This window comes from Columba livia, chromosome 11 (genome assembly GCF_036013475.1).
Source record: "Columba livia isolate bColLiv1 breed racing homer chromosome 11, bColLiv1.pat.W.v2, whole genome shotgun sequence".
Taxonomy (NCBI): domain Eukaryota; kingdom Metazoa; phylum Chordata; class Aves; order Columbiformes; family Columbidae; genus Columba; species Columba livia.
Window position 1 is genome coordinate 12,766,032 of NC_088612.1, and position 202,166 is coordinate 12,968,197.

Consider the following 202,166-nt stretch of genomic DNA (forward strand, 5'->3'; position numbering starts at 1 on the left):
CTCCCCAGTACTGCCACTGCCTCCATTTCCATGGCAACTTCCACTCACATCACTGCTCACTATTGTTCTTCTCCATTGAACAGCAGATCCCTGCTGCTCCTTTCAGCAGTTCATTATGGTGTGCACTCCAGCAGACCTTCCCTCCACCAGCATCACCTCGTACAAAACAGAATCCACGTAGGAAGTGTCTGTGTTTTGGTACAGAAGGGCAGATGGATGAGGGTGGGACATAACCCAACTGGGTTCTCATACAGGTACCTCCCTCAGGAGGCACCCACCAGGAATCTGAGCCAGCCGAGTCCACTCCCATCTCCACAGGTGAGCGGCTGCTCTGGCAGGTGCACCCCGAGCAGCAGCACATGGGGCTCCTCACCTTCTGCAGGACCCCCAGCACTCAGCAGCCCTTTGGCACAGTCCTCAGATCCCCAGGTACTGTGCTTTCCTGCAAGAAAATCTGTGATTAAAACCTGGTACATTGCCTAGAAATGGCAGCTAATTAGACCACAGCCAAGTCATGTGATGCTTTTAATAGCCATGACCAAAAACCTCAGTTATCACCCCCAGACTGGCCCCAAATAGCACTGCTCTCCTGGCAAACAGCAGGCAGAGAACCCAGAGATGGAGTTCAGTGCTTTGCTGTCGGCAGATGAACCCGCTCACAGGGAAACTCTGGCTCCTGCCCCACAGGCTCAGAGCTGCGGTAAAAAAACCTGGGCCATGCATGGCAGAGCCGACGTGCTGAGTCCAGTCTGGCTGACGTCCCTTCCTCCTGGCTCTGGGAATTGGCTTCCAAGGGATGAAGCGTGTAAGCACAGAGTCTACAAACAGAACAAGTTACTGCTCAGATTTACCTAAATGAGCTGGTACAGAAGAGTTTCTCAACAGGCCTGAGGGCAGGAGGAGACAAAACAGGAACAGGAGAGGGCTCCCAGACAGACTTTACCCCAGAGGGCTGGAAGAACGAGTTGGTAACTTCGATGCCCGAGCACAGACCAGCTGCCCTGGGACACCCACAGGGAGGGCAGGAAAAGAAACGAGGGCTGGACAGGACAGACTCACACAACAGCCTCAGTCTGTGCAGCTCAGAGCTCATTCCATTTGTGACCCTCCCAGGAAAAGGGCATAAGCTCACAGGGAACTCACAACACGAAGAAGAGAAACTTTACTTGCCTGATACCAACAGGTCAAAGCTGAGTACAACACAAATCTGCCCATGAAAATAAGAAACAGAAGGCACAGTGCGGTGTCAGAGCCTCTTTCCTGCCAGAGCTACTGCACATCTTTGACAGCCATTTCTCCACCACCCATTTCAGCATTTGCCAGAGCTGCTCTTGTACTGAGGTAAGAGTCAGGAGCATGAGGATATAACAGCTTCCAGGAAACCATTAAAACCAGCAGCCTGAGTGGTACAATTACCAGTGCACCTCACCTGCCCTCCAGTTCACCATTTACAATGCTGCTATACATATAAAAAAGAATTAAAACAGGAAAGCAATTGACAGAAGCCAGGCCAATGTGCTCAGAGTTCAGGCTTTTAAGAATAAGCTTTTCAGTAGAGATAATGTTGCAGAATTCTTAAAGACTATATGATGATCCCAGAGAAAAGGCATCTGCTTCCTCCACTGGAACTCTGTGCATGGGCTTTAACTAACGGTCCTCAGAATTAGAAACCCAGCATCTCCCAAGTTAATATTGCAGAACTTTATACTACACTTAGTTCTCTTAGCACTTGACAGGACACAGTCATAGGGTAGCGACTGATGCAAATACAAATACAAGAAAACATTTCAAATTAAAAAAGTTTATTTGAAGATTTGTAAAACAGCTGTGTGAAAAACCAACAATTCCAAGACACTATGATATGATAATGCATTTTTCTATTGTTAGAATATAAAAGTCACAGTCCTTCAACTACCTAAATAAAAGCATACATTTATGAACTGAACGTTTTACTTCCAACACCAAGAAGGTAAATGGGTTTGAAAGTCAGACTAATCAATAGCACCAACACTAGGTGATCACAACCCCACAGGTCTAAACCTGCATTTGTCATTACTACACAATAAAGCAGATTAGTGAAGCAAATCTTAACGACAAAACAGACCCACAAGCACTGAAGAGTTCATACAATGAAATACCATAATGCATTCTCTGTACATTCCATTGATGCAAACAACAGTAGCAAGCCAGAAACCCCAGAGTTCCCATTCAACTCCAAGCTTCCATCGCAGGACAAGAAAATCTTCAGAACTTACAAATGCCAGTTCTGTTTTAAACACACAACTTTATTCACATCATGTTTACATAATTTGTGCAATAGAGACATGTGCAATAGAAAGGTGAAGAACAAGACGCAGAAGAGGACAGTGTTACAGGGATGCAGTCACCACCCGGCAGCACAGCGTTATACTGCTTTCCGGTGATACTCAGGAGGGGCTACTTCATAGTCACTGGCACTGAACAATGCAGAGGAATTCTTTGCTAAATACCTATCAAAAATAATAAAAAGATGAAATTACTTTTTTTGCCTAAGCTCTCCACTGTTTAGCATCACATGAGTGAATCGTTAGGTGCTTGCTGAGACCATAAAACATTACTTTTAGAGTAGAAAACAAACACGTATCTATACTAAAAAGTCAGCTGTGTAAGGCAATTAAAGATTTGATAGCTTGTGCCAAAAAAGAAAAAAAAAAACAATTCCAAACAAGTCATGAAGCAACTCCAGCTCCAAGGACATGTGAGGTTCAGTCAGCTGCTGGGCCAAGAAGTGATTTACCACTGATTGTACTCAAAAGGGTAGAGGCAAGGAGAAGGACACCATGAGGTTCTGTCTGTGCAAAGAGAGAACTGAAGTGGCCAAAGGGACAATGGTGACAGCAAACTAAGCAGTGGCCGCCTCAGTGCCCTGGCAGAGAAGCGTTATTTGCCATTCCTCAGATTTCTGGTCAGTGCACAGGCTTCCCATTGCCACCCGTACAGCCCAGAGCTCCTCAGCACCTGAGTGTCCTTCACACTTACCCAAAAGACCCTGATCTACTCTAGGACCAGTCCAAGGCAAGCGTGCCTGGAAATCAGGCTGCTCCACTCAAGTTCTACTGCAGAGCTGTCCTGGATTATCTGAGGGTTTTCTTTCAGCTTCTCACAGCGTATGCAAACACACAGAGAGAAAAACTGTATTTACTGGCAAAACAGCTTATTGCTTTGATACTGATTATTTACAAATCTCTATTTCCAAACACTATCCATAGACCACTAAAGCCTTGTATGAAAACATACAGAACACTCCTCTTTCTTCTGTAATTATGTTATGGAGAAATAAGTTTACAGCTTTAGTGAATTTGTCCAAGAAAATCTGCCAGTGCAGCAACAGCAGGAAGCTGCAGGACACTGGGAGCTGGCGCACAGCTCAGTTCCAAGACACACTCCTGGCCCTACACACACGTGTATGTAATACAAAGCTCCTCCAGTGTGGCACAGATGCATGGGAGCTGCTAAAGTCATGCTCGCACATTTATATGGGGAACACAGGTACAATTCCTCAGACACTAAACTGAAGTTTAGTTCTATTGCAGAATCTCACATTCAGGAAACATTTACAGGTGAACCAAGCAAGTGCCTCCATAGTTCTTTACAGATGTGGGTCACCTGTCTGAAATCAAATGTCTGATTTTTTTCTTTTCCAAGAGACATCTTGCATTGAAGTCTTGTATTATTTAGGGTGGAGTTTTCATCCTGAACATAACATGTCCACACCACCACAGGTACTGCAGTGCACTAAAGCTACAATGACAGTTTCTCCCAGAAATACATTGGTAAAGTTCAGCTTTCAACATCTGCTCAAATGTTGTTGAGTAACTATTGCATAATTTAATAGTTTGCTGTAACTGTCATCTGCTTTTTATAGCAACTACAAATAAATGCTTCAACATTTATTTTGAAACAAGTAGCAGACTTGGGACAGTTTAAAAGTGCGGACTAATAGTTACGTAAACATGTTGAACTAGGAATAACCTCAGCATAACTGGAGAGAAGTTAAAACCAGTCTTACTCATGTTCCTGACAGAAGAGTTTGAGAAAACTTTGCAATCTTCAGCAAAGATGCTGCACACAGGCCCAAGATAATAGATATGGTTTATAACAATTGTTCACTGAAAACAGGCCATGTTACAACAGCCTGTACTTGCTGAACTTTTTCTTTCTTGCTGAAAGACTTAAATACTTACTTTAAGAAGTCATGCAAATAGTTCAAGAGCAAAGCCAGACTCTTCTCATCCAGGGGAGTGTAAGCTAGCATGGCTCCAATCCGCACTGTTTCACAAGAAATAGAGCTTGTTAGTTATAAACAACTTTAACAAGTATTTCAGTACAGTCTAAAACCTTATAGTAGCATACAAAAGCAGGCCAGGAATCTATTCCTTATGTACAAGCTCACAAAAAATGACCAGACTGTCAAAAATCCATTGCCATTCCAAATCTCTGAACAGCTCTGAACGTTTTAGGTACATGGAGTAAAGAAAGAATGAGACATGTTTCATAGCTGCTTGTCTGGTTTCTGCAGTTCACACCCACCAAGACTCAGCACAGGAAGAGGAAGAATTTGAATGCTTTAACCACCCTCCTTCCATCTCTTACTCACCAAATAACCTCAGCAGGTGTGGGGCACCATAGACTTGAGACATGGGAGCATCTGGGTGATCTGCTAGAATTTCAGCATATTGGGGCCTCTCAAACTTGTACAGCAGTTGAGTTCCCAGCATGACATTGAAGTATTCTTTAATGCCAGCCACAACTTCATTGACTGCATACTCTCTGGAAAACAGAGACAACACTGCAAGTCTTGTTCTAGAGACTGGATAGACACGAGATAATTTTCTTAGTGAGTCCATCAAAATCAAAGATCTTTTACAAGCCTTCAGATTTTAAAGGAAATTTGCCTGGAGACCTTGAAATATGCAGCTGCAGGGAGTAAAGCATTTCAAGATCTCCTTTGAAATGTCCTGTCCTAGACTCACTAAGAATTTAGGCAAACCAAGAAGTGTCTTGCATTTAGTCATCTGTTCACTTTAATTACCTCTTGGAGCAGTCCTTTCAAAGTGACAGTAACTGAGGGCACTTACCAGGTCTGGTGTTTTCAACCTAAATTAATCCCAGCTGCACATCAGCTTCAGAGTACAATAGTACTTTAAGTAATCAGACTGAACTCCTGCTTAACAGAAAGGGACATGCACCAAATATTTTAGGGCACTGCCCCTTTCTACCAGGGTTCTCCAGACCACACTCCCACAGGCCTCCAACGTCCCGACTAATTGAATAACTGTACAGGAATCAACAGTGGCACTGCATATCTGAGAAGTACAACCCTCCCTCCACCCTGCAAACAAATTCAGAACAGAGAATTACATAAAAGAATGTTAAAACACCCTGACAAGTCAATGATATGCTTTCTCTTGAAGGGAAGAAAATAACTTCACATTTCTAGTTTATCTCCCTTTAAAGCAGGAAAGCTTCATTCAGGAATAAACACACCTTGTTTGTTGTCAGGGCTGAACTGCTGAGGTAACTACAAATAAGAATCTTAGCTCTGCCCATCTCGTTCTTTCACACATCATTGTCTGTCCCCATCCCCAAGCCCTCTCCCTTCACCAGGGTCCCCCCAAACAGGAACACTTTGCTCATCTGCTACGCAGCTTTTTGGATCATTTGTTGAGCTCATACAGAGCAAGTGCCAATGACTTTACTTCACCCAACACAGGAAGCTGAGCTAGAGTGAAGGGGTGGAGAACTCTTCACTCGGCTTGTATTGGCTTCTTTTAGGAAAAGGCTTAGGGAAGGTGCGGTAAGCAGAAATAATATCCAGAAAGCAGAACTGCATTCTTGAATTACCTTGTCAAAGATTTCTCAACTCCTCAATCATCCTTTGTCTTGGAACATAAAGCTGGACATAGGGCTGGGACATTTTTAACAACCTTGTAACATTTTCCATGAAATACAAGTCCAACAACAACAGCTAAAAAAGTATTTAAGCTTTGAAATGACACTACTTACTTGTTATCAGTATTTCCCCGTGATTTTTTGTAGTTTGCATAATCCTCTAAAATGGAGTCAACGTTCTTCTTGGCAGGAAGATAGAAGAGCTACACAAGAAGAAAAACCGAACAAATACAAGTTGTCCAATTTATGCAGACATTTCTATCTGCATGCTAAATTTACGCCAACGCACATAAGGACACTTCTAGAATAAGATTAACAGGTTAAGAGGTTAAGTGTTAAAGGAACACCCGACTGTTTTAGTTATGCGTACCAAAAAAACCCCAGAAGAGTGACTCCATCCATATTTCCATGACACATTTGTGCTGCTCAATAACAACCTGACAAACTGCTGAAGTGACCCCAAGAAGCAAAGGCACGCGGCAAAGCACGTGCCCCTGCAGACCTGCCCCAGCAGCTACAACAGCAGCCTTGACCAATCCACCCACTCTGTGTGCAGCTCCACTTGCAGCCCCAGTTCACAGCTGGCACCCATGGGGAGGTGTCGCTGCCTGCGCAGTGGAGTCCCAGCTACATCAGAGCTCACAGAACTGAAGACAAATGTTCCCTGAGGATTAACTTCCAGCTTTAACACCATGCACATATCTGTACCCACAGGCACTAGTTCAGCTGTGTGCAGCAAGGCTCAGTAGCACAGCAAATTCACATACACAGGGTTGTTTTTTTGAGGCATGCAGTCCAGTTCTAGAGCACTGCAGTCTGAAGACATCCAAGGGAGAAAAATTAAAAATAATTCTCCAGAATTGGAGTCAGTGTAACACAGCAGTGCTCAATGACCTTTGCTGCTGATGCAAGTTGAAGATTTGTATTCACCAAGAAAAATCAGTCTTATCCACACAGGACTTGAACAAGATTTTCCCGTGTCTGGGATTGCAAGAACAGAAAGAGTACCTGGGAGCAGCAGTAAGAGCATGCAATTGCAGCCTGTCTAACAATATCTAACAGTTTAACAGTATTGTCTTCTACACTTCTTGCTAATTTCATACAAGAAACAAGCCATTCATGCTTTAAGATCATGAAAGTGTTTTATACTCTTAAAATGGAAAGCAAAGTTTAATTTACTGTATTAGGAAGCTTTATATGGATCCAGCCTGGCAGAAGTTATTAATAAGAATTGCAATCCCAAGCAGCAGCTTTTGTCAGAGTTGCAGAACAACTCCAGATACCTGCAGAACTTGGCAGTGAGTGACACATAAACAAGGCAGGAAGGACCTCAGGTAAAAATGCATCACGTGGTGTTCCTACAGACCAGTTCTCTACCAACTAAGTCAGCTGTTCAAAACATGTCAGCAGGCCAAGCATGCAGAAAGTGAACACCATGCTTAAAGCTTAAGTTTTTAAAATTATTTGCCTGTCTAGCTTATGCTTGATTAGACTAAGTCTATGCTACAAACCTACACGCAGCTCTGCTGAGCCACAGTCCTACTCACAGGTGACCTGTGGTTAAAATCCAACTAACAACAACTGCCAAGGAAGCCATCAGGCTGCTGCCAGGCTCTACAGGAGATTGCACTGCTCTGCACTTGAACGGGATAGGAAATTCCAGTTTTAGTGTCCTCGCTTATATATGGCCAGATGGTTCTGTTGCCAAATTACCTGCTTTTGCCTGGTGATCAGGTCCCAGTCATCTACCAGCCATGGTTTCAGCTCTTCTGGGATTTTCACCTTGACTTCAACTCTGTTCATAAATGTTTCTTCCTGAAAAAAGTGCAGCCAGACCAATTGCTTTCATATAACTGTCCAAGCAAAGAGTCACCCATATTCCTTGTTTTTACAACTGAAATACAGCACTGGACTGAGGAATTACTACAGTAACTCCTGCAGGCTCTGCAGGGAACAAGGAAATAGTTCAGATTGGGAGCCTTAGCTTTGCAAGCTGTAACATGTCACACCGCAGGACAGAGTATCCCTGTCTATTTCTGAGCAAAGCAAGAAGTTTTCTATCAAAAATTCTGTGAGAGAACCAGAAATACATACACTTTCCACTGTTGGATCTACTCGAGCCCTCTTCTTCCTTGGAGGCTGAGGAGTCTCACTGGTACTGCTCCCTTCTCCAATTCCTGGAGCTGCACAGAAAAAAGACACTATGCTGCTTATGAAATCTGGTAAATCAGTAAGAAATACCACTAAAAAGGGTATAGAAGAAGGACTTAAAAGCAAGACTCAGATTTCTCTCAGGTCACTTTTTTGTTTGTTGTAAATATTACTTGTATTCTGGAAATTCTACATATTTATGACAGTTTAAGCTGCCATATTTACATTTATCTGAAGATGAAGGTTTCTGCACCAAAAAACCTCAACAGGTCAGTATCTGTAATGTTCTTCAGAAGTAGTTTTGGAACTAGCAACTCAGCTTTGCAGTTATGTCACATCTCCATCTCAACAAGAAAACATAAACTTGGCTTATGAAATTATTTCAACAGATCCACAGAGATATCGCTTCGCTTTTAATTTGCGAGAGGTCAAACTCACAACAGACCCAAACAAGTAGTTTGTTTAAGGCAGAAAAGTACACACTCCTGACCATGAGGAAGGGACATCAAAGTGCAAGAGGAACAACACAAGGTGATAGTAAGTCATCGTGGTTTAGACAGATTTAAGGTCTTATTCCAGCTAAGACTCCTTCACTAAGGATATCCATCTATAAACAAAATAAAGACATACTTACTTTTCTGTTTGTTCTTTTTTGTTTTCCTGCAAGAAGAACACGAATTATTGCAAATATAAAGACAGTGGTACTTAAAGAATCAAAAGTGGAAAGCTGGAAAAACTGTCCACTAAGTTCAGAACAAGTAAATACTCAGTGGTCTTACCAAATATTTAGATAAAAGCACACGAAAGCAATGTCAGATATGGTTTAGCATCACAGTTATGATACTACAAGAGCTTACATGTAACTGGTTACAAGTCACCGTTTTTGAGGGGAATCATAAAATTTAAACCTACAAAACCCCAGAAGGCATGCCAAGAACACAAGTGTTTAAAACCGGTACTAACACTGACGCAAGTAATATCTACAGATGTTTTGCACTTTCCAAGTGCTCTTGCAAAGCTACACTAGATTTGTAGGTGTTTTATTTCCGTATTTCAGGGATCACTTGGAGACGGAATATGGGACAAGGAAATTGCAATTTATCTGATAATTCCCAGCATTTCTATCAACTGAATTAACTTCCAGTTAAGTATTGAAAACACACAGTTTCACCAGCACAGCAGTGGAGGGAAGCTGAAATAGCACTAGCAGAGTTCTATGCATGAAACTGCGTGGACTGCCTACAATTGCATCATGGTTTTTAGGACGATCATAATTACACTGCCCACTTATTAGAAACATTTGGACCAGTACTAAATGACCTTGACCCTAGTATTTATCTACTTCCAACTGCTCCTCTCAACAATTACTGTTGCTAACATATTTCATGCTTCTCTAAAGTCTCTAACCTTAGCCCTTATTTTTATTCCAAATGAAGAGCTGTACTTCCAAAAACTGTGATGGCACTGGAAATACAATGCACACAACATGTAAATATTCTGATAGCTCAAGAGCATAAATGACAAAATTAAACTGTCCTAACAGGTGTTTGTTACTATCTGGACTTTGTATATTTACTAACCATTTTCAGAAAATGTTAATTGAGAGTACTACTAGTCATGTTTCAATTTGCTCACTATTCACAGGAGTCCAGTGAAACCTCTCAAAAAAAATTGCAGATTGTGTGGATAAAACTCTTTACCAGTACGAGATTATTTCCCTGGAAACTGACCACTATTTCAAGTGACTGTGCATTCAGGATTTGAACTGCATTTATCTGGGTCAGGAACTAGGCAGAGTTTCTAGGAAGGTCTGAAGATAGGAAGATTAAAGCTCTTTTCAAGCTTCAAGTCATGAAGAAGCATTAGGCCTGAATAAAGCAGAATAAAGATCATCTCTTTCCAAGAAGGAACAATTGCCAAGTTAAGTCACTGATAATGGACTTGCGCATTGAAGAGAAAGTCTTCCAAACCCAGAGTAAACAAGGAGGAACACTGTGTTCTTTCTAGAATTCAAAAATCACAAGATAAAAATAATGTTAAGCATTAGTTTAGAAGCAGAGTCTTAAACTGGAACAGACAGGCAGTATGAAGTACTTAAAGAACTACTGCAATGAAGACAGTAAACCACATCTCTGTCACTGGAGCACAGAGTCTGGCACAAACCACTCCAGGCAGCTGCTTGTGCTCTCCCACCTCATTCCTCAGATTTCCTTATATTTCAAGTCCTGTGTTTCTGCATGTACTCAGATGCTACCTCCTCAAAGCAGCCGGGGCAGCCAGCAGGTCTGCTGAGGGGCGAACCCAGTCTCACTGCAGGGGTTGATTAGAGCAACACTCAGCTATAACAAGAATATTCAAGTGTCAGGGATCAAAGTGTGAGACTGAATTAGAAAGCCAAAAATAAATGAACTACTGACATAACCATCTGAAATTGTGTAGAAACAAGATAATCTGTAGAAAACAAACTATTACAGGTCACAGAACAATACTATATGTCAAAGCTGACAGACACTGAAGGAAAATAAGCAGCCCATGCCACAAGAGCATAATGGTGAGCTTCCAGCCTCAGTTTCCAACTCAGGACCATGTTCATGATCAAAATGTGAGACTAAGGAGGATGCCACAGAAGACAGACAAAGACTGCACTTCACCTTCCTACAGACATCCCAGCAGAAAGACAATCAAGTTTCTGTTATAGAACCTTGGTCAGCCAGCAATCTGTGCACAAGAGTTGGTGCCAATGCCTAGAGGTCTAAACTGGAATGTCTAAGACATGGCGATAGGACTCTCAGTAGAAAAAAAAGCTTAAAAAATGGAATTCAACACAGACAAATGACATCAGGAAAAACCAACACTTCAGAAGGTTCACTTACTCAACAACAGTTAGGAGCCCATGGCCAGGTAGATAAAAATGCTGTGGACAACAACAAGTATTTTACTCTCCCCAAATCCATGTGCCTTCTAACATGACTTAGAGGTCTGTTCGAACCTCCCTACAACAGCTGGTTAAGACAAAGGTAGCAGCAGAGGCGACTGCCACTGGGCTCAGGCATTTGAGTTCAATACAGGTATAAATGCCAGAAAAAGGAGATTAGGTGCCCGTTTACTGATAAAACAGCTGTAACTGAGCTATATGAAGTCATAAGGTCTTTCCTAATACCAGGTGACTAGCAGTAAAAAAAAGACTGAAATGTGAAAAATAATTATGTTGGAAAAAAGTCTGAAATCAGACACTATTGCTCAAGCAGCTCGGTCACTAACTCAGCTGTGAGAAGGAAGATCCCTACCCAGATCAATTAAACCTTGAACATTATTAGCGAAAGGATCAAAGTCTGGGTTATATACATGTATGGCTCCCGTGCCTCATCAGGCAACCCGACCTTAGAAGGCACGCAATAAAACCAAACGGGCAAAAAGAATAAAGAACAGCTGGCAGTTACAACAGCTTCTACACCAGGAGTAAGCAGGCAGCCCAAGGCTTGCTCAGGTTGAGAGCTGGACAGGGAGACAAGGGAAATGTGGCAGAGTTATCACTAGTGATAAAAGGTGAAGTTCTTTGATTAATCAATCTTTCCTCAAGACACATTAAAACAAGCAGCAGACATTAAAACTACAGGAGTAATTCTTTCCTCCCCTCTCCAAAACAGCACTGAATTAAAAATTAAAACATGGTGCCACAAGGTGCCGAAAGTCCAAATGGTTCAGAAGTCAGTACATAAGACAGTCCTACACAGGGTTATCAAACCCATCACACAGATACAGCCTACAGCTCTGAAGTCTCTTAATTACAGACTGCTGGAAGCAAAAAGGGTATTTTGGGGAGAGCATCAGTCTAGTGTAGACTTAACTTGATCCTCTGTAAACAGACGGTACCAGTGACCGTCAGACGGCAGGACAGGGCTGGAGCGGCTGGCACAGCCTGGCATGCAGATCTTCAGATGTCACTGGACACTTAGAGGACCTTGAAGCAGCTCGTGAGAGCTACGGGCTGTGCCAGGGACAGCAGGAGCTCAGGCTTTTGAGCAACATGTTCAGATTAAGAACAAGACTTCTAAAAACAAGACTTCTACTAGAAGAAAAATAATTAACCCCAAGTTGAGATACTGTTTTGAGAGCGGCTCCCTTGAGACTGTTTGCATATATAGAATTTCAAAACAGATACTATTCTCAAATTTGCTAGTCAGTAACACAGCTTCCCTCCAGAACACACTCAGTTGCCTTTCTTATTTTCCAAGAACCTGTTAACTCCAGTAGTTTACTGTTTTTTTGCAAGTTAATCATATTAGGCCCACAATATGTAGCATCAAGCTGGAATTCAGCAGAGCTACATATAAAACAGCCTAGAGAAGTCAGTATCTCTAATGATGTGTTTCATTTTTGGCAGCCTGCTATAACCATACAAAGTTTTTTTTTCTATGATAATTTCTAATTATAAGATGAACAGTTACTTTAAAAAACAAATGTACCCAACCTGCATTTCATGCATATTTCTATTTGATCAAACATTGCTTACAAATACTCTCACAAGCTTTTTGAATCAGTTGCTGCAGTTTACAGGCACAGTTATTCAGAACAGAGTCAAGCCAACAATAAACATATAGCACATTAAGGAGCAAGTTCAAAGCAGGCATTTCAGGCACCATCTGTGGCAGCAGCCTTGTGACCCACATGCAGAAGATGGTGCAATTTGTTACCGACTTCCATGGAAGTGGAACTCCAGCTCCAGTGAGCATGCAGAGCAGCTGGAACCTTCTAGAACCAGCCAGTTCCAGACACCTAAAACCAGCTTCCCCCCACTTGTTAACCAGTGGCCACACCAAATGCATGTGGCTGCTCACATCGCACCCTAGCCCAGCTGAAAAGGGATACGCTTCAGAGAAACTAGAAACTGGTGGTCCATACTGGCTTTAAAAAAAACAAAACACAAAGCTATATAGTGCAGTACATCTAATTGTTAACTGAACTACTACTGAAGCTTACATTATGACAACTGAGGACTTTAAGAGTCTAAAAGAAATGTATGAAAGCAAGATCTGGATCTCAGGATGAAAATCCTGGTTTGACAATCCATCCTTAACTCACCGCGTCGATATTGTAGGCGTCTCCAAACAGCAAACTGTATGCGCTCCATCTCGTCTGAAAAATCTAGGCACAATGGGGGTTGAGTTAAGGAAAGAATGTCAGACCTAGTGTTTAGCCTTAAAGAGAATCTATTTAAGATTCAAAAATTTACCTTTTTTAGCAGCATATTATAGTCTTACTGAACATTCCTGGAGGGTAAGTTGTGCTTACATTGTTATTTCCTTCCCATTATTGTTTGACTATCTGAAGAATAAGTTTCAAACTAAAAGTTACCTTTCCCTTTGATAGATCCTCCAAGAATGCTACAAAAGGTAAATTTTGAGGCTCAAATAGGTTGACAATGTTACCCTTTAGAATAGTTTCATGATCACTTTCTCCCCCTCCCCACCATCAGTACTTTATGTATCTGCAATGACCTTAGATTTACAACATGAGAACAATCCAGAAGTTTCATTTCAGAACTGTATTTTGAGACTTTTCAGAAGCCATCTTGCCTTTAGCTGTAAGCAGGATGCGAGCAGCAGTAGTTTGGTCAATAATACATCGGCATCACAACCCTGCGTTGCTGCTGGGGTCAGTCAAAGTATTTCCTCTCCCTCAGTCTCCAAATAGGGAAGAAAAATAATGGGACTGTTGAAAGCAGCAGCACAGGTCTAATTTAGAAAGACGCATTGGATGCTGGTGATGGCTAGAGACAAGGAGCAAGATCAGTGCAATGAGCATACAGGACCCTGTCACAAATAACTTCCACAATGCAAGACTGCTGTTCCAGTGACAATAGTTTTCTTTCTTCCCCTTTACAACTCTGAAAATCCACCATCAAGCAATTCATTTTTGTAATCAACATGAAATAGAAGTTTCAGGGAATTAGCTTACTGTCTGTTTCGCTGTGCTGGAAACAGCCACCCAGGCTCATGACAGTAAAAAGCAAAGCTGCTCCCTTTCCCTACCTGGTTTAAACCAGAGAGTAAAGACAGTCCCAGTAACATGCCTTCAAGCTTTAGAGTTACACAGAGGCTTAAGATGAAGTAATTTTTGCTGTGTGGGTCTCCCTTGAACACAACAGTATTAGGTGTGGTTGAGAGCATTAAAGCAACTTCAATTTCAAACACAGGTTGACATTTCGTAGTTACTCAGAGAACAACTCATTCCCCTGCAATCAGTCTGAACTACCCAGTGACTAAAGCTGTGAGCACAGGGAACCGCGTCCTGATGGTACTGCTGGGATATTCTCTGCAGGGCAAATTGCAGCCATTTATAATTGAGTCATCAATACCTCTGTCAAAGTTACACATGAAATTAATTCTACTCTCACTGATTAAAGTGCAAGAAGACTCAGGTACAACAACCCCTGAAGCAGACAAATTAGTAATGGTCATAATTTAGATCTGGTTTGGATAGATTTTAATGACATTCATTAGGAGCTGTCTAAACAGATATTTGGGTTGGGTTATTTTTCCCACTTCCAAATGAAGATAACCAGGTGAGTAGGTCCCTCCAGAGGCCCGTCCCAAGCTGACAGGGCACAAACCAGTGGCAGTAAAGCCCCTCAGAATCTCCAGCAACAGCCCACAGGTGAGCGTGCCAGCCCACAGGACTCCCCTTCCAGAGACCAAGGGCCAGCATACAGCCTTGGCCAGGCCCCGACTAACCACAAAGGGAAATCTGCCTTCAGATCTAGAATAACAAACTGTACCCACTGCTGCTGCACTTCTCAAATCACTGATACATATTTTGTAGCATAAAGTTGCCCCTAAATGAGACATGAAATCTTAGGCTGCTCCCAAAAGCACTTCTTAGGAACTGATGTCATTTCAGCAGCTTCCTCAAAGACCAGAATCATAAATGAAGGCAGGAGTTCAAAACATCTCATTAGTCGTGACCATCTCCATGATGAAGTTAAGCACTGCCCCAAACAGAAGTTCCATGGCACACAAGCAGATCTGCACTGACTGCATGAGAATCTACACACCACACAAGCCTCTTCCAAAAGCCAAAAAGGGTGGAATGAAAGAAGTCTGACAGTTACATCCTGACATTATTTTTTCTAATAAACGTCTGAGCTTGCTTCTGGTCTCTTAAGATACAAAACCATTCTGAATAACATATGGGTTCAGTTTTGTCAAAAAAAAAATCAAAACAAGACTCCTGAAATGCAGTTTTAACACCTGTATGGTAAGAGGTCAAGGCATTTTGAGGATTTTATTCAAAAGTGCTTGCACAGCTTGGAAGAATTGAAAAATTCTATATATAAACCAATTCCACTGAGATACACAAGTCTTAAGAGGACTCACCATTTTTTGAGTGTCAGTTCACTGATTTCAGAGGAACAGAGTGCAAAATTAAGTACAGAAGTAGTGTCTACTCAGCAGCCTGATGCAGTATTAAACACTGCACAGTCTAAGAAGGCAGTTTTAATAAAATACTTGAACAAAGGCCTTTTTGATATCACAAAAGTGAAACTCAGCTTTTGTACTGGTTGCCTCAGAAGTAATGTAGTTTAGCCTGCAGGACCATTCTAAGAAATACACTATTTAAAGATCAATTGTAAAACTGACAAGCAAAAATCTGGGAGGTTTTTTGGGTGGGGTTTTGTTTGTTTTTAAATTAAAAAGAACCCAAAACCAACAAAACTTCTTACACTTCAACATTTTTCTGCTGCAGACCAGAAGTCTTCTTGCCCGGAGCAGCACCTCTCATCTTCCCCTCTGCATACTGTTCCCTTAAAAAAAAAAACCAAAACCAAACAAAAAAACAAAACAAAAACAAAACAAAAAAAACAACACACAAACTTGTAAGACTTTAATGGAAAAAAAAGCTCATTTTCCCTCAAAGGGTAGCAGGTTATGCAAAACATTTAGAGAATGTCTAATAAATGGCTTTGCAAATCAGTATGTGCTATGAGCACGAACAAATTAAACTCTATCAAGAAAATTTAAGTTTCTGCATACAAAACTTGGCAGTATAAAACCCCATTTCCTCGCCCTCCCACCACCCTTGTTATTCTGAATCACATGGAAGCAAGACACTGCTGCTGAAAAATAGAACAACTTCTCAGTAAAAACATTTCCATTAAAGAAATAAAAGATGAGAATTCATGAAAATCAAGCTATTAGTAGACATCCTGGAGCTGTCTGAGATCTTTACCACTGCACAATAGATTTTAAGGATACTACATAAGGGTCATTTTTAGGCAGGTAATTTCCACATTACAGGACGTATAAGGTGTCAGGCTGCCCCTCTGTTTCAGCAACCCACTCTTCCTTAAACATCAAGTCACCACTTTAAAACCAAGTAGCAGCTTGTTCTTTCTAAGCTGCTAGAGGACAAAGATCAGAACACTTCTGTAAGCCAAAGCATCTCAAGAATAAATTAACATATGAATATCAACATTTCTTGAAAGCTTTTTTGTTTGCCCCAAACTCACTAACTTCTTTTGATATATGATTGTTGGACTGAAGCTCTATTAAAAAAATACTGACAAGGACTTCTAACAAAATACTCACTGATTGGCCTTTTGAAGTTCTTTTTGTTTCTGCAAATTGGTATCCACGTATTTGAGCACTCTGCTTTCTGGAACCCATTCATCCCAGCTGAAACAAGAAAAATCAAACCATCATTCAAAAACATTACATAATTGTATTCTACATGCAATAGTCAATTAAAAGCTTCACAGAATCTGAGACTGAACTCTGCTCTGCGTCAAGTCACGGACTGGCACAACCGAAGGTGTGAATCACCAAATACATTCCCCATTGACTGAAGCTGCAATGATTTTTCTAGGGAAGTGCAACCCTCAGTCTTTTCCAAAGAGTTTTCCAAACTAGAAGGATGGGCAATTTAGGAGGGAGGGGACTGTCTTTAATTTAAAAAAGCATCTCAATTAAAAAACACATATTCTACACTTATTAAATTATGGGACACCTGTAGCCATAACAATATTATAAAACAAGCTTCCTTTATCTATTCCAACATTTCACAGGTTAACAAATTCAGCAATAAGATCTTACTGTAAGAAGAAGAGCTCTGATTTCTGTCTGTGAAGGAAACCAAGATGGCATGAATATTTGAAGAATCTGAAGTGAACGATTTAAGAGAACAGGTGTTGGGGAAATCACCATTATGAGCAAGAATTCCACTTTGACAAAGAGTGGCTTATCTGAACAATCTGAATTTATTTCAAAGAAAACACATTAAAAGTGGCCAAGTTATTCAAAAGTACCCAAGTTAAAGCTCTCCTTATAGAGTTCTGTGTCATTTTCATTTCATGGCAACAGCTGCCAGTCTTGGGCCATCAAGCTGGCAAACCCACACTAGTACAGGCCTTCAGGAGCATTAAGGCAAGTTTAGCATCCCAGCACTCCAGAGAAACACCTGTCCAGCTGCACACCTGCTAACACTATGTTTTTACGATAGTGCTTCAGTCAGATGTTTAAGCCACTTATCTCACTCCTCCTCATACAGTTGTAAGAGACCTTCAAAAGAAGTGCTATATAACCATGCAGCACATTACACTGTATGATGAAGAAACTTTTTTGGTATCCTAACTGTTGATGTTTGCAAAAAAAAAAAGTTAAGAAGCCGAGCAATTAACAAGTAACAAAGGACCATAATTATAGTAACCAAAATTAGGGAGTCATATTGCCCCAGCTGTCTAGATCTTGCAGCAATGCCACTTTTAATGTCATTAATTGGAAGCTTGAAGGCAAAAAAACTCAAACAGCACAAGCAAGAAAAGCAGGAGTCATAACATCATTTATGGCACCTTTCAGAGATAAACAAGAAGAGGAAGTATCTCATTTATGCTGCGTTGTTAACAAACAGCAGCCACCACAGCAATCAATTACCCTCCCTGGAACTGTTGGTGTTTACAATAAAACATTTCCCTGTCCATTTGGCAGGGAGGGTGTGCAGATGCATTGTAAAAATGTGCATATTAAAACATGAAGCTCCACTTTTAGCCATGCCAGTAACCTGAAGGTACTAGTGACTAAGAGTCTTCACTCTAGAGTCTGCAGCATTGAAAGGAAAGAAAAATCAAACAAAACAAGAAAAAGTGCTCTCTGGAAGGCTCCTGGACTCTGAAGACCTGAAGCCTTTAATTGCTAAGAAAAAAATCCCCACTTTTCCCAAATTCAAAACCTAGTGACAGAATTCAAAAAGACAAGTACATAAATGCTATAATCTCAGGAAAGTATTCACCTTTAACAGGCTGAACTTTTGTTTCATGGAGACGTCTTTATTCTTCAGAAATCCCTCACCTAAAACTCTACCATTCTTGCAGAACGGACAAGTATCTCTAACTCTACCTTAGCATGAGAGGGAAGAACTGAAACATAGGCTAAATCCGCTTCTGTGAAGGACTCAGACAGCCCTTCCCATTTTGAGCACAGTCTCACTAAGGCAGGCTGTTCCAAATCTTTGCTACCAAACCTTGCTGCCAAAAGTGCTATGAAAGTAAAGAACACTGTGTATTTGAGCAGAGAGCGTTCCTCCACCTCAAAAGGGGTTGCCTATCCTACCAACACATAACAAGGAAGTTTTTGTACTAGGTGTTTCTGCCATGGAAGAATTACAGTGACTATGTTCAAACTCAACAAACAATGCTACAAAACATTCCCATTACCCTACTAACACCCTAAGCTAGTCTGTCCATACACCCAAAGCTCTGAAGGAAGGGATCAGTTATGCAATATTTTCTTTGTGTTACTATAAATAATTGGTTTATGTATGCAAATCATTTGGGTCCACTTCAGAAGCAATCTCCTCACAGGGACACAGTACTTCTAGTCCATCAAGCTTGCATTCAAACTGACAAAGCTTGCATTTTCCCACCAAGAAAAATGAAATACTGCTTTCATTTTATGCAATACTTACTTTTTATTCCAACCACTGTAATGGATAAAGTATTTCACTTGCTTGTCCTTTATGGCAACCTTTACACACTGGAACAGAGAAGAAAGCTTGGTCAGTGCCAATGAGAACAAGATCCAAGTGAGTTTTGCTCTTTTGAGTTCATGCATGCAGAGATTTCCATGCAAGAGATCAACATCCCCACAGCCGTTTCACAGCAGAGATCAGTTCCCTGACACCAGTGACTGCCTATTGACAGATTCACAAGGGCTAGACTAACAAGTAATGCTGCTCAGCCATGCAAAGGGCCACCTTCGTTCAGGAGAAGGATCAGAGCCCTGAGGATGACCAGAAGAGTCAAGGAGCAGCCAGCTCACTGGCCCGGGGCAGCCAGAGCCATTCCTAGAGCTGGGTCACACGCAGCCCCCACCTCACACACAGGTGAGCTGGTTGAGCAGGCATCTTCCAGAGTCAAATAAATCATATGGATCTCTACAGCCACAGAGGGAGCATTATATTCAGTAGAAAGAGTTGCAGTAAGGTCTTTTTCTAGGTTAAGAATGTAAACATGAGGTAAATAGAAACAGTTATTTCCATCAAACCACTGGCCTATGAATACAGTGACTTTCTCGGCTACTGCTATTAAGGTGAGACCATTACAAGGGGGAGCACATACATAAAGAGGTGGCTCTAACTACTCCACAACACCACTCAGATGCAGAAGTATCCCTCACAAAATCTCCCTACAGTCTGGCATACAGTTGTAAAGGTCTGCAGCAGAAACAGTAAGGATACTCCTCCAAGTCACAAATTTGTAGTGCATGGTTTCCACAGGTAGAAAGACAGAACTGAGAATGGCACTGAGAATGCCTTTAACCCGGCATCACCTTCTGCAGGGCTGTCCCGTTTGAAGGCCACTGGCAGTACTCAGCACTTACACTTTGAGGAATCCCAGACTGCATCAGCACCATGTCCTCTGGGCACAAACACTTCCCAGTGTTCTGGGAACACAGGGGTATCCGATGTTCAACACACAAGACCTCCCCAACCTTTAGCAGTTCACCAGAATAGCTGCATGGGGGTTTTGTGAAATTCTTCTGTAATATAGAGCTCCAGGATTTAAAACTATTTCATACATTTTCAGGTTTATGTTCATTTTAGTTTCAGTCCTTAATCCCACCTAGTGAGGCACAGCAGGTAAACTGACAATTCCTTATTTTCTTGGGGAACAGTCAGAACCACCTGCAGCAATAAGCAGCCACACATACCTTTGCTTCATAAAGGAGAGGTCCATGAAAACAAAGCACTCGTTCACCTGAAAGAAAGTTGCAGATAAATGTCTTAGAACACCACCAATGTGCCACTTCTGTAAAATAAAAGTCATCAAGTACAACACTGAATTTCTTTCCAGGTTGGCACTGGATTAATTCTAAGGCAGTTACTGATTTGAGAAGCAGGCTGGTATTTGAGAAGCAAATTCACCCTCATACAAAAGAGGATCCAAGAACCTCCCTGCAGAGCACTCACGCAAGCAGAGCTGTGTGCAAACTGTGTCCAAGCCTGCCCAGAGTTCTGCAGAACGGCTGGTGACTTCAGCAAACAACTGGTACCAAAACTTACGTTCCTGCCCACACATTCAGCCACTGCCACCCCAACTTACAGACACCCCTGCATCCTGCTGCAAGGCAGGCACAGAAAACACTTTCAGAGCCTTGAATGTCAATGCAGACACCCAAACACTGTTTCAGCCTCAGCACTCAAGCAGCAAGCAGGTAAAACCATCTTGCTGTATGGGATTCATTAGTCTCCATGACATTGCATTTTGATTCAGAGAAGGAAACCAGCGCTCGCAAGAGGTGTCACCTCTGCAGCTTAAGCTTCTGACACAAAGGGAAGCAAGTGTTCCCGGTGCTCCTTTTCCTGCAGTCACCACCTGCTATTGCCCGTTCAATGAAGTCAGGAAGAGCAAGACCACAATGTTGTTTCCCCACCCGACTTGTGGGACAGGAGAATGCCAGGTTTGTGCAACAGCAAGAAAAATTGTTCACTTTGTGGTTTTTAAGTAGGAAGAGACTGTTCTTCAGTCTGTTTTTTTTTCCTCCTCAATAGCAAGGTCTTATTGTGTGGTGACATTGTGGGAATTTGAATGTACTTAACACAGGATATCTGAGTACAGATGTTTCCTTCTCAAAAGCTGCAGTACCTTGCATTTTCAGAGAGACAAACGGTGTGTAACACTCCAGGGTGTAGCACACAGCCAGTTCTCGGCACCCTTTGCACAACACCAGGACAGCAGGGAGCTGCCACAGTCACTACGTGCGGGCTGGGACTGACCCAATCCCAAAGCAGGCAAGGATTGCAGGAACGCGCTGTCTCACCAGTAACAACCTTCTTCCTCATGAGCAGCTCAGGAATGACCAGTTCAGGGGCTGTAGGCTGAAAAGTACCTTCCACTTTAAATCTTACTTTGCTCTTCAAAACCAGAATCCAACTGCCCACTCCTCCCAGTGTTTTACACACAAAGTATTTAAAGAAACAAGAGGTTCTCAATTTGTGGATCGAGGATACACCTACCAGGGAAGCCTTGCCAGGTATGTGGGAGCTGCAGGCTAACCAGCACCTTCTGAGCAGACAACACAGATGAAAAATCTGCCTTAAGGAGCCCAAAAATTGAACTTGACATCTGAGACTCTTCACACATATTGCACTCACTTTAAAGAGATACCAGCATCAAGATGCCAACACCTGAAGTACCTACAACTTCGTTCATCCCCAATGCTGATCTTGTTTCTCATGCCGACACAAAAACATCGGTCCCTTCGCTTCAAGGAGTATACTCGTACTTCTAGCTTGACATTTAGGTTTTTCTAGCTCTTACGCATTTCCATAATAAATTCAGTCTCCTCCTCACCCTTTGCTTTGTGAAGAACACTGTATGGATAACTTCTAAGTCTACCTACTGCTCTTCAACGTACATGTGGCTTGAAAATCTACAATCAAATTTATTTTCATTTGTTATGCCATGAAGGGCCACAAGAAAGCATTAAGTTTTAGGTTTGCATGAAGCCTTATTCACAAAACTCTTCTCCCTTTCATTGTTACAGCTGAGACCACAAACACATTTGCATCTGTGGAAAAAAGCCTAAAATTTTTAACTTCTGTACTAAATTTCGGTTGCTCATATTCCTCCAGCTGTGAACATAATTTTAGCCCAGAATTCTACTTCAGTGTCTCCAATTCACTTGATTTCACATTAATTATTATAATATGAATCGTATATTAAAATCTTGATTATTTCTGCAGGTTAATAATACCATCGTTGCTAACGCACAGCACAGAACACTGCTGCACGATTGAACACATTCCGCCACAAGCAGCCATGGAGCACACACAACTGCAGGGTTGTATAGGCGACCGAGGATGGCCTGTTTCCAGCCATTCTTCTGCAAAATGCACATTTAAAGATAAATCACAATTGTGTGGAAAGTCCTGATTAGAAGCCAAAGTGGTAGAAAGGGTGAAACAGGCTTTCATTTACCATTGTCTTGCATTTTAATTTACTTATGTTAGTATCGACCACAACCATCACCTAAAAAATCAAAATGTATGCAAAATAAGTCTCAGAAGAAGCATAATCCTCATCGACTAAAAAAAAAAAAAATATCTGGTGCTTTATCGTAAATATGGATTGCACAACTGCCAGCTGTAGCCCAAATACTGCCCATGGCTCCTGCACAAGGATCCTGAACTGAGCGCCCTGTTGAGGAACAGTAAATAAAAACCACGGTTCAAACTGAAGACAATAAAAAACCTGACAGATGCAGGAGATTTGAACAGTTTTAATATCAATAAACGTTCACGCCTGCAAGAAAACGAAGCACATTTCAAATGGCTGGCGATAGGATATGAAGGCCCCACGTCTCACTGGTAGGAAAGGTGAGGAGCAGGAAGAGACATAAAGACTACGGGAATTCATTATTTCCTCGTTTCTAGGGCTGAGCACTGAAAGCTAAAAAACAAATCACCCTCTGCGCTGAGGGACCATAACCAGCGGCCTCACAGCCGGGGCAGCCGCCCCGCGGGCAGAGCCCGAGGCCGGGACGCGGGGCCGGCTGTTGACCGCCCGGGCCCGTTGGTGCCGCAGCGTCCCCGCCGCAGCCACATCCCCTCGGGCTGCGCCTCCTCACAAACAGCTGCAGGATTTTGGTTTTTTTTCGGCCCCATTTAAAGTGTTTCCTTTGTTTCTTTTTGTCGCACCCACCACCACAAAATCAGCGACACAGACGGCAGCAGCGAGGTCAACGCCGGGCTCTGCAGCGAGCGCTGGGCGATGCAGCCCCGGCCCCCCCAACCCCACCCCAGCCCGCTGCCCCCCAGGCCTCGCCTCCCTGCCGCAGCTCCCTCCCTAGGCCCCCCCCTTCCCGTCGCTCCCAGCCCCCCCACCCGCACTCACCCTCCTGGAATTTGGGCTTGGGGTCCTGCTTGGGCGCCATTTATAAGTGACTCTCCCTCCTCCCGCCCCCTCCCCGTGGGGGCCTCACCACCTCCGCCGCATTCTGCGCGGTCGGCCCCGGCCCCTACCCGCACCGCGCAGGCGCATTGCACCCTGCCGCGGGCCCCGCCGCATGCTGGGATTGTAGTCTGCGGGGAAGCACCACCCTTCCAGGCGCTGTCGTCTGGGAGGATAAAGTATCACCCTGGTTGTCAATCGTTGGCTGCAAGGGCCGTGAGGAGGGCGAGCGGAAAGAAAAAATACGATTGATTAAAAAAAAAACAAAACAAAAAACAAACCAACATGAAAAGCGAAAAATAGCACACGCCCAACGTGGGGCTCGAACCCACGACCCTGGGATTAAGAGTCCCATGCTCTACCGACTGAGCTAGCCGGGCGCTGTGCACAAGGGGGTCTCCGCTCTGCTCTCCACCCGTGCCCTGCCCGCTCTCTGGCGCTGCCACCAGGGGTCGCCTCCGTGGGCAGGAGCAGGCGCTACCCCAGTCACTTGCCAATCTAATAGCATCACTTAAATAATCAAGTATCTCCCCCAGAGACGGCAGAAGTGGAGCCGCAGCAGATGGGGTTGTCAGTGTCAATGTTGTCTGGACCGCAAGCCCACCGTGCTGCGTGCAGGGAGGAGAAAATACATGTATTCTGCTTTTCTACGTTTACTTTGCTTCCTCTGTCCAGGCTGGGACACGGGGGCTCGGGGAGCATCCGGAGTGTGTCACCTGGTGCCCTCCTGGGTAGGGACTCCCCTCGTTTCCTCCTGCTTCACTTTCATCCTATACAAAATGTCTTTTATGGTGTGTTTGGGCTGAATTGTGCTCAGAAATGTGGATTTCTGAGCGTGACCTGATTTTCAGGAAATGTCAGAGCTCCAGGTAAGCTGGGCTGGATCCCACAGCCTGGCTCTGTTAGTCCTTGCTCACCAGTCATCCTTCAGAATGGGATTATCAGAAACTAAACACTTGATTTTGCTATTTTTTAGATATTTTTCCTCTGACTTTCGCAGATGAAGTTGGGGGGGGTGGAAATGTTGCAGGGGCTGGGCTCTTTTTCCCGGGTGGGAAGTACCTATTTCAGCATAGAATCGCTGGATTATTGAGTACTTTGGGTGTGAGGAGACCTTCCCAGCTCCCCCAGTGCCACACCTGCCATGAGCAGGGACATCTTCACCAGCTCAGGTTGCTCAGAGCCCCGTCCAGCCTGGCCTGGGATGTCTCCGGGGATGGGGCATCCACCACCTCTCTGGGCAACCTGGGCCAGGCTCTCACCACCCTCAGGGGCAACAATATCTTCCTCATGTCCAGCCTGAATCTCCTTCCTTTGGTTTAAAACCATTACCTCTGGTCCTATCAGAACAGGCCCTGCTCAAAAGTCTGTCCCCATCTTTCATATCCACCCCTCCTAAGTCTGCAAAGGCCGCGATAAGGTCTCCCTGGAGCTTCTCTTCTCCGGCTGAACACGCCAGCTGTCTCAGCCTGTTCTCCCAGCAGAGCTGTTCCAGCCTCGGATCGTTTCTGTGGCTCCTCTGGACCATCAGGAAAAAGGAGAATTAAAAAGGTGAACAGGAGAAAGCCTCGGGCTCGGTGCTGTGCCGGGACCGGCAGCCTCAGGAACCAGCACGTCCCACTGCCCGCTTCCCACCGAAGCCCGAGCAGCGAGCACTGGCTTCCCGCGGCCGCGTGGGGGCGCGCTCGCGCCGCAGCGGGGGGCGGGAGGGGCGCGCGCTGCCCGGCCCTGCCCGCGCCCTCCGCACGCGCGGAGCCCCGCCCGCCACTGCCGGCACGAGCCGCTGCCGTTGGCCGCGCGGAGCCGCTGCCCGCACCCATGGCGGGACCGGCCGGGCTGCTGCAGCTCGCCGCCGCGCTCGCGCTGGCCGCGGGCGCGCGGACGGGCGGAGCGGCGGCGCGGACAGGTCCGCGGAGGGGCGCGGGGAGCGGGGGTGTCCGCGGGGCTGCGCGGGGGTGTCCGCGGGGCTGCCGGCGGGGCGTTCCGCGAGGATGTCCACGGGGTGCGGAGGTGCCGGCGGGGCCGGAGCCGGGCAGCCCGGTGCCCCCGCCGCTGCAGCCCCCGGCCGGGCTCGCCCCGCCGCTGCTCCCCGCTCCCGCCGGCTCTCCTGGGATGCAGCTGGGGAAGCTCCGGGGCGCTCACTGCCCGGGGTACTTTGTCCCCAGAAACGGCTTCCAAACACTGTTTGAAAACTGGAATTTGTTTGGGGGGAGGGGGGTGCTGTGTTTTGGTGTGTTGTCGGGTTTTTTTGTGGGGATTTCTTTTTTGTGTTTTTTTGTTTGGTTTGGTTATTTTTTGTTTTTTGTTTTGTTTTTTTCCCCTGCAGCTGTAGTTAAACAGCGGGAACGTGTGCGTGGAAGCCGGGACCGGCTCCAGGCAGCGCGCACCCCCGAGCTGCACGGCCCCCCCTAACCAGCTCCATCTTCCCCCCACCCCTGACCTTAACCCTCCCGGGGAGAATCCCAGCCCCTGCCCCAGGGTAAGGGCGGCAGCGTGGGGCACCCCCTGGCCATGGGGTCCCTGCCCTTCCCTGCTCCCCACCGTGCCTTTGGCACTGGACACCAGTTACCAGATCCAGCTGCTGCTGGGGTACCTGACCCTGCTGGGCTGCCTTGGGAGTTCAGCATCCAGGGCTGCAAGAGGAAAGGTGATGAACCCCACAGCTAACCCTAAACCCTTTTCTTCCCAGAGCCTGCTCCACCCTACTCCAGCAGCGACATTGTTCATCCCATCAAGGTTGACGAGAGTGGATTGTTCCTGTCCTACGATCTCTCCCACCGAGCACTTCACCGAAGGTCTCCTTCCTCCAGGAGCAAGTTTCTCGCCTTCTATGAACTCCATTACAAAGGACAACCCCTGAAATTCAACCTGAGCCTCAACAACAACCTCCTGGCACCCGGGTTTGTCAGCGAGAGGCGATATGGGGGCATTGCCAGCGCCAAGATCCAGCCTCGCACCTCCCACTCCTGCCATATGATCGGGGAGGTTCGGAGCCGGGCGCTGCCAGGGGGTCTGGCCGCGCTCAGTACGTGCGATGGTCTGGTAAGTGCAAAATCTTTAATCGATAAGGAAATAGCTTTGTGAAAACCTTTATTCTGCTGAAAGAGATGGCAGAACTCCTCCCGGCAGCAGCAGAGTTGGGATCTCATCGCGTAGGTTTGATGTGGCTGTGGATGAGCTGACTCTGAATTTCCCATGGATTCCAGTGGGTTGGGAAGTTTCCGGGACTGTGTTTACTTGTTTGTATCCAAATTCCCAAAGAGACCGTTTCTCCTATCACCTCTGCCTTCTAGTACATAAATGTAGGATTACGAGAAACACAAAACAAGGTGTTTGAAGCCTGGAAGTATTTCTGATAACGCAGCTCATGTAGAGTTAAACTGCTTAGTTTTGTGAACACCTCCACGACCTCATTCCACTGCAAATATTTTTGAAGGTGATAGTGACCTGTGAAAGTGTAAATTTTGCTGAAAACCAAAGTTACTTTCACAAATAAGACTCTTGTTGGTACTCATTAAGCCAAATTTATGACTTCAGCGTTAAGTGTCCGTATCTGCCTGAGCTAGTGTCCAGCTGCCACAGGTACCAGGTCTCCACAGGGTTTAAAACCTCCTGGGGGTTACAGAAGCATCACCGTGTGACTTGGTGGCTCCCACGATGCGCAGGTGCTCATTCCCGTGCAGGGGCTGTGGGGTGACAGAGGCACTGGGGTTCCCTGGAGGTGGGGTCTGCTTGGAGGCAGGGGAGGGATCCCCAGCTGTGCTCACGTCTGGTATCTCTGGGTTTGGGGGGATGATAATTCCATTGGGTCATTGCTGCTGCAGGTGCCTTCGTTCAGCTGGGGGCTCTGTTTGCATTTTAAGCTTCCTGTGTTTAAATGAAGGCAAGCAGGTGTCTGTAATGCTGAGTTAGCCCCGTAGAGCAGGGTAGCTTTTAGACGGAAGGTCTACAGAGGCCACCCAAGTCCCTGTGTGCTGTTTGGGGGTGCAGGGCTGTGCTACTGAGTTCGGGGAGAGCAGAGTGTCTTGCACAGGTGTGCGGAGGGAAGCATCGCTGCCGCCTGCCTGGCACTTGGACCTGCGAGAACAGGGCTCGGACCCTCCCTGCCATGTCTGGTGGCAGGGCAGGAGCTGGACACATCCTGGAAGGTGTTTGTTGCTCTTTTCCTACCAAATTTAACAGCATTCCTGTAAAGGAGAGATGCCAATAATGTCCTCCAGTTGTCATGTGGAAGGGCCATGCTCCTTGTCAGGGTCTGACTCTCTGTGGTACGTTCCTGCTGCCATCAAGTGCTGCTGCAGGTTCTTGTTCCTCTTCACCAGGGGTTTTGTGGTCTCTGGCCATGGGCAGTCTGTTCCCGCTGGTTCCCAGCGGTGCTGCTCAGGCAGTGCAAGGTCAGGAGTGACTGCCTGCATGTGTGGAGGGGGTCCTGGGGAAAACACCATTAGCACAGCGCCTCCTCCAGACACCAGTGCTGTGCTCTGGTCCTTTGGGGAGCATTCCTCCTTGGGAGCATCTCCAGGGAGCTCAGAGCAGTGGTGTGGGCACAGGAGGGAGTGCAGTCCATGTGCCCATTCTTGGTGTGTCTGTGTCTCCGGAGAACATCACTTTGTCTCGGCATCCCTCCTGTCCCCGAGCTCCTCAGCGTCACACACCTGTTGGCTTCACCACCCATCTACTTTGTGACAGGGTCTCTTTAGCTTTTTAGTTTCTTATGGTCAATCCACACTGACTTGTTCTCTTTTGTCTGGGAGTTTAGAGCTCAAAATATCCATAGAAACAGTTTCTTTAGAGAACACTTATTTTTTCCTGGAAAATTTTGCAAACTTCTCCCATTCCCAGGTTCTTCAGTGTGAGTCTGTGTAGGTGCTGATGGCTCCATGGTGACAACTTTGTCTCTCCCTGCCAGAAAGGTGTGTTTCGGCTCATGAATGAGGACTACTTCATCGAACCGGTGTCCACCAGCTCTCGGGAGGATGGAGCAGCACAGCCCCACAGGATCTACAAGCGCCAAGTGCCTGAGCGCGGGGCAGAGCAGGGCAGGAGGCCACTGGCTCCATGGGAAACCTGTGGTGTGCGAGGTAATGTCCCCTTCCTCTGCCTGTGCTGCAACAAGCTAGGAGCTGCTGGGTCCCGGGGTTTGTATAAAGCACATTGTAGGAAGGTAACGGGAGCAGGTCCAGGGCTCAGCCACCTGCGTTACCTCTGCGGACTCGTGTGTTAAGCTCCCAGCATCCATCAGTGACACCGATTGCTCTCAGTTTGAGTTTCACAAGTTGGGCAGGACATCCCTCTTGCCACATTGGCTGGCAAGAAAGAAAACCCTCACGCCAAAAGCCAGCAGTGAGGGGCTGTGCGGTGTCCGGCTGTGGGTGGATTTGGCATGGGGGGTGTGCAGGGGGACATGCTCATACACTGTGCCCACCGGCAGGGAAGGCTCCTGCTAACTGCTGCTCGGGAGAACTCATTTGCTGAGTACACGCTGGTGTGTTTGTGGCATTAACGACTGGAGCCCACAAATCATGGGAATCAGTGCAGAGCACAGGGCTGGGTTTTTTCCTCTGCCAGTTTTTCTGTATTTGCTTGTGTTGCTCACATACATGACTGTGTGTGCCGAACATCAGGCCTCTTGCTCTCATCTCTTCCTCCCAGCCCTGCTACAAGCATCCTGGGATGTGGAGACTGAGTATTTGTTTTTATTTCCTCGCAAACATCAGTTTCTGACCTGCCGGGTCGTTGACCTTTCAGAGTGAAACCAGTCGCTGCCCCAGGAGTCTGTGAGGCAGAGAGAACGTACCAGTACTGGTCCCTTCTCTGTCTGGAGCAGACGGGCTGGAAAAGCTTCCAAAGCCAAGATTTCAAGTAATGAGGAATTCAGCCCAACCCCAGCAGCTCACGGACACTTTACTCCTCATCTGCATCAGTGAAGCTGCATCTTCCAGGCATTTCATCTTGTTCTGCATATTTCCTAGAGCTCTCTGATTTTGGAAACTTAGGGTCATTTTTTTTTTTCTACAATCAGATTATCTTTAGGCTTTCTTCCATTAATCTAAATCAATTGTTTAATTTAGAGTAAAAATCATAATGGCTCTTCCTAGACTTTGAAGTCTGTTCATTGTAAATGGATTTCACTGGGCATGATACGCCCATGCACAGTGTATGTGCATCCCTCCTGCAGTCTGGCAAAGTGGATGTGATTTGTGTGCCCTGGAAAGGAAACCAAAAGTCTGCAGGATTTTAATTACTGCAAGCCTTTCATTTTGTACTGATGTATTGCCGGTTTTCTTTGCAAAACACCACAGGGCCAGATGGTGTTAAGCTGTTGGGTGCTATTGAGTGTCTGTCAGTGTGCAGGGCAGGCTGTGTGCACAGCTGGGCCAGTGGGTCGGGGAGGGTCTCCAAGGGAAAATGCCGTGTGAGCCCCCCGGGATCCCAGGATCCCTGCACCTTCATGTCCCACCTGAGAGCTCAGCGGCACAGGGCACAATGGAAACAAGCTCCAAGGAAGCTGCTGTGATTAAACTGTCATGGTGGTATTAGCAATTCATCAAATTATCCAGATACTTGGGATTTTTCAGGCTGGGGGATAAAACACTCTTTCACAGCTATAGTACAGTGTAGTCCATAAAATGTAAAAGTCCATTGTTAACAAAGTAATGCTGAGCCCTTAGAAACTGGTCATAAAAGCGATTCCCACTGTGTGGGATGGGGTTTGTAAAGCCTTTACCCAGCTTGGGGCTGACCCTGACCTTGACCTTGGAGCAGCGTCTCAGGAAAAGTCTCCACATGAGAATTCCCAGTGGCTGGTGTGCGTGAGCAGCGTCCCCGCTCTCCTCCGTCCCCGTTCAGCCCAAGGAATGTGCCTGTTGTTTCTCCCTGGGAAGGAGCAGATTTCAGTCTCCATGTGGCCGAGGAAATCTCTGTGCAGTCCTGCAACGTCTCAGTCTTGCCCAGGACACTGATGATCTTTAGGAACTGACTCAAGGCATCAGTCCAGCTTTGGGGGCGCAGAGTTTATGATGTTGGGGAACTGTCTCTCTCTGCAAAATGCAAATTTGTGATGGTAATCACAAGTGTCAAGCCACCAATATTTCTTAGTGATACATGCCCAAGCGTCTCTCTTGGAATATTACAAACCCTGTCCCAGCCAAAGAAGTTATTTCAAATGCTTTATTTATTGTTTTGTTTTGGTTTTTTTCTGTCATGCTAATGCTGCTGTGAAACAGACTGAGGTCAGAGTCTTCACCCCCCCAGGGTGGAACATACAGCACAGCAAAATATATGTAAGTTATGTGTCTAAGTGTGGAGCCTTCTTCTCAACACCAAAAAGTCTTTTTTCCCCCTTTAATCCCTCAGAATCTCAAGAAAGCCTGGAGAGGTCTGAGGAGCGGAGGGAGAGATGGGAACAGAAACAGCACAGGAGGAGAAGAATAAGGCAGCGCTCCATCAGCAAGGAGAAGTGGGTGGAAACACTGGTGGTGGCTGACACCAAGATGATTGAATACCATGGCAGCGAGAACATAGAGAAGTATGTGCTGACCGTGATGAACATGGTGAGTCCTGGTCCTCAACAGCAGAGCCGCCAGGCCCCTGGGGACACACTGGGAGACAGGCAGGCCACTGGTCTTGCCAGGACTCATCCTGGTGGGACCTCAGCAAACCTCTGGCCAGCCCAGCCATTCCCACCGCGTGGTGGCTTTTCTGTGTTGCTTAGTGCTGAGAGCAGCTCAGTTCCCGGTGGTTTCACCTGCTGTCAAGGGGACAGAGTTTTGCCCGTCTTCTCTTATGCTATTTAAAATATATTGGGATGTCTTTGAAGTTTTCTGGGATTAATCTCTGTAAGGTTGATGAGTAATTTCCAGCCTTTCTTGATAGTCTGTGTCTAAGATTTAGGGAAAAATGGATGTGATGGCTTGCTTGAACATATATTGGAATGAAGCTTTTTTTCACTTGGCTTTTGTTTGTAAGACTTTTAGTGTAAAAAAGTGTATTCATCTCTTGAGACTCATCTGATGACCTGAGAGCTACATCTAATGACGATGGGGCATGGCTTTCAGACACAAGGTTAGCGATGGGTGTCAGTGCATGGTTTTAAATGAGTATGCAACCCATATGAGATAGCTCTGCTCAGAAAGGAATGACATCTTTTCAAATAATATTTTTGGTATTGGAGTAGTTGACATCCCGCTTTATCCTTGGGAGAAGGACATCCCTTGTAATTATGGGCTGGAAAAAGGCTGCACCACCACATCCATCTATGATGGAGTTATATAAGGAGTTGGACTCGATGATCCTTGTGGGCCCCTTGCAACTCAGGACATCCCATGGTTCTGTGATGCCCACCGTGGGATGAGGTGGTCGAGTCTGTTCGCTGTGCAGCTGCTGTGGCAGCACCTATTTGCGTTTCAGAAGGTGGCTTTGGTTGATGGCCAGGAAGGAGGGTGGGACTGGGCAGAGGACCTAGAGGTACCATCCCCAGGTTGCTGGGGGTGGTGAAAGCACCCAGTGAGCACCGGCATCCTTTGAGATGTTAAACATGTCTATTACGAGTGAGCCTTGAGCATTTCTGATTGCTCTTCAATGTGCTACACAGATTATCTCCATTTCAAATGGATGTCATCCAACTCCAAACACTTAACTCCAGGTCTGCGTCTGGTCTTGCCTTTCATTTTGGGGAATTCCCTGAGATGTTGTCAACAATCTCTTGTAGCTTCCCCTTGAGCTCACATTCCCCTGCAGATGTACTTACAGGGCAAGGTCTCTTTTGGGCTTTATTTCTGTGGCTGTTGTGTGTTACAGGTGGCGGGTCTGTTCCACCATGCCAGCATTGGGAACCCCATCAACATTGCCATAGTACGACTCATCTTGCTGGAGGATGAAGAGGTAAAAAGAAAATACTGTGCTGGCAGCCAGGCAGGGACACATGGGGAGTCTTGAAAGCCGTAAGATCTCTCTTGACCTGTTTTCATGGCCTGGGTGAATTTGCACAGGATAAATGCAGATGCCGCTGCCTTGCATCCTTGCATGGTCACAGAGGCTGTAGAGTCTGATTCATATAATGAATGGTAACTCGTCACCGCTGCCATAGTGGGGGCTGGTGGCTGGTGGTGCCCCCGCTGCCGCGGTGGCTCTCAGGAGCCTGATGCTGCTCAGATGGGCTCCACGGCCCTGTCCTTCAACCCCAGCCAGGATGGGATATTTTCCCGCGGTGTTTCTTAACCCTGGTATTGGATGATTTAGTGTTTCGATTGAGTCACAGATAAAAAAGAAAGCAGAAAAGCACTGTGTCCCCACTCAGCCCACAACCTATAAATATGGAACAATTCCATCTGGAATTCACTATTCCGTCCAGATTTCACTCTGATGTGTCTGAGATCAGACTCTTCCCCATTGCATCCTAAAAACCAAACAAACCCAGCAGCAATATGACAGCAGACTTTTAATTATGTTGGCAGGAGGATCTGAAAATCTCCCACCATGCAGACAACACCTTGAAAAGCTTTTGCAAATGGCAGAAGAGCATCAACATTAAAGGAGATTCCCATCCCCTGCATCACGACGTCGCAGTCCTGCTCACAAGGTATCATGCCCATGAGCTGATTTTATGATGTATGTTCTACACTGGCAGCCAGAAACTCCTCTGGCAGCTGCAAACAGGGGACAGACAGACAGACAGAGGAATATCTCAGTGGGAGCGGTTGAAATCCTGCTCGCCCTGCCTGGACACCTGCACATTAGATACATAACATGAAACCTGAAGATAACCTGATCCTAGTGGCTGGAACTGGCCTCAAACCTCAGGTTTAAACCTAGAGACAGCTCCCAGTTACTGAGCAGCAGAGGTTTCCAAACCAGGATTTCACCGTAGCCCTATTGCCAAGCCCCAGAATGGCTGGATCCTCCCAGGAGATGCACACAGGGATTAACTCTCCATTTTCCCTCGGAGGCCAATGCTGGGCTTGGCAGAGGAGCCTCTCCAGAGGCCCCTGACCTCCCATGGAGCTCAGAGGAATTCCCACCCCTGGCCAAGTTTATGTACCTTGCAGTAAAAACGCAGTTTGATGGTTTCAGGCTGCAGTGACTTGGCTTTTGGCAGTGTTGTGGTTGTTTGTGTGATGATTCACAACCCACAACGGTTTTATCCTCTGTAGGAAGTTTGCTTTGTAGCAGAAATGAGGCACTTCAATGGAGTTGTTCTTCCTGGGTGGCTGGAGCTCCTCTGCCCTGGACCACAGCACCGCTGCAATGTGCTTCCCCCATAATGGAGTAATTGCTTAATTATTCCCAGCATCAGCTTTATTTATGCAATGGAATAAATGTAGCCAGGCTGGCTAGCTGTTCCCATTAATCAGACTTAATAATAAGCCGGGGATAGTGGGAGAGTGGAGGGGAAAGGAGAGGTCGTAAATCTTCATGTTGCAGAAAGCCGTTGGATGTCTCCATCCTGGCTTCTGTTTGGCCAGGGGCTGCGTGTGTCCCTGTGGGCTGGGACACGTCCCATGGCGGATCCTGCCGCTGTCACAGTCTCTCTCTGCTCTGTGTCTGTGCGTCCGTCCTCTCCCCGGCCCCAGGAAGGACATTTGCGCGGCAATGAACCGGCCCTGCGAGACACTGGGTCTGTCCCACGTGGCAGGGATGTGCCAGCCCCACCGGAGCTGCAACATCAACGAGGACACAGGGCTGCCCTTGGCCTTCACTGTGGCCCACGAGCTCGGACACAGGTACCACCGGCATCCTCCTCTGCCCCCTGCGCTGCTCAGTCAGGGCTCCAGAGGGCAGGGAGGGAATTGGGAGAAAGTTATCAAGCAGTTCTTCCCCAGTGTAAACCCTCCTCTGCACCTGCCAGAACTTACCTTGGGAGTTGCATCTCAGAGTTAAGGCTTTGGTTGCCCCAGGTTTAATGCAAATCATATAAATCCAAGGCAACCTGGACAAATTACATTTGTGTATTATCCTGTGTAGCTGATGCTGAAGGTTTTGGAGAATAGGGTTGCCCATTGATAAGTTTTAAAATAGAATCAGCAACAGAATTTTGCTTGCCTTAATTTCAATTAAATTTTGACAAGATCGCTTGAACATCATAGTTCATAGTAGATATCTCCATATAGTAAAAATATATACCTAGTAAGTTTTATTGACTTGATCTTGCTCAATATTCTCATTACTTGGCTGAGCTTTCAGTAAGAAAACTGAAATAAAAGCGTGGGACAAAGTTTGGGGCAGTGTCCCTGGTGTCACTAAAGTGTCCCCCCTAGCCAGATCCTCCCAGTTAACGAGCAAGTCCCCGTGGCGCTGGGCTGGGTTGCGGTGTCTGGCGCGACATTGTGCTGGGAAGCAGCGAGGCTGCGCGGTTGTGGCGGCGAGCGGCTCACCTCTCCTTTGTGGGGCTGTGCTCTTACACAGTTTTGGGATTCAGCATGATGGAAGCAGCAATGACTGTGAGCCAGTTGGGAAAAGACCTTTCATCATGTCTCCACAGCTCCTGTATGACACATCCCCACTCACCTGGTCCCGCTGCAGCCGCGAGTACATCACACGGTTCCTCGAGTAAGTGCTCCCCTACTCTTCCTCCCATTCCTCACTCCCAGGTGCTGGGGGTGGCTCAGGCTGGGGGCAGCAGCTGGGGACTGATACAGCTGCACATGGGGATGTGTTTATCAATAATAATAATGAATAATAATAATATAATATTAATTATATGTGTCTCATCTGCCTGGGTCCTTGCTGCACGGCTGGGAGTTTGCACGCAAAAGCAGCCTGAGTGTTTGGGTGATGACACAGGGCTGTGGCTGGAACAAATAAAGCCAGAGTGGTTTTCTTCGCTGCTCTGTGCAGTTTTGTGCAGCCCTCTGCACGGGGCAGATGGTGTTTGCCTGCAGGCGGGAGACACCACGTGAGCAAACGAGACCGAGCCAAATTCTTCCGTGCATTTGTTTATTTTTAGCACCCCAGGGCTGATTTTCCAGCCTGTTGTTATTAAGTTCCTAGGAACGCAGCCCAGAGATTTACGTTTGTCAGCCAGTGCCTTGTGCTGGAGAAACGTTTTCCTTCGCTGCTACAGGAAGGTTAGAAAACATTGAAAGCATCGGCAAGAAGGGGTGATGGGGAGAGCTGGGCGCGGAGCCGGGAGCTGTGTCTTGGGGAGACAGCCTGGGGCTGGGCTCCCATTGCTAAATCCCAGCCTGGAACACTGGGCTTGGGCCCCACACAGGCAGAATTATTATTGATTTATGGCTTTCGGAAGAATGGCACTTTCTCGTATCCGCAGCGTTCTTGGCCCTCTGCTTTTAACCTTCACTTTTGGATTAAGAATTTCCTGCTTGCAATGACCTTGGGCTGCTACAAGCTGCGATGGGGAAGAAATGGAGCAGCTGGATGCTGCTCTGGTTGGGGTTTGGTGTGTGTGCTCCCCCTTGAAGGAGCAGCTCTTCCTCATGGTGGAGCTGAGCCTGACAGGTGTCAGTCACCAGCTGTGACATCCCCTGGCAAGGGAGCAACTGGTTGCCAGCACAGGCAGGAGTGCGTTATAACACGGTGTTGGCAGGAGAAGGGGAAGGAGTGAGCCAGCAAATGAGACCGCGCTGACCTGGGATTGCTGGATGTGCTTGAAACAGACCTCACATTTAAAGAAAAAAAAAATAGGCAAGCATTCTCAGATGATTATTTTACAAAAGATTATTATTTTAGAAATGCTGCTGAACTTTTAAGCATCTGAAAGTGATTCACGGTTTCGGCAGTGGCACAGCTCCGGTTCTGCAGGTCAGGCCCTGGGCACAGCCAGGGCTGGGGGACCCTCCTGCAGACACTGCAGGCCGGGGTCCGCTCAGACACCCGGGGGCGATGGAAGTTGTCACCTCCCTGCTGTGGCAGTGGTGTCCCCAAGGGAATGAGCACCCTCGTTCAGGCTAATGAGGGAGGTGGGCACAGGGCTTCAGACCTGGATGTGCCCTTCTTGGCATTCTGTGGCAACTAGGCATTCGCTCTGTGCCAGCTCTGCCTGACCCCCTGTTTGTGCAGCTGATCCTTCCCAAGCTCCCATCTTTGCTTTCTTTTTTATTGAACTCAGTCCTGGCTTCTTGGACCCTTCCTCCAGTTCTCTGAGAGCTTTTGGAATTTTAATCCTGTTCTCAAATATATCTGCAGATCCACCCAGCCTGCTCACATATGGATATTTAATCATCATACCATCTAGTCCATCATCCAGCTCATTGATGAATGGACCCAAACAGGCAGGCGCAGCACAGACCCCGGTGTGTTTTTCCTGCAGACTGTGGCTTATTGCAGATCCCTGCAAAGTCAGAGGGAAACTCGTGCCAGTTTTTACTGGCTCAGTGATATATTTTGGACAATTCAAGTGACCACTAGGATGATTGTAAAATATTTAATGAAGTAGATTTTGAACATAGCACTGGGAAGCCAACAGCAAATCCAGATCACACCCCATACCGGGACAGAGACCTCTCCCGCAAGGTGGGGCAACACAAAGTGCCTCGAGCACTTTGAGGGGGTGAGGAGGGTTGGGGACAGTTTTGGGGTGATGTACAGGGCCCCGGCTGCTGGTACTTGACCAGCAGCTGGTTAACCCATCCAGAGGAGCACCAGTGTTGTGCATGTAGCTTGTGCACAAGCCCAGTGCTTAAACTTGGGCTTTCCTCAAGAAAGATACCATTCTTTCAGTTCTGAAATAAAACCCTCTTAAAGTGTTTTCTACCAGCAGGTAAAGCCAGTACCTCTAGAGGTGCAAGGCAGTGACTTCACCGTGTGCCTGAAATAGGCTGCACCATGATACTGCGTCCAGCTGCCTAATCCACGCTTAACTCATGCCAGCTCGGCCACACCTTGGGCACAGGGTCTGTCCTCCCGCTGGGCTGGGAGAGACGGGATGCTCCTGCTGCTGTGGATGCAGGAACAGAGATGTTCGAGCCCCTGGGCTGCTGACAGCAACCTGTTTACTCATTTTTCCAATAGGGAAACTACTCATAAGAAATATAGATATCCATGGTATTTTAAGGGGCTGTCTCCAGCCAAGCAAGCAGGTGTCCAGCATGGGGATCACTGGCATGGGGAAGGAGGTTTGGGTGCTGGTTCTGCCAGGCATCGCCCCATGGGATGGCCGGCACCCCAAAGTTGGAGCTGTCCTGTGCTGCTGGCCCTTGTTTCTGTGTTACTGCTTTGGGTTAAAAAGGAATCTTGTTTCCAGTTAATTTAGACCTGTTCCCAATCACAACAAGCTGAAGTAATCTCATCTGCTGAGAAAGCCTCGCCGGAGCCTTTGCCTTGCTGGAAACAAGTTTGTTTAAATCAACACTGGAAGCTCAACTAGTGACGATTTTGTGTGTGTTTGTGAAGTATCATAGCAAAAGCGCTTGGAGCAGAGCGAGGAACATCCCTCGCCGTGCCCTGGCTGCCTGCCACAGCCAGCCTGGATGGCTCGGTTCTAATAACTCTTTTCTAAGGACGTCCAGTCCCGCATGGTTTGAGCGCTGTTTGTAGCAGCAAATATGAGGGCGAGTGTGTTTTGCTGCTGACAATCTACTTTATTTCTATTAGCAGGGCATTGACACATGGATTGTGGCGTCTGCAGGGATGTTTCTGGGGTCAGTGTGATGTATGAATGCGGGGACAACATCTATGTCTTGGCAAGGAAATGTTTATTTGCTGAAACCCTTCACCGTGAATGGCGAAAGCAGCTCCCAGCTGAGGCCTGTGCCGGTGACCTGGTCGCAAAGGAAAAATACAGGGGGTTATTGCCAGTGAAAATGACATTTCTGGGTTTCTGTCAGGGGCATCCTGGAGGAAGGGGGAAGCATACAAGGCATTGGCATTGGCCTGGTAGCCATACGGAGAAGCCGCTCCTGCCTTTGCCCCTTTGCCTTCCACAGAACCCGCCGTCCCCAGGGCTGTGGGGTGATTGTGCTGGGAGCAGCACCCACCCCAAAAAGCCAGTACCCACACATGCCCATCGTGTGCTGGAACAGCTCCAGGGGTGATGGGAGAGCTGAGGTCACATCAGCTAGAAATGCTAATTGCTTCTCATTGTGGTTGGATGTTAATGAGATGTTGGATTCCTCTGTTAGCAGCCACCAGGACATTGTACAGGTGTGCTGGGCCGGGATGATGCCGCTCTGCCCTTTCTCTTTTAGCCGGGGCTGGGGGCTGTGCCTGGATGACCCCCCAGCCCGCGAGGTGCTGGACTATCCCTTGGTGCCACCAGGCGTCCTCTACGATGTGGGCCACCAGTGCCGGCTGCAGTACGGCGCCTACTCCACCTTCTGTGAAGACATGGATGTAAGCCAGGCTTCCCCCATGTGCACAGGCTTGAGGGGCTCACTGGGGATGGGGGGCTTTGTGTGGGGCAATCCTCTCCCTCCAGGTTAAATTTGTGCCTGTGGGTTGGCTGGGGCAGTAACTGTGTCTCCTGTTTTCCACAGAGCGTCTGTCACACGCTGTGGTGCACGGTGGGGAACACGTGCCACTCCAAGCTGGACGCGGCTGTGGATGGCACGGCATGTGGGGACAGCAAGGTGAGGGGGAGCAGCCCCCCCACGGCTGCAGAGACACCTTGTCCTGCACACAGGGCTGTTCTGTTGCTTCTGGCACACAGGGACGGGCTCAGCTTGCTGCCCGGGGAGCACAGCCTTCAGGGAAGCTGAAAATGCCTTAGGGAGGTGAAACCTGCAGTTATTTCCCATGGCAGGAAAGCATGAGGCTTGTTCTGCTCTCCAGCTGCTGCAGGGGTGGATGCTCGTCTCCAGGACGCTTGGGGACACGTGGGTCCAGCAGCCGACGTGGCAGCTCAGCAGGAGCTGCACTGGCCAAGGGGTGTGGAGGGGACCAGCTCTCTGCACCTCTGGTCACCCTTGCCTGGGTGACATACCAGAACAGGGTTTTCCTGCTCAAGGTAGCATCACTATAGAGTCATAAAGATATCTGCATACATCTCTCCTCACTATGTTTAGTGTCCTCTCCCAAAACCATGGCCCCAGAGCACCAGGAATGACCCAGGGCTGAGCTGCTGCTCCCTGCAGAACCTCCTGCTGTGCCTTTGTCCATGGCTGTGCCCACTGGCTCTTCCTTCTGGGCTGAGATTGGGCTACAAATCCCCTCGCTGAGGGATCTCAGTGGAGGTTTGGGTCTGTTGCACCAAACAGCGCAATGTTTTTTACACTGGGGGTGGTGAGAGCCTGGCCCAGATTGCCCAGAGAGGTGGTGGATGCCCCATCCCTGGAGACATCCCAGACCAGGCTGGATGGGGCTCTGAGCAAGCTGAGCTGGTGAAGATGTCCCTGCTCATGGCAGGAGTGGCACTGGGGGAGCTGGGAAGGTCCCTCCAACCCAAACCCTTCTGTGATTCTATCTCTGAATTTCATGTTGCTCAGAAGTGCCCTGGGCACTGGCAGAGCCCAGCTTGACCCCCAGGCACCTCTGTGCCAGCAAAGCACAGATTTTCACTGGACTATATGGGTGCTGGGCTTCAGTGCTCCCCGCAGGCTCTCTGGCTCAACATCAGTTACTACATCCTGAAACCTCCTTTTCTCTTCCCCTGTCCCTCTGCAGTGGTGCTTCAACGGCGAGTGTGTGCCTGTGGGTTACCGTCCCGAGGCCATCGATGGTGGCTGGGGCTCCTGGAGCTCGTGGGCCGCCTGCTCGCGCAGCTGCGGCGCGGGCGTGCAGAGCGCCGAGCGGCACTGCAGCAACCCCACGTAAGGCAGCGTCCGGGACCCCATTTTGGGAGGAACCAAATGCTCCCTTATCACCCTGTAAAGCCAGGAAGCATGATCTGGCCACTGTGCTCCTACCTCTCTCTGTGTCGCACAGCAAATCTGTGCCGTTTGCAGTTATCAGTCTGAACAATGTGCTTTTGAGACGCTCGGAGGATTAATTTCATGCAGTTATTCAGGTGGGGGGCAGCGACAGCCTCTGCAGGGGCAGGGTTTGCTCTGTCTCCTTCCACAAATAAGTTGCTTCTGCTCTGTACAGCAGAGAGCGGTTCTAATATGACTCAAACAAAGAGCAAACACTCCATGCTTGCAGATGTAAAATGTATCAAGTGTCCTTTGCTGACAGAAAAGAAAAATAGGCATTCTTTGAGCCTGATTCAGAGTAGTTTTGAAAACTCCCACTGCTGTTTGCACCCCCATTGCGTTCTGTCAGTGATTTCTTCTCCATGCCTGGGCAGAAGCTGCTGCTCCCCAGCTTGGCTCTCACCTGGGAGGATCTGGGCGCTGATGGGTGAGCAGCTTTGTCCATCCCGTGAGGTCCAGGCTGACCCACCTGCTCCCCAGATGTCCCCTTAGTCACCAAACCAGTGTTGTATTGGATTCAGCCAGCGCCCTCAGCTTGTCCAGTGTCGGAATGCCCTGGAACGTGGGCAGAAAGGGCTTTGTGAGCAATATTTGATGGCAATCTCTCATCAGTGGCTTGAGGAGCTCTGGAAGCCATGGGATGAGGTTTGCTAGCAAGCCCAGATGTGCTTTCTGCCCAGCTCCTGCCTTGTTTTTAGTGCAGGCTGTTGAAGAAGTGCTGTATAATCTCGATCCCAGGTCAAGAGCTGGGTTTGTGTTTGACATGAGTTTTGTGGCAGAAGTGCAATTGTAGTTTATGGAGTGTTTTAAACACAGCTGCGGGCGGGCAGGAGAGCAAGCACTGGAAAAGCAGGAGAGTTTCCCCAGGCAGTTGTTTGCTTTGGCCACCGTAGGTAAATCTTGAGTTTTGCCTTCTGGATGGAGTGAACAAATGTGTGCACTGGGCAATCCTCCTCCCACAGGCATTTCCTCAGGGCAGGATATGTAAACACAATCCTAAAATAATAATTTACTATATTCTCTTCAGCAAAGTGTGCCCAGACCTAACTGATCAGGGAAAAAGTAATTTTCATGAGGTCATGGGGGCATGAGCCATGGAGTGTGCTTTGAGCAAAGGAAAATGCAAGTGTCTGGAGACAGTCACAGGATTTTGAGAGTCTGGTGGCATCTGAGGAAAGCCTGTTGTTGTATTTGAAATCCCTCTTGCTTTAAAAAGTCCAGTGGCATCTTTGCTGTTCCCTTGGGCAGTAGAGGAGCGTTGTTGGCAGCACATCCCAGTGGGATGGAGATCAGCTGCAGGACGGGCACCTGCTCGAGGGAGCGCTGGCCTCTCCTCAGCCATGGTCTCCAGAGTGGCAATGTAGACACGTCACCCCATGGAAGGTGCCCGGCTGCAGCTGTGGGACCTGGAGGGGCTTCCAACATGAACGCTGCCAGTGACCCACAACCTCAATAACTGCTTTTATAGCACCAGACACCAGGCCTATAAACCTGACTGTATTTGAGACGTTAAGGAGAGATTGCTGAGAAGGACAAGACCCAAGATGTGGCTCATCTGGCTTGAGAGCCATCACCCAGCCAAAGCTGCCCATGGTCCCGCAGGTGGCCCAGAGTAGGGAGCAGGTCCAGAAGGGACCTGGAGAAGAAGGAGCTGGGCCATGGTGTCCCCGCATTTCAGAAGGTTGTTCTGAGGAGTGAGGATGCTGCTGGGGTGGCCGTTGGGTTCTGTGAACACTGCAGCAGAGTGATGTGGGGTGTGACGGGGGGAGCTCCTGCTGGCTTCAGGGAGACCAAACCCCAGCAGCAGCTACAAACCCACTTTAGCTGGGAATAAAAAGGGAGTTTCCCCTCATGCGGTAGGTCTTTATTTGATAGAACAGAAGATAACCGTTTAAACTGAAGGAGGGGAGATTTAGATTAGATATAAGGATTAAGTTTTTTACTGTGAGGGTGGTGAGGCCCTGGCACAGGCTGCCCAGAGCAGCTGTGGATGCCCCATTCCTGAGAGTGTTCTAAGCTGGGCTAGTGGAAGGTGTCCCTGGCGGAGGCTTGGACTATTAAAAAACATAAAATGAGAAAAGCGCATTAAAATTATGTATAACATAACCACATTTATTTAAGGATACATTCCAATATCAAACAGTAAATTTCAACAATGTAAAGACCGCAATTACTTTTGCACTAGCCTAACAGATGGTCTGTACGATCCTGTCCTGCCCAGACCCCTCTGTGATTCTCTGATTTTCCCCGCGGACAGGCCAAAGTACGGGGGCCGGTACTGCCTGGGGGAGCGGAAGCGGTTCCGGATCTGCAACGTCAGGCCATGTCCCCGTGACAAGCCCTCCTTCCGCCAGGTCCAGTGCAGCCACTTCAACCCCATGCTCTACAAAGGGAAACTCTACAGGTGGACGCCAGTGCCCAACAACAGTGAGTTGAGGGCAGAGCCTGCTGCCAGGTTTCTGCCAGCAGCCCCCATGAAAACCCTGAAACAGTCTTGCTGATGGCTTGATTTTGCTGTTTGTGTCTGTAAGATTTGCCTTGGAACAAGTTTATTCTGTGTTTTAAATTATGGCTGGGTTTTCAGGATTAATTGGTGTTTTGGGAGATGGCTACTTGATCCTCCAACTCCTTGGGTTGAGTTTTTTCTTGTTGGGCTCCCCAGTTAATCCTTGTGAGCTGCACTGCCGGCCCGAGGATGAATACTTTGCGGAAAAGCTGCGGGATGCCGTCATTGACGGGACACCATGCTACGAGATGAATGCCAGCCGCGACATGTGCATCAACGGCATCTGCAAGGTGTGTCCCGGTGGGGAGGGAGCCCAGGGACCCCCTGTGCTCGGGGAAATGCAGGTGTGTGCGTGACCCATCCCTTGGGTGAGCCTTATCCCCACTCTCACATGCACTGATGGGCTGAGCTTACTTGTTTCGTCATTCCCACTCAGGAAGCTTTCCTTATTTCCATGAGGCAGGTGATACGGACATATTTCAGCCTCTGTGCTGGCCTCAATGAAATAAAGCACAAACCCAAGGAAATGAAGAAGGAAAAGTTTCACTTGAAAATAAGGTTGGGGATATGAAAGGGTGCCTAGAGAGGATGTCCAGCCCAGCACCCTTACCACAGCCATGGGTCTGACCTGCAGTGATGGAGGTGCCTCCTCCGGCTTGGCAGCCTCTCCCAGCACTGGGATTTGTCCTTCCTTCTCAATTGTCATTTTTCTTTCTTGGAATCTCCCTGCAAACATGCCACGATGTGCAGAGGCATTGCTCTGGCTGCCAGCCGGGAAGGGTGTCCTCCTGTGTGGGAGGCACAGGAACTGGTGGAGATGGCATGACCAGTGCCGAGAATCAACCGGGAGATGCTGCTGTGGGGGGAAGGATTTGCCAAGCTGTGTCCTGGCTCCTCCAGCTGCCTTTGGTGGCATCAAGATGGTCCCTTCACTCACACCTTCCCCATTCTTCCATCCATGTTCCTTGTTTTTCCCCATTTAGGACCATTGCACCTCTCCCTTGTTCCTCCCGTTTCAGCTGCGAGTGCCAGGGTGTGGGCAGGGGTGTGGGCAGGGATGGGGGTGCAGGCGGGTGACAGGGCTGCCTTGCAGAACGTGGGCTGTGACTACGAGATCGACTCCAACGCAGTGGAGGATCGGTGCGGTGTCTGCCATGGGGACGGCTCCACCTGCCACACTGTCAAGAAGACCTTCGAGGACAGCGAGGGGCTGGGTAAGGGCACTCAGCTCTGCCCCCAAAACACCACGTGGTTGTTCCCTGCAGCGCCAGGCTCGCTGTGTGGTTTTTCATCACAGCTTATCGAGTTTGGTCGGATAAGACCCAAGTGGCAGCATGGGGAGATGTGGTGCTGCCATTCCACTTCTTGCTCCTCGGAAGAAAAGTATTCTCTTATGCTTTTTGTGTCTAAAGGCCTGAAAACAATTCTGTGCGTGCTGGAGTGGTTTGGAGAGGTTTAAGGGGATTTTTTGGGTTGACAAAGATGTGTTAGAAGTGTGGTAAACATTTTGCCAGCACCTGTGTGGGAAATGTCCTGCTCTGCAATGGATAACACAGGGAGGGCAGCTGGGCTCAGGGCAAGGAGGGGATTGTGCTGGCTGGCGCCCTACAGAGGTGTGAGGATTGGCATGATGCTGGCACCCCAGGGACACCAGCATCCACCCCAGGACACAGATCATCTCTGCCCCATCTTTGACTCCCCCAAGACCAATGCTCTGTTTCATTCCCAGGTTACGTCGATATCGGGATTATCCCTGTGGGAGCACGGGAGATCCGGATTGAAGAAGTTGCAGAAGCTGGGAATTTTCTGGCACTGCGGAGCGAGGACCCAGAGAAGTATTTCCTGAATGGTGGCTGGACCATCCAGTGGAATGGGGACTACAGGGTAGCAGGGACCACCTTCACCTACAAGAGGACGGGGAACTGGGAGAACCTCACCTCCCCGGGGCCCACCGTGGAGCCCGTGTGGATCCAGGTAAAGGCTGGGCTCTGCTGGTGCTCAGGGTGTGTGGTGCAGAGGATGGTGGGGACAGAACTGATGGATCTTCTGCCTTCCTGTGGTCCATCACAGAACTTTACTGCCTTCTGGTGAAGGGGCTGGAGCACAAGTGTGATGGAAATGGCTGAGGGACCTTGGGGGTTCAGCCTGGGGAACAGGAGCTGAGGGGAGACCTTCTGATCTCTGAACTGCCTGAAAGGAAGCTGGAGCCAGGGGGAGTCGGGCTCCGCTCCCCAGGAACAAGCACCAGGATGAGAGGAAACGGCCTCAAGTTGCGCCAGGGGAGGCTGAGGTTGGATCTTGGGAACAATTTCTTCCCCAAAGGGCTGTTGGGCATTGGAACAGGCTGCCCAGGGCAGTGGCTTTGTACTTCAGTGACCTTTGTGCAGCTTTGCAGTGTTATAACTGGGTGGGGAGAGTGGTGGGATGGCAGCACAGTGGGGGGCTGCGAGGCAGGCCCCTCAGGAGCTGCTGCCGCTGTGCCCATCTCTGCAATTCCTTCCCCCGGGAATGGCCACCAGGATGGCCAGGACAGCAGGATCTGCCAGTTAATGCAGAGCTCTTGAGAGCAAACATCCTTGTGCCCATAAGGCACTTTCTCCCAGAGAAGCTGGTGGGAACCATCCCACAGGTGGTGGCACAACCGGCACCGGGCTGAAATTCCTTGTGGTGCAGAGGCAGTGATGTCCCACGGACACCAGGTATGTCCCACGGGCCCCCGGGACCCCCAGCCCCAGCAGTCGCAGCTCAGACTGATGCAGCCATCGTGAACATCACCCGACAGCCCGGCCATGCCGATCAACCCTAGTCTTTGCCTTTTGCGTTTCTTTCAGCAGAGGCTTGGGATGAAATGTGAGCAGGACCCCGGGCTCATCTGCCACCAAGTGCTGCTATTAGTGGGAATGCTGGCGTGCTCAGAACCCACAAGTCATTTTCTGGGATTTGTAACCTAATTAAAACCTTTTGACAAAAATATTTCAATATTCATGAAGAGGTTTTGGAAAGATGCCCTCACTCCAACCAAAGCTCCAAGAACAACAAAGCTTTGGCAATAATGGGAGCACTTAGGCTAAGAAAAACAAGGTTAAACTCCCAGCCTTTGCCCAGCACTGGTGCAGGAGGTGCTTTGGGCAGGACTTGTGTCAACCACCTGACACGCTTCATGCATGTTGAGAGCAGCAGGAGCCACCTTTCAGGTGGGGAGAAATTAATTAATGTAGGCATGTGTTGCCATCAGCCATTTCTGGTGTTTGCTGCTGGCAGCTCCCTCCTGTTCACACACAGTGCCAGTGCGGGGGTGCAGCCCCTGGTGCCAGCTGGGGCACATTGGTGACAGCTTGTATGTGTGAATGGGGACTGAAACAGGTAGGTGGCATTTAGAGCCAAGCTGTGCTGCTTCCCCAGGACAGTGCTGGAGCTGCTGCAGCTCTCTGGGATGTCCTAAGACAAGGGGATTTGGTTCATCCTTGCTGCTATCCCCTTCCCTTCCTCCTGCTGCCATCCCAAAGGACAGGTCACTGTGACTGATGTGTGTCTGTCTGTCCGGGCCAGCCACCACCAGCCCAGGAGATGGGCTGGGACCTGTCAGAGCCTCCCTCTGGCTGAATCATTCGTTGTGGGGGATTTGGGAAGGCGATGGAGGAGGCACTGTGACTTGGTGTGCTTCTGGCCCACAGCAGGTCTGTTCTCCTGGAGATGGTTGTTTCTGCCTCACAAGCTGCAGATCCTGGTGGTGGCACATACAAAACCCCCTCGCCAGCTCCTGCTGTGGGGAAAGGGACATCTGGCCACCCTGGGCCCTTCATCGTGCTGAACCTCAAGAAGGTCCTTGGATGGGGCTGTATTTGACAGCGGGACTGGACTCCCCAAATTAACAGGGAATCCTTCCAGGCTCTTCATCAGGGGAGACATAAAACCAAAGTCCTGATGGTTCTCAATGCTCTCACTTATTTTTTATTATTACCTGACATTTCCACAAGCCTGACGCAGCTCCTCTGCTCCTGCACTGCTCCAGCCATTTGCTAACCCCATTTCCAAAACAGTCGTGTGCTGCTGCTGGGGCACAGCAGCTGGAACTGTGGCAGTCTCCACCAACAGGCAGGGAAGGGGGACAAATGCATCCTTGATGAGGAGCTGGACATGGAATGATGTCTTTATGGCCATGCTAGGCAGGTGGTCATCTATCTCCTGGAAAGCCCCTGGGGTGCAATGGCCAACCCCAATTGCTCTGCACTAACCATGGAATTGTAGAATCACAGGATGATTTGGGTTGGAGGGACCTTCCCAGCTCCCCCAGTGCCATCCCTGACATGAGCAGGGACATCTTCACCAGCTCAGGTTGCTCAGAGCCCCGTCCAGCCCGGCCTGGGATGTCACCAGGGATGGGGCATCCACCACCTCTCTGACCGCCCGTTCTCTCCCCACAGCTGCTGTTTCAGGAGACCAACCCAGGAGTGCGGTACCAATACACCATCCAGCGCCCGGCCGACAGTGAGAATGAGATCGAGCAGGCAGAGTTCCTCTGGCGCTTCGGCTCCTGGACCACCTGCACGGCCACGTGCGGCACCGGTGAGTCCAGCTCCTGTGGGACTCCAAGGCTCGGCCGCCTGCAGAGGGGGAGCAGAGCAGGCAGAGCATCCCTGTACCATAGGGATGCCTTAGAAATTCCTGGGTCTTTGGTTTCAGAAGGTCTCAGGGGGAGGGAGGTGGAAAAAAAAGCGCCATCTGCTGAGGTTACCGCTCTACGGTGCCCCTGCCGCGCTCGCCCATGGACCCTGCGCTTTATCAGCACTTTGCTTCTCAGTGTCCTGTTACCATGCCGGGCATTCCTCGGCGTCAGGGTGATGGAGACAAAGAAGCTTTAGAGAAATCCAAGGAGTGTCAAAGGGCCAGTCTCCCACCTGGCTAGGCTGCTCCAGCGAAGGAACATTTCTAGGATTTTATGAAGAACACATGGGAGGGTGCTCAACACAGGCAGAACACAGCTCCGCAGCTGTAGCAGTGTCATATCAATCTCAGCTGATGGCAGCAGTTCATAATTACAGCTTTCCTAAGTCACGGGTCAAGTAGGTGTTGCAAAAAGGAGGACAAAAGCAGGCAGCATGGTGAGGGGGAGGTCATCCTGAAAACTGTCACCATGTGAGTGCTGCAGAGTGGGGCAGGAGTGATTTATCCCTGAGCTGTGGCTGGGGCAGAAGGCTGCCAAAAGGAGCTGTGCTGCTGCCATTGGCTCCCCATGGGACACAGCTTCCCTAGGCCTGGCTGTGTCTGTGTATCCCTGCACATCTGAGCTCCTGGCCCTGGATGCGGCTCTGGACAGTGGTGCCAGGATCATGCTGTCTCGCGATTTGCAGCATCTGCCCCACACGTGCCCCAAATCCACACGGCTTTGGCTGCCCCAAACACATGGTGCATCCTGCACTGCAGTGGCTTTTTGTGAGGGGAGAGGTGGGAAAAGCCTTTTCTCCTGTGCAAGAGAAGCTCCCTCCAGAAGCAGGATGTTTTCTGCGGAGCATACACCAGCTGCATTGCTATTAAATCCCACTAGGCATCTTGGAACATTTTTCTGTACCTTTTTAATCTTGCTACTGCCCATAAAGGCTGTAGGATGTTAAAGGTTTTACTCTGGAGTGCTCCTGGGTACGCTGGGAGCGTTGGTGCCATTGGGCTCCACGAGAGCATCAGTAGAAGCTGACTTTTGACTTCCAGTTTCAATTTCAGCAGCGATTTAATTTTCTTTCCCCTGTTGTTGGTGGCTCAGGCCTCCTCTTGCCAGCCGGCAGAGGATGCTCGGTGGTTCGGTTGGATCTTCACCTCCAGCCGAGCCCTCGCCTGTGTCTGCAGGGGTGCAGCGGCAAATCGTGCACTGCGTGGAGAAGCTGACCGGCATCGTGGAGGAGCGGTACTGCGACGCGCTCACTCGCCCCGATGATCAGCAGAGGACGTGCAACGAGGAGCCCTGCCCGGCCAGGTCCCTGCGTGTCCCCTCTCAGCAAAGCTTCAGTGTCCAAACTGCTCCAACAGTGTCACCGGGGCGGGGGCACCTCAGTCACTGCAATGCCCAGGTTGCTCCAGGACATGTGCAGCTACCTTCACCCCTGGGTTTGCGCCTCTCCACTCCCTTGTCCTTGAGAAGGCATCCCAGACCCTGCATTGGTCCCTGGGAGCGAATCCCTGTGGTTGCCCAACTGCTGCAGCATGTTGCTTGTGGGCAGAGTACGAGGTGCACGGGCAGGCCAGGAGCCCTGCTCTGCCTCTGTGCAAATCTCAGATGGTTTGGGTTGAAGGGACCTTCCCAGCTCCCCCAGTGCCACCCCTGCCATGAGCAAGGACAACTTCACCAGCTCAGGTTGCTCAGAGCCTCGTCCAGCCTGGCCTGGGATGTCTCCAGGGATGGGGCATCCAACACCTCTCTGGGTGACCTGGGACAGGCTTTCACCACCCTCAGTGGAAAAAATTATTTTGTCATGGCCAGCCTAAATTTCCACTCCTTTAGTTTAAAAGCATTGCAGCCGAGACATTTTCCCTTCCCTGTTTTGCAGGTGGTGGGTTGGCGAGTGGCAGAAATGCTCGGTGAGCTGTGGCCCGGCGGGGCTGATGAAGAGGACAGTGCTCTGCATCCAGAGCGTGGGGCTGGACGAGCAGAGGGCCCTGCAGCAAGCGGACTGCGAGCACCTCGCCAAGCCAGCCGCTACCGCGCCCTGTCACCAGGAGATCCCCTGTCCCTCCCAGTGGGCTGTGGGGAACTGGTCCGAGGTGAGAATGAGCATCTGGGAGGTCCCAGTGTCTTGCAGAGCTGGTGGGAGCTGGGGACAAAGTGTCCCCAGACACCCTCAGCCTGCCTGGAGGTGATGGACGTGCTGTTCCTTGCAGAGAAAATGCACAGATGTGTTTCTGTGGGCTCGCATTGTCACACCAGCTCACACGGGTGGGAATTCCATGGCATGGGGGGGTACCAGGGTGGGGAAGGAGCCCCAAGCTTTTTGGCTCTGCCCATCCTCTCTGCACCTTTCTGGATCAGGGTGATGGCCATGCTCCATGCATGATGCAAGGAGGGCAGAAACAAGAGGCTTTCCACCCTTTGGTGTATTTTCCGGCACCACAAGCCTTCCCCGTTGGCTAAGCCTTAAAGATATGTGTTGCCTGTGGGGGCACGGTGTGAGGTTTCAGCCAGGGTCTGGGTGCACCAGTGGGAGCATCTGCTCCCCACAGATGGGGCGAAGCCGCCTCATCCCTGCTGCAGGGGTGGACAGTGACGGGGACCCCTCATGATGCCCCCAGGGAAAGGCGGAGCATCTCAAATTTTTCAACGATTTTTAAAAAACAGAGGGAGAGACCAAAAAGAATCCCCCATATATAAAATGCCACAGTCAGTGGACGCCCCGTGTAGACTGTATTTATTTTTGTATTTCTGTGGGTCAGCTTAACCACAGGCTGAGGGTTTAAACCAGAAGATTATAACTCCTCATTTAAGCCGTGGTTTCGAAAAGTGTTCAGCATGAAGGCAAGTATCAGGAGAGAAATGAGAGAGCCTGGGAACTGAGCTTGTTGCTAAGAAACAAATGGAATAAAAATGCGAACAGAAAATTTGAAGGCTAAATGAGAGCTATTTAGAAATATTTTTCTAGGGGCCCACAAAAGCCACAATTGCAGGGCTGAGAAAGGAGGCTGCAGCAGTTTGAAGGAAAAATCCCACATTGCCTGCAGGTCCGTGCTGTGCCTGGAGCCAGCACAAGCCGGCACAGTTGTCCTCTGTGGTGTTGACATCAGCAGATCTGTGAGCCCAGGAAAAATGTGCTTGAGATTTTGAGTTGTCTGCAATTTTTCTGTCCTTCTTTCACTTAAATCAAGAGTGCTCCCTGCTTAAATCAAGCAGGGCAATCTGAGGGACTTGGAGAAACAAGTTCCTTCTGTGCAGTGACAATAATGGGGCTGTTGGTTTTTCTGCACTCGCAGCCCCTCGGGCAGGGGGAGCCAAAGGGGTTCTTTGCAGTTCGGGCAGCCCAACAAAGTGTTTAAACGCTTAGTGCCTCCAGAAGAACCCTGAAGCAATATAATTCCAGCTTTATGGACCTTCCAAAGCAGTTATCAGTGCACGCAGAAGCATTATTTTTTGCCTATTATTTTTTTGTTGTTGCTGCTGGAGCACGTCCCACTGCGCAGCTGCTGCCAAACCCTCCTGTGCTCATTGCTGAACCGTCCAGCAAGCTCTGGGTGTTCCTCCCTTGGGCTCTTAACAGCCCTCGCTTCTTATCTGTGCACCGGAGCCTTTCCTGATAACCGAGACCTCTCCTTCCCCCTGCAAGAGCTGCGATACTTGGAATTTATCTCCCGGATGGAGCTGGAGGGGTTTGCTGGGAAATTCTAGCTCACGCTGGGGGAGTTGAGCTCTGTTTTCCCCAGTTTGGCTATGCCGGTAGGGAGAAGCATCCTGCTTGCAGCCCTCCTGCAGATGTTAACATGGGGTACTGTTTTATTTCAACACTACAGTGCAGCGGGTGGAAATGCCTCAGACAGCCCTGCCTGGGAGTGGACGTCCCGCAGGGTGGGCACCCACCTGAGAGCCCCCAGGAGCGGTGTGGGGAGCGGGGCAGGTCCTGACCAGGCAAGGGCTGAGCAAAACCAAGAAAAGTTCAAAATCCAGGATTATATGTTGCATGGGGAGCACATCCCCTGGCCAGCCCAGCCCAGCAGCTCTGCCCGTCCGCCTTCGCCTCTGTCTTTCCCCGTGCTGGTGGGTGTGCAGCAACCCCCTGCCTCAGCCCATCCCTTTTCATCCAAATAGCAGGGATTTCAGCAGAAATCCCCTCCATTGGGTTTGTTTGCCTTGCTGACTGTTTGTTCTTGTTGGCTGGGCTGTATGAGGCGCTTTGATGTACATGACTAACGCTCTGTGCATCTGTCACCACAAACTGCAGCGGCCTGTGGCTTGTGCAGCCCACATGTGATGATAGTAGCACTAGGATTTACTTTTCCAGCAGAAAAATCAGCCATCCTTCTTTCCAGCTTGTGGGTTTCTTTTATAGTGAAGAAACTCAGAGACTGCTATGGTGGAGGAGGGGGGGGATGTTCTCAACAAAGCTGCTTATTGACCCTGGCTCTTTCTCTACTAGGACAACACCCATGTTATTATCCGCTGCTTCAAAAAATTCTTTTCTAGAAGAAGAGATGCAATTCATGGTGATAGGTCATAGAAAAGACCTATTAGATCATCTTACCCAATGCCCTTCACAATATCCCTCTCCTGGGAAAAGTGTTTCTGGCTGGAGTGCAGGTCAGGGATCACCCTGAGCAAAGTGCCTGCAATACCAGCCCTGCGCGGGGATGGTCTCACATGGGGAGACAGTCTGGAGGGAGATTTGGGCAGTAATACCACCGCTTGCCAGTGGAACTAGTATGGGCCAGTAATAGCACTGCTCACCAGTGGGACCAGTAGCCCTTGCTCCTGGTACCAGGGACCCCATGCCACAGGTGGGACTGGCACAGGAGACACCTCGGGATGCAGGTGGGTGGTGGGAGCATGGCAGAGTGACATGGAGCCCCTTCGCCCTGTGCCCAAAGCACCCAGCACATGGGACAGTCAAGCATTCTCTTTGTTATCTTGGAGGGGAGCAATGGTGAGTGGCACCACTGCCCCTAGCATCGCTTGCGCTGCAGTTCCTGATGTTTCTCTTCCTTTTCCAGTGCTCTGCAACGTGTGGCAATGGGACACAGAGACGCCCTGTTTACTGCAGCAACAGCACCGGGGCCGCCTGTGACCCTGCAGAAAGACCCAGCGCAGAGACAACGTGCTCCTTGCCGCAGTGCCAGAAGAACCTGGACGATGCCAATGTGGACTGGTCTGGCAGCGGGTCCTCCAGCAGAGAGATATTTAATGAAATCCATTACATCCCCAGCAACCACATTGCTAAATTTAACCCCTTAATTCCAAGTATTCCAGAGTCCAATGATGTCAATATCATCACCGATGAGGACTTCTCAGCCAAAAAGGGAAATGTCTTTGTTGATGATTTTTACTATGATTACAATTTTATCAACTTCCATGAGGATCTGTCTTACTATCCCTTCACGGAGAAGGAGACCAAAGGCGAGGAGCCCAAGCCAGAGCTGAGCACAAATGACGTGGAGGGGTCCCCTGAGATGCCCACTGCTGTCCTGCACCCCACTGAGCTGGAAGAAGCAGCAAGCAAGGATCATTCAGTGACCAATGAAGCCAATGCTTCTGCTCCTGTGCATGGCAAAGGAGAGCTGGAACCTGGGGGCTTAGCCATGAGTGACATTCTGAGCATGGTCCCCGAAGATGCGGGGACAGCTGCTCCCAAACCTGCCATCCCTTACCTCGTGGGTGAGGAGGAGGATGCAACAGTTGTGCCCCTCTCTGAGGACCACCTGCCCACCCAGAGCACCACAAATCATAACTCTGCAAACATCTACGACCACCCACCCGTGGATGAGCCCCATGGGGTCGTGACGATGAGCCCTGGGCAGGGTGCTCCAGCCCACAGCCCCACTCCCTGGGCTCCTCACCTGGCCGGTCGCCCCCCGCCACTGCCCACAGGCAGGGCCAGTGCTGTCACAGACATGGCTGAGGGCCTGGGAGAGCCGGGGAGTAGCGGCGAGGAGCGGGCGAGCAGAGAGGCTGAGGAGTGGAGCTCTGCGGGGAGAGGCCATGAAGACTCCAGGGAAACAGTTCTTGTCATCACCAGTGATGCCAATGGTGCTGCCTCCCAGTCTGAGGAGCAGGAAGGGTGGGCAGGAATGCCGGAGGGGACAGCGGGCACGCAGGCAGTGCCGGTAGCCGAAGAGCGAGCCCGTGGGACAGAGAGGGCAGGACTTTCCCTCCCCACCCTGCAGGGACCGGGCTGGGCGGTGGGAAGGAGTGCTGACAGCATACACCCTGCTGTGGGTCCCTATGCCACAGGTGCTGATGGGCCCCACCCGGGGCAGGCAGGGTACCAGCCAGAGCTCCACACTCCCGTGTCCCCAGCCTCAGCCTTCTCAGTGGCCACCACAGCCTTGCCAGCAGCAGTGTCCCTGTCCCCCGCCATGCCCAGGCCAGCCACCCAGCTCACCTCCAGCAGCCTCTCCCAGCAGGATGCCCTGGCACCAGCCCTACCTGCGACTCCTGCTCACAGCCCTCCTGTGCACCCGGCAGGAGCATCGCCCTCCGAATCCCCCCCGCTGTGGTGGACCGTGGGGGTGTCGCCCCTCTTGGCGACAGCATCGCCCCGTGCACAGCCGGCTGCCTACGGGGCCCTGCTCAGCAGCACCGTGCCAGGGGAGCACTTGCCGTCAGCAACCCCAGAGACATTTGCTTTCAGTGATGGAGAGCACAAGTTATCCCAGGCCACCCCTGTCCCCCCACCACTTTGGGAAAAGGAAGAGATGGAGAAGGTGTTGCTTCTGCCATCAACCACCACGGCAGCCACCGCCATCCCCAGCTGGGAGGTCGGGAACTGGAGCGAGGTACGTGTTGAGTCCCATTGAGAGCGTGACATGGCTGGTACAGAGGTGAGGGACCTGTCCCTCTCCTGGCTGCTCTCTGGGACATGGGTCTTTGCATGCAAATAAATGTGCATGGTTCAAAAATGCTCCAACTGCTGCTTTAGTCCCATCCCACTGCCCTGGACACTGGCTACGGCAGCGGCTCCTTGTGCTCTGCAGCGCCCAGTATTGTAAAACATGCCCTGAAATGACAGAAGTACAAATTTTAAGTGCAAGGTGCATCAAGGCTGCAATTAACCCTTTGGTCATTTGCAGCTTTGACACACCTTGCACTTGAAGGGGCTGTGCAGAATGCAGCAAGTGGGGGATTGTCAGCAATTACCATCTCTCATTTATTGCCTGGTTGTGCTGGGCTGTGCTCTGCAGAGCGTTTGCACTGACAGACAAGTGGCTGCTGCCATCTGCGGTAATGGGCTTTTATCAGAAAGCACAAAAATAACAAGCCTTCAGTGTTCTGGGGCACTAGAGACTGAGCACTAGGGGAGCCTTTTCATAAGGCAGTGCAAAGGACCCGGTGACAGTCAGGACAATACTTAATATCAGCAAAATGCAGTTGTGCATGTGGGCTTTGTGAAGGGACATGAAACATGGCTGGAGCCCTGCCCGTGGAGCCGGGGCACTGGAGGGGGCTCTGCCGCAGGGATGTCTGTGACACACAGGCACACAGGTGTGTTTGGAAAGCCCTGCAAAGGTTTTTAATATGGAAAGGCTGCTGCAAAATAAGTCAGACCAGTCTGGACAGTGAGGGGTGGATCCAACACTGCCTTTCAAGTGGAGAGAAATCTTTACTGGAGCTTTTAACACTGAAAGAGCAGAGGAGAGGCAGTGCTTCTGACAGAAGGGTGTGAACAGAACTTTAGGAGACAGCAGGCAAATGGTTGGGGCTGTTAGTGCAAATTAATAGAGATCTAGCAACAAATGAAGCTAAAGGCAGCCCCAGCTGCCAGGATCCCCATTGCTGCCTCATTCCCTGTTCAGCTGGGGACGGTGGTGGCTGGGACGGTGTCCCAGGGTGATACCATCGCTGCTGGGGTGCGGGGTCATGGTGTGAGGATCCTCCTGGGAGCCAAACACTGACCAGGGAGAGCAGGGACAGCCCCAGCCAGAGCAGAAACAACTGAAGTGGGTCATGGAGGAGAGGTTTCCTCCTTCTTCCCCAAAAGTAAGGACTACCGGGTGTGGGATCAGTTAGAGAGGAGCCTCTTGCTGTGTGGAGTTCGCCACAGGGCCAGGTCCCTGGGACAGCACTTCTGTCTGCATCATCCCCCAGCCCTGATCCACACCCCTGCCGATGCCCACAGAGGGGACCATGAGCTGTGTCCCCAGGGATCTTTCTGCTGGGCCCCATCCTTGGCCAGAGCCAGCCCCACAGCATCTGTGGCACTGGGGACATTGGGGGCATCATGGCACAGCCCCGCTGGGCCAGCTGGGAGCAGAGCAGCAGAGCAGGCGGCCACTGGTGTCTTGCAGTGCTCGGTGACCTGTGGCGTGGGTGCAATCTGGAGGACCGTGCGCTGCAGCACCGGCAGCGATGACGGCTGCGTTGTGGCCAACAAACCCGTCCCTGCTCGGAGATGTTCCCTGAGACCATGTTCGTCGTGGCGCGTGGGGAACTGGAGTAAGGTAAACAGGCGTGCAGCCTGGGGATGGGGGGTCCTCAAAAATCCAGAGGCAAATGAAGGCAGATGGTGCCTGCCCCATGGCCAGAGCATCGCCTTTGCTCAGGACATGCTCTTGTCCCAGGGCTCACAAAGGCAGAGGGTAAAATCTACTCTTTCCACAGAGTTACAGAGTTTAAACTACTTAAAAATCCCAGAATTTGAAAAAGCTAGATAAAGAGAGGTTTGAAAGTTTCTGGAATACATTCTGGCCAGTCTACACTGCTGCAGGTGTTTGCAGGTGGGTTGGGTGAATCCAGTGAGTTCCGTGATGGGGACCAACCCACCTTGCTCTGGGTGGCCATTCTGGGCTCTGCAGGTGGGAGACCAGCAGTTGGAAGGACAGATTCTGTTGCTGTTAAAACTGGAAGCCAAGTGCTTTCAGGGGGAAGTTAGTAGCAGATTCAGAGCTGCATGGATTTTTCTCTCGCTTGAACTAAAGAAAGAGGTGAAAAGAAGTTGAGTGTCAACCCAGCCCAAAGCAAAGCATGTCTCTGAGGTCACGTCCCTTTGCCCATGGGGTCCCCCTGCCCCGTGTGATGCTGGTGCCGTTTCCCAGTGCTCCCGGAGCTGTGGCGGGGGGACGAAGGTTCGAGATGTGCAGTGCGTCGACACCAGGGACCAGCGGCTCCTGCGGCCCTTCCACTGCCAGGCTGTGCTCTACAAACCGCCAGCACAGCTGCCCTGCCAGAGTGCACCGTGCCTGGACTGGTACACGTCCTCCTGGAGAGAGGTAGGGCTGCCGGGGCTCTGGGGGCAGCGCTCAGCCCCAGGGCATGGCAGCTGGGGTCTCACATCTGCAGTTATCTTGCTTCTGTCTCCCTGGAACCGTGTTGAACCAGCACTTGGTGTTTGCTGGCCCAGAGTAAATGCTCAGTAGCGGGTGGCTGCGGAGTTGAGCTGTCTGCAGCCCTGCAGACACGTTGCTGGGACCCCCCAGTCACTGCAGGGAGGCAGTGGGCTCAGGCTGCACCTTGAATCTGGGGGTCAGTTTTGGGCCCTTCACACCAAGAAAGCCTTTGAGGTGCTGGAGCGAGTTGAGAGAAGGGAACAAAGCTGGGGAAGGGGCTGGAGCACAAGTGTGATGGGAGCGGCTGAAGGACCTGGGGGGTTCAGCTGGAGAACAGGAGCTGAGGGGAGACCTTCTGATCTCTGAACTGCCTGAAAGCAGCTTGGAGCCAGGGTGGGTCGGGCTCTGCTCCCCAGGAACAAGTGCCAGGACAAGAGGAAACAGCCTCAAGTTGCAACAGGGGAGGTTGAGGTTGGTTCTGGGGAACAATTTCTTCCCCAAAGGGCTGTCGGGCATGGGAACAGGCTGCCCAGGGCAGTGGTGGAGTCACCATCCCTGGAGGAGTTGAACAGACAGAGATGAGGTTCTCAGGGACATGGATCAGTGCCAGCAGTGGGGTAATGGTTGGACTCGATGATCTTGAGTGGCTTTTCCAACCCAAATGTTTATGATTCACACACCTGCATAATTCAAGCAGATGCCTACAGCGGGTCTGCTGGATCCTCTGGGAACCTCCTGGCCAGTTCTGATCCCCAGGAAGGAAATCACCCACTGGGAGCAGAGGTAGCTGCAAAGCAGAGACTTCCCCTGGGGGGCAGGTTTTGCAGGTTCTTTTGTATTTGTAGGGTGGGTTTGCAGCATGTTTTTTTAAGACAGCAATGCATGGAGTGCGTGCCTGTCTCCTGCCCCCTCTGGCTTCCCCTTTTGACAGCTCATGTCTCGGCAGTGCTCGGAGTCGTGCGGCGGTGGGGAGCAGGAACGGCTGGTGACGTGCCCGGAGTTGGGTCGCTGTGAGGAGACGCTTCGGCCCAATGCCACCCGGCCTTGCAACACACACCCCTGCACCACCTGGATGGTGGGCTCCTGGGGAGAGGTGAGCAAGGGGTGGGGGGAAACCAGCCCTTGGAACCAGACTGCGCACTACTGCAGTGAAAACGTCCTGGGGTCTGGTGCTGCTGGCATGGCGTGGTGCTGGGACGGCTCTGTGGTGCTGGGGACAGCTCTGCAGTGGTGGCTCTGCAGGACACAGGGATGGGTGCCCCCCAGGCTGACAGGTCTTTCCTGCTCCCACAGTGCACAGCTCCCTGTGGCGGGGGCATCCAGCGGCGCCAGGTCAAGTGCATCAACACCAGGACGGGGCTGGCCGAGGAGGACAGCAGCCTCTGCGACCATGAGCCCTGGCCCGAGAGCACGCAGAAGTGCAACCCCCAGGACTGCGAGAGCTCTGAAGCAGGTAAGTGACCGTCCTGCCCATCCTGAAAGCTGAATGTTTTCTGTTCCATGTGGTTACGCTTCCCCATAGCCTGTGTGTGCCATTTGGGATAAATGCTGTGTTTTGAGGACATGGTGGTAATTGTGGAGATTGCTGCGAAAACCACCCAAGTTCTCAGTTCAGGAATATTAGCTGGAGAGTTAGCAGCTCCTCCATCATCAGTTTTATTGAGGAGCTCTGCCTCGTCCTCCTTTACCATCCTCTGCTGGGGCTGGAGACACTTTGCCCCCACGCAGCACTGGTCAGGGCTGAGGCAGCGACACCCCATTAGAAACTCGGGTGTGCACAGGTTTTATGCTCATTGTGGGTCACACAGCAAGGTGACGAGGCACAGCACGGTGTCACCCAGCATGCTGTGTGCTCGGGAGGTCCAGTGGCACCATGTTGGTGGGTGCTGTGTGGGGGTGCTGTGCCGTCTCCTCGAAGCCATGCCATGAAACAAGTAAAGGATGTGCAAGAACAGAACCCATTTCTGGGCCTGGGAGCTGTAGAAGTGGTTTTTAGCCAAGTTTAGACTCATTCTTTATTTTTCTTCTCCAAACCTTTTACTTGTGGGTCTGCCTAGGTATCCTGGAAGAGGGTGCCTGGAATAACTGGCTGTGCTGATAGACAACCTACACTCCATTAATTTTTCCAGGGCAGGTTGTGCCCCATGCTCTCCCAACTGGCTGGCAGCACGACACTGTCCTGCCCTGGGAAGGGGACCCCAGGAAGGGACCCCGGAAAGGGCCGTGCAGCCAGCACAGCAGCACCCAGCCTGGGATGGGCTGGGTGCTGGGGGAGGGCGATGGGGACAGGGTGCTTGTGGTGCTGCCGAACTGGGAGCTGGAGTCAACTGCAGCAAGGGGGGTGATGGGGGAGGGAGGAAAACCAGTCAACTAAGCAGCAATGTGTCTGTGGGAAGAGGGAGGGGGTGTTTTAGACATGAGTTGTGTAAGGCTAGCTTGGCTAATCGATAATTAAGTGGGAATGTTATAACCATCTAGAAATGTCCAGAGCATTCCGTTCTCAAGGGACCAAGCATGTTTTTTATTACTGGCACAAATATGAACTGGGATGTGCTTGTCAGAGGCAGCAGCATCACCAGCAAAGGGACCACGCCAGGGGTGGCACGGGGTGATGACACCTGGTGCAGGAACCACGTGTAATTCAGAAAAAAGAAGCCAGAAGGAAATATCAAGAGACTAAGCTCTCTGAGCACCAGAAAGCTGTTTAGTGACAAACTCCCAACACAAAAAAATTTTGAAACAAGCCTTGGCTCACCACTAGAAGTTCAGATAAAAGCCCTGTTCTCCAGCATTGGTGGGTATGTCCCAGCAGATGCTCCAGCTGTCAGTCCTGTGTTCCCCTGCACCGTGCACTGTCCCAGCGTCACTGACCTGCTCTGGCTGCAGCTGCGGTGCTTGGCCATGCCACAGGCTCTCACTTGGCTTCTCCTCGCACCTTCACTCATAGGAAAAAATCTCATGGCACCAGGCAGTTCCCTAAGAGCCATAAACCTTGGGGCTGCAAGGGTTAACAGCACGTAAAAGGAAAAGCAATATAATGAGGAGATTAGATGTCATTGATATTAGCATGTTAATCATTAATCCAGCTTATCTTTTAAATGTGTCTGGACAAAAAAAAAAAAAAAAGGCTTTCTGTCTGGCCAGAAGGAAACGTTAGACCCTCGGGAGGTTTATTGGACAAAGAGAGGGCTGAGAGCCGGAGCAGGGCCGGGATGGCTGTGCCTGGGTGCTGGGCAGAGACCCCTCTGCAGCCAGGGACACCCGTTCGCATCCGCCAGCTCTTTATATTTTCCTGTATTCAGCCGTGTTCCTCCTAAAACTGGTTCTGGAGACGGCGGGAGCACTGGTTTTGGTTAATCAGGACTTAGAGACGGTGCCCACTGGCTGTTGGGATGGTTTTAGCCATCAGACCGCTCCTTTTTGGTGGCTGCATGACCCTCCTGCATTTGCAAGTCCGTTGGGCAGTTCAACATTTGGGAAATAACTAGTCAGGCTTGTTCAAGAAATGATGTGCGGTTGCAGCTATTTTTGTCACGGGAATATTTCCGTGCCGGGCTTGGTGATGAGAGCCGTGGAGCCGTGCAGCATGGCCAAGGCTCTACCCGAGTAACCGCTTAGAAGTGTAGGAAGCACACAAATAAATGTTAAAATCCTGGATTAAAAATGACATAAATGCTCTGGCTGTAACCCAGGGCAGGAAACGCCTCTTGGAAATACAAACATTTCCTGCCAAACCATGAAGAGGAACGAAACTTTCACATGGCAGGAAATCACAGATGTGTAAATCAACAGGCAGAGGCTCCCAGAAAAGGCAGGAACGTAAACTCCAGCCCTTTCCTGTGTTTTAAAGGGTCTTTGCTGCACAAGATTAATGCAGGCTGGAGTGATTCATGTGTTTATGTTAGAAGCACAAGGAACCTCTATCTCCTGTAACATGAAGTGCACCAATACCAGCAAAATCATGTATTTGTCTTTGTGAGCAGTCGTGTTCTTACTGGACACAAAAATGTGAATAACCCCAGTAGGGTTTAAATGTTAGAGCCATTATCAGATGAATTTTTAACAGAGGTGGAACAGATTAAACATAAACAAACATCTCTACCGACGATCAGCTCTCATGAATTAAAGGAGGTCGGGATTAATTAGAACCAGAATCCTGTCTGTCGCCAGGTTGTAAATGAATTGGTGATTACAGTGAGGTTATTTTAAAACGTGCCTGTGGTGTTACAGCTGCATCCAGCTGTGAGTGGAGCAGATAAGGGTGGCCGTGTCCTTAGGTGGCTCCTGGCCAGCATCGGGGCCCATCGGGCACCAGACACCTCCATGTGATGGCCCAGCCAGGCTGGGAACATTGATCGTGCTCCGTGCTGAGACGAGGAACTTGAATAAATGTGACTGCAGTGCAGGAAAATCCACCTGGGGCTGAGCACCGTGGCTCTGGCCCTTGCTAGTGACTCCTTGCTGGTGTCAGGGGCGGGGGACGTGGAGGGCGACACGGAGGGGGATATCGCTCTCCTCTTGACAGCACGGCTGGGGACAGGAGTGGGGACAGCTTGGCTAGAGCTGGGGCAGGGCTGGGGCGGTCAGAGCAGCCCCCAGCCCAGGAAAACCTGTTCCCTCTGATTCCCCAACACCGAGCAGGGCTCTCACACCCACACCGGCCACTCCTCTCACCCGGTCATTTCTTGTAACTCAGAAAGCTGGAAAAAACCTCTCACAGCATGTTTGTTTCTGTGTTTGAGTCTTACACTTTGTTTTACGGCCCTCTTGGAAAGGAGCTGAGCAGCAGGTCCCATGTGAGAGCTTGGAGAAACCAGCACTACTTCATCCAGCAGGTCAAGCAGTCTCAAAACACAAAAGCAGTGATTGCTTTTTGTCGGAGGAGGATGCTGGGGGGTGATCCGAGCCGTGGTGGCTTTTGGCCAGACCCCGTTGGTGATGGGTGAACAGCCCTGACCAGGACTGAATGTGTGCAGCCCACAGGGCATTTGTTGTGGCAAATGTCATAAAATTAATAATTTCCCTCATGCTTGTTTCCTGGATCTGAGAGTGAGTGGGTCTGTGAGTTCCCCAAATTCACACTAAGCAGATGAGGGGTCGGTGCTTTGCTCCAGCAAAAATGACTGTTCCCCACAAGTGTCTCAGGCTCTAAATACCGAAGGAACTCAGGTGAAGCGCTCAGCTGGGCTGAGAACAAATCCAGTAGGTCTGAGCTGGCCGTGGGTGCAGGTTCTCTGGGAGCAGTGCAGGGGTTTCCATTGGGATGGAGCAATTGGCGTGGGGACCGTGTTTGGTGGGGTTGTGGCTCGGGGGGTCTAAGAGGCGCAGCCCCCTGCCCCAGGGACATGCTGGGGTGAGTCCCAGACACCGGCCCCTCCTCAGCCCAGCGGTGCCTCGGGCTCTTTATCCAGCGTCTGGTTGCGTTTCTTGTTGCCTCAGGATTAATTGGCAATTAGATGTTTTATTCCTCCTTGCTTTGAGTAGGGAAATGAAATTATTCATGGTGCTGCATGTAGCTGAATTTGTCCCCAAGGGATACATACTAGAAATAATTGCAGCAAATTCCAATTTTCTCTGTTATTTGAGCATGTAAGCCTGTATCCAAGTGGCAAGACAGGGAGGTGCTGCTGAGCGAGTCATTAAGTGCCCTTTATTTACTGCTAATTAACAACAGCTGTCAATGGAAAAATGGGAGCTTGGGAAAGGATTCCCTGTTTTTATTAAATGTGGGAGAAGTGAGTGTTACACGTTGTAGCCTAATGGAGAAACAGGCTGCAGTGACAAAGGCTGGCAGAGGCTGCTCAGGTGTCCTGTCCCATCCTGCCAAGGGGCTGATGCAGATCAGATGCCCGATGTGAGCGGTGACGGTGCTGTGCAGGTCCCAGAATGCACCCAGATGCCAGCACACCCCGGCCTCACGCTGTGTCCACACAGATCCCCTGAAAACCTGGGCAGCAGGAGAAAAAACACCATAACCAGCAGCAGGTGGAGCAGGAAAGACCCATTTCATCCCCACAATGAGAACAGTTGGGTTTCCTTATTGCAGTATCACATGCTTTTTGATTTGAGCAGAGATGGTGGGAGATACTTCTCCTCCAGTGTTGGGAGATGTTTCTCCTCCATCCTCTTTGACAACCACCAAGTTTCGGAAAGTGTAAATCTCAATGGATCTCAGTGTCCAGGCCAAGCAATTAGGAGGGTATATGGACCTGCTCCTAGCCTGCCCTGGGCACGGGACACCCTGTGCAGGTACCCAGTGACCCAAAAGACCAACCTGGCAGGGAGCAGGCAAAGCCTGATATCAGCAACAAGAGATTAGCTCTTATTTAACTTTTCTGAAAACTCCCCAAAATACATCAAAGGCGTATTTTTCCATGCAGAAGACAGACAGTCCTTCAGCAGGGAGGATATTTGCCTCAGCTTTGAAGTGCTAAAAATAGGGAAAGCAAGGACACAAATGAAGCAGTGGAGCTTTGCGGGTGGCTGGAGGAGCAGCCGTGCTCGGCTGTGGCAATGCTGGCAGCGCCGGGTCCTGCTGGGTCAGGTTCTCTCGGGCTGGAACCAGATGGGGCTCAGCGCTGCTGCTGAGCGCTTTCCCCTGCCCGAGCCTTGTGTGACAAAAAGCCAGAAGCAGGAAAGGTTCCGTAGCGTGATATGGCTGTCGCTCCAGCTTGATTGTGGGGTTGGCTGTGGGAAGCTCTGGATTTGGAGTGTTTAAAGCGGTTTGGGGGTTCAGAGAGAAAGGCAGGGTGTGTTCAGCACCTCATTTCAGCAGAATTGGCTTCTTCTCCCCTCCCTGTGCTCATGAGAAGGACGGGGGAGACAATGCAGAGTGAAGTCCTGGCTCTGCCACGGCTTTTTGGAAACGCGAATTTCTGTCTGTGTGATCCAGAGACTCTGAAAAATGGCTAATCCCTCTGAACCTCAGCAAGGACGTGTGTTTTACTCCCTCTGGTCTGTAATCCCCTGGCTGGGTGTTCAGGGGGTGTCGATGGGAACTCCGTGATGGTGCTGGGGCTGAGACCTGAACACGGGTGGGTTTTTGTGCTTTTCTCCCCGTTTCCCAAGCTGTGGCCGTGCCGCCGCCTGCCTGTGCAGGCAAACCTGGCAGCTGAGCACACATCAGATCTGTGCTGCCGGCGATGGACGTGCTGCCTGCGTCCCTGCCGGGTCCCGGGGGGGCACCGCAGCCCCGGAGCAGGACCTGCGATAATCCTTGTTAAATTTGGCACTGGCTCTGAGAGCATCCCCAAGGCCAAAGGTCAGCAGCTTAAGCTCTGGTTTTGCTAGCTCAGCTCTAAGCTCACCCTTTCCTTGTTTTTACAAAACCTGTTCCAGGAAGTTTATTTTTTCCCTGAGCATAAAAGTAAATGCTTAGGTCTGTACGGCAGAAGCTTAAATGAAATTTAAAGCGACTTCCACGCCAACTTAAAAAAACAACTAAAAAAAGTGGGGGTTTTCAGTTTCTAATGTGCTGACTTAGCCTGGATTTTAAAAACCCTGCTTTAAGCTATTTCTTTAGACTAAAATTTGGCACAGGCTTGAATACTGGAGCATATGTTCAAATGAAGTGTTAGGATTATATTAAAAAAAATGTTAATAGAAAAAAATAACAGTATAAGGATTAAATGAAAATTAAGCCAATTCTGTAGGGACTCTCTCTGAAGAGCTGACAAATGAAGTGCTTATTACAGCTTCCCTTACCCAAGACCAAATTCCAGGGAGGAATCACGATCTCCGCCAAGACTTTCAGACCTGAACTTGACCCCGCACACATCCACACTGGGACGCTGTGTCAGACTGGAGCACGGCTCGAGCTGCAGGAACGCTGAGCACTCCACAAGTCCCATTGGCTTCGCTTTATTGAGACGCTTTGGAAGCCCCGAGTCCTGCGGCGGGTCCCATGGAGGGTCTGTTCCAGCGATGGCCCCGTCCAGGCTCCAGCAGCATTTGCAGCTCGTGCAGGGGAAGGCAGGAGGCAGCTTGGTTGTGGTCCATAAATAGCTTTCTAGAAAGCTCGTTATGATAAGCAGAAGGCTCATGGACAGAAAGGAGCCCAGCGAGGCACCACAGCTAAAAATACCAAGGTGCTTGAGAGGGTTTGCCTCAGCATAGCATCCCCCCAGGAGCATCACCCTGGGACTGACCCCCCGAAACACTGCTGACATTCCTGGCCATCCCTGCAGTGTTTGTAACTGGATTCTTCTAAACGCTGTGGAGTTTTTTCTGCTGTTACACTTGCTCCGTGCAATGCAGTGAATAACGCCCCCCAAACAAGCCAGCCCCTGTCCTGCCTGCTGGGAGCTGTTGCTGTGTCCCCGTCTCCCCTACTCTATGTCGCTTCCAAAACCAGGGACCCAAAACACCACAAGTTTATAAATCCTTCAGGGCATGCAGGTCAGGCAGGGGGTTACCCAGCGGTCGTGCCCCAGTGAAGAGTAAATGATTAATGAATCCTGCATGAGTGAGGAGACGGTTGAGATCAGTGTGCTAAGCCAGAGCTGGGCACCAGGGCCTTGTAAGGTGCAGCTTAGGTGGAGGCTGGTGCGCCCCGCTATTGCCATCGCCAGCTACTGGGGACATGAGGGGCTTCTCCAGGCTGAAATGCCACTTTTCAGCTTTTCTCATCAGGGACCTTAGAGGCATTTTAGAATCCCTGTGTGAGACATTGCTGTCCTGCAGCCCATGCAGGTGGGACTGAAGACACGTGTCCGTGTGTGTGTGTCTGTCCTGATGCCAAAGGGCTTTGGGGGTTTGGGGGATGCTCTGGGGAGACCATCCCTGAGAACCCCATGCAGCATTGCACCAGCAAACTGTTCTGTTACCCGACCGGCTCTGGTGCTGTCACACAGCATGGCTGCTCTCATGGCAGGTCTGGGGACACAGAATCACAGAAGGGTTTGGGTTGAAGGGATCTTCACAGCTCATGCAGTCCCACCCCTGCCATGAGCAGGGACATCTTTACCCAGCTCAGGCTGCTCAGAGCCTCATCTTGGCCTGCCCCTCTCTGGGCTTTGCAGCAATTCCTCATCCATTTTGCTCAACCAGCAGGAAAATTCCACATTGTCCCCCAGCACCCAGGGGCTGGACCAAACCCCAGCCCAGGAGGGCGATGCCGGGATCTGGCACTCGGTCCTGGCCCGTCTGCAGCTGCCGGAGCCGGCAGCGCTGGCAGCAGCTGCTGTGTCAGATGCTTTCTTCAGGGCACAGAGACACTATTGCCGGGCAGAAATAGCTGTTGCTCAAGAGGAAGAGAGGAAATACCTCTACTGAAATAGAAAATTAATTTTAGACCAATAGGGTGACCTCCTTGCTGATGGAGTGAGGGCTGTGATTGAAATCCCAGATGGGGAAAGGTCTCTGTGCTGCATCTGCTGTGTCCTTTGCATTAACTGCTGCTGGCTAGCTCATCCCCGTGGGAACAGGGGCAACAGCCTTTCCCCGAGCAAAGCCTGGGAGAGATGGTGAGGGGCAATGGGCAGCGAGAGCTCTCCCAGCTTGGTCCCACTGTTTTCCCAGCAGAAAAGTGTCCTGAGAAAGAGAAAAGCTCATTTTCATGCCTTGTTTCTGCATCTCCTCAGTGTTATCCTAGGCAGAGGGTGCCCAGAGAGAGGCAGTGTGAGGAGACCAGGGGTGCCAGTCCCTCATGTCCACTCCAGGGAGCATCGACTGCCCTTTTTCAGAGAAGAGCTGTCATTTATTTTAATCGCTTGTGCCAGAGATATAATTAGACAGATCTGATTAATTTAAATGAGTCTTAAGAACTGTGTGAGATACTGGAGGCTGCACATGTTTTGGTATAAAGTAGAGAAGGAAGAAATTAAAAATGAAAGCAAACCAACTATATCTGCTTATAAACAAGGTGATGGGTCTCTGCCACTGTAACTAAGCCGAGCTGCAGCCTGTTTGATCTGGGTCAGGCTGACGTTGGAGCTGCTGGGGCTGATTTCTGGAGCTGCTGCTGATGGTGCAGGGAGGGCTGTCCCCTCCTGATCATGTCCCATGCCATCCCACAGGATGCACCACACCAGGATTCACATGCAGTGGCAGATGTGAGAGTGTTTGGCAGTGGTGCGACGTTCTGCCCTATCGCACCCCAAGGACAAGGTGTCTCTGGGGCAACACTCGTGTCTCTCCCTCTGTGAACCCCAGTGCTGGACCAAACGCCCCGACGTGTCGCCCTCGGCCCCGGGAGGGATTTGTGATTCCCAGACTGTTTGCAGACAGGAAACTGTTTCTGCAAACAGTTTGCTCAGCCTGAGTGTGACTCAGCCTGGGGGTGGCCGGACTGCGACCCACAGCCAGTGCTGCTGCAGCTGGTCCGGGTGCTGCCCCCGCAGCGGCGCCGGGTGCTGGCACTGGAGCAGCAGTTCTCAAAACAAAGCCCATCCTCAAAAGAGCACTGATGTTGTTTGGAGGTTTGCAAGACACCTGCAGGAAGACCGGATGATGCTGCTTCTCCAAATAATCTAACCACAATGCAAAGATGAATGGATTCTTGCCTTTCTACCACCTTCTGCCAGCATTGCAGGAAGGGGCTGGGGACTGGAAAGAGGTGTCCGTTCAGGGAGGTTTTTCACCTCTCCCAGGCTGCAGCACAGGGCTCAGCCCTGCTCCCCATGTGGTGCCACGACCCTGGGAAGATGCCACGGAACTGCAGACAGCAGCAGAGGTGTTATTTCTGCTGGCAATTAGAAATAACGAGGGTGCTTGGTACCCAGATGAAGATGGGTTCTGCATTGTCTGTCCTTGTCTCTGCCAACCATGTGCCAATTTTTGCATCAAACGCCTGATAACCGCACTGATGACACCAGCAATAACGTTGTCCTTGTCCTCTCACCTCCCCTCCAGGATTCGTCTGCGAGCGCGACCGCTTGACGTTCGGCTTCTGCCAGACCCTGCGGATCCTGGGAAGGTGCCACCTCCCCACGGTCCGTCTCCAGTGCTGCCGGAGCTGCCACCAGCACGGGCACCACGCGGCGCCCGACCGGGACCGCGGGGACGAGCGGGCGTCCAGGAGGTGACAGGGCTGTCCCTGAGGGCAAGAAGTGCCCGGCCCCGCGAGGGCTCCCGGAGCAGCACGGCGCAGGGAACTGGGTCACAGCCAGGACTTGCGGCTCTGCCTCGTCCCGGCAAGCTGTGCGGTGCTCTTTCAGAATATGGGAAAGTCTTGATTTCTTTAATTTGTGCTACACTATAATGGTGCTCAAACTATCAGTCTGAAAAACCAGGTCTGATGTGGGCTGGGGGTGCAGGTCCCGCAGGGTCACGCTGCCACCGGGGAACCAGCGGGGAAACACTTAGGGGAAGGGAAACCAAAAGCAGCAATAGTTTGGGGGTGACCTCTCAAAAATGATTGTGGTGCTATCATTTGACATTTTCAGCCTCCTAATGGTGTTGGCAGGCCAACACAAAACTCTCGACTTTTATTATTATTTTTGTATGTATGAAGTGAGCATCTAGCATTCCACCAGTACAGACCACACTTTGAATTAGTTTTTTTTTTTTCTTAAGGGACTTGAAGCTGGCAACCCATTCCTGTAATTTGCATTAGAATGTTTACACGCTGAAGTTAAACAGCTGTAATTTAAGAAATTGAGACAGGGCAGAGGAATGAAGTATCAGCTTCAGTTACCCGCCGAGCTGCGGTCTCGCGGTGTGTGCGGCAGCTCCGCACCCTTGCCCTCTCTGCTGTCTGTCTGTGCCAAAGCCACTGCCCATGTCATTCCAGGGACGGTCAGGGACACCAAAGCATGAGTGAAATGACATGTCGGTTTGGAGCCCAATGGTGCATTCCCATGCGGGTGTTTGTGAAGGATCCCGGTGGTGGGCAGCGCATCCCCCACCACATCCTTCCAGCAAAGCAAAGTGCTCACACACCGGGATTTCCGTATGCGATTACGGCATAGCAGTTTAATAGTTGGTTAAGGTGTTTTTCTATGTTCTTACAAGCTGAAGACCTTTTTCCTGCTTATATAGATTCACCTCTGTTAAGATTAGTTGATTCTTTTAACTAGAATATTTGATACTGTACGAGGAGCGGCACTCAGCCAGCACAGCCTGGTCCAGGGGTGTCGTATGTTAATCTCTCCCTGTCTTAGGGAGAATTTGCTGTTAAGTTGGTCCTCAGAGGAGAGTCAGGAGCATTTAGGTAGGAATTCCTTTCTGTATGACTCTCTGGACTATAGAGGATGCCCAAAAACTGGGAGAACCCAAAGGCAGCCCTGTGTGTAGCCAGGGCACGGGGAAGGGCCGAGCCCAGGGCGTGTTTCTGTGTCACCTGTGCTGTCGGGAACGACGTTCCATCCCAGAATGGAGGAAATGTTGTATGTAAAACACAAGCCATGGCTTTACCGTTTGTGGTTTATTCCTTTCCAATGTGGTGTAAATTTTTTATGTTTCGAATGGCTGTGTTCAGTCCTGTTTTCCTTCTCACCAGCACCATCCGTCCCGAGCTTTCATCCCGCTCCCAGGTTTTGCCAAGGGATGGCCTCGAAATGTGTTGGGCTTTAATGACTATAGCTCTCGAGTGTGTTAAATTAAACAGTTACTGAAGGAAATGGAAGGGTTTCATATTTTCTCTTCCCCTTGGGGTATTTCAAGGGATTTTTCACTGAAAATGCAATTAAGTAGAGACAGTTTAGGCACTGGCAGCAGCAGGGGTGTGATTACCCTCTGCTGCGGCAGAAAGCAGCAAACACTTTACATCTGAAGATCATTCCAGGCTGTTTGCAGCTGGGATTTGTGTGACCGAGACATGAGCTGGTCGATGGGTAAGTGCTGGTGACTCGCAGGTCTGAAGGTTTCAGCCCCTGCATTGAGGTGACACATGCTCCAGTTTTGCACATCAGGTCATCTTGGTGGTCATGCCGAGAACACACTTGTTCAACCGGAGCCCCCAGCAGAGCGTTTCCCCCCATCCAAGAGAGCCCTGGCTGAGACCAGCGCAGACAGAAGAAAAGCCCCGTATCACGCTTTTCAGCGCAGATCCAGGATGCGCAGGGTCCGGGATGCATTCGCTTTGTCATTCTAAGAGACTTTTGGTTCATTACTTCCGAAAGAGCCCATTGAGGAGCAGCGCTGCAGAGCGCGTACGCTTCATTTGGCACAGAGCAAAGGGGGTTCCCCTCATTGTGAGCTGGGGCCACGGGGGGGTCAGAATCTCCCTGACCTTTGGCCGCTCGGGTTTACTTGACCCATTTGAAAAACATTTGGTTTCTCTGTCAGAGGCGACAGGGAATGTTGTTCCTGCAGCCTGCTTGCCTCCCAGCACCGGCTGGACATCTGCACTGGTTAACTGGAGCCAAGGGCTGGTTTTTAAGGCAGGAATGTACATTTCTACAAATCTAGGCAAGCTCACTTAAAACAGCAGCCATCCCAGAGCTATGACTCCTCTTTCAAATGAGTTGTTCTTAAAATGTTATATCATTCACACTTTTTTGGGGTGCGTGGCATAGACTGTACTTTCCTCGCAGGCAGCTGAGGCTGACAGACCTGCTGGCCCCTGGCTCTGCATATACGTGGAGAATAGATAAATACAGATATTTACACACATATGGGTTTATACTCAGCAAGAGCCCTCGCTGTCACCCCTGCTAGGACAGGGAATTGCGAAAGCAGATGTGTGATGTTCCACAAGGTGAGCTCATGGCTTTAACAACCAAAACCCAGAGCTTTCAGCAGCTCGTAAGGGAAGGAAGAGCTGAGGGGAGGGGGAAGACAACATTCTGAGTGATGGAAAAAGTCTAAAAAGATAAAACCCAACACAACCCAAATATAGAAAGTTACAAACAGCAATTGAGGCAAATAAAGCTTCACAAGGACTAGAAACTGCCTTTCCAATGATTTTCTGGGAGGTCGCATTCAGCTCTGGATTGTAGCATTATCCGCTCCAGCTGTTCCCAGAGCAATCCAGTGCCCAAGCTGCCCTGGAAGTCGGGCTGAGTTGCCTTAGGAAATAAAAAGTGATGGGTCTGAACCTCCTTCTCCAGCTCCCTGCCCTGTGCCTCCAGCCCCCAAACACCCAGCACTGAGCCCTGACAGACACTCCTAAGGAGTTTTTTCCTATGTTTTCTACAGAGGAAACAATAAACAATATGTATTTAAAAGAGGATTTCAGTTAAATTTCCTGAAACCTATTATAATCTCCAGCTGGTAATTAGCGAGCAGGGAAAGAATTGCTCACAGGTTTCACATGTCAGCTTTCGGACTGACAGATGATGAATACACAGAAGGCAGATTTGGCACGAGGGAAAACCTTTCATTCTTGAGAAACTGTTGATGAAGTTAATTTAAATAATAATTTGAATCTGTAGCAAATCAACCCTAAAGGGCAAGTTTAAAATGCTGTGTGGTTTGGTAGCTGGAGGGTGTTTGAGCAGCTCGAGGTGCACAGGGGCTGCACGGGCAGGTTGGACAAAAGCAGAGACAGTTCAAGTTTGTCTTTGGTGCAAACACAGGGTGAACTAATCCCCTTAGCCAGGCCGCTTGCTCCTTCGGTGTAGTACTTAAACCTGGTCAGTTGAGGACTTTCATTACAGGAATATTGGCTCAAACGAAAGACCTTTCCTCCCAGATTTTGCAGTTTTCCAGCCTGCAGCTGTGGCTCCCATTCAAACCATCCTGACATGCGTGAAACTGAACTTCCAAAGGACTTTTTTTCAAGACCAATTGTAAGTATAAAACCTCCATGAAATAGTTGCTGTTTCTCTGTAGGCTTTCAGTTTGTGCTTTTGTTTTACAAACATCTGATTTTGGAACAGGTCAGCCGTGCAAACCATTGACATCGAGGTGCCATCGGGGCTGGCCGTGCTCAGCCCCGGGAAGGCACCAGAGTCCCCAACTCTTCTCCCACCTCCACCTGGATCTTTTTGATAGCCCCTTCTCCTTCCCCCTTGTCGGAGGTAGGATGAAATTGACTGTGTCCCCACCGCATCCCTCAGCAGAGCTGGATCCAGCCCAGCTTTCTGGAGACAGATGGCAGGTGTGATTTCAGAAAAAAAATTGCAAGATGTGAGAGCTTCCTTTGAGTGGGCAATGAAAAATGTGGGAAAGAACTGGGCTAGTATCCAGCGGGAAAGTGGTGAAGAAGGCTTGTGACCATGAAAGGAGCCCGAGGCCAGTGGTGTTAAACCAGGGGAAGACTTTGAGACTCCTCCTGCTTGCAGCATCGCAGGAAAACCTGCATGAGGAAGGTGTTGGGACAGTAACCTGTAGCTCGTGTTGTGCTGTTGCTTCTATTTATTCACCGGGATCTCCTGAAAGCCTCTTTGAGAGGAGCCAGAGGCTTTTGGCTCCTGATTAGAAAAGAGACCTTGTGCCTCCCCTGTCACCTCCAGACGTTTCCAGAGCTGGAGACAGGAAGGAACTGAGAGCTCGTTAATTGGGAAGCAGCAGCATTTTATGGAGGAGGTTGTTTGTGTCTCTTATTAACAATAAGCCTTAAAACACTTCCGCAGCTTGAGAAGCAGCCGGGTTGCCCCGTCAGAGCACCTGCGTTCTGCAGTCTCTCAGATCTTACCCAAGTGCTCCACTGCTGACCAGATGATCTCAGCTGGAACATTTTAATCCCCACGGAGCCAGAGGTGTCACCAGCTCCTCATCAGCTGCGGTGACTGGTGAGGGATGTGATCCCGCCATGATCTGAGTACACAAGGAGGCAGCAAAGTCCAGACAGACCGGGAACAGTTCACACCACCCATCTGTGCCTCTTCAGCCAAGAATAAGGGAGTTTTAAATTTTTCTCTTGTTCTTGGAACCTCTAGCCCTTGTGCTACACAGAAAAGTTTCACAAAAAATATCTAGATGCTAATAATAGCTCTGCCTGTCTATGCAACATCCCTGTTGCCATCTGTAGTGACTAATAGTTACACCCCCGTGTAAAGTTTTGCAAACGAGCCCCATGGGCCATTGGCACAGCCCTGCTGCCATCGGGCAGGACGAGCCCTCGCGGTGTGAGCGGCAGGAAAGGAAGCAAACCGTCCCATTACCTCCCAACTGACACTGTCCCCTCACCCCCCAGCTGACACCATCCCCTCACCCCCAGCTGACACCTCGCTCGCAAGGGCTGGCAGCCCACTGAGCTGGGACTGGAGACGTGATGGCAAATGTTGTGTCCTGGCTGGACAAACAGAAGCTGCTGTAAATCCCTTTGCATGGCACAGGAGCAATGAGCATGAGCAGGGAGAGCCAAAAACCTGCAGAAACTGTCACGGCTCAGACCAGACGCTGTCACCATCAGCTCCTCCAGCGCCCTGAGATGCCAGCCCGGTGCCAAGGCTGCCTGGGGAATGTGTGGACCAAGATCCCTGGGCAGGGATGCTCCTCACCCCGCAGACAGCGATTCCCAGTGGGAACGGCGCTGTGTGGCTGCTTGCTGCCCTCTGCAGTTGTTTCTCCTTATTGTAAATGCAAAATATTAATAATAGGAAGGGGCAACTTTAGTACTTGATAGCAAGCGAGGACAGGTGACACGTGCCTGTCTGCTTGGGTTTGGAGAAACATCGTATGGTCCTCAGGCACCTCAAATCATGCCCAGTGTGCCCCTCCTTGACCCATTCCTCCACTTGCAGGCTGACAGCACGACCTGCTCGCTGGCTGTTTCTCTGCCACCACGATACGGCTTCACTGCTGCAGGGCTTGGGAAATGTAAGTAAAATTTAACTGAAGCTGAGTATTGGAATGTAAGAAAGTAAATTTCCATACATGCAGGAACTGACAGCTCTGCAGATGTGCAGTAACCTGTGGAAAAGGGGGATTGTCCTCTTGCCTGTCCTCCCGTTTTGTTTTTTGTTTGTTTGTTTTTTCTTTTTTTTTTTAAGGTAACTTTGGCACTAAAAGTAGGAGATGAGCTCTTGTTGGCACAGCTGTGACACGTGTGCTATACTGTTTAACAACTGTCTTACAAGGAGAAACATTTCCCCCCACTCTTTATAATTTGCAGCCCAGCTGAAGCCAAATCAATAATTTCATGCCTTCAGGAAAGCTTGATTATTAAGATGGCTCCAAATCTCTGAAATCTCAACAGCTGTTTGCACTGAACCCCAAGGATTTCTCACCATTTAACCAACTACAAGCCCACCAGAGTCATCGCTGTTCCACGGAGGAGCAGGTCTTAAATCTCATGAAAAGCACAAAGCCACAAGGTTCTCAGGGATGTGGGGTAGTGCCAGGATGGGTTAAGGGTTGGACTCCATGATCTTGAGAGTCTCTTCCAACCAAAATGATTCTGTGATTCTAAATATCTGCCTGATTCTTCAGGGAAAGGTAAATCTGTGGTCAGCTCCACATCTGCAGCAGAAACTGTGTCCAGGGAACCTCTCCAGTGAGAAAACACACGACAGCTGATGGCAGATTAACGAGGGAGCAGTGAAGAGAACCAGGACAGGGGAACCAAGAGGAACGGAGGCTGTGGGATCCTCTCACCTTCCACATCGCAGGTGAGTCATAAGAAAAAAGGATCAAACTGACAAGATCTTGTCCACAGGAAAGTTTTACCCTCAGGGTGACTACAATGAAAGCCTGCAGAATCAGAAACATGTGCTTAACAGGGAAACAATTGCAAATATTTACCAGGAATAGTGTCCCAGTAAAAATCCACCTTGTTCTAGTCCAGTCCCTTGGTTCCCAACTCTTTTTCTGAATTAGTTTCAGCTTTAATGTATTTATCAAAGATGAGAAAGTTGAATGAAATGTTTCCTTCTCTTAACAAAATCTAAATCTAAGCTTAAAGAGAAAAAAAAGGGCAATTTCTGAACTCAGAAAGCAGTGTTTCAGTACAAGAATTGGTTTTATTTTTACAGTGCAGTGATTGAAACAATGTAGAAATTTAACTTGCAAAACTGAATTTATATCACAATGTCCATCAGAAGGCAATACAGATGTGCTGTTTTGTTTTTAATCATAAAATATTTCTCTGGACACCAGAAATTACAAACTCTTAACACTATACACTTCACTTTATTTTAGAGAGTAATTAATCATAATTTAAATCTATCTTATAAACAATTTCTTTTAAAAACCACGTGGAAGATAAAAAGAACTCAAGTATTCAACTCAAGGCCTTGATTATTTTTTTTTTAAACAAAGATATTTTTAGAAATGTATCAAAATGACAACTCTGTGGCGATTACAGCTCCTAGTCGGGCTCCATGACACACTGCTCCACAATTTCGCGCAGGTTGGGATTCTCCATCGCAGCTGCTACTCTCTCTTTGTCATTGATTTGCTTGTTGACTGCAAAACATCACATGAAAAGTTGAGTCAGAAGCAGTTTGCAGTGTAACTTACACACGGGACAAACGCAAGAGGGATTTTCCAAAGCCAGTGAATATCCAGCTCAGAGACTGAGAAAACGTGCAACAACAGCACATTGTGTCAACTTTTCTATTTTCTCTAGGTGGAAGATATTATTCGTGTAATATCAAAAACTGAAACTAGTACAATAGCTCATCAAGCACTGGACAGACAGACATTTAAGTTGCGTGTCTGTGTGCCAGGCACAACAGAAGGACGACAAGCCCAGGAGAACATGAGGGTGTTCGGGAGTCAGTGCTCACAGGACAGAGAATTAACAGGGAAATGAAAGGTCAGTCACAAAAAACAACCATCAGAAACCAAGATCTGTGTTACTTTTCTGGTTTAGGAAAAGAATGTAAGATGCATTAATGACGTGTCTTAAAATCAAGTCTGACGTTTGTGACAAATTAGCACTCTGAGTTCTCCAGGTTCAATTTCTTACAATTTTAATCCAAAGAACTTGTTTTCCCCATACAAAGATATCTAATGCTTAAGAACCCGAAAGCCTGGGACGTTTCTTGGACGAAGGTGTTCAGAGCTGGTTACAGCAGGGATTGGCTACAGCTTGGAAAGAATTTCGGTGTCCTCTACATTTTATATGTTTCTCAGTCAATGTTTAAAATATTTTTGTTATGATGGTGGTGTTAAGATAGTAAGGTCAACCAGTCAGAAAGTTCTTAATATTAATTATTCAGCAGCACAGTAGCAACTTCTTTTGTTATAAAGACAACACCTTCAAGAACTGTGAGGTTTTTAGTTTTAAAAAACAAACCAACAAGAAGCAAATGTTCACAGCCTCATCTACAGTTTTCATTTTAAAGCTTTAACAGGGTATTGGGAAGGGAAGGGAAGGGAAGGGAAGGGAAGGGAAGGGAAGGGAAGGGAAGGGAAGGGAAGGGAAGGGAAGGGAAGGGAAGGGAAGGGAAGGGAAGGGAAGGGAAGGGAAGGGAAGGGAAGGGAAGGGAAGGGAAGGGAAGGGAAGGGAAGAAGGGAAGGGAAGGGCTTTTCAAGGAGCACAGAGCCAAAGGCTAAAGCTGCACTCACTCCTAAGCTCTACTTACTGTCTTCCTCTGTGGAATGTGTACCCTCAGAGATGTAAATTTCCAGCTAGAGGAGAGATTGTTCATGTTAGATGCATACATTAACAATTAAATCTACACATTACAAGAAGAAAAAAAATTGTACAATACCCATACAGTGCATGTAATTCATACTTTTAAAAACGTTCACAGAGGGATGAATGACAAGAGCTGATCTTGGAATTCCCTGCATCACAATCATAAGACAATCTCCTCCCAATCTTCTGAACTCTTCTAATAAACCTGTTCTGGAGATTGTCCTGGCTGGGCGATGCCCACACAAGGCAGTGGAGCTGCCCTGGGCTGGTTTCTGACAGCGCAGTTCTGCAGCAGGGCTCGCTCGCAAGGGTTGGGCCGCTGGGACAACTCAGATACTCCAAAAGGTACAGTGGAGTCCGTAACTATTAATATTTTATATTTATGATGCTTAGATATATTGAAACATTGCAGAAGGCCAAATTCATTTTCCCCAAGGCAAGAGGATGACTTTGACTCTTTGCAACCCTGGGTTTGAACACAGCGTCTCTTCTTTGAGGAGAGCCCTGGCAGCACAGGGAAGCTCAGAACTGCAGCGACAACTGGGCTTTTGTAAAGGAAAGGAAGAAGCGCAGCTATTCACAGCTCCCTCCAGGTGCTACACTGGCACATGACAAGCTTTAAAAACAGCCCGTCCTCAACCCCAGCTTGGGAGTTACCCCATCCTGCAGTAAACACCCCGAGAGAACCTGGCAAGGATTCACAGAGGTTAAAGCAATTCCAGAACAGACACTTTACCTTATGTCGAAAAGGCAAACATCTCTGCAGTTTTATTCTTAAACAAAGGCCTGTTTAGACAAAACAGATGCAAGATTTTCTTGTAAAATTCAAGGTTTGAGGTGCATTTTGAAAGAATCCATATTTAAGAATAAAAAACCACCAGTATAATTTACTATCTTCTCCTTTTGTATTCTGAGCAGCACAAACTACAGAGACTAAATAATCTGTGGTTTGACCCTTTGGGTGTAGCTGGTCAGTTAAGCTCATACCTGCCTTACAAGTTTAGGAGGTCTCTGAACACCTAGAAACGCTAAACACAGACAAATCCTCCATTTCCAGCTTTCTTCCACATCTCTGACAGAGTGTCCTGGCTGCCACTGTGGCCTCATCTGTATTGAGAACAACACTTTGTTCAGTTTCTAACATTTGTTAAAAGCCAAATCCAACATAAATCACTTGAAGAACACAAGCCTGCAGTGACGTGGGGGCTATCCAAGCTCAGAACTTCACTGTTTAGTGTCTAACATCCAGACGGAGCAGAACAGGTTGTGGTTCATCTCTGGGAGTGAGATCCCAGTTTAAGATTTGACGCGTACATCATTGATCCTCAACCCACTGATGTTCCAACAGGGTCAAACCAGGAATAAATTGTTATTGTTTGGCAGGCTGATGCTTTCCTAGCTATACTTTACGTTCTACCTAAAGCTACAAAGGCTGATTTGGGCATAAATACATTTACTTCTTCATTAAATTAAAGACTTCTTTTCCCTTAAATCTTTATAATAGACTGAGAAATTTTAGTATTGATATCTAATGGTAAGAGTTTCTAACCTTGGTACACTTAAACAAATAATTCCAAAGATCTCAGACATGATTTTTCAGATGTGATCTCCCCATAAATAATAAGGAAGAAGCAAAACAAGTCAGTGTAGATTCTCATTCAACTTAATTGCTTTCAAACCCCTAACACTCTGCAATTTTTTTTGTATTCTTGGATTGCATGTGAGGTTATTTGTACGTGTGTGGAGAATAGTCCACAAGATAAGAGAAAGACAAGGGAAACAATCATGAAGTTTTAACTTAAAGAGCTTAAAAAATTTCAATTTAGCACTACTAAAATAAGTTGGAGAATATCAAGAAGGAATTCTGTACCAGATTTGAGAGCTTCTCTTCAAAGAGTTTCCCTAACTCAATAAAAACAGAAGGATGTCCCCACATTTCTTCTGTTTTGTTTGTCTGCATTACGAGTAGGGTTCTCAAGATGAAACTCCCAGTCAAACTGCTAGCAAAGCAATTCTGAATTTTAGCTCAGTCCGATGTTATTCAGACAACCTAAATTTAACTTTATGCTCATTGTTACAGATTTAATGAAACAGAAATCTTACCGATGAGAGTAGCCAAAGAGCAATGAGGTACTGTTGGTGTAAACCTGATGATAACCAGATATTCATCTTCACCGATCTCTTGCACTTCAACACAGCTTTCCGTCACCACTTCCAGTTCTTCTAGAGTATTCGGTTTCTCCGGGTCCCGGATAGTACGGATTATATCTAAAGCAGAAGACAAGCGACCAACAATCAAGTAGCTATCCTGAAGTTAACAAAAAGTACTTTTATTAGAAACCACCTTCCCAGCATTGTTTCTTTTGCTCCTCTTCAGAAAAGGCAGAGCTGGAAATGTCAGTGACACACTAGAAATCGAACCACGCCTGCTAAAGGTATGACCTTCGGAACTAAAGGTCACATAATATCAGCCTATCCAAAAGACACCCACTGATGCTGTATTTCAGACAGGTTTGCTTGCTTTTCAGTTTTTTCCAAATCCACCTTACTACCAAGACAAGCCAGGTTTAATCTCAGCTGCTTCTCTCCACTTTCCAGCCCGTGCCGCACAGGTAAGATTTTGAAGGCATCTTAAGGAAAGCCAATACAAAATAATGCACTAACACATAATTATCTGTATCAGTGGGCACTTCCTTAGCTTGTAAAATGGGGGGATCAACTGGTTTTAACACACCTGCACAGAAAATTATAAGCAGCATTGCCTTTTCTAGAAGCAATCTCTTCTGGATTAGCTTGAGATTTCACCATGAAGTGAAACACAATTACATCTAATGTTGCTTTTCCATAGAGCGAAAGGTTTTAGAGTGATATTCGAAAGCAACAATATTTGACTATAGTACGATGCACAAGAGAGTGTATGAATTCACTAAGTTTCCCAAGGGCCTGAAAACACAAGTCTCTGCATTTCAAGGTGTTTGCCGAGTGATGTCGCAGAGAAGGAACCGTGATGGGGTCTCCAGCCTGTTCACATCTGTCAGACATAACTTGGAGAGACACGTGTTTCGACAGCAAAAGCCAAACCGAGGAAGTTCCCAGCTGGCACCTTTCACTCACTTCTGCCTGGTATGGGGTTGTTGCCCCCTAGAAACACAAGTACAAGCATTTCTGCTGTAAATCAGGTAATTAAAGGGATACAGGTTTACATCAGTTAAAACAACAACAAAAAGTTTTTAAAAAATAATGGGGAGGTATTTTTAGCTAGGTGTAGTGATTTTATTTTTAGTGTAGCCCTCCCAATAACTCTACTACCACAGCCAACTATTGCAAAAGCAAATGTGACCCCAGCCTTCACCACCAGCAATGACTTCAGTCATTGTCTGTCCAGGTATGGACAGACCCTCTCAGATCCTCACTCCAGAGCTGCCTGGCTGCTCTTGGTGTGTTCCTGCCATGGCCAGGGACCACGGGCCCAGCACACAGGGCTCTGGTGTCACTCTGGTCCTCCCAGGCAGGCAGAAAAGCCGCCAGCAGCAGGAGCAGCAGTTCGGGTCTGTGTGGACTCTGTCTGCACAGACACACCCCGAAGTCCCTGGCCCTTGAGCAAGGAGACTCATGCTTGTGCAGCTGTGCAAGCTCTGGCTGCTGGCACTCACCTCCTCAGAGCTCTCACCCTCCTGCCAGTGCCGCTCTAATCACTCTCAGGATGCTCAAACCATAGAGCAAAACTTGGGAAGAATGAGAGAACGGAGTCCCATCCCCTTATTTCCAGGGAAGGAGACAATTCTGAAGCCCCATCTCCTGTTTCTGTGTCTACACTATGATGCTGCTGAGTTACAAACCCCGAAAACACAGTTTGTTCTGTCTTCCCAAAGAACTGGTAATTGCCCCTCAGTTGCACTGGGGATCATGAAGGTAACAAGCAAGCAAACTGCCCAGCTTTATTAGAATATTTACCAGCAAACAGATTAGTAGCCTCATTTGTCAGACCACTAAAATGTATTTTCACCTTTTTTCTGTTGTTCTCTCTCTAATATCACTTTTTGCTTCCAGTGTTAGCAAACTGCTGAAGCCTAAGCCAAACAAACCTCAATGAAAACAGAACAACTACTTAAAGAAAACATTTTTGATCCTGTGACATCAAACCCCACTTGATTTTAAGCAGAGGAATTCTCACTGAAATTACTTTTGATGTTTTATTCATAAGATTAGAATAGTTCCATTGGAATAAACCTATGATGACCTTCTCGTTCAACTGAAATGACTTTACATGTGCATACAAGAGAAGTATCTTCACATACACATTTCCTTGTAATTTCTGATACAGTTCTTCCTCTATTTTTAACATTTGTACTCCTTCCATGTGAAAAGGCCCAGTTAAACAAGAAATCAACTACTTCAAGCAGTGAGAGCAATACTAAAGTTGATTTATTTCAGCAGTATTTCATGGATGTCTCTGGCCTTTTCAATATAAATTTTACACAGGCACATGCTTTAGTTCTGTAAAGATCATGCACAAGCTTAACCCTTTGGATGAACTGAAATCAACGGACTACTTATATGCTGAAGGTTCATAACCCAAATTATTACTTAGAACCACTGATGTTTTAAAGTATCCATAATTCAACATTGCTCGTTTCAAAACTGACTGTTTCCTCTTTTGTTCTTTTTAGATAAAGTGTCTCTTCTGTGCACAGTGTTGCATAAAATCCTCACTCTACTTCTAATTGCCTACAAAATAGCAGAACTTTGAAGCCTGGCACTGGTTTTGGGATCCTCCAAGATCCTCCATGCAGCATTTCCACAGGTGAAATCCTCCCCGTTTTACAACAAGCTCGGTTGTTCCGTAACAGAAACCTCCACGTTGCTGGGCTGTCCGGCTGCCCTGTCCGGAATTACTCGCCTTCCCAGGTGTGTCCGGCTCCTCTCGTGCCTCAGGTGATGAAACACCAGGGCAAGTGCCCTCGCGAGGGGCAGCGAGCCCGGCAGCCGGGAGCAGTGGCATCGGCCACGGCTGGAGCGGGACATGGCGACAGTTCCCCAGGGATCCCAGCGGTGGCCATGGGACACGCTGCATCCCAAGGTCACAGCATCCCCGTCGGCAGCCCTGGCCGGGGGCTGGGAGGGCCGGTCAGCACCCAGGGCTTGGCCCTTCCCCTTCCCTGAGCGCTCCTGGGCTCCCCAGCACCCCAAGGGTGACCGCACACACCTGGCAGTGACTCCAGTTCCCACATAACCCCGACATCCGTCCTGACCCGCACCCGGGGCAGCCGGCCCCTCGGGAGCCCCCGCTCACCTCAGCACACAGTTCCCCGCCCAGGGCCGGGCTCCCCCCTCACACCCGGGGGCACAGAACCCGCCGAGGCCCCGCACAAACCGCGCCCCACAGCCCCTCGCAGGCCCCTCACGACCCTTCATTCCACGACCCCTCAGCCAAGGCACGACCCTTGAACCCCCGACAGCCCGCGACAGTCACCGTAAACCTCGAGCGCCTTGTCCTGCTCCATGGCCTGGCTCCGGGGGGCATGGCAGCCCCTACGCAGCCCGGAGTACCGCAGCACCCTGCTCAGCGTGTGCGACAGCAGCCCCAGCACCAGCGACATCCTCCCGCTCCGCCATGGGAGAGCGCGAACTGGGCCCTCACGGCCACCGTCCGCCGCCACCGCCAGCGGGAAGTTCCTGGTGGGGCGGGGTCAGGCTGCTCATGGCCTATGGGCGGGGTTGTACTGTGGATGCTCCGCCCGGCGCGGGAGGGGGGGGAGTGGGCGTGTTTATTCCTCAGTGTTGCCGGGTGGCTTTTCCCGGGGGTCTCTGTGCGCTGCCCGGGAATGCTGAGCAGGTAGTCCGCGGGGGCTCAGCAAGCCCGGGCAGCGCTGTCGGCTCTGGGCAGAACCGCGACCCCAGGTACTGTGATGAGCATAAAGGCCCCGGCGGCAGTCGCGTACCTTGAGCTCACGGAGACTACAACTCCCACCTCGCATTGCTCCACTGCCCGCCGGCCCTGGGCTGCGGTGCCTGCTGGGAGTTGTAGTCGCGCCACGGCATTGGCCAGCGCTGTCAGCTGATCCGAAGGAAGGGTTCCCCGTCCAAGATGGCGGCGAGCTGCTGCGGGGCTGGGGGCGGCGGCTCTGCCTGAGGAGAATGGCGGGAGCGAAGCGGGAGCTGCGCGTCCTCCTGGCCGCCCTCTCGGGGGAAGCGCGGGGCTCCTTGCGGGACGCGGCCCTGGTCCGGCTGAGCAGGGGCCAGGACGCTCTGGGCAGCCTCCTGGTCCCTGGTGGGATCTACCTGGAGCCGCTGGTGCCGAGCGGAGGCGGCAGGGCCCGGGGCAGCGTCCTTCCGGGAGACTGGGCTGAGTAAGTGGCGAGGGGCGGGCAGGGGAGCCCGGGGAGGGGTCCCCGGTGTCGTCCTACTGCGGTGAGATCGGCGGGGGCTGGGGACCTTCAAACTCTGCCTTGCAATGGGGCACCCTCCGCTTAAATCACGTTGCTGGAGGAGACGTTGATTTATATCTACTTACTTGTTTAGTTGTGGGTGTAATCATCGCTGTAGATCAAAGAAAAAGAAGAAAATTCGTCTGGTGTTGTCAGGTTGCTGGCTTAAAACTTCATAGTCCCCTGACTCCTTGACTTCCTTGTCTGCTGCTCAGGGGGAAGCTCTGGTGTGTGACATTCAGTGGTCACATGAGATGTTTTTATTTTGCTTTAGTAGCTTTAAGTGCTGAGTCAAACCACAGTCACGTTGCATTTCTAAACGCCTGCAGTGTCAAGCAACACCAACACTGTTCCACTGCTGTGGTCTCATGTTTCACTGTGAGCCGTGTCCTCTGCCAGCTCCCCTCTCGCCGGGAGAGCGGCTGTGCAGAAACACCTAAAGACTTTCTCAGCCTGAGCAATGGGGAGGCCAAACACGTTGAGATGGACAATATGCTTTGCTTCTCCCCAGCCCACAGTGCTGCTGTTTCTCCTCTTAAAAGAAGTCCTGGAGCAGAGCATCACTCATGTGGCACGTGCCGTGGATGACTAAAGGAAACAAACACACAAGGATAGAAAACCTGTGCTCTTGAGAGGAAGAGGAGGGGGAATTCCTCAAGCACTGCCTTGCGTTGCAATCTCTGCTAGGGATGAAATGTGTTCTGGTATTGGAAGGGGATGGCAGCAGAATCTTTACTGCAAACAATTCAAATTGTATTGTCCATCATTAGCATGCTTCCAGAACTGTTCAGATTATGAAATGTGGAAAAAGAATGATGTCAATAAACATACTGAATGTTGTGTCTTTAGCTTCATGTGGGAGAAATCTGAAGATGATCTGCAAGCAGCCAAGACAAAAATACTGGCTCTTAATAAAAGCCATGAACTGTTTGTCTATGAAATCACTGTAGAAGATGGAAAATACAACCCGATTTCCCTGCACAGTTGTAAGGAAGACACACTTAAAAAGCTCCTTGAACTTAAAAACATTAGTGAGTAAATTTCCATGTGTTCCATATCTGAAATTATTACAAGTGTAATTCTGCTTCAGCTGGTGAAACAAAGTGAGGCCATAGGACTTAACACCAGGGAGGTGTCACATACTGTCACACTGATTGAAAGCGATCAGTAGCAGTAATAATGAACTTGAAAAACAATAGAGATATTTCTGTATTCAAAGGTGATGTTGTCAGGGAGAATTAAAACTGTTGCAGGGTAAGGTGTTTGGATGATACAAAGTTAAAAATAAACTCTAATAAAACATGATAATGCAACCCTGCTACCTCAAACTTTGCATTTTATATTGGAACTGATGGGAAGAAAGGGTAGAGTGAGGGCTTTTCACTGACCCTGTCAAGACTGCTCAAGTGTTGAACCTTGTGCAGCCGCAGTGTGCAGTTAGAGTGCACGGTCTTTCCAGGACCTAGGCTCCTGATGTTTTACATATTCGCAAGCAGTCTTTGTTGCTAAGAGATTTCCGAAGATTGTAGTCTCTATTTTCAGTTCAGTCTGAAATATTATTTTGTGATGATTTTTTGTGTCCTTCATAGCATTGTCCACTTTAAAAGCCTGCACTGTTTTAGGAAATTGTTCTTAAATTAATGCTCCTGATGTAGAAAGTGAGATTTAAAACACATGCCACTCCCATCCTCAATTCCAGCTTGCATTAGATGGTAGCAGTGGCAAGGAATTTGAGCTGTAGTTTTCTTGAGATATCTTTACAAATCAAAAGTACCATACTTCAGTAATCCTAAAATATCTTTAAATTTACAGGTCTGTCTTCCGTTTTCTCTTTGAGGATACTGTCTTTTCGAAACAACAAATGCAGACTTCTGCTCAATAAGTTCGTTGTTGTGCATCTCACCTTTCCTGGACAGGACTCGCCCTTAGAGACGTGCGACTGCTTCACCCTCGATTTGCGACCACGAGTTTTGGACAGAATAACAGATACACACTTCTGCAGGGGGATCCTGTTTCTCTTAGATAGCTCTGGCTGGATTTGTATCCTTTGCAGCAGAGATTAACTCCCAGTGTAAATGACCTGAAAGAACAAAGTAGTTTTTCTTTTCTGTCAAGGTTAAGCAGAAGTTTATTGAAATAAATTCAGGCATCTGTTTTGAAGATGCTTTCAGTGAAGAGATTGTGTGGCAAAGTGGTTGTTAGTGTAGTAAAAAAATGCCACAGTCGTATTAAATGTAGTTTTTCAACCTGACGCTGGAAATCTGTTTCACAACAGAGTAAAGGTTTTCAGTGGTTTTGATCTGCAGATCTGTGCATAACAGACTCACGCCCACTGTCACTAGTCTTGCTTTTCTTAATGAGATCCTTTAGAAATAACAAATACGCAGGGAATCCCAGCTGGGAAACCAGGTACCTGTCTCTGTGTTCCAAAGAACCGAAGGTCAGACCTGGCAGACTGTTTCACAAGGTGCTCAGCTTTAACCTGCCCTTTGTCAAAGCTTTCTGACACATATCTAGAAAAATGCAATAAAGACAGTTACTTTTTCCTCCTAATTTTATAACTGTCAATATATATCTGTCCCATTTCACTTCTAAGTAGAAATTAGCTCTTTTGAGATGGCGCAGGCTGTGAGTTTGTACAGCACCTTGCACAATTCACTTCTGATCCTACCTGGACTTAGAACGCTCTTGTAAAACAAAAAATTCTGAATGTTTGGTTGTGCAGAGATTGGCTTGGACCACAGAGTTAACAGAAGCTGACCATCTTCCTGTCGCAGGGGAGTGATTTTAGGGTTCTGCTTGCTGCAGAACAATGCTTAGATTTTTTTAAAGAGAAGCGTGACCTTAAAGAGTTCAGTGGTGGGTTTGCTCTATTATTCACTACATGGGGGAGATATACCAAACCAAACATCACTTACCTTCTTTCCAGGCATGTGTATTCGTTCACAAAGCGAATCTCCAGGCGTCTTCTCTCCCTGAGGACTGTTTGCTCCAGGGGCTGTGTTTTGAAGCTCCGGAGGCAAACTCTCAGGCGATGCGTATATCCATCACAATGCAAACATTCAGGGTTCTTCTTCCCCTGATAACTGTTCGCTCCAGAGACTGCACTTAGAGCTCTGAAGGCAAACTTTCAGGGGGGACCCATAACCGCATGCAAAGTAGACTTCCAGGAAACAAAATTTTCAGGAAAAATATTTAATAGAGTAAAATAGCAAGATGGCTGGCTCAAGCTGGGTGCCTGCACAGAGGTCCACCCAAGCATAGAAAACTACAAACTTTTATATCTTTACAGACCATTCACACCTAGATTCAATCCAATAGCAAAATTTCACCACCAGGTCCCTTGCTGCCCATTGGACCCCTTTTCCCTGACTCCACATGGGCCTTTGTTTTCTTCAGCTGTAGACATTGGTTTTGGTCCATATTTTTGAAGGTGTTGTGTTGTCTGGACAAATCCTTTCTTCTCAGCGAAGGGCAAAAATAGGGCCCACTCTCCAGATGTCTGTGATGTCTCCGCGTTAGCCTTGGATTGTTGATTTCCCAGTCAGTCCCATTTTTCCCTGCAAAATGCAAGTTAGACTTTATCTTGCAAGTGTTTAGTGTAGTCTACAGTTACTTTTGGTAAATACAAGCAGGAGCTTACAGCTTAAAATTTTAGCAAGTCTAGTCTACCAAGTAACACAAATCAAAGAGTACACTAAAAATCATACGACCTTGTATCTCTAAATAATCCATTACACTCAGTATGCGTCTACTTAAGCCAAATGACTAATATTGAACTTAAATTGGCCTCATCCACTGACCTCTGAGTAGTAAAACCGTTGCCATACAGCTCCCTTATTTAGCAGGGATTGCTCAAAGTAGGCCCATCCAGGCTGTTGTATCTATAGAAAGAAGTGGTTGACTCGTAGTCAAATTGCATACAGTAGGAAAAGTCTGCACGAGACTCGCTGCGCACAGAAGCCACCGGCGTTCAGTGCACTGTTCTGCTTCCCTATGGGTCTCCTGAAAGGGGTTTTTGGTCTTTACGCCCTCTGGAGCCTGGGCCAAACTGCTGCTGGTGGGTTGAGTGTATCTGCTACACTTTCCCCTCTCTAACTTCTTTTTTTTGGACGATCTGGGGCCTGATGTTTTCTTTGACACTGTTTAAAGACGTATTTGACTCTTTTGATGGTGCAAATCTGGCAAACATCAACGTAGTGCTCTGGCAGGCTGGGGACAGGAGCCCGGCTGTCACATCGCCACTCGCTGCCGTGACAGTGTCGCAAGATCTCGGTGTTGCTGTGGTCACCAGCTCTTCCAGCTGCGCCATCGCGGTGGATCTAAACATGTACTTCAGGTGTGTTTGCAGCAGAATTCTGAAAGGAACATTTTGAGTACAACTGACATTAAAAAGTGCCTAATCTGTGTCCTGTAATAGTTGAGATGCGGTCAGCTGGTTTTTCTAGTTCTGGCTCTGCAGTAGAGCAGAAATTTTATATTTGTTTAAAGATTGCATATTATTATTATCTGCTCCAATTTATGCTCTGTAGTTTAACAAATAGAAAAGCTTTATATTGGACTTCCTATTTTTTCCTAGGAAGATTGGGGTACATGCTGTCAGTTAGTGCCAGTGCTGGCTGGTAGCACCTTTGAGAAACACTGTAGGGTATGGGATTATTAAACTGTTCTGATACAGCTTTACTGATTTTGCTTGGTAAATTAGGACTAGGTTGTAATTTAGAGGTGTTGTCCACCTCAAAGGAAATAACATGGGGTTTTGATGGCTTACCTGGATACATTTTTATGAATTCTATTAATCTGAGAGAAAACACCTTCACTGGTAGCTCCTGGAGGAGTTGAACATGAAGGAAAAAAATTCTTAAGTCATCTGAGGGAGGTGAAGTTTAATATTGATTTCTTTACAGACAGTTCCCCGGGCATTTGCTCTGTAAGAAAGATCCTGAAAATCTGGCGGTGAAGCCTCCGGAGGGACTGGACGAGGATGACCTGGCCAGTTCTGAGCGGAGCATGGAGCTGTTGGCACGGCCTTTCCGCACAGACAGGTACAAAACCAAAATACTTTTGCAAACAGGCTGGGGTTTGCCTCCTTTACATCGTTGATCAATAAACTACTGGTTATTTTTTTTAGTTGTAGTTGTGGTGAATAAAATCAGCTCATTCTAAATATTTTGGATGTTAGAATGATGTTAGGAAATGGGCCAAGACAACTCTAAATATGCCTTCAGACACCTTCCAAGTAGTAATTCCTGTTTAGGGTGTTACCTTTAGTTTGAACCAGTATTGACAGATTTTTGTATTCCAAATACTTTACGGTTTATTGTGTGTTTAGCACAGGTAAGTGCACGTGGACTTCAAAGTATTTTGTGTTCATATAAAACATTTTAACTGTGTTGTGGCCCTTAATATTAGAGGCATTAATAATTATTGTTATTATAACTTGATGTGAATATAATAAATACTCAATTCTAGAATTAATTTCATTCTACTTTTTTTTAATTGACAAGGGCATTTTCTGTAAGGAAAATAAAATTTTCTATTAAAAATGCTCAGCTTCATGGACGTTATCAGCTAATGCAGCTGCAATCATTCAACTTGGCTGCAAACTGTATTTAACTGGAAATGAGTAGGAGATGTTAAGGTTAAAATGCAAGAATGGATGGAATCTATAAGGTTAAAATGCATATTACTTACCTGAGGAAACTTTAAAAATTGTTTTAGCTGCATTGCCGGTATTGCAGGTAACTTCTTTCCCCCCAGGTCCTGGAAGGCACATTTGTCCTCGCTGCGTGACACAGTAAGGAGAAGAAAACCAGGTTCTCCAGGCTTGACAGATGACTTGAATTTACCTTGGTATCAGTTTTTTACCCATCTTGAAGTTCATGACCCTGAATTCTATGAAAATTCAGAGAAGTTGGTGGCTTTTGTTCCACGTGTTGTTACATGGGCCCCTTCCAAACGAGGACAAAGCTATGGTACAAACCTCAGCGATGCAGGACGGCAATGGAAACAAATCCCCGTGGCAGCACCACAAGAAGTGGTGAAACTGGAGTGTAAACTGGTAACCAGCGTTACCGCCCTGTTTGTCATGTTAACCAATGACCAGGGACTGACTCTTGCTCTCTGGGATTTGGAGTCGCAAGATGTGACGCATTACCACTTTGGTAAACATAGCGTTTACGTGGATTGCAGTGAAGAGGTGCCGTTGTGTCTAATTCTGACAGGTGAGGTGTTTTTTGATATTATATAATTGTTCTGATGTAGGCTTCTGCTAAAAGCTTTTCTTGTTTGTGGTGCTCTTCTTTCCTGACCACCTGGCTTTAATTATGGTTTGATTCTTTTATTCAGAGCGTGGTCTCTCCTTGGTTCTCTTTGGCTTAACTCAAGAAGAGTTTTTGAATAGATTGATGATCTATGGCAGCGCTGGCGTTGTAGACTCTGTTTGTCGTCTCAATGGATGGGAACAGTGTTCAATTCCAGTACATGCGCTAGAGGTAAAAAAAATGGTTTTGTATCCTACAGGTAAAAAGATACTTCTTTAAATTAATGAGTGCACTTTAGCATTGCTAATGGTGATTTTAGAAACAATTAAGAGCATGACTCAGTAACCTGGGGCAAAAAGTAGTTGTTTAGTTATTAAATAAACAATAAAAACCCCAGGTAACCCAGATGAGTAACCCAAAAGAAGAAATACAGCAACAAAGTAAATGCACATTTAAAAAAAGAAAAGTTTTAAGCTAACCAGTGCTCAAAACTCCTTCTGTCCACCCCATTCAATCTGTCTGCAGGTGTGATCATGGGGAGGGAGCTCAGCTGCAGGTGTTTGGTAGAGCTCTTCTGGTTCTATTTAAAGAGTGTGATGGAGAGGGAGTTGGTGGGGGGAGTGGTGCAGCAATTTTCAGTTGCTGTAAGCATATTCAAAGTCCTGATTCTCATAGTGTTTATTTTTATTTAAAATCAAATTCTTAATTAATGGTTAGATTAGCATTTTGTCTCTGAAGATATGGGGCAGGGTTTCTGCAAAGCAGAAGGAGCATGGCGGGCACTGAACAGGTCACCTTGGTACTTCAGGCTACAGGTGTTTCACATTTAGTTTAAATTTCTTCTCTTTTTCTGTTTGTATACTTTGTTACCGAGTATGAAGGAAAAATGCTAGCAGTAAGTGTACAAAATACATTTAACGCATAATTGTTCTACTGCATGTTTCTCTAGGCAGGTTTGGAAAATCGTCAACTCGACACAGTAGACTTGTTTTTAAAAAGCAAAGAAAGTCTCTTTGATCTGGCTGCCCCCTGCCCTGGAGTGGAGCAGTCTGCTGGTGGTGTGTCCCAGTCTTACCTCAAAAGTAAGTCAAATACTTTCAGCTATGTGGAGCTTTCCATTTTATTGCCTTTCTGTTAGTGGCTATGTGTAAAAGCAGATTGAGTTGCGTGTGCTCTTGTGTGTTTGGATGTTGCTATACTGCAACTTCTCTGCTTCTGGAAAATAAGAGAAAGATGGTGCATATGTGAGGTTTTTTGTTGTGTTCTGGTATTGGCATTTGTGTTATAAGCTTTGTTATAAGCATGTTACATATATAATTTGACACATTTTAGAAGATTTTTATAGCATACCTTTATGACTTTTAACTTAAATTTTAAATGTATGTGATCAGTTATATGGTAGAATGCAGATGTTTTAACTTTTTTCTCTAAATATTGCAGATTTGGAAGAGCTGAGACCAGCTTTAAACTTACTTTGCTCAGCAATCAGAGAAAATGATATGGACCCTCACTTTTCTGAGCAGCTGCTAAACCTCACATTGACATTCCTTACCAAGCAACTTGAAGAAATTTTTGTGTACACAGAAGGTAAGATTACTCGTTTGGAATTGTATGTAGTAATGTAATTTGTCATTGTTTAGGTGAGTAAGAACAAGTAATCTTTTAAATTAAAAGCCTAAATTTGCCTAGAATTGAAACAAAAAAAAAAGCACTAGAGTTAAGCGAATGAAAGATGTTATTTAAGGGGAAACACAAGAAATTAATCTGAATCCAGTGTCTGTGTTAAGCCAGACAATTCTGACCAGGCTCTCAGCTCAGGGCGCTGTGACTGGGATCATTTTGGGATGCACAGGACTGGCAGAACGGGGCTGTCAGGCCGTTGCTGGATACTCGATGGTCGTGCAGTTAAATGGCATGAGCTTATCCCTCAGCTGCTCCTTCTTTTCTCAGTGCCACCACTTGATATATTCTGGCACAAATATTTAGTGGCTGTGGAATGGAATAGACGAGTTTAAGAAACTGATACAGCTGAAAAAATAGCCTGCCAGGTAATTTTTTTTTATCTGGAGCACTTCCCAGTCTGATTTACTGTGTGGTGACATGGTGACATGTCCCAGCATAACCCAAGGGGTGGCACGGGAGCAAGGAGCAGTGGCTGGAGGTGGCAGCGCATGGTGGGTTATGCTGGCACTGCTGCCGAGATGCTGCTCATTCAACTACAGCCTAGAAGGATACAAGAAGAGAGTCACAGCTGTGGAGTATTGAAATGCCAGAATTGCAGAGGACAGCTTTGTTCTGCAGACAGCGCTGTGGGGAGCTGGCTGACATGGCCCAACATACACTTGCTGTCCTGCTGCTTGGGTCTGAATTGGGTCTCAGAGCTGCTTCTTAGTCCGAGGACTAACACGTTGTATGTGTTAAGCTGAACTGATTTCTTCCAGTAGTAAAGGTGCAGGCTGTTAACTTATTCCTAATAGTTTTTTTCCTACGTGGTCTTTATAGCCTTTGTTTCTTACTAAATGAACGTTACATTTAGATGTCCCTGCATTTTAAATGGGATTTATCTGACTAATAGTCAGTTGGATTAATTAAAAAAAAAACCAAACAACAGTTCTTGTAAACTTGTGTCTAAAGGAGCAGACATGTGGCTGAGGGCAGGGGGATGTCTCTGGAGCCCTCCAGGGCTGTGACTGTGCCCTGCAGTGTGCTGGGAGCGCTGGGCAGCGTCAGCTCTGCATGGTGAGGCTGCGCTGGGAGCCGATGTGCTCCATCCTCACGGCTGCTCTGGTTATTAGTCAGAACGCAGTCAGCATTGCAAAGCAGAAAAACGCTGTGGTGTTCTTTTCTGTTTAACTGATACCTTGGATGCTTTTGACAGAACCTGATGAATTCCTGCAGAAGGCTGCAGATATTTTAACTGATTACATTATTAAACTTAGAAAATTTCTGAGAAAATATCCTCAACCACAAATAACCATAGGACATATAGAGAGAGGTCATGATGAAGACTTACCTGCATTAGAAGAAAGCCACATATGGGAAAAACTGACACCAGAGGTAAAAATGAGTAATCCTTTTTTTTACTAATCTTGTTAAATATATTTAAGGAAAATATTAATATGAAAATGTCTTTAACCTATTGGGGACACGAGTCAATACAGGGATTATAAAGGTAGTAACACTGAACATTGATGGGATCAGTTTGTGCCGATTTTTTCCCTTTCAGGAAGTCATTGCTGAGGCCATCTTAAGCAACAAAATACCAGAGGCCCAGATCTTCTTCCAAATCCATCAACATCCTGCTCAGAATTTTCCAGAACTGATTCAGACAGGTTTGAACCTGGTCTATGACTGTCTTCTGAAGAATGATACCAGAGAGGCCTCAGAGCTTTTGAGAAATATGGTGAGAGGCATTCAGTGGGCGTGCTGATCATTTAATACTTTGCTATAATTAACAAAACAAATGCTAAGAGTATGGAGAGCATTTACCTGTCTAATAGATGTATTGATTTTACCATATACATGTATTACAGTGAAAATTAACTTGTTTTAAAGAACTACTTTGGTCCCTAGTGCCTTCAGAATGCTGAGGGTGCCTGTTTAGGAGTGATTATTGACTGATGTCATGACCAACAAAGTGCAAAGGTGATTCTGGCAAGTCAGGTGTTACAGGGTACATGTTTTATGTCCCATCGCGCAGGTCACTGGGTTGTTATGACATCCCTAGTAAATGGTGAATGTCACAAACACGCTTGTAAAGCTTGTGTGCTTTGGGAAGAAAGCAGGTGCGTTTATTTTATCAACCTACAGCTGCGTTTGTACAGTTTGCATACAATGAGTATCTTCTTTTTTGTTAGGGCTTTGATGTGAAGGAAGAATTCCGTAAAATATGTTTCTACACAGTTGATAAACGTGTACGAGATTTGTTGGTAAGTGTAGAAAAGGCTTTTTGTCTGGCTGATGTTCTCAGGTCTGAAGCCTGTGTGTGCTGAGAGCGAGCACTGGACTGAACACACTGTCAGAGTGGAACAGACAGGTTTTGTCCCTGCATCCTTGCGGCGTAGTTGCTGAAACATGTCACTGACATGCCTGTATTCTTTTGTACTTGAAGTTAACTTTAATATATTATGAGTAGATAAAAATTGTAATTGGAGGTAATACTTTAATTTGAATTAAAGGTGAAAGTTTTACGAGAAGAAAATTATTTTTCTGAAAAAGAGAAGAAAATGATAGACTTTGTGCATCAGGTTGAAAGCTTTTACTCGGAGTCCTTCCAAGAAAATAAAGAGATTCAGTCTCTTTCCAGGTAATGTGGGTTATCAGTTTTATTATTAATTAATAATGTTAATGGGATTTTTAAATATGCTGGCTTCTCTGTTCCGTGTGATTTACTGCACTAACAAATCCAGTCTTCTGTAATTTCATTAATTTCACACTGGTCTTCATTTGCAGAAATAAGGATCAGTGTGGGAACCGATTACTGTTCTCATTAATGTAACAATTGTTGTCGTGTTCTTTCGGGACTAAGTCATGACTTGGTGTAACAGAGGTCTTCTGTTCATGTCATCAGCACCATAAATGAAGTATTTTTGATAGCAAAGGATATTAAATATTAATGAAATACGTTCAGATGTGATGTTTGCTGTATTTTTGATATATGCTATCCATAATATAGCAAACTAACTTAGGAAAATCATTTTACTACTAAATAATTGTAAAAAAAATTATGATACTGGTCACTTGCTATGTCAGTTTTGGAAAAATGACTCAACTCTTTGCCCATTTCTCTCACACACAAACTTCCAGCTGAAGTAAGTCCCTCTACTGCTTGCAGAACTCTCTTCAAAATGGACCAGCAAAATTTGTTGATCCTTTCATCATCTTCTGTTTGTTAGAATGTGGTTTGTTTTGTAGAAGGGTACTAGAGAACGTCCTAATGCAATACTTCGTTGCAGTTGGAAGAGCTGGGGAAAAGAGCAGGACTTTTCCAGACATGCAGCCGTCCTGGACTCGCTGTTGAATTGCAGCAGACATCGGGTTCAGCACCGGAGGGTCAGGATGGTGTTTGACTGGGCCCAGAGCTGGGATGAGCTTACACAGGAAATGATTCTTCTCCCCAGAAAACCACGCCAAGGCAAGTGTTCTAGTACCAAGGACCTAACTGTGAATTACAAATCTGTTTTTTACGTAGTATGTTGCAGTTGTGTAGGAGTGGCATTGGTAGAACTCAAGTTGTTTGCCACCACAGTAGGTCACTTATTTTTTTGTCAGTGACAATGGGTAAACAGGGTGTTTCATCCTGTTATGTTCTGACAGGGATCTCTGTTTTTCCTATAGATAAAAAAATTGGAGCTGGCTGGAAGGGACTTGTCTAATGCATGAGTACTTGTTGTAAATGTTCTATTCTGCTATGTGATATAGAGCTTATTACTCAGTAGTATTATATTTATCTTCTCCAACATGAAACTCTAACAAGCTGTAACAGCGTATTTACTCTCAGTTGTTTGTTAAAAATATGTACATGTATTAAAAATATCAGTATTTCCTTAAGGGAGTGTGTGTTTGTGCTGGTTTCATCAGTTTGCCTTTTGAAACACAGAGCTCAAGACGTGCAATCCTGAGGTTCTTTGGAGGCATTTGACAGCCCAGCATGATTGGGTTAGCATTTGTTCATGGCTTGAAGAATCTGAGCCCAACCAGGCTTTGTGTGGACAAGAGAACTGGCCTCCTCTCACTCCAGACATTATTGACCAGAGCACATTATGCAGCAGCTATATGAGAAACGATATATTGAACATGCTGGCCAGGTATGTGCCCTTAATGTACATGTGAAGCCAAAATCAGATATAGAAATACACCTAATAAAATCTTTGATACATATTAACTTTTATGTTGTATTTAGTGCCCTTTTTGAAACAGTACAAATCCATTAATAAATTTAATTTTAGTCTTGTACTTGCACTTTGCATTTTCTGCAAGGGTAAGAAACAGGAGAACGACAGGAATCTGTCAGCCCTTCAGCCTTTCACAATGGTTCTATTCCTGATGTGCATTTTAGTGCAAGGGATAAACTTCTAAACACAACATTTTGCTCCTCATGCCTTGTTCTTCGCAGTGAACTGTAGTAACTGAGACGTCGTTTGAGCGCTGTCAGACCTACTTGGGCATGTTAATTTTGCCTCAGTAGGGAAGTAATCCCCTAGAAGGAAAGGTCCACTTTACAACTTTGAACTGAAAACACCCTTCAGAATTTCCTAAAGAGAGAACCATCTGATCAACGTGTGTGCTTTTTGTCTTTTCTGACAGAAAGGGGATTTTTGTCTGTTCTGAGTTGGAAGATTTTGAACTTCTGCTCCAAAGACTGTCCTACGTTGGGGGAGTACTGCAAAATCCTCCCCCTGTTCCGACATACAGTGCTGCAAGCGGTTTGGACTTCCATGCTCGCTTTGTCCTTCACTGTTTAGAACACAATTTGCAGTATCTGTTATACACTTACTTAGACTATTACAGGTATGAATGTTTTTACATTTAAATAATGCAGATTTAAATAATGAAAGAACTATTAGGTATAGGAACTATATGAAGACCTCCCACTTAATGAATACTTTGCAATTAAAATTTCTTAGCTGTAACTGCAGTCTAATAGTGTAGTTATTAAGAAGGTGAAGTAGGCCAGAAAAAAAGCCAGGAAGTCTTGTTTGTTTGTGTAATCAATTGTAGTTTGCATAAAATATTTAGACTCTGCAGAGTGGTATTTGTGAATAGAGTCTGTTCTTTGGGAAGTGTCTGGGGTTCTCAGGGCTGGGAGCTGCTGCTGTGATGTACAGAAACATCACCTCCGAGAAGGGACCTGTCAGAGTGGCTCTGTCAGCTAAAGCCGTATGTTGTGTAGAGAAGAGTGATGTGATTTGCCTCCTTCATGAGAATGGATGAAATAAGTCACTATAGCACCAAGTTATTTTGAATGCAGCATGATATTGGGGCAGAGGATGGTTACAAATACTGTGTTTTCACTTTCCAGTTTAAGTCCTTCAAATTGCCCAGTTTTGGATAAGAAGGAACTGCATGAAGCTCACCCCTGGTTTGAATTCCTCGTGCAGTGCCGAGGGGTGGCCGCTAACCCACGAGGTAGGAGGGGATCCCACCTCTGTGCTGCTGGATGTGTGTTTGGCCCAGCTGGGTTTAATTCTCTGTGCTGCTGCAAGCTCTTTATTGACCATGCCAAAACATTTACATGTGCATCAATTCCTCATCTCTATAATGCAGATTATAATTCCTACCTAAACTGTACATAGAGATTTGGAGGCTGTAGATATGTCAGAATTGTTTTGTATATGAGCATCATTGCCTTTGTTTTGATTATATTCCTAACAAGTTAAAAAGGAGAATTAATAAGAAAATACATATACTATTAAAATTAAAACTTCTTCTACTCCTTGTGGTTCTTCTCTGCTCCTTGGATCAAGTGTTTGCTTTTTGTTTTAGTTATTGTCATTGAAAATCAGTAGAATTTCTGCCCCTAACTCATTTCAGGGTTTTTTTTTTAAATGTTTCATTTTTTGTAGAGTCTCACTTTAACAAATTATAAAAATAAGCCCAAATGAAGCTTCTCCAGAAAGTGTGATGAGTATAGGATAAAAAATTGAACCAGAACAATGCTAAACTGTGGGACTTGATCCAAATCAATCTGTGTAGGTAAAACTATGGATTGAAATCAAGGAAAGCTTGGTAAAATTCGGAACAGTTTATCTGTATTTATAAGTAAATTGAGAAAAATCACTATTAACAACAAAAAAATAGAAAATTCCGCTTTTTTCATAGTTGTAGAACAGTTTTAATATGTGATTGGATAATTTAATATTGTTCTTGCATGAAATGAAACCTTTTGTTTTTCTTTTAAGATCCGAAGATGATTTTTCAGGCCAGTCTAGCAAACGCTCAGATCTTGATTCCCAGTTCCCAAGCCGGTGTGAGCAGCATGCTGCTGGAAGGACGGACGCTCCTCGCACTTGCTACTACCATGTTTGCACCCGGGGGTATTGATCAGGTACTGTGTGCCACAAATTACTGATGAGCTTGTGGAGCAATTCTCACAAGGTGTTGAAAACTCAAAGGGATAGATTAATAAATATGCTAATGCCATCATATAATTTATTTTCACGTAAAAATCTGATTTTGGTGTGGCATGTGTCAGTGTGAGCTGACCCGATGAAGTGAGTAGAGCGGTTGGAGGTTACGTGGTTTAGAAGCAGCAAGATACAGCGGCTGCAAGTTGGAGTCATTAACTCCTTTGTAACAGTTACAGCTGAGAGGGTTTATAGGCACTTGTGTTCCTCAAATCGTTTTAGTTTGCAAAAATGTTTTCAAAAACTTTTAAAATTGTGTGCCTGTGTTTGTTAGACAAATATCCCCTTTTATAGTAACTTGTAGTCTTAATTTTCATGCATTTTAATTAATGAAGCAGTAGGTAACTGGACTACGTTTCTGCTAGGTAGTATTCAGCTTCCGTATTTTTATTTTTAAATGCTGGAAGTCTGGGCACATATCAAAAATAGTCAGCTTGCTGGTTACATTGTGTTAACCAGTTGCATTGTGTTGTAGATATCAAAAAGCACATTATAAGCAATTATCATTTAAAAATATAAATGCTTGTTGAACCACGTGTTGAAACAGGATTTATTAACACAGATAGCTTTTTGATACATAGCACAGGAACCTAAGACATCAGGTACTGTTGAAGATACGTACAATAGAACTTAAAAGGATTTTCCAGGAAAAAATATTGTCCCTGTGTTGTCGCCATACGTTAAGTTTCTGTGAGGCAGTTTGGCACATTCAGACATAGTTTTGTTACTATCTTAATGCAGTTTCTTCTTCCTAATGAAATAATTTTGCTTCCTTGCAATGTAGGTTCTTCAGAATGAAGACACGGAAAAACCTCTAAAGAAAGTTGATCCGCAGCTCTTAAAAATGGCCTTGGCTCCCTACCCCAAGCTCAGAGCTGCTCTCTTTCCCCCATGTACGTCTCATGGAATTTTGCCACCTGACATCTCTCTTTACCACCTAGTTCAGGTATGAAGTGCTCCTTGGTACAATTTTTGGGCAGAACAAAGTAAACGGAGAGAAGCTTGTTTTCAGGTAGAGCCTGGAGGATGGGGACCATATGTTCTTTTCTTAGAATCCTTAATTTGGAGCTAAAGCTTATAGCTTCATTCTGAACTGGTTTTTAAAATGGCATCTAAATATTGTGAGTCTGCTCTCCCCCTAGTCCCCCCAGCTGTGTGAAAACATCTGCAGTGTTTAGCTTCAGCAGTCCTGGAATGTCAGAAGTGATGTTCTTGCAGTGTTTAGTGGGGAGGTTGTTTAGTAGTACAAAAATTAAAAAGTTTTGAGTTGTTTAAGGGAAATTGAAATCTAGATTTAAAGGATAGCATCTCATGGAATGTCATGACACATTTCTGAGCAAATGCCATTTACTGCACATCTGTGGTATAAGGTAAACTGAAAGTTGGAAGAAATTGTGTGAATTATTCATTATTAGGAAAGTGTTAACCTTGCTAAAATCACAGTTTAGCAAAATACTTCAGCATGTTCCTTCCCCATGTTCTCAGACCAAAGTCTAAGCCTTTCCTTGCGCTCATTTGTGTTCTGATCCTGCGGAGCAGACAAGTCCATACCTTAGTGAGAGAGCTGCACGGATACATCACTGCTCCACAGCAGCACAGGCCATTCCTGAGTGCCTGCTACTGTAGATCCCTAAAATGTTCTGTAGTCTGGTCTGATGTGAAAATTTTCAGCTGTTTCAATATATTTTGTTTCTAATCTTTCAGTCATTAGTGCCCTTTGATCCCACTAAATTGTTTGGCTGGCAGTCAGCAAATACTCTTGCTGTATCAGGTATGTTACTTCCAAGTTTTATATCCTTTTTTAGCCTGAGCACCTAGGATGAAATGCCTTCAGTGGAATGATTTAGCAGCTAAGCTTATTCAAAAGACCATTTAATCTTAAAAACAAAAACAAAAACGGAATGTACTAATTTTTTTAATTAAATCCCAGAAAAGTTACCTTTTTCTATTAAGCTCTTCACAGACAGATTTTTATTGTGAGGTAGAAAAGCAGTGTTTTCTTTTAAAAGCCAGTTAAGGGCCTAAGAAGTGATCTAGAGTTCTGATTTTACAATGCAAACTGGAATTTCAGTGGGGTTTGAGTATGCTGAGGTTTGAATTAGAACAAGAGGAGAGGTGTTTGTCCTCTCATGTTTTGTAGCTGAAAGCCATTGTCCATGTTTACTTCAGTTGTTTATCAACTCCTAATAAGATGATACTCTTTCTAGATGCATCAAGTGACTTTCCTCATTTTTCATCCCCTGAACTGGTGAACAAATACGCTATAATGGAGCGACTGGATTTTTTATACTATCTGCACCATGGACGTCCATCATTTGCTTTTGGTACATTTTTGGTCCAGCAGTTAGTGAAGAGCAAATCTCCCAGGCAGCTGTAAGTCTGATGGTTCTTTTGAAGTTATAATCTAGTACATAGATTAACATAAATCCTCCCCAACAGCATCTGAGTGGTGTTTATTGGCATCTCTTGGAATTCTAGGTGTCCTAGGAGTCTGTTCACTCTAGCATTGAATAAGATAGAAATCAAATATCACCTGAAAAGTCAGCTTATTGTGAATTACCTAAATAAAATCTATACAGTGAAAGGAAGGAATGAAAAATGTTCCAGTCATATCAAACACAGGGAGGCTTTTCTTTTAAGGACCTGAGCCTCTAGATCACTTTGTAGAAAAAAGGAATTAAATTTTCTGGCCGAAGCTTCAAAATTATGTGTTCAAAAGGATACAGTCAAATTACACATCTTGCTTGGATGTATTGAATTTACTATTAAGTATGTTCAAAATTAGTAGGAGTTACATGAGAACGAATTGCTGTTTGTTCCTAGAATGTCATTTGTGTATTAGTCACTATATGGTTCTTATCATCATTTTGATACAAATCAGTTTCTCCTGTGTGACCATCTAAGATTTGGGCAAAAAGGAAAACTTACCTTAGTGTGGACTTAATAGTACTTCATAGCTTAAAAGGCAATCAGGCATGCACTGTTCTTTCAGTTACTACGTGGAGCAATTCAGGTAACTGATGAGGCAGCTGCTGTGGGAGCCCTTCAGGGACCTTTTTGGCTCAGTGCAACCCACGGATTGGTTCAAAGTTCCTGGTCCAGCAGCCTTTGGGTTGTGAACTCTGCAATGGGACTTTTTGCACTAAAACTGCAGACGGGGGTTTTTTTATTCATTATAATACCAAATAGATTTGATTTAGTTTTTGTTAAAGTTTATTAAATTGCAAAATCTGTGCTTATCATGTGTGAGGCTTTATTCACATACCTGTGTTTTTTATAAATGTGAAACTTCTGGTTTGCAAATGTATTTCATGCTAATAAAGTCTGTGAGTTTAGTAAACCTTGTAGGTACTTGTTTATATGGGGAATATTTGTCTGTGAAAGTTGGTTACTAAAGGTGTGTATTAACTGTTTTGGTTTCAGGATCCAGCAGGCAGGGAACGAGGCCTGGATCTTAGCTCTTTCTTTCTTCAGCGTCCGGTCGGTAGGAGCAGCCTGTGTGTGTTTTCTGGAATTGCTCGGCCTTGACAGCCTCAGACTCAGAGTTGATCTTAAAGTTGCAAACATGATTTTCAGTTACAGAACGAGAAATAAAGAATCTCAGCACAATCAAATAAGAGAATCTTTGGGTAAGGATGTCTTTTGTTTTAAGATAGAGTGCTCTGTATTTATTGAGAGGAGAAGCAGGGATGGATGGAAAGATGGTGCCAAACTTCTCAGTAATGCAGTAAAAGCATCCTGTCCTTTGAAGAGCTAAGAATTTTGCTTTTCTTTTATTCCTGCTTCTTACTAATTTTGAAGGTGCATTTTGAACCTGGCATGCCAAATAAGGCCGAAGAGCGCGGTATGACGTGCAGCCAGAGCTGCAGGAGTATCTAATGGACACTGCTGAGCAGTTGCCTAAGCTCAGTCTAATATTTAGTGAAGTTCAGCCTGATGTTGTAATAATATAACTAGAGGATTAAACAAAGGGACATGACCAAATCTCTCTTGTACTTAAAGACTGTCTTACGGTTGCAGTGAAATCAGCTGTAAGGAAATATCCTAGGGATGACTTTAGAAAGTTGAATTTTAACTGTAGGTCCACAGGTATCTTTTTGTCCCAACTGTGAAACTACTGGCATTTATTTATATTTTCATGATAATTCTAAAAACGTTTGTGTTACTTAAAACTACAGGTAGAGCTTATTTAAAAAAAAAAAAGTGTAATGTGATTTGAAAGTTGAAGTTATTTTTCAAAAGTCATGTATCCACTTTGGTGCCAGACTTGGCATAGTTATTAAAACACTTACGGGAGTAAAATTTGTTCTGCTTGTTGATTCTGGTACTTTAGAAAATATTACTGTTACTTTAATGCCAAATAGCATCTCAGAAATAGTCATATGTTCTTTTAACAGTTGAAAAGTTAACAAAATTGGCTGATGGTGAAAAAGCAGCAGCAGCAGCAGTTCTTATCTCCTTAGAAGAAGCCTTTTGGGATGCAGTTGAGCATCAAGGAATAAAAAAGTGAGTAAAACTTGATTGAAAGGATTATGCAGGCAATTGAGATTGAGCACTGAATTTTACCATTTGTGTATTCAGATAAGAGATCTGTGCGTGTTTTATTGCAGTAAACTGAACAACAATATCTGAGGTTAGAACATAGTCTGGGTATTTCCAATATTAGAGGTAAGAGGTGGATGCTGGCAGGAATAAGGGGGTGCAGCTGGTGTGTCAGAGTGTTCCACAGAGCCCTTGCAGCACACTTTGCAGTGAAAGCTGTGGGCTTTTCAAAGCCTGCGGTGTCAGGCAAGACACTGTCCCTGCCCTGCGGGTGGGGACGTCCACAGTGTGCAGTGTGGAAGCTGCTGCGGTGGAATGTGACCCAGTCTGGAGTGGAGTCAGTGGAAATGCTGGTGTTGCCATTCATGTGGATCTCGGGCCATGTGAGGAGTTTCTACATCATTAAGATCTGGTATAAACATCAGTTTATTACAGCTGAAACTGTTTCAATTCCATGCAGGACGTCTAGTGACTCTAGAAGGCAGTGGTCTTTGGTAATGCAGTTCTGTAAACTCCACAATATCGGGCTGAGTACATCTTACCTAAAGGAATGTGCCCAATCCAACGACTGGCTGCAGTTCGTGGTGCAAGCGCAGCTGTACAGCTACCAGCCGGACGAGGTGAGCTGGCTGTGGGCAGAGTGCGGCAGGAATGGTCTTTGTGATGTCAAAAAATAAAAGAGAGGAAAAAGTACCAAGAGAACATCACATTTTGGAGACAACATAAAGCTGAAACCTCAGCAGTTTCCACAGATTCAGAAGCTGTCTCAGGATGTCGATATCCTCTGATTACAACAACCCTTATTTACAGCTGCATTTCCCAACTTTTCTGCTTTTCTCTCCCCTTTGGTATGTGAAAAGCAAACACAAGACAAGGGACGTTGGCTCCAAAGGGAGCTGGCTGTCTAGCAGGTATAAGAATATGCTTCTGAGAGCATGAAAACTATTAAAGGAGAAGATCAGGAAAAAATCCTGGTTTGAAAAATCAGGTGTGTTGTTATTAATCAGTAGTGGAGAAAACAATGTTCAGAGTGACTTGAGTGCCTCTTTGAAATGAGTTGGGCACAAAAGTATTTGCCAAGAAGGGACTTAATTTTTATTTTAAATATAGTTAAAATTATGACATACTATTTGTAAGTTTAATTTAAAATAATTTAGTTACTTTTTTTTTTTTTTTTTTATTGGAGAGGTACCATATGTTCAATGTAAGTTTTAATAAAACCACTCCTCTTTCCTTTCAAAACTTACATTGCTTTTTGTGTAAAGATATTTAAGCTTTTGAGATTCCAAATCTTCCCTCTTTGGTTTTGAACGTAATTTAAAAATCAGTAAAATGTACCAATATGTAAAAATTAAAAGCAGTTTGGAAAAGTAATGTGAGGAGGCTAACTGGAAAATTCCAGCCAAGATGATACATAGCAGGACTGGGATTTTTAACTTGTATTTCTCGGTTGTTTTCCTGAAAAGAAAAATATGTAATTACACCACAGCAACTAACCAGACACTTTTCATAATACACTGTTAGAGTATGAGAGATATGACAAAAATGGGTGTCTCTAGGACGCATTTTAGCTTTATGTAAAAGGACGAGTTTCAATATTTTGTTAGAATAATTCATACCTACAGAACACTTTTTCCTCTCTAGGTCTCCAAAAATGTTGTAAAAAGTCAAATTTGAAGAATGTTTTATTTGTCTTTTCTGTGTATTTAATGCTTCAGTCCTTCTCCCTTGTTTTCTTTGGACCTCAAACTGTAAAGACGCTTTGGGTTCTGTTTCCCCAGGTCATTTCTGTCCTTCAGGATTTCAGTCCTGTTTTACAAGATCATTTGACGCTGGCATTGGAGAAGTTCCCGCTGTCACATCCAGGGAGCCCTGGTAACAGCCCTGCTGGGATGGCCAAGGGCCAACGTGCAGAGAGTCTCTTCCAGGTCCTGTTTCAGTGCCAGGGGAACCCCAGCCCCTGGCGGTACCTTCTGGCTGAAGGGCTGAGAGAACACGTGCCCGTTCTGAGCGTCTTTGCCACCTGCTTCCAAGTGAGCATTGACCACGTTATTTGTCTTTCAGGGGAATAAATCACGAAATAGTGGTGGTTGATTTAATTATGTTAAATAGTGGATATGTAGGTTGCATTTAATTGAGGGTTTTTTCTCAGTCTTTGTAGTAATTGTGAATAGCGTGACACGTTTGGCCAAGTGGTGTGTAATGAGGTGGTGTTTGTCTCAGGCTGTTACAAACCCATCATTTTTGACAGGATGCAAACATCATTCACTGTCTCTGTGTTTGGATAATCACTACTGTGGATGACACCACCAGAGCTGAAGCAACAAACCACATTGAAAGCTCAGTGGAAAATCACCAATGGGACCTTCATGACCTATCGGTTATCTGGAAAGTCTTTTTAAGAAAGCAAAGGAGTAAAACACTTCTAAATGGCTTCCAGCTCTTTTTAAAGGTGAGGTCATGTCTTTTTCATGGTACACCTGAGTGTGTCTCAGGTCACCTTGCAGAGGAGAAGGCCCATAGATCCCCCTCGTCTGGCTGTTTGTGGCCTGGATAACCTGGGTGTAATACACTGAAAATCCCAGGCGAGTGAGAAAATCTTTGAATGGAAGTTCTTCCAATTATTACGAATTTGCAGATCATATCTCAATCTTGCATGCCATTTTAATAAATGAGAACTTTGTTGTTCTGATACTGAGGAAGACAAATTCTACATTTATGGAGGTACTTTTAGGAAATAATGATAAACTATTTTTGTGTCTTAAAGGATTCCCCTTTACTGTATATACTGGAGATGTATGAACTATGTATGAACTGCAAAAAGTACAAGGAGGCAAAAACCAAACTGGACAAGTTTCAGGAAAGCCTCACAAAAGTAAGCAAATTCGTTTGCTCTAAATATCTTTGTCTAGGTCTTTCCTTATTAGATTGTGATAGGTATCTAATGTAATATATAAAAATAATGTAAAAGGATGATGTAGGAACTGATTTGTGAAGGAGGAGATTGCTTTTACTGCTGGCACTTGATGGAAAAATGTCTTCAACAATTCAAAATGCACAATGCATTTTTCTAAATGATTTTTGGTTTAAGTTGATGTGGGCAGATTGAAATACAATGTCACCCTCCTTGTGTGAGCAGTTGAAGGTTTGAAGGCTGGCATTGACTCAAGTAGGACCACTGGTGGTAAATTGAATTATTTGTGGTAAGTGTGGGATATTCTCTGTTCTGTATTGACCAGAACACTGAGCTGGTAAACCAGTGGAAGATCTGTGTAAACAGGGAGGATCAGTTTAAGAGAGACAGCCTTTTTGAATATGTTTGAAAGTTTCTGAAAAAGTCTGCGACGTTGCTTTAGTTTTGGTAACGGTCAGAAGTTGTGTAGACTTTTCTTTGAAAATTGCTCAGTGAACTGAACTACACTCTTTGATTAAAACACTGATTTAGCGGTTGATTTGAAGAGGACCGCAGTGTTTTCATGCAGTGTTCCTTCTTTGGCACACACAGATGTTTTCACAAATTGATTCAGTTCTTTCTGTCACAATTTTCTAGTTTCCTGAATATCTTGGTAACTAACATTCTGTGTCATTAGTGGGTTTTCTGTCCTGCAATCCAAGCTAAGACTACATCAGTTTCCTTTCCCTAACCCCCCAGAGTGGATGTGCTGATAAAGTACACAGCTACATGACAAGGGCTATTAATGCAGCAGTTTATTTTATCTATCCACTTCTGATCATTCTTGCATCTTTCATCTCTTCTGTGATTATCAGAAGTAATTGGTGGTCACCCTGTCATGAAATTTCCTACTTAGAGCTCAAACATCCGTCAGAGATGGGCAGTGCCCCTTGGGAGTGGCAGTTCACTGTTAAAGGAGGAGGTAGATCTGGTGCACATCTTCCATTTCCGGTGTGATTCCCACCAAAATGCGGAATATATTTGCACCTAAAAATCTTTATCTACACAGCTTAAAACTGAAGATGAACCAGCAGTGTCAGAATTACCTGTGCAGTGGTTGGAATCACAAGCGTTGTTTCTTCTCGAGTTGATGATGCAGCAGTGCAGGACGGAATATGAATTAGGAAAGCTCTTACAGCTCTTTGCTGCAGCAGATCATCTGCCACTCAACGGCAAGTACAGCTTCCTCTGTTAGACATCATCACTGCTTTAATCTAAAGGCCACATACAATGATGTTGGGGTGACTGAAAATGTTAAGTGTATTCATACTGGTTTATTTTTTTATAAGAATTTTTATAACCAGAGTTGGTTCTTAAGGAGAACTGCGGTGGTGAACATGTAATTGTGTGTGTAAGTCTGCTTGGTCGAGTGATGATGTGCAAGTGTTGCTGAGGAGTGCACAGGTTATCTACAGAAGTATTTTAATTATGGATTGAGAGCTCATTTTCAGTCCCGTTAAATTTTTAGAGTGTAAAATCTGTGCTCCTTCTCTGGCAGGGTTGCATGCTGAAAGCAGCAGCAGAATTTCCTCAGGTTTTAAAACCAGCTGCCTTCAATTGTTAATACTCTTTTAAAACAGGCCCTTACGTGAAGAAACTCTGTGCACTGAGTGAGACCCTGAAGGATTCCTCCATCCCAATTAACCGCTCCATCCTAACCAGTTACAGCATAGAGACGTTCCAGAGCGAGTGCAGGTCCATTCTGGAGCAGCTGCAAGAGAAGGGAAAGTTCTCCCTGGCTCGGCAGGTCGCAGCATTGGCTGGATTGCCCGTGGACAACATAGTTACCCAAGAGGTACAGTATGGTTGTGTAGCTGTATCTACCTACTGATACTCCTATCACTGGCCATGTTGAGAATGTTACTTCTCAGTCTTCCTGAAACACAAATTTTCCATCAAATCACTTTTTATTTTAAACATGAGTGTACCCAACAAGTTGACTCTAAGTGCTGAGCTGAAAAGGACAGGGTAGCTTTCCCTATTCTCATACTATTTTTACTTGCTATACAAACAGTTTTATTTGGTGAGAAAAGCAGATGGATTTGTTGCATATTGGGACACAATGTAAATTCAGTTTTTCATTATTCAGGACATCCAGTGTGATTTTTTTTTTTAATTATTATTATTATTACTTATTTATTTTTAGTTTTTTGGAAAGTTTGTTTAAAACTTCTGTGAATTTTGCAGGTTCTAAGAGATCTACATCATTTAAGAGACCTCGGACAGTGGCATCAGAACCAGACAAGAATTGAATTCTGGAAAAAGTGTAATGACAACTTCATGAAAAATTCAATCTCCAGCGGAGCTGCGTCTGACTTTTTTTTGAATCAGGCAAACACAGTATTTGAATCTTTAGCTCATAAGAAGATAAACAGCATCATGGAGAGACACTTGTTGCTTACCCTGGCTGGCCACTGGCTAGCCAAGGGTGACTCGGTGTCACCGCACGAATTAGAAGAACTGGAGAAGCAGATCTGGGTCTGTCGCATCGCACAACAAGCGCTATGCGCAGATGAGGGGTCAGACGAGTCCAGGTCATCCTCCCATGCTGTAGTGAACGGGGATCTTTCCTTTGATCACTTAGCTAAGGAATTTTCTTTTTCAAAGCTGCCTGCTCTGAACACGCCAAAGTACTTAAAACTAGAAGGTCTTGCATTCAGAGAGTCTCAACAGACCTTGACCAGTGAGGAGGAGGAATCGCTCCAGGTTCTGATCGGGCGCCTCCTTGACGAAGGCAGCGTGCATGAAGCCAGCCGGGTTTGCCAGTATTTCCACTTCTACAACAGAGACGTTTGGCTGGTGTTGCACTGCAGAGCTCTGGCTGCCGGGGAGGCCGAGCTGGACAAATTACACACAGATATTCAGACTCTCCTTGTAGCAAGAGAAGAGACACCTGAAAGCTGCGCAGCTCAGCCGAGCAGGGTCCCCAGTGGTAAGTGACACCAGCCAGCTCGGCCACCTGACCAGTAAACCCATCGCTGGGGTCGGGCAGGGTGTTCTGTGCACGCTTTCTGTAGTCTCTTCACCGTTCATTTCTGATAGCTCATGATTCTGTGGTAAAGTAGCACTGAACTCATCCATGTTCCTGCTTTTGGAATACATGCTCTAGGAAATCTTGGGTGTGTTTCTGGAGCTGAGATGTGGAAATGTTTAATTAATATTTTCTCTGAATTGTGTGTTATAAAGGGTTTAGACTTTCTTATTAACAGAAATGCTGATATTGTTTATATATAACGTACTGTGTGTATATTTCTGAAGTCTGAATGAGAGCGCTGTCAGCTGGAACATTGCTTTCTAATACTACCATGTACAAAGCATAATAGGAATAGAAGAGAATAAATAAGGCCTAAGCCATCAAAAAGACTGCTGAAACCTTAGGCTCTCTTACACTTAGGAATTTTATATCTGAGATATTATTGTGGATATTTTGGCTCATTCATTTCTACCCTAAAACTTAAAAAAGAAAAAACAAACAAAAACCAAAAAAACCCGCAAGGATCAAGAGTTCAGTTTTCAAAGACTTGTGAAAGCATTCTGTATTTGCTGTGCATTTCTGAGGCTTGCTCCCAGTGTAAGGCTTGATGGTGTTATCTGTCTTTGAGAAAGGAATTTTTTGTTCCCAGCATCAAGCTTAGAAGACTGGACACACATCACGGCTCCATCTCTGGAGGATCGAGTGGTCGCCAGTCTGAAGGCTCTCACAGATGAATGTGTCCATGGCAGAAACTACTGCAGACAGGTTCTCTGTCTATATGAACTTGCTAAGGTATGTGTATAGTAATGTTATTGCAGAAAGAAGTGGTTTGTATCAAGCTGTGCTGTGGAAGTTTGCGGAGAAAAGGTCAAAGAGTGGTGAAAGTGTTCCTCGGGTGTCCAAAACAAGGTTCAGAACGGGAAATCACCGAGCTTTGGTGTGGAAAAATGCCCAGATGCTTCCTGGGCATGAAGTGTTGACATGAACTCAGCTCCCAGACCGCCCAGGCCCCACCTGTGTCTCCACTAAGCCGGACTGCAGCCCGGGCTCTCGGATGTGCCTTTTTCATCATCTCCCAGGCGTGTGGTGTTCGCGTGGTGCGCTGCTTTCAGCCTCTGCCGTGGGACACCTTCGAAATCACCCTCGCCCCGCAGCAGACACAGAGCAGCTGCCGTCGGAGCTGGGCACAGCAGAGCTCTGCAGGGGCGGCTTGTGACTCGGGCTGCTCAGAGGAGCGGCTGCTGCGTTCGGGGGGTTGACCAGCCGGTGACAGAAGTGGCCGGTGGTGTTTGCTGCCTGCGGCTCCTGGCTGCTGCCCAGGGTGTGCGGGCACAGACCCCTTCCCGTGCTGTTCGCTCCGTAGTGTGGGAACACAACGTTAGTTTTTCTGAATGAAACCAGCAGTGCGCATGCTGAAAATATTAGTATTGTCTTTGTCACAGATGTTTTTAGTTTTCCCACAGAATTTTTGATGCCTCCAGTATTCAAAGTGAGTGCTTTAGGTTTGAGCTACTAAGAGGCAGTTGTGTGACTGACTTGTTCTATTTGATACCATCCATGTACTTTTTGTCTGAAGCTGGGAGTCCACACTGTGAGGTACATTTTTCAATTAATTTCTAAATTTATAAAGTTGTAATATATTACAGCAGAATATTTAGAGCCTCACCAACTCCTCTTCCAAATGTAGCAGATGTGAAAACTAGTATAGCTTTTTCACAGAGAGTTTGTCATATGTAGAGAGGAGGAAAAGGAACCTCATCAGTAAAACTTACCGAGTGAAACACAGTTCTTCATGTGGGAGGAAATGTACCTGCCTTTCTTTCAGGGATTTTAAGTGTTATGTTTTACGTTTGGTTCAGGAAAGCATCTCTGTCCGTGATGACTGCTCTGTGAGAATTAAACTTCAAATACAAAGTAGTTACATGCTGTCCTGATCTGGAGAACTTTAATACTGAAGATAAACAGATGAGGACACTGTTAACTGGTAGAAGAGCAGATCATGTTTGTGGCTTTTGAAGCTGAGTTTCGTCTGCTCCCCAGCACTCTCCGTGCATCAGCTCATCACTGGGAAGATGCACTGCAGGTCAATGGGTGTTCTGCAGTGGAGTTTGTCAGTGTGTAGACTCTAAGTCTGTGTGTGTTTTGTAGGAACTGAACTGCTCCTACAGTGACGTGTCAGCGCGCGACCCCGAGACGGTGCTGGGAGCGATCCTGTCGTCCCGCCGGCCCGACCGGTGCAGCAGGGCCCGGGCGTTCATCGCTGCGCAGGGAATCCTGCCCGAGACCGTGGCCGAGCTGGTGGCTGAGGAAATCCTGCGGGAGTTACTGGCGTCTTCAGAAGGGAAAGGTAGGAAAGAGGCTTCAGTTTGTGTTGTATTTGGTTTGTAAGGGTGATACTTGTGTATCTGAAAACCAGTCTTTGCTCTCAAGATACAGTCAGTAATGTTTGGGCAGCTCCTCTATAAGGTTTGTAAACCTTGTACACCTCATGTAAGGTTTTACATAACTGTTTATTTTTAGTTATTTTCATGTCCATTGTGGTGTTACGGTATTTAAGATTTTCGGTTTTTTTAATGGATGTAAATTTTTTTTTAAAGGATTGTTTGGGTTTTTAATGATGATCTTTGCGGGCCCACATCATCTGACTTGGAAAGACTCGTGTTCATAGTAAAAAGCGTGGCCAAAAGATTTTCCTTTTTATTTTTGAATTTGTAAAATGAGGGTTGTTCGTCACAACAGCAGGAGTTATCCGGGGGACTTTTCTATTTGAGTAACTTCTGCTTTGCCACAACGTTAACAACAAAGTTCCATGAGACAGAATAAGCTATCAGATGGGGATTCTTGAGCCCCCTCTGCTCTCTCTGCTCCCTCTGCCCTGCACCTGCTGCTCCCCAGGCACTGGTTCCCATGCTTACCCCTAGGATTTGGTGCTTTTGTTTCAGAAAAGTCAGTTTACTGACCCAGCAGAAAACAAACCCAGGAAAGGGGAGTTTTCTGATGAGTTCATTGGTTGAACTGGGTCTTGGAAGAGTATGAATTGGAGCCACTGCAAGGGATGGGTTGGAATTGTGTGGTGTCAGGAAGAGGAAAATGCTCTTATTCTCCGCAGCAGCAGCTGACTGGGCTAGAGAAATTATGGGTGTAATTGCAGTGGCAATGCAGTTGCTCAGTAGGATTCATTGGCTTGGGCTGGCAAAGGAGTAGTATCTGATTCTTTAAGCAGTCAGATCAAAAGTGTCTTTAGAGCTGTAGTTCCAAGTCCTGAGTCAGTCTGGATGAAGTTATATTGGTGTTTGGGGTTTTGGTTTGTTTGTTTTCCTATTAATGTAGCTAATCTCTCCTGAACAATTAGCACTTGTGACATAACTGTCTCCCTGTGGGCACAGGACAGAAGCAGGTTTGGAGCCCCGCAGCTGAGAGCCAGGCGTTCCTGCAGCTCGCCAAGCTGGGCCAGGACCACACGCTGGTCGGCATGAAACTGCTGGGCAAAGTTCCCTGTGTCCCACGCGGGGAGCTGGCATGCAGTGAGTACACGGCAACAACCCTTGACGTAGCTAACGCGTTACTAACCACGGCATTGCTCGGTGTGAAATCGCAGCACAAAGAATAAAAGCGACGCTGGTGGAAATACCTGCTACTGATCTCTAATGTGATGTGAAATGAGTAGGTCTGAGTGTGCACAGTGAGTAAGCGTTTTGCCGCAGTGCGGTACCAGTTTACTGGCCAAACAAAACACAGTTTGTGCCAGCAGTGAGTGACCTGGGCTTCTGCAGTTCTGTGCTACAGAAGGAGGGGTTTGTGATTTCTTCAGATTAATCACAAGTAGAAATTGCTTTCTTTATCCATTTACTGAAATAACTTCCTAGATCTTTTGTTAGTAAAGTCCATTTTACACTTTGCAGCTTTATATACTGTGGACATGTCACTGAGTTCATAAAACGTAGCCAAGGTACTTTGGTACCGTTTGCCACTGCTCTTTGAATGGAGTCTCTGCCAGGGTACCTTTTTACAGGCAGAGGCATAATTGGTTTGCTTAAAAATATGTTGTATAGGTTTATGGCATTAACTGTGTTCTTTTCAAAATCTGCATTTTTAAATATGTTGTGTACCTGTTCATAACAACTACAGCTCTTCTGAATGAATTCCTGGTGCTGAGTGCAAGGTCTGAGGCCCCACCACTCGTGTTGCTTTATGGTATCAGATCAGGCCTCCCAAGGAGGATGGGCTATGCTAAGATGTGCTGCTTTAACTCTTTTATTTAGCGTATGGAATTTGTGAAGGATTTTTCAAAGCCAGATGCAAAACTTGTGGCCTTCCTCCTGCAAATGCAGAGCTGGTTGGTAACAGTGAGTACTGGTGTGTTGTTATATTCTTGTCAACCAGCTTTTGGTGGAGGAGGTTGGAAGTTTTGTGTGTGGAATAAAAGAACATTTCAGAAAATGATCCAGACTTCTCCACAGATGGAGAAGTCTGACTGAATACACGCTGTCATAGAAACCGTTACTTCTCGAAGTTGTATAGGACAGAACAGTAATAGCTCGAATTCTAATCTAGTTTTGCGGTTTGTAGTGGGAAAGGTTGTGTATCCTCTGCAGAGGTGGCCTCACGTTTGGAGAGAGGCATAATAATTAACTTCCTGAGCTTATTAACTGAAATACCTGTGTTCTTCTGTTCCTCAGTTACAGAATTGCTGATTTTGGCCCATAACTGCTTTAGTTTGACTTGCCACATGGAAGGAATCACCAGGGTCCTGCAAGCAGTGCGGCTTCTCACAGACGAGCATTTGGCACCTAATGAAGAGTACGGGCTCGTGGTGCGTGTCCTTAGTGCCACACGTGTCCTCGCTGCCGCGTGTCTGTCCAGCTACCGGGGAAGGTTTCCTGTGCACGTTGGCAAAGAACTTTGCTCGTGAGCGCTGCAGGCAGCGGGTGGGGGTGGGGAGCAGACCAGCCTGTCACCTTGGCTTGACTGGTCTTGTCCTGCCTGTCCCTGGAAGCTAAAAGCGGGTGTTTGGTTTGTGTGATGATTTTTATGTCATAGAAGCTCTTAGAAGGCTTCTCTAGAAAAATAGAGGTGGGGATAGTGGAATGGTGAGGTGTAGTAAATCAGAATGGGAGTGTCAAAGTAATTGAGCTGCTGGTGAAATGTGAAGGTTTGTGTGACAGGGCTGTCACGCATCCCAAGTGCTGTCTTGAAAGGACTCCCGGAGTCTGAGACGTGCCCTGTGTAGCGGTACCATTGCTGAAACTTTCACTGCATGTTTTCATAGGGGAAAATAAAAAAAGATGCAGTGGGTTGATTTTGAAAACAAAACTTCCGTGGCTGTGAGGGAATATCTGTCTGCGAGGTGCAGCTCTTTGGGCTCTGCCCTCCGCTGCCTCCCCCCGCGCTTTCTGCTCAGCTTGGAGCTTCGGCCTGACACTGTTAATTCTACAGGTTCGTCTTCTCACTGGAATTGGCAGATACAATGAAATGACCTACATATTTGAACTGCTGCACGAGAAACACTACTTTGAAGTGCTCATGAGAAAGAAATTAGACCCGGTAGGTGGAGGGGAATAAGGGGGGAAAACTTTGAGAGAACTGTGTCTGCATCAGAAACTGATACGTGTACAAGGCGGAATTATCTGGGTATTTGAGTTACTGGAGTGCCAGAAGTGTTACTCACGTTTCATAGTAATAAATTAACTCTGGCTTTTATTCTGCTTTTTGTTTAAGAAGTTTGCAGCAGTGAAACTTCACACTTGGGAATGTCACTTGGAGTTTTCGTGTCCTGCTTTGGTTATACTTACACTTAATGTTTTATGGTTTCTTAAAAATAATAAATATTTATAGCTTTCTTCTAACACAGTCATAAACAAATGTCAGTTTTGGCATTTGTATGTCAATAAATAAACGCATAGGTGCTGGATTTTCTTACCTGACATAATGTAGTTAAGGCTGGGTATAATATTGCTATTATGTTTTAAAATAATGTGGAGAAAAGTGCAACGATCGCTTTTTGGAAAATTGTACCAGAACAGATTTGCTTGTGGGTACTAAAACGTGAACTATAAAAAAGCGGTTCAAATCTTAACCCGCTGCTCCCTCCGGCGGGCAGAGCGGGACGCTGAAGACGGCTCTGCTGGATTACATCAAGCGCTGCCGCCCCGGGGACAGCGAGAAGCACAACATGATCGCGCTCTGCTTCAGCATGTGTCGGGAAATCGGGGAGAACCACGAGGCTGCCGCTCGCACGCAGCTGAAACTCATCGAGTCGCAGCCCTGGGGTGAGTGAAACTGCAGAACCGGGAAATACAAGCAGGCTGTGTAAAAGGAAGACATGGTGGGTCGCTGTAGTTTGGATTGTCTGTGTTGTCCTGGTAACATCCAGTAGCTTCTGCCTGGAGGAGGGTCCCGTTTGCCAGGTTTGGGGGGTTCTTGTGCTGCTCTGGTGTTCAAAGAGTCGAGGGGTTTGGCTCTCACTGCGATGTGACGTTCCTGGGTACCAGGTCAGGACACCTGCCCGTTTCCCTTACTTCAGTGGGGTGTGACACAGTAGATTTTATAAAAAATCTGTATAGAAATGGTTGGGGTTTTTATGTTTGTGCAAATAACTCGTCACTGTGAACTGGTGAGTTGTGTACAGCTGGTGTGGGGCCCACAGGATCTCTCTGGGAGCCCTTGGCCAGCGCTGCAGCAACGCAAACAGCAGCTGTGCCGCTGGTTCTCGGAGTTCACCTGGTGACCGCTCTCGTATCCACTGCAAATGCAGGATCTGGATTTCTTCCCAGCTTTCAGTCACTTCACCAGGTTTCAGCAGTAGCTTTGGCCCATTAACCGAACAGGCATCACTGTTTCTTTGCACTTTTTTAATAAGAAAACTTATTTTGGTCTTTTGCTTTGTGAAACACTGGGGGCAGACTTGGTACCAGGTGGTATTTTTGTAACTTACTTTGTAACCTTTATAACTAATTGGTTTTTTTTTTCGCCATTTCAGAGGACTCTCTTCGAGATGTTGCCAGCTTAAAGAAACTGCTGATGAAAGCTCTGACCCTTTTTATTGATGCTGCAGAAAGTTATTCTAAGGTAAAATGAGCTGGAATTGTCTGAGTTCTGTACAGTGGTGGAAGCACACGAGGAGTGGGCTGGACAGGGAGAACAAAGGCAGCTGCTGTGGGGAGGGTGAGCAGAGCCCTGTCCAGGAGCAGAGCAGCGGAGGGGCCTCTGGCTCCGGCCCAGCAGCGTCCTAGTAACGCTGTGGCATCCAGGAGCCACCGGCTGGTCCCTATTGAGGCTTTGACATTGGGGGCTGCAGGCAGGTTCCCCCATTTGAGAGGAGTGGCTAGGAGCTTAACTGGCAAGAATAGAATAATATAAAGTGTTTAAAAACTGGCCTGATTACGATGGAAGTCATGTTTGTGGTGAGTGAAGATTCATTTAATGGAATATGATCAATGATAAAACTGCAGGGATCTAAAAGATTAAATACCTGAGAACTCTGAACTCGTTGCGCTCGGGAATATTTATTGCTTTCCTCTAGAACCACGCTCCAGCAGCTTGTGTTTGTGTTTGATTTCCATCCCAGGAGTCCTGTGTGCGCCAGGCCCTTCGCTGCACTCGGCTGACGAAGCTCATAACCCTCCAGCTGCACTTTCTCAACATGGGGCAGAGCACAATGCTGATCAACCTGGACAGACAGAGCCTGATGGGCTCCATCCTGGCCTTGCCCAGATTCTACCAGGTGAGCTTGGCTTCTTCCTCTGGCGTTCTTTCTGTGCCAGAACATTCCCTTCCTGCTCAGTGACTCCAGCGCTGGTGTCCCCACAGGCAGCCATCGTGGCCGAGGCGTACGAGTTCGTTCCAGATTGGGCTGAAGTTCTGTACCAACAAGTGATCACCAAGGGAGACTTCACTTACTTAGAAGAATTTAAACAGCAAAGGCCGCTGAAGCCTGGTGTATTCGAGGAGATTGCAAAGAAGTAAGTAGGTCTGTGGTCAAAGTGGAGCTTTCTTTTCCACAGGCTACTTTAGAGGAGCAACTGTGTGTTCAGTCACATGTAAGTCTGAGTGCTGTTGGAACCTCTTACGTGATAAAGCATCATGTACAGGGACTTGAGATCTATTCAGCTGCTTACGTGTATCATGGAAATAGCGCAGGCTCTACCATCCTATTGAGCTGGACATGTTCATTTTAAAAAGGAATTAGTGCAAAGTAAACAACCAAGACAATCCAACAAACATGTTGAACAAAACCTCGTTTTAAGTAATATTTCTTATAGTTCTATAGCAAGCTAGTCTTACAGTCATTGTTTGTAAAGTCTATTTCAATTATACGGACAATTATTTTCAGAGTTAAACAACACCCGCCAACTGATGCTGCTCTGAAAAATCTGAAGAAACTGCTCACGTACTGTGAAGATATCTACACATACTACAGACTGGCTTACGATCACAAGTTCTACGATGTGGTGAACACGCTGCTGAAGGACACACAGACCGGCTGCTGCCTTAACGACATGTTGTCCAACTAGAGTCCAGCACCTGGCTCCACAGGTACCGGTGCCACAGCTTCTTGCATAGGGAGTACTGGTTCTTTAACAGATATTTTTATTAATTACCTGCTTACAATAATATGCTGCTATGTCAAAGTTCCTCCAGGAAACTGGTGGTCGTTGTAAATATTTAAAATGCTGAGACTGTATTAACCTAAAATTGTGTTTTGTATAATAAATCTCTTTACAAAATACTTGAGTAACCAGCAAATAGAGACTTGAACTCAGGCATGTGGGTGATGGATCACCATGGAAATTGTAACTAAGCTGACAAAAGGCTGAAAGAGAATGTGCAGAACACCCAGGAGCTTGACAATGAAATCAGGACAATCAGTAAACTCCTTTGAAAGTGTTAGAGATTCCCTAGGATAATCTGGCCCTTGATTCCAGTCTGATTTGCCTGGTTTTGTTTTCTAGCTTAGTGATAAAGTGAAATAAGTCTTGCACAACTCTGAACAGCAAGTACTTACCTTTGCTGCTGCCTTGGAGTAACCATTATCAAATTTGAAGCCCTTTCTATGCTCAGCCAGTCTGACTGGGCAGACAGTTGGTATGGAGCAAGTTTACAAGAGTGGGTCTGATTTAACTGCAGAGGGGACAAGACTTGGACGCTGCTTCAGGCAGAACCCCCTGCAGCTGGGACTGTGTGTGCTCAGCCAGAGCTGACACAACAGAGCTTCTAAGTGCAATTAAATGATAGCATACTAGACATTATCCTAGCAAAAATACAGTTGCCATAGCAACCAAGTTAATCAGCAAAGAGATGCTAACTTGGATTTGTACCTTAGTCTCCTTTGGGTTGCTGAATGCTTTCATGCAAGCAACTGCTCCATATAACATTTACTTGCACAGTATCTTAAATGTGCAGTGGCTGCTCTGGAAGTTGTACACAGGTAGACACAGGACAGGTCACAGCTCCTTTGATAAATAAAACATTCATGCAGGGAGGATGATGCCTGAGCAGAACACAATATGGAAGTACAGTTCTAGTCAGTCTCCTAAGACCAAATGAACTAGGCTGGCTGTGATTAGACCAAGTTAACTCCTGGCCAGCAAGCTTTAACATGAACTGTCAAGGTCATGGCATGAAAGGAGAACTTGGAGCTGCGCTGAGAATGACCATCCCTGAGCCTGGAACAATTTGGGACCATTTCCAATGGGGAAGGCAGTACACGTGGATCCTGGCTGTGTTGGGAAACACCTGAGAAAAGCGCAAGCTGTACCTGCAGGACTGGAACACAATACCTGGTAAGAGCCACCCTCAAATACACCAAGGTACGTATGAGCCGCTGAGTGCAGCAGTTCCAGTAAAAGATAAAGTTCCTCAAAAGAACTGGTCCCAAGACAGCCACAGTGAAGTCCTCAATAGTGATTTTTATTAAATTAGTTGCTTTATAAAACATTGCAGATGTCATAGTTGTTAACATAACAATTTGCCCAACTGTAACTGTTGCAGTTTGCTAAGCAAGTTTTTGTTTTAAAATGAAGGAAAATGACTGAGTTGTGAAAGATCTCCCACAACCCATAAAAGACCAAAAGGAAGTTTTGTTTTCTTACACTTAAACCAGGCAATTAACTGTTAAAGAATACCCAACCCATACAGCTGCATTAGTAGAAATTTAGATCAATGGAAACTAAACTTCATACTCAAGACACAAGTTGTGTTTTTCAAAGCATCTCCCCGTGCCCTGACCCACCTGGTGTTTGCAGTGGGGCTCTCGGCTGCTGCGTGTCCTCCCGCTGAAGCCGGCAGTTCCCTGCACAATATACTGAAAACCTCAAGCTCTAACTCAAGACAAAGCAATTGTAATACTAAGTGCACACCACGCCTTGCTGCAAACTGCTGCTGTCACCAAACAAGTCACCCTGGAGGTACAGTTAAGGCCGTATCGCTGAGCTGTGCTGGTTATAATACTTTTTGTCTGTTGGAATTAATTTCCAATTTACTTGCTGTTACTATAAAATAGCAACAGTTACCATTATCAGAATTTTGGGGGGTTGAACTCCAATTTGCAGAGGTTTTAAGTGTCCTTATTGTAACCCCCCCTGGATGCCCAGTGCATGAGCACAGACCTGTCCAGAGCTCAACCACCAGCACAGAGATACTGCAGTTCTGATTGTAGCATTTGGCAGAATTTAAAGGAAGAAAAGTTGTGCTACATGTTTAAGGGATTGTGGGCAACAGAAAGACAACAGAAGGGGAGATTAATGTCACATGAAGTCTTCAAAGTCTTGTACGTATTCTCCATCGTATCCTCCGTAATCAGCCAGGTCATCTTTCATAGTAGCCTTTAAACCACCACCGGGCACAACACCTTTTTTCTTCTTTTTGGCTTTATTCTGCTTAAAGAGGAAGAGCATGTTTACTTTAAAATCCGTACTCATTTGTCCTGACTCCAGGGTAATACCACGTCTCTGAGGGGTGAGCATTGGTGTGCACGTGCCTTTGCCACCATTTCTACCCCTCGTTTCCTCCCACAACAGGACCTGCTCAGGTAAAGCTGTGACATTTCCAGGTGTCCCCCAGCTCCCGCATCACACACTTGCCCAAACTATTCTATGATTTATCATCTGTTGCCTTTCATCCTGTTTTACACAGACTCTGAACAAGCAAAACTAGGTAAATGCAAAGTCTGGTGTCGAGTTCTGTGACATTACCAAATGATTTTATCCCCAGCGTGGCTGCGTGTCTTCCTTGCAAAAAAAAAAAATCAAAGTTCTAGACAAACTTACAAAACATTTCACAGTAAAGCTTTTCTTCACTGGATTGTGTAGGTACAGCTTTCAGTGGTTGACCAAACTGATTTACAGGAAAAGCCAGGAGAGAAGAGTATAAAAATTGCGCTTTGCCACATAAGCCCCTTCAGCTGCAGAAATACACACAGTTCTTACCTTTTCTTGTTTTTGTTTTTCACTGCATAGTACTGTCAAAGTATTCGTGATCTTTTTCAGATCATCAACTTCCACTGCATCGGGGGAGAAAAAAAAATATTCCTCAGCAACATGGTTCTTAGAAGACAGTTAAATAATCCCACAGCAATATTCTCTAAAAACTAGAAATAAGCATTAAGTATAGGCAATTACCTGATTGAAATAATCAAAACACAGACTGGGTAATTCACAATTACTATTTCCCATGGTTTCTTGTAAGCAGCTTGTATGTTGTAGAAGGTAAAACTTGTAAATTAAGAGTTACTGAACACAAAAGTCTTAATGAGGAGGCATTTGAACAGTAAACTACGGATACACTGAAAGCCAGTAAAAGATATCAAAAGTACTTCAGCCAACCAGAGCAGTGGGAAAAAGAGTTTGAGTTCTTTTGTCTCTGTATCATTATATGTTGAATTCCAGAACAATTAATTTTGCAGTCCTGGAGTTACATGAACTGAATTTTATAACAGTTTCCCTCCAAATGAGCTACTCAAGTTATCTGGCTCAGAGAACTTTTTAAATGTTATTATTTTTTAAATGGCTTCAAGAAAAACATGCAAGATTTAGATCAGCATAAAAATTCCCACTTTTGAGGATGACTGCCTTTAACTTCAAGACACGCGTCTTTAGCTGACCTGCAGAAACTCTTGGACCAGCACACAGCCTGTAAGAAAGTTTGTGGGGATGGAACTGGATGCTGCTCAGGGTAACAGATTAGTCCCTCATTTAGTGTAAACTACACAGTGCAAACCACAGCTTGATTTAATGTTCGCTGCATCAGCATGTTTCCAACTTCAACTCCACTGCACTGTTGGTAGCAGTGTATTCTAGGATGTCTTTGGTTTAACTTACATGAAATACATACGTCTCGAACTAACGCTTCCAAAAAACTGGCATAATGTAACGATTTTTCATACTGTGTGATTTTCTCTTTTAGTAGTTTGCCAAATTCCGTAAAGTCGTCTTTTGAAGAGGGATTCATGGCATCTATTCCACAAGCGTTATTTACACCTGCACAGAAAGACAGAGGAATTGCAGAAAAGGAGCTGTGAGCGCTAAGAGACGACCCAGACACAGCAGCAACTGCTGGCACCAGCTCCCCCCTCCCCCGGCTTTCCCAGACCCCAGCCCGGGTTTGCTCACACCAGCTCCTGCCACACAAAAGGCAACAGCCCCAGCTCCTGACCTGTGCAGAAAGAGGTTTTCCTGCAAACCTCGGGAACTGAAACAGCCATTCCTGTTCACTGCAGCGTGTCCTACATGAAGCTCCTTTCCTCTTAAATAATTCCTGTTTGAGCTCCTAAGTGCAAAGTTGAGTTGGTTCTTCACAACTATGTTCAATTCCCCCCAGGCCCTGTCCTCCTTCAGAAGCCTGACAGAGCAGAATTTTCCCTCAGTAATAACCTGTACAATCCACTATAATCAAGGAAACATGCTTTCATGTTTGAAGCATGCTGCTATGAATCAGTATCTTTGCTGGTTCCACCAAAGCACAAAACCAGACTGATCTGCTCCAGGCCTAGGCCGGGACACCAGCTCATCCACTGACCCAACTGGCTCGCTCAACATCCAGCCCATTGCTCAGACTGCCCCACGTCAGCATGTGTGAGCTGTGCTGAGCCGCGCTCAGCCAGAGCCTCGTTACATCCAGCACATTCACAGACAGCACCTTTTAAGGTTTTTTTCTTTTTAAACACTCATCTTTTTACCAGAAGTACCAGTATGTTGGAAAATGTAGTCACCTCTTTTTCCTGTAACCTCCTACCAGGACTGTTAAGAAAAAGCACCTTCTACTCTAAAGATGTTTTTGTGGTTCTTGCAACTAGTCCTTTGCACCCACACATGCCTCCAATAGTTTGAATTTAAACCCTCTTTATTCTCACTAACGCAACCTGCACCTGCTCCGACACCAAATCCTGCTCAGCTCTTTTTGGGGCGTATCTTGACATAACACACTTTTATTTAGAGGATCCAGCTCTTTTGTGCACTTGCACTTACCAAAAGTTTCTTTTGCTAACTCAAGGTCTGACTCCTCTTGTAATTTCTTTAGTCGTAGTTTGTCTGCTAACTGTTCTTCTGGTGTAAGTTCTTTATGTTCCTCTGGTGCATCTAACTGAATTTAAAAAGGCATAAAGAGAGAATGTTATATTTCTTACCCTTGAGCAGAGGTAGGATTAAAAAATCCTGTTTTTTCCAGTGCCACCTGAGTCGCTTCTGCCTGAGGCAATAAACCCCAAGCATGTACAAACCCAAGAACCAGCCCGTGAAGTACCACAATGCCACACAATAAATTGCTCATTTTACAAGAAGCGGGAAGAAACAGCCTAGCTTTCAATTTCACAACTGCATGTTTTATCATGTAGCACTTACAAAAGAAACAGAGATAAGCATTATGCCAATAACTGGTGTAAATTACAGAAAATTAAAGCTGACATCCCCCAGATGTTATTAAGTATAAGGCTTAAGTTTGTTTTATCAGACTAGTCAAAATCTTTACAGTTCTTGTTCAACCTCAAAATAAAAAAGTCCTGCCCTCTAAATTTCATGAGACCTGGAAGAAGTAAGGAGTTACCCTTTTTTTAAGCTCCTCTTGCTTCTTCTTCTGTAGCTTTTCTTTTTCTTTAATTTTTTCTGCTATTTTCTTTTTTTCTGAAACCTTTGGTTCTGTAAAACATTGAACACCACAGCACTTGAGAAGTCTACTCATTTTACTGCTGAAACACCAAGCAGAGTGAAAGGCACAGAGCCCAGTTACTGGAATCCCAACATGCTTTGCCAAAAAAACCCAACCCCATTAAGAGGTTTTTATTCTTCGGATATACTCAAGACAGACAGAGTCTGTTCTGATGCTGCAAACAGAGCCACATGTTTAAGTAAGTCTTACCTTGTTTTATCTCTGTCTCCTTTACTTCTTCCTCTTCCTCCTCATCATCCCAGTTATCCTGCAAAATAAGTTTTAATTAAGATTCTTTCACACATATTTTCTACTTGTTCAGGTAACAAGAAAAGCATCTCACACGTAAGCTCTCTAAGTGCTCGCAGACCCATGACTCTTCTGTCCTGGGGTAGGAAGAGGCAAGAGCTGTACAGGGACTGGCTTTGGGGAGCTGACCCCAGGTGTTCCAGGGCCAGTTCTGACCATGAAAAAGGCAGCTTGTAGTCAAAGCATCACAACACTCACGTCAGCATAGTTACAAAAGCAAAATCATGAACAGTCAAATCAATGCCCACAGTAAAACTGAGTTTGTAACAATTCCTTTGATTACACAGTACCAGATGCTGGAACGCCAGGGGGTACAGGCAGGTGGTGCAGCCACTCCTGGAAACCCACAGCTCAGCTGAAACCACCTGAAACCCCAACACGCTGTCACCACCGCAGCCCTGTTCCCTCCCAGTGCCACCGGCGTGTCCCTGTCCCGGGGCTGGGACTCTGCTCCTGGGGCTGCACGTGGGACAGGACATGTGGACACAGCAGCCACCAGAGCGCGGCTCTGACCAGCAGCTTTCTAAGAGCCAAAGGAGCTCTCAAAAGACTCTTCCCACAAATAAATCACCCAGATGTTCTCCAGCAGTCACCATGTTCTCCAGTGCACGGCACGTTCAGTCTCAGCTGTGGTGTTCGCAGTGACTCTGCCTCCAGCTTGCACCTTCTCAACCAGACCCTGAGGAAACACGTTCTCTACAGCACTGACCTGCTGCTGTCACCTGCAGGCCCAGCCAGCGGCAACTCGGCGGCTTCTTCCTGACACCTCCCCGCGTTTTGGCAAGACCTGTCCTTGTCCTAGTGCCACTGCAAATCCAAGCGGATGGCATATGCTTGCAAATCCACACTCTCAAACTGAAGTTACATCATGTGGGACCCAGTGTGTACACACCACCGGTTAAAGAAATCTCACGGGAATCTCATTTTCGTTACCTGTTTTGACTCAAGTTGCAAGCTTAAGAGAGTACATTTGCCAAGACCTCCTTTACACAAAAATCACGCTTACTGTCAATACATCATTATAAGTAAGCTTGAAAACCATAAATCCCGACTTTTTTTATTTCCACCTCACAACAGTAATGCAGGAAGTCACACACGCTATTTATTAATCCCTAAGGGTTGCTACTGGCACGGCAAGATAAGAGACATTGGCGGAAACACTCAGTATTTCACTGCAACACACTGATCCAAGCAAGGAAGACACCCGAGCTCATCTACCAGCTGACTCAAGTTAATTGGCACTTGTACGGGATTCAGCTTCCCTTCCACATTCCAAGAGGCTGACTTGAATTTGGAGCAGCATTATTTTAGCTCCTATCTAATTAAGAGTTTGTTACACCCACTTCTTAAATAGCTCTTGTCATGATTGCTCTATATAGCTTGCTGCCTCATCCCCTGCCCTGTCCTTCACCACACATTTCAGAATGACACATTTCAGGGTGCAGAGCCCCAGCAGGGGGGCAGCCTGTCTGTGACACTCAGGTGCTCGGGGACGGAAGGGAACAGCTGCACGGCCAGTGGGGACGGAGCGTCTGTCATCATGTTGGGAGCCCCTGCCCTCAGTAACGTCTCCCAAACGTACTGATGTCACAGGATGGTTTGGGTTTGAGGGACCTTCCCAGCTCCCCCAGTGCCACCCCTGCCATGAGCAGGGACATCTTCACCAGCTCAGGGTGCTCAGAGCCCCGTCCAGCCTGGCCTGGGATGTCTCCAGGGATGGGGCATCCACCACCTCTCTGGGTGACCTGGGCCAGGCTCTCACCACCCTCAGAGGCAACAATTTCTTCCTTCAATCTAATCTAAATCTCCCCTCTTTTGGTTTAAAGCCATCACCCCTTGTCCTGTCACTACCTGCCCTTGTGAAAAGTCCCTCCCCAGCTTTCCTGCAGGTCCCTTCAGGCACTGGCAGCTGCTCTTAGGTCTCCCCAGATCCTTCTCCAGGCTGAACACCCCAACTCCCAGCCTGTCCCACAGCAGAGCTGCTCTAGCAGGCCCATGTCCCTCTGATGTTGGGGGCCCCAGAGCTGGACCAGCACTGGAGGGGGTTCTCACCAGAGCGGAGCAGAGGAGCAGAATCCACATCCCAACCTGCTGCTCACACTGCTGGTGACAGCCCTAGGACGTGGGTGGTTTCTGGGCTGTAAGCGCACATTACTGGGTTGTGTTGAGCTTCTCCTCAACCAACAGCCCCAAGTCCTTCTCCTCAGGGCTACTCTCAACCCATTCTCTGCCCAGCCTGTGTTTGTGCTTGGGGTTGCCCTCACCCAGGTGCAGGACCTTGCACTTGGCCTTGTTGAACACCATGAGGTTCACACGGTCCCACTTCTCCAGCTGGGCAGGTGCCCCTGGATGTTCCGTTCCCTCCAGCGTGTCGGCCACACCGCTCAGCTGGGCGCTGTGGGCAGATGTGCTGCAGGGGCACTCGATCCCACTGTCTGTGTCACCGACAAACACGTTAAACAGCACCGGTCCTAGTGCTGGCCCCTGGGGACACCACTGGTCTCCACTGGGACATCGAGCCATTGACCCCAACTCTGAGTGCGACCAGCAGCCACTTCCACATCCACTGAGTGTTCACCTGTCAAATCCACGTCTCTCCAACTGAGAGCCACGGATGTCATGAGGGACAGTGTCAGATGCTTTGCACAAGCCCAGGTAGATGAGGTCACTGTCTCTTCCCTTGTCCACCAACGCTGTAACCCCAATCTCAACTGTAACCAAAGGGACGGTCGGCTGCCGGGAGCCGACCCGCAGCCCCACCAGCCAAACACCACTGGGACCGGGGACAGGAACCGCCAGCTCGGTGTCACCACAGGAATCGCTCCTGGCCCAGCAGCGTGGGAGACGCCACGGCCAAGATCTCACTGCAGACACGCGGGGGCCGCAGGGTGCTGAACACCCGCTCACCCTTCTCCAAGAGTATTTTTTACCACTCTCTTGGAGGAAAAATAAATGCTTTAGTGCTCTGTCTTTGCACTAAGTAAATCAAAGAGGTCATCTTTGTTCCAAAATATCCACTAAAGTAACTTAGAACTTTGAAGTACTTCCACAATACTCATCTATGCACACTTTCCTAAAATAAGGCTATTGAAAACATCTTTCATTTCACATACATAAGCCCTTAAAGAAAGCAACTCTCTTATTGTTTCATGTGCTCCACAACATGTACCTTAGACATATGACAATGCACATTATTGCCCCAAAACCAGAATATGTGACTGGAAAGCAACAGGTCTCCAGCACTGGGGTTCCAGCTAAACCTGGATCTCTCCTTCCCCGACAAAGGCCAGTGCCAGGCCAAGGCTGTCGCCTGTGCGACAACACGCACACCGCTCAGCTTTGGCTTTGTTAAGCACAGAATTGCCCAAGAGTAAAAGGATGCAAACACCTTGGCAGGAGGCCTGTCTGCTGGGGGACACTGCAGAGAAGTTTTGTTACTGATGAAGACGCTAATTTTAAACCCAGGTAAGTAAAAGTTTCCTGAACTTAACAGTTATTTTAAGTTCATTACTAAAAAAAAATCTTCCAAAATAAACCACAGGATCTGGATATACAAACCACATTACAAAGTGTGAAATATCAACCTGGAGACAAACTCATGGTCAGAAAACACTTTGTGCTTCTATTTTAGACCAGGTCATTTTTATCACATTTTTGTGCCCAGGGTAGACCCGTGCAAACCAGGTATTCGGAGCCAAAGCAACCACCAAGCTCAGTCCTGTCACTTTCAGTCTTTACATACAAAGAGCAAATCAGAGTAGAATACACCAGCTTTCTTTGCTGGCCCAGTCCTCCTCTCCAGACTCAACTCCAGTGCTACAACCACAATCCCTCAGAGAGTTGAGTGGCTGGATTCTTACTACAGGTGCAAAAACTTTTCCTTTATTCAAACAGCCACACAAAGCACAGGTGTCCTCAGAGAATAAGACTCCTGGACACATTCTATGGCAGCAGAAGAGTTTCTCACCTCCAAAGGCAGAAGGAAAAGCAAACCTCATATACACATACACAAATTATATATATGCACATATAGTTACATGCTAACCACACTCTTGACAAATGACTGTAGCTACTGTACACAGAGATACTTGTAGTTACTTTGCCTACTGTAATGTGACACCTGTGATAACTACAGGGTGGGGGTGTTATTAACAGGGAAAATGGACAGTCTGTAACTTACATGAATTTGTTAACTTTTTTCAAAAAAAATATTAACTACTCTTTTTTATAAAAAGAGCACCCCCCCTAAGCTCCAAGGACAACTGTGTTGGTGTTTTTCAGAGGTTCTGGTAACACAGTCAGTGGCTCAAATGAATCCTCACCACGTGAGCCACAACACTCCACTCCAGAAAGCTTCACACGGTGACCACGCTGCAGCCACCAGGTCACCTCCCGAGATTGTCTGTTACAATATCTCAGCAGCTTGTTTTGAAACAAAAAGGACTTTTTCAGTCCACCTATTTCCATTCCTTACATTTCTGTTAGTCACCCTGGCTCACTACTGGACAGCTGGAAGTAAGCAGGAGAACACCAGCTTTTATGGCAGGTCTGCTTTCATCAGCATCAGAAATGAACATCCACACATTTTTGTACTGATTCCATGCAGACATCACTCTCTGGAGCACAGTAAAAACCTGGTCCAAGCAGTGCCTTAAATGAACACGTTTTAAGTGACCTCAGCACCACCAAATCTGAAACCGCACCGTGAGGTTTTTGTACTTTCCAGCTGCGGGTGGTGGGGCCTGGGGGTGTGAAGAAGTAGGAAAAAGGGTTGGCCAAGAGATGGTGCCACACGGGAGACGGTTCTGGTGAACAGCAGGAATCCAGCAGTGCTGTCATTAAACACAACTCTGATGTCTTGCCCAGCACGTCAGACTCAGAACTGCAAACCTCAGAGGCTACAGAAAGCTGCAGGAAAGCGCCCAGCAGCCTGGCAAGAGTTGGGAACAGCAGGTGGGTCCCCAGAGAACACAAGACCCCTCTTCGGCCTTGAAAAGCGTCTGTCTGTCCGTCCCTCCCCTGGAAGAACCAGCGCAGCGGGAACGAGCCCCGGGCAGAAACGCCGGCCCCGAGCGGGGGCCCTGGGGCAGAGACCGGCCCGTTCTGCGCTCTGCGCTGTGACCTGGCTGGGCCCGACCGCTGCCCTTTCGGGGCACCCGCATCGCCGCGATCCGCCGCGGAGACCCCGCCGGCCCCAGGGCCCGGCCCGGGCCGGCGCGTCACCGCCCGCACCGCCTGAATCCGGCCGGCCCGACCCCAGCGGGAGGTTCCTCCCGGCCCCCCCGCCCGGCCCGCGGCCCCGCACACGCGGCACCTCACGGCACAGCCCGCGACGGGCCCGGCCCCGCTCCCCGCTCCGCTCCCCCCCCGGCCCCGCCACGAGGGCCCGGCCTGGGCCCGCCCGGCCGCACCTTCACGTCGTCCTCCTCATCCTCGCCGGCCCAGCGGTCTCCGGCTACTCCCGGCACCAGCCGCTTCGCCACCGGCTCCACCACCTCGAAGCTGTCGGCGTCTGTGGGGGAGAGGAGAGCGGGTGAGCGCGGACGGGCGGGCGGGCGTGGGCACCGGCGGGGCGCGGCGGCCGCCACTCACCCCACGAATCCGCCGCCTCCGCCGCCATCTTCCCCGCCGCGCCGCGACCTCCGGCGCTCGCAGCAGGCACGGTGAGACAGCCGCGCCAGAGCGGCCCCAGCCAGCGCCGCGCGCGGGGCACGCCGGGACGGCGGCGGACTGCCGGGGGGCCACGCCCCGCCCGCCGAGCCCCGCCCAGCGCTTATGAGGGGCGGGCGGCCGCCGTGGCGGGAGTGCGGGGCTGCCGGGCCGAAGGGGGCGCTCCCTGGTTCTCCGCGTCCCTCAGCCCCGCAGGGCCGGCTCTCTCAGCGCCCGTGGGCGCGGTGCTCCCCGGGGGAAGGGCGCTTCTCCGCGGACGCTATCGCGGCGCGGCAGCTGCGGCCAGAGGAGCCGCGCCCGGCAGGCCAGAGCGGCCCCCGGAGCTCCCGCCGGGGACGTGGCTGGTGGGAGCGATCACACAGATCTGGGGGTCGGGGCGTCCACGGCGGGGGAGTAAAGCGGGCGGTGCTTTGAACAGGGTGACACCACAGAAATAGCATCAGCTTCGAGAAACCAGCCCCGGGCAGGGCGAGCTGGGCCCGCTGGCACTGCTGCCCTGTCTCCTTCAGGAGGAAGGGCGAGTGCGCTCCTCTGGACAGCCCTATGGGAGCAGTAACGCGCGATTCCAGCAGAGCGAGGGGCAGAGGCCGGGAGGCGGCCCAGGTGTTGGCCGCTGAGCTGCCTCGGCTGACTTTTCCTTCAGCTGGCGCAGATTCTTCTTTTTCTTTCATAAAACAGCAGAAGTGTAAATGCCACCTCCAAGAGTACAATAAAAGCTGGAAACATTCATTTCATCCAGTTTACTTGACCTCTGCCTCCCAACACTGTGATTTCTGTGAGAATCTGAGCAATTAAGGGGAAAGGGAGGAGATATTTTTGTCTGAAGAGAATAAATTTAGAGCATGTGTGTTTCATATAACAAGTGGAATGATCTATGATACTACATGTTAGCTAGAAAAAAAAATACTTCCAAATTTTTGTCATCTTTTGTCGTTACCCATTTACCAGGCAATATAAACAATAGAGACACAACTACAGATCAAAGTGGCACAAGTTCCATCCTCACCAAGGGGTTTCACAAGCTCAATGTGCTGTGAAGATAATTATGAAACGGCCAAGAACTGTGCAATGCCAAAGAACATATTAATTGCAAAAATATTATGTCTGTCTGAAGTTTTCTGCTTAGGAGGAGAAACAAAACAGAAACGGATCAGGCCCTGTGGCCATTTTACCAGAGATCCACGGAATGTGCCTCACGCTGAAAACCAGATTCAAAGCAAGAGCATCTGAAAAGAATCTGCTGTGACAATTTTGGTACATAAACCACATCTATTTTTTTTCTTGTTTGGTCTCCAGTATCCTTAGTTTTTCAAACACAGATGCCACACATCTTTCTGTTTTAAAGGCTGAAAACTGAATGAGAAACACCCTGCTCTACAGGAAAGAGTCTTCAATGAAGGATTATACTAGCTAAAAATCATAGAAACAGTAGCCAGAACATAAATATTTGATATAAATCTTTATGATTTGATATGCTAGAAATGATTGCAGAAGAAACACAAGTTTGTAGAACATGAGTTCTCTTCCAATTGTATTTTACAAGATTCAGCCTATCAGTACAATGGCATATTTACAAGTATCAAAAAATAAAGCAAACCGGTATTACATTAATGGTCAAGACAACCAAAATAGTGATGTGCTCCACAAAATGTGTACAAGCTCCTCCTTCGCAGACCGTCCTTGCTTGTTTCCAAACAAAATCTCACGCGACCAATTTTTTTTTTACTTATTATTTTTGACATCATTATGACTCCTAGCTAAGAAAATGATGCATCTACGCTACTTCTCATCAGCCATTTATCAACAAATCTCTGAGAGCAGACCTCAAGTGTCTTCCAGACACTCAGTGACACTGAAGGAATGTGACCGTTATTTTTTCCATAACAATTGTCTTCCCATGACCTACCACAATGGTAAGGGCTCTGCACCTGCAGCGCTCCTTGCCACAGTCACTGCGTGTTGCTCCAGGGGTGTTTTTTGGCCAGATCTGCTCCCGGCACAGACTCGCCCAGCACAGGCAGCGGGTGACAAAGGTGACGCAGGGAGCGATGGAGAAGCTGGCGAGGAAGGTCCCAGTCCAGGCCAGCGGGGAACTGCACCCCCACTGCCATCCCGGCTTCTGTCAGCCTGCACAGTTAACTTCACACTATTCACAGAATGGATTTTAAAGTCCCTTTTAACTCCAATTCTCAAAATAATCATTTTGTCTGAAGATCCTGATGGTAAACCTTTGCTGGATTACTTCTCCCAGAAAGAGGCGCTTGTCTTCCAAAAATGAAGACATTTCTCTCGTTCTCGGGCCATGAACTGTGGTCTGTGCACTGTGCTTTAACCCTCAGCACGTTGCCTGTGCGTCTATAATTGCTTTTCTGCTTGTATTGGTCCTTGATAGTGAGTTTAAGAAGTCTAATGGCGTGAGACATGGAACTGGCAGGAGACATGGAGCTGGTCTGACTGCAGACCAAAGGTACCACCCGTCGTCTCTGCCGCACTGACCCACAGAAGCCTTTCACCAGAAATATGCTACGTCACCCAACACTCTGCTTGCTGTGGAAGACATTATTTCAATTAAAAAATGAGGAGTTTCACTTGGCACCTGTTGGAACAAACTTCTCCAACTGAGCTGACATCACACCAGCAGGAATTGTGTTTTTAAATTGACAAGAGGTTGTGAGTGTTTACTTTCTGGCCTTGACTTCTTGAATTCCTTGAAGTTATGTTGTAGCTCTCTGTACTGCGTTGGCATTAACTGCCCATGGAAAGGTTGGCTTTGCCAAGGGGCTCTCCCAGGCGGAACTCGATGAGAGTGCAGCCAGGGGACAGGAATGCACGGGGAGCTTTTCTAATTCCCCACGCTCAGCCGTGCTCAGCGCTGCTCTTGTCCTTGCTCGCAGCAAGAGGGACCAGGAAGGACGGCAACCATGATGCCCTGCAATGCAGGCAGGGTCTTGCTTTAGCTTTTATATCAATTGTGAAGGTGAGAATCACACAATCTACTTTACTATACTAATGATAAGCTGTTCATCCAAGGTGGTTTAGACAAAGAAGACTAAAGGGTCTGATCTGCAATGCAACACTACAGGGAAGCCAGAAGCATGAGGAAAAATAAAGGAATATGGGTATTTACTCCGCAGAGTCCCAATGTTTTTGTTTCTGGCCATGTTTCTGTACTGAACAAGCCAGCCCTGTGGTTGCAGACACAGGCCCACATTACTGTGCTGCTGAGGGCAGAGGGTTGATGGATTTCTCCCCGCTCCACCTTCTCAGCCCTCTCCCTTCAGGGCTTGACGCCGTCCCAGCTGTTCCAGTTCAACCACGGCCCTCCAGCTCTGACGGCGACAAGAACCACGTCTGGGGAGGGGGACGCTGTGCGACCAGCAGTGAGCGGGAGCAAACTGGGGCAAACTGTCCTGGCCCCCCCGCCAGAACTGCGCTGCGTTCTCCAGCACTGCACTCACACAGCTCGGCGCTGCTGAGAAAGAAGAGACGTGTCCTGAGCGGGCCTTTGCTGGTACCACTCTCGGTTTGGGAGATTTTTAATCAGCTCTTCAAACATTCAGGCTTTCTGATACATTTCAAAAGTAACAAAAAAGTGTTTTCCTACACAGATGGAAGGTGAAATGAATCAAAGGCAGAAAGGAAGCCAATAATACCAGGGTGAATGCTATTCTAGCTATATAGCAATATAAAGAAAAAAAGAGATTGAACATGTATTGCCAAAACAAGTATGGAAGATGTTATTTTGCTGTCAGAACCAAGAATGCTCAAACCTAGAACAGAATACATGTGGACATGTAAAATTAACATGCGATTACCGCGATCGAGCAAAAGACCACAAATGAAATCATTAAGAACTTTGGAAATATGACGTTATGTTTTCTAAAAATACATAAAGTTGGAATAAATGATACAGCTACAAGATGAACTGCTGGAGTTGCGCAGTTCTACATTCAAGACTCGAGTGACGCACGCAGGGACTCCCCGGCTGGCAGGGGTGACAGGCTGAGCCACTCACGTCAGAGCAGCCGAGTCCCACCCAGGAGACTCAGAAATGAAAATAAACCCCCATGGGTTGTACCTCTGCTCCATGCAAAGACTGTTCATGCCAGAGTGTTTGACACTTTTAGGAACTTACATTTTGAAGCAGGTAGACTCATTCTGCAAAGAAAGCTCAGAATGATAAATACCAGACTTGCAGCACATTAAAATATTAATATTTAATATGTTTACTAAGCAGTCTCTGTTATTTTTGCTGTGCATCTATGTAGAACTAAATCCCTCCATTTACATTTTTATTTCCCTCACTGATCTGATCGTCACAACACAGATACAGCTGTAAAGTGCAATGTATGCTTTGGTTTCTTTAACTAAAGAAGCACTTTGAGAATGGTTTTTGCCAAAGACAGGACCATGTGTGTAAGGACACTATTGGAACAGGTGATCTGCTCTTCACAGGCAGAGAAAAGCGATGAACTACTGAACAAAAACCGTTTCATTCTGCGAGACTAGTGAATTCTATTATGTCAATTACTTGGAGAAATTTGGAAGAATTCCGCATTAAATAAGGATTTACTGTTAAACTAATTAAAAATCTCAGATTTACGTTGTAACAAACAACTAAAAAATAGTTGGCAAACCATGTAGTAATTCAAATACAAGCCGACCATTTTCAAAATCTATAAATATTTCCAGAACCATCTTATCAACATAAAAACAGGAAGGAAGGGGGCTGGTTACAGGGTTCACACGCTGCGCAAAAGCATATATAAAGGTAATGTTATGTACATTTTATTTCAATAAAGACATAAGACAAACAGCGTAAAGATGCCCAGATGCCCTAAAGATAAATACATTTAAAAGATTCTCATTAAAATGAATCTGTAGTATTTCTTTCCTGCAAGCAAAATACCTTTCTTTAAATACAAAAAAAAATCAGTATTCTGAATTACAAATGTTTTCACTTTTTTGCAGAAAATCTGCCATGATGATTTTTTGTTTTTTTAATGAATAAGGATTTTCCACAAAACAGGCTTGCTCTACATGCTAATTTTTTAAACAGTTCAGTGACACAATGTGCTAGCTACATACACAACAGATAATATAGTAAGAAAACACTCAACCTGATGAAAAGTTAAAATCTTCATTAATACACTGGAAAAAGTTGACATAACTCATGCCTTTTAAAATCAAAAATACAAAAATTAAATGTTTTGCTAAAAAGATTTTCCTTATTTTAAGGACTCATTTGAAAATGAAGCTGCATGTAATTTGTACAATAAAATTGTACAAGTAAACAGGTAATATACATAAAAAATTAATTGACATACCTCTCAATTATCAGTTGTCCACCTTTAATTTCCAATACTGTACTTTCTTAACAAGCATACAAAATATCAAACTTCTCTTTAGAAAAAGTGCCATTCTGTGACATCTTTTACACAAAACCACTCTGAGCCTGTGGCGTTAATGCAGTCGAGAGGCGAAGCATCCTGACCCTTACCAACACTCCTTTCCATAAAAAGCCTCCAGCACAGGAGGGTACACACCAGTACAAAAATATCGGCCTCTGGCGGGAGCTGCACCGGGACCACGGCTCACAGACCATTCCCACAGTAAACCAGTCCAAGGGCAGCTGGGCCGTCCTGCCAGGTGCAGCCATGTCCCCCGCCCCGCCAAGCAGCTCAGAGCGCGACCCCGCGCACACCGGGGCCGTTGGAGGGAATCGGGACCCACCTGCGCTCCCTGCGCAGCCCAGGGATCCGTCTCCACCGGCTGTGCCGCCGCGAGCTCCCGGTTGTCCAGCGCACACGCCATCACACCGCTTCCCAATATCCTACCAGGCATTCTCAGAGTCTTCTTACCTAGCCAGTCTCTTGATTTTTTTTAAAAGATTTCAACTACAGTAGAATATTACAGAAAGAAAATATAAATGCGGGTTTTTTTTCTTTCTAAATGAAACTTACGTGGACTAAAAGTAGAGAATACTTTTAAACAAATATACAGTATGCAGGCAGACAAAGCAGGAAAACGGCCATCCAACTGTTTAATAAAAAAAACTAAGAAAATGTGGCTATTTCCAGAAAAACTATGAAGCGCCTCAACTAAAAGGAATGCATAATGAAATTCTAATCTAATACAGGTCAAAAGTGTAAAAAGGTTATAAACCTGAACAGGAAAAAGAAAACAACTTTTACTGGCCATTCCTGTTGAAATGAGAATCTGAAAAGTAACAGAAAAGTGGCTACAAACCCACTTAGAGCACCGAACAGAGAGAAAATAAGAGTCCATTTTCAATCTCTGTTATATCATAAAATCCTGTGTTTCTACAGGTCAAACTGCTGGTGGCAGAAACAGAATTCTTTATAAACTGCAGATGTCCTGTACATTAAAAAATTTAATTGGAGTCGCACTAGTTCTAAAGACTGTTCTGTTCTAGCCTACCTACTGCGCTGTACTGGATTGTTCTGAATGGATCCAACCTCTGATGCACAAAGTCTCTTTCTGTAACCCTTGATTATTTTTGGGCACCAAAGATAAGAAAAGCAAGACGGGGTACAAAAATGCAAAATTTCAACAGTAATGGCAATGTTTTGTTTCAGTCCAAAAGGGTCCTGCATTTTCTCCCCCTTCAGTAATTCGAGAAAAGGCTTTAGTCTGGGGGTAGCAAGTCATGCAAGCGAAATCTGTCTCTGATGTGAGGTCGGACATCTTCGTTCTGGAGGAGAAAAAAGAAAAGGTGCCAGTTTTAGGAGAATAAACACATCTATAGATCAGATTTTAACAGGGTCTATTTTCTAACACCGCTATTTCAATACAACAAAATATAAGCCATGAATATATGTAATTACAAGAGCCTTACAGAAAAAACTATGTAACATTCACAAGAAGTTAGGAGTAATTCCTGTGCGTTTTAAGAACAAAGGCACACATCACAGCCAACAATAGGCATTATTTAATCTAAATGCCTACAGATTCTCAATTTCATTATAATTGAGGTTACAATTCTCCATTTTTTTGATCCAAAGCAGTTAGAAATAATGATGTCCTGTCTTTTACTATGTAAATAAGTCCTTATGCATACTTGAATTACTGCCCAGAGTATCCTTTTCAAAAAGAGACATACGTGACTTAGCAGTCTACATCTCAGCAACTCTGAAAATCTCAAAATACATGACAATACTTAAAAGAGCGAACTAACATATTGGGCAGGGGCCTGGGGAGGAGCCAAGTCAAGGAAACACTTACCAGCTCTACAAGTTTCTCCAGAAATGGAATCAATTTTAGGAGTTCATTGTCATTTTTATCCATGAACCAGCTTTCTATAGGAATTCCATTTGAAAGCTGAAGTAAAAATTAAAAAATCATCAACACATGATTTACAGTTAACTTACCTAAGAATATTGTGAAATAGCATTTTTGGGAAATATGTTTCCAAGCTAGAGTTTATTAATATGTACTTTTCCTCTAAAGTTTGTATTAATTTCCAAAATATCTCTTTCCTTTGCATCCATCACTATAAACATTTCCACATGGAAGATGAAACAGGACTAGCTCTAAAAGCTCTACTGAACTGAAAAGCATTGGTATTTTGAGAAAATGTGATGTTAAAGCACACGAGGACACTGACAGTGTCCTGGCTGTACACAGCTTGTGCACATGAGGGCTCTTCAGAAATGCAGAATGAGAAATAAACCTGACTGGTCACACAGTCTGCTCGTGTAACAAGGTGCTCGCTTTGCACTTGACCAGATCTTCATAAAAATAAGAAAATATGAGTAAACCTGTGTGATTTGTTACAGTTGGGTTCATAAACTTAAACACAAACCTGAGCACATAACTTAAACAAGAAGTTAAATCCCACTGCAGCGTTTGGCCACACTGTCAGGAAGGTTTTACCGTACCTGAGGAGTTTGCCGACAGCAGTATCCTTACCTGATAAGCAAAGGCTTGTGGTGAATTGTCAATTATGATCGTTTTTGAAAGATCTCTGCCAAGAATGTTTAAATCTTTGATGTAATTTCCTTGTACACAAACACAATGCTCACGGAAAAGTCGATGCCTGTGATTGAAGTAAAATACTTGTTAATGAGACAAACCACAACACCAACATTGCACCAGGGAAGAGTGAACTTCGCCAAATGTTACCCAGGATTTTCTGTTCCGATCCACTTAACTCCTTTTAAAGAACTGTCCCCTTTTTTCCCATTCACTTGTGAGCTTTTTACTGGTAAAATCACTAGTTACGGTGATTCGATATTAACCTAGTTCTGCAGGTGGCTGTTTGTATTTAAACAAAAAGCTCAGCTCAGATGTATCAAATATTTCTCAACGCGCTCTGGCTTTCTAACCATTTTTGCAGCTGGATTGACAAAGGAACCCAAAATACTCAATGAATTTGCAAGGCCCCAAGATCAGAGATTAGTTCTGCACAGGAGCCAATTTGTTGGGGTTTTATTATTCCTTTATTTTGTTCCAGCTGTTCCAGCACACAGCTCCCCATGCCACTGCATGCTGGAACACAAAGTATCACAAGAAATATTTCCTTTTTATGTTACCTCTCTTTGCAATTAACCTATTTCACTTATTAGAGCTTGAAAAAACCCTCAAGGCCAAAACATTCCATCAACTTCTTCCTTTCCAATTAGTCTACTCCCTTTTAATTTTTTACAGAAGAAATACATAGTAAATGGATGGATAGACTAAAAGGACTGGATTCAAAAATACCAGGAATAAAACTGGAATTTCATGGAATATCAACGTAATTCCAATTTAAAAATTAATTGTAAACCAGACAGATTTGGGGTTTTACAGAGCTGTATTACAATGCTGTTTTTAAGGCTGCTAATATTTCAAATGAAGTTTTTAGAAGCGGTACATAGTGTGCTTAATTTCCTAAAGGCCTTGAGTTCCTGATGTTGCTCTGGAGGGAAATAAGCTGACACCTGGGCAGCCAGCAAATGTGTGTGTGTATATATACACACACACACACACATATACATATACATATACACACACATATACATATACATATACATATACATATACATATACATATACATATACATATACATATACATATACATATACATATACATGAGTGTGTGTGCATATCTATATCTATATCTATATCTATATCTATATCTATATCTATATCTATATCTATATCTATATCTATGCACACACATATATAGTGTGTGTGTATATATATGTATACCTAGATCCCATATCCCATATACCTATATATATGTATACCTAGATCCCAAGTCCCCCATGCAGTGCTGACATGCCCCCCGTTGGGCTCCTGGCACAGTAACCCTGCCTCACCACCAGCGTTTCCGTGGCATGTGAATCACAACCAAATTCATGCCTCACGTGCACCTTCCTGCGCATTCTCATCACACTGCTTGTCTGCATGTTTTATTATCTTTTTCCTGTTCCTAACGCAGTTAAAACTGCAGTTCCAAATCAGACATATTAGGTTCTCGGAGGCAGGTTTTTAGTGCCAGGGGTGCACACTTGGCCTCATTCTCTGTGCATGCAAAGGCCTCGCTCGCTCGTCTGTCCCGCTGGCTGTGCGGTTCAGCTCACTCGGCTATTCCAACGACCTTTGCAAGTCTAGTTTTGTTGGCCTGTTCAAAACGCAGTGGCAAATGAGTTTACCAAAACTCAGCTAGGATTCTGTTGCACATGCCACATTAGCAACAAGTAATATGATGACTGTTTGTGGATTAAACCCAGCAAACAGTTTATCTTTATGCTCCTAAGGAAAATGAGTTACAATGTGCCTAAGCTATCATGGGAAAACAATGGATGCGACTGCTGTCTCAGTCAGAATGGTAATTTTATTACAGGTGTAAAGAAAACTATGTTTTCACTGAAGAATATTACAACAAAATGAGGCAGAGAAGTGCTTTGCCAGTGGTGCCCCAGGTACAGAATTGTACAGGTCTGACTCTAACCAAGCCCAGGTGTTTCCTTCCCTTATGGACACCCTACGCGGGGTGAAACCCCTCTGTGGTTTCAGCTTTCCCACGTCACAGTTCACCTTCCGGATGAGAATAACGTAAAGAATCTCATCTGGCAGAATTTCTTTATGCCTTATGAACTGTTCTTGAGAAATGCCAGTCGCTTCCAAACAAAGCTCAGTATTAAAGAATGAAAAACCAAAACAACTTTACTACGAACCCCACAAACAAGTTCTTTTGAGATTGAATAAGAAATAAAAATATGCTGATTGTAAAGATAACTCTACAATTCCTAATTTATAAATAATAAATCAAGTTTAAATAGTTTAACAGTAACCTAATGCTCAGTTCCTTTGCTTTACCCGTAATGTAAATTCCAAAGCAGCTCAAACACGTTTGATGCCGTGAGCAAGAATAACTTGCTACAGAGAACAAATGGGATGATTTTGGGCACAGGGGCAATGTAAAGCTCGTGGGGTTTATCTGATCACCAAGGCAACAATTCAATCACTTAACTTTTCTCTCACTCTTAGACCAGACAAAACCACAAAGATTCCGTTTAGAGAGACACGCTGCAGTAACGAACACTTCCTTTCATCACGTTTGTTAGGAAATACTAGTTAGTTTGCTTACAACAGGTATGTTCATAGTTTTCCATTTTTACCTGACCAGTTTCTTTTTAGGGTCTAGTATGTTCAATAGCTTGTCTGCATACACCTTCTTAGAAGCAGTAAAAAGAATGATCTATGGATAAAAGGGGAAAAAGTAATTATTTTACAGGTAAGTATGTGAATATAGTTTAGAAGTGAGATTAAAAGGTAATGTCTAATTGTTTTTACCTCATAAATCTGAGACATACGTTCCAGGAATTCTCGGAAGAATGGCCTTAACCGGACATAAACCTGAAACAGAGATGGACTTTATTGAAGATTCAAAACACTGCAGCTATCACCTGCACTACTAAGTATCAGTTTGTCAAGATTAGGTCAGAGTGAGCAGTATGAATAAATAGCAAATATTAACTTCCTACAGAATAATAACTCAGCTTAAACAATATTAAATTAGCTTGCAGCCTAAGCACCTGTAATTCAAAGTGTAAGATGATAAACACAGGCTTAACAGTTTCACAGGAAAATCTGATGGAATTATAAATAATTTCAATTAAAATATAAAAAGTTGGACACTCTCTAAGGAAAAAATGAAACTGTGATACTGTGACTAAACATCTTGAATCAGTTTTCACCAGCTGGGCACCACCAGTTCAATTACTAGATAATGCGTGCGAGCACATAAACTAAATAATATTCTTAATAACCTTCTTCCACTAAGAATTACACATTGAATATGGGGCTGTCAGGAGCGATAAAAAGAAAAGGCTTCAGCTGCTTCCAAATTTCCATAAATTCAAATGCCAGCAGCACAGAACTGCACACATACATGAATTATTCTCTGCAAAATCTTGTAGGCTCCTGAGAAGAGATCCCAGGTTAGGAGACTTCTGCATCTCTGCTTTAACTGCAAACACCTGACTGGGGTCTCAGCTGGCTGAGCCGCAGCTCGGGGTGCCGGCAGATGTGCAGGTACACAGCCAGCACTGTCCTGCTCCTGCGGCACCAGTTCCATTGGGACTGGGACAATGCTCTGCTGGGGGGTCTGGCACAGCCCTGAGCTGCTCCAAGCCCCAGCGGGGACAACAATGGCTCGTGCTCTGCTCACCACCCTCTGGGGCAGAGATCGCCCACACTTAGAGTACACAGTTTGGAGGAAACAGTTACTAAAATATCCCAAAAGAGAAGGAAGCATACTGAGCTTGTAATTTCAACCAAGGTAATTTCAGCTTCATCAATTTTTTTAACAGCCAGTTAGGAATAGGCTTAAATGCACCTTCAGATCACAGTAAATCTCCACAAAGGATCTATATGATTGCACTGAATTGTATCAAATTTTTACGTGGACCAAGGAGAAAGAAAAGGGGGATAGTTTAGTTTTGTATTACTTCATATTGTTAACACATGCTGCAATAGATCTTGGTCATTTAAAGGAAGCACATATTTCTAAATGAAAGCGAATTTAATGATTTAGCTTAAAATTTGGTAAAGCGTCTATTTCTATCCTGAAGTGTCTGAAGATCTGAATATAGTTTGCAGACGTACTACAGTAACGCTTTAGTTTTCTTTTTTTCCGTCTGCACTAGGAATAGTCACCAAAAGCAGAGAATCTGGGAACAGGATCTCTGGTTCTGGTGTATGAAGGCCCGTTCCTTGACCACACAGACAATATGCATTTCCCTTCTCATTCTGGCAAATCCAGGATCAAATCAGCTACCGAGAACAGTGTGGAGAGGCTGCAGCCAGGCACTAAATAACGTGCAAGTTGCTGTAAATTCAGCGCAAAGCGCTCGCTCAGTATGTAGCAAGCACACGATGTGACCAGCAAACCTCCCTCCTTGGAACACAGAGATTAAGGGGACGTGAGTTTTAATTTGCAGGTGCCAAAAGGATTATTCTGTTTGTAGCATTTTTCCTGAGTAAATATTTACTTTATTGCAACCTAAATCTTTCTCTTCAAAACTAAAAAGTCATAGAAAGGATTTGAGTGTTTTCACTGCACACAAGATTAAGAGTTGCTAATAATGGTATGTGAAGAGGATGTTATTCGGTTCTAAGGTTTCTTCCAGAGCTTGATTTCAAATGAACAAGCCTATTCTCTGTTACGGAAGAAATACAGATGTTATTTCAGAAACAGCCTCTTCAACATGTCTCCTACAAACTCCCCTGGCAACCGAAGCAGTAAGATATCTGTTGATATTTCAGCTGCCACTAATATAAATAAAGCTGTTTTCTATATAATTTATTGCTCCTTTTAAATCTGAATTGAATTATATTGGTCACAATGGCCAGTTAAAATAATTTTAGAAATCATTCAATTAGATCAGAGAACAGTTCTGGTTGCTCGGGTTCCTCGCGTGTACACGCCCTGTGGGGTTTATTTTTCAGTTTGTTTAGCCTGCGGGTAATTGCAGCATCTTTGTAATGTGGTCTAGTTTAGGTTACTGCCAGGCAGTGATAAGTGTGTATCTATCTTAACACAATATCTATTTTAATATCAATCTTTCTCTAAGAAGTTCACATGTGAATGTAAAGAAGAAATCCAGGGAAAATAATTTCTCTGTTGAATATGTGTTTCTAATCACAGCTTATATGCACGCACATAAAATTTAACAATAACATCAATGGCAGATTCACTGGTTTGCTTTTTCTGGTTTGTGACATTCTGGCATCACATAAAACCACCACACCATTACACACAGCTCCGAGGAGCTGACACAGAACCCCAGGTAACCAAAGAGAAGAATTAAGTAACCAAAATAGAACAAAACACACCCATCACTCTGGTGAGCAGATCTAATGTGACAGATAATTTTTGAAAATACAGATAGAAGTCTAATAATAATTTTCTCCATTTTTAATTCCTGAAAGTTTGTCAGAGATCCATCCTCAAAAGTGCATAACATATATAAAAAGCCCCTCAAAGGTTTTTGGTGTTTTCTTTGTTTGCTTTTCCCCATCCAAATGACCATCATATTCCATTGTTTCAACGGCAACAAAATCTAAATGTGCAAAATCAAAATTGTCATTCAATGCCTTCCTCGTTCACAATACAAATGACTTTAATTCTTTGAAGGTGAAATTGGAAGGAAAGATTATTCCTTTCATGCACTAAAAAACCCCAAAGATGTGTGTTCCACTTGGTGTCCTAGTCTCTGGAATGCCAATAAGGAATTCCGGTGTACCTGTGATGTGTCTCTGTCGCTCAGGATTTGCCATCATTTCACAAGGTGAACACCAGAGAGGGCTCAGTTCACCAGCCATGTGAAGCTGCACTTACCACTGCAGCACAGCAGGAGCCCCACTGGCCCCACATAGCCGGGCACTCGCTGGACCCTGGGGATGCCAGAGCAGCGCCAGAGCAGCACGAGAGCCACGGGACCCCGAGCCCGGCAGGCTCTGCCGCAGGGCCCGAGGGCATGTGCAGCTGCCTCCCTTCAGCCTGCCCCACACACTGCAGGCCTGGCTGCAGCCTGGGCTTGCCAGCTAAACAAGCCCAGCTCATTTCCCACTGAACCATGTCTTAAGTGATTCAAGATGAAGATTGTCTCCTAACCAGACAGAGCTGCTTCAAGTGCAGCCAGCCGTGGCTCTTCAAGGGGCAGAATTGCAATTCGAGAGGTTCTGCTGAACTAAAACTGTCTTCCCAACCTAAGACCAGATTTTTCTGGATGCTGCCTGAGATACACGACGGCTTCCTGGCTTTCAGATCCAAAGCTGGATGGCTCTTCTGTTACTGCCGAGGAACAGACAGAGGGAAGCTGGTTAGAAGGGAGAGCCAGAATTCACAAGTATTGTTTATTTCATCCCACTGCCGTAACAAAGTAAAGCACCTAGGTCTTCATCAGTGACAGCAAGACAGAATACATGGAACACTACGCTCCATCACCTACAACTGACCGATGGAGCTCCAGAACATCTTTCAAGGATCACAAAGACCAAAGGGAATTATTCTGTGATAGATCCATAAAGATGCATTTCCACTGAAGAACTGAGCAAAATGGAATATAGTGATCAGGAGAGTGTGCTCAGAGGCAGTGGCTGACCTTCTCAAGGCTGTAAGAAGCTGCTCCTTGGCAAAACCAGCCCAGACTACAGAGAGAGCTACGAGAAAACTCAGCCAGGACCCACATAGTAACTGTACAATGCCATTAAATAAAGCTTTAGAAATCTTGTAAGTCACTTTTTCCATTGACTTCCATTTCCTAAAGACCAAATCCCAGATAGATCTCAGCATAAACATGCAATCACTAAAAGGACCACAGTTATAGACAGAAAATACTCAAACCATACTGTAATCTTGTAAGAGAAGAAAGGAAAAAAAAATGAAGCTTTCATCTTCCTGATTCTGTTAGCAGTGTCAAGAACCTTCAAAGAACTAATTCTAAGGCTCCTTCCAAGTTCAGCCTGGGTGACACTGTGCATGGCTGTCACCAAATAAGAGATTAGATAACCCATGTTTAAAAATTATTTCAGCTTTTGCGATGCTAAGGGTTTTTATATGCAACAGTGAAGAAAAACATCTTTTAAATCAGGAAAAGTACCTGGACAAGTGGCCTTTTAAGGTGCCTGATGAGTGGCTCATTCTCCAAAGATACTACAGTGAGGTCCGATATGGTGCGAACTACATGGTGAGGAAGCTGCACTTCCAGGTACATCACACCAAAGGACCTGGGAACAACAGCCTGTGTCAGTGCAGCTTCTTGGGTAGTTGCAGGAAGAGAGTTCCTCCTTCCCACGCTTGCTCCTCTATGCTATGTCAAGATAAAACACACACAACTAACACCGCCTCCTAAAGCAGAACAAAAACCTAAATTCAGCAGTCTCCACAAGACAATCAAAAATCACTCTAAGTACCCAGCAAACTCTCTCTGGGAGTGAAGAGGCAGAATGGGCACTGGCAAAGTGCACGGTAAGGCTAAGGATCGAGACAGTGCTGGTCACCGCCAGGCTCTGAAGACGTCTGCTGGGTGGAGAGGAGCGATCGGCCAGCACGGACTGGCTTTCCCTGTGAGGGAAGGAGCGATCAGCATGGACTGGCTTTCCCCGCGAGGGAAGGAGCGATCAGCATGGACTGGTTTTCCCTGCGAGGGAAGGAAGGGAAGGAAGTGAAAGTCGGTGAGAAGCTGCCCCTGGGCAATGATCCAGCTGAACTCCAGGCGCCAGGAGAACAGCTGCTGGCAGATCGCTGTGACAAGGACGGCTCCCGCGCTTGCAGCAGTGAGGTTTGCGACCAGAGCCAGTGACTGACCCCACCATATCGCAGCGGCAACGAGCAGGATCTCTAACACAGGACAACCCGCTGTGCACAGTGTGACACCTGCAGGTTATCACCCAGGCAGCTGTGAAATGCCAGGCAGCTGCTTATCTCTCTTTAAACAAGATGATAACAAATATGTGCAGCAAGAATTCATACATTAAACAAAATTAAAAGGTACATATTTTTCTATGCACACTAGTTACCTGGTAAATGACATCTTGAAAAAGAACTGGAAAAGTGAGTGCAGCATCTTCTAGTTCATTTAGACTACAGTGCACTAGTGTTTCATCCTAGAAAAAAAATTAGATGGTATAAAAGAAAGAGAAGATTGTGAAAATAATGTTGAAAATAGAAGTAGCTTTCTGGATTTTTATGCTCATTTTAACATAGATTTGTTTAGTCAGGAAGATTTATTTTAGTGCAAGTGCTGTCACGATTGAAAAAGAATTCTTAGAATGAGTTATGCATTTCATTATTCTTGCAGTTTTCAAAATATTTCATTTAGAATTGTGTGCTAGCGGTATCATTATAAGAAGATATTTTAATTTTTTAGGCTATCCTGTCATTCAGTTCCAACACTCTATCCATTCACACGACCACTAGAGGACACACCAATCGATTCTCTTCATGATAAAGTACTGTTCCTGACTTCATTAACAGGGTCTGAAACAACTTTCAAAACTGAGAGACTAAAATAAATTATTATAAAGACAAATATATTTTCTATTAATATTTTTAAAAGTGGATTTGTGCCCTCTAAGAATAAGAATTTTCTAAGAATTAAAAGATTCATTATTGATCAATCTTGATGCAAGACATATGAAGCTGAATTCTCCTATTTATTACATGTTATCTTTTCCCACATTTTATGAAAGCTTTATGGGGACAGACAACTCTTTGTTTGAGACAACGAAAAGCGTAATGCCTTTTTTTTTAAAACAGGATGTTAAGTATTCAACAAATATAGCAAGCATTCTGTTCTTGCCACTATTATTTTTTTAAATGTAGACTACAACCAAAAATACTAAAAATTGGTTAACAGACATCAAGACCTTTTTGTTTAAAGCAAACATTACTAATTTCAGCCACAAACAAAATAAATGAAATGCTACATAACCCTTGCATTTAGTTATGTGTTTATAAAGGTATTTACCAAGTCTAGAACTAATGAGAATTCTGGTGTGCTTCTTGTTTTCAGTGGAAGAGCTGGCTTCCTGTTAAGCTGTTCTTCTGTTAGTGGTGGAACATGTTTGATGAAATAATATCTGAAAAGAATACAGATTTTGCTATAGAAATGCATATACATTATTTAACTGGCAATGTTGTAGTTCAATTTAATATTTCAAATATTTAAGGCTGCACAAGAAATAAGTATTTTAAATTGAAAAAAAACCACATCAATATACACTTTTTTTTTTAAGTTAACAGCATTTGGAATTCATTACCATAATATAAAACTGTTCCAACTTAAATGTCTTAATCCAATACCCAACATTATCAATAAATTTTCAATACAAACATTAGCACTTACGGATCAAAGACTTCCCAGTCTTCTTCATAGGTGGCTTCTGCATGGGCTGATGAGTAGCCACTGTCTGGAGATACTGGTGCTAAAATTCAACGAAAATTGACCGAAACAAAAAAATAAAACAAAAACCCACAAGAGCTAGTTTTATTAGTGCAGTTTTTAAAAGTGAAAATTTGCACTTGATACCCGAGTGCCTCAAACAACAGTGCAAACAAACCTCCCTTCAGCTCAGCCCTGAGTTCCCCTGTGTCACTCTGCGCAGCCTGGCAGCAGCCAGCCCAGCACCCCGTGTCACGGCACCCACAGAACGGCACGGCGTGGCCGAGCAGCAGTGCCTGCGTGACACAGCATGGCATCCATACAGCCCTGGGGGGATGGACTGGATGCACGTTCCAGGGGTTTGCAGTGACCAAGGGGCCCTTCTGACGCCAGAACGTTCCAGAAGGTCTGGAGCAGACCTGTGGTCACCTCCACGGCCAGGAGATCTCAGACCCCCAGCACCACTTACAGAATGTCCTGGGAGGATTCAGAGCACCGGTAAGAATTTGATGCTGCCCATCCACAGAGAGGAGAAGCTGAATGTTGTGGATACAATTTTTGTCAAAAAATACGTATGATGAGTCTTTTGGAGGATATGTGGAAAATCAATGTAGGATCTGTATGTTTCTGACTCACTTCACAATGTTGTTCTAATGTAAGATATTGAAATGGTGCACATTTCTCTTTGTGATCTGCAAGTCTAGTATGGCCATTTTTAATATGGGGGGGGTGGGCAAGGTTCAATATTAATAAAAATTCTTCTGGAATCTTTGTTTTCATTTGAAGAAATATTACAAGGTCAACTGAGTTATACTGGGAATAGACGAGACTTGCCAAAATTGTGTCTTTGGTGCATAAAACACGTTTGTCTGTTGAACACAAAAGTCACTATTAATACTGTTTGCATGCCCCAAGAAAAGATGAAATATTAACTTGCACAAAATTCAGGTGCTAGGATTTCCCTAAGAGTACAGATCACAGACACCTCCACTACTCGAGTCCCAGCAAGCCCACGTTTCTTACCTGTGAGCGGTGGCAGGTCCCGATCAGTTGTTTCCTCCACCTCCTCCAGGCCGTTGTTGACAGCGGATCTGAGCTGCACTGCCTGGCTGCTGTACGCTGCTCCGTTGGTCGATGTTGCAGTACTTGTAGTGATCTCATCTACCTGCTCCATGTCAAGCTGTTTGACTATTTCTTCAGCTTCAACAGCTTGGCCTGGAGAATCTGAGCCCGATGTTCCTGCAGGAAGATTTCAGTGCACTCATAGCCAGGACCCTTCAGCTGAGTTCCCCAGCAGAATGCTGGTCATCATTATTAACCACACACAAAATAAGTTTCAGAGTAATTGAAGATGGCTGTGTTTGATTCAGGTTACAAAAATAAGAACCAAAATGAAGACCATGACAAATGTCTTTATGTTTGGCACAAGGAACTTAATATCTTTTTTTTTTCTTTTTTTTTTTTCTTTTTTTAATAAAAGATACACCACTAGCTATTTACACTAGCTATTTACACTAGCTATCACTAGCTATTTCTGATGCATATAAACTCACTGCTTCTTTTATTAATGATCAACCCTTCCAAGTATTAAGGAGGCCTTTTATTTGGTAGTAGTTACTCTTGATCTTGGTCTGTGTATCACCACTCAAAACAGCTTTTTCTTAGAAACAAGCAAACCAACCTATCATTCTTAGCTTTAGCAGTACTAGCTTTTAAAATAATACTTACCATTTTTATTTGCTGGTGAAAAAAAATTGAAAACAGGAGAAAATATGGTTCCCAGTAAGGTAGTTCGTGGGGGGCTGCCAGTGGTAGGATTATCTTCTAATTTTCCATTTTGCTTTACATGTTGGTTTGTCATTTCATAAGTTCCAGCTTCTGCAAAAAGAAAAAAAGGTTAGGAAGTATAATACCATGCTTCTGCTTTTCAGTTACATCCTCTCATTGTCATTATTTTCATTATAGGAAAGATCACTCTTGCTCATGGTTCAATTTAGTTGACAAAATAAATAGCATAAGTATTTAATTTATTTTAAAAAGCTAGCAATTTAGTATTGACATAAAAACAAAATGCCAATTTTTAACACCATCTTAAGGTTAACACTTCAAATTAGGAAGCCCTCATTGTTTATAAAAGTATGCTCTAGATTAACAAACAATAGAAGTTTCAGTCCTTTCAATGGGCTTGCCAACAGAAGACAGAGGTGGGGATGCTGTGCACCTCTCCCAACAGCCAATGTCAGTAGCAGGGGGACTCCACTAGATGGAAACAAGAGCAAGTGTCAGAGCAGCTCCAGTGCCTGAACCTTCACTCTTCACCAGATCGAGCTCATAGTTTATTCTCCACATATCCACACACAGTTATGCACAGACACAGTTATGAAGTCAAATAATTTTTAGTTATCATAGGTAAAAAGGACATGAAATTAAATAAATCTCCACATTATAAAACATTAACACATAACAATTAAGGTTTCCTATAAAATTGCATGTAAAGTACATCCTAGAACTAAAACTTGCCATCTCATGGCTGAGATCCAAGACATGGTTCTGAGACTGAAATGCAAGAGAAGATCTTGAGTTCCCAGTGAGGAGGCCGGGCAGTGTGTGTCCATCCGGAATGCACGCTGTGCACACGCACCGAGCAGTGCTCTGGCAGCTCAGCTGGACAAGCCCTTCACACTGCTAGCACTTCTGTGAAGAATGCAGAGGGTGCCGGCTGCACCTCAGCGCCTTCGCTAATACAGAATACCTCAACCCAGAACTTGGTGGGATGGTCACACGGGTTCAGTGTGCTCTACGTGCACAGGATCTCCAGATGCCTGTTATAAGTCAGTAGTTTCTCTCTCATCTTTGAGCATTGTATGTGTGCATCACACTGTCAGTGGGTGCGTCTCTATTACCTCTCCAGGAGAGAAAACAACTTCAATGACAGCAAACATTAGGAAAGGGGTTCCTCCTAAAGCCATGTGTGACACAGATACCTGACGGCGACCAAGCAGTGATCCTCTCACACTGTGGCCATCGCTCAAGTCAGTCACTTGGAGCTCTGTCCTTTACTTAGATACTGACGTTGCAAACCTTGTTGGACTATGAAATCTCTGAGCCTTCTGCCTTGCTGACAAACCTGGCAGAAACCAGATGATGGATTCCAGAGTCACTGGGGAAACGGGGAATGAAGGAACACTGACAGGCAGCACAATCACCTAAGTCCTGTTTCCTTACAAAAGAAGTCCAGAAAAATGGGGGCTTAAGTCATATTTAGAACCACAGCTGATACTCTAAATTAACTGACCACTTTATCATGTCAGTATTAGAGATACTCAAAAAGAAACAGTTTTCACAGGGAGGTGGTCAGACACTGGAACAGGGTTGTAGAATCTCCATCCTTAAAAGATACTCAAAACTTGCCAAGGCTGGAGCAGCCTGATCTAACTGCACAGCCAGGTCTGGCTTCCAGCTGGATCCACTCACTGGGGAACAGGCGACCGGCCAGGTCTCCTCCTATGATACTATCACAGAAACCTGCCTATGTGTTTGACAAGTGCTTTCAATATCTAAGGACATCTGGTTACTTCCACAAAGCTCATGAGTTGGGAAGTTACATTTCACTATTTTTTTTGTGAGGAAAGGAGAAAAGAGCTAAATCAAATAATTATCCTTGGCTTTATAGGATAATAAAAAGAAAGTTAAATCAGTTCCAAAATAGCTGGTCATGATCACATTTCCAGCTTGCTCTTACAAAGACCCAGTGGGTATGCGTCTGAGAAGTAATGTAACTGTTGCTTCAGTCTTAGAAATCTTGTTTTGCTGCTATTAGCTCAGCCTTGTTCTCACTGAAGTCAATCACAAACCCCTTCACAGTCTCCACCAATGAAGAATGGCCTGTACCAGTTAACAGCAGTAAGACCTCTCAATCACCACCTGCTGCAACAACATAGGATTAGCATATTTACAAACCTCCATTCATCTGATTTTTCCGCCGTACTCGAGAGATCTGTTTATTAGGCTTTTCTCTTGTTTGAGGTGTGGATGTAATCAAGTTGTTATCTATATCCCGTTCAATTCTACTTCGCTTTGCAGGATTTTCTCTTTCTTCCTTAAAACAGGAAAAGGGGAAAAAAGAAACATACTGAAGAGTGCCTCTTTTCTCCATGGAACACTACCAGCAAATGTTAGCTGTTAAGGAAAGTTTCACAAAAGATCCATTTATTGTTCCGCTTCCAGGTGCGGTATATGCAACTTGTAGCTGGCCAGCTGGAATTTTAAACTAATTTAAACTGACATAACTCAAGGTAAATAGCAAAGCATTAGGAAGGAAACTGTACTTGGAACTTCTGTAGTGGAAAAACTGCCTTTAAGTACTATTTCACTAGATAGCCCTTTTATAAACATTTAAGCGCTATGGAGTTGGGGAAATGGAGAGACAACTATCTGAAACATGATTTCTCTGCCTGTTAAATATACAGGATGTAAACTGTACAACAATACTCAGTATGAAACTTGCTCACTACATAAAGTGGCTTGTTAAACTGTATTGCAGTGTGTGACTTGCTGCTATTCCATCCAGATCAGACAGTACATGACAAAATGTGGCTGGTAAAAATGTTGCAAACAGCGGTTAGGACCCAATGATTCTTCTTACCTTCAAGTAAATTACTGTCCTGCCCTGTGGCACTCACATGAATGATACAGAACTGAACATGTTTGCATATTTTCTGTGCATGACTATATGTGTAGGCACATATTAAAGACAGGTTTCTCCCCTCTTTCTCCAAAGCACCTACTACTACTTCATAAAATGGCAACTTGAACCCTAATGCACGACCAGAGAGAGCACACTGAAATGTAAGGTGTGAGGCAATGCAAAATAAATTGAATTAAATATCCAAATAAATAAAAAGGCCACAGACCATAACAAAGTTAATTAAAATTTCAGTTTTAGAATTACAATATTACCCTTCTGGAACAGCAGTTCCACATCTTAGAAAAAGAAAAAAGTGGTTTGCATGCTCCAAATAAATCTTTTAGAAAAATTAATCTGAAGTCCATGCTAACAGTATCACAGCTAAAAGAAATACTAACGAACATGGAAATGTGTTGACATCCATATGAGAGGACAAGTAAACACCACTGATCCCAAAAGCCTCCTACTGGCAACATCCTTGACCAACAACCTTGCTAAGAACAACCTAATTACTGCCAATAGAATAAATAATACTGTATATACCATAAATCCACACAACAAGAGAAAACGGATGGCTCACTGAATTGATCAAAAGAACAGTGAGGCATCTCATCTTCTAGGTCACTCAAGTGGTCAACACCAGGTAAAAAATTAGATAAGTTAATTAACTTCTAAAAGCTACCCACTGGCCTTCATAAAATGAGTTGCATTCTCATTGTGCTTTATGGAAAACAAGTGTAGAAACATTGAAAAATGACAATGAAAGCAGGATATGTGGCTGATGGTATCGGCAGAGGCTCAAAGAATTCACTAAGTCTAGAGAGCTCTTTTCCAGCAGCAGAGGAGCCACCGTCATGTGCTGGGAAATCTCACGCTGCTGTGCCCATGTGGTGTTAATGTTAGATAACAGAGTTCAGAGGTGGAATCACATATGAAGTTATTGAGCTATTTGGTTTATACACTGAAAATTTTATTGCACAGATATAGAAAGATATATTTTCAATGTATTTATATAATCTATTTGAATTATCTGATCAATTCAATACAACCTATTACTATGAATAATGGTACCATAAGGAACATGGCAATGTCTACTGACATAAAACATTTTGGTTGTTTTCAGAAACCATGTACATATTAAGGAATGGCCTAAACTGAGACTAGAATTAATGACAACACCTTCAAAGTCAATTCAGTGCTGGAACCCGCCAAATCGAACAAGTTTAGAGTAATTTGCAACAGCAAGTTCTGCAATATTTCTGACATTAACATTTAATAATTTTCACAGTACTTTCTGTACGCACACACGTACCAGTTCCTCTGGTATATTGGATTTGTCACTGTATAAATGACAATGATAACTATGTGCTCCACACTGTTACAGGGGCCCTAAGTTAGTGAGCACCCTCCAGATCAGACCCACCACCATCCACACCCAAAGAGCCACATTTTAGTCTCTGGTACTATAACTAAAGAGCTTTAAGTTTTTTTCAGGTTTTGTTTGTCTAAGGAATATTTCTAATATGACATCTTTACAACACCACATAGATGACCCTGACTGTGATCAAAACTGCCCAGATATACTCATGATTAAGCCATTGACTGCTGTAAATTCATCAGAGCTCAGTGGTGGCTCAGGCTTTAGCGTACCCATGAACGAACTGCCGGGCAAGTTGTGCACACCCACTGTGTCTGGAGTCGGAGGTTTCCATGGCAGCCACAGGACCACTTTGTTAAGTCACAAGCGCGCTGGCAGCCAGCTCAGCACTGTCACTGTCCTGCCACCAATGCCACCACAGCCACACCACGTCCTGCCAGAGCCGCAGGAGAGGACAGGGAAGGAAACGGGGCCAAAATGGGGACATCCTTTTTATATATACATACATACATACATACATATACATATATGTATTAAACTATCAAAAAAAAAAAAAAAGAATGAAATGTAATTTACAGATTTGGGAGAGGAAGACAAGAGGGGAAGAGAGAAGGTTAACAAAACCTTAAAGAGACAAAGGAAATTGAAAGGAAAATCAGACATATTTCCCTTATCTTAAAAATTCCAACGTAAAATGTTTTGCTTAGATTTCAGTGTTTTGTTGCAGTGGTTTTGCAGCCAAAATGTTGCACTGCTATGCTACAATATAGATGCTGAACGTAAAATAGATTAATTGTTCCAGTTTGATGAAAAACAAATGGTAAGCAGATTTAATAATGTGTTTTTACCGAACCATTTATTTGTCAGTACCTCAGTGTCTCTGTGATAGGTAATTAACACATGCCATAAAATATTAAATTTCATTATATTTTTGAAAATTTAAGAATATACCACTACTTTAATTACAATTATTTCTACTTCAGCTAGTTACAAAATTATCGTTTCAACACTTAGTCCACACCCCTCCCCCCAAATTTCTGAATTTATACCATAGCTTTTTTAGCATACAGTTATTCTGGGATACATTTTAATTTCTGTGATTCTGTGCTAACGTCTTGGCTACTCTTCTTTAAAATTTACAGCTACATAATGTCAATATCTGGAGTTCTGGGACTGAAAGAAATGGGTTTTGGTCTTGTTGTGGTTTGGCTTGTGTGTGTTGGTGTGTGGGGTTTTTTGTTTGGTTGGTTTTGGTTTTTTTACTGGCCTCTCGTTACAGAAAAAAAAACACAGGTTTTTGAAGCAATTGCAGCGTTACATTCAGTCTAGCAAAGTCATAGAAAGATAGATAGATAGATAGATAGATAGATAGATAGATAGATAGATAGATAGATAGAATTCACTTTTAAAACATACATTCAAGAAGTTTTAGCATGTGAGGGTTGGTGAAGTTCAGATCTGTGTTCGGATGAAGACAGACAAGGTTTAATGGTTCAGCCCTGACAGTGTCTGAATGTGATCCCTTAACGGGGGCAGCATTCGCTGCAACAACCCACTGAGCAGGCAGGTCAGTTTCCTGATGGCTGAATTTGTGAGGTTAGACCTTTATTGACTGACGGACTCCTAAACAATTTTGAATAAAAATGCTAAAAATATCCAGAAAATTTATGCTTGCAGACCTTCTTTTCTTAGTTTCCAATACTGGTAATTCCCAAATGGAAAGAATCCTTAAACCTGAAATTAAAAATCTACTGAATTTATTACTCACATTTTCACAAAGAAATACCAAGGCAATAAATCCTGTAATAGATTGGATTGTCTTAAATACGCCTATAAACAACTTGCATAGGGTTTGAAAGTCTACCTTTTTTTTTTTTTAAATATCTGTTACCTTACACAACTATCACAGGTACTTCTTGTCCTCCAATTTTGTACAAGATTGTTTTGCTTCTGCCACATTACACAAGTTCATTTATTCTTAATAGAAACATCTAAATCCCATTTAACTGCGTATGACCCAATTAAAAAACAAAAGACAAAGCCCACTGCCAGTGTACCTTGGTTGTGCTTCCTTTAATGAACTTTTTGATTGAAGACAACAAGCCTGTCTCATTTTTCTGCGGTTTTCCTCCGCCCCCAGGTACGTTCTCCTCCGCCTCCGAGTGTTTCCTCTTTGCTCTCAGAGCCCGTTGCGTGTGGATTTGATTGGATTGCTGAGAAGCTTTCCGCGTTCTCAGCCTCATTTTCATGGGTACCACATATAAAGCTATAAAAGGAAAAAAACAAGCATACTTAGTCATTGAAGAAATGTATTAAGCTTCAAATCATGAATTCAAAAAATTATATAACACTGACAGCGTTCTGATGCATGGAGCTTTTACATCCATCTACATGGCTTCATTTAAATAGAAGAGAGGAGCTGTTTAAGTCGAAGTACAACATTGGCAGAAGAACAAATGACTATAATCTGGCCATGGATACATCTTAACCATTAGATCAATGAGGTGTTTGCACAGCCCTCCAACAAACAATGACCTGCTTTGAGGATGAGGAGGGCTGTCCTGCTGTCCCCAGCCCCAATAGCCTGGGCAGTCCCTCTCAGCCCTGTGTTCCCCACCAGACTTCATTTGAAGTCTCTACACTAAATCTGAGATGAGGCATAAAGCTGAATTTGTGTCGTGTTCACAGAAGAAGAAATCATAAATGAGGCTCTGCATTCAATCTGGCTGAGGAGCAACAGAAGAACTGAAGATTGATCTCCAATCCACCCATTTTTGGGAACAAGATTAGACCCCAGGAAGACTCATGCAAGGGCAATATTTATTAAAGGAGAGTAAAAGGTTGTTCCAGAGAATCCATCCTATTTATCTCCAACCTTCAACCAGACTGCTGCGATAGTCAAATTGGTGCCCAAATAGAACTGCTTTTCTGGATGGAGGGATGTGCCCTCTTCAGCTGAACAAAGCTCAGCCTTGGGTTGACTGGAATGAGACGACTCCTGTGCTTAAAATCACACGTGTACTGGGTCAGGAGCAAGAAATCCATCTGAGCTGTGATGCAAAGGAATGGCGGTAAGAGAGCAATAGGCATTTCCTAGCTGAAGTCATAACAAAAGACTTTTTTTGAAAATAAAAGCGTATGCCTATCGCAATAGGCATTACTATCTACTTTTCATTTTGCATGTATCTTATTGCTGCAGAGAGAGAACAAATAATCTATAATATTTAAAATATAAGTCATGTCACAACAGCTATTTTGTTTAGGAAAAGGCATCGGTGACAAGGATGTGATTTACAAACACAGAAATACTGTGAGAATTATTTTTAAAAACAGTGTACACAGCTGCATATGTTCATAGTTAGGTGAATTTCAACTTCAAATGAAAGGTGTTCTACTTAATGAAGAATAACAACTCCTGACATTATTTTCAGAAGACTTAGTAAAAAAAAGTACTCAACTCTTACTGTCAATAATGAAATATTTTATTTCTGTATAAAATATATGTTGAGTATATAAACATATAGACAAGTAAGATTCTTAATTCTCAATTACCTAGTTCAAAAATCTCTGAAATATAAGAGAGCTACACAGAACTAATTCAAGGTTTGATTGACAATGGATAACCACTTTCCTTGGGGAATTGGGAATACAGTAAATGAACACTAAAATAATGGGATTGAGTATAATCACAGATGTAAACTACATTCATTAAAGTGTGACTTTTTTAAAAACTAGAAAACATCCTGTAATGTGACTTGACAAAACAGCAGTCTCCGGAACTGCTCTGGTGAGCAATGGAAGCTGACTGCCATTTCCCAAGCAGGAATCAACCAGGACCATACTAAAAACAATGTGTGTGAAATGGAATCAGACAAAATTGTAAAATATTGAAAAAAGACTGACTCTAGTGAAATTCCAATTTGAGAAGGAAAATATTATTAAAATTTGCTATGCTGCAAGTTGCCTGATCTTTCTAGAACTGAAACAAATACTAGGCAGACAAAAGATGAACCAGTGTAATGTTTGTAAGTGGTGAGGAAATATTTATCCAGAGGAACCATTCGACTCATCTGTATACCATTGCCAGAGGCTTCTTTGGCTCACTGCACATCCTGGGTATCAAGCCTCGGGTTATAAATATCCCTGCTGGACTTAGCAACATTTACCTACAACCCTCTCAATGACAGAAGTTTACTTTCCTAATGCCAGATGCATTTGGCAGCGGACAGTTTTTATTTGAATTAAATTTGTGCTGCTCTTCTGAAACAAGCATAAACCAGATGACAATGCTTAGCACGCTCTCGCACTCAAAATAATCAAGTCTAAACATGCACCTGAATTTCCTTCCGCAAACCCGTGCGATGGGGGTTCCAACACGGCGGGCGGGCAGCAAGGAGCCCAACTAATGCCAGAGGAACGAGGATCTCACTCCGTCCCATTTTATCCTGGCCAGCCCTACAGGGAGATTTGGGGGGATTACACCATACAACCCTCAGCATGTTCTGTACTTCCAGCCTCTTTTCAGCAGGTTCTCTTTCAGGAACTTGCAGCTCAAAATCCTCTCTCTGTGCAAGACCATAATTCTTTCACATCATGGAAAGTTGATACTGAAGTATTACCGCAACACTGTGAACCCAAAGTTAACTAAATACATTAACAGCAAACATACTGAACATCTAAAGACTCAAGCCATGTTTCTGCACTATATACATCTACATGTCATATTTTAAACTCTCAGAAAACCCTTCTTGAATTCTTTCTATGTCTATAATAAACCCAGAAAGTGGAGGGAAAGAGAAAAAAAAAAAAAAAAAGAAAACCCTCATTCTTCAAAAAAGAAATACATGGCAAAGAGGGACTAAATGCAATTCTCATTAAACAATTTGTGAGACAGGAAAGTCAGAAATGAAGGAGCTACTCAAAGCAGCAGCTGAATAAGCCACAGCTGCAATAAATTCCCCATTTTCCTGAGTCCCCACACACCACATTGTCAGGCTGGCTACCCCTAAATACTGTTGTTATTCCATGGCACAGGTACAGTGTACCTACAGGAAAGAAATTCCTGTGAATGACTCATATTTCTAAATAAGAACCTACCTCCATGAAACGTTCAGTTAGGGATGATTTATTTTCCCTCCCCATATGGTACTACCATTTTATCTATTTTTCCCAAAACTATTAAAAGAAAAATTAGGTGAGGCACATATAATTACAGGGTTTAAGGCTTTTTGATACAGGAAAAAGTTTGAGATGGTAAAAGAACAATAGTGATGAACAACAGGAAGAAATAACTGACATGAAAATTTAAAATTATAGCGTTGAACGATTTCTACATTTTATTTGGCTCATAGTAATAACACCAAATTGCCACCACTGAAAACTCTCCATTCCAAGCCTGAACACCACAAGAGCTCCGGAGGACTAAGACAACCCAACACGCTTCAGGACCGTAACTTGGTGAGCAACAGGAACACATTAGGGGATTTTTTTGTTTTGTTTTGTTTTGTTCCTATCTCACCAGGTTCTCCAACATTCCATTGTGCTGCATGGGATCCTCCTGGATCTCCTTGCTGTGGCCTTGGGAGGGGACGGAGCTTCTCCTGGGAGGTGAGACGGGAAGAGAAGAGGAAAGGCCGAAACTTGTGCAGCTGTCTGGGGATCCTCAGCACTTCTGACACAACAGAGCTTCTGCTGCTTTAGATTGGATCAAGCTCCTACTGGGGACACAGGCCCTGATGACAGAGTATTTTTCCTCTGCTGCCACAGAACACCTCCCTTCCAAAGGGCAGAGTAAGCTAAAAAATGCTCCCTTCTCAGAACAACTATGCCCATACCCCAGGTTTCGCCAACATGGAGCTGACAGCCAGGAGTACGAAAAATTCATATTGCAAAACAACTCATACTAAAAAATTTTGTGAAATACATCTGATTTTAACAACCACAATATTCTTCCTGCATTGCTTCCACAGCACTTCTTGAAACATTTTTCACACAAAGCCAAGAAGACAGTAGATTTTTTTTACTTTAATAAAGTAAAATTTTGAGCAAAAGTGTCAATGCCTGTTGTTTATGTTTTAGATACAGACGGACACGTAACCAACGCACAAAGCTGTGAACTGTCACCAGATTTAAAAGCTGTGACAACTGCTGCCTGGGTTTGAACACGTGAGCTACTGGTGCAGGTTGGGTGTCCCACTGCCATCCGCTTGGATAGTGCACCTCACTGCTGAAAATGTGGTCATTCCATCCAAATATTTCTGGATGTGAAAGCTGGATCACAGTGGGCAGATCCACAGGAAAAATCATGGACAAATCATGGATGAATGGACAAATAATACCAGTCATATTTCATCAGCACATTTCATTACTGCAACGTGATGCAGACTTCAAGGATGAAGAACCGTCCCAACAAAAAGATATGTTCACTGAGCTGGCTGAAGTCTATACATGTGCTACTAGTGATGCCTTCAAGAAACCCAAGATCTTAAGCCAATGTACAAAGAAGCCAGAGTCACCACGAGAAAGGGACAAAAAGTTGAGAAGCCCATGCCTGCTGGGGAGAGAGGAATTTGGGACAAACAGTAGCCCTAGCATAATGATATACCTGTCTGGACTCACACCAAAGGCACAGAACATGACTTCTAGATAAAGTCTTTCATCCAGACAGGCCTTAAAGCACTTTAAAACGTCAAGGAAATGCTTTTTGTTAGTTCAAGGATGTTGAGACTTTTCCTTCTCAAAGACTCTTGGCCTTTCTTTAACCAACTTATTTTCCCTCCCTAGAAAATGACAGCAATTTCATGTTATTCCAGCTGATGTATTTAATATTTTGCAACATACCGTATTATTTGTTGCTCTTCTCGAATCTTCAAGCATGTTTTTCTGCAACTGCCTCCTAGAGAGACAACTAATAACTAGGAAACCATGATTCAAACAAGTCTGGAAGTAGTGCTAGTATACTGTAGGTAAAAGCAAAATAAAAACACAATGATTTATTAAACCAGCAAAACACACAACATGTACTATTCAAATGCTGGTGCTTGGTTATGAAATCTAGATAAATGTATAAAGAAACCACAAGTTTCATCAAAACAATAGCTGGCAGTTATGGCTATCAAAGATGCAATGCAAATAGCACCTCTCTGCACAGGAATACAGCGGAAGATTTGGCCAGGTTAGTTAAATGTAAATACGGTCAAGCAACTTGCACCTGTCTGTAGAAAAAGCACATACATGACACTAATTGTTTTACTGACCTTGTGTGCTTGATGAGTAGAACCTCTGTGTTAGGCCTGTGAGAAACTCTAGGCACCTTATCACCATGTCTGAGATTCCTGCCTTGTTGTGAGAAAGAGCGGGAGGCCGCGCCTGCCTGAAGCCTTGAAATACAGGCGAGCTCAGCAGGCCCAGGGAGGTAACTAAAATAAAACTTGCTCTTTTTAATGCATTTGTGGCCTCTGGCTCTTCTTCCTATGTGTGTGCATATGTGTACACACTCTCCATCTTCCTTGTTTTACTGCAAGCACCTTTTCTTCTTCTCCACATCTCCCAGGTTTCTAAGTCTGTTCAGTCTGAAAAAAAATCATGCTCAGCCCCCTGGGTTCAGTCCTTGTTTGAACCAGGATTCCTCAGGCTCACATTTGTAGTTCTGCCTCCCAAAGCTTAAGCATCTCCCCTAAAAGAAACACTTTCTTAGAAAGAGTTTGCCAAAGAATGGAGGTGCCTTCGTACAACTAGCCTTAACAGAAAATAGATTTTCTGTTACTATATTTTTCTGCTCTAGCAATCGTATTTCTAGGCACCATTGTTTTGCCATGGCCCTGCTAGTGAGGCTTTGTTTTGATTATACTATATCCATCTGGAACTGAAAGTTTATCCCCTCCCAGCCAAGATATTTTTCTCTTTTCAACTGAGGGTACACACTTATAATTAATTCAGTCTTTTCAGTTTGGGTCAGACTACTAACCAACAACAGCAAATGGAGAGCTGGCTTAATCACAGAAGAGTTCGCTCAGAACTGAACCCCAAAGTCTGCTGCCAAAGGAAGACACTATCTAGAATCTCTGGTGTTGCCAAGAATTTTACATTCCTCAGCTTCAGATATGGCAGAGCTCACCAGGAGCTGAGAGGTTCTGAAATAAAAGTTTGCAGTACTCAAGTCTGAGAGGAGCAGATAAGAAATTCCACTCGACCCAGCCCTATTCAGTCAGGTTCTGGAAGGGCCCAGCTGTCTTTAGACATATTAGGCTCTCCGGACATTCAATCCATGCTGCTGGGACAGGGGGAGCCTATTTTTGGAAGTCATCTCCCTCTGATTCCAACCCGTGCTACAGACAGGTTGCTGAACACTTCCTGAAGAGACCTGCCAGGATGTTGTCTGACCTCAAAAAAATCCTCATTAGCTACTTTCTTAATTGTTCAGCTCATCCATATTAGTTATCTTTTTAATTAAAAAAAACAAACAAACAAAACCCCAAACACACACACAAACAATCAAAAAATCAAGAAGATTAATAAGCCCAAGTAATTCTGTGTTGGGCTGTGGAAGCCATGGAGTAACTTACTAATAATTTTTGCAAGGTCTACACAGCCAAGAGAGTTGCATTTTGCTGAACTTCACCAGCAAACCTAATCTTGCTCTGCCTCACCATAATCTCCCTGTGGGATCAGAACCACAATCACATATTGCACAGGACTTTGTCAGGTTGCTATCTTTTAAAAGGCTAGATAACATTTTTGGCTGCTCCATTGGCCTTAAAAATAGCAGACTATTTTTATTGTAGGATAAAACCTCTTTAAATGATAATATGAGTCTTATTGTCCTGGAAAACATTCTTCCTTGGTGTACTATACAGCTTCAAAACCTTTAAAAATAGCTTAAGCTGTGCTCTTTGCCCTGTAAGGGGCTGCTATTATGCTCACACCTGGTTTCCTGATTTAAAAATGAAAAATAAGAAATCAACCAACGTGGCTGTTAAAAATGGGGAAAATGTCATCACAGTCAAGATTTTTATCAGTCACTGTCCATACAGGTTTTAAACAAAATATTTTCCATTACATATACATGCTGACTTAAACCTGATGTTTTCATAGCCCATTCTGGCCTATTTCTTGCAAAGAAAACTTCATTCTTACAAACTTCAGTCTCTGAGATTAATTTGCTAATTCGTGCATGAACCTGAGATAAAACTGATATGAAAATAAGTGCTAAAGTTTAAACAGCTTTACTAATTTGTGAGTGATATTATGTCTTTACTTATAAGCTTAAAAACATAATACTAAGACATTATGAATTTGAATGTCATTCAGTTTCAAAAACTTAACGGAAATGAGTTTCAGGTACCTGTCTGAGCCCATCACAACGAGGCTGTTTTACACACTTTGTTTTCTTTCATTATCTTTTTTTCCTATTTTATTTTGGGTGGAAAATCCACAAGAATAAAACAAACCTCATTGGCTACTCCATGCAAAGTTATAGGGAGTTTCTGGTCAATATACCAATAATATAAAGTATAATAAACACAAGTTGACAACAGCAACAAAAGTTTTGTGAGCCCAAACTGATCTGCATACACACTACAATGTTTCCATTCTTCTTTTATTCTACCCTGAATTTCACTCATGCCACAAGCTAATTGCCTCCAGTTCGGACTAACATATCCCTGTCAATTTAAAATGGGTGAGATGCAAGGAAATAATAACTTTATGGTGTTAAAGGCGCAGATACAGCTCTGTAAACAAGCAGGGAATTGCTCTGCTGAGTGAGGAGACACTGACTGTCTAGTGCCTTACTTGAGGAAGCTTATGCTGGACAAAAAGGTAGGAGCTATAGAACTATGTACACTACTGTGAGGGATGCTGAATGGTACAGGTTTACATTCTTTAAAAACCCATGCAAAATCTGCCGGCTTTGTGTGCCTGGCAACTCCAAGTCTGCGAGCAGGGAGGTTGCACCCCTGTCCCTTGGGGCAGGAATCCACATGCTGTGCCACTAAAGCCAGTGGGACGGGGGCAGCTGAAGCCCACGCACCTCCGCACTCCACCCACACATTTGTATCTATCTATTTTTAAACAGTGAAATCTGCAAGAACAAAAAGTACTAATATCACCTGTGAGCTTACATGGCGGTTGGATTTTTTTCAAATTATTCCCCAGTACCAGGAGTAAACCCCTCCACCAGGAATCCCACAGAATAAGGCGCGTGTCACCTTCCAAAGCAACGCAAGTCTTCTGGACAGTGTTTAGTTTATTACATTACAAACCAGTTACATTATAATTTGGGGGAATTTTCTAGATAATGAGAAGACCTGATTTAACTTTAATGCCAAACTTCATGCAAATTAACTTAAATATGACAGTTGTCACCTTTGTGCCTTCTACACATATGACAGAGCACACAATACTTTTCACTATAAACGCTGAAGAAACTATGTAGCAAAATCATGGAACAGTATTCTTGATACTTATAAAGGTGTTTCAAAAAGACGGACCCAATTTCGAAGCAGCATATTTCACGATGACAACATGTTACGATTACACAAAAAATTAAAAATAGTTTGATGAGCTATCAAGTTTTAGTAGCTTTTTATATAGGCTCATCCCTTTCAAGCGGTAAGAGGTTAATTCATAGGTGGTTCGCGTCTGCAGAGATACCATGATTTCAAATTGGGTCCATCAAATAATGGAAAACAGCCGGTAGAAGGGATGCTTTCTAATTTCCATACCTCCTTCCTCTGCATCCCTCCCAGCTCAGTAGCTACTTTTCCATGTGTGTTATGAGCGACTATATGTTTATGACAGCCTGTAGTTCTGTGATGTTTTCTCCAACAGTAAAGTCAATTTAAGGAGCTATTCATTCCTCCAGGACTGTGCCATTTGCTGCCTTTCAGCGTGTAGCTGCAAGACGTTAGTGTCTGCAGAGCAGGCGGCACAGGGAGCTCTTGCCTCCCACCCACACAGCTCCCTCGCCCGCACGCCAGGGTTTGCTGCTCCCCGCCTGGGGCTCCTTGACAGCCTCGTCCCATCTCATTGCTGCCAGAGCGCTGCACCCTCCCCCAGGCAGCTCTAGCACTCACCTCACCCCCCAGTTAGCTGTATTTTTAGGGCAGCTTAGTAAACTGAAATGTTTCAACACAGAATCACAAGCAATGAAATAAAAACATACAGCTCCTGGCAGGGGACAGGACAGATCCAGCAGTAACCCAGCGAGGCCGTGGGGTTGCAGTGCTGCACCCCAATCACCCACGGAAAACCATGTCAGCTAACACAACCACTTGGCTGGCACAGCATGGCTGGACCACGGTCACAGCACTCCCGGAATGCTGCTCACAACAGCCCACAGCAACACCTGGCAGAGGGCTGTTCCCTGCAGGCAGGACCAAGGGCTCACCCTGGTTTGGAGGAGGAGGACGTGTCCCCCACTTGCTCTCAGGGCCCCGGCACACACCCCAGACATTGCACTGACTGCCAGTGGGACTGTCGCAGCCAAGACACCATTCCAAGCTGCTGTGGAACCACAGCCTCAGCTCCTCCAGTATCAAACGTGAGGCTGTGGTTTTGGTTTGTTTGGTTTTTTTTGTTGATGTGATCACTGAAACTATTCAGGTTTAAAATGTTTCTTTTGTTTTCTGGTAAATTATTTTAACAAAGATCATCTGGGCAGAAATTTTTAAAGCAACAGTATCTTATGTCATGGGTTTCATTTGCTTATGTACTCTTTGATGGGCTGTATTCTTTAGCATAAACATTGGTAAGCTTTTTCTAGTGCAGTTGATTATTTTACAGCCTGGTTTCTAGAGAAAATAAGGCTTAGACAATTGCAGCGTCTGTGTGTCTTGTCAGTCCTCTGCTGTTAAATGGGGAACCCACTGACCAATACCAACCTGATTTCACAGAAGGAGAGAAATTTCAAACATACTAAGTTCCTACAAGTTCAAAATCAAAAGCTATGTAGGTAAAACAGACCCTTTTAGCATCTCCAATAAGCAAAAGACAGCTATAGCCCAGCCCTTACCCCACATCCACTCTGGCTACACACAGACACACTCCACCTTGTCTCCTTCCCTGCCTTACCTCTGGAAAAACGCTCAGCTCCTCAGCAGAACCACGGTGGGGAACAAACAACCCTGCGTTCTGCTTGCAGCTCAGGCAGTGAGCAAAGCTAGCGTGGGCACTGCTGGCACCGGGAGGGACAGCAAACAGGAACGACTCTGATGGGAGGTGGGGACACTCGAAACACTGGGGCTGGAGGGGCCGCAGGTATTACAGGAGCTGAGAGGGCCGGAAGGCACAAGAGAACATGAACCTGTGGGAAAACAGACCTTATCAATTCTGCCATTCAAGAAACAACATACAACTAAGTGGATTATTTTAATTTTGCGTTCATCAACAGAAGTTAGTTTTATAATCTCTTGTTGAACACAGAGGATAAACAAAGTCCAAACAGATTGGTTTAAACACCAACCTGCTGCAAAGTGAGCTAATTCAGCAGCCTGTGCACAGAGGCAGGTGAGGAGTGTCCATCGAGCCAGAGGGAAAGGAGCAGAGTTGAGTCCTGGAACTCAAGCAACAGGCGACATAGCATCTAGACATTCAGAAAACTCCCTACAGATGTTAGGTGATTTGCTTCTATCCTCTGATGGTTAACTGAAGGCTCTTAACCCTCCTTTACAGCCTTTTCACATCAGATTTGTCCCTTCTTCTGTCAACTCCCATGTATTTCTCACTCATTTCACAGGATCTTAACACCAACAAAATCTTAAAAGTGCACACCCTTCTATTCTGTCTTCTCGTAAGGCACAATGTGCTTTATCACTACTCTGCACCAGTTTTTTAGTTTGGATCTAGTACAAGCTTTGAACCAAATCTTGTCATCCCATGTACAGTGCTCCAGTTAACACAACAGAGCAGTCTCAGAGCAAACCGCTGGACTCCTCCGACTGAAGCTAAACTGGAAGATACACTTCAACCACTAAAAGACACGGGACTAGACTGAGCTGAAAGCTCCAGAAATGCAAACTACATGGGCATCAAGCCCTCAGTGCCAACAGACTCACCCTACAGGTCTGCTCCTATTGCACCGTGCAATTGCCCTTACAGACTGACAACACTGAGTAAGCTGATACAACAGTAGTGGGTTTATCAGCATGGTCACTTCAGTTTAAAAACAAAACTAAACCATCACACAAACAAAAGCCCTTTGACCTAGTAATTCTGACAAAGTTTCGGCTACCTGCAAATGCAGGCACTGAGCTTTTCACACACCCAGCGAACGGCATATTCACAGCTCCACATACTCCTGTAACATCCCCGCACCTAAACAGAAAGGGAACAGAAAAAACATTCGGACTAGAAAGAGCAAAAAGCAATCTTCTTGAAAGAGCTTTTTAATTTTGAAAGCATGGACCACTGATGACAAATGTTTATTTTCTAATCTTAAACTATTTTATGGTTTGGAACCCTGTTATGTTAATTGACTCAGGACATATTTATATTAACTATTAATGTTTGAGATTGACCATTATCAAGCATTTTCCAGGTATATAATAAACCAATCTACTATCTTCAAAAAAGTCCAACAGGGTAATTAAGCATGGCACCTCTTCACCTGAAACTGTATCTCTACAGACCATTTTTCAACTGAGCTCTCGAAGACTTTCTCTTCAGTGCTAGTAAGCTTTATCGGCCCTAAGCAACACAAAATTAAGGAACTCTAAATCCAGTAATTACAGTTGTTTAAGAATATCACTTCAGCTACATTCAAGTTTCTTCCAAATCTATATTTTTAAGAACATAAATTAAAAGTGTCAAGATTCCACTAACTTTCTTGTTTTTTTCCTTTAATTTTCATCAATTCTGTCTTGATAAGCAAAATAAACAAACTTTTCCAAGCATACATAATTGATTTAATTACAACTGCTTGTTCTTGACAAGAGTTCAAGGTCTCAAAGAAATTGAGCTAGGTAATTCAGTCAAATATACTATATTTAAGTCTAGCCTATACAAAGCCCATAAGTACCTTTAATGTTGTTGTAGATATTTCTGTTATTTATAAATTACCTCCTTTACTTCCTGTATGCTTTATTCCCCCCCTGAAAATAAATCTTAAAACTTTAGTGCATACTATGCTTTCCTTTGGCACACACAGCAATAACTATTGCCCGTGCTGCTGCTAATAACCAGCTTTCTCTTATCCTCTTTATTTCTTAACTTCCAACAGACACCCTTCTCCACCACGTCTCCGACACAAGCAGACCCACAGCCGGGACTGCAGCACAAGTGCAGTCACATTCAGCCACATTCTCCAAAGAGAATGAACCCAGCCCTCATCCTCATCTCTAGGGTTTCTTTCCCCCCAGGTGGTGGATTTCATGCAGGTGACCAGGCATCACATCGTAGCCCAAAGGCATTATTTCATAAAAAAGGAAACCTGCTGCACCTAAATGAGCTCCCCTAGGACAGGAAAATGAGAGACGTTCCTGGGAAAGGGAGAAAAGAGAAGCAACTCAGGTGATGTTATCTCATACAAGTAAGAGTATAGGAAAATGAAGTGAGGACAAAGGAGACTATAGAGACTAGCTGTTAGCTCGAGCCAGCCCACTCCTTCCTGAAATAGTGACTGCTTCAGAAACTCCAGCGAGGAGATGGAAATCACACAAGAGCAAGCCCAGAGGAAACTACAGTGGGTGAAGCCAAATCCCACCCCGGGGGTAAGAAATCAACATATCCGTATTGAACTCTGCTCCAGCACCTTCAGCCCCTGTGTACTAAGCAGAAGATACTGAGTACCCTTGCAGCTCTACCTAGCCTAAGGAAATATGTATCAGGCTGTGTCTAAACCAGAAGCTTTACCAGTACAATTCTACCTGTTAGAAATGCAAAAGCAAGGAGGAAATGCTATTTTTCCCTAGTCAGATATAACTGGGGTAACAAGCCTGCTAGTGAGTGTGAACGCAACCGGTGCTGGCAAAAGGAACCCCTTTGTGCAGGGATTTTACTGACTAGGCTGGTACTGCTGTGCCAGTAAAGTCCTTGTGGTATAGTCTAATCCTTAGATTGAATTACCTACCTTCCTCTAATTAGCACCTCCTAAAATATAGGGAGAATCAAAGTAATCATGTTTTAGAATGGCCTAAAGTAAACTGTTATGATTTAGACTATCAGTGTAGCTAAAGCTAAATTGCTCAGAACAACTGCTCTGATTTGATCTGAGTTATTGCTAATTTATTAACTTAAATTACCTATTCCTAAACACAGCCTAAATAAGAGCAGGTTCCTTTACTTTCATAGGAGGTTTCAAGGATGCTAACATGCCCTACAGCATCACCTTCCTAGCCTCGCTCTGCTGATAATGATAGTCCTGCTGTGTTGCCACTCTGAATGTTTTTTATATATATATATATATATAAAATAAAGTCATTTATCTATAGGTAAATTCTAATCAAAATGTTTCAGAATATTGCATTTTTTCCCTCCTACTTACATTTGGAATATTGGCAATGAATAGCAGGATATACTTTAAGCAAGCATGCATAGCTTATTTTTCAGATGTTGTGAAGTTAACAGCTCCTAAACTAAACTTATTTTCATGATACTGTTACATTTAATGTTACACTTAAGGTTACACTGTTACAATAAATATTATTAAGTCTAAACTAGAAGTGTTTCATGCCTTCTAACCAGATTCCTTACCCAAAAAGAAGAAATTCTGACTTCAGACAGGAGGTAGCACTGTTTGCGGTAACCTCAATTTCCATCAGCTCTTTTATGGGCAAGTCTGGCATCCACATCACTTAGTGGACAGAGGATCCTCATTAGATCTAATGCAACAGATCAGCGGTTTCCTAAATGTGGGGTGTAGAGTTATTTTTAGCTAGATGCATAGAAATCTGATTGATGGGGCTGGACTCTCAGAAACCTTTCCCCAAGGGGAGCTGTATTTTTTATGTCCCAATGCAGCAGAGATCAATGTGGTGCTGAGTTAATCCTGTCCAACCAGTGGTTTGCACATTTCCTTCCCACCAGTTTGTTCACAGATCTCTGTACAATGGCAACAACCAACCCCTCAGGTAGGGAAACTGAGGCAACAAAGGACGTAAGTCAGACCACACATCTGACAGTGCTGGCAAAGGTGAAAACGCACTTCAGGCTGATACTCAGCTCATCACTTTCTTATATCAGACTGGCCTGACAAGTGTTTTCCTTGGATCATGAGGTATGATGAAAGAACAACTTGTTTTCCATAGTTAAGAGGACTTTAATCAAAGTAATTACTGAAAGTGATCTGATTGAGAAGTAATCTATTTAGAAAAAGTTAAGACTGCCAAGTGGGAAGCTACTATTCACCCTCTGAAACTGATTGCTTTAGATGTGGATGATTTCACACTTAGGTTTTCAAGTGCTATTGAAGATGTCTTTACCTGTAAATGTAAAATATTTATTTTCCAAAAATACTAAATAATGGCCATCTAGGTAACTCAACATGTAAACATCATGTTATTCTGGCTTTCAAGTGTTTCAGCATATGTGAGTTTCTCCTCCAAGCAATCAGAAGAGAGACACTGCACTGCAACTAATGCTGCACTTGAGCAAATTAACCTGTTCAAAGCACTCCATAGGGCCTGCCACTGTCAAAATCCTGCCTGAGAGCTCCTTTTGAAATGAGCTTGTAAAGAGCTCACTGCTACCTCACAGGATCAGAGCAATTCAAATATTCTGCCCCCTAAAAATTGTAATCCATTATGAATCTGATTAATCAACTATACACTTATGGTGCATATTTGCATTTTCTGAGGACTTAACTGAGATGTATAAACATCAAATGAACTTTTCATATACAACAGATGAAAAACAATCTTCCATTTAAATTTAACAAGTGCTTGGTGCCAACACTTTAGTGGTAATGTAAGCTGCTAGCAAATGAAAGAATTTCATTCAGACATAGTCCTTTGCTTTCCGGGCTAATAAGAGAAAGAACCATCATATCTGATCTACTCAGAGTAATGAATCAGAATTTTCTGAGAGGGATGCTCCTGAGAAAGTACCGAATAAGGATGTAGTCCTGGGGGGGAGGGGAGGGACACCACAGGCTTTAAATCTGGGATAACTCTAACAGTCCTGTGCTGACATCACCCAAGTGCAAACACTGCAATACACAGACCTGGCTCCCCAGGGAGACTAGCCTGAAAACAAGTGGATAGGGAAGAGCTTGAACAGGGGCCGAATGGGGAAAAGTTGTAAACCCATAAACTGCAAAAGGCAATTTTGGAATTATACAATTACATTGGCTTCAGCTGGGATCTTGAAATTATCATGGTGATGTTCTGAAACTTCCAGTTATTCCTTCAAAAAGGCAAGAAGCTTCAGGCTTCTGTCAGAGTATACTTATGTCTAGAATGCACATTAATTTTAAATTTCTGCCAAATTCCAGTCCTGCTTTCACAGGACTCACAGAAAGGCTGAGGTTGGAAGGGAGCTCTGGAGGTCATCGTGTCCAACTTCCCTGCTCAAGCTTTTCTTGCAAACTCTTGCCAAAACAGTTCAGTTTGACTTTCAGTATTGGTTCTTACAAAAACGTGCAAGTCCTCCAAGTTATTACTCCACTTACACCTGTGAAAATGTTTATTCCATGGGAATGCCATATCTGCATAGAAAACTGTCAGAAGAGAAAACGTGATCCTTAAGGTTCTCTGAAAACACTACTTTTGTTACTGTCAACCTCAGCAGCATTACAAGTGATCAAAGAAAATAAAAGCCAATACAGTATGGAAAAAACTTTGTAAGATGAAGACTAAGTTTCCTTTTCAATTCAGTAGACTTTTTTTTTTTAACTGCTTAATGCTGTTCAGCCTGCAATAGTGTCACGTCAGCGTGCTGGGGAATGACCACAGTGGAAGGAGGTTATCAACACTTGGGATAGAAGTCTGAAGATGGAAAATTACCTTTAAATTATGAAAAAGCATGTACAGCTCCAGCATATGTGGAGTGTTTACAACTTTAGAAAAATGATCTAACTGAACCATTAAATCTCTGGGACAGACTGACAAGAGAATTTTTTCTTTAATGAAAAATCTTTCTCAGATGAAACAGGAATGTCAGCTTTAGTGCATACTCCACTGACTGGAACGGGATCAAGTCTTAACTAAGTTCTACACAATGTTTTCAGGGGAAAAGTGGAGAATGTTTTACGGAATTTAAGTCTGGATTTGGCTTGCATCCTAGAACATATATCTTGTTATGACTGCTGAAACACTTTCAAGTGGGCAAGTCACAAGTGTCATTGGAGCTATCCCCTCAACTGGAGTCACAACAGGCAAAACCTAAATACAAAGGCTTGAAATTGGAGGGGGAAGTGAGGGAGGGGCAAATAATCTTGGAAGCATATCTGTTATACAGAACTGTTCGCTTGTGCCTACAGCATGAAGTAGTTCCAACTTGTTTTCTGCGATTGTCACAGATCCAATGTTACTCTAGCTAAATCATAATCTCTTCCTGCCTCGGTTCATCCATGTGTAAACCTGGTTCGCTAACTCTTACCTTAATGTGTCATGGGGCTTAATTAATAACACTTAGGTCTTTTAAGTCCTCTACAAACATTAACTACTTCTTGTAACAACTCTCTGAGGTATTATTATCCCCGTTTTACTGATGGAGAAATGGCAAAAGAGGCTGCGACTTGCCCAAGGCAACAGAGTAATAGTTATACTTAGAGATCCTCTTCACGGACTACTGTGTTGCACAGTAGAAACTTATCAAGAAAGGCCAAGTCAATAAATACAATATCAAAATTACATTTAAAAGTGCACCATAAGCAGCTGGAAGACTATGACAAACCTCTACCAGAAACAATAGGCTCGGGATCAAAACAAGTGCTATAATCATTTCGAAGAGGAAGAAATATCCTTGGCTGATCTAAGCTAGAGCTCACCAAAACAAGCACAAAGAAATAATAAGACCTGTCCTCTCATGTGCTCCTAAGTACCATAAAATTGAGCAACAGGCTTGTACAGTACTCTTTAGTAACACAGAAGCAAGCAGATAATCAATGTGGTATGCAACGTGCTAATACCTCATGCCGCGTTCCCAGGATTGACAGGGAATGCCAATAACGGGCTGAGATGGCCCCGGTCTTGCCCGGTACCGGGCAGTACAGCGCGGCCACCTTCCCCCCTCCCGCCCTCACAGGTGACAGCAGACAAAGTTGGTGCCATTCCCCTCTGCCCAGCCGCGCTGACATCCTTCGCACAGCCCTTCCCGCCCGGGATCCCTGCCCGCAGCCTACGGCGTCGCGCCGGTGCCCGGTACCCACCGGGGAGGCAGCGGGGCGGCACCCCCGCCCTGGTCCCCCCCGGAGCCGGTGACAAGCACATCCAACACTGCCACTCCGGCGCAGCGACAACAACAGCCAGCAACAGGCGCGTCCTGCGCGGCGCTCGGCGGGAGCAGCGCCGGGCACGGCCCGCCCGTGTGCGGCAGGGGCCGGGATGCCGCCTGCACAGCTACGCCCCCTGAGCCGCCCGGGCCGGGACGCGCCCCCGCCGCGCACAGCGCAGCCCCCGCGGCGCCACCGCCGCCCGGGCCGCGGGACAGGACGGGGCGGGCGGGACGGGGGGCGGCGGGCGCCCGGGCGGAGGAGACTCACCGCAGGCCTCGGCCTAGAGGGGGAGGCGGGGGGTGTCCGCGCGGGAGTGACAGCCGCGCCGCCCGCTCCGCCGGGGGCAGGGCTGGCCCGGGCGGGCTGCGCCCCCGCTCCGGCGCGGCCGGGGCTGGCTGGCCTCCGCGGCCGGTGAGGGGAGGTGAGCGGGGAGGGACGAGGTGTCTTCGCACGCGGCGGGGCGCGGAGCCCGGCGGGAAGGGACGGGGGGCGCAGGGCCCGCCGCGGGGCAGGCCCTGAGGGGAGGCTCCCGCCGGTCACTCCGGAGCGGCCACCCCTTGCCTTCCCACCTGATCCCGGGCTGGGACCCCGCGCTGCCCGAGCCGCCGCGTCACTTACCTGCGGGTGCGGGGTGCCCGGGAGGCGGGCCCTCAGTGTCCGGGTCCCCGGCGACCGGCCGGGCCGGGCCGGGCGGGCGCCGCTGTGTTTACACCGCCACCGGGGCTCCGCGCTCCGCAGCCGCTCAGCAGCCAGTCGCCATTTCCCGCCTACCGACCTGCTACACCGCACGGAGGGACCCGGATGGGGAGAGGGGCCGCCGCGCAGGCGCAGCCCGGCCGGGGGAGGGGGGCCTGGGGACGGCGGCGCCGGGGCAGGCCGGGAAGGAGGGAAGCAGGGAAGCCGGGGCCTGGCGCGGGGAGCGGCGCCCTGAAGCGGCGGGCCCGGCGGGCGGGCGGAGAGCGACGGGCCGCGGGGCTGCGGGAGACGGCCCGGCCGCTTCTTCCCCGGCCCGGGAGCCGCCGCCGGGGGCGGGAGGCTGCGCCTGGGGCGCCGGGGCCGAGGGAGCCTCCCCTGGAGGAGGCAGCGGCCGCCTCGATCTTCTGGCGCCGAGCCGGGCGGGCCGCCGGCGCTGAGGTGAGGCGAGGTGTGTGTGTGGGGAGCTCTGAGGAGGAGCGCGGGGCGGGGGTGGCGCGCGCGGTGCGGGGTCCCGCCGAGCCCTGAGGGGGGAGCTGTGAGGTGAGGGGGCGGCCCCGCTGCGCCATGAGCCGAGGGGGCTCCGAGGGCTGCGAGGCTGCGGGAGCGCTAGTTGTAGGGCCGGGTCGTGGCGATCCCCGGGGTCCTGCCGGCTGTGGAGCGCCGGGATCGGCGGGCAGCGAGCCGCAGGGCGCGGGGGAACGGGCGTCTGGGCTGGCCGCCCGCGGCCCGGCTCGGTTCTGCGCCCCCGGAGGAGGCGGGCGCGCCGGGGCAGAGCTCGCCCGCCGGGGCCGGGCGCAGCGCGAGGAAACGCTCTGGCCGGAGGGAGGGAGCGCTCCAAGGGGAGCGGAGAAGCGGAGCGGGAGGGAGCAGCGCTTTCCTGCGCCCGCAGGATCAGTTCGCCGTGGGTTCGCGGCCCCGTTGCCGCGCCCGGGGTTGCGGTAGTCGCAGTTGCCGCTGCCCCGTCCTCTGCCCGCGGCCTCGCTGCCCTTCTGGGGGCCTTAAAACGTTCCCCTGGGCCGGGCACGCCGGTCCGGCCTCCCGCCCGCTCCCTGGGCCTGCCCTGCTTTGGGTTCCTCGGCTGGTGCAGTTTTACCTTCCTTTCCAACGCGTAGGGCAGTGCTGGCTTTTGTGGTTTGAGTTCCTGTTTGAAGACGCCTGCGGAGTCTAGTGTGAAGTTTTATTTCCACTTTCTCTTTTGTGTTTGTTTTTCTCAGGCAGCCTCTCGGTGTGATCGTTGAGGACGCTACACGTGTTGGTATTTGAACAACTCAATGAAGCAGCTCAACCAGGAAAGTGTAAGAGCAGGGAGCGAGGTTAGCTTTGGAATTTGCATCTACTGAACTTGTATATCTATTGGTGATCACTTTTGTCCACTAAGCTTTTACATCAGAAATCTTTAGTTCTCAGGTTAATATGCGTTATGACACTAGGAGAACTTCTCAAGGTATTGCTCAAAATGGAATGTTTTCACAAAAGTAGCTTGTATCCACATTGTCTAATTTAGCAGTAGGCAGAGACCAGCAAAGGTATTGCATGTTTTCCTTTCCTAGAATCTGTTGACTTCCTTTGTAGCTTTTAAACCTGGATCATATTATAAAATTCCCAGCTCTCAAGTCACTTAAAATATTTATTGGCTTGTTAAACTGAACCACATCTGCTGCTGTGGAGCCAAGATTTGTTTTAGAATTCTATCACAGGGCTCTAACATTCTTTAGCAGAAGACATTATAAAGCTAATTTTACCATGGTCTCTTAAGAAAAGAAGTAGTAAAAAGCAGTGGGAACAGTGTCACCCTCATTCAGAACAGGTAGCCTTACTCCTTTAGAGCATTAAAATATTTCTAAACATACTCATTAACTATAGTACTTAAATATTTTTTGTATGATCAGCTGTGAAAAAGGTTAGCTTGGACGTGTTAAAACTTAATTAAGACTGTTTGTCAGTCCATTAAGAGGAACTAGTATGGCAAGATAACTTTGTGATGTCTCATAGTACAAGCCCAAAAGGACATTCACTGATGCTTAGAAAGTGGGAGTTTTGAAAAATGGTAGGTGGAAATACTTTCTCAAACCATGTAATTAGAATGAAACCAGTTGCCAGAGGAAATCATTCAGCAAGATTCAAAGCAGGCAGAAATGTATATGAATTCCAAAACAGTCTAGTGCCTTTATAATGAAAGCCAAGAAAACATTTAGAAGAGAGATTAAAGCATATGACTCAGGGTTCAAACTGATCTTTATGGGAACGAGAACGGTACTTTTCTGTGTCACAGAATATTGAAATGTGTCTTCCACAGTGGTCTTGTGCTGTGGAGTTCCCTGGTTCTGGGCAGGTCAGGGCGAGTGTTGGAGCAGCAGGACTACGAGCCACATGTCAGGAGGGAATATGTAAAATCAGATTGCTAATTGACTTTGCTGTGAAGGCAAAAGTTCAAAGGTCCACCTGCTGTAACGTGTTCCCCGCATTATAATGCATACCATGAAAAGAGCATTAGATCTGTGTGTGTGTAAAATGTAAAAATGCTAAATAATGGCAGGTCTGCCCGCATCCAGCACTGGCTTCGTGTGCCAGTGTCCCTGCCACAGCAGGGTTTGCAGGGCAGCGGTGTTGTCTGCGGACAGCAGAAAGTTTCCTCGTCCTTCGCACCACGTCCAGCTCAAAGCTGCTCTCTGGATCGTGGTCCAGCTCCTCCATCAGGAGAATGATTTGCTGCTGACAAACTCTTCACACCTTTTCTCCTGGAGGTGACTGCCTGGGAATACCCCAAGAATGGCAAGGAAGATCATTGTAAATGTGCTCAGCTGGGGTGTAGAAAAAACACATACATCACACGTTGTTTTACTGGCCTTGTGTGTTTGACCAGTAGAACCTCTGTTGGACAACATGGGCCTGGGAGAAACTCTAAGGCAACTCCTTGAATATGGTTGAATTCTGTATAAGATTCTGTTTCAGACCAAGTGCAGTTCATTATGTTTTCACAAGTTTTAGTGTTAAAAGAGTGATCACTTCTGATTTCTACCCAGTCTCTGTACTTTGCTTTAATCTAGTGTGGTGAATCCAGGAGTTGACTCCTTTATGTTTCACAGTGTTAGTTACCAACAGTACCATACAGGGTCCTCTCTGCTCTTTCCAAGCTTGTCCTACCAGGTCCAAGGACAGAGGGATCTCCAGGTCAGAAGGAGACACAGGCATATCCAGCACCACAGGTGCTTTCTTCTGGAGATACCTGTGTAATGATGAGAAAGCTTTTCCCAAATACATCATATATTCAGTGAGCATCTTGTTCCCCAAAATATGCATTTAGGTCAGTTTTTCCTGTCAAGTTTACTGAATAGGGTCTTCCATACAGTATTTTGAAAGGGCTTGCTTTTTCTCTTATTCTTTAGGTAGTGTGAATTTTCAGTAAAATAATTAGCAATACATCTGTCTATTTTACATTAATTTCCTGACACAGTTTAGCTAATTGTATTTTTTTTTTTTTATATAGATTGATTCATTCTTTCTACCTTTCCACCAAACTGAGGTCTCTAAGGGGCATGCAAATCCCATCTTACCACAAGAAGAGTAAAAATAGGCTACATTATTTCTGCTATAAAATGTGGAACAGCCAAACCTTGCTATTATTTTATTCAATAATTTCTTTGGTACTTCTCTAGCTTTGTTGGTCTGGCATGGGAATGCTTCAGGCCATCTAGAAAATTCAGAAAGATCAATTTACCAATATTATCCAAGAAAATTCCGTTTTTTTCCCTCTCCAGGTGGAGGCTTTAACACTGTCTTACAACTTTGCATTTTAGGTCCCATTGCGTATCTTCTAACACTCACTTCAGCCCCCTCACCACTGCGATCGGGGAAGGAATCAGAAGAGAAAAGTGAGAAAACTTGTGGGTTGAGATAAGAACAGTTTAATAATTGAAATAAAATACAGTAATGATAGAAGAACATACAAACCAAGGGAAATATTAGCGTGTGCCCCCCATTCTCCTGCTAACCCTGAGCACAGCACGGTACCCACTGCCAGTCACGTCATCCTGGCCCAGAACACTCTGCTGCTTCTCCACAGGGACACAAAGTGCCCAGTCTCACATTTGCTAGTTTATTGCAGTAAGATTTGTGATCCTATTAAATATTCAAGTCTCTCTCCTCAAAGAAGAGTCCCAGGTTACTAGAAGTATAACAGGTAGTAACATACTTGGGTCGCAAGTTACTTAAAGTTCCAGATATATATCCTGAATAAGGATTGCAGTGAACAGCTAGGTACATGGTGTCCTGAAATTTTCCATAATATGGATAAAACATAAAGTGGTCACAGCTTCAGAAGCTGTTTTTTAACAGTGAAGTAAATTCTGCTCAGAACTAAGGACCTCAAGAACCTTGCTTCAAGTAAAATAGCATTTTTTGATCCAGCATTTCTCCGACATGCCAACAAACCAGTGGTATTAAATATATTTATATAGAAGAAAAACTTTTTCACACTCAATTGCATATATTTCTTTGCCTTGGGAACATGTAAGAGCATTTTGACAGCTGTTAATCAGTTTTGGTGAGTCACTGTTTTGAAAAGATGCGACCAATGTTGATAATGTGCATTGTGTTTTGGGCAAGCTCAGTAACGAACCGCTTGTACTCACATTTGATTGTTGCTGCCTGAGAGACACAGTTTCAGGGTAATAAAATGTCATGAGTTTAAAAAAAAAAAAGGCTTTTCTTGTGGCATATGAGAGCTGAAGAAGCAGCTTTTTTCATGTTTTGTTGAGGTATGTGTGTATAAATTCCTCAGTCGCTGTCTGGAAGGAGCGACCTCATGGAGCGGAGTTTCCACATCCAGCCTGCACAGCACGTGTTTGCTCAGCAAAGCCTGGGAGCCCGATCGGAGCAGGACAGGAGTGGATGTGCAGAAATTGCTGGGTTAGTGGAGGTGCCATCAAGTTACAGGTAAAGACCTGACTCATTTTCATCTGTGTTATTGGTTTGGCTTCTGGCAGGTCATATCTTGAACCGGGGGTTGAGGTTTGATGTACCATTTTGTAAGTGAGTTTTCAGCGATGGTTTATGCAGAGTGTACTGCTTGTGTAGTGCCAGACCGAGGCAGACGGGCATGACAACGGGTGTGAGGTCTTGTCAGCCTCGTGGAGTTTCCAGGCAAACCGTGCTGTGACTCACTGAAAACATCTCATGTTCTATTACAAAATACTTGCTTACAAGAGATGTTTTGTTCTGCAGGCTTTGGATTTTTCACTGTTTATGATTTTGTCTATATGAAAATGTAATATGATAACATTTAATAAAGTACATACACCATTGGTTATTTAGTGTGTGTTTTAATCTTGTCACTTTAGTCTTCAAGTATTTTAAGTAGAATGCTCTTTGTGGTTCTTAACATTCTGAATAATATGGTTATTTTTAATTTGGTAATTTTTTACCTTTTGGTGAGATACTGCCCATCGGTTTGGTTTTCCTAATGTGTAAACTGAAGTAGGTTCATTCGCGAGTCTTCACTTCTGTGGCATCCGTGGAACTTGGACAAAGCTTTGGCAAAGCCTCTTGACCAAACACCTGCAAAACTGGGACTGACTCTAATGAACGGAGTCGTTTCTTTGGCTGTTGGGTGTCAGTGCCTGCGTTTCTCGTGCTTGTTGAAATTGTGGTTCAGGTTGGCAGCCAAGTCTCCAGCTTCTGTTTGTTGTTTCTTTGTGTTCCTCACAGAGGTACCTGGAATTCCGCAGTCAGGCCATGCTGAGGTTTTTCCCACCAAGCAGGATAAACACTCTCGATTTCACACTCACTGTTCAAAGACCGAATCAAATCATCTGGAGGGGAAAATTCAGTCTCCTCCCCATCCCTTTTTGTGGGGCGAGGGAGAGAAAGGAACATTGAAGGAGGGAGGAAATGAACAGTGGCAGGGAGCACCATGTGAAATGTGTCAGGGTTTTTTTTCTTCTCAACAAGCCCAATTTTTACCAGCTTCTAATTTCATGTATGCCTGTGAGGTGTAAGGCAGTGCTCGTATTCAAAACTGAAACACAGATTTGTTCTGTGGCTGTGAACAGCGTCCCTGGCGGGAGGTGTCTGCAGCGGACGGCAGTCCCCGTTGGTGTGCAGTGGCTCAGGCAGGTCGCTCAGCAGCGCTGGGCACAGAACCCGTGTTGCCATCCATCACTGCCCGAGCAAAATCCCTTCGGAATATGCGTTTTCTCAGTTTAACGTTGGGCAAAATATTTTTGGCACCACAGCATTCATTCACATGGACTCGCGAGTGCTTTTAAAGTATGGTCTCTAATGAGGGTTTGTAAACTTTGGTTGTTTATGCAGAGTGTATAGGTGTTTTGTTCTCTTGTAATTTTGTGTTTGAAGTCTTTGGGAAATGGGGCAATTGCCAGAAGTTTCTTGGTCTTTGATATGGTATCAGCTCTCGGTGTTTGAGGAATTTGGTGTTTTCCTTAGCTTCCTCACACAGTTGTTATATATTAATTAGTTTATATCTGTACTGTGCTTTGAAGCTGTAAGGTGGTGTTATTATTAAAAAAATGGGTAGACATTACTGTGCTTAAGTGGATGCAGATAATTCACAATGTGTTCAAAGCAATTTTTGCAATAACCCTGTTGCCACGGTCCTCGTTATATGTTTAATTACCCTGTTACTCTCCTGGATGCCAAATTCTGGGCTTTGCATCTTGTCGCGGCTGGGCCGGCACCGTCGCCCTGTGCACAGGACACGAACAGCCCTGGGTTTGCTCAGCCCCACGCTCTCCCAGCTCCAGGAGGCTGGGGCGGATCACGGGATGATTGCGCGCGTCTCTGAGCTCCGGTTCAGCCACCCCAGACCCGCTGGGCTCGGTCCCTGGGGATTCGCCCCTCCCGCCCGGGGCGCTGGGTCTGGATGTGCCATCGGGACCCCTCAGCCAAGTGCTCCCTGGAGAGCAGGAGAGTCCAATCTCCCCTTGAGGAGCCTCTTCCCTTCAGTGAGCTGTGGTCAGAAACCCACAACAATCAGACACTTCACTAATTAGCCCTGTGAAGTGCTGAGGTTGAGGACTCTGAATGAATCAAAGCTGTTGTACCAGGAGTGTGCTCAGTGTCACTCTGGCTGCTGCTCTCCGAATAACTTCCCAGTTTATTACAACTTTCAGTGTGATTTGGATTAGTAGATTCAAAAACGAAATGCAGGGAATGAAACAGAAAAAAGTCTTTGCGTTACCCCTTAATAAAACTTTTGCAATATTACGATGTATTGCAAAGTTACTTGGATAATTCCAAGTACGTGTGTAGTCAGTGCCAGTCCTGCTGTCCTTGCAGTTCCTTCCAAAGGATAAATACAAAACTCCAAACGTCCTGTTTTCTTCAACCTTGGAAAAATGGAATGTTTTTCACTTTTCAAAATGGGTCTCTGAGAAGGGAGGCTCTTGGCCACCAGCGTCTTACACGTTGGTACAGGTGGCTCAGATGTAGATTGGGGAAAAATATGAATAAATAGATTTTTCATATTACTTTTGAATAGTGCTTTTTCTGTTTCCCTTTAACCTCAAGTCAGTAGGAAGCCCATTTTTCAGTAACTATATTTAACCCAGTTTAGGGTGCGTTTGCAGGGCTGTGTTGGGGGGGAGTTGTTATTCTTTATGGACTTTAAAAGGAGTGAACTAATCAGAAATCATTCTAGAAAAAAACCTGAATAACTGTTTTCCAGTCAAAGTACGCTCTGCCCCTTTTGTAAGACTACACTTGAACGCATCGCCATGTAGATTGGAATTACCTATAGCATGAGCCTTCCCACAGGCTGGGAGCTGTGGCCATCACTGTGGGGATGCTGGGCCAGGGTGAAGATGCTTTGTCTGATTGTTCCTGTAAACCAGTTCCAACCAGGAGCGCTGGGTGTACGTGAACGTCTGGCTGGTGGGTCAGGGCAGCAGATGTTTCAGTAGCTCACTCGCTGAAATGTGTCAACATTTTGTGTGCTGCTATTGCCATGGAAACGGGTATTGGCTCTGCAGAAATGGCACAGGGATTTCAAAATTACATTTTAAAAAACAAAATCAAGGGAGGTTAGTCAGCCTTGTTTTGACTCATAAACACCGACACTGGTGCTGAACAGAACCTGTCTTTTGAATATATTAGGTGTAGTCATGTGAATAGGCAGATCAGTGATTAGTATTTTAAAATAAAGTTTTTTAAAAGTAAGCGAGTGTCTGATAGAAGTTTATTAGAGAAATGTGTGTTCATTGCTTTTTGTTCAGCACGTTTTCTCCTCCATACCTGAAATCAGTCACAGCTCTGGCACCTCAGGCCTCCGCCTTCCCAGAGAGGTGAAGTCCGTCTTGGGGAGAGCTACACATTTCAGCCAGTTGGCAAACTACACTTTTTAAAAATACAAAGTGGCTCGTGAAACACAGAACTTACCATTTTTCGGTTTGTAAGCTTCAGCAGCATGTCCAAATGAAGCAAGCCCCATTGTGGGGGCTGTTGGTTAGCCTTTGGAACAGCCTCCTGCTGGCCAGCTCCGGCACCCCACTCAGCACGGCTGCAGCGCTCAAAATAGGAGTGAACTTATTGCTTCCCAGGATATTGTACAGACCAAGTCTCACGTGAGATTGTGGACAGGGAGCTCCAGGAATTCTGAGAAATGAAGATGTGTCTGTTTGTTGTTGTGGATCTTCAGCTCGATTCCTCTAATGCTGGTTTTCCAGCCCCAGCAGCGACAGACAGCTGGACACAGCCCAGACAGATGGCCAGTGCGAGGAGGAAGAAGAGGAGGAGGAGGAGGGCGGGAGGCAGAGCCGCAGCAGGAACGGGACCCAGAGGGTGACACGAGAAGGTGGTTGGGCTGCAGTGCTGGGGTGGGAGGCAGCGGGAGCTGCAACGGAGCCACCAGCAAACACAGCAGCAAGGAACATCTGAACCACTGGCACTGTCCCAGAGCACAGACCGGAGTGGAATTTGTTTGACAGAACAATTCCCCTTAGAAATAAAATTCTTTGAACATTGGATCACTAAATAATGAAGGGTAAAGTGCTTAGTGACCTAAATTAGATTCCTTAAAAGGCTACCCACCAAGATCAAACCGTGGTTCAATACAGGCCGTACTTCAGCCAAGTACTTTCCCAAAACACAGAGGCGAGAGGTGGTTTGACAGATGCTCGTGTCTCCCCTTTCTAACTCGTACTTCTCTTGTACTTGGCCAGTTCTGAAATAAGCTGTAAACCTGTATCAGTTTCTGAAGGAGCAGCCCAGCAAAGGAGAAGGAGGGAGCGCTGGCTGGGACCAGCCGTCCATCTGAGCTGCTCTGCCCATCGCACCCAGCACCGGCCTCGTTACCCCAGAACTGCTGCTGCTGTGTCCAAGTCCCTTCTGTGGAGCCCTACATTAATCCAATTTTAAGAAGTCAAAAAAAAAAAAACAAAACAGAAGCCTCACATACTTTAAACAACTTAATTTATTAGAACCCATAAATGTTGCTTCCATTAGAAGAATCAAGTTAACACCTAATTCAGGGTGAAATTACATTTTAAGACAAACAAAAAATTGTAATGCTTAAATACAGTATTTACTGCAGACTGCTATTCTGAGACTCCTGGTACAATTTGTCCTTCTCTTGGGGCATTAGGACAGTATCTAACTCCAAACAGGTCCAGCAGTTCATTTTCAATGGGAAGCACATCACACCATGTGAAGGGCTGTTCCCCCATCTGCCTCCCCAAACATGAAATGAAGAACTCAAACCTTAAACAAAGAGAAAACCCTTGAGATGCATTGCCAGAATCTGAAATTTTTATTTCTTGTATATTTAAGATTGACAGAAGATCCCTGTAGCAAAAAAAAAAAAAAAAAAAAAAGATAATTGAAATGTCTTTAAAAGGTTCACTAAATTGGCATCGAGCAAACCTTAACTGTTACTTCACATTGGAACCTGAGTACCGAGAGAAAGTACAATCACCCATGTCCTAGGCCCTATCATTCTTTTTCACAGTAGCCCTTTTGGAGAAGCAGGCTGGGTTAATAATCTTAATTTCCACTACTGCAGCTCAACAGAATCATTTCCATAAAATCCAGAAAGTGCATAAACACAGAATACAAAAAGTAGCTAACTTACAAACCTTCCGCTACAGAAAACCAGAACGTGGAACATGGCAGATGTTCAGAGATCTGTACCAAGTGTTAAACTGCAACTGACAGTGGGCGCAGAGGACGATGTGCTGGAGCAAAGCAGTGACCAAGGGCAGCAGCTCCAGCTGCTCCTTCCTCACTGATACACCCGCTCTCCCCAGCACACACAGACATTCCTTATACGCTGTGCTCAAGTACTTATATTACCTTTTAAAATAAGCTATTAGTTACTCAGCTTTTTCAGGATGTATCAAATTATTGAAATCCTAATGTCACCGAATTCCAGCTCTAGCGATGAGATTTGGTCACTGGATACAAGAAGTGGTACTTGGTTCCCAGGACTGTGCAAGTCTTTCCTCATTCACATGAAGGAAGGAGCAATTATTAAACCTTTTTTCATTCTCGACTGATAGCTCACCTGCCAACACAAACCCACAGCACTCGGGAGCACAGCAGGAGGGTTTGTGCTGGTCCAGGTGTTCCTGTAGAAAAGGAGTCCTTTGGCTGTACATCGGCTCCACAGTGTTTGTTACATGAGATACAAACTGTACAAGTTCTCCAGTTTACAAAGTGTTCTAATTGCAGAAACAATTCAGCCCGTATTTATAGTATCGGTTTTACATGTAAAGATTAATACAGATAAGGTACAGTCTAAGTAATTGGCTCAATGTAACAACAAAAATGTAGTTTTAATACAATCTGCAATAATACAACTATGTACATATGTACAGAACTGTTTCCTTCTGGTACTCGGCTGACTTTGTGTGTGCTCATCACTTTTAGTTATCGGCTTCCTCTAAAGTCAGAAACGCTGCAGTAACAATGGTTCAGTGTTGCAGCACTTTGGGTTCCTTGGTGAGATCTCTCTGCCACATTCCGGGGGGTCCTGGCTCAGAGAACCCCCTCCCCAAAGCGCGGCTTGCCGTAATCCACCAGGTCATTCTGGAGATCGCGTTCTTCGTCATCTGCAATGAAAATATTCAGATCAAATATGATGTGATACTACTAAAAAAAAATATCTAAAGATGCTTTTCCAGGATGTGCTGCCTCTGCAAACATCCAAGTCCATGCTGGACAGGGTGATGGGGAACACAGCGAAGGCGCCTGGGCTGCGCTCAGTGCAGCCGCGGCACTGGGAAGTCGGCCCTCGGAAGAACTGGGACTTCACACTATTTAGTATCTCTGGCTTTACTGCAACCATGTTTCAGAGATTTATTGACTTAAGAGATCTGAGAACCCATTAAACTTACTCCTGTAATTTGAGAACCTTCCTTTAAACGTTTCCAACTCTCCCACTGAAGCTCCACTACAAGGTCATCTGCCCTGGGAAGTTCCACTGCCATCTTGAACCCTCTCCAGAGTTAACCCACGAAGGTTTTCCCAAGCACGAGCACCTCCCAGCAGCGCAGAGGATCAGAGGTGAGCAGTGATCCCTCCTACAGAGGTAGCACATCCTCCAGCCACAGGATTCTCAAGAGAGACTTGTACAAGCATCAAAGGCAGCTCTCGACCTTTCCAAACCTCCTCCCAATGAAATCCCCGGTTCCTCTCCCAGCGCTGCTGAAGAATCAGCGGCATGTTTTTCATGACTGAAACAAGCCAGGCTCCGGGTCAGTGCTCAGCCCATCAGTCTGACACCTCTGGGATCGGGGTGGGTGACACAGGGAGTTCCACTCACAACCCACTCAGGGCTCTGGGATTGGGGTGGGTAACACAGGGAGTTCCACTCACAACCCACTCCCAGCTCTGGCCTGGGCTGAAGCACGAAGATCATCCTGTCATTCAAACCCAGAAGGACCATCTCTCTGCACTGCTCTACTCTGTCCTACTCGTTGACTCCTTGGACCTTGGTTTTTAATACTCATGAAAAATTGTGAAATTAAAAAAAAAATCTTGTGCCTCCTCAGTATAACCATTTACTGTCGCACATCATCAAAAAAATGCACATTCAGTATTTTTATCAAGTGATGTTCTAAAATAAATGGCAATGTTGTGCATGCTACCTGCCCTAATTCAGACCTCTCCTGTGTGGGTCCCCAGCCGCCTTCCCTCAATAAGCGAAAAAGCCCTAAAACTTCCATTTGTTTCAATTCATAAGCTTTTGCTGCGTTTCAGAGCTGTGTTCTTTTATATTCCAGAAAGACGCTTGTTCGCAGGGAAGCACAGTTGAGGTTTACGGACAGTAAGTGGCTCCCGAGCAGCTGAGGCTCGTCAGCGTGACACACACCTTGATTTGGCACAAACCCACTGACGCAGCGTGTGGACACCCCTTGATTTCTATAACCCACCACAAACGTGTTTCCTGTGGTGGAAGCCAACAACTTTCCCATATCATCTGGCGTCTCCAGCAGGTGAGGAAAAGCAGGAGCACCAGACTGGGCACCAACATCCACACGAGCCCATCTCCCAAATCTATTTGCCTCTGATAATTTCAGTGTAAGGCCCACACATTTCTCATGGCAACAGAAAAAACATGTTTAATTAAATTGCTTTGTTTGCACATGCCACATGCTTTGTTCTAGCCTGATGCAAAAACCATGTGATGTTTTTCTAATAGTTTTTAAACAGAAAATCAGTTTCTTTTTTTCCTCCCTAAACAATTATAACCCCCACAATTCTGCCCCCTCCTACCCTGTAAACAAATTAGTGTAAAAGTAAAGCAGACGCTTTTTCTAAAATGCTCCTTCTGAAGTACCACTTGCCAAGGCTGTATGATTTATATCAAATAGTTATTAGGAAACAATATAACCCAGGGCTTGGAAAACGAAGCCTGAGGTGGTGACAAGCCCTGAGCCGTTCTCCAGAGGTCCCTGTCACCTGTGCCACCGTCTGTCCCGCAGGTTTTCAGCCCATCCAGCTCAGGCCAGCAGAGCCACAGGGAGGCGCTTTTATGAGGCCACTTTGGTCAGAGCTTTGACTTTTTCCAGCATCCCTTGCTCAGCAAGTTGCACAAGCACCATCGCTACCGTTTTTAACCATTTTCCACCACTTGCTGTTGCATCATCCGAGCTGCCGCTGCACGCACAATGTGCCGGGTTTGCCTGTTCCTGACCAGATCCCCGTTGGTAGGAGCCAGCCTCCCACTCCACAGCCATGGCTGTCCGTATGTCTGTCCCTTCGTTTGTACCAGCAAATTACGACCTGCTAATGACCCACCCGCAGGAACAGGCCTGGGCAATGCAGAGTCACTGAAATCTGCTCCTGCAGTTTGGAGCAAAAGCAGCAGAACGGGCCACATCTCCTGGAGCAGCAACTTGTCATTTTTATCAGCAAGTTAATTAACTGCCCAGGGTTCCGATCCATACTTTCCTTTTGCTTAGTCAGGAGTTTCAAACTACTAGCCCAGCCAAAAAAATGCTTATACTGCAGAGTTAGATACATACCCACAAAAATCAGGTGCTTTTTTTATCAGCTTTTCCCATTAATTATGCTTGGATACCAATTAAACTACCAGCTAAACCCTTGCATGATGAGGATCAAAATCAGGGTGCCTGTAGAACTGCAATTTTGTTTCTTCCTCTTCTGCTCTTTATTTTGCACTTTCTTTAACTGGAAATACCATATATGTTTAGGTAACCATTGTGAGCCTAGTGCCATGCAAGCCCTGCCCAACACACCCCCCAGGAACCAGGTGGCGATGGCAGATGTGGGCAGCCAAGCGAGGAAGCGACGCACGAAGTGCATGCAGAACACAGTGAACATGCAGATGCGGGTTGTGCTACCACCAGACAGAGGAGTTGGGCAGTTTGGTTAGCGAGGAAAAGCAGGAGCCTGTTGAATCTGTGTACAGGGCACAGAAATTACACTTGGAATTGCGGCCGGAGCCCTCCCTGCATTGCAGCTCAAGGCAGGGGTGACAGAAGCAGTAATCAAAAAACATTCTTTTATCTTAGAAAATTTTGGTCAGCTAAAAATAGTGAGGTTTTACACAAATTCAACAAGTAATCTCAGCGTGGATTGTATTACAATGGGATGGAGACAAGGCCCAAGCTCACCTTGGACGTCTTCTTCTCCACCATCACCATCCTCTTCCTCATTGTAAGCCAGCTCAGCCTGCTTGTCTGCCTCGTACTCACCCACGTTCCCATCATCCCCATTATAATCTGCCAGTTTAGAACCCTGCTGTGGATCAACAGGGGACTCATTCTCATCAAAGAATCGGCCTGTGAAGTAGGCAAAGGATTAAGTCAGAAGCAGAGAGAAAGAAACAGGGAGACTCGAATCGCAAGCAGGCAGCAGAAGAAGAGTCGGGTGCTGTCGGGGTTTCAGCTGGAGGAGAATAGGGGAGAGAACAAGGCGGTTCTGGATCAGCTCCCTGCAGAAAGGACGTGCTCAGCCCTTCGGTGTTTGCACCTTGTGATACCTGATGGTCCTGAGCTTTGCTCTGGGGAAGCATCCAAACAACAAACTCCATCTCTGAGTATCTACAAACACTAATTCATTTTCTTAAAATGCTGAAGAGCACACAGTGGAAGGTTTTGCATCTAGACTCATCTCTGAGAAGGACTGGCTTTTTTCCACACGCAACAGAGCCACATATTGCAGAGCTCGGACACGGAGATGTCTGCAGAGTGTGCACCATCCTGTCACAATCCAGCAGAGACCCGCCTTGCATCTCTGAGCTGATTTCTTTAACTACCTCATTCATTTGGCTTTGCACTCTGGTTTCCGATTAAGTTCTATTTTCAAAACACTGTGAACCGAGTATTTTTGTCTCCCAGCAAAGAATTAAGAATAGTTCCAGATAGAACAAGGAGGATTAGCCGGAGCTGTGACACGAGCCCGTGGCAGGTGAGCGGTGCCGTGGCCGCTCAGAGCAGACGTTCCACAGGGTACAGGGAGATCTGTGCAAGTCCCGAGCAGCTCAGTCCGCTTGCCCATTGCCCAAAGAATGCAACAAGGAGTCTGCAGAGGATACCAGCCTGAAGGGATTATGTATAAATGAAAAAAATAGGATTAAAGTGCAATAGCAGTCTTTACAGGCTGGAAATGGACTGAGGCAGAAGCCTGCCGAGGCAGACGTGATTTGCAGTGGGAGCAATTAAACAGAAAAGTAAAACTGAAGAATGTCATTTCAACATTAGGATTAAAAAGGAGGTTGGGGTTACAAAGGACAGGTGTAAAAATGAAATTATTTCTTAAAACAATGAAAACTGTCATATGTGGCAGTTTACAGAAATCAGGACAGAAGTAATCCTGTAGGGCTCATCTGGGTGGGAAAGAAGAGCAGAAGAATTACATTTAGTGCAGCTTGAATGTATAGAAAACTTTCCATTGCTTTCATACAATAAGCAAGCACCACCTATAATCTGCTTAGAAATCAGAAGTTTAATGTATCATTCATTCTCTATTCATTTCTAATTGAGTCATCCTTGCTATCACTGTTTGTATTTTTTGACACTGCATCGTATATAAAAACCAGACAGAACTGTATGATTTGCACTTGTTAAATATAAAACAAGCTATGGAAAGACAACTGAACTTAACTTAGAGAAAATCCAAGCCTGCAGATATGCCAGAGACACTGTGACAAATCAATCAGTAACGAATTGAAGGATCAGCATTAGGCAGCACTGCGACACCTGGTGAGCTGCGGCTCCAGCACACCTGCGGGCCCCTGTCCCCCACTGCAGCTGCTCCCTCCTGCTCCATGTGTTCATATTTCAGCTTGAGCACAGCAAGGGAGGGACAGGAGAGCCCGAGCACACAGAGCTCCCAGCAGCTGCCGTGGGCTGTGGGGCTGGAGAGCAGCCACAGTGGCCACCACGCAGGCCATGAGAGACCAAGGCAGCAGGCGGCTCCCTGCACAAACCCAGGGAGAACAGCAATACCCAAACAGGGGACACACAGAACAGTCTTGGGATACCAGGACTTTAGGGAAAGACCAGGAATCACTGGTAGCCAGACCCCAGCAACACGCCAATTGCCTTCTGAAACACACAGACAAGGTACGACACCTCGCTGGTGGCGTGGTTCTCCCAATCACTGTGAACGAGTGTCCGTACCACGGGCACCCCACAGACTGGGAGGCACAGGGGAACACGCTGCTGTAAGCACAAGAGGCCAGTGACAGCACGGGATGTCGCTGATGCTAAAATCTGCAGGTGACATTTGCTGAAATGAATTCTGAATAGACACCCTGGACCTCACAAACACGCTGCTCAGAGCAGCAGCCACACGCTCACCACCAAGGACGAGCTCACAGCTCCAGCAGCACAGGCTGCAGGTTTTGCTGCTCCGGCTTTGTGCCAGGAAAGAGAACAAACAGTGACACTATTTCCGCTGAAAACAAATGACCACAATGTGCCCAACTCTGGACCTGGTACCAAAGTTGCTCTTTAAATCTATGCTAGCAAAATAAAAAAGGAAAATATCTTTTGGGAAGAAGTTCCCCGATTCTGAAATGGGACAGGGGTGACAGCTGCCCTGACCAACGCTGGCTCATCCCGCGGGCTGGCGCACACCAAGGCCTGAAGCTCAGTAACCAAAGCCCCGGCACAGAACCATACGGTGACAGTCATGTGCCAGAGCGGGGATGGATTCATCACCCACAGACTCACCAGAACAGCCACGGATCAACATGAAACAAAATCTACAAACCCGGGTTAGCTATTCCCATACGCAATGAACTCTCTCCATCATTACAAATTATTACAAATGTGAAGGAGCAAAGAGAAAAGGAACAGACTAATTAGTGACAATGGACACCAAGTTCCTGTTCCCAGCCTGAGATGGAGACACGTCAGTCGCTGCCCTATCCCCAGTCGGCCCAGCCTGCCCCCACAGCCCCACTGAACCCCTGAGCTCTGCAGCTCTGTGGTCACTTGGCCAGACCAGCACAGGGGCTTCGAGAAGCTCCCTGGATAAACTAAACACTTGCAAATCTTGGAATAAAGCGTGGCAGCAAAGCTCGCGCAGGTTTCTGCCAGTTGTGAATACAACCATCCCGCTTCAGTGGAAACATCCACCAGTGATAATGAAGTAACCGAGGTTTCCCTAAAGATCTGTTTCTAGAAAACAACAGTAACTTGATGGCCATTCCCTACCTTTTCAACCCTGGCCTTTCTAGGGCTTTTCCCCCTCTCACACTAAAGCCTATAATTTTTTTCTTTCCCCCCCTTGAAGTCCTTTCAGCTTCCCATCATCATTCTTTGACATTTAAAGCCCGAGGAGGCCCCAAAAGCACCAGATGAAACAGACCTCATTACTCCATCCTGTTATCGTACCTGACATTGCTGTTAGCACATCCCAGAAGAAAAGCCTCACTTAAACGTTTGTTAGGGACTAACACCCACTGCTGACTGCAGAGTTTTTAACTGAACTGCTGACTTGCTACCTGTCACTTATTCTCCATTATTGATTATGCGCTACTTTTATATGTACAAACTTGTACATTGCTGAAACCACATCTCATCCCTTCTTTATCATCCAGCACTCAAATACAAACAGCACCAAAGGCTGCACCTTTGCAAACCTCACAGCAGCTTTACAAATACAACTCCTAGTGACACCCATGCCTGGAATATTCTTTTCTTAAAGCTGTGCGCCCACCAAACAACAACTTCTTCCTGACCAGGTCTCCATGAATTTGCCTATGACAAAGCCACATTCCTGGGTTTATCACAAAAATTAATTCAGAGTTTCATGTTCTCAAGAGTGACCCTAGCTTTCAGGATTACTTGCTTTCACTGAAAGTGATTAATGATTCTATTTCAACAAAATTGTTATTTCTGTACCACTGTTCATCCAGCCCACAGAACACACACAGGTTTCTCTAGAATCCTTTGTTCCTCCCAGTTTTCGTGACCTGAAGGTGGCTGTTCTGACCTAATCACTTGTCATCTTGGAGTACAGACAGATTTTATTCATGGAAACCAAAACCCAAGAGAAAGCTACTTAGCAGTGAGTACAAAGAAATGTAAAGTTGAATTTATAATAACCTTGTATTTAAGTCAAATAATACAGTGTGAATATAAGTAACTTGGTATCAGGCATGTATCAAAAGTCTTCCCTTAATCTATTTAAATGTGAAGTAATTTCCAAAAACATCCCAAAATTCCCATAAGCAAATTTTTTTTTTTTAAATGACTGAATATATGTAGGCAAGATGTCAGATTAAGGCCTGTCTTTCAGACAGGAACATATTACATCTCTTTCCAGGCCTCCTCTCCAGAAGGCCACCTGCTGCCATGGTTCCTGTTTGCCAGACAGGTGCTATTACAGATAGAAAATAAAGTGATTTTCTTAATATATTGAAGTATGTGATATTGGCTAACTTACTTTGCTTCATCTTCTGCAAGTCACTAACTCTGCTCTTTGGGATTTTTATATGGTCCGTCTCAATTTTTTGTTCTTTCTGATTTTCCATATTTTCTTCAAAATTTAAGCGCTGGAGAGAGTTTGGAGGTATCTGCTTCACAATATCGGTGTTTCCATCACTCTCGCTGTGGAAACCTACAGAATAAGGAAGCGTTTGGTTTTTATGTGGTTCCAAAAGAAAGCTATAATGCTACTGCAAAAGATAATTCATCACATTTTACTATGCAATCAATCCCAAGTTGTTACCTTCTCCGCTGATTTTCTGATTGTATTTAAGTGCTTGATGAAGCCCAGAACAATAATACATTTATGTATTTTTTTTAATCCTCCTGCTGATTCTGCTTTTCCAATCTACCAAACATTATTTCAAGAGCTGTTATCTGAGGAGAACGTTGCAACAGGTCACGGAAGTTATGCTAAAAATAATAAGCAGAATCCCAGGACTACATAACCAAGGAACAGAGAAAACCCTGGTCCTCCTGAAATTCACATCAACCTTCTGTTGATAAACTCTAAGTTCAACAACATAAGCAGTTCACCTGCTGTCTTTCATGTTTTCTCTTTAATAAAAGTCAAAATGAAGGACTGTCTCACAACAACAAAAAGAAACAAACTACTGAAAAGATTTGACATTTGGAAACAATAAGCTTTAAATGTGTATCGAGACTTCAAGCCCAGTCATTTAGGTATTGTAATCTCCATACATATCCATTGCAAAGGGAAAGAAATTAAGAAATACTTCTGTCGCCTTTTTGCAAAAGAACCAGTAATGGACATAACAAGAAAAAGCTTTTTGGTCACATCACAACTATATTACCAATGTTATATTTAAGGGTTGTTAGCAGAACAGTATTTGAACGTGCCACTTGCTGCACAGATATAACCTAACATTCTCTTGGACATTAAAGCAAAGTGACTTAATCCACGAGCACTGCATTTAAGTATATTTTCTATGGATTTGTGTCCTTTCTAACTGCAATTCTTCTAAACCCTTTCACTGCAGCACTTTTAGTTCCCTCAGATCCTAAACCACCTCCACATCACCCTCACGTGAGCTGTTCACAGAAACACTGAACAAGTGATAGTTTAATCTGAGTCTGGCTACCGACAGATCCAACAATCAACTCCTGATGATGCGCTGCAGCCCTAATTAGCACCCTAAGGAAGAGTCCTCACTTCAAATACTTTCCTCTGCCCAGTGGAGAAATCTTGAAGCACTTAACCTTTGAAACTTCTAACTCTCATATTTGGCTGATATTGGTCAAAATGCTCAGAAATTATAGGGTGCGGGGGGAATAAAACATGATCATAGACGCAGCAACCCCAGTGCCTTGGGAAGCCAGGCTAAGGATTCACTCAACATTGTACCTGGCAGAAATAGCTTTTTGTAATTAGCTTGTTTTTCTTTTTGTAATCACATGAAATGCAAAAAAAGGGGCAGCGGCTCTGTACATCTGACATTCATAAGATGGCAGCAGATATTAAATGGTGCGTTTCCTACAAAATATTTACTTGTTAGCCACTTATAAGAGTTTTACCTGGTGCCAGATTTGGAGCATGGGGCTGTTCGGTTGGTAGATTTATAACAGGTTGATGACCTTCACTTCTAGGAGCTGAAATAAGTGGCTTCTTTAAAGCTGAAACAAAATATGTGGACAAAAGCATTAAGTGAAACAACCAGACACTATGTACCAGGTTTTCCTCTAACAAGCCTGTAAACTTTTGTTGTTTTTTTCTTGTTTTTGAACCACAGATGAAAATGTAAAATCCAAGATCAGGAGTGGGGAGGAGGGAATTAGCAGAAGCATTCCATTTTGAGAATTGAAACCTCTAAAGCACAGTAAAAATTACCAGATTTTACACCCCACTTTAATTTTATTACCATAGGCAGATTTTAAAACTTCACATCCACTATGAAACACATGGTATTCAAACAGAATGTATACGCTACCACAAACCCAAATCTGCAAGTATTAGTATATTTTTCCTTACCAGTGGGAGTATCTTCAGCTTTAGCAGGGTCATTATCTTCTATTTCAGGCATGCCTGCATCTCCTCCTGCTTTGAGTTTCTCTGTAAGACAAGAATAGGATATTCTGCCTTATTAACCTTTCCATTTGAACAGTGAATTTCCCTCTTGTGGAAGGCTCTACGACCAGAAGAAAAGTCTTTTATTCACAGAACATGTCCCATATTGATAACACAACTACAACACTCCTCCTATTGTACTGTCCCAGTGGCTGAAGCCGCCTTCGGAGCGGCGCTCCCGCATCAGCACGCTCTTCAGAAAAGGATGGGACCAGCTGTGCTGCTCCTGGCAGCAGAGCCGGACAAGCAGGAGCCTGGCAGAACAGACACAACTGAACCAAGAGGTGCTCAGGCAGCAGCGCGAGCTGTAGAAACAAAGGGAACCCATCTGGGAACCCATCTGTCCTTCAAAGCAGCCTCCAGGCAGCAAAAAGCCGCAGTTGTGGGAGCAACAAGATGCCAAACGAACTGACAATGTGCACACAAAACTGTGCAAGGAACTACCTGCATAAAGGAGGTGCCAGTCTCTGGATACCTGTAAACTAACTTCGCACAATCATATGCAGCTAATCAAGTTACCTGAGCCAAATAATTCATTGATTTATTTCAGAGAAATGCACAATTCCGTATGATAGCACAGGACACAACATAATTGGCCCATTACCTGTGAGAAATGATGAAAAAAGGAAATACCTTTGCCATTTACAACATGATCTGAAGGCTGCTCATTCTTTCCTGTGTTTCCATCTTCTGCCTCTGGAGCAGTCTTAGATATTGCCTTGTTATCACTATTGAGACCTACTTCAGGATCTTTACTGGACTGACTTTTTTGTGTGGCCTGTTAGAACAAATACATAAGGAACCAATATTAAGCACATCCCTGAAAATCACAAAACAAAAGCCCTAAAATTCAAGATTACCTTGGGTAAGCAAAATTACATTTATGGACTAGATGATCACCAAAGCAAACAGCAGTAGAAGTCCTCTACATGCAAACCTGAATCCTGAGGGCAGGAGGTGAGAGTATGGACATGGAACCAAACAGAAAATGTAAAATACAGCATGGCTGTGTGACATTTTTATGGGCATTTGTAGCTCTTAAGTATCACACAAACAGGTTAATGCCTTGAGGGTCAGGGCACAGACTTGGAAACAATTCTAGGCTTTAAGAAAGATCCGACTGAAACCTACTTCAAGTCTGCCTTATTATTTGACATGTGTGTAAACAGAGACGAAGAAAGGAAATGGAACTAAGAAAAGCAGGTTATTTCATCTGTTTGCAGGAAAGAGGCCCATATTCTACTGGCAGCTCGCACCATGTAATTACACCCTTGACACTATTCAAAACCCATTGTTATTTGCATCATGTTAGCACCTCGAGGCCCCCACAGAGATCACGTTCCCCTTGCAATAATCTATATACGACTGTAAGAAGAGACTATACATCCTACCCTGGAGAGCTATAACATAATATCCATTTTTCAGAGAAGAATCTGAAATATCTAGGAATGTCGTCATGTAGGAAGGCTGCAGCACAGCCAGGAACTAAGCCAGATCTTCAAGGCTCAGTTCACTGACTGAGCAAAACAGGCAGCTCTTCTTACACTAATACCCTCGAGGGCTGCTCAGGAAAATATTTAATGCAAAGTTACGGGAGAAACGTCCATATGTCTGAAATGCCGAGTCAAACAAACAGTGGACTTCGGGCTCTTCTAATTTAACAAACAACTGAGCTGCATGTTACCTTTTGTTCCCACGCAACCTGGTCCATTAATTTCTTCATGTTTTCTTCATGTTGCAGTCTCATTTCCTTGATCTGCTGCCCGCACTGCAGACTTGATAAGAAACACATTATTAGTTACACTTCATTTATTGTATCTGCTCTCCTACAAATAAAATAGGGGGGAAAATTATAAAGCGGCACAAAAAGCCAAACCTGAGATATAACTAGAATAGTCTGTCCAAAAAGCCTTGTCCTGGAATGTGTGTGGAGTGAAAATGGACTGAATACAGAAAGAAAGCAGAACTGAAAAAACTACGGACAGAGCAGAAAAACAGTAAAATAAACAGAATGGCCTTGAACATATTTCCTCCAAAAACTGGAAAGCAACCGAAAAGTCAAGCTTTGTAGTTACTCTGTCATCAGCACGTATTAAATCCACGAGGAAAGCAATGTGTCTCCCATGGCTGTCAACACAGAACCCACACAGCTACTGCTGCTGGTTACTGCCACCAACCCAGCCACAGGGGCTGAACAACACAGCCACGTGCCCTGGCTTCCCCAACGAGCCACAGACACCAACCCCATTCACGCAAACTGTGTCCCACAAACACTCAACGCAGCACATACAGCGTCTTTGCAGCACATACAGTGTGTGAAAGTTTCCAGCATTTTCCTGAATGTAAACCTCCCTCATTCCTCAAAGCTTCAGGGGCAGCTGTTCTCCCTCCTCCTCCACCAAACACTTAAAAGGCTGAGGTCAACTTAAAATTTCCATCTGCACAATGCTTTCAACTTCAGCTGAAGAAAATAAAATTATGCTTTCAGAAATACAACGATTACAGAACTGCATCAACTAAACTCTCCCAAGTATTTGTTAACCAAAATCTTCATGTTAGAAAAAAATGCAGTGACTTAAAATCATGCAATGCTAAACAATTGCAGTAAGTCAGACTTTTCTTAGGTCATAGCTCACTATGGGGGGGAGGAGAATGCCACAAAACCCAGAACTTTAAAATCAAACAACTAGCTAAGTCAAAGTTACATCAAGTGAGTACACTCCAGTTTGAGGATAAGCAGAAATAGGATTAATTGGCACTTTTTAATAAATACAGACCTCCATTGTACACAAAGCTCTAGTTGCTGACACTCCTGGAGACATACCTATCGTATTCCAGTCTCCGTGCAAGGTGAGTATTGTTCTTCTTGAACTCATGCAGCTGATCTTCCTGGCGAATGAACTCCTGACGTAATTCTGCTAGTTGTTCTAGACCAAAAAGCAAAAATTAACATTAATATAGAAATATGCCCCACGGTGGATACAACTGTCAATATTGCTATACAAGTTAAAAATATGCCCAAGTTTTACGTTATTTCTTCTAGATATATGTTAGTGATTCTTTAACTTCAAAAAAATGCCACTTTACATGTGTATGCCAGATGTCACCATGAATTATAGAATAATTCTTCTGATACTGTGCCAAAACCCCTAAGTTTTTCTTTATCTTTCCATTCGGAAGATTTACATAATGCTATGTCACCTATCTGTTGGAAATCCCCTTAATTTCCTGAAAGACACTGTTATTTTGAGCAACACAAAAGCGCTAATATGTTACTTTAGGCAAGTAAGCCAAATGTTCTTTTTCTGCAATAAATGAACAAAGGAAGGTACCTCCACACTACCCATAAAACCAACACATATTTCCTGTCTCCACAAGTAACTGCTCTAGAAGTTCTTCTCCCTACTCCTCAGACTGCAAAGAATTGTGAAGTTTCCCCATTTCCAGCTGCGAGCACCCAGCTCCGGGCAGCAATGACCTGGCTCTGCCCACGGCATGGCCACGACTTTGCGGCACCTGTTCCAGGCACAGGGAGACCACAGGCGTTGGAATCACATCTGTATAGATCAGCCTTCAAAGATGTTCTCTGGACCTTCTCTAACCCAGTGTAAGTATTAAATGCTGCTGATCCAAAGTACACTGAGCTGTGCATCTGATCAGGAAAACGATGTTATTAGTATTTTGGAAGGAAACAGTGCCAGGACACACACTCCTGCAAAGTCTCTGAGCCAACCCTACAGTCACCCAGGTGAGGTAATAAACAAATGTAGTGAGAAGTCACATGAGGTGATGGTCGAGAATCACTCCAACTTTCATTAAAATGTATTCTGCAGTACCTAGGCAGTTAAAAAATACACAGCTTCACAGTCTGGCCACAAATTCCTTACCCTTCAAACGATGTATGTCTGCCATTTGATAGGAGATGTTGTTCTGCAGCTTCATCTGAAAGAAAGAAATAGTTACAGAAATACAGACAATATCAGGAGCGTTTGTTTTCATTGTAAATACAGGGTATGTAAAGGGTTATCAGAATGACGTATACAAAGTCCTTGTAAATCTAAGTAATGTGTATTTAGTTATGTGTAAGTGATATCACCAACCTAAACACTATATTTAGGCTTTGCTAACAAGGACTTAAATTTATTTCCAGAACATGTTTCTATCAAAAAAGTAGATTCTGTCAGAACTAAAATAAACACATTGCATCTGACACTGCAGGAGGAGACACTGAATTTCAATGTCAAAGCGTAAGCATATAAAAATACACAGTATCATTAGCAAAAACAATTTTTACTTAAAGTATATTTAAAGTATGTGTGTGATGCTTAAAGTAAGTATGTGATGCTACCTAATATTCATAGCACACATTTTATTTTTGAGAGAATCTGATACCAGTAGACTTCCACAACAGCTTTTAATTTAGAATTTTTACTAAGGGAAAAACAGCAGTTACAATACATAAGAAATGCATGTACACAAAGTAATTAAGACGTTTGGTCTTGTTCTTACATTAAGACATATGTAAATACAAAAAATAGCAAAAATGAAGAGAAAGCTGCACAAACTGTGAAACACCCCACAAGTGCCATCAGGCAGCACTGACGCTGTGACGACTGTTCTTGTGGTTCCCCGCAGCTATTAGCAGTGTCTCTAGAAGGGGTGCGGGCAGAAGGCTGTCCCACTGGGATGACCCCTGAGAACAGCCAAGTGACATGTGTGGCACAGGGGACACACACACTATGGCAATGCCAGACGGACCCCGGAGCTCAGCGTCCCAGCCACTTCCCTACATTTCCTGCCAAAACAACCCAAAAGGTGTCTGCCCTCACTTTAAGACTTCCTCCACCTTCCCCGTTATCACATTATTCATTTCTTCACAACATTTCACATAACGTTTGTGGTGTTCAGCAGAGGCACTCAGGCCTGACGCAGCCTGTCCTGTGGGGGTTGAGGCATTTATAGCTGTAGGAACCGTGGCCATCCAGGAACTGCCAAAATCGTGCTTTTCTGCAGAACGTGGTGTTCACTGAGGCGGCAGCCAGCAGCACTGCCTCAGCACAGGCTCCTCGACAAACAACCCCAGCAGGTCAGCCACTGCTGGAGTGCGGGATCCCTGCCCGGCACACGGGCTGTGCCAGAACGCCGGTCACTCCGCAAGGCTTTACCCCCAAAACAGAATGAATGGCAGATGACGCAATCTTGCAGTAGCCTGAGAACCCTGACTGGATTGCTCTGAAACACAACACCAGATCGGGACACCCAGCAGGACAGGTCAGGAACGTCTCGGTGTGTTACAGCCAGGCTGCTGAGCAGCAGCTACAGGTGTGCTCTGCCCCCAGGCACGGGATGCACAACGAATAACCAGGTAAAAGCCTGTGCTGGGCTTGCTGAGATTTATTTCAAAATGAGCCCTGTGCTGGGGGCCTCACACAGATACACAACACAACAGGAACCGCTGAGCAGACACCAGGACAGAGGAACAGGTACAAAAACATCAACAAAAGTCTCTTCCTCTATTTTGCAAAGCCACTGGCAATAGCGACCAATTTTTTCCCATCTTCCACTTCAATGCAGTTCTTTTCCCAGAACCTGCTAAATCTGCAAACCAAGGAGATCCCGGGAAGCAGCAGGTTCTGTTTTCAAACCTCCATCTAGCAGAACCAACAACTCTTCCCACCGCCGCTCCCGCTCATCCTGCAAAACGTCTGACTGGTGCTGGGCTGGGCTGCCTGTCTGTCAACAGGAGTTTGATGTGAAGACAGCATCAGTTTTATCACACAATCTTGCAGTTCTGCAATTTTGAGTTTCAGAGAAAAGCGACAAAATTTACACCCAAACCAGCCCAGCTGACAGCAAATGTCCCTAATCTGAAGGATGGAAAAGGAAGAAGCATTTTTATGATTCATGGGATCTGTTCCACCTACACAAAATAAAGACGACATTCCACAAAACCATGGCACAAGCCCAGTTCTTTCTGAGCTGCGTCCGCTTTGAGTCTAGACCTACTTGTACTCTTCCTATTTCTCAGTGGCTTCTCAGACCCTTTCCAAAGCAGTTGAGATGTACAAAAGAAATTTTCTGTAGTTTAATGAGTTCTGCACAGGGAAAAACAAAAACCATGAAGAATCCCGTGCATGCTGGAGCTATGTACATGTGAGGTAGCCTTCCAGCATCATTGAAATTGGTAACAGTTGTCATATAATGAAAGGCGAGGTAAGGAAAAACGTTAGAGAGTTTCTCTCTGTATATGGCAGGACAGAACTCCGGTCCTGATTAAATCAGTGGTAAACTGTACACATGCACACTCGTATTTCCCTGCGAGTCATTGATCTGGCCAGACCAGTCTCCGGATTGTCTGTGGAAGCAGCACAAGCTGGGCCCCAGCTCCTCTGCACAGCTGGGACATTCCCAACACACTGCTCGGGCAGCAAAACTGCTGCAAGTCCATTTGTACAAGGGTCTATATGCCACAAATTCAGGATTTTTCTCTGTCCACTGCCTTTTTCAGAGCAGACATTGCTATCACCAAGCGACTAGCACAGCGTTGCAGGTGACACTGTGACCATCAGGAGCACGCAGTCAGATGGAAGATACACTCAACATCACTGCTGTAAGACTACAGCTTTGCAAACCGAGGAGGAGCTACCGAGGAGTTTTGGCAACAAAGAACATAACCAGCCGCTCCCATGGATGTTCTACCAAACAGCTTCAAGCTACAAAGCATCGTTTCCAGGCAGTGGCCGAGGGCACGGCTGTCGGGCACACCTCGTGCCAGCCGCAGCTTAGCAGGACACGGCCCGACCCAGGGTTGCAGCAGCACGTCGGGGCTCCAGCCTTGCCACAGGCACGCTGCCATCTGGAAGCTCTGCACCTCACATTCCTGCCATTCTACCAGTTTGTTGAGCTTACTGCAAAAGGATGTGTACAGTTATGAGGGGGGGAAAAAGTATTCTCACAGTATACTGCAAAAAACATTAAATACTCAGGGAACTAACGCTCAGTCTCATGGACCTCCTCGCCAAACACGGGGCAACCACCGCCCCGCTCGCCTCCCCAGGAGCTGCAGAGTAGGACAATTCCTCTGGCTTGTCCAAGGGCCAGCAGAGCACAAGCTCAGCAAGGTGAGCACAGGGTGACAGGAGAATTTCCAAGAACACATACCATTTTATTTTTCTGCTTTTTTTTTAAGCACAAGACAATAGGACATGCTCCTGCATTTGCTCTTAGGAGCAAACAATAGTCTGGCACAGTGTGAGCAGCTTGTTACAGCAAGGGAGGAGAGAGCCCAAGGTCTGGGCTGGAATACAGATACCACTGAGCTCCAAGGAACGCGCCTGCAGAAATTAGAGTTGCCTCAGCCCTGGGAAATGCACAGTTCATCTTCGGGACCACAGGGCAAAGAAGACAAAGGGAAGACAAAGGAGCATCGAGCAGAATTGACACTGTCATTCAAGCCTTTTTTTGGTCAGATACTTTATGCCTGCTACTCGCTATTTTTTTTTTTTTGTAACAGATCTTTAGTCTCTAAAGTACAGTCACTTAAAGGGTTTTAAAAAAAATATAGGATTGTTGCCACTTATAACAGTAGCTCACATGCGAGGAAAAGAGAAAGGGACCATGACTGGTTATCAATAAAACACGCTGCTATTCTTGCCTACTAAGGCACATGGAACATTTTCAGCACAAGTAAAGAAGAAAGAATATTCAAGAGCAAGTAGCTCACATGACCTTAAATGGCACCTTCTGGAACAAAGAACAAAGATACAGGGCACATGCTGCAGTATGCATACAATTAATAAAATTAATTAGCGAGGTTTACTCCTCACATCTTGCTCCCCTTCTGCTCTGCTGGTGAGGTTCCCGACCCCGAGCGCATTCTGAGCGCAGCCAGGTCTACAGAGCCCACCAGGGTGCTCGGCAGGCAGTGTCTGCACCGACCTGCGCTCTATCCGCCAGGCACCCTTGCTGCACACCCTGACTTCACACTTGCATTTTCTCTCCTGGTGTCCTACAGCAAAGCATTGGATTTCCCAAAAATACAACACCCTGCAGCCTAGGGCAGTTCCAATGCACCATCAGCCTCTGGCAGAACTGCCCCTTCATCTGCCCAGCCAGGAACTGGGTTATTCCATGTCCTCAGCAGCCCAAGAAAGGCAGTTCTAGCTCTGGGCCATGACTGAGCAACTCCTGAGTTTCCAAGCTGCTACCCAGGCTAACCCTATTTGTACTCTATGTGCATGTAAGAGTTCAATTAAAAACAAACAAGCAAGCACAACAACAAAAAAACCCAAACCAAAAACCCCAATGGTTTGGAAAACTATTAGTTTTCTGTCTTCTACAAGGGGAAGCATCTTTATTAAAGCTTAACTGCCTTAATTTGAGTTCAGCTTCTCTTACTCATCAGACTTAACTATTTTGGTATCTGTATAGAATACTTATTTATAAATTAAACTAGATTTTGTAGTATCACAATAGTTTTAATCACGATGGTGTTAGTTGCATTCATTTCCAATGGAGAACACCAGTATCCACCATAACATATCTAATCAGGCTTTTTATGCCAATCTCAGAAAAAATTAAGACATTAAAAAAACACACTTGCTGAACACACAAATAGCTAAATTTTAATGGTTCAGTAGGAAAGAAAACATAACTTTAATACACACTAAATAAATTTGAAGGAGTCTGTAATGACATTTATGGATTCAGGTTTTCTGTGATAATTAAAACCATTTTCTTGTACTGCTCGTCAAATGTGGGATATGAAAGAGTCAAACAAACTCAGCCAGTAACAAGCCTGAGTGTGATATTTCCATAAATGCTACTGTGATAAACAGTGTTCAATTAGGAGAATTATGAACTGCATGCAAATAGAGCACATGCTACCGCTCACAGCCGAGTGAAAGAACTGTCTGCTTGACTCTGTAAGAGCTGCTGTGCCGATTACGAAAGCGGAACAGTGAAAGTTGATGCATTCGCTCATTTTCCCTCCCACAACAAAAGAAATCCCCAGGCCACGTTCACATAAAAGAACAAGCTGAATTTTGCATTAGTTGCTCTCTTCGCAGCTAACGAAAATAACACATCAGCAACAGGAATTTTTTTTTTCAAGTATATGCTGGCTGCATAAGAACCAGACCCAGACATGCAAGGTATTTTGAGAGAGAAAAGCTCAGGGTGCTACACCTGAACGTTAGACTTTTTAATTTTAATCGAGGCCAAGCAAACGGTAGTTTTAAGGCCACGTTTTAAGGCTTTTTAACCGATCACAAAAGATGAAATAATACCAGCATAGAAAGAAAGGTCATTAAAAAGTAGCAGTCTGGAAAACAACGAGCTCTTAAGAGTTTTCATTGCCAGCGCACACATCGCCCTTGCCAGACACTTTCAGCTCTTTCCAGGGATGCGATCACAGAATCATTTTGCTTGAAAAAGACTCTTAAGATCACCGAGCCCAACGACAACCTAGCTCCAGCCGGATCGTCTTGCAAACATCCCATCAGAGACGAAAGAGGCGCCTTCGGGGGACCAATTTTCCCCCGAGGCTGCAGCCGGGACACCGGCATGGCCGGGCAGGGCCCGCGGTGTCCCGGGCAGAGTGACCCCCGGCCGCTGCCCCCGCCTTACCTTGCTGTCCTCGCAGCGCTTCACCTGGCCGTCCCGGGCCTGCAGCTGGCTGCTCAGCTGGCTGTAATCCGCCTCCTTCTGCTCCAGCTGCTTCCTGTGCGAGTCCACCTTGCCCAGCAGGTCCGAGTTGCGCTTCTCCAGGCGGCCCCGGGCCACCTCGGTGCGCTTGGCCTGGCTCTGCAGCTCCGCCAGCTCCTCCCGCAGCAGGGCCTGGCGGGACGAGGCGCTCCAGCAGTTGAAGGCGAGGACGCCGATCACCGCCAGCAGCGCCACGAACACGAGTGAGGGCAGCCGGCCGCCCCTGCGGTTGGCCCCGAAACCCACCATGGGGGAGGCCGCCGGGCGGGGGCTTCACCCGCTCGCCGCCTCCGCCCGCGCAGGAGAAGAGAGGAGCAGGGACGGGACAGGGAGGATGCTCAGGGCGCCGGAGGGCGGGCGGAGGTGCTGCCCCGGGAGGCCGGGCGCATCCCCGGCGGCGGGGCCGCGAGGGAGAGGAGCCGAGAGGAGAGCAGGCTGCCCGGTGCGGCTGAGGGCAGCGGGCCCAGGGGGCCGGGCTGAGCGCGCTGCCGTGGCGGGCCCAGCGCCACTCCCGCCCCACGGGGAGGGACAGGCCGCAGCGCCGCGATACCGCCGCCCACCGCGCCGGCCGGCAGCGGCCCGCCCGCCCCGCCCTTTCCGGCTCGCGCCTCGCCTCTTCCGGCTCCTGCCTCTCGCGAGGCAAGCTCGTGGCGCTCTCATGAGAGCGCAGCCTCCCGGCGCGGAGGCGCCATCTTGTGTGGGGGAAGCGGGGTGACCGGGGCGGGAGAGGGTGTTTGTGCCGAGAGAGGGCGGGTTTCCGCTCCCGGTGACACACGCACCCCCCCGCCCCCGGCGGTACCGGGACCCCAAAGGGGCG

At 45.8% G+C, this 202,166-nt stretch overlaps 7 protein-coding genes, 1 long non-coding RNA gene and 1 other non-coding gene across 27 annotated transcripts; 3 read left to right on the plus strand and 6 right to left on the minus strand.

Annotated features, from left to right (window-relative positions):
- Nucleotides 1-1,785: 1,785 nt before the first annotated feature.
- Nucleotides 1,786-23,641, minus strand: MORF4L1 (mortality factor 4 like 1). 6 transcript variants are annotated; one of them, XM_065076837.1, is made up of 14 exons: nucleotides 23,471-23,626; nucleotides 20,286-20,332; nucleotides 19,042-19,109; nucleotides 17,175-17,201; nucleotides 16,671-16,757; nucleotides 15,806-15,886; nucleotides 13,165-13,227; nucleotides 8,717-8,742; nucleotides 8,026-8,114; nucleotides 7,645-7,746; nucleotides 6,046-6,134; nucleotides 4,637-4,809; nucleotides 4,224-4,308; nucleotides 1,786-2,489 (listed from the first exon to the last, which is right to left on the minus strand). In XM_065076837.1, exons 1-14 carry the CDS (start codon nucleotides 23,508-23,510, stop codon nucleotides 2,405-2,407), a joined length of 1,062 nt encoding a protein of 353 aa, XP_064932909.1. In that variant the 5' UTR covers nucleotides 23,511-23,626; the 3' UTR covers nucleotides 1,786-2,404. The 6 variants fall into 6 exon arrangements, with proteins under 6 accessions (XP_064932909.1, XP_064932908.1, XP_064932912.1 ...); XM_065076836.1 differs by having other exon boundaries at nucleotides 17,175-17,240; XM_065076840.1 differs by lacking the exon at nucleotides 17,175-17,201 and having other exon boundaries at nucleotides 23,471-23,641.
- Nucleotides 23,642-23,834: 193 nt separating this feature from the next.
- Nucleotides 23,835-23,907, minus strand: TRNAK-CUU (transfer RNA lysine (anticodon CUU)). The gene has a single exon. It is a non-coding gene; the product is annotated as a tRNA-Lys (tRNA).
- Nucleotides 23,908-25,281: 1,374 nt separating this feature from the next.
- Nucleotides 25,282-69,348, plus strand: ADAMTS7 (ADAM metallopeptidase with thrombospondin type 1 motif 7). The gene is made up of 24 exons (XM_065076851.1): nucleotides 25,282-25,433; nucleotides 26,217-26,569; nucleotides 28,437-28,608; nucleotides 30,884-31,080; nucleotides 32,327-32,410; nucleotides 32,983-33,107; nucleotides 34,099-34,248; nucleotides 34,931-35,074; nucleotides 38,671-38,815; nucleotides 38,959-39,051; nucleotides 40,085-40,230; nucleotides 42,590-42,759; nucleotides 42,995-43,128; nucleotides 43,932-44,052; nucleotides 44,568-44,812; nucleotides 47,263-47,404; nucleotides 48,680-48,806; nucleotides 49,378-49,591; nucleotides 52,520-54,301; nucleotides 55,811-55,963; nucleotides 56,558-56,731; nucleotides 57,735-57,881; nucleotides 58,082-58,241; nucleotides 67,640-69,348. The coding sequence occupies exons 1-24, from the start codon at nucleotides 25,346-25,348 to the stop codon at nucleotides 67,810-67,812; spliced, it is 5,439 nt and encodes a 1,812-aa protein (XP_064932923.1). The 5' UTR covers nucleotides 25,282-25,345; the 3' UTR covers nucleotides 67,813-69,348.
- A 5,209-nt stretch (nucleotides 69,349-74,557) lies between these two features.
- CIAO2A (cytosolic iron-sulfur assembly component 2A) lies at nucleotides 74,558-81,921 on the minus strand. Of its 2 annotated transcripts, XR_010475452.1 has the most exons (6): nucleotides 81,676-81,921; nucleotides 78,306-78,470; nucleotides 77,190-77,309; nucleotides 76,939-76,988; nucleotides 76,147-76,192; nucleotides 74,558-75,022 (listed from the first exon to the last, which is right to left on the minus strand). XR_010475452.1 is itself a non-coding variant. In XM_065076860.1 (5 exons), exons 1-5 carry the CDS (start codon nucleotides 81,800-81,802, stop codon nucleotides 74,925-74,927), a joined length of 486 nt encoding a protein of 161 aa, XP_064932932.1. In that variant the 5' UTR covers nucleotides 81,803-81,921; the 3' UTR covers nucleotides 74,558-74,924. The 2 variants fall into 2 exon arrangements, 1 of the variants encoding a protein (XP_064932932.1); XM_065076860.1 differs by lacking the exon at nucleotides 77,190-77,309.
- Nucleotides 81,922-82,059: 138 nt separating this feature from the next.
- SPG11 (SPG11 vesicle trafficking associated, spatacsin) lies at nucleotides 82,060-119,964 on the plus strand. Of its 7 annotated transcripts, XM_065076844.1 has the most exons (41): nucleotides 82,060-82,552; nucleotides 83,480-83,661; nucleotides 84,443-84,670; nucleotides 86,783-86,969; nucleotides 87,538-87,675; nucleotides 88,391-88,854; nucleotides 88,979-89,124; nucleotides 89,843-89,975; nucleotides 90,334-90,480; nucleotides 91,772-91,950; nucleotides 92,120-92,296; nucleotides 92,751-92,822; nucleotides 93,072-93,199; nucleotides 93,849-94,027; nucleotides 94,493-94,700; nucleotides 95,200-95,403; nucleotides 95,915-96,021; nucleotides 96,795-96,940; nucleotides 97,804-97,965; nucleotides 98,724-98,790; nucleotides 99,227-99,392; nucleotides 100,443-100,648; nucleotides 101,417-101,525; nucleotides 102,022-102,181; nucleotides 103,343-103,594; nucleotides 103,813-104,013; nucleotides 104,329-104,436; nucleotides 105,524-105,686; nucleotides 106,095-106,309; nucleotides 106,702-107,446; nucleotides 108,138-108,280; nucleotides 109,637-109,835; nucleotides 110,875-111,012; nucleotides 112,168-112,301; nucleotides 112,925-113,032; nucleotides 113,589-113,757; nucleotides 114,468-114,556; nucleotides 115,056-115,211; nucleotides 115,298-115,449; nucleotides 115,821-116,023; nucleotides 117,100-119,964. In XM_065076844.1, the coding sequence occupies exons 1-40, from the start codon at nucleotides 82,341-82,343 to the stop codon at nucleotides 115,999-116,001; spliced, it is 7,260 nt and encodes a 2,419-aa protein (XP_064932916.1). In that variant the 5' UTR covers nucleotides 82,060-82,340; the 3' UTR covers nucleotides 116,002-116,023; nucleotides 117,100-119,964. The 7 variants fall into 7 exon arrangements, with proteins under 7 accessions (XP_064932916.1, XP_064932915.1, XP_064932918.1 ...); XM_065076843.1 differs by lacking the exon at nucleotides 117,100-119,964 and having other exon boundaries at nucleotides 115,821-116,216; XM_065076846.1 differs by lacking the exon at nucleotides 117,100-119,964 and having other exon boundaries at nucleotides 84,547-84,670; nucleotides 115,821-116,216.
- Nucleotides 117,377-127,693, minus strand: EIF3J (eukaryotic translation initiation factor 3 subunit J). 2 transcript variants are annotated; one of them, XM_065076859.1, is made up of 8 exons: nucleotides 127,529-127,693; nucleotides 127,348-127,448; nucleotides 121,838-121,895; nucleotides 121,526-121,617; nucleotides 120,952-121,066; nucleotides 119,806-119,964; nucleotides 118,915-118,988; nucleotides 117,377-118,362 (listed from the first exon to the last, which is right to left on the minus strand). In XM_065076859.1, exons 1-8 carry the CDS (start codon nucleotides 127,554-127,556, stop codon nucleotides 118,234-118,236), a joined length of 756 nt encoding a protein of 251 aa, XP_064932931.1. In that variant the 5' UTR covers nucleotides 127,557-127,693; the 3' UTR covers nucleotides 117,377-118,233. The 2 variants fall into 2 exon arrangements, with proteins under 2 accessions (XP_064932931.1, XP_064932930.1); XM_065076858.1 differs by having other exon boundaries at nucleotides 117,377-118,365.
- Nucleotides 127,694-131,110: 3,417 nt separating this feature from the next.
- Nucleotides 131,111-172,339, minus strand: CTDSPL2 (CTD small phosphatase like 2). 4 transcript variants are annotated; one of them, XM_065076852.1, is made up of 14 exons: nucleotides 171,062-171,237; nucleotides 163,144-163,375; nucleotides 153,129-153,337; nucleotides 148,967-149,105; nucleotides 146,735-146,884; nucleotides 146,030-146,245; nucleotides 144,971-145,049; nucleotides 144,593-144,704; nucleotides 143,643-143,729; nucleotides 138,411-138,473; nucleotides 138,236-138,315; nucleotides 135,539-135,665; nucleotides 134,852-134,947; nucleotides 131,111-134,321 (listed from the first exon to the last, which is right to left on the minus strand). In XM_065076852.1, the coding sequence occupies exons 3-14, from the start codon at nucleotides 153,318-153,320 to the stop codon at nucleotides 134,256-134,258; spliced, it is 1,407 nt and encodes a 468-aa protein (XP_064932924.1). In that variant the 5' UTR covers nucleotides 153,321-153,337; nucleotides 163,144-163,375; nucleotides 171,062-171,237; the 3' UTR covers nucleotides 131,111-134,255. The 4 variants fall into 4 exon arrangements, with proteins under 4 accessions (XP_064932924.1, XP_064932926.1, XP_064932927.1 ...); XM_065076854.1 differs by lacking the exon at nucleotides 171,062-171,237 and adding an exon at nucleotides 164,303-164,320; XM_065076855.1 differs by lacking the exons at nucleotides 163,144-163,375; nucleotides 171,062-171,237 and adding an exon at nucleotides 172,233-172,339.
- Nucleotides 171,429-180,971, plus strand: LOC135580577 (uncharacterized). Of its 2 annotated transcripts, none has more exons than XR_010475453.1 (2): nucleotides 171,429-171,577; nucleotides 172,354-180,971. It is a non-coding gene; the product is annotated as an uncharacterized LOC135580577 (long non-coding RNA). The 2 variants fall into 2 exon arrangements; XR_010475454.1 differs by having other exon boundaries at nucleotides 171,432-171,587.
- On the minus strand, nucleotides 180,549-201,948 carry GOLM2 (golgi membrane protein 2). Of its 2 annotated transcripts, XM_005511174.4 has the most exons (10): nucleotides 201,272-201,948; nucleotides 195,532-195,586; nucleotides 194,469-194,571; nucleotides 193,329-193,419; nucleotides 192,278-192,422; nucleotides 191,549-191,629; nucleotides 191,095-191,193; nucleotides 189,518-189,691; nucleotides 185,233-185,400; nucleotides 180,549-182,202 (listed from the first exon to the last, which is right to left on the minus strand). In XM_005511174.4, exons 1-10 carry the CDS (start codon nucleotides 201,596-201,598, stop codon nucleotides 182,129-182,131), a joined length of 1,317 nt encoding a protein of 438 aa, XP_005511231.3. In that variant the 5' UTR covers nucleotides 201,599-201,948; the 3' UTR covers nucleotides 180,549-182,128. The 2 variants fall into 2 exon arrangements, with proteins under 2 accessions (XP_005511231.3, XP_064932929.1); XM_065076857.1 differs by lacking the exon at nucleotides 185,233-185,400.
- Between the last annotated feature and the right edge of the window lie 218 nt (nucleotides 201,949-202,166).

Excerpts from the sequence above, each read along its gene's own strand:
- MORF4L1 (XM_065076836.1), bottom strand. The coding sequence starts at position 23,510 with ATGGCGCCCAAGCAGGACCCCAAGCCCAAATTCCAGGAGG. Across the intron at positions 19,110-20,285 it reads CTCTCCTTTATGAAGCAAAG|TGTGTAAAGGTTGCCATAAA; the intron begins GTATGTGTGGCT and ends TCTCTGTTCCAG. Across the intron at positions 7,747-8,025 it reads TAGATCCAACAGTGGAAAGT|GAAGAAACATTTATGAACAG; the intron begins GTATGTATTTCT and ends CACTTTTTTCAG.
- ADAMTS7 (XM_065076851.1), top strand. The coding sequence starts at position 25,346 with ATGGCGGGACCGGCCGGGCTGCTGCAGCTCGCCGCCGCGCTCGCGCTG. Across the intron at positions 35,075-38,670 it reads TACATCACACGGTTCCTCGA|CCGGGGCTGGGGGCTGTGCC; the intron begins GTAAGTGCTCCC and ends TTTCTCTTTTAG. Across the intron at positions 56,732-57,734 it reads ACACGTCCTCCTGGAGAGAG|TGCTCGGAGTCGTGCGGCGG; the intron begins GTAGGGCTGCCG and ends ATGTCTCGGCAG.
- CIAO2A (XM_065076860.1), bottom strand. The coding sequence starts at position 81,802 with ATGTCGCTGGTGCTGGGGCTGCTGTCGCACACGCTGAGCAGGGTGCTG. Across the intron at positions 76,193-76,938 it reads GTTTGCCTTTTCGACATAAG|CTGGAAATTTACATCTCTGA; the intron begins GTAAAGTGTCTG and ends TCTCTCCTCTAG. Across the intron at positions 75,023-76,146 it reads ACATTCCACAGAGGAAGACA|TCAACAAGCAAATCAATGAC; the intron begins GTAAGTAGAGCT and ends GATGTTTTGCAG.
- SPG11 (XM_065076844.1), top strand. The coding sequence starts at position 82,341 with ATGGCGGGAGCGAAGCGGGAGCTGCGCGTCCTCCTGGCCGCCCTCTCG. Across the intron at positions 89,125-89,842 it reads TTCCAGTACATGCGCTAGAG|GCAGGTTTGGAAAATCGTCA; the intron begins GTAAAAAAAATG and ends ATGTTTCTCTAG. Across the intron at positions 113,758-114,467 it reads CATCGAGTCGCAGCCCTGGG|AGGACTCTCTTCGAGATGTT; the intron begins GTGAGTGAAACT and ends TCGCCATTTCAG.
- EIF3J (XM_065076858.1), bottom strand. The coding sequence starts at position 127,556 with ATGGCGGCGGAGGCGGCGGATTCGTGGG. Across the intron at positions 121,067-121,525 it reads AAGAGGAGCTTAAAAAAAGG|TTAGATGCACCAGAGGAACA; the intron begins GTAACTCCTTAC and ends TTTTAAATTCAG. Across the intron at positions 119,965-120,951 it reads GTTAGCAAAAGAAACTTTTG|GTGTAAATAACGCTTGTGGA; the intron begins GTAAGTGCAAGT and ends CTTTCTGTGCAG.
- CTDSPL2 (XM_065076855.1), bottom strand. The coding sequence starts at position 153,320 with ATGAAAATGAGGCTGAGAACGCGGAAAGCTTCTCAGCAATCCAATCAA. Across the intron at positions 149,106-153,128 it reads TTAAAGGAAGCACAACCAAG|GAAGAAAGAGAAAATCCTGC; the intron begins GTACACTGGCAG and ends TCCTGTTTTAAG. Across the intron at positions 138,474-143,642 it reads TTCAAGATGTCATTTACCAG|GTTTATGTCCGGTTAAGGCC; the intron begins GTAACTAGTGTG and ends TCTCTGTTTCAG.
- GOLM2 (XM_005511174.4), bottom strand. The coding sequence starts at position 201,598 with ATGGTGGGTTTCGGGGCCAACCGCAGGGGCGGCCGGCTGCCCTCACTC. Across the intron at positions 194,572-195,531 it reads AGACATACATCGTTTGAAGG|AACAACTAGCAGAATTACGT; the intron begins GTAAGGAATTTG and ends TTTTTGGTCTAG. Across the intron at positions 191,630-192,277 it reads TCATGTTGTAAATGGCAAAG|AGAAACTCAAAGCAGGAGGA; the intron begins GTATTTCCTTTT and ends CTTGTCTTACAG.